Source organism: Hemicordylus capensis, chromosome 4 (assembly GCF_027244095.1).
Source record: "Hemicordylus capensis ecotype Gifberg chromosome 4, rHemCap1.1.pri, whole genome shotgun sequence".
NCBI classification, from domain to species: Eukaryota; Metazoa; Chordata; class Lepidosauria; order Squamata; family Cordylidae; genus Hemicordylus; species Hemicordylus capensis.
This window is the reverse complement of record NC_069660.1, coordinates 157,208,560-157,477,957: the sequence shown is the minus strand read 5'-3', so window position 1 is coordinate 157,477,957 and position 269,398 is coordinate 157,208,560. Positions and strand designations below refer to the sequence as shown.

Sequence of the window (269,398 nt, the reverse complement as noted above, 5' to 3'; positions counted from 1 at the left end):
ACTTCCCTGGATGAAACAGCTAGTGATTTTTTTTTTTCAAGACATCCCCACTTCTGAAAGGTTTTCTGAAGATTTAGGCATCCATAGTGCCCCAAAATAATAGGGCATTGAGAGAGAGAGAAGTGAAAGTGGGGGCCACTAGGATTTCATTAATGTTCAGATTTGTATCCTTCCTTCTCCATTCACACACACCACCTTGCAAGAACATAAGCAATCTACTGTGCTCCACACTGTCATGATATTTGTACTGTTGTGCTATGCTCCACATGCCTTGTCAGCAACATAGCTTTGTGTCCTTGTGGGGCAGATGTAAGTATACACAGGAGGAGATGATAGCGCAGGGGAAGTAGGAGGATATGGTGAAACTGGAGAGAGGATGCTCCTACAGGCCCCAGGCATTGTGTCCTGGAGGGTGAAGATGAACCCCTTGCAGAAAATGCAGGTGTGCCTGTCCCACCAAATGTTGCAAAGAAATCTGTGGGATGCCTGGGTGCAGTACACATCCTGAGTTCCCAGCCCCAAAGCCCACACCATCACACTCCATTATCTCAGCTCCATAAACCCTTCTCTGCGTATACATCCCCTTTCCCCATGAAACCTGCTTTTCAAACCAAAGAATCCACAGGAAAGGATTATTCTTATCCTTGAAATGAAGTCGCAAGTGGGATTCTGGGGTAACATCTTTGTTTTGTGGGGTGGAGCACCATAGCCCTACAGGCAGTCATGGGATTACTTGTTGGGGGAACATGCTCCTTTTCTTTAGAAAGATATCTCAGATGTGTTCACAAGTACAGGTGGCGGCCTGCATTGCCTGTAGTTGTCTGTGCTGTGATGCTGCTGGAGAGAGTTGTGAAGACCTGGCATAAGTTGATCCAGACCTGGCAGGTGGAAGGGATGAGTGACAGCTGTAGTGGAGAAAGAGGAGGTGGCGGCCAAGATAGCTTTGGAGCATGAGCTGCACAAGAAGTGGACCAATATAGCAGTAGACGATGCCCCCGTGCCACTCATGTGGCTTCCAGCAGTGTGCTGTGATTCCCCTGATTTATTCATTCATTCATTAATGTATGTATGGATGGATGTCTATATCGCCCCAAACCCGTGTCTATGGGTGGTTTACAATTAAAATCATTTAAAACTTCAGATCAATTAAGAATTGAAAACACTGAAAACATTAAAACCCAATATTAAAATATATGGCAGATTCTCAGTAAAATGGCAGAATCTCAGTACAGTATGTCTGGGTCATCAGGATTAGCTCACAGGTCTGCCTTTCTTTTCCATAGTGGAGAGAGCTGGCTGAAGGATGGGTTATTAGGCTGGGCATGAAGAGCTTTCCTGACAGTGGAGCGATTAGTGTGTAAGCCCTGGAAGGCAAAAAGAGCCCCAGAGACTGAGTCTCAGTCTATCAGATTAGTAGCCTCAGCAGTCAAGGTGAAGCCGACTTTTGAAAAAATGGGACAGGGGACCAAATCCAACAAGTATACCATTTGAATTTCTGGATTGATTTGCAAGCTTATCTGGGTTAGTAAAATGACGTTCAATGCCCTTGCTCTGCATCTCTTTATAAATATTTCATTTCATTTTGTTATTTGTTTGGGGTGGTGTATAGTGAATGCATTCCTTCTGGAAATTGTCGTTGTTTCATTCCCTCCCACACTGTTCTGCATTTTTGTTGTACATTTTTATTTCATTCCCTTCTCCATTTTTTTGCATCAAAATCTTCATAAACAATCTATTTAAAAAGACAAATATTGCTAAATGCCCTTTCCCCCCTCTTCCAAGAAGTGACATGGAGAAGCGCTTTACTTCCATGGAGGGTAGGATAGCCCTCTCTGAGGTGGAAAAATGCCCACTCAAGCAAAATGTCTCTAAAAGGAAGGCAGACCTCAGAAAGGCCTTCTGGATGTGGAGGAGAAGGAGGATCAATAACCCCTTCCCCTTTTGGGGTATGTATGGGGTAATGTAGAACAGTGTGGGAGGGGATGAAACAACAACAATTTCCAGAAGGAATGCATTCACAAGAATCACTCACCACCACCACCACCACTCCCCAAAAAATCAAAATGTATAACAAAATTGTATGTATAACAATTAACAAGCCATAAACATACATTTTAAAAAATATATTGTGATTTTTAATTCTTCTTCTGCAGAACACCTACAGCCCTGTCCACCATTACATCCAGTTACCTTGTTAAACAACCAGTTGCATGTGTGTGAAAGCAAGCTAACTGCCATACCTGATTAAAGTGCTTCATAATGGTTTGAAAACCAACCACCTTAAGCATCAGACAAGCAGCAACATGACAGCATGTAATAAGAGCCAGCTTTTGTTTATAAAATGCTGCAGTGTTGATGGATTGTGTCTTGGATTTTAACAGGAGCCTCTTGAAGATTTAGTTTATTACTTGGCAAATGCTTAACTGGTAATTCAGGCTGCAGTTCAGAGCTTTTGTGGCCCCAGCTAGTCTAGGAGGAGCAATTATCTCAACAATGGGAATCATACCATTTGTCTTCTTAAGCACTAGTCTGTTAATTGCATATCTATTTAATGCATGTATTACCTCTGTCTGCATAAGGCACAACTGGGATCTAGTGTAATTCTGCATCTGTCTGTCTAGCTGTCTGTTTATTATGCTTGTGTCCTGCTTGTCCACACAAGTGCTCTCAGAGTATCTCACAAGGTTCAAAAATTAATATTCAGAACAGTAAGAACAACAGTTCTTACTGTTACTGAACAGTTAAACAACCAATAAAATGCAGGAGAAGAGGACAACAGATATTTGATCAGTGCTGGAGTAACATTCAAGTAGGTGTCACATGTTCTTTGCTGTGGGAGTGTTAAAAAAATGGGGGGGGGGCTAACACTGCAAAAACGCTCTTTCCAATTGCCATCCACCTCATTTCAGAGGGCAGTAGTGTCCAGAAGAGAGCTATTGATGACGACCACAGTGTTCAGGCAGACCACTTGGAGGTTGTACTGCTAGATGTTATCAGTCAGGAGAGACAAGAGCCTAGCAGACATTTGGACAGCTGGACTCTTCTAAGCACTTCAGGCAGCAATAACTAATACCCATCCCACAAAATAAGGCTACATGTTGTTCTGAAGATCTTCTGGTTGGGATTGTATAATTAGCAACATCCACTCAGCGGTGAAAACCAGTATTTTTATCCCCAGAGTGCTTTGCAGATATGTGTCAGCATGTCTCCAAGGGCTCTGATACATCCCTGTGGGAGCCAAGTTTGAGCAGGCCCTGCTTAGAAAACCACAAGTGGATGGCACACCAAGGATGCAATGGTGGTTGAAAAATATTTCTTCTTTACTGCCCTCATTGCTAAAGAGTAGTCTTAATTAAGAACACTTGATCCACACAATCTTATCAGACACCAGTCAGTTTTCCTCTACTTTCATTCTAGCTGTCTTCCAACCTGTTTCATTGTCTACAGCTCACTAGTAAACTGGTGAGTCCAACAGACTCTGCAGGGAGAACTGTGTGCTTAGGTGTGATTTTGTACTTCAGGGGTTCCCAAACTGGGGTGCTCCAGATATTGCTGGGAATGATGAGAGTTGTAGTTCAGTAACATCTGGAATACTTCAGCTTGGGAACTCCTGGTGTACATCAACCAGGTTATCTCTGCATCCTACAGAGTGGATAGGGTTTCAACAGGAGTGCCTGTGACAACAGGAAACAGTGTTAAAAAGTGTTCACGACCAAAGGAAAGTTCAGTTGGCTTCTGTTTATAATTCTCCATGATCTGTGAATACAGAAATCCCATCACCTTCTAAGTGGGTGACCAGAGGCAAAAGAGGAGCAGGCTCTTAAGGCTAGCTCCAGAGGAAGGTGTGGTGGAACAGTAGCCAGGCCCTGAGGCCAACAACAGGGTCCATGGAGGAGATCTGAGCAAGATGCACAAAAGTACCATATGGTCTTAGCTTTCCCCTTTGTCTTCACTAGGGTTATTTTTGCTCTAGCTGAGAGTAAGGATCTTTTTAAAAGGTACAAAAATTGAAAATAATCCTATATTATATATAAGTATATAACGTGACTAATGATCTTATATTTAGCATGTGGCATGCCCAGCCGAGGCTTCCTGTACCTTTAACAGGTATGTTTTTGCAAGTGCACCTTGTAATACAAAGTGAAAAAAGCTACACCAGCTGAAATTCCTCATTTCTTACATGGATATATAGTAATCTGGCTATATAAATCTATACTGAAGAATGATTCATGCTTTCCAAATTTGCAAATCCAATTGTTTTTCATTTTAACAAGAACTTGACATTCCATTTGCACACTGTGAACTCATGAGCATTAGCACTTTGTTGCTGTAGTGGTCACACTTCCACAGTGATATTTCTGCTGTTAAAAATCTAATTGGATGTCACTGGAAGTTCCAGCTATAATTTTGAGAATCCCAGGGAAGCTGTGTTCATAAATCTGAATAAACTGTTTCTGTCCTCCCAACATTATCTTAGGTAGCTTTAATTATTTATGAAATGATAACCATGGGTATCAATAGTCAATGGCCATGGCAGCTAAATAGAACCTCCATATACAGAGGCTGTACTAGATGCTGCTGGGGGACAAAGAACATGAGATCACCATCACCATTATGCCCTACTTGTAAGCTTTGTAAAGGTTATTTATTTGGTCACTTGTCAAAGAGGGAAGGCTGGACAAGAAGGACCTTTTTTCCCAATGAGCAAGATATTTATCTGATTCTTAAGAAAAAACAGCTAGTAAGAGATTGCAACTATCAGGACTGTCAAATGCTAAAATGATTGCATGGCAACTGTCAAAGTAAAAGTCAACTTTTTTAATTTTTTATTTTATTTTACATCCTGCTCTTCCTCCAAGGAGGCCAGAGCAGTGTACTACATACTTAGGTTTCTCCTCACAACAACCCTGTGAAGTAGGTTAGGCTGAGAGAGAAGTGACTGGCCCAGAGTCACCCAGCTAGTTTCATGGCTGAATGGGGATTTGAACTTGGGTCTCCCCGGTCCTAATCCAGCACTCTAGCCACTACACCACACTGGCTCTAACATGTTTAATATTGAAACAAAGTATTCAGTATCACTTTTATAGCTCCAAATACTTGGCAAATACATAAGCAAATACATAAGCAGATAATGCAGAGAATATTTGAAATCCACAAATAAGGAGGATTTTGATGACAATTATTGAAAGCAAATTTGTTTTGATTCTTGTTTGTGAAGAAGGAAAGGTCATATAACTTAATGTGAAGACACAATAGAGTTAAGATTTCTGTCTGAAAGCTTCACTTTGGATGCAGAAAAGCCTAGACACATTTGTAACTTTTGATTACTATCCTGCTGCTGTGTTGACATGCGCTGTACTGCAGGCCTGCACAACTGGTGACCCACTAAGTTTTCCTGTGCCCAAGTTGCATTCTGCTGCTGTTCAGATAAGAACTGCACAGCTTCCCCATGCTAAATTGTTCAGTGGTAGCCAATTCATGAAAGGCCTAGTCTCTTGAGCATCCGTCCAACCTGCTTCCTTGTCACACGCCTCATTGTGCAGCATTGCTTTAAATCATGAGTAGTCAGTTGCCTAATAGAGTGGGGCAGGAGGAGGGGGGATCACCGGAAGAACAAGATTCATTCAGAATGAAAATGCCTTCAAGGATAATGCCTGCTTGAATTCAAGTCAATAGCACTAAAGATGAACCGATCAGAGGATGCTGAGGCTATGAAAGGGAACAGAGGCCCCTTTTGTCTGCTTCTAAGCCATTTAAGAAGAATCTGAGAAAGTATGTGTGCATGAATGCTTCTGGTACATAAAGAAAAATAAAATTGTTTGTTACAGATTCTGCCTTTCGGTGACCTCATTTCCTTTGAGTTACGAAAACCGTGATTCTCCCACTATACCTCTAAAGCAAAACTGGGGTAGAAAGTGGAGAATCACTGTATGGCATTTGAAGCTGGGGGTGGGTGGGGTGGGAATATAGTTTTATTATCAATAACAAATAATCCTGGCATGGACTCCTGATTAAACTTATAGTGTGATTATATTTTGGGTTATGGCATTTTAGACTCGAAAGCGAATGTAAGGTATGGAAAGATATTATTTAAGGGGCACCCAAAACTTAATGATGGTTTTCCCTAGGAATGTTTCTTCATTACCTGCAGAGTGGAGGACTGGCCAAGTATTACCCATGGACTTCTGCCAGTAAAAATTAGATAAACAATAAATACTCAGGATAGTTAGGGTTTTTAATAACTTTTCTAGCTCGCCAGAAGCAAATTAAATTCACTACAGCAAATATTTTCTATGGACCACCTGGCCCTACCTTGTGGGCTGCCAGACGGTCCATGGACCTCAGGTTAAGAATCCCTGACTTTAAAATATGGCTGAGCAATGTTCCAGTGTATTCTGCACTGGGAAGAATCAAACTGTAAAACAACAAAACAAATCATTTTATCTGTTCAAGCTTTTTTAAATGTACCAGATATAACATAAAAGAAAATGATAATACCTTGCTAATTATGAATGCAGCTTGACAATTGCTACTAATTGTATGTAGAGGTGGCCCTCGTTATCCTTGGAATCCATATCCATGGTATCACGTATCCACGATTGGGTCTTAGAGATCCAGTTTCATTATTTGCAGGTAGAAAAATAGGTGAAATTCACCTATCCATGGTTTTGAGTGGCTGGAAATGACTTCCAATGTCATTTCTAGCCACCATTTTCCAACAGGGAGCCATTTTGTGGCTCTTACACAAATTGATGAATATTCAACCATTTTCGGAGGGTTGGGGGGGCATTACTGGAGAGCTGGAGAATAAAGGTACTATCCTTTTCTTCTCTTATTTCTGCCCCCCTTACTTTTTTAGCCCCCTCTTTTTGGTTAGGAACCTCCACCCCCAATTCCCATTCAAAGTTTAGTTGTTTGTGGTTTCCATATTTGCACCTATAGGCAAGAACGGAGACCCTGCAAATAACGAGGGCCACCTGTACTGAATATAATAATAGTTATTATACATTTCCCACACATAATGGAACGTTGGCTTGCTGTTCTTTTTAAAATCATTAATAAATATGCAACATGCTTTATTATCATTATCTTTCTTGTCCCCCACCCACAACTTAGGTGTATAGGTTGACACTTACAGTCAACAATTGATGACTTTTGTTCCCTTTCCCTTGGAAAGGAGGCAAGGGAATGGCTTATCCACAGATATCTAGTGAATTCATTTCTGACTTTGTATTTGGTTGTGGGTCTAAATCAAGGATAGAATCCCACTGGCTTGATTCATCCCCCTCATTCTGAGGGGAAAAGATTAGCTAATTTTTTTCCATACAAGGTTGTGATGTGCATTACCTTGTACACATAGTGGGATTGTGCAAGCACCTCCCCTTCCTATAACATCCCAAAGGCCTTCCCTTGGTTTTATTTCCATTGTTGTTAGTATGACCTAGAACCCTCACTCTCATCCTTCTTAAAACTGTTGCTTCAGTAATTCTTGTTCAACTCTTATGAGCAGTTTTCCAAAGTTTTCCTCTTTTAGGGGAATGCTCACAAACCTTGCTCAGGCTAGCAGTACAAAGATCTCCAGTTGCCTCTCTATACTCTCGTACATATGCAGGGATGTGGATTTACACAGCAAGTCAAATATGTTCTTTTGACAATGGCTGATAATGAAGGTCTTTTTAAATCAATAATCTTCATCCTTCAGACCTGCTGCGAATCCCAACCTGCAAATCCCCAATCTTTAATCCTAAATTGGAACCCCCTTTACATTTTAACTGGATATGTTTCTTTCTTTCTTCTTCTCTCTTTCCCCTCCATTTTAAAAAAACTTTAAACAAATCTTAAACACAAAAAATCAACATGGATGTTGGTGCTTCTGCTGATGCATCCATGTTATGTTGGGGTTCAACCCAGTGATGGATCTAAACTGGCCAGTTGAAGACAATGTTTTTGACTGTGCAGTGTTTTTGATGAGAATGTACACCATGGCTCAAGAACTGTGCACCATTTAAACATCTGAGACATACTTATTCAAGAGTTCCTGGAATCAAGAGCAATGCAACAAAAACATCTCAAGGAATTTGCTTCCAAAGCCAGCTAAAAATGAGTGGCTTAGGTTTGCAACTTTTTTGAATAGCTCAAGAAAATAAGAAATGTACTGAATCAAAATATTGTGTTGCACAGCTTTTATGCCAGTAATTACAATAAGATTTAAGATAAACAAGCTGAACCTGCACAGAGCATCTGTGCACTAGTTCTAGTGCACTCAGCCTTCCCCCCCTCACTTGGCCTTCCCCACCACAGACTTGGCAGGGCAATGGAAGGCCCCCTCATTCGGCCTTTCCCCCACACTCTGCCTCCCCCTCAGAGACTTTGCTCGGCTTTCCTCCTTCATCTTCCTCCCCCCGCCGCTCACCGCTCAGCCTTTCCTCCTCCCCCGCTCGCCCTTTCCTTGCTGCCCCCACGGTCAGACTTTCCTCCCCCCCAGCTCGGCCTTTCTTCACCCCCACTTGCCGCTTGGCCTTTCCTTGCCCCCCCAGTCACTGCTTGGCCATTGCTCACCCCCCCAGTCACTGCTTGGCCATTGCTCACCCCCCACACTTGGCCCTCTGTCCCACCCCACCCCTGCCTTAACCTGCCCCATGGCGTAAGTCAGGCAATGATGGGGCGCAGGTGGTGGAGATAGCAGCGTAAGTTCTTTCCATGGGCCCACCCCCACATTTTCATTGGTTGTGGCTGCAGTGGTGGTGGGACTTGCAACATATGACCTTAGTGAATGAGAGAGAGAGAGAGAGAGAGAGAGAGAGAGAGAGATATGTCAAAAACAGCCAGGGCTCATTTACTGTGCAAAGCGTAGTTGTAAACAGGGATGTAGCTATAATTGAGTGGATGAGTTCAAAGAACCCAAGGGCTGCAGCTCCACCCCTCCCTATTTTCTCCCTCACACTGCCAGGGAAAGGGGTGAACACTGACCTCCTCTCAGCTAGCTATACCCCTGGTTGTAAAGTTCACCCACAAAATTGTGAGAGAACAGTAGTGCATAGTCTAGCCAATGAATAAAAATTAATAAAAGCTTAACAGAATTGAGAGGCATTGCTGTGCAGTCTTGCTAGGTTTGCCATGTTTATATTTAATAGATTAAATTAGTTCTCCTATGTTAGAGGGAAAGTGGGTGCAGAACCTTCAAATATTGTTTCAGAGATGCTTATAAATGTTAAAATGACCACACTGTTCTGTGAGCATGAGAGTGGAATGGTTACATCATTTATTATTGTTTTATTATTATATTTTATTTATTATTTACTATATTCCTTGATAACTGGGCAAAGAGGCATATTTCAACATGGTGGCTCTTAAATTTATGAGAGGAAGAATTACTGTCCCTGTTCAACCCAACACGGTGCTTCTCCAGTGACTAGTGTCTTCCCTTCCTTTTTACATTGTGAGCCCCCTTTGCGAGCCCCATTGCGAGTGCACAGGGCATACTGGGGAGACCCTCGAGCCAGAAGGCTGCTTTTCAGCCTCCCGCCGGGGATCTACTCATGAGCCGCGCCTACTCACAATTTTTTTTAAAAGGGTTTGCGGAGCGCTTGCTCCACAAACCCAGTTTAAGGGGAGGGCTACAAAAGTGGGTGACCCACTTTGACAGAACCGGGCTCGGCTGCGAGCCTGGTGGGTCTGACGATCGGTGGGGAGTGGGCTAAGCACCCCGCTTTCCACTAATCGTCAGAATAGCTTCAATGTCAATCAAAAGGAATTTCAACTTAGGAACCGCCTCTGGAGAGAATTCTTAAGGGAGGGACTATGGAATGGAGTGAACAGGTGTCTATAAAATTCTGTTGGAGCTAACTGACATTCTCAGATAGGGCTTGGCGGAGCCAGAGTTAGATAGGGCTTACCGTAGATAAGCGGGGGATAGGGATAGGGATGGTTAGGGAAAGAGAGAGCAGATCTCTGGTTAGGGTCTCTAGAGCAGGACTGAGGGCGGAATTGGAAGGTTGGTGGGTAGGTTGTACACACCAGGGAATACCTCTGCAAATCAAGCTTGACTATCATTTTGTGAATTCTGGGAGTGTATGGTTTAATGCACAGGTTATACAGTCAAGGAGGTTGTGTCCCAGCAAAGGTTTTGAAAGTCAAAATAAGCTTGTTTCACCTTAATAGACACCTCAGCATATTTACAGTAAAACCTTTGTTGATACATTGAATGGCCACTTAACAATGCTCCCCGCTCCCCAAGGTCTTAAGCATTTGTTTCCTATAAATTATTTTTAGTGGTCAGAGTTTACATTCATGGTGCCAAACTCCCAGTGACTTAAATGACTGGATAATCTAACCCACGGAAAGAAGATTCAACAAAAACAAACATTTTTTTAAAATCTCTCTCTCTCTCTCTCCCCCCCCCCCCCCCCGTTCCAAACAGGATTAGAATAGATACAAAAATATCTTTGGTAGGGATTGGATAGAACAGACAAACTGTATTCAGGAAATTGTTAGTGAAAAATGTTTTGAAATCTTTCCAAAATAGACAGAAAGAATCTGGTGCCAACCTGTTTAGTGGCTATTCCCAGTAGAGACTAGAAGTTAGCACTGCAAGAATTGCTATTTATTTATTTATTTATTTATTTATTTATTTATTTATTTATTTATTTATTTATTGCCTGTTGGCTGGCATTTAAGGGGCCAATGCCAGTTCCTGATATTGATGACAAGGAGAAATAGATTTGGGTGACATCAGCATATTGATAACACTCGGCTACAAATCCCCCAGTGGTTTCATGTAGATGTTAACAAGCATTGGTAACAGAATGGAGCCCTGAAGGACTCCATATAGCACATCTCATTTTAAAGAGCAACTGTCACCAAGCACAAACAATCTGAAATTTACGCGAGGTGTAGGAGCAGAACCACTGTAAAACAGTGCCTTCTATCTGAAAATCCCTCAGGCAATCCAGTAGGACCACATGGCCAATGGTATTGAAAGCTGCTGAGAGATCCAAAAGAAGAAGCAGAGTCACAGTCCCCCTGTCTTCTCTGGCAAAGGTCATCTATCAGGCCGACCAAAGCCATCTCACCTGCCCTGAAGCCAGTTTGAAATGGGTCTAGATAATCAGTTTCCTCCAGGACTGCTTGGAGCTGGCCAGCCACCATGGGAGGTTGGAGACTGGCCTATAATTTTCCATCACAAGAAAATCGGGATCAGGAGTGGGTTTCTTAAAAAGAGGTCTAACCATTGCTTCCTTCAAGCAAGGTGGCATCCTGCCCTCCCTCGCTGAGGTATTAATGATATCAACTAGACCAACTCCAACAACCTCCCTTTAAGATGAAATCAGCCATGTTGGGCAAGGATCCCAAGGATGGGGTAGGCCGTACAACTCCAAGCAGCTTGTCCACATCCTCAGGAGTTGCAAACTGGAACTGATCCAATCTAATCTTGCAAGAAGGATTGCTGGATAGCTCCCTAACTGGCCCTTCAGAAACATTGGAGTCCAGATCAGCCCAAATGCAAGGGATTTTATTTGCAAATAACTCATTAAAGGCATCACAGTAAGACATTGTTTCCAGGGGGAAAAGGTTGAAACAGAATGGGTTTGAGTTAAACCCCAAACAATCCGGAACAGCTCTGCTGGACAGGAACTTGCAGATGCAATATGTACAGAATAAAATCACTTCCTTGCTGTACATATTGCCACAGCATAGGCCTTCAAATGGGCTCTCTGCTATTTCTTATCAAATTCAAGTCCTCCTCCATTTGCACTCCAGTAATCTACCTTGCTGCTTCAGCTCCTGTAGCTCTTCTGTATACTATGGAGCTGATTTTGAAGCAGGTTGAAACAGGCTTAGGAGCGATCGTGTCTACTGCCCTGATGAGTTCCCTATTCCAGGTATCTACCAGGGCATTGACAAAATCACTGTCAGAACCAACTCCAAACCCTCCAAGGCCTTTTGGAATCCTAAGGGATCCAACAGTCTTCTCGGGTGGACCATTCTAATAGGTCCACCACCCCTGCAGGCATCAGACATGACTGTGAGACCAAAATTAACCAGGAAGTGGTCTGTCTATGACAATGGGGAAACTACAAAGACCCCACCCATGTAATACCCCTCCCTGATCCAAGCAAAAGACCTATACGTGTGACCAGCAACATGTATAGATCCTAGGACTAATTGGGATTGGGATAGGCCCATAGTTGTCATGTCTGCTATGAAGTCCTGAGCTGCACCAGACAAGCCAGTTCAAAGTGGATGTTGAAATTACCCAGCATCAAAAGCCTGGGCAACAAACTCACCAACCAGTTTCGTCAGCATAGGGAGTCCATTAGTCAGCGGGGTAGATGGTACACCAGCAGAATCCCCAATCTATCTGAGTCCCCTACCTAAGGTACACACACTCAGTATAAGTCAATTCTCTCACAGTGATTCTGGTAAAGAAGATGTTATTCTTATGGACCACAGCCACTCCACACACACACAGACACACACACACAACCCACCCACTTCCCCTAACCTGTTCAACAACAGAGTACCCTGGAGGAAGAGGTTGGATGACCTCACAATACATGCTTCAGTCAATCATATATTCTCACCTTTGTGATTTTTTTTTTTAAATAATGCCACTGATGAGCTATTATTCATTAGAAATCAGTTTGGCAAGTAATATTGAGATGTTCTAAGAACAAAATTATTATATGGCTCATGACAGAGGCACCATATTTAAATTTAAATTCTAAATGTATAGTCATATTGAATTGAAAATTAAAATGCCAGTTCAGAGCCCAAAATAGTGCTTGTAGTGCACCTTGAACCATTCAGTTAATGGGTTCCCAAAGTAGTTATTTTGAGTGTGAAGGATTTGCATTTCTGTGCATTAAAAAGGCAGCCATGGGAGCTGTTTGTGTTCTTATAAAGCTCTTTAGTGGAAGAGGTTTAAATACATGCTTTATTTTTTAACTGAAATCAATGAGAGTTTTAAATATTATATTATATTATATTAATTTATTTATGTTTATATATTACATTCCAACAAAAACATTTTCAAAGTGGTTTACATAGCAAAAGGATGGAGAGGATGGTTCTTTGTCCCAAAGGGTCTTACACTCTAAAAAGAAACACAAGGGAGACAACAGAAGCAGCCACTGGCAGAGGCACACTGTTGGGATGAATCTGGACAATTGTTGTCCCTGTGCTAAATATAAGAGAGCTGCCACGTTTAAAAGTGCCTCTTTGACCAGTTAGCAAAGCACTAAACTTTGGATCATGCCCACATGAAACTGCTGTAAGACCTAAATACGAAACTTAACTTGGAAAACTAGGCAATGCAGAATTTGTTCCTTTTACAGGATTTTGACAGGTACACATTGCAGACCTGGACAGTGTATCAGTTAAAACTATAAAGTTTGAAATGCATGCGGTTTTTGTGTATGTGTATGGAAACACACTGAAGTGGGTTTTTTTAATGAGTATGGAAACATTCTGCAAGGAGCCATGGTTGACCTCGCCTCTCTGGCACATTTTTCTGTTGAAATTTATGTAAGATATTGTAGAACAATTCTGTTTTTCTTGTATCTCCTTAATCCAAAGAACTAGCATCCTCTGGATGTTTAGATCTCAGGAGGGCAGGCTTTTGCCAAGTAAATGAATACAACACGCAGCAGATGGAGTAGAGCCTTCAGCAAGGGAAGGACACTTTGGTCAGTGAAGCTTAGTATAAGAACAGATATATTACATACAAATTGATTCTTATTTTCACCTGTGAAGTGTTGGATATGCTATAATGTCCCTACTGCAGCCAGGGGCATAGTGAGCTTCCTGGTGGCTGGGGGACAAAGTCCAGCCAGAGGGGCTCTCTTTTTCCCCCATCACTTGCACAAAGTGTGCATGTGCCCCAAGCCATGCCCCCATGTCTGACATCAGATGCAAGGGGATGGGGCAATTAGCAAAGTGTGGGGCTCCCTTGCTTAGAATGCTTCTCTGTCCATCTGCCAAGTATGGAAGGATTGCAAGGGGTGGGGGAGGAGGAAGAGGAGGAGCAAGGGTCCCACTTCTCCAGAGAGACTGTTGGGCAGGAAGGCGGACCGTGGTGATGGCCCCCACTCAGTCAGCAGCCACTGAGCCCAGCAGGCGCAGGAATAGAAGCAGCTGCTCGGCAGACAGTACTGCAGCAGGCTGTTTAGTTTGTGTCAGCCGGCCAGTGAGCAGGAGACAGGGCAAGCAAGAGAGAGAGAGGGCAAGCAAGCGAGCAGGAGAGAGCAAGGGGGACTGGCTGAGGGGCCTTGGGGGCCCCTCAGACCCTGTGGACCTGGGGACAATTGTTCCCCCTTGTCTAATGGACGCTATGCCCCTGACTGCAGCCTCACCAGAACTATTGTCAAGTAAAGTAAATTTTCAAGATCTGGCTGTTTAGTCTCATGGTGAAGATATAATGAGACTTGCTTCATAAACTGTGCCAGCAAGAACTGAAAGGGTCACTCCTGTGCCCCTTTCAGTTAAGGTGAGCAGCAAAAACAAACAAACAGTTCCATCATTATAAACCTCAAAATTCTAGTCCTTATAAATATATATTTTATTTATTTATTTGGAATACTTCTATACTGCCCAAAATGTGTGTCTGTGGGTGGTTTACAATTAAAATCATTTAAAACATTGAAAACATTTAAAACACAATATTAAAATTATTAAAAATATAAATCTAATTAAAAGCCTGTGTGAATAAATGTGTCTTGAGTGCCTTTTTAAAAGTTGCCAGAGAAGGGGAGGCTCTTATTTCAATAGGGAGTGCATTCCAAAGTCTAGGAGAAGGCCTGTTCTCAAGCAGCCACCAAATGAGTTGGCGGCAACTACAGATGAACCTCTCCAAATGATCTTAACAGGTGGTGGGACTCATGGCGAAGAAGATGTTCTCTTAAATACCCAGGGCCTAAGCGGTTTAGGGCTTTATAGGTAACTAGTATTTTTTTAGCCCGTTAAAATAACGGGCGCTAGTACTTTTTTTTTTTTTTTGGTGTCCTTTATTCCGTTTCCCTCTCTCTTTCTTTTTTCTTCTCTCCCTCATCCTCTCTTTCCTTTCCTTCACTTCCTCTCTGTCCCTCTCCCTCTCTCTCCTTTCTTCCACCTCTTCTCACTTCCATCTTTCTGTTTTTTTCCTCTTTTCCTCTTTTCTTTCTTTAATGGGCGCGCTCTTTGGGGCTGGCGGCTCCTCCCTCCCTTCTGTCTTTTTTTTGTCCTTCTCCCTCACTCCTTCTTCTTTCTTCTTCCTTTACTTCTCTCTTTCCTAATTTCCTTCCCTCTCTCCTTGTTTCTTTTGTCCTTTTCCTTCCCTTCTCTCTCTTTTCTCTCCTTCCTTCTTTCTTTCTTTTCATCTTTCTATTGTCCTGTCTCCCTCCCTCACTCCTTCTTTTATGTCTGTCTGTCTCTCTCTCTCTCTCTGTCTTTGCCTTCCTTCTTCAGTCCCTGGCCCATTTTAGCTAGTACCTTCCCGGTACCTGCCTCTCTTTCTTTTGCTTTTTGTCACACCTAACCAGCTCCCGGTGGCAGATGGACAGTGGGAGAGCTGAGGGTGCGGGGCAGAGGCGGAGCTCCTTCCAGTAGCTGTGGGAGGAGCTCCCCCAAGCGTGCCAGGCTGTCACGTAGAGACTCACCTCCAGACTCTCAAGTGAAAGCCCACCGGAGGAAATCAACCCGCTGCTGCTGCTGCTTGACATTTATCATCTGGCCTTGTGTTGCTGGGACCGGCCCCTCCCTCTCTCCCTCTCTGCCGCGCGCGCGGGGCCCACCACCATCTGGGGCCCCCCACGAAGGGCCCTTCGGCATGGCCGGGGCGCGCAGGCTGGCCTCTCCTCGCGCATGTCAGCCTGCTGGAAGCGCCCGCCTGCCTCTGTCTCCTCGCCACGGATGCTGGGCCGAGCGCCACACATTACGTGGCGGGCCGCCCGCCACCAGCGCGTCTTCCTGGGCAAGGGCAGCGGCGCTACTCCGACCCCGGCTCCTCTGGCGAGGCCTTCCCTAGGGAGGCACGTGCCTGTCGCCGTAATCACAGGGGGGGTAGGCGCGCACCTAGAAGTGCCCGAAGCGGCCCCGGGGGAGGCGGGGCTTCCAGAGCGCCTCGTAAGATACAGGGCAGGACACGCATTCCCCACTCCCCACGTCCGGACAGCCCCAAGACAGCTTTAGAGAAGCGGAGCGCCTCAGCCAGCCACCCGCTCGTCGCTGACGGGAGCCGGACACCCGGTCCCCCCGCTTCTCTTTTCTCCCTGCCATTTTTTTTTTGGGTTGTTGTTTCCCGCTGCCGCCTCTGCTCTCCCGGTTCCCCCGCTGCCGCCTCAGCCCTCCCGGTTCCCCCGCTGCTGCTTCTGTCCTCCCGGTCCCCCTGCCACTGATCAACATGGCCGCCCGTGTCTGGGCAGCCGTATCTTGCTCCGCGCATGCCCAGAACTGCCGAGAAAGACACGGGCGGCACGGCCGCACACTCAAGGGTTTTATTATAGAGGATAACTAGGGATTTGCACGGAACTATGGTGGGGTAGTTCGAAGGTGGTGGGGGTCTCCCTTTAAGAGTGGGGGGAAGGTGCACTTACCCCTCCCGCCGCGTTCCCCTGCCTGCCGCTTTACCCCCACTGGCGTCAGTTTTTTAAAAAGCTCAACAGGACGGCAGTGTACCTCTCTGCCGCCCAGTTGCCCTCGTCTTCCAGATATTTATTTATTTATTTATTTATTTATTTATTTATTTATTCAATTTTTATACTGCCCTTCCAATATGGCTCAGGGTGGTTTACAATTAAAAACAGAAATCATTAAAAACAATTAAAACAGAAATACAAATATAAACACCAATTTAAAAACATCTTTAAAAACAATTAAACTATCAGAACAATTAAAACCCTGAAAACCAGGTTAACATTAAAACAATTAAAACTAATTAAAAACCCTGAAAGGCCAGGCCAAAAAGATGGGTTTTAAGCGCTCTCTTGAAGGTTAGTAAGGAATTAAGATTACAAATGTCTTCTGGGAGTGCTTTCCACAGCCCGGGAGCAGCTACAGAGAAGGCCCGCCTCTGAGTCACCACCAAACGAACCAGTGGTAACTGAAGATGGACCTCCTCAGATGACCTTAACGTGCAGTGGGGATCATGTACTGTATAAGAAGGCACTCTCTAAGATATCTTGGACCCAAGCCGTTCAGGGCTTTAAAGGTAATAACCAGCACTTTGTATTTTGCCCAGAAACATATCGGCAGCCAGCCAGTGTAACTGTTTCAAAACAGGCATCATATGGTTTCTCCACCCCCAATCCCCTCAGACGTTCCAGAAGGATACTATGGTCAATAGCATTGAAACCCGCCAAGAGATCCAAAAGGTCCAATAGAGTCACACTCCCTATGTCAATTCTCAATTGGAGATGATCCATCAGGCCGACCAAGGCAGTCTCCACCCCACAGCCTGCCTGAAAGCCAGTTTGAAATTAGTCTAGATAATCAATTTCCTCCAAGACTGCCTGGAGCTGGAAGGCCACCATTTTCTCAGTCACCTTGCCTAGCCATGGAAGGTTGGAGACAGACCTGTGGTTGCTTAACTCTGAGGAATCCAAGGCAGGCTTCTTCAGAAGTGGTCTAATGATTGCCTCCTTAAGACACGGAGGCATCCTGCTCTCCCTCAGAGATACATTTATAATCTCTACCCAGCCCTCTAAAACAGCCTCCCTGCTAGATAGTATAAGCCATGTTGGGCAAGGATCAATAGGACAGGTGGTAGGCCACACCATTCCAAGCAACTTGTCCACATCCTCAGGAGTCACAAACTGAAACTGATCTAGGGTCATCACATAAGAGGAGCTGTTGGACACCTCAGCATCTGACTTTGTAACAATTGTAGAGTTTGAATCTAAGTTGACCCGAATACAAGAGATTTTGGCCACACAAAAAACTCATTTAAAATGTTACAGCAAGTCATTGTTGGTTCCAAGTACCAATTCAAGGGGGACGGGGCGCACATTAGCCCCTTCATGGCCCTGAACAACTCTGCCGGACATGAACTTGAGGAGGCGATACGGGAGGAAAAGAATTGCTTCTTTGCCGCATGCATTGCCTGAGCACAGATCTTCAAATACACTCTATGTCAGCGTCAAGTCGAGTCTTTCTCCACTTGCTCTCTATTTGTCTACCTCGCTGCTTCAGCCCCCATAGTTCTTCCATATACCAAGGGGCCAGTTCCAAAGTGGGTCAGAGAGGATGCTTAGGAGTGATCATGTCCACTGCCCTGGTGGGTTTAGTATTCCAATTCTCCACCAGAGTATCGACATGGTCACCAGCAGAGCCAACACTAAATCCCTCCAAGGCTTTTTGGAATCCTGTTGGATCCAGTAACCTTCTAGGGCCATCCTAATGGGCTCTCCGCCCCTGCAGAGGTGGGATGTAGTCGTGAGTCCAACCTTAACCAGATGGTGGTCTGTCCATGACAATGGGGAAATCACAGGAGTCCCCACCCATGGAGCACTACCCTGTTCAGAGTGAAGACCAGATCAAGCGTGTGATGAGCAATATGCATCAGTCCTGAGATCACTTGAGATAGGCCCCTAGTTGTCATAGCCGCTATGAACTCCTGAGCCGCCCTGGACAAATTGGTCCCAAAGTGAACATTGAAGTCCCCCAGCACCACAAGCCTGAAAGACTCCAACGCCAAGTCTGAGACCAAGTCCGTCAGCTCAGTTAGGGACTCCGTCGGGCAGTGGGGTGATCAGTACACCAACAGAAGTCCCAGTCTATCCCTGGTCCCCAAACTTAGGTACACACATTCAATATGGTCAGACACTTCGACAGGGATCCTGGCAAGGGAGATATTGTTCTTGTAGACCACAGCCACTCCACCCCCCTTTCCACATCCCCTCACCTGCTCCTCAACACAGTACCCTGGAGGGAGAAGCCAGGACCAGAATGGGCCACCAGTCTCTCCCAACCAAGTCTTTTTAATACATACCAGATCAGCCCCTTCATCCAGAATAAGATCATGGATGATTTCAGGTTTATTCTGAGCCGACCTAGCATTACAAAGTAGCAAGGCAAGGCTCTGTGGGTGGTTGGCATTGCTTTCCAAGGTCAAAGAGTTGGCAGGGCAGACAGAAGGGGAGACAGCAATTAAATTTCTGATTTCCCTTCCCCTGCAACGGCCTGCTGACCTGTCAACATTACTCCTTCTATTCCCCACCACCACTGGAATAGCTGCCCCATAATCAGTAGATACACCCCCTGTATGCCAGCTGTTGAGCTAATAACTTGTAACTTGGCATGTGTAATATACTTGATGTGGTCTACAAATGTTCCTAATTTGAAGTAGATCTGATAAAATTTGCCACAGCTACAGCAAGTTAAAAACTGCTGAAAATTGACCCCCTTTTGTCCAAAGTTTATTGAAGTGTATTATCTAATTATTTCAAATTCTGATGAAAATGACTGTCAGACTTTTCTAGAAAGAGTGCCTTTTAATGGTCTAGTGAAGTTTTACGCAGCAGTTCAAAAGTTATTACGGTTTTTTTGCCCCACTAAAGTCTATGGGTAGGAAGTGCTGGTTAAGTTAAACAGAACATGACCAATCTGGCAGTGAAGCTCTCTGATGATGAAGCTGACATATTTGCCAGTCTTATTCAATTAGGGAACATGAAATATTAGGGGGCTTTGGGGGAGGGGGACATGGAATACCCAGGAGGGGAAGCCAAGTACGTAGTTAGAGTACTGTAAGGGAAAGCAATGGCAGTTTTGGGATGTATGGAATTGAATGGATTTGAAAATGTATGAAACAGGCCTATTTACTGCCTTTGTACAAATGAAAAGATACAAGATATATTAGCTCAAATCCCTCTCTTTTCAGGCAGAGTTCACTGTTGAATATGAATAATATTTGCATATAACCAACACCCAGGGACGGATTAAGGGCAATTGATGCCCTAAGCACAGCCCAACAATGGTGCCCGCCCTCAGCCCCCTCCATTGCTTAACTGACAAGACATGAAGACTCAAGCAAATTATTTACTTATACCTTAATATTTATTTAATTTTTTAAAAGTTTTCTTCTAGATTTTTAAAGGTAAAACAAAACAGTTCCACTGCCTATCATTTCATATAAATAGCTGCAACAGAAGTAATTATTGAGAAAAATATTTCATCTTCAAGGTCAGACATCATAACAGATGACCATCTTTTACATGAATATTTTGTACTGCCCTTTACAGATACATAGTTTAGTAGTTTCTCGAAACCTTAGTTGCTCACCGAGCCAAAGAAAATGTTTTTTTAACAATGCAGAGTAAAGCCGAACATGGCAAATAAAAACAATTACAAAAAATCGACTAAAGTTGAGTGTGGCAGTGAAACGCAAGGGGGCAAAAGAAATGCAAGGTGACAATAAGGGAGGCGAAAAGAGAGTTTGAGAAACATTTAGCTAAAAGTATCAAGAGGAATAACAAAAACTTCTTTAAATACATCAGAAGCAGGAAACCTGCCAGGGAGGCAGTTGGACCATTAGACAATGAGGGAGTGAAAGGGATTATCAAGGAGGATATGGAGGTTGCAGAGAAGCTAAATGAGTTCTTTGCGTCTGTCTTCACGGCAGAGGATACTGAGCATATACCTGTTCCTGAACCAGGCTTTTCGGGGATGGAGGCTAAAGAACTGAGTCAGATAGAAGTGACAAGAGATGATGTTCTAAACTGTCTGGAAAAACTGAAAACTAACTAATCGCCAGAGCCAGATGGCATCCATCCAAGAGTCCTCAAAGAATTCAAATGTGAAATTGCTGACCTCCTTGCCAAAATATATAACTTATCCCTGCAATCAGGCTCTGTACCAGAGGACTGGAAAGTAGCAAATGTAACACCGATTTTCAAAAAGGGATACAGGGGTGATCCGGAAAATTACAGGCCATTTAGCTTAACATCTGTTTCAGGCAAATTGATGGAAAGCATCCTCAAGGAAAAAATTGTAAAGCACATAGAAAAGGCCCTGCTGGGGGAGAATCAGCACGGCTTCTGCAAAGGGAAATCTTGCCTGACCAACCTTTGAGAGTTCTTTGAGAGTATCAGCAAGTGTGTGGATCAAGGTGATCCAGTTGACATAGTATACCTGGACTTCCAAAAAGCTTTCGACAAAGTTCCTCATCAAAGACTCCTGAGCAAACTTAGCAGTCATGGGATAAGGGGACAAGTACATGTGTGGATTGCTAACTGGTTGAAAGACAGGAAACAGAGGGTAGGGATAAATGGAGAATTTTCACAATGGAGGGAAGTAAGAAGTGGGGTCCCCCAGGTATCTGTACTGGGATCGGTGCTTTTTAATTTATTCATAAATGATCTAGAAGCAGGGGTCAGCAACGAGGTGGCCAGATTTGTAGATGATACCAAACTCTTTCAGGTAGTGAAATCCAAAACGGATTGTGAGGAACTCCAAAAGGATCTCTCCAAACTGGCTGAGTGGGCGACAAAGTGGCAAATGCTGTTCAATGTTGGCAAGTGTAAAGTGATGCACTTTGGGACAAAAACCCCCAACTTCAAGTATACGCTGATGGGATCTGAGCTGTCGGTGACTGACCAGGAGAGGGATCTTGAGGTCGTGGTGGACAGCTCATTGAAAGTGTCGACTCAATGTGCGGCAGCTGTGAAAAAGGCCAATTCCATGCTAGGGATCATTAGGAAGGGGATTGAAAATAAAACTGCTAATATTATAATGCTATTATACAAAATGATGGTGCGGCCACACCTGGAGTACTGCTTACAATTCTGGACACCACATCTAAAAAAGGACATTATAGAACTGGGAAAGGTGCAGAAGAGGACAACCAAGGTGATCAGGGGCCTAGAGCACCTCTCTTATGAAGCAAGGCTACAACACCTGGGGCTTTTTAGTTTAGAAAAAAGATGACTGCGGGGAGACATGATAGAGGTCTATAAAATTATGCATGGTGTGGAGAAAGTGGATAGAGAGAAATTCTTCTCCCTCTCACATAACACTAGAATCAGGGGTGATCCCATGAAATTGATTGCCAGGAAATCTAGGACCAACAAATGGAAGTAGTTTTTCCACACAACACATAATTCACTTGTGGAATTCTCTGCCATGAGATTTGGTGACAGCCAACAACCTGGAAGGCCTTAAGAGGAGTTTGGATAACTTCATGGACGAGAGGTTTATCATCGGCTACTAGTTGGAGGGCTGTAGTCCACCTCCAGTCTCAAAGGCAGGATGCCTCTGAGTACCAGTTGCAGGAGAGTAACAGCAGGAGAGAAGGCATGGCTTCAACTCCTGCCTGTGGCTCCCAGCGGCATCTGGTGGGCCACAGTGTGAAACAGGATGCTGGACTAGATGGGCCTTGGGCCTGATCCAGCAGGGCTGTTCTTATGTTCAGTGAAAGAGTTAAGGGCATGATAGCTAGGGTGAAAACTCTGTGGTGCCTCCCCCCTCTTTCCTTGATGCCCTAAGCATGTGCTTGTTTTGCCTTATGGTTAATCCAGGGCTGCCAACACCTCAGTCTTGGGGCCTCTTTGAGATAGTGAAGAAACCAAAGTATAATTTACAATTTAATAAGCAAAAGTTATTTTGTTGTGAGAATCCCCCCGCACCCCTGAGTAGGTTGGTCACCTATATCACATTGCCAAGCGGTGAAGAGGACTTCAATCATACATTAGGTACAGAAGAATGATAAAATATTAGCATGGTCATTTGTATCCACCTTCTTGGATCCTTATAAAATATGTGACACCACATTATTTTCTTATTTGAGACGCATGTAAATAATTCTAGAAGTCATAACATTAATAATGTTGTTGTCCCCAGATCTGTGACCACTTACAAGCACTTGGATTCCATCCTAAAATTAAATTTTCAGTCATGGAGGGAAGGCTAGAAGGACAAGCAAAAACAAAGAAGAGTGGGAGACGTTTATTTATTTATGTATTTTTAAAGAACAGAATGTAGAGGATTGCATGGATCAATATAGCAAAAAGATAATTATGTGTTGGTACAATCGCAAAGGGTGAAGTTTATGGCTGGAGACTGTCTCACTCTAATTAATTAAACCACTGCACTATCCAGTTAAATACATCTGTAGTACTGCTGTCTCTATCAGCTAGGAACCAACTGTACATGGTTATTACAAAGCAGTGCTTCACAATAAGCTTCCATTTGATTTATTGCACTGATTGGGTTTCAAACTTTGGAAGAACTTTAAAAAAAAGAATAACCAATCATAGTTATGAATTAAAGGAACAGGTGTTTTTCACAGTAGCTGGTTAATCACTGCTTGAAACTGCAAAGAGTATGCAAGAGCAGATGGTAAGGATTTGAGTGAAGGGACAGATGCATTCATATGAGAGCTGGGGGGCTAAATCTCTAGAATTCTTGTGGCAGGCACAATTATTACTTTTACTTAAATGGTGAGCTATGACTGTATACAACTGGCAACACTGTTGCCTTTGGGATTTTGCGTTCCCAGAAAGAGAATAGATCCTATTTTATGTAATTCCGTTAGTTCTTTATTTACAGGGTATATGTCTTTAGAGATGTCACTATCTGCAGTCTTAACTGAAAGGATCGGTGTGTATGATAACTGCACACTTTCCAATTTATATGTTTCTTTATCAACTCTTAAGTTATTTTTCCATTGGGCATTTTTTGTCAAAGAAGTAACACAAAGACAGTGTGTGATCATACTTAAAGCATTTATGTGACATATGAAGATATGCTTTTTAGACATGAACTTGATGTCATTGAACTCAGAAGGGGCTGATTCACACATGCATATTCATCATTTGTAACTATTGCAAATGAACCATAATTGACAGAATCCTAATATGCACTTATATAATAACTTCAAAATTATGCACCACATTGGGGACATATTTTTAGTAGAGAACACAGTATACAATTTTCATAATTAAATTTAATAGAATTAAATTACTTTAGAAAACAAATTATAATTATTTATGATATTTATAATAATAAATAAATAAAATAAACAGGGCTATGAGACACAAAGCGCTCTGTAATGAAATTATGTACATGTGTGAACCAGTGTTGGCTGATCTGCTGATGGACTCTGCCTTGAGCTGTTGCTGCCTCCACTCCCCTGCCCCCGCGTTAGAAGTTATCCATCCAGAAAACCTGTCTTACAGAGTAGTGGTGGTCCACCCCAACTGCAGGTGTTACCACCTGAAGTAACAACCTGAAGTGTGTATTTGCCTTAGTAAATAATCTTGCAGTAAAGAATTGGCAAGCAGCATTTCCTGACATAGCTGATCTGAAAAATATGTTTAAAATGGCATTTTGCTAGTGGGAGTGGATGAGGTGACAGGAACATGACATTAAATGAGTCTGCAGGTGCTTCTTTCTATATAGCTAAATCTGAAAAATAAGCAATATAAGACGTGTCCAGGCTCTGTACCTTCAGAACACTTCCCCCCACTCCTCAGGCAATATTCACATATGAATCAACAGAGGGTCAGTTCACACATTTCTGTCCACCACTTGATTCTACATTTATTGCTCAGCACTAAATGTCTTGCTGGCTGCTGCTGCTTTTGTGAACTGACTGACACTGATATGAAATCCCGATGTGTAACTATCTGTTGTACCAAAGCAACAGAGTCCTGAAACTTCATTGTTTACTTACCCATTAAAAAAACCAACAACCTACTTGAAGCGGCTCACAATTGGTTATAAACAACAACATACATAGTAATAAAAACAAAACAGCAGAGACAATATAAACCCGACTGAAAAGAGTGCTTAAACTTGCATGCATGAAGGTCATCAAATTATGACATGGTCTGTATTATGGTTTGAGTCAACGTTGAGGTGATACTAATAGATTAATCTGTGGTGCTTTGCTTGCAGAGTTGGTTCACACATGCAAGCCACCACTTGATGCTGTAGCAGGGGTGTAGCTATAATTGAGTGGATGGGTTCAAAGAACCTGGGCCCCGCAGCTCCACCCCTCCTTATTTTCGTCATTATCTCCCTCACTCAGAGGGGCCGCTGAGAAGAGGGGTGAACACAGCCCCCTCTCCCCTAGCTATGCCCCTGTGCCGTAGTTATAAAATACTTAACCGAACCGATATGTGTGAGACCAGGCAATTCCAACTGTTTGAATAGTAATCTGAGAAACATACTGTTATGCACATATTGTGTCCACTTCTATTTGCGGTGTTGTAGATGCCTATGGAATCTATGGAATTTACTTCATATAATGCTGGCTGGCATCTGCTCCTCAGCCTCCATTAGTTTTTAGAAAACAAGTTAAAATGTGGCTCTTCATCCAGGCATATGAGGGTACAGTTTACTGGTGCTTCTTTGTGTTTTGTGTGTTTATATAGGTTTTTTAAACTTTTAAATAGAGATATATTATATTTATATTTAATATCAGTACTTTCTGTATTTGAATTGTGTATTGTTTTAATGATATTGCAAACCACTTTGAGATTATTTTAATGAAAGGTGGGATTATTTTAATGAACGATACAGAAATAATGGTCACATACAGCCATACGTAGCTTTAAATTTTAAACCCACTGATTCCAATAGGAGAATTAAGTACATGCCAAATTCACCCACTAAAATGGGATGTAAAAGTCCCATTTTGACTGGATTGTGCCCAAAGCATTTAAGTCTGGGATGATTATGTTCAGTGCAATGTTCCCTCTCAACATATACATCTGAAATTGCTCTGAACATAAGTTTGAAATGTATTAATTTTTATTTTATCATTAACATTTTAAATAATCTTGAAAGCCTTCTTAAAAAATATTTTTAAACCTCCGACAAAACTTCTGCCCAAGTAGAACACTTTATTGATTTATATAGCATGTGGTTTTTATATTTTTGAACACCCGCGCATACATATTGCAGTTAATAACAGCAGCTTTAAAGCGCCTTCTTCTCCTCAGATAATGAGTAGTGGGGGGGCACAGGGGGCCTTGGGGCTGCCGCTTTCAGAGCTTAAGACGTCCGTTAGTGTCGCCGTTGTGTCAGTTAAGCTGCTCCGGGGAAGGAGAGAGGGAAGCGCGTAGCTGAGTTGGGGGGGGGGAGGAGGAGGGGAGGTCCCAGCAGCTACCAATCGGACCCCCCTTGCACTGTGGTCGGCTTATCGCCTTAGAGGCCTCTATGGCCGCGCGCTGTCTTTCATATCGCGCCTGCGCGCGACTTTTCCCCAACCCTCAGAATTCCAGGCGAAAGGAATGCGCATGCGTTCCTTTTATCCTTCCGCCACTCCAGTGTTGCGCGAGCGTGTGTGGTGGGAGATTCTCACCCCCACCCCCTTCCCGATGAGCGGCAGCCGGTGCTGAATGAGAGCAGCGGTAGCGACTGAAGCAGGCGGACGAGGGGAGCAGCCTGGACAGGAGTCCTCCTCCTCCTCCGGCGCATAACGTTTCGCCTCTTCGCCGTCCCACCGCTTGGTCGCCTCTCTCTCGTGAGCAAGGTAGGTGAGTGAGCCGGGTTGGTGGTTTGGCATCATTGTATGGGCGAGTGCCTGCTTGCCTTGCCTTTCTCTGCCGGTTCTGCTGACCCCGTGGGCGCCTCCACACTAAGGCCCTCCGGGCTGGAAGGCTTCCACCCCTGCCCCTTTCCCGGTCTTTCGGGTGGCGCTTGGTGGTCTTCCGCCTCCTCTCTCTCCTCCACCGGGGCTGGGCTGCTTTTTGGCATGATTGCCTCATCTCCTCCCCCCCTCCCCCCGGAGAGGTTGGGGTCCGCGGAAAACAGTGTCTCTCTATGGGGGGCGTCGTCGTTCCTGCCAACATCGCCGCGGTCCTCCGTTAACTCCTTTCAGACACCCCTGTCCACTCGTGCAACGAACGCATGTACTTCTAATCCTGAGTAAAGAGCGTGGCCGTCGTGTGGACAGCAAAAGTCCTACTGGTGGTTCCTTGAATCTTGGATGTATATGGTTAACGTGAAATCTGTTGGGAGTTCTTCACCATTTTGATACAACCTAACAACCACTTCCCCCATAACCAGAAGTGCATGTATACAGCCCTTTAAAACTTCAATTAACAACTTGTGACTACAACAACGAATAGGTTGCTGTATACTTCTTTGGTCTGGTTCACTTTCACTTATGACCATCAACAAAACTTGAATCTTTATTCTGCCGTGCTTTGTGTGGTGCTTGTTGCACATTTACTGGTGTCTTGTATTGCTTGACCTTTGACCTCACTTGGTTTAATGAGATTTCCTTTTTCTCTATGTTAGATGTGTGTGCCCCTGCCTACTTGCTCTCTTTGGTTACATGGAACTAAAGAGGGCTGTGGCTCAGAAGCTTATGTTGCAATCAGCCTATTGATATTTAAGGTGCTGGAGACTCTTTTTATCTCTGCTGCTACAGACTAACATGTCTGCACCTCTGAGATTTACCCTTTGGTTGGCAGGCCTTCCCTTGACCATGCATGCATCCCTACAGGAATCCTCTTAATCTTGCATAACTAAGAATTTTGCCGGTTAGTCCAGTGTCCTACTCCTCTTATTTAACAATTTAAGTCAGTGTTGTTCTACCTCTCCCAAGCTTGAGGTGACCCATAAGACTACAATGAATGTTGGTGACCCTGTATTGCTCTGTACTTATTGGTGTGTATGCATCATGATAGGGGCACAGTATTAATTCTTTCTTCTCCCTGCTCCCTGCTTCATGGAACTAAAGACCAAAGGAGCTCCTTGCCTGTTTAGGGTTAGGTGCTTCACTTGCCAAGTACCAAGGAGGGAAAGTCTCCATCTTCCTCTAAGTGGCCCCTTAAGGTCAAGATGTGTGTGGGGTAGGTTTAGCAGGCATTATTCAATGCCATAAGGTAGTGAACATAAGAAGCTGCCATATACTGAATCAGACCATAGGTCCATCCAGCTCAGTATTGTCTACACAGACTGGCAAGGTTTCAGGCAGGAACCTCTCTCAGCCCTATCTTGGAAATGTCAGGGAGGGAACTTGGAACCTTCTGCTCTTTCTAGAGTGGCTCCACCCCCTAAGGGGAATATCTTACAGTGCTCACACACCAAGTCTCCCTTTAATATGCAACCAGGGTGTCCCCTGCTTAGCTAAAGGGGACAAGACATGTTTGCTACCACAAGACCAGCTCTCTCTCCTACCTTATGGCAGTGATTTCCAACCGGAGGATCTCCAGATGTTGCTGAAATACAACTCCCATCATCCCTAGCTGCAAGTTGGGAGTTTCAGTTCAGCAACATCTGGAGGCCCCCTGGTTGGGAACCACTGCCATAAGGCATTTGTGCAGGTCAAGAACTAGCTTTATTGGGAGACCACTTTAATTAGAGAGTAAATGATTAGGCCATATTCTTTCCCTTTGCTCCCTTGTCAGAGAGCACTCCTAGTAGGTTCTGTGTGCACAGCTGTTGCTCCCTCCATGTGCTCCTTTTGACTCTAGGTTGACAACTGTTGGATGCCAGATGATACTGCTCCAGGAAGCTGGCTGGTTTCAGGGGCCACTAATTAGTGATACTTGCTGAAACACTTGGTAATGGGGCAAAGAGCTTTTGAAGTGATACCTCTTGCTTATATTTAGGAGGGATAGATCAACTGTCCCTGTTGATCCCAGCATAACATATCTTCCAGTGGCCATCTGTTGGTATCTCCTTTGTATCTTTTTTAAGATTGTGAGCCCCTTTGGGACAGGGAACCATTTTCTCATTCCTCTTGCTATGCCAACTGCTTTGAGAACTCATTTGATGAAAAGCAATAAAGAAACACTAGCTGAACCAGCACAGATAAATCTGTGTGCTAGGACTTTGTTGTTCTCCTTGTCCCCTGCCACAGCCCATGCTTTATTGCTCAGTGTCAGCCACCCGCCACTCGCTTGCTCCCCTCCCTGCCGCTCTTCCCTACCTGCATATGGAATCCCCACTGCCCAATCACTATGGTGCTTCTGTTCTGTTACCTCCAATTGGTAAAGCACTGTGTGGGCGGGGCTTGCCACATACAACCTTAGTGTATTTTATATATAGAGAGAGAGATTCTCAATAAAGATACTTCAGCAGCTGTGCTGGTAGTTCCAACAAACTTGAAAAAGAAAATAATTCTGTTGAACCAGCTTCCTGTTGTAATAGTATATAAGGTTTTGAATTACTTGTTATGACACAACAATAATAGGTAGCCATATTGGTCTGTTAAGTATTGGATTTATGGGGATGACTGTTGCTGTACCATGGTACAACATGCTGCTTCTGTTAGAAGAACTGACTACTATCTGAAAGAGACCAAAAAGATACACACATGTATTTTAAATTCAATCTTTGTTCAGATTGGCTGAGCCCTGTGAGTGACTGTGGATTGTATAAGGCTATGTCAAAGCGAGAAGGGATTATCAAGATATTACCTGTAAGGTAAGACCAAAGCCTTGTTCAAATGTAAGAATCCAGTACAGAATCCTGGTTTCATGCAATGTCTTCTAGCTTCAATTGCACATGTTCACATTTCCTGTTCGCATGCAAAGGGAGGAAGGTTTCTCCCTTTAGTCCTGCCTTGGAACAAGCTAGGATCTGTCATGAAGTCTGGACTGGGCAAGCCTGTCTTATTCTAGTCAGTGTTTCAAAATAAACTAGGATCTGAAGCCAGGATTGCCCATTTTGTACATCATGACAGATCACAGGTTGTTGTTGTTATAGTGCCTATCCTTAGACACACACACTCCCCTTCACACGAGGGGAGGAAGGATTCTACTTCCAATCCTGGTTTAGAACAATTTGTTATGGGGCAGCTAACAAAGATTATTACTAACAAATTGTTCTAAGCCAGGATTGGAAGTAGAATCCTTCTTCCCCTCGTGTGAAGGGGAGTGTGTGTGTCTAAGGCAAGACTTTTTGTACATTGTGCAAAACCAGGATTCAGCTTGGCCTCAGTGTTGCTTCTGAACGGGATGGTCCAAAATAGATAATAGTATCGTAAACAGGTGAGGTTGATTTGTGGTGTTATTTAGGAACATAGGAAGCTGCCATATACTGAGTCAGACCAATGGTCCATCTATCTCAGTATTGTCTACACAGACTGGCAGCGACTTCTCCAAGGTTGCAGGCAGGAACCTCTCTCAGCCCTATCTTGGAGGTGCCAGGGAGGGAACTTGGAACCTTCTGCTCTTCCCAGAGCAGCTCCATCCCCTAAGGGGAATATCTTACAGTGCTCACACATCTAGTCTCCCATTCATATGCAACCAGGGTGGACCCTGCTTAGCTAAGGGGACAAGTCATGCTTGCTACCACAAGGCCAGCTGTCCTCCATTTTCTCCTCCCCTTTTTTAAAACATAGGCTGAAAATAAACCTATTTCAAAAATTTAAGGTATTAGCATCTTTCAGAAAAAACCCTGTATGGTATTGCTATGTATATAACACACCAATATATAGCCACTTTACAATGAAAACAAACAAAAAAGAGGTACCTGCTCCAAGATGTTTAAACTCTTAATAGGCAGCTAGTAAAGACTGAGTGCTCAACATTTGCCTCTAGTTGTGGCTCGTTGGGGGCTCCGTTTTGTTTTGAGACAGAAATGGTAAGTGACACATGCTTATAATCTTTGCTCTTGACTGCAGTGTCTGCTTGGTGGCAGCAAAAAGAATCTGGCAGTTGGAAGACTGGGCAGTGTGCTACATGGCAGCCTTGCTGCTTTTGAGGTGTGTAGGCTGATGCACTTGTTTGCCAGGATGGTTACCCGCTTCACCCCCGAGTGGATGCTCATTTCACTGACCCCTAGGAACAGCCCTGTTTTCTACCTATGAGGATAGTTGAGATTTGTTTCTGAGTTCAGTAGACCCATAGAAGATACTAATGTACAGGTAATTAAAGTTAACATAAGCTTGCTTCCTAAAATCTACCTTTGATACAGCTGAAATAATTATGTTTACTGAGCTTGTACAGTATGAGTCATTGCTGGAGAAGCAAAGGTGAAGCCCTGTAAGAAACTAATGATTCCTACATTACAGTATCTCAGCAGACTCCCCCTCCCCTGCTCTGGAATATGTAAACAATAACCACAAGTTGGCAGCATTCTGCTCTTGTTGCAACCCAGCATAGACTACTGCCTGTCATGCTGGATATATAGATGTACTTGCAACTAGGTGAAAAACAGCAGCAACATGTAGAAGGAATAAATCTTGAGAGGTGAATTGTTCCACATCACATAGGAACTTAGGAAACTGCCATATACTGAGTCAGACCATTGGTCTATCTAGCTCAGTATAGTCTTCACAGACTAGCAGCGGCTTCTCCAAGGTTGCAGGCAGGAATCTCTCTCAGCCCTATCTTGGAGAAGCCAGGGAGGGAACTTGAAACCTTCTGCTCTTCCCAGAGTGGCTTCATCCCCTGAGGGGAATATCTTGCAGTGCTCACACATCAAGTCTCCCATTCATATGCAACCAGGGCAGACCCTGCTTAGCTATGGGGACAAGTCATGCTTGCTACCACAAGACCAGCTCTTCTCTCCTTTGGGATTTACCTCACGTTTGTTCTTCAGTGACTTTGACAACGCACCCTGCTGAGTCAAAGAGAGTAACTTTTGGCAGAAGAGGCAGGGCAAATGTATTGTGCTTTTACAAAGCCAACAATAGTTTCCAAATTGACTAATTTCCAGTTTGACTAAAAGCTACAAAGCAAACTCTAGTTCAAAGCTTGAGGCAAGCTAAGAGTGAATTTGTACAAGTACTAGCATGCCTTGACTACATTTCTTCTCTAAGCATGTTACTCTGCAAGACGTTTGCAGCCTCGGGTCCAGAATTGCACCCACCATAGCAAGTGTGCCACCAACTTCTAGCAATTGCAATAAGCTCCAGTTTCCCCCTCCAGCTCGATGGAGATCATCCCTGCAGCGTACAGTTCAACTAATTGAAGTTCTGTTCACTCTCCAGCTAGAGAAGGTAGGATTTTGATGCTAGGCTGTCAAAGCACCCCAAGTGTCTGAGAAGCCCAGTCCGGAACAGAAGGGAACGGCACTTCAGCAGTCCAGTGCCCAAACAATCAATTTCTTAGCTCCAAATTTGTAACTGGAGAAAAACCAGTAGGTTGTAAGAAGTAAGATGTTGGCTTCTTTGGGTGTACAGCATGGCAACAGAAAGATTTTTCCAAATGACCATTCACGTGTAGCAGCTTACTTACAATGCAAATGAAGAATATGCCAAACTACCAGTTACAACAATTGGAAAAACCAACGAAGAGTCTTTAAATTAAAACTATACACTTGTTAAATGCGAGAGGAGAGCTGGTCTTGTGGTAGCAAGCATGACTTGTCCCCATAGCTAAGCAGGGTCTGCCCTGGTTGCATATGAATGGGAGACTTGATGTGTGAGCACTGCAAGATATTCCCCTCAGGAGATGAAGCTGCTCTGGGAAGAGCAGAAGGTTTCAAGTTCCCTCCCTGGCTTCTCCAAGATAGGACAAGATTTTTTTATAGGATAAGATTTTTTTATTGAACCAACAAACTACCAAAGCATTCAGTAGGGCTGAGAGAGATTCCTGCCTGCAACCTTGGAGAAGCCGCTGCCATTCTGTGAAGACAATACTGAGCTAGATAGACCAATGGTCTGACTCAGTATATGGCAGTTTCCTATGTTCCTATGTAAATATATTTTCCATGGAAACATTTCCCAACAATTTGTCAGCTTCAAAATTAACACTTTACAGTATTTGATGAGGTTTATTTCTAATAATTTGAATCTTTATTAGTTCTGATTTTGTTTGTTCATTTACTGTAAGTAGAAATCCAGTCCTCAGATACTTTGCAGTTAGAATGTGCTGAAGCAGAAAACAGATTCTTAAGAGTGACCCATGGTTACAGTATTCCCTCTAAGGCGTGCACACATGCGCATGCTCACAAGTTTTTTTTTATGTCCTCTCAGTATATTTTAGATCCTGCTCAGGTTGAATCAGGAAGACCCCACTCTGAATGCATGTGTTTACACACTGCTTTGATACTGCTGCCCAGAACAAAACTCATTCCGCACACAGATGAAAAAAATTAGAGAGAACACTTCATGGTTACACAGAACTGGGGAGAGCAGAAATGTGCAACAGTCTCAGTGAAGTAGGGTGTTGTGAATTTTTCTTATGGAGAGATCTGTGGTCACTTTACACATTAGAGCAGAATTGCACTCTGCTTTCTTTCTGAGTTAATGTACAAACCAGCTCTTAGGTGGTTTTCAGGTCTTCAGATAAATACCTTAATGTTAAGGTCTCATTACAATATTGTTCAGTCTTGCCTAAAGATGCTAACAAACTGCTCCAAGCTCGTGTTTGGAGAAGAATGTTGGGATTTCAAAAAACAAAAAAACCCATCTCAAGTAAGAGCAAACTCTTCAATACCTTGGCATTCTTCTCCACATATTCACCTGACCCCACTAGCCACGCTGTCCCTCACAAGCATCCTCCCTCTCCAATCCCCAGTCCCCAAAACATACTCCTTTCTTTCTTTTGCTTAACAGTCTTTCCTAGGCAGTGGTGGCAAGTGAGGGTAGGAAGCTTTTTCCTTTCTTTTTCCTCTGCCATTGCCTTGGAGTACTGCAAAACAGCACACCAAGAGCAGCAGCAGCGACATGGAGACTGGGGAGAAGGTTTTCTCTGCCTCACTGCCTGGAATTCTATTCCATAGTGCATCAGCAATAGTGTTAACTTTGCAGTGGCTCCTTGATCTTGTCTTTCCAAGGGCTCCTGAGCAACAGCAGCATGTCAGGACAACAGTTGTCAAGAGAGAAAGGAAAAAAGTTCCCCTCCTCACTCTCACTTGCAGCTTCCAGGGAGGGGCCAATAAGTAAAAGGGAGGGGAGAGTGGATTTGGGGGGCTGACAGAGAGGCTGCTTGCAGAACAGGGTAGATGTCAGGCTGGTCATTTAACAAGCCTCAAATTGACAGGAAATGAGCAGATTTCTCAGTGCCTTTTTTGTGGGGTGGGGATGAATTTCAAAGCCTATGGGGTGAGAAGGGGAAGGCTCACCATCCTTAAGCGGCATTAGTTGATACTAGGCTTCCCATCAGCATAATGCTTGTACATATCAGAGAAAAGAACCACACAAACTTTGCTTTTTGGAGAACACTTAAGTATCTTTCTCCAGGGTAACCTTGATCAATGCAGTAGGTTATTTTCTTAGATTGCAAATAAAGCTTCTTAAATAGGGTGTGTGTGTTCCTTAGCTGCATTTCCTGAGTTAAAATATTTCCTTTGCCCAAATCAACTTGGTGTGCAGTAACAAATCCCAGGTGTTTTAGTTTCCCTATGCTCATTCTTGGAGTGGATATGTGCTTGATCCATATTTTGTGCCCAGGACTGTATGCATTGACTAAGTAAGTAGAAGTGGAAGGTGTCACACACTCTTCTGATGCAACTGACCAATGCTGGAAGATATGCTGAGACAAAGGTAGACGTTAACCATTGAATTCGAGCTGACAACAGTAAACACAACCTCTATGCAGAATTAGTGTTAGCGCAGCTATGGAGACTTAAGATGTCTATTTTGGTATTAGACACAAACACTCTAGGAAATGGGTAAACATGGATGGTGAAGTCCATTCAGCTTATACTGTCTTTTAAGAATATCAGCCATTTTCAAATTTACCATTTCTGTCAGGAGGAGGAGGATTTTGTTGTGCACATAAAAACAAACTATCGCCAAGTTCTCACTCCTCCATTGTATACCTTCTATCTCTTAAGGCGTACCCGTGGATAATCCTATGCGTGGCAGCTCTCGTGTAGGGGTGTGCATGGTCTGGTGCACCCCCAGTCCGGCACGGGGTGAACTGCTGCTTTAAGCGGGGGGTGGTAGTACTCCCCCCCCACACCGCTCTTCCCCCTCCAGCGCTGTGTCATTTGAAAAATCTTCTTGGGGCGGCAGAGTTCCTCTGCCCCCCCTGCCCCCGTCATTGTTTGTAAAGCCTTCAAAGAGACGAGTGCTAGCGGCGCGCATGCGCCCTGCGCGGCACGCGCTTGTCTCTGACACTGCCGCCTGCGTGCCGCATACGTCACGGCGCGCGGTCGGCAGCGTCAGAGACGAGAGCACGCAGGGCACATGCGCTTCGCTAGCGCTTGTCTCTTTGAAGGCTTTACAAACAACGACGGGGGCAGGGGGGGCAGAGGAACTCTGCCGCCCCAAGAAGATTTTTCAAATGACACAGCACTGGAGGGGGAAGAGTGGCGGGGGGGAAGTACTACCACCACTACCCCGCTTAAAGCAACAGTCCCCCGCCCATCCGGACCGCCAGACTGGTCTGGTGGTCTTCTGAATTGTGCTGGACCGAACCATGCACACTCCTACTTTCGTGAGAGTTTACGAGCAGAAGCACCATGGTGATTGGGCAGTGGAGATACCATATGCAGATAGGGAGGAGGAGCCTGTGAGAGCAGAAGCACCATGGTGATTGGGCAGTGGGGATTCCATATACAGATAAGGAGGAGGAGCCTGTGATGGTTAAGGTCAGTTGGAATGCAACTGTTACTGGTCAGAAGATGTTCTTGATTGTAGAGGAGAGGAATGAATTGGATAGTGGGCAGGGGTCTGGGAAGAGAGGGGACGTGTGGGAGGAAAGAGCCCTTCAGGAGAAGGAGGCTGCCACTGTGTGAATTAGATGAGGAAACAAGATGAACAAGATCTGTTAACTCAGGAAGGCGGGGGTGGGGGAGAGAGAGAGAGAGAGAGAAATAAAAAAGAAGGGAGGGGAAGAAAGATAGAGGGGAAGAGCGAGTGGCGGAGAGAGAGAGAGGAGAAGAAGAGAGAAATAAGGAAGGGTGAGGGACGGGCCTGAGCCTGTCAGTGGCCTGAGGGGAACTAGTGGCTTTGGTGGCACCGGTTGGCAGCAAGGAAGAGCCCAATCAACCACTGCTGCTCTTTGGGTGTACCGAGGCTGTTGGCGGAGGGAGGCAGGCAGGCAAGGGATGGGCCTGGGCCTGTCAGTGGCCTGAGTGGATCGAGCAGCTATGGCGGTGGTGGCAGCGGGGAGGGGCCTGGTCAACCGCTGCTGCTCCTGTTGGAGTGTGACTCGGGTTAGGGTGGGAAGGTCTCTGGGGATAGGGGGCAGCAACGCTGCAGCCATGACCAAGAGGGGTGAGGGGGATCGAAGCAACTGGGTGGAGGGTGGAGAGATCTCTGAGTTGAGGAGGAGGCTGTGGCAGGGGGTGAGGGGAGCAATCAAGTACTAGCGCACAGATGCTCTGTGCAGATTAAGCTAGTTCATACAAAGAGCCAGTCTGGTGTAGTGGTTAGAGTGCTGGACTAGGACCGGGGAGACCCGAGTTCAAATCCCCATTCAGCCATGATACTTGCTGGGTGACTCTGGGCCAGTCACTTCTCTCTCAGCCTAACCTACTTCACAGGGTTGTTGTGAAAGAGAAACTCAAGTATGTAGTACACCGTTCTGGGCTCCTTGGAAGAAGAGTGGGATATAAATGTAAAAAATAAAATAAATATTACTTCTGTTACCTGCTCACTTGTGTTTTACCATATTTTGCTGAGCAAACTGCATTGGGATTTTTTTTAAATTAAAAAGTGGTATATAATGTGGTATATAATACTGATTCTATATTATCTTAGGCATAGATGTCACAAGGACATCTTGCATGTGTACTGGCGAACCATGATTTGGCTGTCGGGCTCATGCACAGTGTGTCTCTTCCCTCTTGTGCACACCTATTCTCTGTCTTTCTTCCTGGTTCAGACAAATCATAGTTTGCCATTTCATCCAGATTGATAAATTATGGCATCTGTTTGCCCTCCAAACCATTAATGAAAACTTGGTTGTGTCCGTGGTTTCAGATTCTGGTTTGGAGAGCAAGCAAAAACTTTCATTTGCAGATTTGACAGTAATGACAAACTATGGCTTACTCCAAACTGGAAGTTAGGAAGAGAAGTGGAGTGCTTGAACCCAAGGGTCAGACCTGCAAGCCAAACCATGATTTGATTATGTCTGAACCAGCAAAATACCTTGGATTTTTAAAGTAGTAGATATATTCATTAGCCTTTTCTGTGGGTTGCATCTGTGATGCAAATAAAGGAGTTCCAGCCAGAGAGCAAGGAGGGCAACTCTGTGTGGACATGCTACAGTCATCTAAAGCTGCTTCTTAAGGAAATCCACAAGCTCCTTTAGGAGGGAAAGCTTATCCCTTATATACCGTATTTTACGGACTATAAGACGCTACGGACTATAAGACGCACCTTAATTTTAATCCAGTTTTTCAGAGTTTTAACATATTAAACTGTTAAAACATATAAGACGCTCCTGAATTTTGGCGGATATTTTTTGAGGAAAAAAGCGAGTCTTATAGTCCATAAAATACGGTAGTGACTTCTTAGTCTTTAAACAAACAAACAAATAAAAAATCTGTCAAACGACTGATTACATTTCAGACTAAAAGAAGACTGTTAGTTGAGACATGTGGGTAGGTTATAAGGCAATGGTTTTCCTTGGTTGAGATAAGTTTGCATATCTCTTAGATAGTATCAAATGACTTTGAGCAAATAAAACTGATAAAGTACTGAGTGGATTAAAGTAGCTATCTTAGCCTAAAATATGTGAGCAACCAATATGGAATTAGTTTTAATAAAACAATGAAAGACAAGAATATACTTGGACAAATATTCTCTTTATTATCATGGCATTTCTACTATTTGCATTTCAAAAATGACATAACTGATATTTAATACTTAGTTTTATATTTTATTTATTTTATTTATTCAATTTCTATACCGCCCATCCAAAAATGGCTCTGGGCGGTTAACATAGAGAAATAATAAATAAATAAGATAAGATGGATCCCTGTCCCCAAAGGGCTCACAATCTAAAAAGAAACATAAGCTAGACACCAGCAACAGTCCCTGGAGGTACTGTGCTGGGGGTGGATAGGGCCAGTTACCTTCCCCCTGCTAAATAATTAGAATAATCACATTAAAAGGTGCCTCTTTGCCAAGTTAGCAGGGATCCACCATTATGTAGGGTTATACATGAAAGTTTAAATTCAGTAGCATGTTCAGGTACCCGGAGTAGAAGACTGCTTACAAAAGCTTTTGCTGTATTAATAAACAAAATTAGTCTTAACAGGATTATTGTACTTGGTCTTTCAGTATCTGTAATCAAAGAATAATGATATGGCTACCTAAGTGAGTGTGTGTTATACAAACCAACTAGCTGACCCTGCACAGAGCATCTGTGCAGCAGTACACTCCCCCCACCTTCAGGCATGTTCTCCCCCACCTTCAGCCCCAGTCTGCCCCCCCTGCCTTCAGGCCGGTTCTCCTCTGGCCCCTCCCCCCGCCTTCAGGGCCGTTCTCCGCCGCTTTCTCTCCCCCCTGTTGCCCGCCTCCTTCTGCCTTGGTCAGTGTGATGCCCGTTGCTGCCTCCATTGCCCGTTGCTGCCTCGTTCTTCCCATCCCTTCTCCGTCTCTCTGCCGCCCGCCATTACTGCTCTCTCCCCTCCCAGCCCCCATGCCTGCCACAACAGCCCCAGTTCGTTCTCCGTCCTTTCGCCCATTCTCCTCCGCTTTCTCTCCCCCCTGTTGCCCGCCACCTTCTGCCTTGGTCAGCCTGTCACCACCTCCTTCTTCCCGTCCCTTCTCCATTGCTCCGCCAGCTGCCATGACTGTTCTCCCCCCTCCCAGCCCCCATGCCCACCACAACAGCCCCAGTTCATTCTCTGTCCTTGGAGGCTTGCGCAGCCAATCTGCTTGCTGTGCCAGCCTCCACCGGCCCAGCCAATCTGCTTGCTTTAGAACACTGCCTGCCACGCATTGGAACCCGCCACACATGGACTGTCTACCGGAATGATAGATAGATAGATAGATAGGCCTTGATGATCAAGCCAATACAACATGCATAAACTAAATTAACAGAAGAAGTAACTATAATTTGTGACTCAAATCAATGACCAGAAAGGAAACAGTATAGCATGTCCCTTATGTAGTATAGAAAATCCCCTTTTGAGGTGGCAGTGTTAAACACACCTTTCCCTTCTCAAGCCTCGTGAATCAGAGGATTGTTTGCCAATTTTAGCTAAAGCATTTTGCAAGAAGCACTTAACTCAATAATTTTGCTGAGGTTTGGATAACAAGGTTCTAACAATTTTCTTTCCCTATGAGGAACTAAGTGTATTACAGGTGAAACTCGGAAAATTAGAATATCGTGCAAAAGTCCATTAATGTCAGTAATGCAAATTAAAAGGTGAAACTGATATGTGAGACAGACGCATTACATGCAAAGCGAGATAAGTCAAGCCTTAATTTGTTATAATTGTGATGATCATGGCGTACAGCTCATGAAAACCCCAAACCCACAATCTCAGAAAATTAGAATATTACATGGAACCAAGAAGACAAGGATTGAAGAATAGAACAATATCGGACCTCTGAAAAGTACACAGTGTACTGTGCTTGATTGGCCAGCAGACTCGCCTGACCTGACCCCATAGAGAATCTATGGGGCATTGCCAAGAGAAGGATGAGAGACATGAGACCAAACAATGCAGAATTGCTGAAGGCCGCTAATGAAGCATCCTGGTCTTCCATAATACCTCATCAGTGCCACAGGCTGATAGCATCCATGCCACGCCGCATTGAGGCAGTAATTGCTGCAAAAGGGGCCCAAACCAAGTACTGAATACATATGCATGCTTATATTTTTCAGAGGTCCGATATTGTTCTATTCTTCAATCCTTGTCTTCTTGGTTCCATGTAATATTCTAATTTTCTGAGATTGTGGATTTGGGGTTTTCATGAGCTGTACGCCATGATCATCACAATTATAACAAATTAAGGCTTGACTTATCTCGCTTTGCATGTAATGCGTCTGTCTCATATATCAGTTTCACCTTTTAATTTGCATTACTGAAATTAATGGACTTTTGCACAATATTCTAATTTTCCGAGTTTCACCTGTAGACCTAAATAAATGGCCTATTGTTTAGAATTTGATCTGGGAGGAGTTTTGATGTCATTCTGTTTTTGAAGGATTTTTTTTTTCTTGATGAAGGATGAAAATTAGGTCCTCACTGCTTTGGTTTGCTAAACTGATGTGTAGCAAGACACGCACCAGTTCAGAAGTGCAGTGGCACACTGGTTTTACTAAAACAAATTAAAACTTCTTATTTTGGGCACTGTGTTCTAAACAAGAATTAAAGAGAGATAAGAATATATGGATCAAAATAACATAAACAGCATAAATAGGAAAATGAATTCATAAGGCGTTGGAATACAAAACTGTCATTTTAAAGGCAAAGGACAAGCTTCTTATCCAACGAAGTGGTTAATATATCTCCTGTTGCTCTCTTCTGGATTAATTACTTAAAAACCCTAAACACAGTCTAAAGTCACTCTAAGTTGTTTTGTGATAATAAGGCATAATGGATTACAATACACAGAAGGGCTAAAGTACAAAGAAATGCTGACAGCCATCTGATTTCTCAAACTCATACCTAGTAACCACTGAACAACTTAACTAACAAATTAAGATACATGTTAAATTTGATATTTTCTAATCCTCAATTAGCCACCTAATGGCGCAGTGGGGAAATTACTTGACTAGCAAGCCAGAAGATGTCTGTTCAAATCCCTGCTGGTATGTTTCCCAGACTATGGGAAATACTTATATTGGGCAGCAGCAATATAGGCATCATCTCATACTCTGCGGGAGATGGCAATGGTAAACCCCTCCTGTATTCTACCAAAGACAACCACAGGGCTCTGTGGGCGCCAGGAGTCGACACCGACTCGATGGCACACTTTACTTTAATCCTCTGTTAGAGAAAGACCTCGAGTCTCCAGAAGTTCTATGTATTTTATTTATCATTTAGGAAAATAGTTTATGGGTTTGGGGGTCTTACAAAAAGAGAAAGTCTCCCAAAGAGACAAAAGTAAACCTTTAATTAAAAATGAATACAGGCAAACCTCATTATACGCAGATTTGATATCCACGAATTCACATATCCGTGGTCAGGAAAAAGACACCCTACAAGGGATGTGCACGTAACTGTCGGAGAGGGCAGCTTGAAGGTGGGAGGGATACCTTTTTAAGGACTGGAGAGGGCGGTCTCCCCTCTGCACTGCTGGTGCTGCAGTTTAAAGGGGTTCAGCAGGGCGGCAGCATACCTCCCTGCCACCCCATTGTCTCCTTGGACCAGAATTGACCGGAATTACCTGGTGTACATGTGCACAACAAACTGCAGCACTTTGGGGGGAAATGTGGTGGGGGATGCACCCTCCCCAGTCCTTCAGACCTGTTCAGAGGCCCGTAAAAGGGCCTCCAAACAGATTCGAGCACATCCCTACACCCAACCTCGGCATTCGCGGGCGGGGGTGTGTGTGAAAAAAATCACATCGACCTCTCATATCTGTGTGTGGGAAGTGGCCAGAAATGACCGTGGAGGTCATTTCTGGCCGCTATTTTGTTTCTTGGAGCCACAAAATGGCTCCCATTTAAATAATAATAATCCCAAAATAGCAATTATCAGCCAATTTCCGGACATTCCAGGGGCACAGCACGAGGTGGGGGAGCACCAAAGCATGGTAAAGAGCTTCCTCCGTGTTTCCCTCACAAATTTTTCTGGAAATTGGTATTTTGTCCTTATTTTCCTGGCGACCGGGAACCTAACCTCCAATGCCTCGATATTTGTGGTTTCTGTATCTGCAGTACAACCGTGGAACAGAACCCTCATGAATATTGAGGTCCTCGTATATGGCTACTTAAAGAGAGAACTTTTCTACTCAAATCCTCCATGAAAAGAGAACAGAAAAGAAATGGTAGCAAGGAACCCAAAGTAAGGCACCCTTTCTTTAGGATGAAGCCTCCAAACAAAGAACGGCTAAAAATGCATTGATGTTGAAAAATAAAGGTACTATCAACACATTATTACAGTGGTAAGGCCAAATGTTAAAAAAGCAGAAGAAAACAATAAAACTACTGTCATAAAAAGAGGAAAATAGAAACACACAGGGAAGGAATTACCCCACAAAGCGGGCTTTCCATAGGTTGCAAATCCAAAGCGATGGAATGAAGAGAACAAAAAACAAACCAATTTCTTTAGTAAGTCTAGATCATATCTTTTATACTCCAACCAGATCACCCCAGCTTTTCTAACATTCTTACTGGTCATCCTCACTTAACAACCTAGCCATCTTCTTCATATTAATAATATGAGTTATGTACTGGATAATGACTCGGGACAATTTCAGATACAATTCTTTAGTCCCAGCCTTTCCCAACTGGTGCACCATGGCATAACACTATGACACAGGATACTGACTGGTGTGCTGCATGGCCGACTGGGTGCACAGGAGAGTGAAATCTGCTTCAAGTGCAGGCAGTTCATGCTCCCCATGCCTGGAGCAGTTTTGTCTATATATCGTGGGGTGCTAAATGCCAAGTGGGGGAGTTTTCCCTCTTTTAAATAAGCTTTTTCTTTTAAAAAGCCTTTTTAAAAACTATTTTTCATTCTGCACCCTCCCTGTGCTTAGAGCAGACTCTCAGCAGGCTCTCTGTGCACCAAGCTCCAGAGATTCAGCTCCAAGTGTAGGGGCTTAAATCCCCATGTTTGCTGCTGAATCTCTACTCTATGCACTAGGGAAGGGACTCCTCCTTCCTGGTTCATAAAAGAATGAGTTAATATGTAAATAAATATTGTGCTGTGGTTTTGCTGTCAAAAAAGGTGTGGCCCAGCTTTTGGGGGTGTGGGGTTAGGTGTGCCTTGGGCACAAAGAATTTGGCGGGAAATGCTCTAGTCTCACATCTTGAAGTCCAGATTTGATACAGATAATATTTTTACAAGACTAGTTATCTGGACACTGGGTTCCTCTCATGGTGCTTCATGATCAACTGGCAGCAAGTTAATCTTGCTTTCCACTGGCTTCAACTGAAACCTCTGGTTTAGTATCACATATAGCACTGTTACCCTATACAAAATGTAGCATTGCTGTTGCTCTGTCACTCAGCTGAAAAACAAACACATGGCTCAGACTTGTCACTTCTGATCCAACCTACCTAATATGGATTGCAAAAGGTCAGACCTTTCCCTTAGCACACCTGGGGCTAAAAACACACCCTGGCCTACACAGAGAAGTCCTGTCTGACTCAATATGTTAGCAGTTGCTTGGTTGTTTAGGTGCTCTGTTGCATCTGTCTGCAGGTGTGAGCAGAGCATCTTTTTGTTTTCCAAGGATTATCTAAGTAACTATGAATCTGTAACCATTAATATCAGAACCTCAGTTGCCAACTTACCATCTGGAATTATTCAGTGCTTAACTATCAAATCCGGTTGTATTGTTTTGTTGCTTCTGGTCACCCCAAAGCAAGCATCTTTTAGAAAACCTTAAGATGCATTCACAGGCATGTGTTTGGGACGTCTTTGGCTCCCATCTGCAGGACCAAGAGTTATTGATGAACCCAATGACTTGGAAAAATATAATTGTTGAAACAACTGGAGAAATTACTTCTTTGTGAACAAGGATTATGGTGTCTGATGACTGTGACAACATGATGTTAGAAAGTGGGGGAGCAATTAATATTAAACAGTTATTGAAAGAAGCAAATCTCAGTGGGTAAACTTCTCTGTTTACAGTGGCTTTAGACTTCTGCCTAGTGCTGAACTCTGGGTATCATAACTTCCCACTGGGCAATCCTGTTGATTAAAAATGTTTAATTAAAGAGCAAATTCAAAGGCTTTTGGCAGTTGCTTGAAAAACTATATTTGTGTTTGCAGGAGGAGGGAGTAAGAAAAGGGTATGTTTTCTTTTAAACTTCAAATTGTACTTAACTGAAATTTTACAGAAAATTGAAAAGCTCTGAAGATTAACCTCATATAATGTTTCATGAAGTTCAGTCATTAATTTTAAAGATATAGTTATATCTCATTGTGCATACAACTGTGTCGCTTACCTGTGTGAATAATTTAGGTTAGTATAATTGTGGTATACTAACAATTTGTTATATAGGAGAAGAGAGACCTTAAAGGCCAAGTTGAAGACAGATCATCCTGGAGATAATCTATCTATGTGGTCGCTAAGAGTCAATACCGACTTGATGGCACTTAATCAATCAATCAATCAATCAATCAATCAATCAGTCATACTTGTGGGAGCTTGCTGTTGTCTTAAAGAAAAATCCCAAGTGCTTGGTTGAATGTGCAACTAGAAATTTCAAATATTTTCCAGCCCTGTTGTCTTAATTTTATAAAGTACATGTAGCATATCTTTACTTTCTGCATGTTACACAATTTGTTATATAGGAGAAGAGAAGGAACAACTAGGAGCTCTGCCATAGAGAGCCCCTTGGCTGATGCATTCTCTATCTTGACCTCTTCTGGCATCTAGCAGAAACAGCCTGACATGTTCAGGATTTAATTCACATATGTGAGGTTTGAGTTATCAGGTTTTTGGCATTATTGGACAGAATTCACCATTTCCAGCAGTATTTGGGGAAATCCCAGGGTTGTGGTTGTGTAAATTAGATGCTGGACTAGAGAGCAGGAGGCTGTTGGTTTGAATCCCCACTGGTGTGTTTCCCAGAATATGGGAAACTCCTGTATTGGGTAGCAGTGATATAGGAAGGTGCTGAAAAGCATAATCTCATACTGCGCAGGAGAAGGCAATGGTAAACCACTCCTGTGGTTTACCAAGAAAACCACATGGCTCTGTGGTTGCCAGGAGTTGACACCGACTCGATGGTACAACCTTTCCTTTCCAACTTGAGAATTAGATGCTGGTACTTGAGAATTTGAAATACTGGTGTGTTTTTTTCATTCCTCTTGTGCAGCATGCTTAAATGGTATAGCCCCCCCCACACACACACACACACATGCACGCACACTAGAGGGGTTATAAATGCAGACAGTTAAAGCTAACTCTTGTCTACTCTTGTGTATAAACACAGTTGTGTGCATAATTGTGATCATCACTGCTGACAATTTAACTGACAATTTTGTAACTTATTAAATGCTAGAGCACAACTGGCTGTTCAATATGAGTATAATGATGTTGAACTTTAGTTTTGCATCCTTGCAAGTAGACCCACAATCTTACTCACAAGTAAACCCTGCATCCTTTCTTAAGAATAGAGCTCACAAGTTAAGGGTGAGGTATATTTGTAAGACTAAACTTGCTACCTTTGAGCAAGGATATACTGTGTGGATAACTTTGAAAGTATACCCTTGGGTAAGGGTGTGATGGCTACCCATGAGCAAGTTTGAGGGTTTACTCACAAGAAAGGATGCAAGGTTTCCTTGTGAGTGAGGTCATAGGACCTACTTGCAAGTGAGATCTACTCATGAGTAAAGGTTCACGTACTGTGCCTTGCTGAGATGCATCAGACAGAAAACCATCAGGCGTATCTGTAGAAAGTTATTGTGATTGGATTGAAGATATCCTGAGTCTCTGGCTGGCACTTACTATACAAATGGTGTTTTGGGGAAGCACCATGCCTTGTAGAGATGCAACAGGCAGAAATTAATCAGGGGCATCTCTAAGAAGTGACTGGGGAAATGGTACCTATTGAATTTTTACATGGATGCATCCCTCCCAGCTAAAATTTGATTTGAAAGACCAAGCCAAAATGTATGAGCATAGAGCCTCATTTCTAAGGCAGCATAATTTATGAGAATGTACGAAGTCTTTATAGCTTATATGGTGCAGAAGTTAAGATGGGCATCAAAGTCGGGACTCAACATACCCCAGGTGCTGGGTTGCCTAGAAATTTTAACGTGGTGCCTAGAGAAAGTGGCTCAGTGATTGCTCAGTTACTGCCAAGGCCTGATTGATAGAGAAGTGCACAAATCGATTCTTTAGGTTCGATTTGTGCCCAAATCGAATCACACCTGATTTGTCCAAATCTGTCCCCCCAGATCATTCCAGATTTAATTTGGATTTGTTTTGATTCAAATTTGGATCAATTTGGACCACTTATAAAGGTCCTAGGGCCACCAAATTTGGGTAGTGGATAGATCCCCATGGGTGCCAGCTACCATCAAAATTTCAAGGCAGCGGGGCACTTGGTTGATTTTTTAATGATTTTTTAAAAAGCTTTTACTGATTTTGTATATTTCCGCCATAGGAAATAATGGGGATTCAAAGTCTCCATATTCTAACCCTAACACGGACCCCCAGCTTTCATTAAAATAAAAAATAAGGCTTAGCTCTAGCCCTTGTAGAAGTGGGGTTATGGAGCAAAATGTGTGGTCACTATTTTTCAAGTGTTTGGATTCTTTAGTGTATAATAACAATTCCTCATAATGAATCCCTACGAGGATTCATTATACACCTTCATTTCTTTTATTCATTTTGACTGTCATTGGACAGTGCCAACTGCCATGTGCCAACTACACCAACAACACACACACACACACACACACATTGGAGTACTCAGTTTATTTTGCAGGAATTTTTGAAGTGTTTAGATTCATTGGTGTCTTCATTACACACCTTCTTTTCTTCTGTTCATTTTGACCCTACTGCTTTGCAGGTGGGGGTGGGGAATTAGTGGCATCCCATGTGCCAACTACCCCACAAGCCACTGGGTACTCAGTTTATATTTTAGGAATTTTTGAGGTGTTTAGACTCTCTGGTGTGTAATGAATCCTCATAGGGATTCATTATGAGGAAAGCTTATTATATACCAAAGAGCCGAAACACTTGAAAACATTCCTAGAATATAAACTGAGTAGTACCCCACTGCCTTGCAGGTGGGAGGTGGGTATAGTAGGCACATGGCAGTTGACAGTTGGTACTCTCCAATGACAGTCAAAATGAATAGAAGAAATGAAGGTGCATAATGAATCCTCATAAGGATTCATTGAGAAAAAGTTATTATACACCAAAGAATCCAAACACTTGAAAATTAGTGACCACACATTTTGCTCCATAACTCCATTTCTACAAGTGCTAGAGCGTAGGTTTTTTTGTTTGTTTTTTAATGAAAGCTGGGAATCTGGGGGAATGAATAGGAGGAATCCATATCTTGAATCAATCTGAATCTAATTGATTTGTACCCAAATCGTTTCATACATCCCAACTGATTGATACCTGTGATATTTTTGACATTTCAGAAATATACAAAGCCTGGTATCTACAGGTGAAACTCGGAAAATTAGAATATTGTGTAAAAGTCCATTAATTTCAGTAATGCAAATTAAAAGGTGAAACTGATATATGAGACAGACGCATTACATGCAAAGCGAGATAAGTCAAGCCTTAGTTTGTTATAATTGTGATGATCATGGCGTACAGCTCATGAAAACCCCAAATCCACAATCTCAGAAAATTAGAATATTACATGGAACCAAGAAGACAAGGATTGAAGAATAGAACAATATCAGACCTCTGAAAAGTACACAGTGTACTGTGCTTGATTGGCCAGCAAACTCACCTGACCTGACCCCATAGAGAATCTATGGGGCATTGCCAAGAGAAGGATGAGAGACATGAGACCAAACAATGCAGAATTGCTGAAGGCCGCTAATGAAGCATCCTGGTCTTCCATAATACCTCATCAGTGCCACAGGCTGATAGCATCCATGCCACGCCGCATTGAGGCAGTAATTGCTGCAAAAGGGGCCCAAACCAAGTACTGAATACATATGCATGCTTATACTTTTCAGAGTATAACAAATTAAGGCTTGACTTATCTCGCTTTGCATGTAATGCGTCTGTCTCATATATCAGTTTCACCTTTTAATTTGCATTACTGAAATTAATGGACTTTTGCACGATATTCTAATTTTCCGAGTTTCACCTGTATATAGATTTTAAAAAACTGGAAATTCCTAACACATCTATTGGAATATAGCTATATTTGGTGAGGCAGGGGGAGATGTAGCTTGGCAAGAGCATGATCGGCCATTCTCCATTACTCATCTGCAATATTCATGGTCTTTGCAGGGCTGGAGCTGGGAGAACCAAATCAGATCACACACTACTGTTGGGATGCTGTGTGTATCCCATATAGCATTTTCCAGTAGCTAAGACCATGCTTCTGTGATCTCTAAAGTGAAATCGCTGAAGTGCAAGCAGAAAAGGAAGGTAGGAGAGGAAAGTAGAAGAGAATTGCAAAAAGTCTAAACTAATTTGACAGTATAGTACTTGCCAAATCCAACAATAATGTCACTAATTACTTTTGGAATTTTTCTTGCTCTGAGCTACTGTATATAATAAAAGTTGTTTCAGAGGCAATTGTGCAATCTGTATTGTCATTATAAAACATACGCATATGGAAGGGTGGAACTAAATGTTGCATGTAGTAGTTCCTTCTTTTTCCTGGTTATGGGGAGGGCATCCGTAATCATGGGTTGTCAATCACTGCATGCTCCGAGACAGGGCCAATCACAAACGAACAGCTCCTCTACTCCCTGCAGCCTGCCCCCTAGTACCCAGTTCTGGTCCTTTCTTTGCTCCGGGCAGTTCATTTTTCCTAGCTCTGGATACCTTGGATTGTGCCTTGCTCAATTCTTCTGTGTGCGAAGGGGGGAAAGGAGTTGCTTAGTTTTGGTGCCACGTGAGTGTGTCTTTCCCCCTATACTGGACCCGTGCGGTCAGTTTCCTAGTCAATGTCACTGTTTATTTGTTTATTTCGGCCCAAGGCCAGCATATAAAAAAAACAGCAGAGTAGAAGTGGTAGTCTATTTGATCTTGAAGGGACAAATGGCTAAGATCAAAGGGGTTAAACAACTCTTCCTCGCGCTCAAGCTGAATCCACATGCAACTTCTTTAGATTATATGAGAGCCCTTGGGGGAAAGACTTGTGGAACTATGTGCCCTACGAGTAAAGTGTGATATCAAATTTAATCCATAAACGGATGTAGGGTAAGATGCAATATATAAACATGTGTAACTGAGAGGGCTTAGAGGAGTACAGTTTGAAAAGGACTATGCTTTAAAGCGCAAAGGAACCTTATAATTCAGAAAGCTCTATGTGGGTTAAAGTGCAATGAATGTATATTTAATTTAATGAGTTCCATGAACAAGTGAAAAATAGACATACAAACCGAAGGAACATTGTGAGATATAGTACAGTGTAACAGTACAGTCCTGAGAACTGTTGCCAGTTTCAGTGCATTCAATGCACAATTCAAAAGATAGAGATATTGAGATGCTGTGCAATTGATATTAGTGGAAGTCTGAGCAAAAAATTAAGTAAAAATGACAGTTGGCCATTGTGTGTATTCAAATGCTGGTAAAAGTGAATAACAATGAAATTGTAATAGAACAAGATAGATGATGCCAAGTGATCTCAAAGAGAAATATTAGATTTAGGCTGCAATCCTGTGCATCCTTATCTAGGAGTAAATTCCATTGATAGACTTCAGAATAAATATGCAAAGGATTGTTAATTGAAAACACTAATCTCTAAAGATGTCAGGCACATTCTGTTTTAGCTACTATCAAGAATCTATATAAAAGTTAAATTCAAAAATAGTAGTTCAGTTTCAGAAGCACAGAGCTATGCGAGTAAAATGTTGAACATATAGGATGAAATTGGTAATTCTACCATAATTCATTAAGTTGTGGCTGGGGATGATGGAAGCTGTAGTTCAACTACAGTTGGAGAGCCAAGATTGCCTACCCTAGAATAGAGGAACTGACTATAGATGAAGTTTCCTAGGGAAAGTACTTTCCTAGACTATAGAGAGGAAACTTCAGGTTTTTAGGTCCTACAGAAAACACTTGGAGGTATAACTAAATAAAATACATAAATTATAAAATACTTCAATTCTAGTGGAATTGAAGGATGAAAGCTTCTTTTCCCATTGTTTAGGATTCTTTGAACATGCTGCCTGTTTGGATAGAAAGTAAGCAGTCAATATTCATGTTCTTTAGTTTGCCAACAAGTGTGTCAGTTTTTTAATAGATCACCCTGTTGATATACATTTATTTTCAAAATATCATTTTTCTTACCCCTTCTCCAGAATTAGTTTAAAATATTTGCCCCATCCTTCTATTCATAGATAGCAATGCTTAAAACATTGAAATAGATAGTAAATCATATACCAGTTTGGCAGCATATAAGCTGATATAAAGCATACCAAACATTCACAGGAATCAACTTTTATCACGTCCCCTTAGCATTTACATCCAAGGAAAATGCATTGGGAACAGGTGAAGGAAATGAGAGCGGGATAATTGGAGCAAGAGGTCGACAACAACTGTCCCCTCAGCAACTGTGTATAAGCCTGCGTTTAGTAGGTCCTTGAGGGTTTGGGAAGCACCTTTAAAAAAAAAAAGAGAGAGAGATACCCATCAAAAGCCATGAACATTCAGGCAAGGCAATTATCTAGGATTAAATAATGTTTTATTATCTTCAAGAGAGCAACAGTGAGTCACTTCAGGTCAGTACTATGTAATCTTTGAAAGCCAGCTAAATTATTAATAAGCAGCACAATTAGACATTTTGGATCTTTAAAGCGATGGAATAAATTCAAGGAAAAAATTGAAATATTAGTTCTTGGCAACATACTTTTCCAAATGTGTTTTTGTTTTCTAACATTTTTGATAACTTAAATGTTCTGTTCTTTCACTTAGGTTATGTGAATCAAAGTTGTATATGGAAACTTTGGCTCTGACCAAGGAGCCCTTTTAGTCGTGCTGTGGGTTTCTCTTTTCTCCTCACCCACCCCTGCAGCAACAGCTGTGTTGTGCCAGAGACACCTTCCAAAGTTCTAGATAACTTGTCTGGCAGTGCAGGGGAAGATGGCTATTTCAGAAAGGGGATTCAGACATCATGCTGTATGTGCAAAGGACTACTCAATGGTCATTTTGGGTGATATCAGCTGCCTGTTTGCTACTTAGGATTCACCTGAAGATTAAGTGCAAATGTAACATTCCTGACCTAAACATCTCCATATATAATACACTTAAGGTCATATGTGGCAAGCCGCGCCCTCACTGCAGCCGCAACCAATGAAAATGCGGGGACAGAGCTTTCACATACAACCTGGCAGGCCGATGGAAGGAGCTTTTGTCACCAACTGCCCCACCAGTGCCCTGTCATTGCCTGTCCTCTCCGCCATGAGGTGGCTTAAGGTGGGGGGAGGTGGGACGGGGAGAGGCCGAGCCAGTGGGGGATGGGGAAATATAGAGCATATTGCAGTAGTCAATGTAGGGCTGCCTTTGTATGTACCTGGAAACTGCAATTGATATAGAATGCGGTAGCCAGGCTGGTCTCTGGGTCATCTAAAAAATATCAGCTTACTCCTATATTAAAAGAACTACACTGGCTACCAATATGTGTTTTGTTTTTGGTTTTTTTGCAAACTACAAGGTGCTGGTTATCCTATATAATAAAGTGCCTGGCGTGCGTCCGTGTCTTTGAAGGATGGTGTCTGCGTCCGTGTCTCCCTCAGCTGTTCTGGGCATGCGCGGCGTGCATACCCAGAACAGCCGAGGGAGACACGACCACCGGCACCAGGCAGGCCATGTTGCCTGGTTGGTCAGCCCAGCCGCGGGGAGGCCAGAGGCTGCGGCAGCGGAGGGTCCGGGCAGGCCGCGGGGAAGCCAGAGGCGGCGGCAACAGGACCGGACAAGCCGGGGGGAGGGTAGAGGCAGCGGCAACATGACTGGCCAAGCCGCGGGGAGGGTAGAGGCGGGGGCGGCGGGGAGCACTCTGGGCGGCGGCGGCGGGACCAGCCCGGCCACGTGGAAGGCCAGAGACGGCGGCAACGGGACCAGACAAGCCGGGGAGAGGGGAGAGGCGGCGGCAGCAGGACCGGCCAAGCAGCGGGGAGGGTAGAGGTGGGGGCGGCGGGTCCGGCCCGGCCGTGTGGAAGGCCAGAGGCGGCGGCAGAGTGTCCGGCCCGGCCCCGAGGAGGCCAGAGGCGGCGGCAACGGGACTGGCCAAGCCACGGGGAGGGTAGAGGCGGCGGCAACGGGACTGGCCAAGCCGCGGGCAAGGTAGAGGCAGCGACGCCAGGTCCGGCCCGACCGCGGGGAGAAAAAAGACGGCAGCAGCACGGGCAGCAAACACAGCAAAGGGCGTGAATTTTTGGGGCCCATCCGTCCAAACGGCAAAAGATAAAGTGACACACAAGCACCCCCCCCAAAAAAAAGGAAAAGAAAAAAACCTTGCTGAGGATGAAGTACAGATCTAACAAACAGATCGACACAACCCTACTAGTGCCCGTTAATTTAATGGGCTTGAAATTACTAGTAACCTATAAAGCCCTAAACAGCTTAAGCCTAGGGTATTTAAGAGAATGTTGTCTTTGCTATGAGCCCTACTGACCATTGAGATCATCTGGAGAGGTCCATCTGCTAATCTGGTGGTTACTCACAGTTGGGCCTTGTTTATTGCCACCCCGAGACTCTGGAATGCGCTCCCTGATGAAATAAGATTCTTCCTATCTCTGACAACTTTTTAAAAGTCACTAAAGACACATTTATTCACACAAGCCTTTTAACTAGACTTGTGGTTTTTAAATAATTTTAGTGATGTAAATTTGGGGCGATAAACAAATATATAATCTTCTATATTATTAATTCCTGTAAAGGGACCAGGGGGATGAGTGGGGATGTGCAGCTGCAACCAATGGCGGGCCCAGAGGGGGTGACATGTGCAAGGGCGGGAGGGTGGAGCACTCGTCAGGAGGTGGTTGGTGAGACTCCACAGGGGTCACAGTTGAGGGAGGTCGCTGGTGAGGGAGGTGAACGGTTGACCAGCATGGAGGAGAGGCGCCCTTGGGAGCTACTGGTATGCCTGACGCCTGACAAGCACTGGACGAAAATGGCAGCCTGCTGCCCGGTGAAGTCAGAAGCTCTGTGTGGGGTCAGCAGAGGTGGGGGGGAGGGCAGGAGAGACTGGGGCAGGAGGTGGGATGGGAGAGGGCAGGAGGTGGGGCAGGGGAGGGCAGGAACGACTGGGGCAGGAGGTGGGGCGGGGGAGGGCAGGAACTGCTGGCCCCAAAGAGTGCATAGATGTTCTGTGTGGCATGGTTAGTAAATAAATGATACAGTATTTGAAGCTACATATAAACTCCTTGAATGCAGTGCAATACTTCAGTCATAACTTGCATGTGAATCTTTCAGTATGGATCAGGCTATTGCTTTATGCTTATTTGTAAAACAGCAAAATGTGAGTAAATGTGTATTTACCACTGTGTGTACATGTGGCAAGAAAATGAATGTGTATTACACATTGATGTACCTATTATATTTTTAATGTATTAAGCAACCATTACATACCATATATCTGCCTCCCCCCCCCACATTAAAACTGATTGAGTTTTAGCAGCACTAATTCGACTTAAGAACTAATTGTAGTTTGTACAACAAAAGTTGTTCTGGACTGTAGAGACTAGTGTAGAGAGGCATGAGCTTTGCTAGACAACCGGATTACATTCTGATTTGCAAATATTTACTTAACATAGTATCTAGGTAATGGGGAAAGCAGTCATAACATGGACATAAATGTGCTATGTTGATTCACAAGAGGCTTAGAAAGCCATATCTATCAATATTGTGTGGCTGTACTGTGTTACCAAGTCAAGAGACTAAAGGCCTTCACAGTGAGAGTTGTCCAAGCAGGGTAAAATAAAACACAAAACTCCTCCCTTTTGTTGTCCATTATAGAGGGAAAAGCTCAGACAGATATTTACATCAATATTATGTGGAGCTAGGTCAGTTTGAGATAATTCAGAATCCTTCAGATCTCTCCCGCTTTCTTCTGTGGCTGTTTCACTCATATGCTGCTACTAGGAATTTCCCATTGGTGCTGATCCTAATAACACAAATAGACTGTGCACATCATTCTCTTAAATCTAGGAGTCTAGTCTAGCAATAGCAGATGTGTCAAACTTCATGTGCAACTTTGTCATTTGTCCTTCAGGGATGTACGGACTAAGGCAGAAGTGAGACAGACTCATACAAATACTCTTACATGGTGTTAGCCAGTAAGGATACTTTGGCTCTTAAATTATGTGTGCATTTTCATTCTGTGTTGCTTGGTGATATGAGTAGCTCACATTCTGATTGGCTTATTGGGCTATCTACAGTGGCTCGGTGCAGATCAGTGTTTCTGATATCTGAGAAGCAGGACAGTGCAAGACCCAACTAATGGAGTCCATGCCAGCTGGAGAGAGAGGTGGTGGTGGTCTCTTCCCTGGCTGCTACATTGCAAAGCTGCTCAGGGCACCTGGGCAATAAAGGGCCCATCACAGAGTGGTGGTGGTGGTGGTGGCTTCTATTAAGCATTGCTGAGACACCTGGCCAGTATAGGGCCAATCCAACAGTCCCCTTTCACCTATTCATGACCCAAATGTAGAGCTGAAAAAGGGAGCAAGGGATTGTCCTCAATCCTGTGCAGGCTTTTGCAGATATCCAGCATAACGTTAGAGAAAAGGGAAGAGGCAGGATCTGGTGACCACAACTCTTGACTTGGCTCAATTTCGGTCAGTCCGAAATTGCAGACCCTTGTTTGTCATCCTGTGTCCTAATTTGTCCTCCTTTAGGCTCCTTAAGATTTTTGGAATTGCTAATGTAGTAAGTATTACTTCCCATCATATGTTTTAACATTAAACATAGGTTTTCTACTTACTTTGAAATTTCACATGATTGGAGGAGTAGACTTAAAAAACACCACATGACATCCTGGCTAAATTTACTCAGAGTCCCACTGAAATTAAAAGGATAAGTTAGGCATGTGCAACTTGTCAGTTTAATGATGTCAGCCTTTACCTTTTAATTTCCTCCACTACTTTTCTTTATTAACCCATGAATTTTCTAGTTGAAGTGATATACCCTGAAGTGATGTATTCTGAATACTGTATATATGTTAAAATGTTAGCTTAGACTTGAGTAAAAAAAAATTCTAAATATCTTTTGGGTTTTGTCACATACTTGTGCTTTTCTTTGTATGGAGTCATATTATAACAGAATTACCAACTCGTATACACTATATTTTTCAAACTTAATTGTAACAAACTGAAGATTTTTTCCACTTGTATTGTCAAAACCATATACATGCCCATAACTTTTCCAAAAAGCAATACATTTGTTTTTGAAAGGAGTCAACTTGTGTGCCTACGCCTATCTTAGGTGGTGGTTTTCACTGCCACTTCTCAGATGCCAAATGTGAAGGACTGATTGTCCAGGGAGTAATGGCAGGAGAGAGGGTACGCCCTCAACTCCAGCGGCATCTGGTGGTTTCCAGCGGCATCTGGTGGGCCACTGTGCGAAACAGGATGCTGGACTAGATGGGCCTTGGGCCTGATCCAGCAGGGCTGTTCTTATGTTGACTAAAGTATTTGCTCCTCAAAAAAATTTCAGAGCTGTTTTTTTTATGACCAAAGTCATTAATTAAATTAGACCTTAATCTTCCTGCTAAACAATATCCTAAATATTACCAAGCAATAGTACTATATAAGCATCTGGCAATACAGACATGATATATGCTAATTTGTGATGCTGATACATCCAAAATGAAAAAAGTACAATCACTGCAATTCCCATTATAGGCACAAGAGAATAAAGCAAAGTACTAAACAGGGTGGCTTAGATTGGAAAGGATCTTTATCTATTTATTAAAATTTTCTTATATACCGCCTCCTCCAAAGACTCTAAGTGGTGAACAACAATTCCAATAATAATTAATAATAATTATTAATTATTAATAACTAACAATTATTATTATTTATTATTATTATTTTACACAGTCAGATGGATGTTATTGACTGGTTTGTTTTATCCAGACATCTAGTCATTCCTAAGGACCTGGGATGGCTGAATGTTGTTGTTGTTATAGATATCGTCACAGAATATAGGCTGTTCCCAGTAAAGTTGCTTTTTGTAATTGGCTGATGATGATTTCTCTGGCCCCTGTTGTTGTTGGCCCCTGTTGTTGTTTGTTTGTTAAAGGGCAAATGCCTGGTGAAACTGGTGGGTCTTAAGAAGGGCCCTAAAAGCAGCCAGGGAAGGGGCTGAATGAATCTGGGAGGAAGAGTGTTGCAAAGAAGTTGGGTGGCCACAGAGAAGGTCCTCCTATGGGCCCAGGCACCATGCACTACACCAGGGCCAGGGACACTGAGGGCCAGCTGAGAGGACCTCACAGGCCGGGATACAACCCGCTAAGAGGTGATCCCGGAGAGATACAGATGCTAAGCCCATAAGGGTTTTGTAGGTGAGAACCAGCAGTTTGAATTGGACCCAGAAGTGAACAGGCAACCAGTGCAGCGACTGTAAAAGAGGTGTGACACTATCAGATCTACGGCCACCCATGAGGAGGTGGACTGCTACATTCTGGACTAGTTGAAGTTTCCAAATTGTTTTCAAGGGCAATCCAATGTAGAGCACATTACAGCAGTCCAAACAAGAGGTAACAAAGGCATGAGTGACTGTTGCCAGGTCCTGCCGGTCAAGAAAAGGATGTAACGGGCGAAGCTGAAGCTTGGCAAAGGCACACCTGGCCATGGCCTTCACCTGCTGTTCAAGCAGGAGCCGCAAGTCCAGAAGGACCACCAGAACACGAACCGTCTCTCTCAAGGGAAGTGCAACCCCGCCAATAGATAAATCCACACACGGCAAGTGGCCAGATCGCAAACTGAACAAGAGCAACTCTGTCTTGGAGGGATTGAGCCTGAGCTTGTTTTGGCACATCCAGGTCCTGACAGCCTCTAGGTACTGAACCAGCACATGGACGGCATCACCTGTTTGGCCAGAGGTAGAGATATAAAGCTGAATATCATAAACATATTGATGAAAACGTATCCCAAACTGATGGATGACCAGGCCCAGCAGCTTCATGTAGATGTTAGAGAATGGGAGCAAGGACCGAGCCCTGTGGAACCCTACAAGAAAGGGACCAGGACGCAGAATACTCACCCCCAGTCAACACTGACTGGAATCGTCCAATGAGATATGATCGGAACCACTGAAGAACAGTGCCCCCAAGGCCCAGTGCCCCCTTAAGCGCTGCAGAAGGCTAGCATGGTTGATGGTATTGAAAGCTGGTGAAAGATCAAGAAAAACCAAGAGAGGTGCACTTCCCATATCAAGGTTATGATATGATATGGATACTGTGGGTAGCATCTGAAGGGGTACCGCAGAGCTTTAGAAGCATAGAGATGTGGATAAGATCTGAATTTAGGTTAGCAGCAATGTTATTGAATTGTAGGTTAGATGTTGGTGAATTTTTGTCTCTGAATTTCATGGCAGCTTGAAAATATGGATTGATGAATTGTGTTTACAAGGCTCCTTTTTAATAAGAGTATTCCTGGACTAAGCTTGAATAAATGTAATGTTGTAGTAGACGATAGCCTTTGTCTCAGAGCAAGTGTACATGATGGCGGAGGGGGGGGGATGCTGAACCATCCTTGCTGAGCTGCATGACTAGGCTTCTCGTAAAACTATTCTGTAATTTTTGGTAGATTCAAAAATGGCTGCCGCCACTACCCCTCTTTATTACGGAGCTTCAACCTCTCTGGGCTTGGGGTGGAATTCCCAAGGAAAACACTTGGCTATTGGAAAAGTACAAAAATCTTCCACGTGTATGCCTGCACATGGTGAGAAAACTGATAGCTGGTTGACCGCCTGAGGTGTGCTTGCACCAGAGTAAAGCCCCCCCCCCATTTTCCTGAGTTAAAAACCCACTCAGAGGTGCTTATAAAAAAAAAGAACAAAAAGCAAAACAGTTTTATTTCCAGTACTACAGACTGCTTCCGTCTGAGGCTTTCTCAGCTTTTATATACAGTTAAAATTACTCAATAGATTCCAAGAATATTTCAAAATGCACCCCAGATGATGTTGGGGTAGCACACTTTAAAAGTCTTGGTTACCCAGTTGCAAAGAACAGGTATGTAGGACCCTTCACAGGGTTGTCGTGAGGAGAAACATAAGTATGTTTTACACCGCTCTGGGCTCTTTGGAGGAAGAGCGGGATATAAAATGTAAAAAATAAATAAAATAAAATAAATAAATGCAAAAACACACACAGAGTCTTTTTCTATGTCCTAGGTGTATGGAGCGTAGGCTAGTGTTTCTTGTTTCAATTACATTGTAGTTAAATTATAATAGACCAGTATCAGGGATAGACAAGGTGCCACACACAAAGAAACTGAAAGTCTAATGCAAAGTCTGACTAAACAGAATAAACTTCCCGAAGCCGAAGCCCTGGCTTCCTCTTTTTGAACCTGGTTGAGAATCAACACCCTGCAGCTCTATCTTCCAAGAGCTTCAGTCATCCTCCTGCAGCCATCCTCCCTGGCCACCTGTAGTGTTCTTACCTCCAGCTAGCTTCTTCTCTCCCCTTCTCTAACAAAGAACTGCTTTCACCCTCCCAACTGCTCTCTAGGTCTCACCCCCTTGGTGTGCTGATTGGCTGAGCCCTGGAGTTCACCAGCCTCTCAGTCAGGACAGGGTTCACTTCCGGTTAACTCTTTAGGGGAGTGGTGGCTGATCACTACAAATGTAATTCATTGTCATGGAATAAAAATGCCTTTTGGGGCTTGAGAAGAGGAAAGTATATTTGGCAAGAAGTAAAGACTTGACAGCAAGCACAGAGTGCATAAATAATTATTGGAGTATTCCTGTATAAATAAAACAAAAGCATGTAGGAATGAAAAGCTAGGTATCAGCAAAAGTTCAGTTTAAATAAGATGAACACATAATTTTACTACTTTTGTTTCGTATTGTCCTGATTACAACAGTTAGTGTATAGATTAGAATGCAATTCTAGATTGTGGTCAATAAATAATGTATAACAAACTAGCCAAGATATTATATGATGGCCGGGTTCACACGTACACTATAACCATGGTTATAGCTGGCTGAGGTTGTAACTACAGTACTCCCGAATGTGCGAAACCATGGTTACAGTCCGAAAGTTAACTCTGTTTTGCACCACCAAACTCCTAATTGGTACCTTGAGTTTTCTCTTTGCTGTGACAACTGTGGTTTTGTCACCGAAGCATTATACCCAACTGCAGACCCAGCTATAACCATGGTTTCACTCCCATTTCCAAACCCCAATCAGTGGCGGCAGCACAGACCCACCCAAGAACGTGGTTTTTCGGCACTTCTCACTGGCAGCCTCTTAGAAAACCAGCCCCAGGGGATGCCACGTCCCATCCCGGACTGATCAGCCTTTCAAGCAGCACAGCTGTTTGGGTGCACCACCAATTCCCACTCTGTCCCTTGCTCCCGCCCACCCAGCATGAGGCAGGGCAAGGCCACGGGACGACAGGATCAGCACTCTGTATTTTGGTCCCCGAGAATGGAGCAACAGTCATGTATGTTCAGAAGCACATGCTCTGTGGCAGCATTTGCAGGGCACCCCATCACGGTACTTGGAGGGGGGCAAATGGCTGTGTGTGGGGGGAAGACACAAAACACAGACCCAAACAGAGAAGCTGGAGCAGCCAAGTTCTGTTTTTTACACAGGATGGGGAACGGGGGCCAAGCCCCTTCCCCTGGGGTGCACATATGTAATACTGGCCGAACCTCATGATCAGAACTCTCCTGTGTTAGATCTAGATATTGACCTGCCAGTAGAAACCAGGATTGCTCTCTTATGAGTGACAGGCCATAGAGCAGGGCTGCTCAACTTCGGCCCTCCTGCAGATCTTGGCCTACAACTCCCATAATCCCTGGATATTGGCCACTGTGGCTGGGGATTCTGGGAATTGTAGTTCAAGAACAGCTGGGGGGCCTAAGCTGAGCAGGCCTGCCATAGAGGCATGCATGTGGGCTGGAGGGCTGCTGCCACCCAGCCAGGATACTATGTCCCTGTAAGCCCTGCGGAAGTGTACCTCAGCAACACCTTTCCCAGTCTCAGTGGCTGCTGGACAGCAGGATTAAAAGTGTTCTCTCTGGCAGTCAGGTCACCCCATAGCACATATGCATGATTTTCTCTGTCCACCATGCCCACGTGGCGTGGCAGGGATAGCTGAAAATGCCAGCTCCCCACACCTGGGATTCTCCATGGCGGCTGATCTACATATGCTGCAATGCCGGTCCTGGCCTGGGAATTTCAAATGGCTGGAAGGGTCCACTCCGCAGTCCATTGCCTGCACCATCTATGCAAATGTTTTGTGTGGAAGTGCTACTGGCAGGGTTTGAAAGGCAGCCCCCAAGAAGTGATTCCCAAGCAGCCAATTTCTATACTTTTCAGAGAAAGATTGGGGAAAGGGGGCCACTAGAGCAGGCGCCCCTTAGATTCCCAGCTAGTTAAGTGGGCATCTCAGGTCATGAGCTCTCAGTCTGTGGGTGGGGATAGCGCCTTAGCTGGCACAAGCATATCCCCAGTAGACTGGCCCTCACACTCTCATGAGAGTGCACTGGGCAGCAAGCTGCTTCCAGAGGGTTTGTGATGGGTTTGGCTACTCTGTTGGGATCTCCTGATCACGACATCTTCCTTGGTTCTGGTGGGACAGACCCCCACCCCAGCATCCTTTGCCTTTCCTCATCTGCAAAGCCTATTCTAGCGAGTGTGGATTTCCCCCTCCCCTGAAAGCGATATTCAATCCTCCACTGGCCCCCAAACCCACTGGGAATTTGAGTTTATATGGCACTTTCGGGGTACAGGGCCACTTTGGGGTGACAGCAGTGACATGGCTGGCAGAAGCAGCTCTGGCTCTGCAGGGCATTTAAAGGGCTTTTATGCTTGCAGGCTCCAGGGAACAGTGCCACAGGTAAGGAGCTGCTTACCATCTCCTTAAGGGAACCACTCCCCACCCGTGAGCCTGTGCATGGGTCATTCATGCAGACTAGGACCGGGGAGACCCGAGTTCAAATCCCCATTCAGCCATGTAACTAGCTGGGTGACTCTGGGCCAGTCACTCTCTCTCAGCCTAACCTACTTCACAGGGTTGTTGTGAGGAGAAACCTAAGTATGTAATACACCATTCTGGGCTCCTTGGAGGAAGAGCAGGATATAAAATGTAAAATAAAGTTCAATCAATCAATCAATCAATCAATCAATTAATCTGCTGGATTGAGTTACCTTTAAAAAAAACACCTATTTGCCAAAGGTTTAGAGCTTTTATTCCTGTGTTCATAGAATTGGATTAGTGTAAGACATGGTGGTAGCTATCATTTGGCACTCAACAATCTCCAGTTCCTTTCATTTCTGTAATAGTTTCTTGTATATCCTACTGGAGCCAGTTAATTATATTTTACTTCCAAATCTTTTATTTGTGTTAAATGCTCATTAATAGCTTTAGTACTATTCCATTTCATTAAAATTGACAATCTAATACATTCTCCCTTCATATGGGAGGTGTGTGGCTGGAGAAGGAACCTCCATTTGTGCTAGGGCTCCATCTAAGATAGTTTTACTTCTTCTGGCAGCTCACTCATTCTCTAGGAATCTCAGAGATTACAGACTTTGCCCCTGAGATAATCCCTGCAAGTTTAGTTCCCTGCAATATAATTCATCTGGACGTGGAGACTAAAATTCATTTTAATGTACTCAGGAGTTCTCTTCCCAATTAGTTATCTGTAGTATGGTTCCTCCCTTTCTTCATTTGTAGATTTGTTGCCTGGTTGGGCTACATTTCCCTTGTGGAGGAAGACATGCAAAGTTGGCATTAAGCAGCTCTGCCTTATCACTGTTGCCTGTTATCATTTCACCATCTTCTCCAAGCAACAGACCTACCACCCAGAGTCTTAAGTTTGGGGCAGTATAAAAATGTGTTAAATAAATAAATAAATAAATAAACTTCCTTTTCCAAGAATATAAAAGAGGGAGTAGTACTTACCTTCTCTGTGATCAAGAGGGGCTCCCTTCAAGCTCTCCCGCACATTTCCCTGCTAAACTCGCATGATAACTGTTTGCCAAATCCTGTTCACTAATCTCCCTGGCCAACTCCTCTTATGTTGAGAGTAGGCTTCAAACTGAGGCAATCAGGCTTAATAGAAACTAGCTGGGCCAGGTGCAGAGCATCTATGCCTCTGGCCAGCCCACCCACTGATGCTGCCTTTTTCTCCCCCACCCCCCTGGCTTTCTGGTGGCTGGACCATTTCCCCCCCTTCTCTCCCCCGGCACTTTCTGGCTGGCGGCCCAGTCAGAAAGCCAGCCCACCACCTCTTCCTGCCTGCCAACTCCTGGCAGTGGCTGCCTCCTGCTCCCACCAGCCAGATCGGCCCGCCGCCGTCTCCTGCTCCCACCACCACCTCCTGATTCCGCCAGCCGGGCCAGGCCGCCACCACCTACTGCTCCCTACAGCCAGCCCAACCCACCACTACCACCTCCGACTGGCATCCCTATTTTCTCCCCCATCCCCGTCGCTATCCTATCCGGCAGCTGCTCGCAAACTCTCGCTAGAGCTGCCACACATGGGATTAGCAACGGGTATGTTTAAGAGAATTCTATATAAAGAAGATGTGGCCCCTCCCAACAGGTTGTGACTCAGCTCAGCCTAGCTAGCTCCTCCCACTGTCTCTCTCCAGGCAAAAGAGAAACTGAAAGCCACAGTCACCAAAACAAACCCTGGCAAAAAAAGTAACTTAGATACAGACAGACTCATTGCAGGAGTACAATAATAATGTAAGTTTTCCTTAGTCAGATTTTGAAACTTTCAAAGAAGCAGACAGTAGTAATAACTTCAACCATCCTGACATCTACTTGGAAGTCTAACTCTGGAAAGAGTGAGAGGTCCAATAAAACTCTTGCTGATAATTTCATTTATCAGAAAGAGGATGGAGAAACAAGGAGGGTGGCTACTCTAGACTTTAAAGGTGCTAAGAGTCAAATCTGATTGAGATTCTGAAAAGTGAGATACTGAAGGCACAATTGCAAACAGCTTCCATGAAAAGGAAACATGGGAGACATTTAAAGAAACCAGCATCGATGTAGAGAGAATTCTCAACATCCAAGAAGCAAAAAGAACGCATACAGGAAATGGAAGGAGGAGCATAAAACTAAGGGTCAGAATAATATGTCCGAAAACAAGAGGAAAGTCAATGAAGCGGTAGGTCTGTTGCTTGGAAAAGATGGTGAAATAACAGAGCTGCTTCATGCCAACTTTGCATATTTTCCTCCACAAGGGAAATGTAGCCCAACCAGGCAACAAATCTACAAATGAAGAAAGGGAGGAACCGTACTACAAAGTAGATTACTAATTGGGACTGGACTTCAACATGTTACCTAGCAGCCTAAATTTGACTTCCATGACCTCCCAACTGCATTTCCCATCAGCACCAACTGCATTTTGTTGGTGCTGATGTGCACCACAACAGCTGTTAGAGCTAGGACCCTGGCAGCCTCAGCTCTCAGCTGCAATGTCTCTCAGTGACCACTGGGGGTGGGTGGGTTAGGGTCATGGATAAAAGTACTGGACTCCTTCCCTCTTTGTTCTTCCAGTGTTAGTCTCGATTTTGTATCTCCAGAGATGGCTGTTTTCTTCAGCCATGAGCTACAGCTGAAATTAAGCTGCAGGCTTTTTCATATTCGTTTTTAACCTTTTCTTTAAATAAATCCTTGTAGTTCTTCAGTACTAAAGAACTGTCTCAAGACCTCTTGCTTTGCTGCTTTCTCACCAAACTGGTTTTATTTATTATTATTATTTATTTATTCAATTTCTATACCGCCCTTCCAAAAATGGCTCAGGGCAGTTTACACAGAGAAATAACAAATAAATAAAATTGATCCCTGTCCCCAATGGGCTCACAGTCTAAAAAGAAGCATAAGATAGACACCAGCAACTGTCACTGGAAGTACTGTGCTGGGGGTGGATAGGGTCAGTTACTCTCCCCCTGTTAAATAAAGAGAATCACCACATTAAAAGGTGCCTCTTTGCCAAGTTAGCATGGGTATAGTTTTTGTTTTGCTATTTGAGGACTGAACTGCCGTTCTTCCCCTGCACACACACACCCATGACTTCGCCCCATCGAGCAGATAGTCATGCATGCAACCATCTGTGCAACACACTTGGAAGGGCCTCATGCTCTGCTGGCTTTCTATGTTCATGACTGATTTTGATAGCTGTTTAGAGTATTTGGAGACTGTTTGAAAATTAGTTGTCAACTTCTCTGATATGTGAGTTACCTTGCATTAGAAGTTAATAAAATCAATTAAATTTGTTGCATGCTTGTCTTGCTACAGTAAAACTGGCTGAAATTGTATGTGTACTATTTTTTAAAAATTAAATATTTAGCTTGTCCTCTATGGGAAGGCTAAACCAATCAAAATGCCCCCTAATAGATTTTCCCACACATTTCCTTCCTTCACCTTGCACAACTTAATCTTGGTACTGAAAAACTATCCAAATAATGTGATGCTAGGATTCTGGAGTCTCTAAGAGTGGGTTCCACAACTGTGAGGGTCTTGCATAGAGTTGGGCAGACAAGCTATGGCTAAGTGGACATACTCAGTTGACTTCGCAAAAAAAAAAATTGTTCTGGGACACATATAATCTGTAAGTTGTGTCAAAGCAGTGGTAGGCAATAGAGATGTGCATGAAACAGATTTTGTGACTCATCTTGATGAAATCAATTCCTCAAAACAGTGGGCAAGCTGGCTGTTTGACAAATCGACCTTGAAATGTTTTGAGTGTTTCAAGTGTCATTTTGAGGTCTGTTGTTCTGGGGAGAGCTGGTCTACCAATTGGGGTCGGAGGGTAGACCAGTCTTCCAAGGTGGGCCGATGCGCTAAGTCTGGCCTCAAAATGGCGCTCAAAACGTTTCAAGTCAAAATGGGACTGTTTCATTTCAAGCTCAAAACAGGCCCTTTATTTTAAGGGTGTTTAATTTTGGGCTCAAATGGCCCATTTTGAGCTCGAATCGATTCAAGCTCAAATCATTTTGCATATCTCTAGTAGGCAATTGTGTGTGTGTGTGTGTGTGCGCGCGCAACGTTTTGGGGAGGTGTGTGTGTAGTTGCCAGGGTGGATTTGATTTAAATCAAACTGATTTAAATCACGATTTAAATCACTAGCAGGGTGGATAAAAATAAAAAAAATCTGATTTAAATCAAAAAAATCCGATTTAAATCAAAAAAATTCAATTTTTTTAAATTTAAATCAGATTGTTTTGATTTAAATCGGATTGTTTTGATTTTTATCCACCCTGCTAGTGATTTAAATCGTGATTTAAATCGTGATTTAAATCAAATCCACCCTGGTAGTTGCTCACATGTTAGTGGTACACACCTTCAAAGATATCAAACTAGCTTAGTTTAATGTAACAGTTGTGGTGCAGTCTTGACTTATAGGAAAGGCATGAAAACTGTAAGCAAGAATTGATTTAAAATTACTCTGATTGAAATATGACCAATTGAAACTTGTGCCAATCTGTTCTTGGGTGCCACAAGGTGGCACTAATGCACTATCCAGTAAAAGGCAGATTGAATATTTAGAGCATCTGCAGGTATTGCAGGGTTAAATTTCTTTGAAAATGTTGATATCTAGATAGTGGCACAAACTTGCATTTTGTAAAGAAATTCATTAAAATAAGCAGCACTCTTACATTTGTAAATCTTAATGATTCTGTAAGTAGGCTTTAACTAATTAAGCAATTTATTGTGGTCAAGCTAGTATCTGTCACTTTTTTATTTTGATTTATTTCCATCTCATATATATTTATTCCCAACAGTTGTGCTCTCCAACTGCACCTACCCAAAGCAATGACCGACACAACCATGAAACTACATCATATATTAATATAATATAAAATCATAAAGCATGCTAAAATCAAGAATAAACTACACATAAAACAGATAGCTGGCAAGTGTCGAATGTCTGTCAGAATATTTATTTATTGAGCAAATTTATTGACCGCCTGACTTCCATAGACTTGAGGCGGTTTACATAAATTAAAACAACAAAAACAAAAGAAAAAAGGGACACACACACAAAAAAAAAACTAACTAAAAGTCTGACAAAATAAATAAGTTTCCAGGAGCTTCTTGAAGGTCAGAAGGGAGGTGGCATTACGAATCTCAAGACGCAGGGTGTTCCATTAGGAGGGGGCTGCAATAGAGAAGGCCCTCACATGAGCCGGGCCCCACGTACCTCCCCTGGGCCCGGAACTCTGAGAAGGCCCACCTGAGACTATCTCACAGGGCGGGTCGAAGTTAGACGGGAGCGGCGGTCCTGAAGGTGCACAGGCGCCAAATCCTGAAAGGTTTTATAGATGATAACCAGCGCTTTGAATTGGACCCAGAAGTGAACTAGCAACCAGTGCAGTGACCACAACAAAAGTGAAACATGGTCATATTTTCTGCTACCCATAAGCAGCCGGGCCATGGCATTTTGGGCCATTTGAAGCTTCTGAGTTTTCAAAGGGAACCCCAGGTAGCGCACATTGCAATAGTCCAACCGAGAGGTGACGAGGGCATGAGTCATGGTTGCCAGGGCCTGCCAGTCAAGATAAGGCCACAGTTGGCGCACCAGAGAGAGCTGGGCAAAGGCTCTCCTGGCCATGGTTTCCACTTGCTCTTCCAGCAGGAGCCGTGAGTCCAGGATGACCCCCATCGCAAGCCTGCTTTTTCAAGGGGAGTGCAACCCCATCAAGGGAGACACTTGAAACCAGAACCTGGCCAGATCGAGAACAAAACAAGAGCAACTCTGTCTTGGGGAGATTAAGCCTGAGCTTGTTTTGGCCCATCCAAACCCTTTGGCTCAAGAATATATGGGTATTTTGTACTTAAAAGCAGCTTTGGGGAGGACATTACCATAACTGCAACATTGCACCAAAGATACTCTGCTCCATGTTGCCACAGAAGAAACACTATTTAAGGATTGTGGCCACTAACCATTTTAGTTGCCCTGTATTTGTCTTGTGTGTGTTCATGTGGAAAGAGGATGTCCTCTAAGGTTCTTAAGAGCAAAAATTAAACACCTTGAGATGAATTCAGAACAAACCAATGCAGCTGCAGAGTCTAATGTTGGCAGTATCTACACCCAGTCAAGATATAGCCAGACATACTTGACCAGTTGTAGCTTCTGAATCATCACTAAAGGAAGTACTGTGTATAGTGCTAGCCAATTCATGATGTTCCAATGCTTTGGAAGATGGAAGCCAGATCCCTGACTTTCAGGTAGGGGCAGAGCCCTCAAACAAGATGCATCTGTTCGAAGGCAGTCCTGTCATCAGCTGCCATCTTGGGCATCCAGGAATCCTGAAATACTCTTACTGAGAATCTGCTTTGCCTGGTAATGTGTTACTTGTTGCTCGAATTTGTCAACTTGTTTCTCTTAGATAGAGCTAAATATGAGTGCGAGACTGTTACTAGAAGACACTGATGTTTTTTCAGCATTTAAACAAGTTTGCTTGTTTTCAGTGTGCTCCTCTTAGATTGGACACCCTGCAAGAGCTAGGTGTCCTTATGTGGTGACCAAGCTTACAAGTCAGCAGCCTTATGCAGTATCTGTTTTGGGACTCTGCCACTTGGGCCTATAGACTGAGGTTCAAATGTCTGGATGTTCCCTTGCACTTAAAAACAAAGCTTCATCTATAGAACCTAGCCTTCTCTGTTAACAGCCCCCTTATGTGGTACAGCCTAGCATTAATTGTATCACGCAAGGATGCTGCTCATGTGTGGATTTTTAAGGCAAAAAGCTAAGCCCTGACTGAGTAGATGTGGGGAAACAAAAGCAGACGAGCAACTCTGTAACTGATTTGCTTTTTATACATCTGGAAGCTCAGATTATGTTGTGGGTTCTTATCTATGGTTAGCATAAACCATGGTTTCTTTTGCATTTGTGACTGAATACAGTCAGTGACCAAGATTCAAATGCCTAGGTTCCTGCAAAGAGTTTGTACTAGCTCATTGGAATTTGACTTGAAACATATTATACTTATATTGTTTCACTATGGATTTTGAAATTCCATTACACACAATACAATGAATTCATCTATCATAATTTTGTTGAATTTCACAGGGTGCATGCTTGTTGAGATCTTCTGTAATCCTATTCCTTCATTTTTAGCTTTTTAAATAACTTTTAATTTCAAACTTGTTTTAAAAATTGTAATTTTAAATGTCATTTTAGCCTGGTCATTTAACTTATGCTAGAATTTGGATGACCTTTAAATCGCTTAGTTTATAGAATCACTAACTGCTTCTGACATGTTTTCATGTTTGTTTTTTTAGGAATGATGACTCTGAAGATGAATTAGTTAACTAAATCCACTGCTGCAAATGTAGGGCAGAAGACTAATGGTGTGGGCAGCATGGACCTCACAAATGGGCAGCCCAGCTGTGGTGTTAGTATTGCAGCTACTGCTTCAGAGGTAAGGAGTTAGTGCTTCTCTTTTTTGGTCACATTAAAAACGGGGAACACAGTGTAAAAATATAAAAAGGCAGCTTGAACTAGCATTTTTTTGTTTTGTAAAAGTATGATATAAGTCGTGCTGAAATATTTTGAGCAGGATTTAGGAAGCAACTGTTGCATTGCCTACTGTTTTCTAACATACAGGAGGGCCTTGATATCAGCGGATTTGCGTATCTGCGGTCGGGTGAAAGACACCCGACTTTGGCATATGTGGGAAAAAGAAGCAAAACATGTTGACCTCACGTATCTGCGGGTTGGGGGTGGCCAGAAATGACCATGGAGGTAATTTTTGGCAATTTTCAGTGATTTTCCTGACGACCTAACTCCCACAATCCCATAGCCCTCAATGACTCAATATTCGTGGTTTCTGTATCCACAGTTGCAGCTGGTAATGGAACCCCTGCGAATATTAGGTCCTCCTGTATTGCCTACTATTTTCTGCCAGCTCTATTGGAGCTTGGCCAGTATAATGATAACTTAAGAAACAGTGAAGTTTATTGTATAATACTACCCTTTTAGATCAGCCTTATATATAGCTGGCTGTCTTGTAACCTGTAGTGAATAAGAATTGCCTCCAGGCATGGAAGCTTCAGTAAATGTATAGTGATGGTTCTTTCAAGCTGTCTGTCACAAAAGACTAGCTTATGCAGGCAGGCAGGCAGACCAGTAAAAATGTTTGTGGAATAGTTGCTCTTGCAGGTTCCTTTTAGAAGGTTGTTCTAAGTAGCCTTCTTACAAATCCCAGGTAACCAGGATACAGCCAAAAATTAAATCACAATTACTAGGAGAGTTGAGCTCACTGGAAAGAAGGATAATCCTACATTGTGTATGGGTTAGGGTCCAAGCTGTGTGAGGGAAATTCTTTCATGATAGTGTTGGACTCCTCAGAGGCTAATAGTCACACAGTAGAAGTTTTTGTTGCTCTTAGCAGTTGGTAGAGGGTTCAGTTTCCTGCACCTTGCATTTACCACAGTGCATTAGTTCTATTCTCACCTCACCCCTCCACCACCTTTTATTACAGTAAGATTACAACAGTGCATATAGCATAATTAAGGATAGCAATTATATATGTAAGTATAATGGTGGGGGGAAGGACCCCTTAAATATAACTTTAACATAATGAGATACAATCTACCTAGGTAAAAAGGAAGGGTGGGGGGAACACCTTCTTCTAAGGATATATATTTTATGTCTTCAGAGAATAAACAGTTGATTAAAATTCGACCAAATAGCTGAAAATTCTTCCTCATGTCAGTTATCCGAAGTTGCAGTTCAGGAGTAAACTTGTCCTTCCAGTGCTGTATTATAATCTTTTTGGCAACTCCCCAAGCATGAAGAATCCACAATTCTTGATGTAATGCTAGATTCCATATACTGGGGATGAATCCCAACAAAACATGGATGTCAACAAGAATGTATTTTTATTAGAAAATGATTATCAATCATGTTTATTGGCGGTCATAGACCAAAATTTAAGGCATACATAATAATACACATATAATAGAATAACAATATATTCAAAGATCCAGTATTATCTCATCCTGATCAGCAGTTTCCAGTTTACATAATCTGGTTTACCATCTGTTGTCTAACATTCTTAGCTGCCTCACAAAACGTAGTACCCTGTTTCCCCGAAAGTAAGACCTACCCCGAAAGTAAGACCTAGTAGTAATTTCTGATGTACCGCTAATATGCCCTTGTGCATTTTGGGGGGCTAAAATTAATATAAGACACTGTCTTATTTTCGGGGAAACACGGTAGCTTTAATTGTTACTTCCTCCTTCTGATCAGAGAACAGATAGTTGACATAGAATACATCTGTATGTCCTGGAAAATCAGCCAATAATGGGGAAATATAACGAGATCGAAGGTCCCTATAAAAAAAGGCAGTGGAGTAGAATATGAAAAATAGACTCCTGTTCTCCAGAACCATAAGGGCATAATCTCTGCTCTTTTGGTATCCTTTTAAATTTTCCTTCTAGTTAAGCTGAAGGTAGCACATTAAATCGTGGATGTCCTTAATGGGCAATGATTGCGGCGATGTCATGTTAACAACCTTATTAATTTCAAGCCAAAATGACACAATAACCGGACAGGAACAAACCATATGAGTTAGTGTACTCTCATAGAGATAACAGCTTCAACATCTAGAAGTCTGCAACCATCCCTTGTTAAATGTTCTCTGAAGTATCCAGTAAACACAGAATAAAGGTTTCTGCTGTATTAGCCGCACTTTAAGATCAAAAGTGACATGTTTCACTGTCTTCAAAGCAACTTGCCATTGATTTAATAAGATAGGGTATTCAAGATCACTTCTTCAAAGATCTCTGACATAATGAATATCCATCCTATAAATAAACTTAACATAGAGCGAGGTTACAGGCTTAGGTGCATCCAATAGATGTTCCAGGTCTAATAACAGAAATGGAGTTTCGGAAGCTGCAATTGCATCAGGACCAAAAAGTCGTTGTAGTAAATATTTTAGCTGAATAAACTGCCAGCTAGCATTTAAAGATAAATCAGACTCTGCTCTCAAAGTAACAAAATTTTTAAAGGCTTCAGAAGAGATCAGTTGATCTAGTATAATGAAGCTGTGGGAGGCAAAGTCATTATTAGCCTAACAAAAAAGTTTACAAGCAATCTTCAAACAGGGATTCTCACACAATGTAAGCTTTTAATGCTGGAAAGGATTGAAAACTATGTCTAGAACCCAAAGTTCTCCATATATGCCTTTCAGCTTGAAACACCGGTAATGACCTAGATTCACGAACAAATTTTGGCACATGCCAAAATTTCAGTGGGTTATGCTGGTTAAAGACCAAAATAAAGACTTGAGACTTGAAATTTCAGTGGGGTCAAATGACTTTCAGGCTGTGTCAAGGTGCGACTGAAACCCAGGACTCATTGTTCTACCCTAAGACTGAAGAGAAAATAAACGCCCAGTGACAAGCTTGAAAATGTGGAAAGTTGAACTCACCTTCTTCAATAGATAGTTGGAAGTTTATGAAGTGGAAATCTAGGCAGGTGTCTTTGCCATAAGAAGTCATTGGCTAATTTATAGACTTGCTTAACATATGACGACAGTACAAAAATTAGAAGACCTCCTAAAATATATATGATCCTCAGCATTAGATTCAGCTTTATCACATTTATTTTGCCCTAGATGCTCAATGAAATCATAGCCCACCGATCTGAGTTGTTTTTCATTTGAATTCAAAAATTTGGAAAAATTTGTACATACTAATTGAGAAAGCTTCCTAGAAATTACTATGCCCAATATACAAGAGGCTCTGGACACCGCCTAAAACCCCAAACCCTACATTCATCAGGAAAATCTGGGGAACCTAAAGGCATCAAATCCAAAAATCTGGGGAACCTAAAGGCATCAATTTATGGAGTAACCCGATAAATTACCAAACTTTTGAACTAAAATGCGATTTGGAACTGAGACTTCTGGTTTGTCAATAAAACATAGAATGTCATTTGAATATAAAATCAACTTGTGCTCAATCTCGCCTAGTGTAATACCCTTTATATCATCAGAGTCTTTAATAGCACAAGCCGGAGTTCTAGCACCATATTAAAAAAAAAAGAGGAGATCTCTGATGTGTGTCTCATTCTAGCTGAATTGAAGGAGATAATAGCCCATTGGTGATGATTCGTGAACAAATATTGTGAACCTTTGTTCTATCCTAAACTTTACATTAGCAGTTTTAAATCTTATTTTCCATTTTCCATCAATCATGGACTGAAGAACAATCAAACCTGGCCATTAATCTGTTATGATTAAAATAAATCAAGAACAGTCTTACCTGACAATCCAGATCTCATATGCTGAAATTTATATTTGACTCTGGTATAATGGTTTGTAGCTCTTTTCCCCGAACCTTTAAATTAACTAAAGTAGCTTGTAGCACTGCTGTGCTGAGATGTTTTGACCGTTCTTTCTTCAGGATTCTACTTTTGACTCTCTATATTTTCCCCCTAAAATTTTATCTGAAAAATATAGAAACTTTAAATTCCAGAAGAAAAACTGTGTTTATATTTTGTGCAATACATTCCAGTAATCTTTGAACTGGAGCCAGATCAGCTGACCTTGCTCTGTCTACTTGCTACTATAATGATTTCAGAAGAACTCTTATTGTAGGTAAACATACATTAGTGGTGTGCCCGAACCGGTCCGGCGGCCATTCCAAAGAATGGCCGAACTGCCGGACCGGTCCGGCCCTGCCTGGTTCGGGTCCGGGTGGGGGGTATACCTTTAAGGGCGGGAGGGCTTGCTTAGCCCTCCCGCCTCCTTGCCCCCGCCAGCGCCCGTATTTTCTAGTATAGGGGCGCTGGAAACCAGCCGCCCCCCCCCCGCCGCGGTGGCGGCGAAAGAACTCCCAATGCCAGCCCTCCCTCCCTCCCAGCTAGCTGCCCGCCCGCCCGCCCGCTCGCTCACCCGCTCACCGGATAGGAAACGAGAGGATCTCCGGCACAGAGCTCCTCTCGTTTGGAAGGCCTCCGGCAGAATGGTGTTTTGTGCGCGCGCGCATGCGCGCGGCACAAAGCACACCGTTCTCCGGAGGCCCGGTCTACCCGCCGGGAAAGGGCCGGGTAGACCGGGCCTCCGATCGCTGGGTAGACCGGGCCTCCGATCGCCGGAGGCCCGGTCTACCCGCCGGGAAAGGGCCGGGTAGACCGGGCCTCCGATCGCTGGGTAGACCGGGCCTCCGGCGATCGGAGGCCCGGTCTACCCGGCCCTTTCCCGGCGGGTAGACCGGGCCTCTGGCGAACGGCGTGCTTTGCGGCGCGCATGCGCGCGCGCGCAAAACACCATTCTGCCGGAGGCCTTCCAAACGAGAGGAGCTCTGTGCCGGAGCTCCTCTCGTTTCCTATCCGGTGAGCGGGTGAGCGGTGAGCGAGTGGGCGGGCGGGCAGCTAGCTGGGAGGGAGGGAGGGCTGGCATTGGGAGTTCTTTCGCCGCTGCCATAGCGGCGGCGGCGGCGGCGGGGGGGGCAGCTGGTTTCCAGCGCCCCTATACTAGAAAATACGGGCGCTGGCGGGGGCAAGGAGGCGGGAGGGCTAAGCAAGCCCTCCCCACCCTAAAAACAAGGCCCCCCTTCGGTGCCGGTCCGGACTTCTCCGGACCGTGCACATCACTAACATACATACTACCTTATTGCTGGCTGGGCAGCTAACACAACTAAAATTGAAATGGAAAAGTAGAGCAGAGGAAAGCCCAAGAGATGAAGTCTAAATCTAGCCTATTATAGAAAGTTCTAAAGCTAAACTCTCCAAGGGTTATGTATCTATGCAGAGTGCTCCCACCCCCACCCCTTCCAGGATCACTAAGTAATCATAGGATGACTGTGATAATGAAAAATCCACCTGGAGTTAGCAGCAGCACTACCTGCCCCATATATAATTAAAACTATAATCTTATTTATTCAATCTGTTTATTAGCTCACATCCAACCCATCACTGCCTCTAGCCCACTGCTTCCCTAGGATCAAGTGATAAGGAGAAATAGAGCTGAATGTCATTTGCATATTGCTGACAACTCAGTCCAAGTCCCCAGACTACCTGTCCCAGCGGCAGAAGTTAAACAGCATGGGGGACAAAACTGAACCATGCGGGAGCCCACAGACCAACGGCCAAGGAGTCGAATAGTAGACTGAAGCCACTCCAAAGCAGTATCTCCAATCCCTATACTTGAGAGGCGGTCCAGAAGGATGCCATGGTCGATGATATCAAACGCCACTGAGAGGTCCAACAGAACCAACAAACTCCCCCTGTGTAGCTCCCAGCATATATTATCCACTAGAGTGACCAAGACAGTTTCAGTCCCATATCCAGGACAGAAGCCAGATTGAAAAGGGTCTAGATCAGGAGTTCTCAATGTTGGGTCTCCAGATGTTATTGGACTTCAACTCCCATAATCCCCTGCCCCAGTGGCCTTTGGCTGGGGTTTATGGGAGTTGAAGCCCAATAACATCTGGGGACTCAACCTTGAGAATCCCTGGTCTAGATAATACGTGTCATCCAAGACCCTCTGCAGCTGGGATGCCACCACACGCTCTGTCATCTTGCCCAAAAAGGGAAGGTTAGAAAAAGGTCTATAGTTATCAGGTTGGAGGGATCCAGGGAGGGCCTTTTTAATAATGGTCTAACCATTGCCTCCTTGAATCATGGTGGTATCTTGCCCTCCCTTAATGAAGCATTGATTATAGCCTCCAACCATCTGCCTGTACCCTCCCTGGCAGATTTTATTAGCCATTAAGGGCAAGGGTCAAGAGTGCACGATGTTGCCTGCACACTGCCTAGGATCTTGTTCACATCCTCAGGCTGCACTAACTGAAAAGAATCCAACACAATAAGACCAGATGGTACCTGAGGCACATTTGCTGGAACTGCCAAAACCCTGGAGTCCAAATCAGCACAGATGTGAGTGACTAATTTTGCAGGATGAAATGCAAACTGATTACAATGGGCTGTAGATGTTTCCTCCTCCATTATCTAGGGGGATGTGTGAAGCAATGCCTTTGCTACACAGAGCAGCTCCACTGATCTGTACTGAGCAGATGAAATGGAGGCAGAGAAAAAATATTTCTTCACTGCCCCCATCATCACGGAGTAGTCCTTAAAATAGGTTCTAGCCAGTGTTCGGTCAGATTCATCAAAATTCTTCCTCCAGTGTCGTTCCAGCCATCCAAGTTTTTTCATTGTCCTAAGCTCTGAGGAAAACCAAGGAGCAGGGAGGGCTCCATCAAGAGGGCATTTAGGAGCAACAGTGTCAATAGCCCAGGCAGTCTCCACATTCCAGAGATCCACCAGGGCCTCAACAGAGTCATTAGCTCTGGACACTGAAAACTCCCCAAGGGCTGTTTGGAAACCAAGCAGATCTGAGCAGATCCAGGGGCAGACCATTCTAAGTGGTCGATCACCGCTGCAGAGGGTAGATGGAGCAGTCAGATGGACCATCAAATTATGATCTGTCCATAACAGAGGACTTATCTCAAAGTTCCCCACCTCCAGATCATTTGTTCCCTGGTCAGCAAAAACCAGATCCATAGTATGTCCTGTCATGTGGGTAGACCATGAAATACTGTGCCACTTGTACAAGGGAGTGGGGGTGGGGGCTCAGTATGGACACTGAAGTCCTCCAAGACAGTAAGCTTGGGAGAATGCAAAGCTACCTCGGAGACCACCCCCACCAGGTCAGGTAGGGAGACTGAAGTGCAGTGGGGTGGTTGATACACCAACAGGCCTAATTGTTCTTGTTAAAATAAGCTGCTATTCTTTGGGTGGAGGCTGTCATTGCCATGTCACAAATTAATAAGCCAATTTTTAAAAAAGAAACTAGGTGGGATGTTGCATCCACTGGTCCCACTCTGGATACAGGACTGGGGTGCAGTGATGAACTCTGTGCACAGGCAGGTACATGTGAGAAGATACAGTTCAGGTACCAATGTACTATAGGACTTCTGTACTTTGAACTGTACCCTGATATGGACCAGCTGTAAATTGTTTAAAAACTAGTGAGATGTACTCCATAAGGCCAGAGATGGGTCTGTGATGGAAATCTGTTTTTTTGGAGTAAATATATATCCAGCTGTCACCTTTTGTTGAAAGGATTTCTTTTTTCTTTTTGAAAAAAATCGGACAGAAGAGTAGCAGTTCAGAGTCTTTAAGCGACAAAGGTTCTGCTGAACTGAAGAAAAGCTTTGATGCAGTGGTATTTGATGTTCTAAAGGTTACACCTGAGGAATATGCAGTAAGTAATTAACCATTAAATGTTTTGCTAACCTTAACAGCCTTCATCACTTTCTCTTATGTCCACACTCCCAGTTTTGTTACACTGAAAGTAGTAGTCATGTTGTAGTGGGGCTTCAGTTATACATCTAGGAGTTGTTTTTTTGTTTTTTTACATTTTATATCCCGCTCTTCTTCCAAGGAGCCCAGAGCGGTGTACTACATACTTAAGTTTCTCCTCACAACAACCCTGTGAATGTAGGTTAGGCTGAGAGAGAAGTGACTGGCCCAGAGTCACCCAGCAAGTATCATGTTGTCTTTCCTCTCTACATCTGTCAAATTCCAGTGTCTGCATTTCTGTTTTTTCTTCAAGAGAGCAGAAGGGAGGCATGAAGATCAACATTCTGTGGGGCAGGAATGAATATTAATTTCCCTATATAGAAGTAGTGATGGAAAAATACTTAGAACACTGTAGGGTGTAGTTCTAATTGCTGTGTCTTGTTAGGTGAATGCATCCATTATGTTCTGCAGTAGTAGTGGTTTAAAAGGACCTGCTGTGAAAGGAGTGCAGCCTGATTTTGACATTCTTTTTGACTCTGTATTGCAAGTCAATGAGAATGATTCTTGCCAGGGTAGTGTGGTACATACCTGGAAATTCACTTCTGTCTGCTCTACAAGACAGTACAGTTTTATACCCTTCACAGTATTGTGTGCTGTGCTCAGAGGGCCCCCCAAATTGTTGGGTTGTGCTGAATCACACATGTCACAGAACTGGCACATGGTTTCCTTAGCATGGACTTACGGTTAGACTATGGTTCTTGCAGGTTAGGGGGAACACTATGTGATATTTCTATATTGTGTATTCCCATACCACATGCAGTGACTTTTGATCTCTGCGTTACTTTAAGGAGATATACTTAGTCAATATTACCACTTTTCAATTAGATATGAAAATTAATGCAGTACCAAGTTGTCTAATAAACTGGTAGCAAATAAGTTAAAAACATTTAATTTCTTCATTTCAGATTTTCCCTGTCTGAATGAAACTGAATAAAATAGTAGTTGTTTCTATTGAGGTTATCGTTTATTTCTGAGACCTGTATGATGATTGCACTAAAAGCCCACAGACTGTATTCTGTATGTCAGCAACTGGAAGTCACTGTGCAAAATCTGACCCTGCAGTTGCTGACGTAGGAGCAAAAGTATGTGGAGACAATAGAATATGTGATAATAGGATAACAGATTGGCTTGGGCATTTTGGGAAGTGGGAATAGGGATCTTAATCCATTTCAACTCAATTCTTAAAGTAGTTGTCCAGCAAATCTGGTTCCTAACCACGGTTATACAGCATAATGACTTGATGATAATTAGTTTTCTTTGAAACCCAACAAACAGCATGATCATCTGGATTTTTCCTCCAGCTATCTTTCCAAGGCTTCAGAGAAAGTAATATTTAAAATGATGAATAAACACTAAATGAATTTGTACTTTAAACATTACTGTGAAATCTGCAGTAGATTAGTGAAGTATGAAAAACAGTACTGTCTTGATAGATTTGTAGTTCATTCAGAGATTTAAAATTTCACAGTTTAGCTTTCAGCCACTCTTTCAACAAATAACTGTCTTGTTGCCTAGGTCTGTGCCTCCTGCTGAGTATGTTGTGTTTCTAGGAGACGTGGTGTGAGATGTTTGGATTTCCAGTAACACCAAAAAGAATTTTTCCTCTCCTGTGTAAGGGATTGTTGAAATGGTAGTTGGAAAGCTGCAGGAATGATTGCAAAAAATACTTGCGGATTTTAAAACACCAATTCAGATTATTTTACTTTTCAGTGTGTCTGTATGCAATGTAGTATAAATGCTTCTGTGTGCTTTTATTTTACTGTTTTCAGAAGGTGCCAGTGGGAGGAGTACTGTAAAAGAAAACACCAAATACCAGTGGCCCACAACTTCTCGAGGATTAACTAACATTTAATTTAATCATTTTTGATGAACAGTCAAAATGTTTAACCTTTAGAAAAACAATATTGGAACAATATACCTGACTTATTAATGTGCTTCTCTAAATGAAACAAATTACTCTGACATGATCCTATGCATGTTCACAAAGAAGTCCCACTGCATTCAGTGGGCCTTACAACTAACTCTGCATAGGATTGCAGCCTTCTGCTTTAAATTTGGGTTGGTTGGTTTTGTATTGGAATCTGTTGTACTTGTTACCATGCTAAGCTTGCTTTCAGGTGCATATAATGTAAGTTGTGTGTTGGAAGACTTTGAGGAGGTGAGTGTCGAGGATCTTCAAACCTTTTATCATGAAAATTATGATTTTAGAATTCTCTCCATGGGGAAATCTGCTCCCTCACCTTACTCCTGGTTTTCCGCAAGTGGCTGAAGGCTGTGCTTTCTATCTGGGCTTTTGGACTGTAAAAGGAGGACCCAGTTTTAATCATATATGACCTTCTTTTGAGTTGTTAGCTTTTGCTGGTTTATGTGTTGATCTTGCTCCTGTGTTTTTAAAATGTTTTGCAATGTTTTTAAATATGTTCTATATCTTGAGAGGTCTATGATGAAAGGCAGTTCAGAAATTTAAATATAGATAAATATGAGATTCTCTAGGGTACCAGGTTTAACCTTTTTGGCTCTATGATAAAGAATAAATTTATTGTTGGACACCACATCCTTAAATATCTCTAGAAATTATGGTGAGAGGTGAAAGCCAAAATGCAGTTACAATTTCTGTGTGTGTGTGTGTGTGTGTGTGTGTGTGTGTGTGTGTGTGTGTGTGTGTGTGTGTGAGAGAGAGAGAGAGAGAGAGAGAGAGAGAGAGAGAGAGAGAGAGAGAGAGAACACCACACTTCTCAGTGCTTGGACTGATTTGGTCCAAATTTGGCACAGTTGTAGGGACACATAGGGAAATCTCAGTGGTGTAGTTTATGATGATGTCATTCGCCCCATTTCAAGATAGAGGATGCTTGAACGTTTGAGGCACAATTTGGCTAACTTGTGAATCGTTGAATCGCTTTGAACCAAATTTAGTACAGTTGTAAGGACACATAGGGACATCTCAGTGGCGTAGTTTGTGATGTCATCCACCCCAATTCAAGATGGCCAACATATGAACGTTTGGGGTGCAAGTGAGAATCAGTTTGGACCAAATTTAGTACACTTGTAGTGATACATAGGGACATCTCAACAGCATAGTTTGTGATGTCAACCCAATTCAAGATGGCAGGGGTGTGACCGTTTGAGGCTGAAGTGGGAACTGAGTTGGACCAAACTTAGTACAAAGATACCTCAGTGGCATAGTTTGTGATGTCTACCCCCATCCACCCCAATTCAAGATGGAGGATGCGTAAATGTTTGAACAAGAAGAGGGCAAATTTGTGAAGATGGCAATTATTAGTTAAGATTATAGTGAAAGGAAAGTTGGCAGATTAGTTCTTCCCAGAACTTCTTGTTTGAATTGCACCCTCACGTCACTTCTAGCACACGGGGTGGATTGATTTTTAAGCCACCAAGGAATACAATCATAATTTGAAATAACTGATTTAAATCAAGTTTCCCACTTTGAAGTGTGTTTTCTAAACAAGCATGCATTTATAACTATTAAGTAGGGCCTTCATAGAAATAAAAAGCAAAATTCAAAACCTTCGGTCACATAGTTAGCCTGCCTTTTGCATCACAGAATTGTCTGTTTATTGCTCAGTTTGGACATATGAGCAGTTCTGACTTGTTCTCCACTGGAATCAGAAGCAAAATGCTTCCATGTCACACTTCTATATAGTGCAGTGTCTAATCCTGGCTCTGCATTACATCTGAACCAAATTGCAGAATTTAGGGAACTGGGGATCATAAATTAGCTGTACAGAACCATTCATATGGACAGCAGATAATCAGGAGAGATATAGGATGGCATCTTCTGGATTATAGATCCTGTAATGAACTTCTAGTCCCTGTGTCCAGCAGTAAACTTACAGAGACAAATATATCACACTATCTAGTTTATAGTTTCTAAGATGTCAAGATTTTTTCCCTCCATGGCTTTCCCCTTTATGTAGAAAAGCAGTTTTTAATTCAGTTGCTCCATTTAGACATAATGGCAAATTGTGGATTGGGGTTCTGATTTTCAGGCAAACCATGGTTTGTATAATATGAACCTACTCCCAAATACAGAATTTTAGATAAGCAGCTTCTGGAGTGCAGTTCCCTGACACAAACTGAAATAGAAAAAAAATTCAGAGGATTTAAAATTGCAAATTGTGACCTCGGAATCAAAATAGCATAATTACAATAGCTTATAGAAAGCTGAACTGTGAAAAGGTTCTGTCAGTTTTTAGGCAACGTTGGGGCACTTTGTCTCAGGGTTGCAGCATAAAACATGAAAATGGAATAGGTTCTGTTTGTGCACCATCTGAAGGTGAAGAGGCCACTGCATTTTTTTTTCTGTATCCAAAAAGATTTTTATCCTCAGCTTGCAGGAAACAGAGTTAGTAATTGGTTTTCTGTGTTGCTTGGCAGATCTTAGTGAGCGACAGCTGGCTTGGAATATTTAAATATATATGTTAATTCTTACTGGTTGTATTATAAAGGTAGGACATACCCAGAATCAGAAATGGATTCAATTCTGGACATAACTAACAATCTGCCTTGTTTGTGGCCAATTTCTTTACTGGATTCTCTTTTATCAGTTATGTTAAAACTTGAAATCTAATGCTGATCTATAGGCCTCCTGTGACTTCTGGTTGCAGCTGATTTTCACATTTGTTTTCAATAAGGATTATGGTACAGATGTGTCCCCAGTACCTCTGGATGGACAATTTAAAAAGCAAAGCATTTTACTGCTTCCTCTTGTTTCCACAGTGAAAGTCTCCCAACTAAATCTCTGGCTGGCTGTCTCCAAACACTGTTTGCTCACTAGTGGCGCTACAATTGTGGATGCTTCCTCTTCCCCTTCCAGAACTTAATCTTTAGACTTGCCTTTATGATTTTTGTTCTGACCAGAAAACATGGGCATTTTAATCATAGATCTTTACATTATGTTTGTGTTGCCTTTATTGTATTTTGTATGACTTTATTTTCTGCTCTCCCATGAGTATGGTTTTGTAAAACAGCAGCCAAGCAATCTTAAAGGATTGCCTTACTGAATCACTTCAAAATACTCCAGGTGTACCTTAAGGACATTGAAAACTGGAAAAGGTGTAGAAGAGGGCAACCCATGATGATCAGGGGACTGGAGGACCTTCTTTATGATGCAAGGTTACAGCATCTGCTACAGCAGTGGTTCCCAAATGGGAACTGATGAGAGCTGTAGTTCAGCGTCTGGATGCTTCCAGTTTTGGAACCACTGTGCTGCATACAGCATCTGGGGCTTTTTAGTTTGGAAAAGAGGCAACTATGCAGAGACATGGTAGAGGTTTATAAAATGTTGCATGGAATAGAGAGAGTGGACAGAGAAATCTTTCTCCCTCTCTCACAACACTACAAGTAGAGGTTATCCCATGAAAATGATGGCCAGGAAACTTAGGACCAACAAAAGGAACTACTTTTTCACACAGTGCATAATTAAGCTATGGAATTGTCTGCTATGGGATGTGGTGATGGTCACTAGCTTGGATGGCTTTAAAAGGGGTTTAGGCAAATTCATGTTGGACGGGTCTATCAATGGCTACTAGTATGGCGGCTGTAATCCACCTCCCGCATCAGAGGCAAATTATCTCTAAATACCAGTTGCAGGAGAGGGGGTGCGCCCTCACCTCTTTCCTGTGGGGTTCTCAGAGGCATCTGGGGGGCCACTGTATGAAACAGGATGCTGGACTGGATGGACCTTGGGCCTAAACCAGCAGTGCTGTTCTTATGAGTTGTAGTTCAACATCATAAGGAGTCCTACAGGTTAGGAACCCTGATATATAGTCCATCCCTGCTTCCAGCTGTGGCCAGACAGATGCCCCTGGAAAAAATAATAAGCAGGGCTTGATGGTGATAGCCATCGCTGTTTGGTTTTCTTCCCAGCATCTGGTCTGAGACATATTGCATCTTAATATGGAAGCTGTGGGCACCCCATCGGGGTTGGCTGCTTTCTCACTGATGCAGCAAACTGGATTGATGATTTTTAGTGAGCTTTCTTGTTAAATTCAGTTTAGGACTATATCGTTTGAAGCCCCCGTGAGGGTTCCCTGCAACCAAATCTTTGCTACTGTTGATAGAAGTTCGGTTCAGTTCTTTCCCCCCAGGCCTGTAATCTTGTTCTTTCCTGTTCCAGAAGTAATAACTTGGATGGCAGAGTGTGGGAAGGACACACCAAAATTATGATGGGCATTTTTCTAGCATTGAATTTTAAAAAGTAAGCCCAACCCGAGACATGCATCTCAAAGGAACACGATTTGTAATTTCTTCTTAACATGAGTGTGTTGTCTTTTTGTGTGTGCACTTTTTTTAGGGTCAGATAACACTAATGGATATTCCTGTATTTAAAGCTATTCAACCAGAGGTAAGTGTTTCTTGTTTTTTTAAAAAACACTTTTGACTCTACATAAAATAGTCATTCCCTTGTTATGTCAACCCACATATAATGTATATTATGGAACTATTTATATGTCTGTGTGGACACATGCAAACATGCAAGGTTGTAGATATGTTTTAGAACTCTGTCATTTAGACTTAATAATGTTGGTAAATAGGTAGCTACAAACAGGTAATAGTAGGATGAAGTGTATTATTGCGGTTCAAATTTCTAGTCTCCTGCATCCCAGAGGCTCAGTTCCGTACCCGTTGTAAATAAAATATTTGAAGTCCCTATGTGAGTTTAATATGAAGGAAGCATTAATGAATCAGTGATGTTGAAACATTCCATGATGATCAAGAGAAAAAAAAATCCTGTGCATGTCTTGTTTTAGCAGATTTTCTATTTAACTACACTGTTAGATTTACTGTAGTAATTCATGATGCATACAGGGCAAAATAGTGACAAATGGAAGTAGTGTGTTGGTGTTGATTCTTGTTAGTTTATAATATAATTCACACTTGTATCCTGTCCTTGCTCTAATGAACAGCATGCATGGACTTATGCCATGTTATCCTCTATGTGGAGATAATGGCTTGCTGTAAGGCCACCCATGGAGCTTCACAGCTGAGTGAGAGTTTGAATTTTCTTTGCCACGTATTAAGGTTTTTCTTAGCTGACTGGCATATGTAATGATGGAGGGGAAAGATATAGCCTGTGTATCCAATCATTATGCTCTGCTTAAATATGGTCTCTTAAACTCACTGTCAGGTGTGTAAAGTGATGTTCTCACTTGGCAGGTTATACCTCTCTATCTAGGTATGCATTATTTTATTGTAATTCCAACAATCCTGTAAGGTGAGTAGTATTATACTCCTGTATATATTGCAGGTGGGGGCTGAGCTTGAGAGGAAACAAAACAGTGAATCCCCCAAACCCTGAAAGACTAGCAGTAACATTAGATCTGTGATGTTTTGAAGCTAAGGGTGGTGTCTAGCTGTGACCCCTTCTGACCAGAGATAGGCTGGCCACAATTATCCATAACCTGGTAACTTTCAGACTCCACTGCTACAATGTGCAATATATGGGACTACACTGAAGACTTTTCAGAAACTCAGTAGTTCAGAATACAGCTGCTAACTGGAATTGGCCTCAGGAAATGCTAGCAGTTGGTCCATTTCTGAGCACCATTCAAAATGATGATGCTTACCTTTAAAGCCTTATGCAGCTTGGAACGTGGATATCTAAAGGATTGTCTTTCCACACACATATATATCCATGCATTTAAGATATATATCAAGGCCCTTCTCCAGGTACTCTGGCCTTCTGGAGTTAGGTGTATGGCAGGCAGGTGGCAGGCAGTGAGATGGCCTTTTTGGTTGTGGTAGGCTGTCCTGGCACTCACTTCTGTCCCTTTCACTGCCAGGCAAATAGTATTTTTATATTCTGAAGTCTTTTAAAATATCACTTGAAATTGCTTTTTGTCCAATGCTTTTAAAAATAATTAAAATAAATAAATAAATCTGCTTTTAGGTCCCTTTTTGGCTATAAAGGCCCCAAGAGCTGCTTACAATATAAGAATAAATATATCTGAATAAAAATGTAACATAATAAAAATGCAAATTAAAACAAAATAAGAAATAGCTAGCACATAGTCTGAGTCACACAAAAATCTGTGTAGCAAAAATGTAATAACAACAACTGAGGAAGGAGGAGAGAACTAATCCAACCTGCTGGAATAAGTTTTTAATCTGCACCAGAGAATCTGCAGAGTAGGGGCCAAGCAAGTGGTGTTGGAGAGGGAAATTCAAAGTCTAGGTTCTGCTACTGAAAAGGCCCAGTCATGTATCCCTGTGAGCTGTACCTCAGATGATAACTGGATATGGAGCAAAAAAATAATCTTCTGTATGCTGCACTGATTGGGCTAGGCCAGGCCTGCTAAACTTAGCCCCCCCCCAGCTGTTTTTGGACTACAACTCCCATAATTCTCAGCCACAGCAGCCAATAGCCAGGGATTATGGGAATTGTAGGCCAACATCTGCAGGAGGGCCGAAGTTGAGCAGGCCTGGGCTAGGCTCATATTGAGCATTGTGGTGACAGTTGTTGAGGTTCTCATGGAGTTTCTCCAGGGCCCTCTTCCTCTGGGTCCAGATTATCTCATTGATCTATCTCAGGGAGGAGAGGCCTTTGGTATTGGTATTACTTCCAAGTATTTAAAGTATTTATTGCCTTAAGTATTGCTTTAAGGTAACTGTCAATTACCTACGCTTATGTCACAACAGATGCTAAATTCTTTTTTTGCATTGCTTAAATATAAATTGAATGAAAAAGCTACATTGACTAGCATGCACCTTTGATTTAGAATGACTCTTTCAGTCTTACATGAACAACATGCTTAACTAGGTTAAGTACACTTAGGATTGGGCATGTCAGTCTTTTTAATAAAGATGTTCCTGTGTGAATATTCTATTTAATAATGAAATTGCAATTCTGTAGTTGGTATCGTTAAATATCGGCCTACAAGTTACTGTGAAATAAGCAGCTGTTTAACAGAACAGATTCAGTCTTGACCATTAAAATAAATAACTATATCTGTCCTTAATTTACCTTATATTAAGGATTTGCCATGTTTATGGTATACTTAATGGTGTGTTGACCTTTATACACAAATGCTCCAAAGCAAATGAATTTCTTCCAAAAGGAGTTTCTTATAGAAACATTCAACACGGTACCTCTGTGACACAAATATTACTTTCATGCTAATACAGAAAGCTTATTGTAAATAGAAAATGTATCATGGAGGTGGCTTGTTTATAAAGCATCAAAAACCCTTTGTTCTGGTACCTGTCTATGGTGAAATGTCCTTATTTTACTTTCTGTAGAAGCATTCTAAAACTTCAATTAGTATGCACATATTTACACTTCCCTCAGGCCTCTAGGAGTTAAGCAGAGTGGGTCTGGTACATATCTATGTGAATGATGCACTTGCCAGTGCCACCAGTACCATGCTAACTGGGCACAAAGGAAATTTTGTAAGCTGTGTCTCTACCTTATATTGAGCAGACAATCCTCAGACAATATGAGCAGAAATATTTTTGGGAGGCACAGAGGGCTGCAGAGGAGAGGGCGAAAATTTCCCCTCCCCTATTTAGAATGTGCAACATTATTTAGAATTAGGGATGTGCACGGAACCACAGAAGTGTGGTCCGGCACTGGGGGGAGTGTCTCTTTAAGGGGGGGTGGTAGTACTTCCCCCCCCCCCGCCACTCTTCCCCCTCCAGCACTGGTGCTTTTAAAAACGTTCTTGGGGCGGCAGAGTTCCTCCCTGCCGCCCCTGCCCCCGTTGTTCTCCTTGTAAGCCTGAAATGAGGAAGAGCTGGAGGCGCGCATGCGCCCTTCGTGGCGCGCGCACTTGTCTCCGCCGCTGGCGCACACGCGCCACATACGTTAAAGAAACACTCCCCCGCCCTTCCGAACCGCCGGGATTCCGGACCGGTCCGGAGGCCTTTTCAATAGCTCCAAACCGAACCTTGCACACTACTATTTAGAATATAAAACATTAATCTGGATGTTGGCCACCAAGCTTATATATTGAAATGTGTACTTGTATCTAAGCAGCCTGGAGCAAAGAGCTGGATCTGGCTTAAACTGTTTCTCATTTTCTGTCCAGGAGCTGTCAAGTTGTGGTTGGAATAAAAAAGAGAAATATAGTTCTGCCCCAAATGCAGTTGCCTTTACAAGAAGATTCAACCATGTAAGTTTACAGTCTACGTACAGTACCCTCTGTGAATAAAAATGTTTGCATAGATTTAGAATGGGAATGAAAAAAGTGTTTACTATTTGGTGAATGGCTCTGGCCAGCTGAAGAGAATGGTGGTGGGTGGTGGCGGGTGGGCGGGCAAATAAGAAGACCAAAGACCATAGGAGATCAAAGCAGCAACAAAACCACATGAAACAGCAGGACATATCTAAACAACATCTTTGACACATTGATGAAACAAAGAGAACCGAGCCAAATATCCATATTTCTGGCACCTTTTGCTCCTGTATGGCAACAGATAACAAAAGATGCTTGGGTGCTGAAAATTGTAACATCTGGGTGCACAATATAATTTATATAATTTATTATTATTTATTTACACAGTCAGACAGGTGTTATTGACTGGTTTGTTTTATCCAGACATCGAGTCCTTCCTAAGGACCTGGGATGGCTGAATTTTATTATCAATTTTGTTGCTGCTGTTATAGATATTGTCGCAGAATATAGGCAGTTCCCAGTAAAGTTACTTTTTGTAATTGGCTGATGGTGATTTCTGTGGCCCCTATGGTGTTGAGGTGCTCTTCAAGCTGTTTTGGAATTGCACCTAGGGCACCAATTACCACTGGCATTATTTTGGTCATCTTCTGCCACAGCCTTTCAATTTCAATTTGTAGATCTTTGTATTTTGTGATTTTTTCTATTTCTTTTTCTTCTATTCTGCTATCCCCTTGTACTGCTATGTCGATTATTTTGACTTGTTTTTCTTTCTTCTCGACTACAGTTATATCTGGTGTATTGTGTGGCAGATGTTTGTCTGTTTGTAGTCGGAAGTCCCATAATATTTTTACATCTTCATTTTCTACCACCTTTTTCAATTTTATGGTCCCACCAATTCTTGGCTACAGGTAGCTTGTATTTTTTGCAGATGTTCCAGTGTATCATCTCTGCTACCTTGTCATGCCTTTGTTTGTAGTCAGTCTATGCAATCTTTTTACAACAACTGATTAGGTGGCCCACTGTTTCATCTGCTTCGTTACAAAGGCAGCACTTGCTGTTTGTTGTTGATTTTTCTATTTTTGCTCTTATTGCATTTGCTCTTAGTGCCTGTTCTTGTGCAGCCAGTATTAAACCCTCTGTTTCTTTCTTCAAGTTGCCATTCTTAAGCCATTGCCAGCTCTTGGTGATGTCTGATTTTCCAATTATGTTGTGTAAATATTGACCATGCAGGGGCTTATTTTTCCATTTTTCTGCTCGGTTCTTGACTTGTTCTTTCTTGTAGGCCTGCTTTGTTTCATTGGTGTTGAATAGTTTCTCGTTGTTGACCATTTGAAGTACATCTTCTTCACTGTCCTTGATATAGTCTTCAAGGCCTCTTTTCTCCTCCTCTACTGTTTGATAGACTTGCAGCATTCCTCTTCCACCTGAGCTGCGAGGGAGGTGTAGCCTATCTACATCACTGTGGAGGTGTAGAGCATGATTGATGGTCATGGTCTTACGATCTAGTGTCTCTAGCTCTGCCTGGGTCCAGTCTATTATTCCTGCAGTGTATCTGCCCAGGTGTTTATGGCTTGTATGGTGTTTGCGCCATTGAGTTTGGACTCTAGGATTTTTCTAACTCTTCTGATTTATTCACTTCCAGTTTTTCTTTTAACTTCAGTGTGTGCGGCGTTGTTGTTTCTTGTTTACACAGTCAGACAGGTGTTATTGACTGGTTTGTTTTATCCAGACATCGAGTCCTTCCCAAGGACCTGGGGCGGCGGTGGCAGCTGCTGCTGTTGTTGTTGATTGCGGTTGTTGTTGTTGTTTTACATTTTATATCCTGCTCTTCCTCCAAGGAGCCCAGAGTGGTGTACTACATACTTAAGTTTCTCCTCACAACAACAATTTAGAACAAAGCCCGCCTTTACAGGCATATAAAATACACCCACCCCACTCCAGCTTTAATAGAGAAAGTAAAATAATTACTGGAGAAGGATACAATAGAACTGGTAGGCCACAAGAACCTTAGAAACGGATTTTACTCCAGGTACCAAATACCAAAATGGTATGGGGGCATACGCCCCATATTAGATCTCAGCTGATTGAACAGCTTCATTACAGAATAACCACAATTCAACATAATCACATTGCAAGGCATTCCCTTACTAATGCAGAAGGAGTGGTTAGCAACACTGGATTTGAAAGATGCGTATTTCCACATGGGAATAGGAAAAGCCATGGAAAGCACCTGAGGTTCACAATAGTGAACTCAGCTTACCAATACAAGGTTCTTCCTTTTGGCCTCAATACAGTTCCAAGAGTATTTACAAAATGCATATGTGTGGTGATTGTGTACCTCAAGACAAGAGGCCACACAAATATATATCTGTATTTGGATGACTGGTTGGTAGAGTCAACCAGCAAAAAATGCCTCTCCAACCAGATATAGTATATCCTGGGTCTTCTGGAAGACCTAGATATTCTGGTGAACTGGAAAAAGTCTCATCTCACCCCAGTATGAAGAATACAGTATATAGGAACGATCCTAAATACCCAACAAAGGGACTCAACACCCTTTTGAACCTTTACTGTCAATTCAATTAAGTTCTTATCCTTTAAAGATGGCCTTTCTTGTGGCACTCACAATGGCACATAGTCAGTGAACTGACATGGCTAAGGTCAGACTTCACAGAAAAAGTGTTTGGTTATGGGCAGAGAAGGCGGAAAGTCGTATTGGACTTACATATAAATCAAGACATCATTCTTCCAGCCTTTTTACAGTATCCGTCCATGGACATGGAAAAATCTCTTCAATCCCTAGATGTCAAAAGGACTCGCTTGTACTACCTGAATACAACAAAGAAAGGACACTAAACTATTTATATCATATAAGGGAAGGAATATGGGCAAGTCTGTATCCAGGAAAAGACTTGTCTTGGTTGAATTAATTGCAATAACATACAAGAAACGGGTTAAAGTCCCCTCTGCATATAAAAGCACATTCCACTAGGGCAATTTCAACATCGGCAGCAAATCTTTCAAGTATTCCAGTATCAGGCATTTGCAAGACAGCCACATGGACATCAAACCAACCATTTGTTTAAACATTACACACCGGATATATGCTCTGTAGAGGTGGCATGTTTTAAGAGGGCATAGGAGCCTTCCATATACTGAGTCAGACCATTGATCCATCTAGCTCATTATTGTCTACACAGACTGGCAGCAGCTTCTCCAAAGTTGCAGGCAGGAATCTCTCTCAGCCATATCTTGGAGATGCCAGGGAGATGCAAGCCTGCAGATGCTCTTCCCAGAGCAGCTGCATCCCCTAAGGGGAATATCTTACAGTGCTCACACATGTAGTCTCCCATTTATATGCAACCAGGGTGGACCCTGCTTAACAAAGGGGACAAGTCATGCTTGCTACAAGACCAGGTCTCCTCCCCTGCAATGCTAAAGAGAATGTTTCAGTAACTTCACTGGACCCACCCACCTCCAGGGATAAGCTAGCTAATCACCCAATACTGTGAATGTACGACAGATCACAACAAACAGGTTGTTTTCATCTAACAAATAATCTGAGTGATCCATGTACATTCAAACAACCCTCCCATCCTTTCCCACTGCAGTTCAGCTCACTCATCAACTTGGGACATCCAAGCATAGGGCACTCCAACTGCTAGAGATAACAGTTGTGCACAATGCAATGGGCAGGCCGGAGCACCTTGAGGAGCTAGAGAATTCTATCCACGAGGCTACTGCACAGGCAGAATACCCAATATTGTGAATGTATGCAGATCACTCAAAGATCATCCATTACAGGTAATCATCCTGTTTTTTCTCATCTCAAACTGGGGCTTGTATATCCAATTTTTCCCCCAGTTCTAACAACTGTAGAGCTTGTCTACTTGACTTATTCAGTGTGTATGCCAATAAACATTCATACAATAAATTCAAATGCTAATTTCTTAAGGTAAAAGAATGACTACAGTGAATTTTGTTCCCGGGCGCACACTAACTTGTTTTTAGGGAATGTGCATGTTCAGAGCGGTCTGCATCTGATCAAGCTGACAAAACTTGAGGTTAAACATATAGCATCTCATTATATAGCCAGCAACAGACTTGGATTCCTTTGGGTGTACCAAGATTTCTTGAAGCAATGCAAGTTCTCCATTTTTATTTTTTAGATTGCGAGCCCCTTGGTACAGGACTCTTAACATTTAGAAAAAATGCTGTGAGCCACTCTGAACCAATGGGACAGAGCAGAATATAAATTAAATAAATAAATTGTCTAAGGGACCACTTTGATTTCTTAATGTTTCTCAAGATGAAGTCGTCATCTGTTTGACCTTGTCTTCTCAAACTTAAGCTCGGCAAGTAAAACTAATCATCTCATTAATTCATCCTCTCTCTCTCCAGTTCCATGTGTACTTAGTATGAAGGAATAACTGTTGATTCTAGGGATGTGCCTGAACCAACTTGGGTGGGCAGGGATTGGTTCCTCTAAAAACCAGGTAAGCAGTTCTTTACCTGCCCCACTGCTTTTTCAAGCGTGGCACTGGCCTGGTTTCTAAAGGAAACAATCTCCTCCCCACCTAACCAGTTCAGATGTGGGCACCTGAGCTGGTTTGGTGCTTCCTGATGGAGGCACTGAATCAGTTTGGGTACATTCCTAGTTGATTTCTTAAGATAAATGTCTATCAACTCCTGCATGTTTGTTAGAGTTTCTGTAGGAGGAGGGAGAATGCTTTTTAAAATGAAGTTTAAAGCACACATTTGGTGACACTCCTGACTGGGTGTCACTTTCTGATCCCACTCACTCATTCATAACTCAAATGTGGTGCGCTCACAGCTGCTATTTGTCTTAGCTTTTCAATCAGCTCTTCGTGTCCTGCAGCCTCCCCCGTCCCCCAATAATGCTATCAACTACTTTATGCCATGATCGAGAAGGAGCTTTATTGAATTACTGATTGGCTGATTTTGTTCTTGAGACCATTTGCCTTTATCAACCTGTTTCTCTTGCTTCAGTATGTGTCAGATTGCAAGTGGGCTGATAGGGTGGGCTGTCTTGCTGAAAGATTTTACTACATTTTAACAGATTTCTTACTCAGACCCTTAAGGAGAAGTTAGGGTTTCTTGATAGACTTAAAACTGCTCAAAAGAGGTCTTGGTTGTTCCTTGGATATGTTTGGTTTGTTCTGATTCAAATGGGATATTCAAGTTCTGATTCAAATGGGACTATTTCAATTTCATACAGTTTTTGATACTGTTTATCAAAATGCAGTCAAAATTTGTAACTAACCTGTTAAGCTTTAGGTGTGGAAGGGGAGTTGGTACTGGCTTGTGCCTGCCTTGAGGTGTTTCTGTCTAACAGTCCTTAATGACTTAATTGTATGACATTAACACCTGTAGAGACCGCACTGGCCCAGTCCTCTTCTAGAATCCTTGAATAAAACTGTGCATTATTTAAAAGCAGTTCTTTGACTGGTCTCCCTTTTGCCTGAAACCTTGTAAAAGTTGGGCAACATCCAAATTAAGCTAGTCATGATTAAGACCCATTGAAATTAATGGGACTTCAGTTAGCCATTGCTAACTTGTCTTATTGATTTCATTGGTGCTCAGTCATGACTAACTAATCTGGATGTTTTTTTCATTTAAAACTTTTTATGTAGGTCCCACATCTTTCTCAATTCTTAAAGAAACGGCATCAGAAAATGTGGGGGATTGAATTACATTGACAAAATCTTAATAGTGCAACCCAGGTATCTAAAATTTTGCACAAATGGTAACTAGTCATTGTAAAAGGCTATGGATTCAATTTGGATAAATATAGAGGACAACTAATTTGTAAAATGTTCTACTTCTAATTTTCAGCGGTTTTTTTTTTTAATACAGTTACTCTTTCAAGACTATTTCTGAATATATGATACAATGTGTATCATCCATCCCCCCCCCCTTCAAAAATCCCCAACTACTAGCATTCATGTTTGGCAAGGGTAGGGGTGGTAAATAAACATATGGCTTTCAGTAAAAGCATTCTGGATTTTGGAAGCAATGGTGGGATTGTGCTGTATACTGTGCTCTGTTGAGGATTCTAGCATTTCCACAGCTAATTATGTAACTACTTTCACATCTGTAGATACTGTGCTAGAGTGAACAAGTAACTAAAAACCCAGTTCTGGGAGATGGGGGTGAGGGAGTTCATGAGATGCAAGCTACAGTTGGCACACATATTAGACCTTTCAACTTAAGATCTGCAGAAAATATTTTGTTGTCCAAAATGATAGAGCAGTTTTTTATTATGGGAACTGCTGTTACAGTGTTGTACATGCTATGCCTAAAAAAACCAATAGAAATGTTAAAATTTGTGTTACAAACATGTGCCTTATCCATCGCTGACTACAGTGAGATATGGAATTGAAAAGATGTTTATAGACTTCTCCTTTTTTTAAAAAAAGAGGGAGATTCAAAATTGAGACACTAATTCTTAATGAGTATAGACATCAATAAAAATAGCTTTGACCATTCTTTCAATATTTAAATTCACAAGTAACACATCTTGTAGAATATCCTCAAAGTTCCTTAACAAATATGGGTACACTGCTTCTGCTGCAGATATTCACACCGTCAGGCATTGTCTACTTCATGAAATACAATTTTGAATCTTAATTTGAATAAGTTCATGCCAGTATGCAAGAACTTTGATATTCAAAAAACCTAAATAAACTGGTCCCTAAATGCATTGGTTGCCAGTTTTTCAGTGTGATTCAAGGTGCTGGTTAACTTTAAAGCCCTAAATGACCTTAGCCTGAGATAGCTTAGCACTGATTTCTTCCACATGTATTTGCCCACCATATAAGGTCATTCAGGGAGTCTGTCTTGTGTTTTCCACTAATGACAGAGTTTAGTTGATGGGTCTGTGTGAATGGGCTTTCTCTGTTGTTGCCCCTAGGTTATGAAATTCCCTCCCATTTGAAATATTCTTCGTCCCTTTCCTGGTTCTTGTTTAGACATGTGCTGAGGTGCTCAAGATCTGGCTCTTTCATCAGACCTTTTGGGAATTAGGGGAGTGTCATCTTTTTAACTGGCTTGTTGGTTACTCCTTGTCACTGTTTTCAGCTTTTCAGTTTCTGGAAAGTCTAAAAATAAATGGTCTCAAATATTGTGTCCATGCTGGTCCCCTGCTATATCAGTCTCTCCCTTGGACCTCAGTTTGAAGGGGAAGGGCAGGTCTGCACTCTGAATCCTCCTCTCCAGAACATTCTGATTACCAGCTTTGATCCTCTCTGGGAGCCCTAAGGTTCATCTCTTTCCACATCCCTTCCCACTCACCATAGATGCTCTAATTGGTTTCCTTAAGTAACCTTGTGCAACCCACACAAACCCATGGCAGACTTCCAGCTCTCTCCAAGAACTACTCCTGCAAGAGCCCTGCTTGTCATCTTCATGCTTCCCTTCCTTGTCTGCATTCCCCACCCCATTTCAACCCAACAAGAGTGGCCCAAGGATTCTGGTCACTAGGGGCACCCAGGGCATTGGGCATCCTTCCCTCACAAAGAGCATTAGAAGCTTTGATTCAGCTTAGTGTGTCTGAATTCTACAATCCAGTGTTCCAACTTTGGGGCTTAGTGATTTCAGCTCAAAAAGAGGAATGTAGGTACAGATGTTCAACTGTATGAATATGCATGTTCACGTGCGTTGGCCATTTGCGTGGTGATGCTGGTCCGGACTGCAAGGAGGCACTCTACAGCCCCACATGCCTGCTTCCCCCCCCCCCCGCCTTCCCTGCCATTTGAAGCAACCCCCCGTCCTCTGAACCAGTTCAAACACCGTTGTTGGAACTGTTTCAGCACTCCTAGAATGGAGCACCAAATGGTTCCATGCACATCCCTAATGTACATGATTCAATAGGGGGATCCTCTTTTCTCAGCTGGCTTTCCTACCACTCTAGCTTGTACACCACAGGACCACCCAATCCAGTGTGAGACCACTTCCCTCTGTGGCATCAAATGTCTGCTTATGCCCGGGTGCTTCCTTTACCAAGCCAGAGTTGTTCAACATGGATGGGGGTGGTGGTTCCCCATCCTCCAGTGTCTGTCTAGTGGATAGACTAACAGTCTGCTTTGAGTCTGCTAAGAGAGCTCAGTCTGAGGTAGACTGGGGTAAACACTTTCTTAGGATGATGGTTAAAAAGCCAGCATTGTAAGAAAGGTAGCACTAAGCTGAGATGTAAGTCCTTGAGCAAACAGTAGATCATGGACACAAACTGAAGGAAGCGGAACGAGAGCAAAACCACACATAAGACACACCCACCAACAATCAGAGGGTGCAGGCAAGGGAACTGAATTTCACAGACTGATTTGAACTAATCTTCCAGTTCTTTAGAAATTGGCTTCTAGTAAACACTGTTAAGTAAGAAATATTATCTAGTTTTCTTTCTTAAAGTGATGCAAACTGCTGCTTCTGCTTTTGGAAAAAAGTGAATATTAAAACTATTTTTTATTTCACTGAAAAATATTTAGGAAGATCCAATAAAAGAATAAATTGGGGGGAACTCCTATTTCTTGCTTCTTTTAGCCATCCCATTTCTTGGTCGACTTCCCTATCATTTCTGTCACCCTCCAGCCACCCACAGAATGCAGCCTTCTTGACTGTAAGTGTAATGGACCCCCCCACCCCAGAGACCCATTGGCTATTCTCCATCTTCTTCACCTTTCCCCCAAGTTCTTCTTTCTCAGTCCATTGCCTACTCTGCATATTTCCTTTCCCCATCTTTCCTGTGAGCTCACAGTCCCTTAGCTTCTTCCTGGAAACTCTTTCAAATCCTCAGACTCTTCTCAAAGCAGCTTGTGTTTTAACCTGTGTGATTTGCTAATCCTAGTCAGACTGATCACTTTACCGTCCCTTCCAAAAGTTGGACAGCAAACATTGTTAGTTTTGTTCTGTGAGCAGTTAAAATATTAGAATGTTCGTTGCTTTTACAACCGCACATAACCACTTGGTGTTAGAAGCTTTCTCATGATAAACATGATACTGCTATGGGTTTGCTCTGATTACTATAAATAAGCCTAATGCTTTGAATTTTGCATTGAAACTACACCGGATTAGTCTTGAGAATTTTTTAGTTATTTCATGCTGAATTGCGAACATGGTTTAAAAAACTATTGATGTTCATAGTAAAGTAACATGAATGTTTTTGTTAAACAGGCTGTTAATGAGTATTCTTCAGAATTTTAAAAAACATGACTGCTAATTTCAAGAGCTCCACACTTTTATACTAATTTATCCCCTAATTTTCTTTTCTCCTTCCTGTTTGTGGTGTTACATGTTTTGATTATTTTTTCTAGGTAAGTTTTTGGGTTGTTAGAGAGATTCTTCATGCACAGACGTTAAAAATAAGAGCTGAAGTCCTGAGCCACTATATTAAAACTGCTAAGGTAAGAAAAACTTGTTTGCATCCATCAAGGTGAAATGGTCGGGTCCAAGTTCAGAAAAATGCTTTTAAACATTGGCTTTACCCCTGAGAAAATGTTGGCCTTATCATTTATTTATTTATTTATTTATCACATTTATATATTGCCCAAACCTTGTCTATCAGATATACAGTCTGTAAATGGAATAATTGAGCAATATTAAGAGAACAGTCCTTGATTTTTGGAGGTGGAAGAACAGTGATAAAGTCAAAAAAGGTATAATATTGTCAATGAGTTTACTTTGAGAGGGTGGGGGGTGGGGTTTGATGATTAGGGATGCCAGCCAGGTTTGGAAACTAATTTTGGAGGCCTGTTAAAGCCTGCCTTCAAGGAGGGGTGAACTTTACAGGTCCAACAATTCTTCTGAGTTGAATTAAAATCTGAAAGAACTATTGCTGGATCCCCTCACTCTTTAGTTAGTGTAATGGAGTTCCAGAATTCCATTACACTAAAGAGGGAGCTAATTCAGATGCAGCTGGAGCAAAAACCTGCGGTGTAGGGGGATAGCCCAGCCCTCAGTAGAAAACCCATGAGGATTCTACAACCCTCAGTTTATGCCCCTGTAACATCGAAGTTCATTCCCAATGTCATGGAGCTACTGAGATCTATTATATCAAATTGTGGCAGTATGGAGGATTTTTGAAGGGCTGTCCCTAGGAAACTGGGGGAGAGGGGCCAATGACCAACCCCTTGATGACAGTCCAATCATGAAAGTCCCCTATGGGGATTGACTTTACTTTGCCATTCCCCATATTCCAGGGGAAGCCCTTCAAAGATTCCTTGGCACTACAGCAAAGAAACATCTCCATTGCTTAGCTCTTAGGCTTCTTTGAAGAAAAATGTGGGGGAGGAAAGACAACTTCCTTTCAGCGACCCCTCAAGGTTAAGATGATTCCTGTGTGGATTTGGCTTTTGTTCTCTCCTGTTTTCCAGGGTTCGCCTTTTTAGAAGAAGCCTTCTTGCTAAGCAGCTGAGACTCCTTTTCATTGCTTTGAGGTTTTTTTTTTTTTAATGGCTGCCTCATTTGAAAAAAGGGGGATGAGAGGAGAAGGAAAGCTAAGTAATGAAGGTTTCCCTTGTTTGCCAACAGGCTGCTTTTTTGATGGACTTGGATGAATAGCCCATCAACACTGTTCATTTCCAAAATGATTCTGGGAAACTTCACTCATCTCTAATAAGCACAATTCAGATAAACCTGTAATAACTGCAATCGAACATAAACAATGCTTTTCTTTTATTGATTCCAGTGAGATTTGGGCTGGGGTCTTAAGCATACGTGGAATTAAATCCCATCAAAATTATTTCTTCTGAATAAATATAATTAGGATTTGATAAATATCAGGTTTCTTGGGACTTTGTCCTTATGTGTAGTGGAATACAGTAAAACCTTGATATCAGTGGACTCTACATCCACGGATTCGCATATCCACGGTAGGGTAATTAACACCCCACATGGGGGGGGATAAGAAAATAAGGGGTTAATTCTGTGTATGTGGGTCAGGGATGGCTGCCATTTTGTGTTTGGGAGCCTCAAAAGGGCTCCATTTTAAAATTTGTTTTTTTAAAACGTGTGATTTTTGGCCATTTGGCCATTCAGCGGCACAGGTCAACTCAAGGGGACCAGCAAAGCACGGTTAAAAAGATGGATTGTTTTCTCGACAACTTGGAACCTAACCCCTCCCCCACATCCTATAGTCCCTAATGATTCTATATTCGCAGTTTGCAGCGGGAAACTGAACCCCCTCAAATATCAAGGTCCTCCTGTATTGGGAAACTTATGTTACTTTCTACTTGAAAAGTTTTAGATTTTTTTGTGTTCATATGGTCATATGTTTCTATTGTCAAAAGTCTCCCAAACAGAGCTGTACTTTTGACCCCAGTGATATGATAGCCATGGGAAATTAATATCTGAACTGCTGAAAGAGGTGGTGCAGACCGAATAATTCCTAACATTGTAACTGTGGTTAAGAGATCAGTAGCGCTTCTTTTCCTCCCCTTTCCCTCGTCTTTCTTGCTCACACTTTCCCCTACCTTCCTTTTCAGTTGGTATAGACATAATGCTGACTGTGGTTGGCATTAGAAGTTTGGGGGTGAAGAGTGCATGAGTCTGAACAGTGGTCCTGAGTTCTCTTAATGGTGGGTAACATATTGGAAGGTGTTAAGTCTGCCTCAGACCAAGATCACATACAGTGTGATAGGTTGTATAGAACAATGTAGCCATGAAGCTTTGCCCTTTACTTTAAAGTTCATGTAATAATAATTTGGAAAGCTTTAATTTTTCTGAATTAGCAGTTGCTGTCTGATATCAGATTTGTTCAGGATGCCTCTAGGTTGGTCTTTTAAATTGTGGTAAATGCAACATATTATTTTAACATTGAATTGTTTTGTTCTCTTCGTCAGAAACTCTATGAACTGAATAATCTACATGCCCTTATGGCTGTGGTGTCTGGATTACAAAGTGCCCCTATCTTCAGGTTGACTAAAACATGGGCGGTGAGTAACATGTACAGAATAATGAATTATTGCTTCCCCTTTCTCAGCTTCAAATTAATTCTGAAAGGTCTTTTTATAAACTTTTCTGTTTGTTCCAGTGATTGAGTAATTGTTAATCTCTAATCATTCTTTTTTTTCCATTTTAATGCAATTTATTTTTGGTGTTCGAAAGGCACATATCTCTTGTTTTTCCCATCTGGAGGATGTAAACAGCTGCTCCATATGGTCATGCTATATGTAGAGCATAAGAAAATAATTATAGGTTTTGTATGTTCAAAGTACATGTGACTCCATCACAATTTCATAAACCATTATCCTCAAAAGTTCTTTAGAATAAAATATCTGGACTTGCACTTGTTCAAATAAATTTTAGGGGATTACTGAATAATCTGGATTGTGATCCGTTGTAATAATAAGCAATGGGGCCTGCGCAGGGACCTCACGGGCTGACTTAGTAGCTCCTCATTACACCCCTCCCACCTGCCCGTGCTGTGCAAAGTTCGTTAAGAGTGGCAGTTGGGGCGTCTTCCTTTCAGTTTCTCTTTGACCGCCTTAGCATTAATACCTCGTTGTAATAGCTCCTCGGTATACCTTAAACTGACCAGGATTGGAAAACGGACTTCTTTGGATTACGATTTGGCTTGTTTTGTAAGAACTTATTGTGTTTGGACTTGGAACAGATAAGGAAACGAAAACTTCACAAACAAACCTTTGCTTCAGGAATGGAAGTGGAAAAAACTTTTAAGCGCTGTGCTAAATGCCGCGCTAAACGTCCATCCACTGATCTCCATGACACTTGTTTAATGTGCCTTGGGGAAGAGCACAATACTGCTGCTTGCAAGATTTGCTGCTTTTTCTCCAAGCAAACCCAGCAGAATAGAGCTCTACGCCTTAGAGCGGCGTTGTATGATGAGGCGCTCTGCCCGCCAACGCTGTACCCGACCTCTCCTTCTGTGTCAAGCAGCCAAACAACGTCAATTGTCAAGTCGACATCGAGTGCTGGATCGGCATCGGAATCTGGGTCAGGGTCAAAGTCGACCGCCTACGCATCTGCAAAACAGCAGTCTAAAACCGCAGGCTCTACCTCTTTAAAAAACCAAAAGAGGTGTCTGCGAAGGGCCATAGACACGGCGAAAGAAGGCGCCATCACAAATCTGGAAGTGATTCTGATGAATATGCTGGGCCACCGAAAAAGCACTGCACCCCTTCTCCTTCAGTAGTGCAATCATTTGATGGCAACTCGGAGGGTTCTGCAGCACTGTCAACTGCAACGGCGGTGGCTACGCCATCGAGCATTGCCATCAATCCTGCGACAGCATCCCCTTCAAAGTCGAGGGCACTGGCCTCAACATCGAGTATTTCAGCATCGATGCTTGCTGGTCCATTGGCTACGATGTTAACACCTTCGATGTTGGCCTTTTCTTCGATGTCGACAGCAGCTTCAGTGTTGACAACACCTTCAATGTCGACAACAGTTTCAATGTCAACAACCTATCCTTTGCAAGCTTCACTGTCGACGGCCCATCCTTTGCAAGCCACGATAGCGGCTTTACAGCCATCAAAGGTTATTCATCTTCTGTCTCCTGCAAAGACCCCGGAGCAGTCTCCCTTGACCCTGAGAACTCCGAATGTGCGGGTGCACCTGGGAGAACAAGCAGAGGATCACTGCCAGCGCCAGGGAACCACGAATGCCTTGCACGCACTGCTAGATTCCGCTTCCAGCATGCCTTCAGGGTCTACCTTCCATGGTTTCTTGAATACTGGGCTTGACATTGAACAGGAGGCAGATCCTCTAGACCCTCCCAGGATTCCATCCATGTGTCTGCTTCGAATGCAGCCGGCAACACCAAAGCAGCTTACTCCAGCTCATTCCTGTGGTTTTCGCCATGAACCACCTGATGACTATGCAGACTACCTGCAATGGAAGGTGCAGCATCCCCATTCTGCCCCACAGGGGAATTTCAAGCAACCGCAAATCCAGATGATTCCACATCTGGGGCAACGTGACATAGTGCCTCAAGCACCACCTGTGCCACCGGCCCGATTGGAGGCATTGCCGTGCATGTTGTGGCCAGATGTTACAGCTCCTCAGGCCCGAAACCTACTCGCTGTCTCAATGCCTCCAGAGAAGCCTGCAGGAAAGAGGCAAAGGAAATTTAGTCCTCCGCCGCCAGAGGTGCCCTCCTCGCCATATGCCTATTCTACAGAAGAGGAAGCATTGGAAATATCCGACTCTGATGTTGACAGTCATAGGTCTGATCCACCTTCAGACGTACCTCCTCACCTCTCCAGATCTCCGACCAAAGAGCTGAAGGCTTATCATACCCTTGTAAGAGAGATTGCGGAGGCGCTTGGGATGGAGCTCAGTTCACCTGAGACTGAGGAAGCCGACCCAGTGTATAATATGATGGCAAGATACAGAACAGCTCACCCAGTGGCATTGCCCATGATACCAGCCATTAGCAAAGCGGATAAGACAGCTTGGGAGGCCCTGCAGGTCTCTGCCCCACTCCAAAGAGATTGGAGAGTTGTACAGAGTCCGAGAAGGAGAGGACACTTAACTTGTACGCCATCCAGTGCCCAATTCATTGGTCATTGATTGTGCTTCCTCCTCTTGTGGGGTATGCCACCACACCACACCTGGAGAGAAGGAAGGTAGAAAGCTGGATGTGATGGGTTGTAAGATCAATTAGAATTGCTAACTATGCAGCCTGCATGGCCCGCTATAACCACATCCTGTGGGATACCTTGTTACAGGACTCAACTGCCATGTCTCCTGAAGAGTTCCAATATAAGTTCAATGAAACATATGACAAGATAACAGCCATAACACAGCAACAGTTGAGTGCCTTCAAACATCTGGCTGAAACATTGTCCCAGGCGATGGTCACAGCAATCAGCATGCATCGTCACGCTTGGTTGCGCGCCTCGTCTCTCCAACAAGATATGAGGGAGCGGATTGAAGTCCTTGCATTTGATGGGAAAGGTCTTTTTCATAATGACACAGATTCTACAATGGAATCTTTGAAGAAATCCAAATTCACAGCACGAAACTTTATGACAACATCGACCGCATCTGGAAGTGCAACGAAAGCCCACTCTTATTCCCTCTAGAAGCCCTACCACTACCAAGGGAAAAGGGAATTCTGCAAACAATACAGACCGTATCGATGGCCTAAAGGCTACAATCAGAAGCCTAAAGGGAATAGTGCCCACCAGAATAAGGACAATTCCAAACAGTCCTTTTGACAGGATTGTTCACCCACTCCACAAAACAGCATTAGCCAAGGTCAACAACATCGACTTGAACACTCACGACATTGCCATTCCAGCCAGAACACCAAACATTGTTTCAGTTCTTGCCAGGACCCCAAACATCGGTTCTGTAGTTGCCAGAAACAACATCAGACTGGCAAGCCATACCCAAGCATGGCACAATATAACATCAGATCGCTGGGTCTTGTGAATTATACTGACGGGTTATGCGATAGAATTCAGAACGCGTCCACCGTTCTCGGGCATGAAGTTCACCAAGGCCACGTCGGTGCTCCAGGAAGAGGTGCAAGTATTACTGGAAAAACAGGCAATTGTGCCAGTGCAGTGGGATTTTATTCCCAATACTTAAAAATCAGAAGAAGAAAAAGTAAAGGTGGTGGTCATGTGGCTAGACCCGCACTTTTGCACAAAGATAATATCAGAATTCTATTTAAACCAAGATATAATCTTGCCTACCTTTTTCAATGACCCCCAAAAACCCTTAGAAATGTCTCTTCATTCTCTGGACATCCGGAGGGTCCTACTCTATTACTTGCAAAGGACTCAGGGATTTAGAAAGACAAAGAAACTGTTTGTGGGATACAAGGAGAAGTGCAAGGGTCGCCCTATCTCCTGACAACGCTTAGCACACTAGTTGGTGAAATTGATATTCTTGGCGTACCAGAGGCCGGGCATCCTGCCCCCGAAGACAGTACGTGCTCATTCAACTAGAGTGTATGCTGCCTCAGCAGCCCATCTTTCAGGCATAAAAATGACAGATATCTGCATGGCGGCCATGTGGTCTTCTCAACAGCCATTCATTAAACATTATGCAATAGACTTACGGATGGCACGAGAGGCAAACTTCAGAAGAAATGTTCTGAAAAGGGTGTTGCCATGACCTTTGGGTCCACTGCGCCCGCCTCCAAAAGGAAAGCCGGCTAATCACCCATTGCTTATGATTACAACAGATCACGATCCAGATAAACAGGTTGTTTACCTGTAACTCTTGACCTGGAAGTGATCCGTTGTAGTCATAAGACCCTCCCATGCCGACCCCACTGCAGTTGATGACGGTTCCCATTGGCATGGTGACATTCTTAGATCGTCAACACAGGCGGTCTGCAAGAAACTGAAAGGAAGATTCCCCAACTGCCAATCTTAACGAACTTTGCACAGCACGTGCAGGCAGGAGGGGCATCATGAGAAGCTACTAAGTCAGCCTGCAAGGTCCCTGTGCAGGCGCAGAATCCATTGCTTATGACTACAACAGATCACTTCCAGATCAAGAGTTACAGTTAAGCAACCGGTTTTGATAAATCTCCCCACTATCTGATATTTGCAGGTGTACTACCCCTATAAATGGAGATTCAGTTCCTAACTCTCACAACTGCTTTGTTGGGACATGAGAGGTTCATTTTAACATAGCCTCCAAGTTTGACAGCAGTGGATAGCCATTCATGGTTTAGAACTGCCTTCCTACCAAGTTTTGTGCCGCAAAGCTCCAGTTAGAGGATATCCCTGTCTCTCTGTATAAGAGAGCCTGAACTGCATCATGTCATAAATCAATTTGTTTCTTTCGATCTAGGCTAGCTTAGGTCCAAGCTACAAAGAGGAGAACCATAAGGGCTTACAATTGCAATTGGTAGGCATGTTGGAACTATGCCTGATAAATTAGTCTTAACAATTTAATTGAATAACTAGGTCCGTTAACATGAGCCATGTTAAAGAAATGTAGATTAAAAGTGTATTTCTGTTGATAGACTACTAACTGGATTTTTAAAAAGGATGTTACCCATTGCCCAAGTCAGATGTCTTAACCTTTTAATCTTTTATCTTCTTCAAACATGATTAAACACAACTGTGTTGTAGGGAATGAGGTTATGTTTGGAAGTCTTGATGAACTATGATATTGCATCTCTTCAGTTTGAATGCTGGTGTTATAACTCATATTGTTAAGACCTGGAGAGCTATGGATTTGCTCACAGCTTTACTTAACTTTATTTCTGTGTGAAATAAGATGATTGAGGAATAAAGATTAGTTTTATTTGATATCATGTAGGTGTTGCACGTGACATAAATCCCTACGGTGTCCCATGAAATATATCCTGTAAGGAGTTCCTATGATCCTTACAAATGATGTTTAATCTTCTTTTAAGTCAGGGAGGAGACCTGGTCTTGTGGTAGCAAGCATGACTTGTCCCCTTAGCTAAGCAGGGTCTACCCTGGTTGCATATGAATGGGAGACTACAAATGTGAGCACTATACGGTATTCCCCTTAAGGGATGGAGCTGCTCAAGGAAGCACCTAGGTTCCAAGTTCCCTCCCTGGCATCTCCAGGATAGGGCTGAGAGATATTCCTGCTTGCAGCCTTGGAGAAGCTGCTGCCAGCTCCATACTGAGCTAGATGGACCAATGGTTTGACTCAATATATGGCAGCTTCCTATGTTCCTTACAAATGGTTGTTAATCTTCTTTTAAGCCTGACTGACTGATTTGAAAGATGTGCTTTTCCAGAAAACATATATTCTTCATGGGTTTTTCTTCATGTCTCTCTGTTTTGGTTCTCTATTAAATAAAATGTCTAGATAATTGAGACATGTGTATATAGACCATGTTTTTCTAAGTAGTTGAATTACCACTTGCAGTAGACCAGTCAGAGAATAAAGCAGGATTTTTCTACAGACCTGTGTTATCTTGAGTATTGCAGGCGATCATTTTTTTGTCTGCTATATAACTCCTTGTGTATCTTGATTGTAGTGGTGTGCCATTCTGGGGTTGGAACAGTAATCACAACAGAATCAAATTAAACATATTTGTGAATGGAAAACCGCTCAGTTTTTTAAAAAAAATCTCTGAAGCGAGGATTGGTTAAAAGGAAGTTTAGACCTTACATGAAGATAGGATCTAAATGGGCTAACTTTCCAGGGGAAGGATCTTAGGGGTCAGGGTAAATAACTCACTGGAAACATCAACTGAATATGCAGGGGATGTGAAAACAAGACAAACTTGATGTTACTAATTATTAAGAATGGAGCTTAAAAATAGATGTGCCAGTATCATAATGCCTGTAGTGATGATATATTGATGATATAGCCATATTTATAATACTGTGTATGGTTTGGTTGCCATTGTACTAGAAAAGTACAGAAAAGAGTAGCCAAAATTATCATGGGATTGATTGGTTGGTTTCAAAAAATGGTTTCAAATAGTATTCTATGGACTCGGTATCAAATTTTGCATGCAATAAATTGTAACTTTTCATTGTTTTCTTTCGTATCATATAATTGTTAAAATGTTGGAGGAGCATAATCAAGATTGTTTAATTCCTGACAGAAGTATCAATGTTTCATGATACTGATCTTTTGGTTCTTTTCCCCGAAAGTTGTTGAGCCGAAAGGACAAAACTACTTTTGACAAGTTGGAATATGTAATGAGTAAAGAAGATAATTATAAAAGACTTAGAGATTATATTAACAGCTTGAAGATGACTCCTTGTATTCCTTATTTAGGTAAGATAACTTCTTAAATTTACTCATATATACACACTGTAACTATGGGCAGAAGACACATTTTACACAAATGTTTGAAAATTTTATTTTAAAAAACATGGTAATCTATTTGTGCATGCTTTTGTTTCAGTTTAAAGAGAATATATATGAAACACCAAATGTTCTTTAGAATTCAGTGTGTCTGCAGTGGTTCCACCTTCTACTGCATAGTTAGTCCTGATTCACAGCATCCTTAGAATTGTTTCAAACCATGTTGACATTTTCAGTCTCATTTAAATTGATACTGTGACTGGACACATTAATAGTCTTGCCTTATGTTCAGCAATTTGTGCCTGAGATGTTGGTTGTACACTTACTGGTATGCTGCTAGTCTCAATATGAAGTGGATTTTTCAGATATATACAAAAGGAAACCAGGTAAACAAACTAAGACAGCATCTTGGTTTAATGAACATTGCAAGCTATAAATTAGCCTCCCATATCTGACTGACTGGAATGACAGCTACACTGCTAGTACACTCTAAACAGCTAAACATTTGAATATCACTGTCCCACTGTAGATGTTAAACCTATGAATGATCAATTTTAAAGAGAAGACTAAACTCTACATTTATAATTTAAACTTGCCCACAAATAATTAGCTTCTAAGATCTGGAGTAAGAGCAAAGAAAATACATTGTTCTTCCTGTGCTAGTTTCCAATTTAACTGATTAATATTTTAATTAAAATAAATGCAACACAGATGCAAAATATGTAAAGTTTCTCTTGTAGTAGCAATATGGTATTTGTTAACCATTCTTTTTTCCTTGCTTTGTTGAACATGTGCATAGCATGAGATATAAATATTGTTAAACTTTCTGGGCTAGTAAAGATGCAATAGCCCCAGTCCTTTCAAGGCCATTAAGGGATACATTGGCACCAGCTTTAATCATGGCTAATCCTAACAAGGGTCCTTCTTAACTAGAGTTTCAGCAACTTCAAACCCTTCTTTCAAGTCCTGAAAAAGCTTGCATTTCAACACAGCTTTCAACACAGTTGAGTTGGAAGGGGAAGGACTGCAAGGAGGGAGTGCACATTCCTATAACTGGTTCCTTGTCTCAGCTATCATGAAATTGGCCTATTTTTAACTTGTTTTGCACTCAAAGACGTTGCTCTTTTATATAGTATTCCTTGTTGGATCCTTGCTGTAGGGTTAAAAACTAGTGTGTTAAGTGGCAACTTGAGGATTAGGCTTTATTAGTGACAGGAGGATGGTTTGTATTTCTCATTTTCAAATATTGAATAAAATTGTTCATCACAGTAAGTCCACCATTACTTCCTGTGCATAAGTTTCTGGCAATTACATTGCTAGAAAAACATTTTGGAAAAAAGTCAATAGCTTAGCTATTATGATTTCTTTCAGCACATGATAGTTTGTTAACACTAAGCAACAGTGGTGGTTCACATGCAATACTGTTGGTTAATTGACTGCAATGCTTTGATTTTTGTTTATTAGCAGGGCTCCACAAATAGTACTTGGCTTGGTAGCCAGCCATTATTTCTAGAAGATTGTTTAAAGTTCCTCTGGTCTTGTGCAAAGTGTCTTTCCCTTTCCACTGTGAACTGGAACTGCTGTTGCTGCTGCTGCTACTACTACTACTACTGCACAGCTTTTCAACAAAAGTTCTCAAAGCAGTTTACATAGGAAAAATAAACAAACAAGATGGCCCTCTGTCCCATAGGCTTTTCCCTACAAGGTATCAGCTTTACAAGACAGATGCCATGGCTCCATGCAGGCCTATGTCCCTACATTCCTCCATTTAAAGAAGCAGCACTACCCCCACCTCCCCTGCATGTATAATGTGTACATCTATGCAACAACAAAAAGTCCAAATTTGGGTTTTTCCAGTTTTCACTCAATAGCTCTTCACAAAAATACCCCCCACACACAACTGCACCCAAGTTACTCCACAAAAAATGTCCACATTTTTGTGCCAGTGTTCCTTTCTCGGTTCTTGAGGTGGCGGGGGAGAGACCAGCAATGGAAACAACACACACACTATGCGCGCACGTACAGCAAGCACTTAAGACCACTTCCGGTCCTAGGAGGCATTGGGGCAGCAATGAGCTATGCTGCTACCCTGCCAGACTGTTTTTAAAGACAATGCCGGTGGGGGAAATGCAGTTAGGGATGTGCGGACCGGTCCGGCAGTCCGGTTCAGGGGTTCGTGGTCGAACCGAACCCCCCCCCCGGTTCCGTCTGTGATTTTTAAAAATTTTTTTAAAGTAAATGAGAAGCACCTTTAGCCCCTTCGGGGGGCTTGCTGAAGCTGCGGGTGGGGGGGTCTGCGTGGTTCCCCTCTCCCTCCGCCGGCCTTCCTCATCACTGCCGCAGCCGTTATGTAAAGCCTTTTTGGCCCTTTCGGGCCTCCATAGTGGCCTCGCAGAGGGGCCTCGCCAGACCAGGTGGGGTTTGATGGGGGGCCGGACCGAACTAGCTCGGTCCGGCCTCAAACTGAACCGGGCCAGACAGTTCCGTGCACACCTCTAAATGCAGTGGGAGGGGTGAGAGCACCCTTTCCCGTCCTGAAAGATATCCCGCCCCCACCTTCAAACTGGCAGGCACCCATTCCATGCACATCACTAATAGGGACATCTCAGTGGTGTAGTTTGTGATGTTATCCACCCCAGTTCAAGATGCCGAATGTATGAACATTTGAGGAGCGAGTGGTCTTGCTGCTTGTGGACTGTAATCGATTTGAACCGTATTTGCTACAGTGAAAGGAAAGTAGACAGGTTACGTCTTACTAGAACTTGTTGTTTAAAGAAGCTGGCAAAATAACAAAAAGCTGGCAAAACTTCCTCCTTGTTTGAGGCTTCTCTCCAATTCTGATCAACTGAATTATATTCATGGTTGCTATGACAACTGTATTTTTGGCATTATGTACATAGAAAAGAACTATAATTCTAATGTTTGTCTAGACATAACTGGTAGTTACCACATGGGGTGCTGTTACAAAGCTAGTTTATAGAAGTGATATGCCCAACCTTGAAAATATTATCACCATCATCATACATATATAGGTGAATGTATAGCTGTACTGCAGAAGTTATGTTTAAGGTAGTAACATAGATCAGAGATTCTCAACACTAGGTCCCAGATGTTAATGGACTTCAACTCCCATAATCCCCAGCCCCAGTGGCCTTTGGTTGGGGATCATGAGAGTTGAAGTCCAATAACATCTGGGGACCCAACATTGAGAATCCCTGACACAAATAATGGTCCATATTAATTTACAGAATTTAATCTGGAGCTGCTGTGTTGCTGTTAGTGGTACAGCTTTTTATAGTGTAAATGCAAATACAGCTTTAGATATGGCATGTTGGCAGAACACAATAAAATCATGTTGCAGTTTGAAACACAAATTTATTAATGTGTTTATATGGTATATATTTTCAAATACTGTCTGTTTCATTGAAGGTGAGATCAGTTATGCTAAAATATTGGCATGGAATGTCTTAGTAAGAAGACTGAATGATAGTTTTAAGTGCTCTGGTTTGGCAGTTCCTAGGAAGAAAACTTCTGCTTCTATATTACAATTCTAAATATGAAAACCATTAAATAGAATCTTTGTAATAAATTACATTGTTGACTCAGTAGGACAGAGAAAAATAAGTGATATAGAACATCACAAAAAATTCTTCATAAATGATTCTTGTCCTATTTTGCCTATAAAACAGTGAGGAAGTTGACTTTATGTTCAAGATATTGTCCCAGGCAAAAAAGTCAAAACAAAAAACATTCCTAACCTACAATACTACATTAGTCTTGCATGCTTTTTCCTAGAGCAAATAACATTTTTGTATAAAAGAGCCACATATACATATTGTAAATCTCTTATTCAACAGCCCTCTACATGCTAAGTTTTGTAATGACCTAGCAACCTATTTTCTTTTCATTTGCTGGGATCCAAAGCGGTCCTTGTGTGTCTACAAAAGTCTTCTGTGCATGCTGACTTTTCCCCTTCTGGTGGCAGCCCATTTTGCCTAAAGAATTCAACTCCAGAGAGTCCTCCAGTGTTTAGGAGGGCTAGAAGAGCTTGGTAACTTAACTTGTTTCCTTGCACCTTTTAGGAAACACCAGAAGCACTGAGGTAATACCACCAGCATTCTTGAGAAAAGCCACCCCTTCTTGCCTTCTTTGAGTTTTCTGTGGGGGAGGGGGAGAGAGAGAGAAAGAGAGTGTGTGTGTGTGTTTGTGTGTGTGCACGCGCGCATCCGCATGCTTGGCAAGGGTACTTGCTGCTAGTGACTGAGTGAGTGGATTTATGGAACGGGGGGTGAGGTGCTGTAGCAAAAGAGAGGTTGAAATTTTCCCTTTTTGGATCGTGGGCTTTTTGTTTGATTAGAAGAAGAGTAGTGTCTGATTGAAGAGGTACTAAATAAGCAAGATGGATTTTAAAGTTGTAAGGTCTGCCATAGCTTGTTACCAAAATTGTTACCCAAAAAATTTCTAAATTGCCATCTCCTTGCAGACTTGTAAAGGTAGCTTTAGGAATTCATTAAATTCATTAAATCATTCACATTGATTTCTGAAAGTACTTTTGGTCAGAATGCTTTTTACCAATAATTCCAAAAGAAGAAATTTGAGTAAATTTAGCTTCCCAGTGCTGAGTCTGGTGAAAACTGCTAAGGGTAATTCACACTGTGTTTTTCAGCAGATCTGTATATAGGAGGCAGTTGCTGCTGATGGTCCAGCTTAAAAAAAACAAAAAACTATTGTAAAGCATTGTTAAAATAATTCAAAAACAAAATCTATATTAATTTGGCTGCTTCAGAAGTTTTACTCATCCTCCTGATTTGCTGGAAATAAGGTTTTAATGAAAGGAAAATGATGTTAAAATATACTTTTCAGATGCATTTTGGCCTTTTCAGTAACCTGTAACCATTCAGTCCTCAAAATCTGGGATTAATAATCTGTGATCCCCAGACCCTCTACAGTCCAGCACCACCTTGCCTGCTACATTGCTGTGAAGTAAAAAGGCTACCAAGGTATGAGTTTCCTTGACATGGAAGTATTAAGTGAGTAGGAAGGAACCACTTCTAGTCAACAAGTTTGCAACTCTAGGGCACCAAATTCAATGTGATTGGATTGTTTTTGTGGCAAAGGGCAAGTCTTAAAATGCTTTAAAGGTTGGTAATATCCATGCATTAGTTTTAATACAAAATGCACAATTCTTTCCTGAACATTCAGATCTTAAATGCATTACTTGGTCATAAGTGCTATTGAAATCTGTAACTTTATTTCCATGGAACATCTTTAATGGTTTAAATGCCTGAACTAATGAGCTGGTAAACCTCTGGGTTAATTCAGCCGTGGGCTCAGTGTGTGGCCTTCCCACATGGACCCAACCACATTCTTTAAGATGAGTTTGCTAAACTAGCCTACCTTACAGTATTGTGGTACTGGATTACACAAAGGATGTTGAGCATTTAGGAAAAGTGCTATATAGTTGTTTCATATTTATGTTGAGGTGCAAGGATGGCACTCTCCCAGGGGCGACAGCTTTCTTGTCCTGTAAAAGCTATGCTGTGCAATAATAATTTACTATGTTGAAACAACAATGCTTTATTTGATGCAAAATATGCTTGCAAAACCAGAACATGTCTCTAGTTCTTTGTCTGGGGACTGATTGTGCGTCTACATCTCAACATCAGAATTCCATTGGAAGTAATCTTTGAAATAAAAACCTTTAGTTTTCAGTTTGTAAAATGAACTGATCTTCACACTAACATGCAGCAGTACATGCTTCATTTTCAGAGTTCAACCGTTCTACAGCCATAACTTTCACTGTAGCCTACAGAACTGATATATTTAAATGTTGCCAATGAAGCCCATACATTCTGTATTAACACAGTTTTATTTTAAATGAAGCCTTCTGCTTGCTTTGTGGCTATTAAAACTTGATTTAGTAACGTAAAGTATCACAGTGAAATGTTTAAAATACCTTTGCAGGCCTTGCTTTTTGTAAAGTTAAACTGTACAAAACAACTTGAAATGTAACATCTGTCTGTAGTTCAAAGACAATATATTTTTAAAAGTGTTTGAGTCTTTCAGTCAATGGGTCTGATCATCATCTGAACTGCTTTTAGTGAGTATGATCCTCCTCTGTATTCTGCCCAGAAAATCCCATCCTGGTGCTTGCTTCTGTAATGTCCTCCTCTGTACCACACTCCATTGAGATTAGAATGGGCACAGGCATTGTACCACCAACCTCCTTTGTGAAAGTGCGCGCAGTTTCCTATAGGAAGAAACAAAACATTGTGAAATTTAACAGTATTATTATGGCTTTATCCTGTTTGTTTTTAATTGTAGGATTTAAAAAGGCCCCTAAACTCCTCTAATTGAAGATCTTTTCTGTACTGTTTCAGCTTAGAAAGGGGGAAGGGGAATGAGTGTCGATCAGCATCCCCTTGCTCCATCCTTGTGAATGACTGGCGCCGGGTTCCATTCCTGGAAAACCTCACGGTTAGCTAATTTGTGGTTTGGAAGCTATTGGAAAGCATTGAAAACGGGGGTAGGGGAATCGTGGTTGCAAAAAGACAGAAAAACCCAGCTACAAATAGAACAAATCACACACACACACATACACACACACACACACACACACACACACACCGAAAATCACCCTTTGATATCTGGAAATGACCTCCTGACCCCCCCATCCCCCCTCCAAACCCCCAAATTTAAAAAAAAATCTTGCCAAGCCACAGATACTCAGGTCGCGGTTGGCGAGACCTGCCACAATTTCCCAGTCGCAGATACTCAAATTGGCGGAGGGACGGCTGTAGTAGAGCATCTTGTGTGCAGAAGGTCTCAGGTTCAATCCCTAGCATCTCCAGATAGTGCTGTGAGAGATTCCTCCCTGACCTTGAAGAGTTGCTGCCAGTCAGTGTGGGCAGTACTGAGCTGGATCGACCAATGAGCTGACTCAAAATAAGGCAGCTTTCTATGTTCCTATATTTCTCTTGCATTTAAGCCTGCAGGTTAGGCTGAGGGAGGAATGGGCTGAACCTGAGCACTAACCAGCTAGTCAAAAGGAGGGAAGGATGTTGCCTCACCCCAGAGAGGACTTGTCTCACTTAAAGCTGAGTCAGTCCCGAGCAAAGTTGTTGCCCAGCCAGCGCCCCCAAGGCACAGTGGCATTGGCATTTGTCCCACATTGTTCAATTATAGGTATACCCCTGCTTGCAAGCAGGGGTTCTCTGTGCCCTACCATTTAGTGGAGTGGGGGGCATCATTCAGGAGGTAACTTCTCCCATTGGACTATGGAGGCAGGGTAAAAAAAATTTAATGTAACTGCTGGTGAAGGCATTCGCCCTCTCAGTGCTTGTCCTGTCTTCATTAAGAAAGCAGAGACTTGGGCTGCTTTCTGTGACGTATCCTACAACCCTCCAGGCAAATCCCTTCCCTCCATCTCTTCTTCTCAAAAGCAAGTTACATGGAAGGAGGAAAAGTATACTCTTAAAAGCTACCAAGATCAAAGAAATAGCAAGAGAAGAAGTGGAGCCATGTACCACTCCGCCTGAATAGCTTAGTGAAAAGCTAGCATAAGCAGGGAATAGAAGGTTCATGTTCCGGACCAAAAACTGTCCTCCAGGAGAATTCCCTGCAGGTTTCTCTGCAGCCAGTTGTACAGTAGGAGGGCTTTCCTGGGCCCAGGGATGGAATTATAATTGTGTGGCTACCAGGGCCCCCCACATCACCAAGGAGTCCTGTCACTGCTGCAGCCCTCACTGGCCTCCGCTCAACTGCTTGCATTGGCCTACTGCAGGGCTGGGAAATCTTGGCCCTCCAGCTGTTGTTGAACTACAACTCCCACCATCCCCAGTGGCTGGGAATGATGGGAGTTGTAGTTCAACAACAGCTGGAGGGCCAAGGTTCCCCACCCCTGGCCTACTGGCTTTCTATTGCTGTCCAACATGGTATAATGGCGTTGACACCCAAGCTCAGGTACCGGGCAGTAATGTCATTATACCACATTGGCCGACACAGATGGTTGAGTGGTGGGTGGGGACCTAAGGCAGGATTTGCTGCTGCAGCGGATGGGTCGGAGGGCTGCTTCTCAATTGTTTCACATAGGCCCCTTCTTAAGCCACTTCCTGGACCCCAAGAGAGCACTTCAGTGGGCTAAAATGCTGGTGTTAAAGATGCAAGTGTTGATGTAGTCAGTATGGCCCTCTCCAGGATAAGATCCCTACAGGTCTCAAAATAATGGCTGTTCAAGGGTCATCAATTAAGAAATGGCCCAGTAAGAGACCTGCTATCTTTCTTAATCACCCTCCCACCACTCATATATGGAGATTGTCTCCGTTCCAGATTTAGCAGGCAGGTGGTAGTGGTATAAAACCTTTAATTTCAATCTGTGTCTGAGGCTTAAGAGTCAGTTTGTAGAAACTGAATTAATTCTACACCAGCCTTAATAATTTTGCATCACTAATTTTTCCAAATTTACCCTTCTATATTGTTAGTAAATTGGACTCTATGCATTTGTAGTGCTCTTTAAATCCCAACTCATTCATTTAATTTGGACATAGTGAGCACAAGTCATTACAAGGTGATTTACCCTATGGTTTAATGCATTATGGTGTTCAAATGCTCCCTCACTTAATGATACTCTTCCATGAGAACCAGTATTTGTTCTGGCACAGTAAAATACCAGCTCTCACCACATGAGGGTGCACTCAGTGACACTACATTAATCTAATGTAGTTTTAAGTAAGATGTCAGTTGCATTTGTGTGTGTTTATGGGCAATCCTGCATGAAGATACATTGAGCTTGCATTAAACTGCTGAGGTTTTTTTTTCAGTGCTTGATCAGAATTATTTCCACAATAGGAAACAATAGAAATTTAGTCTGTAAATTTGGTACCTGTGTACATGTCTCTGTCTCGATCCAGTGTTGTAAATTGTTTCCCATTGTGCCATATCATGGAGTCACCAGCATTCCCCTGGTAAGTGCCTAAACGCAATCTGTAGAATTCACTTTCTGGTTCCAGTCGGAAACTGCTATATTCTGCATAGACTTTCTTATTACTCCAGTCTTCTAGTTCTATCAGAAGTCTGTAATTGTCCTGATTAGAAAGCAAGTAAATGTTTTCCAGTCCAAGCCAATACTCTCCAGCAACGTTTCCAAATCCTTTCTGTTAAGCAAAACAGAATTCTGATTAGACTGTCTGGCATTTGATAGTTAGAAAACACATATATAGATATTCTGTGTGACTTTTGTCCTCTTAAATTCTTGGAATATGTTTCCAATCAATACTTCACCCTTTAGTGCAGATATTTGTTTAAGACCGGCATATAGTTGTCTTTTTCCATCTAAAGTAACTAGCACAATTCAACTTGTATTCTAAGATCATTATACTGTATTTTCCTTGCTCTGCCCCATATCAGTGACTGGCGGGGGCAGGGCAACTCACAGGTACCAAAAAGACACAGAGTGAGTTGCATTAGATCTTTATAGAAGTGGAGGGATACTCTTCACATTGACTTTTATTTTCAGCAATAGCCCTGTTGCTTATGTTTTGTTCTGCCCTTAAGGAACATCAGATTTTTTCCTCCATGAGAATCAAATGTACTTATTCCATGCATTCTGTTGATGCAAGACACATGTTCCCTAGACGGGTACTACATCAGTACTTTACCAGTCTGTAAAGAATACAGGGATGAAAGCAGAACCAGCACAGACTACCCTTTTGGAACAATTGGGTTTCAGTGTTGAATCCATCAATTCTTTTGGATTAATAGGTTTGAAACCTTTGATCAACTAAAAATGTGCCTTGATTACTCAGGCAGCATACTTTAAAAATATGTATTTTTGAATAAGAGTACAGTACTTTTGTCAATGGTATGTGAAATGCTTTATCTTAAGAGGTGTTTCTGTTATATTGCTGTATCTCTGTTATTAGAGAATACCTTTTTTGCATGTGTAAAGTAAAAGTGTGCTGTCAAGTCAATTTCGATTCCTGGCGCCCACAGAGCCCTGTGGTTTTCTTTGGTAGAATACAGGAGGGGCTTACCATTGCCTCCTCCCACACAATATGAGATTATGCCTTTCAGCATCTTCCTATATCGCTACTGCCCAATAAAGGTGTTTCCCATCTAAAAACAGTGAGCAGCATCCAGATAAAGCACTGTTAAATCAGTGAGGCAAGTTAGTATTTACTAATTTAAGTCCTCTTAATTTAATGGGACATAGTCATTAGTAACTTAGTCTGCGTGCTGCCCAATGTTGCTTTTGCTTCAGAATTAGTGATTTTTGCTTGTATGAAGGTGATCAACTACTTAAATACAGTCCTATTCTTTACATAAAATTTACAATAGTGCTTCACATTCAAAAAGATAAGTAATTGCCCAAAGGCAATGAAGGACTTTTCACTAGGCAATTTCGGAAGTAAAATTCGTCAGTCTTGCTGATGAAACATGACAGAAGTGTTTAGAAAGGAAGATTAGAATAACATTAAATGGAGATACATAACTTCGAAAAGGGAGTGCCTTCACAAAAGTAGGCACCATTGTTACAAACTGATAGTTTGACATAAAAGTGCTGTACTAGGCATAGGAAATGTTGTATTGTAGACATGCCCTTAGATTATTGTTTGGGCAGGAACAGTGCCATTTCTGTTAGATTTATACAGTAGTGTTATACAGTCGCTGTTTCCCCCTCCCCCTTTGATTTTTTTTTTAAATTTAAAAGTTACCTTATAATTATCCCAGTTTGTGAAGAAGTTAACAGAACCATCTGTTCTTTTCTGGATAACTGTCCAGCCGCCAGGATCAAGGCTGTTCTCACACCATAACTGCACTGGTCCATGGCTGTTTTCAGACTTGATCATATAAATCCCACTGCTGGAATAACCAGCTTGTTTGGCTTGTTGACAGTCCTTGAATGGGCCTTTTTGAGGGGAGGGGGAAAAAGTCATGGAGTTTTATGATTGCGTTACTAACATTGGCAATAGCATATTTTGTTAAGCTACTGACATATGCAAAGATCTTTAAGTATTAAGATGCAGCTATCCTTGATTTTGGTAAAATGTGGTTTATTTTTAGCGATTACAGTACTAGAACTCTGAAACACAACCAGCCTTTCAAACTGTTCTAAATCATTATATGTTTTCCAAAGTAGAAGGCATCGGGGGGGGGGCGGTTTCTATGTGTCTAGGACAGAGAGGAAGCACATATTAAGAGCTGGTATAGCACAGTGGCTAACAGTGAGCTGGGAAATCCTTAGTTCCCTAGTTGAACACAAGGAGCTTACTAAATTAGACTATCCAGACTAGTCCATGGTTCTCCAGTGACTCGGGCAGAAGTGTTTCCCAGCTCCATTGCTGGAGATTCCAGGTATTGGACCTGGGACCTTCTGTATGCAAAGCATGTGCTCTACCAATGAAATATAAGCATAGGCAAATCAGTCTCTCTCGCTCTCTGCCTTTTGTTTTCCAGTCTTTTCTTTGACTCCTTATCTTACTGACAGCTTTAGTATTTCCCTCTGTTTCCCCATCTTTCTAGAGCAGGAGAAAGGGGATGTCTGGGATGAATAAATAAGCAGCCTATTCTATTAGTGATTCCAATCTTAAATTTCCCTTCCCTTAGCACATGACTCATTTAAGAGGGGGAGATCTGTTTTACAAGCCCTAGTATTCCCTGTAGCCACCTAATGGTGCAGCAGGGAAATGACTTGACTAGCAAGCCAGAGCTTGCTGGTTCATATCCCCACTGGTATGTTTCCCAGACTATGGGAAACACCTATATCAGGCAGCAACAATATAGGAAGATGCTGAAAGGTATACGGTAATCTCATATTGTGTGGGAGGTGGCAATGATAACGCTTCCTGTATTCTACCGAAGAAAAACCACAGGGCTCTGTGGTCGCCAGGAGTCGACATTGACTCAATGGCACACTTTACCTTTAGTATCCCCTAGGTGACTTCATCAAGATTGTTTTGTAGTCCAAACTAGATTTTTCACATTTCAGGGTAGCAACTTCAGAAAATAGGGTGCAACAGTTGCACCATTTGTGATCCACAAAGCCAAATGCAGTCTCTCAGCCACATATTGTGGCCTGCCAGATTCTTGGCAACCCACTGGTCTAGCAGTTCCAGACAGGCAGCAAAAGCAGGAGATTATCAAGCTACAGATATCACCTTTATATGGCTGTTGGACTGCACTAAATTTTTTTGGTGAATCACAAGTTGTGCAGTTCTGACACAAATGAAGAGATCTGCCAAATGTACTCATGAAAAATACTTAAATATAGCTAAGAGAATATAATTTAATTTTATTCCAAATCATTGCAGTCCTCAGTGCTGAGTAGCTTTCCCATTTATCTCCCCTCTCCACCCCCATACAGATTATCAGCTTTTGTTGAAGGGCTTTTCACTAAAGAAATTTCAGAGGCTCTTAAATACAAGGAGCTTTGCAGAAGCCTTTTAAGTAATAAAGTTGTGATATATTGAGGGAATTGGCACTTAATTAAGCAGGAAGTCAAACCAAACTCCAAAACTGGTTCAGAGGCATATTTCTCAACTCCCTGATAGTGGAACTGAGCCTGAACCTAAAATCTTTGTTGCCTCAAACTGAAACAGAACCCCTAAATGCAATAAATGGCGACCAATTCAAAACAAATGGTCCAGTAACCAGGTGCTTAAAGATTTGTTATCACAGCTCAGCCAGGCCCCTGGCATCATCATGGGCCTGAGAAATGTACTGATTAATAACTACACTGAGGGAGCTAGGCAAAAGCCCGGCATCACCATCAGAATGGTCTGTGTGCCAGCTGAAATATGCTTCTCCTGTCAACCTGGATCTGAAAAGGAATAATTGCCCTACTGAGGGAAGGGGAGTGAGATGTGCTTGATCATGTCCCTTACTGGTCTACTGTTGAATTTTTGGAAAGCAATTCTAACTTAAGTAGCAATATCTCTATTATTTGAAGAGTGTATACAGGGGGACTTTGGTATTCTTGGGGTTCTGTTCTGAGCTAGTACCGCAGATGCCAAAACCACAAATACTGAGACACTGGAGCAATGGAAATCCGGGGGTTAGGTTCCCAGTATTGGAGAAGCCGCCAATGCAAGAAGCCCACCTAAAATGCCAAAATAAAGGGTCCTACCATGCTGCACGGGCCTTCTACTGTCCAGCAATGCCCCACCCCACCCCAAAATCAATTTTCCCCCACGAAAAATCATGGGGGGGATTGCCATTATAAAAATTGAAATGAGCCACAAAATGGCTGCCAGAAATGACCTCCAAGATCATTTCTGGCCACCCTGGATACGCAGATTTAACCCATTTTAAGCCTTTTTTTACCCGTATATACTGAGGTCAGGAGTCTATTAGCTGACCACGGATACGCAAATAAGTGGATAACGAGGTTCTACTGCAGTGTTCCCTCTAACAGGTTTTCCCAGCTGTTGTTGATTGCAACTCCCAGAATCCCCAAGCAAAAGCCATTGCAGCTGGGGATTCTGGGAGTTGTAATCAACAACATCTGGGGAAACCTGTTAGAAGGAACACTGTTCTGCTGTATAGTAGATGTCTATTTATACGCTGTGGCTAGGATCCAGAGTAGCACTTGCGCTGGTGTGCAGGTGGAATCCATTTTTGTTACCCTCTCCTAGTCACCATAATCTCCAGACTTGCCAAAAAAGCTGTTCATTGCGGGACCCTCAGCAACCATGTGGCATGTGGCACATATGACTGCAGGAAGGGGGTTATTCAAAGAAAATGGGCAGATACGGAAAGGAGTGCTCTGGCGGAGCACTAGTCTGGATGCCACTCCCAGTCATGTGAAAAAATCTTCCAGGAAACATCAAATTGATGTTGTATAATAGACTTCCTTTGCATGTCTTTGCTAGAGTAATGGATAATTACATTGCCAGCTATCTTTGGGATCTGGCATTTTTATACCTGAATCAATTTATGATGAAAGAGCCAATTCATATTTTATGGAGCAGGTAGGCTAGATACACTGGTGTTTGCCATAGTAAATGTACAAAATATGAAATGAGATTCTTATCCCCCAGTACTTGGAGACACATGGTGGAAGTATTTGTTGCTGTACACCTCATGACACTAATAATTTTCCATTTGTACTAAATGTATCACAGTTAAATTAGGAACATAGGAAGCTGCCATATACTGAGTCAGACCATTGGTCTATCTAGCTCAATATTGTCTTTACAGACTAGCAGCAACTTCTCCAAGGTTGTGGGCAGGAATCTCTCTCAGCGCCATCTTGGAGAAGCCAGGGAGAGAACTTGGAACCTTCTGCTCTTCCTAGAGCAGCTCCATCCCCTGAGGGGAATATCTTACAGTGCTCACACTTCTAGTCTCCCATTCATATGCAACCAGGACAGACCCTGCTTAGCTAAGGAGACAAGTCACGCTTGCTACCACAAGACCAGCTCTCCTCAAATTCCTGAGATATCTAGCATTTCATTTGCACAGCATCTTGCTATTTCTCCAGGTCTCTTCTAAAACATTCTTAGTACCAGCAGTTGGTTCTTTAATGTTTTGAATATATAGTATTCCTTCTGCTTTGAATGCTAGTCAGACTGGCCAGCTTTGATAACATGAAGCTGGATATTTCACTATATAACATGTAAGAAGTGATTTCATAAACATTAAAAGAGTGGTGGATAATAAAGTAGTGTTTTTAGGAGCCTGAGATGTTTCAGTAACCTAGACATTTCTTGCAGATACATTATAAATCATAACACTCATTAATATTTTCTGAAGTTCCTGCAGCCCCCAGGTTATTCTTCATGGTTGCTAGTAGATTGTCACCAAGAAAGTGCTGCGTGAAGCAGTATAACTATAATGTATATTCTCTCTTTTTATGTTAGCATCTGCATGTGAGTGTGTATTCATATCCAAAATGACTAATCCATGTTACAGGTATTTTAACTTAGGTTCAATGAGTCTGCTCTTCTATTTGTACAAAGTATATTTAAATTAGCTTTTCAGGTAGTCACTTGCCCTGAGCAAGTAACAGGTTCTGTGGAGCAAATAGCTTGCCAGAGCTTTCATCCAATTAGTCTGTAGTTCCTGATGAATAGTTACATACTATTGAATAGTTACAAACTTCTGAACTAATTATACTTATTATTATACTCTAGCCTTGTTGATAACATTGCAGATAAGTTTAAAATAACATTTCTAGAAACCGTAGTAAATGTCTTACCCTCAGTGATTAAAGTTAGTGGTGGGATCCTGAAAGGGCTTTTTGTAGGAGAAGTAGCTGGATCAGGGGGTGGTCTTACTTCTCTGTCTCTAGGATAGCCTGGATCTCTCTGGATCTCATTACTTCCCAAGAGTCCAGGAGTATAGTGCTGGCTATTAGGAATGTGGTGAGGTACAACCTGAACTAAAGGTGGAGAACCATGTGTGTCCTGCCGTGAGAATATTCGCACGCATTGCTCTTCCAACAAAGAGATGATGACTGACTGATTATTTACAAGATCTGTTAGTGTTGCATATTTTATTTCAAGCTCTCTGTACCTTGTAGCCATCTTCAACATTTCTGTAGTGACATTGAGAATTTTGTTCTCCAGCTGGGAAAGCTCAAGTGAATTGTCCCGTTTGCGGATTATCTCATGCAGAAGCTGCATATAGAGTTGAGTAACCCGGGAATTCATATTACGACTTTCCTTTCTCAGCAGCTTTACTTCGTTTACTATATTTCCATCTACATCTACCACTAGCTGCAAGAGATCAATCTCCCGCTTTTGTTTGGATAATACATCCTTCAGATTCTCAATGTCCATCCTTGTAATTTCTTCTTTTTTGTTCTCTGAACCTGGTCCTTTTGTATTGACACAGATTGGTCCAGTTATTTTTTGTTCAGGGACAATAAATGTGTAGCCACACTTTTTCCCTTCATCGCCTCCTTCTATAGAGCGTGGGTGTCGTCTTGGAGAGCTTTTATTGAGTTTAGACTGTGTTGTGTAGTGTCCATTTGATAATAGTAGGAATAATAGCAAACTCCAAGTCCATGAGACCGTCTTCATTTTTAAGTGAACTGAAAGGAAAGAGAGGATGAAAAAAGAATTCAAATCTATTAAGGTCATTATATTAAAAATACTATAACATGATAGTTTTTTGAAATGTGGCTAAATTTTGTTTTATAGTCTGTAAAATGTGTAAAGAGATACTTACTTGATGTAATTACCCCCAAAAAACCTTGTTTTCAAACAACTTTCCCAGTTATTATGTATGATTATTATTGTACGATTTAGTGGGTCGATGACCATAATAAAGGAATCTGAATCTACCATATCATTGTCAATGATGAAATTTTTTAAAATTAAGATTTCCATAGTGTAATTCATTATCCCCTCCAAACTTGAAGCCACATCATATTGACTGTTCCCATTAAAAATTTGGGATGAGGAAAGGTGCAGTACTTCATATCTGTGGTGCCTAAAATAGAATAATCAACTAAAATATGAGATGTTGCGCAGCCCTAATGCTATAGAATGTGACTCGGATTAGCTACTTATTAGAAATGTAAGGTTTAAATAAATTTACATTTACAACTGGTGTTTTTTTTAGAAAGAATACTAATGACTTGTCAGTTCTGCTAGTACTATATTAAGATGAATCGGATTGAAGGAATCCCAGAATAATTATTCCTTGACTTCCAACAGCCACTCCTTCACAATAAGACAGTATGTTTCTGTAACACACACTGGTGTTGGATTTATAGTAATTGTGTAGATGCTTCCAATTGTGCTTAGTGCTGTGACCCACTTCACATTCCCACTTGTCCAGGACAGCTCCAGCTTTGAGGAGGCATCAGCAAAGGGCCCGTTGGTGGGCCCCCTGAGGTTCAGGAGTTTACTTTGGCAGCCATGGTTTTAAAAACAAACAAACCCACCACCTTGTTTTTACTCACAATGACTCTGATATTCCATGACTGGGATGATGGCAGTTGCCAAGAAGAACATTTCAACTACCTAATTGCCAAAGGTAAGCCCTGAATTATTCTGAGGTTCTTAGCTTGTTGACAGTTGTAACAGAGCTCTTAGCATCCAGGCTGGTGGTCATCGTCTTCTTCTTCGTACAGTGCCCCCACCCTGGTACAGCATCCCAAATAATACAGCATTGTGGGTACTGTGGGTTGCAAGAACTGATTTCAATGGTGCACCCTGCACTGGGGCCCCAGGATACTGCTGGAGCCTGCCAGGCAGGGAAGTGCTGTTTTTCTGCTCACGAATAAGTCCCCTTTGATCACAGATGCTTTTGTGATTCTTGCATGTGCTGCAATTCCATGTTTCAGGGGCAAATTTGTGTGGAGCATCCATGTCCATGAGACCGTGAAAAGGACTGACGCTATTCCATGTGTTCATGCATTTTTTTTAAAAAAATTGTAACTCTTAAGAACCTTTTTTGTTGAAAAGTGGTATAGTAAGAGTGCTATTTATGTGCACATGGGATCTCAACACAATGCCCTGCATTGTGGGCAAGTCTAGCATGGTTAGCAACTTCCAGTTAGCTGGCTGAACACAAATCAGACCTAGCTGCACTGAACATGTCCAAGGAGACTTACTGCCTGGCCTGTAGCTCTTCACAGTGGGGAAGAATACACCATAAATGTAAATATGCAGTTGCATTTCACAAATGAATGTTAATATGGCTTGTGAAATTTTGAAGTATATTTCAGTTGGATATTTCTTCAGCCATCTTTACTTTCAGTCAGTCAGTCCTTTATTGCGGTCATAGACCAGTACATTACTTTCAGATAGAATATTGAAAACATTTCACAGTTAACATATATTTAGTTTGTTTGTTCATTCATTTTTACTTGTTCTGGCCTTTAATATTTTAGTGGGAGCATGTAAAGAAGCAAGATACTTGGATGAAAGTCACTTGGTAATTCTTATACTATGAATAGGTTCTAATTTGGCTTTCTTTCCAGTCATGGTGGAGAAACTGTTGCTGTTTAAGTGTTAAACATTAAGTGTTAAGCATTTGTGGCACTTTTGGACACATCAAATTCCACATGTCAGTTAAAATGTTCCCATATTGGTTAGATGAACTTTTACTGATCACCTGATAGTTTCCCCCCCCTTTTTCCATCATTAGTTATTCTTAGGATGTTGTTCATTATAATGTATCACACTGATGGATATTCTTCCATGGTGGTAAACAACAACAAACTCATGAACTTGCTTCTTGTCCTCCATACCAACCTTTTTTTTAAAAAAAAGGTGGTTTATGCATTGTGTTAGAAAAATACCATACAACATATTTACATTAAATTAACAAATTATAGGATAAAAAAAGATTTCCCACAGCAATGTAAACTGCTCATCGTTGTGCAACACACACAAAACAAAACCATCATATTAAAATAAAGCTTATTACTATACTTCAGTATGATATATTCAGCCTTTGCTTTTATAAGCTTTTAAATGTAAATACATTTTATGATTCAAATACATTCCTCTCTAAATACAAACAAGTATGGACCCGCAACAAAATATTGTACTACATCTCTGGTAACCGGCCCTGGCAGCCATAACTCATGCCCTCATCACCTCTCGGCTGGACTATTGCAATGTGCTGTACCTGGGGTTGCCTTTGAAGATGACTCGGAAGCTTCAGTTGGCTCAAAATGCCGTGGCCAGGCTGCTTATGGGCAGGAGAACTGCATTGGCTGCCAGTTTGCTTCCAGATTCAATTCAAAGTGGTGGTTATCACCTATAAAACCCTTCAGGGCTTGGCACCTGTGTACCTTCAGGATCGCCTCTCGCGTCCAACTTTGACCTGCCCTGTGCGGTCATCTTAGATGGGCCTTCTCAGAGTTCCGGGCCCAGGGGAGGTACGTGGGGCCTGGGCTTGTGGGAGGGCCTTCTCTGTTGCAGCCTCCTCCTTATGGAACACCTTGCCTTCTGAGATTCATAATGCTCCCTCCCTCTTGTCCTTTAAGAAGATTCTGAAAACTTAACTATTCTGCAAGGGTGTGTGTGTGTGTGTGTGTGTGTGTGTGTGTGTGTGTGTGTGTTTTGTCCCCCTTTTCTTTTTCACCTTTCTTTCTTTCTATCCCCGCCATTGTGTTTAATTTATGTAAACCCCTCAAGTCTAAGGAAGTCGGGTGGTCAATAAATTTGCTAAATAAATTCCTGGTATACTTGTCACCTGAGCATGTTTTAAAAGCAAAAGCTACCAACAAAGACAGCTAGCTGTCTTTGTGTCTGTCTTTATATGCAATCCCCCACCCCTGTGTTTTCTGAGTTCTCAGTTTTTGGGGGTGGCACTGTTGTTCAGTCCCAGTCCATCGTCACCCATCCCTAATGCTTGAAGTGTAAATGTCAGTCAGGGCTCATCTGTCTTGTGTAACTGCTAAAGAGTGCACTAAGGCACATTTTTTTGGAAAAGAAAAATACATTTTCTGAAGTCTCTGCAGGTCACTCAGTCTTTCACACCTTAAGTGTGAAAAAAATCTGTCTTGTATCAGAAATTTGTGGCTATGCTGATCTGCAAGCTTTTATCAAAAGTTCAGTTCTTCCAGAAGAAATTATCTGTATTTAGAGAAACTCTTGGGCACAATAGCCCATGTAATTGTAAACCGCAGGAGACCATCAGAATACTTTCTGCCACCAATAGTTTTGGCTGTTCCTTCTCTGGAACAATTCAATTCAAAGTCCACTCCATGATGTCTAATATGATAATGAGATTGAATCTCTGAAACAATGGAATGTAGATCCAGATGGAATGTAGATCCAGCTACAATTTGGCTGGGGAGAATGGGAGCTGTGGTTCAGCAACTTCTGGATTACCATGGGTTGAGAACCCCTGGTCTAAATCTAATCTGGCTAGTTGCTCTTTGGAGACAGTCCGGGTCAGATTGTTGTGGATTTAACATAGCCCAAAAGGCTTGTGTATTATTTAGGAATGCATTTTCCTGTCATTGCTTCTAAATCTCCCATATATTACAGGTATCAAGCACTTTCACCTGTTAGATATAAAAAATCCAAGCTGCCTTCCAAGCATTCATCATCTCTTGCTGCTGCCAGATCCTACCCATTTTACAGAGGAGATAACCAAGCATCAGTTTACCATGTTGGCTTGCAAATTGTTTCCAACTTGAGATGAACGTCATAGGTTTCTGAGATTTCTATAAGAGATAGCTAGATGTATTCATTTCCCTTCATGGGTACTCATGGTATGATTTCCCTTCATGGGTACTCAAGACTTGTTCAGGGCCTCCAAAGAATTACCTGATGACAGATAGCCAGGACAAACCATGTTTTGCTCCAGCAAATTTAACTGTTGGACAGGTTCTATTTGTCTTTGGGTATAAATTCCGTGTACCATATACAAAACTCCCCTTGAAGTGCCTTCAATTTGTCCTCATGTGAAGATATTTGTGGATGACAATGCTTTTCTAAGCACTAAGTGCTTTTTCCATGGCCTTGGACCTCAGTGGGTTTTTGCTTCCATGGCCTTGGACCTCAGTGGGTTTTTGCTTCCGTGAACAAAGGCTGACCTAAACATTTCATCCTAAAAGAACCAACGGAACCTGCTCAGTTTGTCCATATCAGGTCTCCAGCATTTATCTTCATTTATTAAAATATGTTTATACTGCCCTTCTGCCTGTATAGGCACTCAGAGCAGGATGCTTAACAACAAAATAAGTATAACAAAAAGAAGCAATAGATGATTAAATCAGTCAAGATAGAAACAACCTCAAAACAACCCCAGTAGACAAATAACGTAGTGAAAATCCCCCCAGACAAATGCAGTAGACCTTCAACCTGAGTGCAGCCACAGGGAAGCCCCCTTCCTGAGTTCTCACCATTCTCAGCACCGCTGGCAGAGGAACCCATAGTAAAACCTCCCCAGATGACTTCATATGGAGTTGGACAATGGCTCCAGACTCAAATGGTTTAGGGCTTTAAATGTCAAAACAAGCACCTTGAACTGGATCCAGAAGCAAATCTGGAGGCAGTACAGGTTGTACAGGAATTGTTCTGCAAAATGTGCAGGGCAGCCACACATAGATCACATTGCAGTAATTAAGTCTGGATATCTGAGGCATGTTATCATTGCTAAATTTGTTTTCTCCAGGAAAGGTACAGCTGTTGCACAAGACAGTGTTGTACACCAGCACCCTTTGATATGCACCCTAGCAATGTGGTACACTAGCACCTCTACCTGGACCTCCAGGAGCAACATTGGAGCCAAGAGTACTCCCAGATTGCACACCTGGTCCTTCAGAGAGTGTGCAATCCTGTCCAGAACAGCTTGAATCGCTTTCTTACTAACCAGCAACAACTCTGTCTTGTCTGGATTAAGTCTCACTTCTTTGCCCACATCCAGTACATAAAACTGTCAAACACCAATTAAGGATATTCACTGCCTCCTTAGGATCAGATGAAAGACGGAGGTAAGGCTGGCTGTCATTTGCATATTGGTGGCATCATAGCCCAAAATTCCATAGAACCTCTCCAATCAGTTTCATGTAGATGTCCTCCCTGCTGTTTAACAAAATGGAACCTTCTGGGACCCTGTGGACTAATGACCAAGAGATTGAACAGCAATCCTCAGCACCACTTGCTGAAACCAGTTCTCCAGGAAAGATTGGAAACAGCACAAAATTACGCCACAGTATCCCAACTTAGCCAGGTGATCCAAAAGGATACCAGGATTGGAACTATTGAAAGCAGAGAGGTCCAGCAAAACAAACTGGATCACACTCACTCTGTCTAGCTTCTGGTGTAGGTTATTAACCAAAGTAACCAGGACAGTTTCAGGCACAGAGCCCATTCAGAAACCTGACTGGTATGGGTCAAAATAACCCATTTCATCCAATACTACTTGGAGCTGGGACGCTACCACCTTGAATGCCTTTCCCTCTGCTATTTTGAAATATATGGCACTAGTCTGCTGTGGAGTTTCCTTCACTAGCCACCATGTAAAATGTAAGAATCCATATTTTTAACATTACTCTCCTACTTTGTAGTGTTTCGATTTCTGTAGAACATATTCTTTAATTATAGTATTTTAGCCTTTTTGTCCAGAAGAAAACCTATTGAATTGGAACTCATTAGACATTGTGTTAGTGTAGAAACAAGGCAACTGGTGTACTTATATCTATTACTCTTCCAGTGTTTATAGATAAAGCACTACTAAACTAAAATCAGAAGGACTATTAAGGTACGTTGGAACTGTGAGAAAAGCTTAGGTTAGCATATTGTAACTATTGTGTTCTCGGCTATCCTTCAATATTATTTCTGTTACACTTGCCTTTTCTTTGGCTCTCATTTAACTTTCTATTGCTGGTATTTAATTAGTAAGAAACAGCACTCTGCTTTTTGGGGAACAAAATCTACCCAGATTGACACAGTGCAATGGCATTTGGTCAAGATTCCTTAAACAAGGCAGTATTGTACAATATTAAATAGTACCCAGCCAAATGGGTTTGCAAGGGAAGGGTAAGTCTGAAGGGTATGTTAGCATATTTTAAAAGATGTACAAATAGCTGGTATCATTTGAAAACTGGTATCAGTTCTCATAATGAAGTGCAGAAATCTTGAGTGTGGAAGCTAAGCTGTAATAGCCATCTGTCTATTCAGTTTGCTTTACATATGACTACTATTTTTCATACTTGTGTACCATTAAATCTGACCCACATTTTGGGGTATCTTAAAAAACAAACCTGCCAAAATCTTAGTCCAAATAAATTCTTCAGTTTGTATAGTACATAATTTGTATGACTTGGTATAGCGATGTTATGAAGGCAAAAACCTATTCTTAACAGTGTCTTACTACATGGTGTTGCACACGTTTTGTGCTTATGTGGCACAAAAGAGTGCAAATACAGAGTGTCCAGCTTCTGATGCAGGTCATGATTAGGTCCCACTAATTTCAATGGGACTTTCAGTTGGTTGTGACTAAGTTGTCTCACTGTTTTCAGTAGTACTTAGGCATGCCTAAATCATAGTCTGGATCTTGCTCTAATCAATCAGATTTTGTTATTTAAGTCATCAAGAGTTTGTCTTATTTGAATGGAGAATATTGCTTTTCTTGAGGGATCGCTGACAACACTCTGATTTCTCAGGAAGTAAACATCATATTAATTTTAAGAGAACTCTTCATACTCCAGGAAAGACCACCACAAGACAAGGCTAAAGACTCTTGGGTGTGTGTGGGTGGGTGTGTCTGTGTGTGAAAGACTTTTGAGGTTCACCTTTTTTCACATGACTTTTACTTTTCAGGTTCACTTTTTAAAACTTGGTACTACTGTAGCATGATGAACTGATACTTTGTGCCTAGTAAAGTTGCACCATCAAGTCTGTGTTGACTCCTGGTGACCACAGAGCTATGTGGTTTTCTTTGGTAGAATACAGGAGTGGTTTACTATTGCCATCTCACACACAGTATGAAATGATGCCTTTCAGCATCTTCCTATCTCTCTGCTGCCCAATATAGGTGTTTCCCATAGTCTGGGAAACATACCAGCCCGGATTCGAACCAGCAGCCTCTTGCTCCCTAGGCAAGTTACGTCCCCGCTGCACCATTAGGTGGCCTAGTATCGAACTGAATTAAGCATTTCTTGCTAACACTTAAAATATATTTGTGCTTACGAACTTTCAGGATGCTAAAATGTTTTGATCATAACATTCTTAGGCTATAATCCATGGATACACATGTACTACATCTGCACATGCATTTCTCCTTCTGCAGCTGCTTTATTAAATCCTGTATTGTCAAGTGGAGTTTTGAAAAGCTTTTCATGGTTAGGTGAGGATTGCAGTTTAAGAGAAAACATTGGGAGAAACAGGCTGCTTACACTCTATTTCTTACATTGATTATTTGCCTTATTGTGGTCATGGTGTGGTAATACATTCCATGGAAATGAAATGAACTTCGTTTCACATAATGGCTGCTATTCAGCAAATGGGTACCACAAATGAAACACACATTTCCCATTTCCAGTTATGAAACAGTCTACACTTGCATTTCTTAATCTCTCATTGATGACACTAGATCAAGTATATGAATCACAGCAATTGTGAAGCAAACATTTGCTTTTAAATAACAATAGTTTTCAAGCAACTAACACTAAAAAATTATTTTTGCTAGTAGCTGAAGTGCTTGTTTCTATACAAGCATGTAAACATTAAAATGTATGTCAGACTTGTATCTATTTTAATAAATTATTCTTTTTAAATCCCCTTTAAATGATTGCTAAAACAGTATCAGGTTTCAGATTTAGAAGCCAAGGAAGGAAAACAACAATTTTATAGTAAGTAATTAATAATACTAAGATATGAAATTACTTTGCATGCAATATTTTTACTATTGTTTCTTCTAATTGCATGGACTGATAACCCTAGATACAAAAACCAACTAGTTCTCCAAGTACATGTTCTAATAAGCTTAGGAACTGTTTCATTCTGTTGAGCAAACCTTTTGATAAGAATTTGAGCTACTGACCACAACATACAAATTAAGACCAAGAAAATGGAGAAAGAAGTTCCATGGTATTTTTTTAATGGGGACCCATGGAGGAATTTAAGTGCTACCTATTTAACCCAAGCTGTTTTGTGTGTAAGCAATATTATATACTTGTCTACCTTACTGTGACTTCAGTGTTACTGATTCTGTACTACTTGCGGATTTTAAATGCATTCTTCAGTGTTAGTCGTCACCTATTGGTCTTGATGTGTGGTGCACATACAGGCACGGGTATCCAGAGGGTGGGGGCAAGAGGAGACAGTTGTCCTCCGGATTAAGCAAGTCTCATTGAATTCAATAGGGCATACTCCCAGGTAAGTGGGTATAGATTTGCAGGCTTTGCGCTCCCTGCCCTACAGAAAAAATGCTGCGGATATGCATGAGTACAGATTATAACTTGAGTCACTATAGACCGCAGGTATTCAGAATGAATTCTTGTAGTCAGCGATCACTAAAAAAAACCATGTACTGGACTGACGCTTTTCCTTTCAAGCTAATCCATCAATGGTTGTGAGTTCTTCAGGCAGCAAATGTCATTCCTTAGGCTTGCTGCAACACAAAGCTGTTCTATGAATAAAGGAGTGTTAGATTACAATGGAAATCCAAAAATATGCTGCTGATCAAAATAAATACTTGGGTATACAAAAGGAAAGCTTTCTAGCTTTGAAAAATTCAAGTTACAGCTCTAATAGTTTCTCATAGTTGAGAATAAGTCTGTGAGCATATTTGAGGGGTATGGACTATTAGCCTCATTTTATTTTAGCCTGAAGTTTTCATTCTCTTCTGTGGAGGCTTAGCATTAAGATTGCTTACTATGCACATGGTCTGACGGCCAGATTCTCCCCACCCCCGCCGCCCAGATCACAGTGGGCTGGGGGAAAGGTGGTAATTCTGGAAGCTTTCCTCTTTTGTATAAGCATGACATAACTCAGTTGTCTGTAGTAATGTTTTATCTTATACTTTATGTAATAGGCAGCCCTAAAATTTAGTAGAATGCAATAAAATAATACCTAAATGGCACATGTTACTGGTAATTCAATACCAGAATTGATAATATCAAACAGAATTGATAGCCCGCAGTACATAACAAGACTACCATCTATATGCAATCTATGGACAAAAACAGTTGCAGAAAAGTAGCATGCAAGTCAACAACAAAGAGAATGTGCAAGCACCAACCTTGTGATGGCTTTTCTTCTGAAGAAGAAAAGATCCAGAGTCTTGTCTTTGTGTATTCTCTTTGTGGGGCCAATGCAGTTAGTTGGCTGGTGATCTGGTTCTAGAGAGAACTGTGTCTTGTTATATTACATCCAAGTATGTATCACCCCATTTAGTTTAATAGGAGAGCCACCTATCAAAATCATTTTCTTCTACTCCACAAGAGACGGAGATATTTTGGAGCTGCTCTGCCTTTGCCTTGTATTTGCATGCTGAAATGAAGTAACTAGCAACAGCTGACCTTGCTTCCATATACAGGACATATGGGCGTGTTTTTACTTTTTAAACAAATGCATGCCTAGACTTAAAACAGTCAGCCCATATATGATGTCACTGAATAACAGAGGGGAAAAAACTCCTAAGGATTTCCTATCTGCAACCTTTAGAGAAGAGAGGGAGGGAGGAGCGGGGAGAACCACTGCTCGAACAAGGAGAGATTGTTTGCTAGTTGAAGGGAAGGCAACAGATGGGGAAACAATTAATAAGAGTTCAGGCAATTGCAAAACATTTTATTGAACTGCCTAAATATGCCTTTCAATTTGTTGCATTAGTGAGATTCATTTAGAGACGAGATTCCTCTAGGCTGATAAACACTGTTTTCTGTTGCCTGGAATGAAAGAAACAGGCTGCTGACTGTAACAGTAAAATGAACCATTTATACTCCTGAAGAATGCAGAACAGAATGTCACAGTCAATTCTTTAAATTTATTTAATGAAAACCAGTTCTCAGTGCAGTAGTTATAAAGAAACTTTGTGCAAGTAAGATAATGTTAAACCTTTTGTGTTAAATAGGTATAGAAATATGTTGGCAGAAAAACATTTGAGTTAAAAGAAACTACTACATGCAACCAAATTCCTAAAGGACAAAAGGTGCCACCCTCAATGAAATATTTCCTTTGATTTATTTGCAGTGGAGGGTTTGCTTTGTTTTTAAAGGATTTTAAGTGAAAAATGAAATACTTTGTTCCTATCATTTTTGTAGGTTTTTAAAATATTTTGATAAATTGTCCTCAGGCTTTATACTTTGCTTAAGAGCTTTTTAGGCAGGTCTCATAGGTCAGTGGTGCACCTAGGTAATTTTGGCACCTGTACCTTAAGGCCTTTGGAGCTCCCCCCACCCGCAAGTTAAGTATCATCCCCCTCTAAACACACACACTATTTTTAACATGTGGTTTCTTGAGGGCACAAGCAGCATCTGAACTCACAAAAATGTAATAATATAAAACAAATATATTTATGCAAATATATGCATTAGCAGAGACATTTCAACATGCAACTTGACCTATTCCCTCTTATGTATTTACCCATTCCCAACTCTGTGTCTAAAGGATCCAATATTTAAGCAACTGATTTTGCAAGAATGTAAATATATATTTTTTAAAAGGCAATAATTTTGTGGGGGGTGGGGTTTGGGATTTTTGTTGCTTTTCAATGCAACTTAGGGGCTGGCTACTTCCCACAGACCTGCACATACCATATTTTGCATTGAGAGTCCTCACACTTAAATTAGTTGAATGTACTATTTTTTTAAACCAAAACTTGCTTGGGAAAATCTGGGGGGAAATTTTAAGAAAAAATTCTGAAGATATTTAACTGACCTGTACAGATGTTTAAAATTCTAATGAAAATATTTCACTGACCTCCTCGTTTGCTGCCCGCCAATCTCAGGAAGCTGGGGGTGCCAGTGTGTGGCCAAATGCACTGCTAGCCTGAGGGTGGCCCACCATCTGGCCAGCCTGAAGCCCCAATGCTCCCGCTGATCTCCAGACTGTTGTGTGCGACCTGTGAGTGGGGACAGCTGATAGCTCAGCGGCCAGCAGCTAAGACACTGGACCTGGCCAGGCCTGGTTGCTTACGACTGCACAGTGTGAGCTGCTAGCATTGCAAGCACATCATGTCACATATTTGCAACGCTCATGCCTGTGCAGTCCGACTCGCTAGTATTGCAAAGGCATAATGTTGCACACTTGGGACGCTAGCGAGTTGCACTGCACAGGCACAAGCGTCACAAATACGTGATGTGACACGCAATGCTAGCGGCTCGCATTGAGCAGGCACCAGTGTTGTGAGTGGTCAGGCCCAGTGCTTTAGCCACTGCAGGCAGCCACTCAGCTCTCAGCCTGCTCGGCTCTCAGCCTCCACTCCCTGCTACACACAACAGGAGATTGACAGGTGGGAGGAGCCCAGAATCATTTGAAATCTCCAGACTTCGTCCTAGAAGTCCAGTCCAAAGAGTGCCCCTGGAACCAGTGTCCCAGTTGCTTTAAAATAGAAACCTAGCTTTATTTTATTAGAGGGGAATTAACTAGTTAAGCTTTACCACTCAACCTACTTTTCAATCCATTTACACCAGCTTCCACCATTCATCTAAATCTTAAATAAACTCAGCAAGCTGACAAAGATGTCTGGTAGTGAGCAATGAGTAATTCAAAGCACCTCATCTCAGACCTGGGTCCCTTCCTGAACCACTGTGACCACTCCTCTTTTAGCTGTTTAAATACTTCACAGTTTAACCATATTCACATAGGTACAACTTAGGATAAACAAGCTTATTTAGGTCAGTCAGGACTCAGTTTTTAATTAAAAACAACCAGCATTTATTTTAAAGCATGCCAGATAACATTCAGCCTATAAAAGAAAACATTTGTTTATAATTATTTGACTAAGTCAACCTGGGTGAAAGCTGTAAAACTTGCAATGTCACCATATTCAAGATTCTCTGCTAGGAATAATTACTCTCATTCAGAGAGGAGAAACTGGAAGTCTTATTCTCCATGTAAGACTGACAGTGTGCAATTGCAGCATTGTGGTCAGTCAGGCAATGAGGACTGGCAGTGCCTTATGTTTATTATTTATGTTTATCCAATCAGTCTAGTTAGATGAAAAGGAACCTCTCCAGGGAACTTTTGACAGAAGGCTAGAATTTTAGAAGAACCAGGTTTTATGTTTGTTAATATGGTGGAGCCCTTGGAAGAACCTTATTATAAGAATGAAAGCATCTTGCAATACAAAGGGTCAGTTTCGAAAGACCATTTCCTGCAGGAACACACACATTTGGTTGTTTACATGATTACCAGGGAAGAACAAAACTGTTTTGTTTGTTTGAAATTCACAATGTAAGCAGAGGCTAAGCATGTGATAGCCTCCCCTGTTGTTATGGTGTCACTTTTGTTCAGAGAACCAAAAACTTAATAACAAAACCCACTTAACTTGTATTTATCTATTATGACATACTAACTCTGGATCACAGCAGAAACTTTCAGTTTTGCTTTTCAAATTATCTCAAAGGAACTCTTCTGGATGTTATATCTCTCTTATAAAGTCTTCATACTTACTGACTGGTTTCTTACTGTTATATTTGTTTAGTGCTATTTTTGTAACTTGTGACAGTTCTTAAATCTGGAATACTATAAAATACTCAGTTCTGCTACTCTCTTTGGCCTTGTCCTATCTTTTAATGTTTTTTTCTAAACGTGGCAATGGTACTAAATGGTATGAAAAATGTCAATCATTACGGAAAGAAACTTAAACATGTGGTGTATCAAAAAAGCAAAAACCTGGCTGATGCAAATATTGGTTAAAAACCAAGTTTATGTAGTTCAGTACAAAGAAGGTAAAGATGATGCCTGTTCACTTAGGAATGTAAGAATTTAATTTTAATATTTAATTTGTCCATTAAAAATATGCTTTTTAACTTTTTAATTGTAAATATGCTTTTAAAGATGTGGATTTTTGCAACCAGATTCAGGTTCCAGCTACATCTTATATATAAGAAAAGAACTATATGTTCTGCTTCCAGGTTCCAGCACATATCTTCAAAGTCCCACCATCTGTTTGGAGCAAAGCAAGGCAGAGTTTCCAGTGGAAGAAAGCATTTTAGCCTTCCTTTTTCTCACTACTTTCCCTCTCCGTTCTTGTTCCCCCTTCCCCACAAGCAGGTTCATTTTGTTCCACCCAGATTCCAGACCCATGTTTGCAAAAGAAACATAGGTCTGGAATCCCTGTTGGAGGGTGGAAATGCTTGGTCAGAGGGCACATGATGAAGCCACCTTGCTTGAAGCTAAGCAGGTATGGGTTTGGTCAGTGCCTGGATGGGAGGTCATCTGGGAACTCATGTATGCCACCTACCATGGAAGAAAGATGGGGGATATACATGTGAAAAGAAAAGCAGCAGGTAAAGAAAGAGTTAGATGTCCTTCCATTTCCTTCCTGGAAACTACAATTTTGCCTTAAGAAAACAATAGACTGGGTCTGAAAATATACAGTGGAAGCAGAACATGTGGTTGTGCTCTAACTTAAACGCTAGAGTTAAACGCTACTTTAGGGGTGTGTCATAACACTGGAAAGTTGGGGAGGGATCTCATTGTAACCAGTGTTACATATACACAGTGAAGAGCCTTGTGCATCTTATTTTGGCTGTAAAACTTGACTGTCAGTGTCATGTAATTGACTGAAGTTATGAATACCCTGAAAAGGTGAAGGAAAGTGTAACTCTAAAATAACCTGAAACTTAAAATTGAAACCATTCAAAGATGAAAGCAAGAGTCTTTCTTACTTTGGCTATTTTATCTCTCAGTTTATATGAGGAGAATCAAACTTACATTGTTTGGAGGGCCAAATTCCATGGCCAGTAGATGCCCAGGGGCCATACACAAACAACTTTAACTGAAAATGTGCCATTGTTGATTGAGGGGACATTTAACTAATTGGGCCTTATATTTGGCAGGCTCGGTTTATATAGTATTTAGCAGTATTTTGAACTTAGTTTGTTGCTTTTGGCCAGAATGCCATAAATAACAGTATTACATCTGTATAACTCTCTCTTTTTGAGCCATTACCTATGGATTGTTTTTATGTATTCTTGATCTGACCTTTCCCAAAAGCTTGAACTTGGTTTCAACCTGTTAGAGCTTCTTGACCATCCTGTAGATGTATGCCCTTAGAATCAAAAGCCAGATACAATTAAATATTTTCACATGCTGGTTCTGGAAGCTCTGTCCCTAGCGTCCATTCATTCATTCATTCAACAAATTTATATACCACTCAAAACTTAAGTCTAGGTGGTTTACAATAAAAACAGTAAAAATTAAAACAGAGGTGTTTTTTAAAATATATATATTAAATTTGTATACAGCCTTTCATTAAAACAATCTCAAGGCAGTTCCTTGAGAGTTAAAACATAAAAACAATTTAAAATTTAGCAGCGTTAAAGCTATTAGTGAGTGCACAATTAAGGATGCAAGGTTTTCCTATCTTGCACCTTTCAGGAGCCAATTCCAGAATAGCTTTTTGTATCCATTGAATGATTCCTGAAGTGATTCTATTATTTGTTTTGTTTCGTTTAAAATATTTATACCCAGCTCCTCCAGTACACTACTGGAGGTACAATGTGAAATAAGACTAGTAAAGCCAAACAAGTTAAAAGACCATGCCAAAACTATATTTAAAAAAACCAAACCACTTCAAATTAAAAGATTAATAAAAAGCTAAAAACTGATATTATAAAAATCTATAGACTGCTCTATCTAGAATCTGAGTTACTTCCTCTGTCTATCTCCCCAGTGTAGGTCATCCACCAGGGTGACCCAGGCAGTTTCTATCCTGTATCCAGGTCAGAAGCCAGACTGGAATGAATCTAAGTAATCAGGCTCATCCAGGGCTGCCTAGAGCTGAGACACCACCACGCTCTCCAACACCTTGCCCAAGATGGGAGGCTAGAAACTGGTCAAAATTTATTTAAATAATCTGGGTCCAAAGAGAGCTTTTTAATGACTGCCTCCTTCAGCTGAGGGGGCACAATGCCCTGCTTCATAGAGGCATGCACCAACCCCGCCAACCATGGACCCAGTCCCTCCCTAGCAGCCTTCACCAACCATTAAGGGCAAGGGTCGAGCACACATGTGATAAGCATCAGCCTTCTCAGCAGCCTGTCCATCTCCTCAGGCAACACAGTCTAAAAACCATCCAGTATAACAAGACCAGATGGTGCATTGGCAACATCCAGTTCTGGTGCCGCAAAAACTTTAGCATTCCAGTCAGAATGGTATGAGTGGTTTTATCTGCAAAATGTAATTCAAATTGATCACAGCGGGCTTTCAAGGGTTCTGTTTGATGGTCTTTGGGGCCCGCACATAGGAAACCTCGAACCAATAGAAAAAGCTCTGCTAGACATTTAGCAGACGTGATGGTGGCAGAAAAGTAGGATTTCTTTGCTGCCATCACTATCAAAGAATAGGCCCTAATATGGGCTCTAGCCTGTGTTTGATCACACTCATTCTGAATTTTCCACCAATGACACACAAGCCATCTACCAGCCTGCTTCATGGTACGCAACTTACCTGTATACCAGGGAATCTCTCTTCACCAGATAGAGATCTGCCCATGACAATGGTATTAAAGCCTCCTAGACTATCCCGGAGCACCACTGTCATAGGAACATAGGAAGCTGCTGTACACTGAGTCAGACCATTAGTCTATCTAGCTTAGTATTGTCTTCATAGACTGGCAGTGGCTTCTCCAAGGTTGCAGGCAGGAATCTCTCTCAGCCCTATTTTGGAGAAGCCAGGGGAGGGAACTTCAAACCTTGTGCTCTTCCCAGAGCATCTTCATCTTCATCCCCTGAGGGGAATATCTTATAGTGCTCACACTTCTAGTCTCCCTTTCATATGCAACCAGGGCAGACCCTGCTTAGCTAAGGGGACAGGTCATGCTTGCTACCACAAGACCAGCTCTCTCTGTCCACCATTGACCCAAAGGCGAAGTTGAGAGTATGACCCGCCACATATGTGGGACCAGATATCAATTGAGACAAGCCCATGGTCACCATGGAGGACATGAAGTCCCAAGCTTCACCAGACAAGGTGGCCTCAGCATGGATGTTAAAACTAACAGCCTCAGGGTCCTGGCTGCCACATCTGAGACCACCTCAAGCTGCTCAGGCAGGGAGACTGTTAGACAGTGGGGTGGTCAGTATTCCAACAGAATCCCAAATTTGTCTCATGATCCCATCACTGCATGCAGGCACTTGAACTGGTCAGAATGATGGACAATGCATCTGGTGAAGGGATGGTCTCCCAATGAACCAGGGCAACCCCACTTCCTTGCTGTGGCTGATGCTGCACCTGGAAACTTGGTGGGCACAGCTAGGAAAGATTTACATCTTCCCCTCATCCAACCAAATCTCCATAATGCATGCCAGGTCAGCGTGCTCATCCAGGATAATCTCCTGGGTGGCTGTGGTCTGCATTTACGGACCTGGAATTTAATAGCACCAGCTTCAGGCAAGGTGGGCAGCTAGGAAAGTTACTGGGGTCTCCTTGGATGGGAAAAGGACCAGAGGGTGTGATGGCTTTGCTATAGCCAGTGCGCCCTCCCCCTCACCTGGCATGTCCTCCTCTCACTGCCATATCTCCCTCTATCAAGGACCACCTTAATTGGGAGGGCCTCAATTAGTAGCAGCCCCCACCCTGATACATATCGTGAAGAGCAACACTTAATAGTGACAAGACATAAAAACTTCCTTCTATTAAAACAGAGGCAATATTCTAGATAAGCCCCACCCCTGCTAGTGCTTTGGCCACTGGTCACAAACAGTACCAGAAGTTGTGTTCCAGGGGCAAGACTAATCAGCTAATCTGGTAGGCTCTGTGCATTTGCTAAAACCCCAAACAGGTATGGGGAGTGCTGATCCCATCAGTGCATTTGCTCTGCAGTCCTCCAGAACTTTGTTGCACTTCTTCATTCCTCTAACTCTTTCGGTCCAACAGCTGTTCCCCACATGGCTGAGAGCCACAAGGACGAGAGCCCTTGTGTTCGTGCCCAGGGCTCACTCCCCTGGCCCAAGCTGTCCTTTTGTAGAGGTAGCTGCAGAGCGGGTGGAGCAGATGGAGACACTTGGCCATCAAGAGAGGGCTCCACTCAGCAGCTGCAGAACAGGAGGTTGCTGCTAGTGGGTGCATATTCACTAAAATGTTTTGAGGTGAATACTTTGCTGTTAGGCAATTGATATTTCCATGCAGTGGTGATATGTGTCCAAAGTTAGTAAAGGCTTCTACATTTCTATATAATATAAAATAGAAACATACGCTGATTTGAAATGTGTCTTTATTTCAAGGTCCTAGATGGGGGAAAAATTGTCGTCTTTTTTTATTATTCAGGTATTTATCTCTCAGACTTGACATACATAGACTCGGCATACCCATCCACGGGGAGTATTCTGGAAAATGAGCAGAGATCAAACTTAATGAATAACATACTTAGAATAATTTCAGATTTACAACAGTCTTGTGAGTATGGTAAGTAATGTTACACATTTATACTTCAGCATTGTGTGTAATGAGTGAATCCAGTGGTTTGATGAGTTTGCAGTTCATGGGGACTTGGCTTAATCATGTATGTAACTAATGAGACTTACATTGCAACAATGATGGTTATATTGTCTATTGTAGAATGTGATCTTAGAATTGGCTTCTCTACAGAAAAAAAATGAATAGATCTGAGAGGGAAGTTATGTTTTCTTGGATGCCTGTGATATTTCAAAGTGGCAAAAATCATGAGCAGAACAGTTGCATGTACAGTATTCTGCCATGCTTTGGCCTATAGTTTCTTACTCTTTTTAAAATTATGCTTTATCTTTTGGGAGCATATATAAAATATTTTTGCAGGGAAACATTCATTGATTGTAGGTGAGTAGGAGACAGTTTAGTCAATATTTTTAGATAATCATAAAATATTACAGTATAGCATATTGACAGGGTAGGGTCAAGTATATAATTTTGTTCTTTGGAGCGATCATGTGTGCATGCTTCAGGTTTTCTTAGCATTCATCAGCAAGTTTCCAGTGTGACTTGCTCATTTGAGTCACCAAATTGGTTTTTTTATTTGGCTTGAGGAATGTGGTTGCTTAGTTTCACATTAGGAAGTGCCACCAAGGAGGACTGTGGAAACAGTAAGGATGAGCACGCATTAGGCAGACATCATAATGAGGTGAATGCAATCAGATTATCAGGGTAGCAGTGGTGCCCATTGCTCTCACCCCCTGATAATTAACCAGAAGAAGCAGCACAAATATCTTGCAGTGCCACTGCCTTCTCTCAATCACCTCTTCATTAGCCAATTGTAGATGGTGAGGTATTTGGGAGAAGGCAGCAGCATTTCGAACTGTCACAGGGTCTTATCTCCTTCCGGCCACCTCTTTGCACTTCTGCCCAGACTCTCCTGCAATAAAGAGAGTCTGGAAGTGCTATTCAGTTAGGGAGGAAAAGGAGGATCCACCATGGAAAGACTTCTGTCTTCCCCCACTTGGTGAATGGGGCAGGGAGGAAGAAAAACCAAAAAAGAGAGTGTGCTTACTCAGAGTACCACTGTGTGTTTATTGTTACAAACAACACGTTGTAAAGAACTCCACCAGGGGCTATCTAGAGGGCTCAGAAACTCTGCTAGGCTATCATAGCTTTATTTTGGAAGAAAATACCTTGAGCTCTTGTCTTTCACCTTTGGCAGAGTTGACCCAGATATCTTGGGTCAATGCTGAGTAGGTATATGAATCTTGTGTGCAGAGTAAAAGTAGCAGCACTGATACCTTTGTCTGCCCCCACCCCAGGAGAGCTCATTTTATTTAAGTGCATTGCATTGACAGCTATATGATATCCATGAGAGGCAGTGCATCATTTCTATCCCTAATCTACTTTTGTCTAGCTTTCAACTGAACAGATTCGTGTCTTCTGGACAGTTGTCCGCCAAATGTCTGCTTATGAGTTTAAAAAAAAAACAAAAACAGGTGGTGATATTGCAATTGTTACATGCATGGATTATAGAAAAATGCAAGAGACCCTCTTAAAGGATACAAAATGACTGCTATATATTTATTGCTTGCTATCTAGATATTCCTGTGTTGCCTCATGTTCAGAAATACCTGAATTCTGTTCAGTATATAGAAGAACTTCAAAAGTTTGTGGAAGATGATAATTATAAGTAAGTATGAAAACTGGAAAATGAGAATGCAACACTTCTGTCAGGTTTTAGTTTTTACAGCTAGCTAATATTTTATACAGAACAGTAAATGAGGATAAGAGTGAGCACCTGTCCTTCTGTTTCATGACCATTTGGTATTTTTAGGACCTCCCGGAATTCTAGACTGCGACTCTTCATGAGCTCTCCATTGGATTTCCCCCAGTTTGTAGTTATATATGTAATTACAAGATAAGCTGTCGTAATTTGAAGCCTTAGAAATAATTATCTAGGGACCCATTCTTTGTTGCCTGCAATGCTATATCTTCTCTCCTCATTCCCCATTATTCAGTTCCTCCTTGTACAATCTCTTCTCAGTACCACATTCACCAACACAGATGAATCCTTAGAGTTTCAGTACAGCCCTTTAAAGTGGATATTGGTAGCCATTAAGCACTGAGATTTTCTACTGAGTAGTGCTATAGAAGAATCCACCCAATGAAGTCAGAATACACAATAGGAGGGAGTTGCTTGGTAACACCAGGAAATCACAGTACTGCATTGTGGCACCTGTGTGTACACTATTCAACATCAAATGCAAATAGCAATATGTTCTATGATCATATGTCCTGTGATCTCAAAAATCTCAGAAATTAGCTATTTACTATGTAAAACGTTTAAGAATAGTGTTATATCCTTGAATGGAAGTCAGATGGTTTAGGTTTGGGCTCCTGTGCAGTGCTCAAAATGAATAGAAAATTATATACCTAAGTTTTCTGAAGAATAAAATACCAGTCTATTTCCACCCATGCAATGCTAATGGCAAACAAATGTGTTTGTTTTTTAATGCAGGCTTTCACTAAAGATAGAACCCGGTACCAATACGCCACGTTCTGCTGCATCTCGTGAAGATTTAGTAGGTAAATGTGGATCAGACAGCAATGTATTTTTTTTTAAAGGTCTCTTTGATTTAATTTCACTCTGAAGTTCTCTAGTAAAGGTATGCAAACAGAGAAAGGAGATTTGAAGTGCACTGAAAATGATTGGCTCAGTACATTTCAAATCCTGCAGCTCTTCTTCAGAGGCAACTGGTTTCATCCATTCAAAGGAGAACTAAACTTAAACAGTCTTCTATCTATCTCCAAAGCCTGCTCTGTGGATTCCAGCACCCGTGACCAGGGGTTTTTCATCCTTTCCCCCATCACATGTCTTCAGTTTCATGCTGCTAAAGACTTTGTCACTATGATTGTATATGTCTAGAGAAAAAGAAATGGCACTAGATTGGAAGTATTCCTGTGATCTGTTTTCTTCATAACAATTAACTCTAAAAACAGAATTTTACACAATGAGGTATTAGCACTAAAATTAATCAGTTTAAAAATGTTGACTTCCTTTCATCATCTAAAAAATAACCAGACTGTCTGGGTTCTACCTTTGTGTTAAAGATTTCAGCTAGTTTCAAGAATTGGATTCTGGCAGGCTTAGAGTCAAGTCAAACTTTATTATAGTCATAGACCAGTATACATATAACAACATTACCGAAGTTCTAAATGAATGTTACAAATGATATAACAAAACCTATTTATTAATTTATTAATAATCTCACAATCGGAATTTGAGAGAAAAAAGTTTAGATAAAACTCATCTGAATGGCCCGGAAAGTTTTGCAGAAGGGTCGAAACTAATCTTAATCGAGCTTCCCTATAGAAGTCACAGTATAATATTTCATGCCCACACGTCTCAATGGAACCAGAGCCTCATGGACAAACTCAAGTGGAAAAAGGAATACCTTTGAATCTTCCTTCCAATATGGCAGTTGGGAACACACTGAGCCAAGCAAGAGTCAAAGCACGGCTGAACTTAGGAGTTATGATGATCCTTAAATACTCTGCCGGTTTGATGTTAAGGGGCGACACCAAAGGGGGTCACCCCTTTGGGGGAGCCACTTTGGGGGAGAATGAGGGCGAGGGCTAGAGGGCTTCTGTTTAATTAGTTTTAAACTGTTTTAGACTTGGGTTGAAATTGTGTAATGTGTTTGGGTTCACCTGAAGATGGGGGGACAGGGGGTGCCTTCGTTGACTATGGGGCAGCCATCCCAGTGGTGGTGGGGAAAAGAAGAAGTAATGTTGGCAGGTCAGCGGGCCGTTCCAGGGAAAGGGTAGTTAGAAATTTAATAGCAGTCTCCCCTTCCGGCTGCCCTGCCAGCTCTTTGACCTCGGGGAGCACTGCCAACAACCCACATAGCTTTTCCCTGCTCCTCTGTAATGCCAGGTCAGTCCAAAATAAATCTGAACTCATCCATGATTTGATCTAGGATGAAGGGGCTGACCTGGTATGTATTACTGAGACTTGGTTGGGGGAGGCTAGTGATCCAGTTTGGTCCCAGCTTCTTCCTCCATGATATTCTGTAGAGGAGCAGGTGAGGGGACGTGGGTGGGGAGGTGGGGTGGCTGTGGTCTATAAGGATAACATCTTCCTTACCAGGGTCCCTGTCAGGGTATCGGACCATATTGAATGTGTATACTTGAGTTTGGGGACCAGGGATAGTTTGGGACTTCTGTTGGTGTACCGATCGCCCTGCTGCCCAGCGGAATCCCTTACTGAGCTCACAGACTTGGTCGCGGAACTCACGTTGGAGTCTCCCAGACTCTTGGTGCTGGGGGACTTCAATGTTCATTTTGGGACCAATCTGTCCGGGGCAGCTCAGGAGTTCATAGCGGCCATGACAATTACGGCCTATCCCAAGTGGTCTCTGGACCGACACATATTGTAGGTCACACGCTTGATTTGGTATTTTACTCTGATCAGGGTGGTTTTCCGTGGGTGGGGACTCCTGTGATTTCCCCATTGTCATGGACGGACCACCATCTGGTTAAGGTTGGACTTACAACTACTTCCCACCTCCACAGGGGCGAGGGGCCCATTAAAATGGTCCGCCTGAAGAAGTTATTGGATCCATTAAGCTTCCAAGAAGCCTTGGAGGGATTTAATGTTGGCTTTGCTGGTGATCCTGTTGATGCCCTGATAGAGAATTAGAACAACTTGCTCACCAGGGCAGTAGACACGATTGCTCCCAAGCGTCCCCTCCGACCCGCTTCAAAATTGGCCCCTTGGTATACAGAAGATCTACAGGGGCTGAAACGGCAAGGTAGGCGACTGGAGCGCAAGTGGAGGAAAACTCAACTCGAATCTGACAGATTGTGACATAGAGCACATCTAAAGATCTATGCTCAGGCAATACATGCGGCAAAGAGGCGGTTCTTTTCTGCCCATATTGCCTCTGCGAATTCACGTCCAGCGGAGTTGTTCAAGGTTGTGAGGGGATTAGTATCTGCCCCCCCTCCCTTGAACCAGAATTTGGAGTCATCAGTTACCCGCTGTGATGCGTTTAAAGAGATTTTTGCAGATAAAATCTCTTGGATTCAGGCCAACCTAGATGGAGACTCCACAATTAATTTGATGTCTGAGCTGGAGGTGCCCAACAACTCCTCTTATGTGATTCAACTGGATCGGTTTAAGTTTGTGACTCCTGAGGATGTGGACAAGCTGCTTGGAACGGTGAGGCCTACCACTTGTTCTCTTGACCCTTGTCCAACATGGCTTGTTCAATCTAGCAGGGAGGTTATTGTAAACAGCCTGGTGGATATCATAAATGCTTCTCTGAGGGAGGGCAGGATGCCTCCTTGTCTTAAGGAGGCAATCATCAGACCTCTTCTAAAGAAACCTGCATTAGATCCCTCGGAGTTGAGCAATTATAGGCCTGTTTCCAACCTCCCATGGCTGGGCAAGGTCATTGAGAGGGTGGTGGCCTCAGCTCAAGGCAGTCTTGGAGGAAACTGATTATCTAGACCCATTTCAAACTGGTTTTCGGGCGGGCTATGGGGTAGAGACTGCCTTAGTCGGCCTGATGGATGATCTCCAATTGGTAATTGACAGAGGAAGTGTTACTTTGTTGGTCCTTTTGGATCTCTCGGCAGCTTTCGATACTATTGACCATAGTAACCTTCTGGAACGTCTGAGGGTGTTGGGGGTGGGAGGCACTGTTTTACAGTGGCTCCGCTCCTATCTCTCGGATAGATTCCAGATGGTGTCGATTGGATACTGTTACTCTTCAAAATCTGAGCTTAAGTATGGTGTCCCTCAAGGCTCCGTACTTTCTCCAATGCTTTTAACATCTACATGAAACCGCTGGGAGAGATCATCAGGGGATTTGGAGCTGAGTGTTACCAGTACACTGATGACACCCAGATCTACTTCTCCATGTCAACTTCTTCAGGAGCTGACATATCCTCCCTAAATGCCTGCCTGGAAGCAGTAATGGGCTGGATGAGGGAGAATAAACTGAAGCTGAATCCAGACAAGACAGAGGTACTTATTGTGCGGGGTCAAAACTCTAGAGACAATTTTGATCTGATTGTTCTAGATGGGGTCACACTTCCCCAAAAGGAACAGGTTCGCAGTCTGGGAGTACTTCTGGATTCACACCTCCCTGGTTTCTCAGGTTGAGGCGGTGGCCAGGGGTGCTTTCTATCGGCTCCGGCTGATATGCCAGCTGCGCCCGTTTCTCAAAATCAATGACCTCAAAACTGTGGTAGATCTGTTGGTAACCTCCAGACTTGACTTCTGTGATGTGCTCTACGTGGGGCTGCCTTTGTACATAGTCTGGAAACTTCAGTTGGTTCAGAATGCGGCAGCCAGGTTGGTCTCTGGGTCATCTCGGAGAGACCATGTTACTCCTTTACTGATGGAGTTACACTGGCTACCAATAGGTTTCCGGATGAAATACAAAGTGCTAGTTATAACTTACAAACGGCTTAGGCCCTGGGTATCTAAGAGAGCGTCTTCTTCGTTATGAGCCCCACTGCCCATTGAGATCATCTGAGGAGGTCCGTCTCCAGTTACCACCAACTTGTTTGGTGGCTACACAGAGACGGGCCTTCTCGGTCGCTGCCCCAAGATTGTGGAATGCACTCCCTGCTGAGATACGATCCTCCCCATTTCTGGCAATTTTCAAAAAACACCTGGAAACCCTTCTTTTCACCTAAGCTTTCTCAGCTTCCTAAATTGTGGGGGACTTAATTTCTGGTTTATTTTAAAATTCAAAACCCGATTTGGGGTTTTTTAATCACTGTAATTGTTTAATTGTTGTTTTAAAATGTTTTTAAATTATTAATTGTTATTTATATTTTTTAATTTGTTTTAGCTCTTTACTGTTTTAGTAGTGTGTTTTAATTTTAAACCGCCCTGAGCCATTTTGGAAGGGCAATATACATATCAAATAAATAAATAAAAATCAAGCAATCAATTAGTTCCCTAAGAAGATGTTTTTTGGCAAAATTGCAACATCCTCTTGAAGTTCCATATCTAGCATATGTTTCTTAATAACTCTCCTGGCCTAATCAAATCCCAGCTTAATAACCTCATCTTGGAAAAAACCATATTGGGCTTGTTTGTTTTTAACCAAAGAATTTCATTTGAAATTAAAACCATCAGTCATTATGAGAGAAGCCAGTGCCACCTGAGTAAACACCAATTTCAACCAAAATAAAATAGATCTCCAGTAACAGGTTTCTAGCCTGATTAAACCCACCTCTCGTCTCACCACTGCATTAGGAACACATCGTGGAACCTGCAGAATAGATCTTAAAAATTTAGACTGTGTAGCTTCCATCAGGGAAAAATTACTGACTGGACCAAGTTAGGCACCATACAACAGTTGTGGAAAAACTCTGGCTACAATTAGCTTGATTGCATCAGGTATATACGAAGCCCCCCACGTGAAATGATAGGATTTAATAAGATCTATTGATGACTGAGCGTTCTGCAAAGTAGATTTTAGATGGACATTACGAGAACCTGAAGAATGAAAAACCACACCTAAATATTTGAAAGAATTAACTTGAGGAATCTTATGTCCATTGATGATCTAGTTATATTGCCTGGGATGTTTTGTAAAAACAAGAACTTTGGTTTTTTGATAGTTAATTTCAATAAACTCTTACATGCAGAAAAGTTTGAAAGAAGTCCCAATGCACGCTTCAAACCAGTAGGGGTCTGGGACATGATTGCCATATCGTCTGCATAAAGCAGAATGGAAACATGCTTATATGCTAATTTAGGAGGGTGTGTGGAAAGAACAGTTAGATGAGGGACCACAGAGTTAATGTATAAATTAAACAAAACTGGAGCTAAAATGCAGCCCTGCCTCACACCTCTAAATGTAGGAATCTCGGCCGACAAGAACCCAGATGAATTACAGTGCACCTTCAAATAGATGCTTTCATACTAAGTGGAAATTAACATCAGCAGCCATTTGTCTATGGAAAGATCTTTCAACTTTTGCCTCCAAAAGGTGGCTTGAGTTTTCATTCTGGCTGCCTCAATTAATTTGGACCAATTTTCTTTGGTAGCTTGCAATGTCTTATTTCTTAGAAGCTGGTTATATTGTAATCTCTTATTATGAACCTCTTGTGCTGTAACTATCAGTGAATCTTCCGCATGGATTTTAAATGCTCTCACCAATTCCCTTTTCGCATTCAGGCAATCTAAATCAAACCATGGCCTAGATAATGATTTTGAGTGTTTTATAAGAGTGGGGCAAGATTTAACTAACACAGGACACAATAAACTCAAAATGCTATCATAATTGGCAAGGGTAGAACCCTCCTTCTAGGGGGAGCAGTCAGTTAATATTGCCTCTCGCAGACCATGGGCTTTAGCCAAATTAAGAATTACTGAGATACGCATTGATTGTTCTTCTGACTGATTGACTCTGAGAGGTCCATACCTCGTTTCCAAGAGGGGCTTAGGGAGATATTTGATTACAGTGATAAAGCAAAGAGCTCTTGGCATGTTGTCCCAGGGGGTGAGGGTGGGAATGAAGAGATGAGGTAGCCAGGAAATGGTTGTAAGTATAGAAGAGAACTGCTGTACCCAAAGTTCAAAAGGTAAAGCATGACTTCTAGTTTCTAGAATTTCATCTTGGATGTTCACAAATCTGTCAGATGTGTCCCTCCTACTGAACATTATTTACTTGCTAGGGGGGGAATCAATCATATAAGCTGCATAGCCATACCTAGCAGCATGTTAGTTTTCTGTGTTCTGGAGAATCAGACATTTCATGACTACAGGAGAACCTCATTATGTGCAGGTTCTATATCAGCATTTCACCTATTCTAATTACCTGTTCTAATTGGCACCAATTTCTAATTATCTAATTCACAATTAGAAATTGTGTAATTGACACCCAATTTCAGTATCCACAGATACTAAAGGGTTAAAACCCTCGTTTCCACGGGTTTTTCCACAGCATTTTTTCAGTGTTGGGGGGATTTTGCTGTTTGGAGGGCATTGCTGGGCACAAGGAGACCCCGTGGAGCACACTACAGTTGTTGGGTTGATTTGGGGTTTTTTGCCGTTCTTAAAACATTTTTGTGCATTCTGGAACCTAACCCCCTGTTTTCCATAGGCACAATGCCTCGTTACTTGCAGTTTCATTAAGTGCGGTAACCCCGCAAGTAACAAGGTTTGCCTCTTCTGTTCTGTAAGCCAAGTTATTTTTTTCTTAACTGGGAAACTCCAAATCTCAGAGGTATATCCCAGTAGATAACAATAGTAATAATGCCTACGTCACATGGAGGTTAGTGTGACTCAAGTTTGTCATTACTGACTTGTTTCATTGACTTCAGTGGTGCTTAGTCATAACAAACTAGTCTGGATATTGCCCAGTTCCAAGAATATCCATTAGCTAGGCAGGCACATGACATAGCTCAACTACTGGAGCACCTCATGCCAAAAGGACTGAACTAAAGGACATTTTTCATACTGTATATGAAAAATGCACTTTGGACACATTATGCGAAGACCCAGCTCCCTTGAGAAGTCCATAATGCTGGGGAAAGTAAAAGGAAAGAGAAGAAGACAACGACCAGCAGCAGAGTGGATAGACTCGATAATGACAGCAATGAATGTACCACTGAGAGAACTTGAAGGCCAAGTTGAAGACAGATCATCCTGGAGAGAATCTATCTATGTGGTCGCTAAGAGTCGACACTGACTACACTTAATCCATCAATCAATCAGCACTAACGAGAAATGTGTCAGCAATCCAATTTCCACAAACCTCTGCAGAGTCATCACCTTGTTGTCTAGATTCAGCTTCAAATAGCTAGTCTGTGGGAAAGCTAGTTGCAAAAGACTTAATGCATTAAGACGCTCTGGTTCATAATATTTGTGGAATCTCTTTTCAGCTTTATTGGCATGTGAAAAGTGGGGGATGGTAATGTAAGTCATAATTGTTTGTTACACTGAACTATAAATTGCTTGTTTTCATTTTTTGCAGGCCCCGAAGTGGGACTTTCTCCGCAAAGTGTACGAAAAAATGCTGCAGCTGAAGGAGCATTACTACCACCAACTCCACCATCCCCTAGGAATCTAATGCCACATGGGCACAGAAAATGTCACAGTTTAGGATACAAGTTAGCACTTGATTTTAAACTCAGTTTGAATATAGTGTTTTGTTAGCATCTTGGTTCCTCTGTTATTGCTCTGATCTCATACAACCCCAAAATTATGTTTTTAAGGAGTTGTTTGCTCTTTCTTGGTACCACCTTTGCCATTTGATTTCATCTATAATGTGTATAATATAATGTGTATAATAATGTGTATAACATTTATTTAATATTCCATGTATAAGTTGCTCAAATATATCATATTATATATATTTTTAAAGGTGTAAGTAAAACAATGTTTTTCACATGGGGGGGAAACTAGTGAAATATGGCTGATGTCTGGCCTTCTAAAGTCAAATATTGCACACAAGTAAATTTTAGCCCGTTGAATAACGGGCGCTAGGAAGGGAAGGGGCCCAAATTCACCCTTCTGCCCGGCTCCGGCGGCGTCACCCCCAGGCCTTGGCGGCGGCTCTGCCGCCGCCTTGGCCAGCTTCCCCCGCCACCTCGGCCAGCTTCCCCCGCCACCTCTTCCCTGCTCAATCAGCGGCCGGGCAGACTCTGGGGGCGCCGCGGCCGGGCCGGGCCGCCCCCGCCTCACATTCCCAGCCGGTCTCCCCGTCCGGGCAAGGGCCCCAAGGACTCCGGGCCGCCCAGCTTCGGCGGGCGGCGCCAGGCCTCAGTGGCGGCTCCGCCACCACCTCGGCCGGCTTCCCCCGCCGCCTCCTCCCACCGCCCGGCTTCGGCGGCGTGGCCAGGCGGCGGCCATGGCTCCGCCGCCGCCTTGGCCACGCCTCGGCCAGTGTCCCCCACCGCCGCTTACCCGGCTTCTTTGGGGCGGCCGCTTCTGGCCGCCCAAGATGGCCGCCGGGTCCTGCCGTTCGTGCCTCCCTTGCTCTGTTCTGGGCATGCGCTGTGCCCATGCCCAGAACAGGCCAGGCACAAACGCAAGCTTGGTGTCCGTCCACGGATGGACACCAAGCGTTTTATTAGAGAGGATTGCTTTCTCTGTAGTAGACCTGTATTAATTGTGACCCACCAAACTGGATGCAGCCCACTAGCCATGCATAACCACTCAACAGGGGCATGATGTTCTTGCTGCTTGCCTGTTGCTGCAAAAACATGAAGTTGGTTGAGCATTTGACAGGCTGCAGTACATGGCTAATAGGTTGGTTTTGGCTTGATCAATCAGAAAGTGCCTTAGTCATGCAATTACCACAGAAGGCACCACACGTGTATTTTCACATTTATTCGCGGGTACCTCTTCTGCCTGCGTTCAAAATAAGAAGTCTGAAGCAATGATCCTTGATTCTTGGTGGCCCAGTATCATTCCCAACATTGGGCTCTGTGCCTGTGCAGTAACCACCGTGGAAGGATTTGTCAGTTCCACAAGGCGCTTTGAAGCCCTGCTGTTTGCGTGCAGAGTGCGCTCAATCTCTTTTGGCAGCAAAGTGCCTCTCTCTTCAGTTCCTTTCCATCCACTGAAGTGTGTGCTTCCTTCAGGATTTGCTCCTCCATCTTGGTTCCTGGAATGATAAAAACAGTCTGTGTTTCTCACTGATTATCAGTTTCCATGACTTTCGGCCTATTCTTTTGACTATTCTCTTACCTAGCATTTGGATTTGGTTTTTCTGTGGTGTTTTCTCAGCTTTGACCTTGGGCTTCCTCAACTACGTTTTGCCTGCTGCTTTTGGATCATTTCACCTTGGGTCTCATGGACTTGAGGAAAATGTTTAAGTGTTATGCCTCTTCAGACCAGCATGATTTGTGTCTGCCATGCTTAAGGGAGGACCATATTATATGTACATGCAAAATCCACCTCTCCTTCTCCAAGCACACAAGAAAAAGTCGGGAACTGTGGTTGTGGGCCGCATTCTATGAGATCACCCTCTGCAAGGGTTAGTGAGCTTACTGCACTAAGAATTGATGTTCCCTACAGTGTTTTAACTTAACAAGGTTGTGATGAGAATTGACCTGTCATTCCTTCCAAAAATAGTGTCGGACTTTCACATCGATGAAGACATAGTCTTGCCCACCTTTTCCCCTGGCCCCATTGCACTCTTTGGATGTATGTAGAATTGTTCTCTACTATCAGGCACACACTAAAGACTTCTGGCATACTTACAGGCTCTTTGTCACCTTTGAGGGTTGTAGTAGGGGCAAACATGTCTCCAGGGAAAGGCTGTCAGAATGGCTATTCCAGGTTATCCTTTTCTGCTACAGGCAGCAAGGTGGTTACTCTGCCATCCAGGCTCATTCTGCGAGAGCAGTGGCAACATCAGCTGCACACCTGTCTGGCATTAGTTTCACTGACATCTGCAAGACTGCCATCTAGTTGTCAGATCAACCATTCATTCAGCACTATGCCCTTGACATCCGCTCTGTGGCTGAGGCCAATTTTGAGCATTCTTTACTTTTAATGATTCTTTAAATCCCACTTCCTACTATTTGTGAGCTAGCGACTCATTGAGAATGATTCTAGGCCATCACAAGGATAAACAGGTTGCTCACCTGTAACTACAGATCCTTTGGTGGCCGAGTATCATTCACAACATCCTCCCAACCTCCCCGCTGATCCAGATACACTGACCTTCAAAGGCTTGAAGAAGCCTCTTTCCAATGTCATCCATCTAGAAACAGAATAGCGAGGCACTTCTCTGCCAAAAGAGAATGAGCGCGTTCTGTGTGCGAAGGGCAGGGCTTCAAATCGCCTCGTGGAGCTGACAAATCTTTCTGCGGTGGCTACTGCACAGGCACAGAGCCCAATGTTGTGAATGATATCAGGCCACCAAAGGATCAATAGTTATAGGTGAACAACCAGTTTTCTTCATTCCCAGCTTCAGGGGTTCTTAACTTGTCCATTTATACTTACAGGTAGCTCCCCCAAAACATACTGTAATGCGGCACATTTTTTATTTTTCTTGAATTTTAATTATACTTTCACTATTGACAAGAGTCCTCAGAGTATACCCAGCACTTTTCTACCCCAGCCCAGGGCACTTTTCTAGAGTTTAATTTGCTTCCTTGTTAAGCCAGAATAAAGTTCTTGAAAATAACTATCCTGAGCAAAACAATATTTCTCTAATGTTTACTGGAGCCTTATGAAAATAGAAGATATACATGGGATGGGTGTCCATGGGTAATACTTGAGGATCTGTTGGCTATATAGTTATAAAAAGGTTAAAAATCCCTGCTATATTCTATGTGCTTTCTGTAGTGTTTGTAGGTAGTATATATGGGTACTAGAAAACGGTGAAAATATTATTGTTTTACAGTCATGCAGTTGCATTCATTTTTTAATGTCTTGAAGTAAATATTTGATTCTTGTCTGTCTTCTATTTCCAGTTTCATTCATAAGATGAACACGGCAGAGTTCAAAAGTGCAACATTCCCCAATGCAGGACCAAGGCATCTGTTGGATGACAGTGTCATGGAACCACATGCCCCGTCGCGGGGGCAGGCAGAGAGCTCCACTCTTTCTAGTGGAATTTCAATAGGTGAGACCTTAAGCCTGCTGAATTGGTGAAAAAGATTTCTGTGTATATACCCAAAGATGTGTACTAGAGTAGTTCCCCTGCTCTGAAAATTAGAGCCCAATAAAGCAGGAATTTAATTTTAAAAATGTTAAATTGTATTCCAAATCTTTCAGACCTGTTTTATTCATTCATTATATTTATATACCACCTTTCCTTCAGGGAATTCAAGATAGCACATATGGAGTTTATAATCACTCTCCCATTCAGGCACTAATCAGATCCAAACCTGCTTAGCTTCAGCTAGGTGCTATATCATGTGCCTTTGGACCATGCCATGGCTTCACGTTGCCTAAGATCTCATTAACCTCTAATCTTGAATTATTGTACAGCCCTTTCATGCACATGACATTTTTTAAAAGTTACAAGCATCATAAAGTTGTTTCATTTCAATGATTCTGTATACATAGGCAAATCTAGGGTGGAGTAGCCAGGGCATGTGCCCTAGGTGCCACTTGGGGGGCACCAGTTCCATGCTGCTCCCCACCCCCTCCCCAATTCATGAATTTTTATTTGTTTGTTTATTTTAAAAAACCTGTAGCCCCTTCAGGAGGCTTCCTAAAGGCCGTGGGGGAGGGGGGGTGTCTGCAAAGGTTCCCCCTCCCACCAGCAGCCTCTTAAATCACCACCGCAGCCCGTCCTGGTCTGATTTTCAGTCCTGTTCAGGCCTACAAAGATCAGTTCAGCGGCCATTTTGGAGGTTGCCGCACATGCTCAAAAGGCCTCTGCAAGGCCTGGCAAGGCATAGGACCTCGCAGGGACCATTTGAGCATGTGCGGTGGCCATGTTTAAAAAATTTTAAAATGGCTGCCACACATGATCAAAAGGCCTCTGAGAGGCCCTAGTCCAGTTTTTCCCCCGATCTAGGGAATCAGAAGAATGCAATGGACCCGAGCATTTAAAAAACAGATATAAATGGCACAAAAGCAAGTGGCACAAAAATAGCACAAAACATCCCTTAAAAAACCAATGTTGTTTTAATACCTTGTAAGCTGGCAAAACTGAAGGGTCGGGACGGTGGGGAGAGGCAAGGAATAAAATGGAAATATTCACTTGCATGCTGTTTGTTATTATAAATTCTTTCTCTCTTACACACATACACATTTTTTCTGATTTGAATGAATATCACACTGTTTTGCTGTTCTGTGGCTAGCTGCAACTTCCACCTTCTTCCTGATCAGGCTGCTGGATCCAAGCTGATTGTAAGCTGCTGGATAATTTCAGATTGTTTGGGGCCCCTAGGATTTTCCATTGCAACCATCTCCCCTTAAGCCAAAAGCTGTTTGGACAGAAAAAAACCCATCCCTGAATTTCTTGGAGGCAGCAACCTGCAGTGAGGTGTGCTGAGGTGGCAGAGCATTTGCTAAAGAGAGCTTTCACTGCTTAGCTCTATGGAGGCATGCCCAGCACATGGATGTGCTGCGTTTCCTTTGGAAGGCGCTGGCACATATGTGCCACATGTATGGGTGTGTGTGTGTGTGTGTGTGTGTGTGTGTGTGTGTGTGTGTGTGTGTGTGTTGCTTACAACATGTTTCTCCTGAAAGTGTCTGAACTTGTATTTTTGAGCTGATATTATGGTAAAGTTATCTGAAAGATGGGTGTCCGATGTTTGGACAGGGGTGCAATTTCAGTGTTTGCCCTAGGCGCTGTTTTCCCTAGATATGCCTCTGTATATATACTTGAAAACCAGCCCTTTCCCTCAATGACTGTTTCGTGGAAAATATGATACCTGTGTTGAAAGGAGGCATAGCCTCAGATTTGCATTTTTAGTATCTGTGTTGCTCAGTTTAGAAGAAATGCTTATATTTGTTCCCCTGAACCATGTGTAGATTTTTAAAATTATTATTTTTTAGAATTATCTGTACACTGCTTTTCAGCAAAAACATTCCCCAAATTGTATATATCACAAAAGACAGGATATGTTTTGCCTCAGATACAGGACGTAACTGTGTATTTTAACAGGAGACTTTCATTTTAATTGTCTGAAGCTGTAATTCAGATAGAATGAATGGTTCAGGCACTGCTGTCTAAGAGTAGCCTACATGTGCTGATGAAATTAGTGAATGTTTAAAAAAAACCCAAAACTGTTCGTATAGGCCCATTCATACACTCCTTCATTGGCATACATTGCCTCTGAGCTTGCAACCAGCTGATGCTACATGGAGACAACTGTCTTATGAACCACTGCCCTTCACATGGGGATGGGCATGGGGATGATGTAATCTGCACAATCATGGCAGCTCAAAAAAGGACCTAGAGTGGGCAAACAGTACTCTAGGCAAGTTCATACAGTTGGTACTTTCACACAATCCCAACGAGGTTGCAAACCTGCAAGCAGCCCAATCATACATGCTTGCTGCAGACAGCATGGGACCAAGAAATGTGTGAACCAGGCCATAACTTTTTACAAGCTCTGAGACTGCAAACATGGCTAAAGCTACAAAAGAAACTGCAAAGATCATGCATGAGCATGCATGTGATACTGCAGCACCAGATAATGCTAGTAATGATTTAAACATTCTGTAGTCATATTTATATCTATGTAAACCGCTTTGGGAACTTCTTTTGAAAAGCAGTATATAAATATCCGTCGTATTTAGACCAGGATGGTACTTGATAAACATTAGGCCTGTGCAAGGATTTTACTTCAAAGCATCGAAGCCGAATCACTTGCACCTTGCCACTGGTCCATGTGAGGTGAACACTCCCCTCACTTACCTCTGCACAGAGTAGTCTGTGCACAATACCAGGGAGGGCTTTTTAAGGGAAGTAAAGCTGTGGGGAAGCCCCAGTGATGTCCTGGAAGCCACATGAGGCCTGTGCTTTAGGCAGGGTGACTGGGGCAATTACTCTGAGCGCTGCGCTCTCCCAGGCCCTGTGGCCAGGTCTAACCACCCCCGTACTCCCCTCTGCTGTGCTCCTCCCCTACGCTCAGTATCCAACACATGCAGCACCAAGAAGTTCGATTGATTCCCTCATCATTCGAGTGATGAGAGAGGCAACCAAACTTCTCAGCGCTGCGGGAGCTGCACACTAAATGAGAGGCGCATGTGCGCCCTGCACCATCCAGCTCGCACACCCCTGGGAAGTTCAGTTGCCTCTCATCACCTGCATGAGGAGGGAGGTGATTGAACTCCTTAGTGCTGCACCTGCTGGATACTCAGCAGGGCAGTGGAGGAGGAGTGTGGCTGTAAGGGGTGCTGCTCACCTTGCCCCCAGTCCCATACTCTCCTAGGGATGGCCCTGCTAAGAAAATGTAATTGTTCCCAATGCTTTCCACATAGACCTTTATGGGGCAATTTCGCAGCATTCCTCACACACTTTCCAGCACTGCTTCATGACATCCCTAGGGCTTCTTTTGGCTTTGTTAAGGATCCTGCCCAGTGCTGTGCACAGACCGTTCTGTGTGGAGATAAGCAGCAGGGGTGGGGTGGGGGAGAGCAACTTCTGCTCAGGGCCAAGCACAAAATGTAAATGAATTGGCTTCAAAGCCAAAACTTTCCACAAGCCTAGTAAATGTGGTATAAAATAGTCATATGCCTTGTCCATTCTCTTTCAGAAACCCAGTTATTCTGTGTTGCATTAAATGTATTTTACTTTTATATAGTCCTTGAAAATTGAAGGAATTAGTTATGAAGCGTTGTAGAAAACCTTCCGGTTTATTTTTGAAAAAGCGGGTGGCGGGGGTTAAAGGGGATTGCCATAATTTAGGAAGCATAAGGACATTTAAAAACAGTCAGTAGTATCCAGACTTGTTGGTCATGACTAAGCACCATTGAAATCAAATAGACAAATTAGTCATAACTAACTCAAGTCCCATTAATTTCAGTGGGATTTAGTCATGAATAAATTAGTCTGGATTTTGCCATTGCTTTTTCTTTCCATGCAGACTAATAGGTATATTTTGAATCAAATATCTGAACTGGATGGGTTTAGAGAATGGATTCTTAGCTAATCCGAGAGGCGAAGTACAGTTGAGATACTAAAGAATCTCAAGCAAAAGATGTAGTTTTTGGTGACCGGATTGTAATGTTCTTTAAATATTTCAGAATAATCTTTATATAGTTGGATGTGGGAGTAGACTGTCTCTTTTTAACAGGCTTCGGATCATCAGTAAAATTAACGCAGCATTTAAGATAATTAAACACCATGAGCTGAAAATGTTGGCACTTTTCTCAGGAATTGTATTGAGACACAGATAATTGTAGTTTTGGGCAGAATCTATTTTACAGTGCCCGTACAGCTCTGTTTAGTGCTACAGACATTCAGCTAACTACGGTCTTGTATTTCTGTAGGAAGATCCTCCATTTGCTTATGTGTTTCAGAAAGTTTCCATGTAACATGAGATTTTTTCAGGCTCATTTTTTTTTAATCTCACTTGGTTATCCCTCTTTACCTATTTACAAAGTGAGCATGGAAAAAGAACACTTTTTGCATTGGAAATCTGGCGTTTCCTGCTGTCGAACACCTCAGAGTTACAGAAAGATATAATATGGATATTCTAGTTAATAGGATTCCAGGTGCTCTTATGAATGTGTAAAGTATGTTGAACCATAGAAAATGGCTTCAATCATTATCAGTCATATATGGTAGCAGAAAAATAAAGGCTCCCCCATTTGTCCAAATGAATTCTAAAATCTCACAGAATGGTGACCAGGTGTGAAAGGTACAAGAAGAGTGTACTTGTTTGTCTGGCTTTCAGTGAAATGGAGTCTTAAAGCCAGAGAAACAAAATGGGGACTCTAGCCAGGATTTAAAGCGAAGGTTTTTCTCCACTTGCTTGTCCCCACATCACCCACAGTTGGGTCTCCTCCCAGTTGGTCAGGGCTTCTGATGTTACATTTGCAGTGTAGAAAGGAGCCTGCAAAACTTCCTTCATTACAATTTTAAGACTGAAACAGACTGCTTACTGGAACTAACTACATGCCCATACCCAAATACATTTTTCTTTTTTCTTAATCTTTAGCATTTATCCCAGCACCAGCTAGGGGTGTGCACAGAACTGGCTGGCCTGGTTCAGTTCAGGTGCGAACTGTACCGCAGCCCGTCCTGGTCTAATTTTCAGGCCTTTTCAGGCCTACAAAGATCAGTGCAGCAGCCATTTTAGAGGTTGCCGCACATCCTCAAAAGGCCTCTGTGAGGCCTGGCAAGGCCTAGGGCCTCGCAGCGACCATTTGAGCATGTGTGGTGGCCATTTTTTTATGTTTTATTTTAATGGCCACTGAAAACAAAATGGCCACCATGCATGTTCAAATGGCCTCTGCGAGGCCTACTACAATTTTTGTAGTAGTTGTAATGTTAGAGTCTTAGAAAGTTTGAAGTCTGACTTGGGAGGGAAACTACTGGCAGCACTCACTTCCAGGTTCTCTGAGCTCATCTCAGAGAGCAGAAGCATTTACTTCTGAATGTCCTCCTTTCCAGCATTCATTGCCTTGACCACCTCACCTGAACCATTCTTCTCCACCTCAGTAATAATGGCTGCATACATGGCACTCCCTGCCCCACTGTTGCTATATGTGTGTGTCTTTATAACTATGTCTGTTTCTTTCTCTATCTTCATTTCTTTCCATATATGTCTTTATCTCTGGCTTTTAAAATACCTCTGTGTATTTGTGGATCTATATATATATGGTGATCGCTGAGCAGATCCATCCATCCTTACTCAACATTGGATGTCTGAAGGAGCTCAACCGCCTGCCCCCGCCAGTGATAGCCTCCTTGACTCCAGTCTGGCTGCAGCTGCTGTGAGCAGAGAACAAAGTCTCCTACTGTCTCCATTGCAGGCTAATAACTGAGTTTGTCTACATTATCAACTAATGGAGGGTACTTCCTGCACTGTTCCTCCTTTTTTTTTCTCTCTCCACCAAACATTATTTAGGGAGTTTCATATAGGGTTTAATACTAAAATAACCTCAGTATCAAGGCTGAATTTAGTCTCCCTCCGGTTTGTTTGTTTTTCATTACACAAGGAGGGGGGCTATTAAAGGTTTAGCTGATCTCTGTTAATTTTATTATGGTTTTTGTATAACAGTTTGCGGCTAGATGGGAATTTTATATATTGGTGGATATGTGGCTTTGTATTTATAACATACATACTACTTTTGTTATGGCAGAACTAGCGCCTTCTAATTCTTATTTTCTTTTCCATTGGATAATCTTGTTTGAAATCGTTTTGCATATACAGTTGCCCAATACTTAATTGAACTTAGGGGGAGTGTTCTGTGAGAGTTTTAAATTCTATTTTCTCTGATGATTAGGTTTTTAGTCAAGCCTACAGACATTAATGTTTTTTTCTGTATTGCTGTTTGAATCTCCCATGGATTTTTTAGGAGGTAGCTGAATGGTCTTTGGAGGAGAGAGCCAGTATGAAGGGATTGGTGCGATTTAGGGTGTGATTTGAACGCAGAGACATACAGAACTAATTTATGAGAGATCATAAATTAATATTAATTTGCCTGAGAGATCTTTCCTCTTTATTGTATTGATATTACAATATCATAAACGGTACTGAAGCACATTTAATATTGCATATTAGGAAATATTTGAGACATATATTTGAGGTACCTAAAATTACATATCTGTTTTTGCGCTCTTACTAGTAGGACTGAATTCACCAATTCTATTTAGATTCCTTCATCCATTGTTTATAACATTGAAACTCATGTGGAAGAGAACTGTATAATAGGGGTGTGCAATTCGGGTTTTCGGGTGATTCGGCTCGGACCCGAACCGAATCACCCCTGTTCTGTTTTGTGCCCGAATCTGGGTCACCTGAATCACCCTTGATTCGGTTCGGATTCGGATTTAATCCGAATCTGAATCGATTCAGGGGGGTAAAAAGGGGCCCAGGGGCAAAATTGTGGGGTGGGGTGGTAGTGCCCAATGGGTAGAGTCTACCACCCCAATTTCAGAGGGATTGGGCAAAGTCCTGATTTTTGGCGAATTTTTGAAGTTTTAGTGACTTTGGGACAGTTCGGAGGCATAGCATGGGATCTGGGCAAAAGGAGTGGGGTGGGGTGGTAGTGCCTAATGGGTGCAGGCTACCACCCCAATTTCAGGGGGATTGGGCAAAGGGCTGATTTTTGGTAAATTTCTGAAATTTTCATATCTTTGGGGCAGATTGGGGCAGAAAGTGGGGCCTGGGGCAGAATAGTGGGGTGGGGTGGTAGTGCCTAATGGGTGGAGGCTACCACCCCAATTTCAGGGGGATTGGACAAAGGGCTGATTTTTTGAGAATTTTTGAAGTTTTAGTGACTTTGGGGCAGTTTGGGGGCAGAAAGTGGATCTGCCCCAAAAGAGTGGGGTGGGGTGGTAGTGCCTAATGGATGGAGGCTACCACCCCAATTTCAGGTGGATTGGGCAGAGGGCTGATTTTTTGGGAATATTTGAAGTTTGGGTGTCTTTGGGGCAGATTGGGGGCAGAAAGTGGATCTGCCCCAAAGGAGTGGGGTGGGCTGGTAGATAGTGCCTAATGGGTGGAGGCTACCACCCATCCCCAATTTAAGAGTGATTGGGCAGAGGGGTGAATTTTGGTGAATTTATTTTTATGAGGTTTGTCTTCATAAGGTGAAGTGTGCTAAATTGATTACTTCCTCATATTATTCATAGTAATAGAGAGTGTGAAAAAGTGAAAGTGGGGTCATGAGAGTTGTCTAATTGGAAAAAAATCTCATTTTCTATGATACAATGAGAATTAACACCTCAGAAAAAACATCTACCCATAGAGGGAGTGCTTTCATTACCTGCTCCACACCTGCCAGTTCGCCTGCTAAACTATCTTAGCTCAACAGGGGCACGTGATCCGGGTCATGTCCGTGCACATGAAGGGTACTAATGTTCTTTACTTCACCTGGTCTTCCCTATGACTTTAAGAATTACCATTAGGATAAGACCATGAAGCTACGAGGACTTCTCTCTGAGCCAACAATACCTGCTCCTAAAAAGAAGCCTCCTTCTGAATCTTTTAAGTGCCCTGTTACATCTGCAGCTCCGACAGCCCGTACTGTTCGCGCAACTCAGTCACCAATATGAGAGCGTGACCTACCTCTGGATCCTGTGCAACCTGCTGAGGACTGACCTCTCTCCTCTGACTCATGACAAGGAGTCTGTGCAGAATGAAACTCCATCTAGCACATCTCCTGATGACCAAGTAACTGCAACTCCATCTGCCTCAGCTGTTGAGGAAGCTAGATTCTATTGGGTTCAGGCAGTAGAAATGGCCATGGCCTTGGGCCTCGAAATAGAGGCCCCAGGTGTGGAGGTCAAAGACCCTGTCTATGGTTTCCTTGCCACTACCATAACCGCTCAACCTGCATCTCTGCCCATGCTGCTTGTTCTGGTCGGCACATCTAAGATTTCATGGGATGCTCCAGTTACTTGTACTATGACTTTGAAGAGACTGAAGAGTCTCTACAGGGTGCAGGAGGCTTCCTGCCCCTTCTTCTTCAAACATCTGGCACCTAATTCTCTCATAATAGATTGTACTCTACAATCTAAGTCTGGATGGAAGCACTCAGCTCATGTGGACAGGGAGGGCCACAAGCTTGATGCCATGAGCAGGAGATTTTGTTCTGCATCGTGCCTGTCATTGATGATTGCCAACTATATGGTGTGCATGGCAAAATTCCATCAACATATGGGATGATTAAAAAGCATACCTGCCTGACTCTTTTTGGTCCAAGTATATGGCGGCCCTATCCTGATCAGCAGACCTCACTACCAGGCATCTGACTGAAACGGAGTCTAGGGTGATGGCTGGTTATGTGCTCGATCCCACACTCAATCCCACACTCGATCCAACCCCAGCACAGCATCCCTCCAGTGGCTGTTGCTGGTATCTACCTTATATTTCTTTTTAGATTGTGAGCCCTTTGGGGACAGGGAACCATCTTATTTATGTATTATTTATTTTTCTATGTAAACTGTTTGAGAATTTTGTTGAAGAGCAGTATATAAATATTCGTAGTAATAGTAGTAGTTTGATGGTGATGGTCTCTTCTTGGCTGTCACAGATGAGACTATGGAGAAACTTTAAAGGTCTTGTTTCACTGCCAAGACATTTGCTCCATCTTCACAACAATCTTCCTCCTTCCAAAAGTATCGCACCTACAAGCGATACCAGTCTAAACCTCAAGAGTGAAGAGATTTCAGGCACACTTCTAAATTTTACTCAAGGTGGTCTTTTCAGCAATGCCAATGACAGCAAAAGGTGAAACAGCAGGATCGGGCTAAACAGCCCTTTTGATGATGAGGTCTTGAAAGTACCCTGCACCCCCCAGCACTCTCTTACCCACTTTACCTCCCCTCCTGGCAACACACAACTTCTGATGCTTGAGTATTGAGCATAGATGCCTCCAGCTATGCCATTGAATTTGACTCTCTACCTGTATATACTGATATGAAGCACACCCACTCGACTCCTGCCCTGGTGGAAGAAGATGTTGCCTGCTTGGAAAGGGTGCAATATTGCCTGTCCCAACTGAGGTTATGCAAGGTGGTTTCTGCTCTAAAAACTTTCAGGTTCCTAAGCATGATGTGGGGCTTCACCCTATTTTGGACTTGAGAAAGCTCAATGTGTACTTTTGAGCAAGTTCAGGATAATCTCTTTGCAAGCCATCAGAGGAAGAATGGTTTGTGATGTTAAATCTGATTGTTTCCATATAGCCACCTGACCACATCACTGCGAGTTTCGTTGTTTTTGTATTGGGCTCTCGGGCCTATCATTATATGGTTTTACTCTTTGGCCTATCAACAGCACCCCACTTTCTAACTATGAGCATGGTTATTACCCGTCTGCATACACAGGGCATTTCCATTTATCCCTGCTTAGATGACTGGCTTATAACTGGGAAATGTGAGGCATCCCTTCCTTTGACGTTCAGTATACTCTGTCTCTTCTCACAAATCTGGGACTGTACGTCAACCTAAAGAAATCCAACCTAACACCTCAGTATCGTTGTCCATATATTGGTGCTGAACTGGATGTGGACAACAAATGTGGCTGTTTCTCAGGGGACGGAAAGACTTCTGTTACCAGTTTGATGTTGGCCTTTCAGGCCGCTCCAAAACAGAGGGCTCACACCAACCAATGTGTACTAGGACTGATGGCCTCCTGCATGACCACAGTGGCACATGCTCGCCTGAAGATGCATACAGGGGTGTAGTTAGGGGAGAGAGGTCTGTGTTTGCCCCTCTCCCTGGCAACTCCTCAAAGTGAGGAAGATAATGAAGAAAATAAGGAGGGGAGGACTGGGGGCCCTGGGTTCTTTGAGCCCATCTGCTCAATTAGAACTACACCCCTGGATGCGCAGGTTATATCTGTGGTTCCTCTGTGTTTCACCCAAACTTAGACAGACAAACCAAATGGTTAATAATCTCATCTCATCTCATGCATTGTCTTCTGTGGTGGATTATGCCTCTGTCACTACCTCAAGGCATTCCCTTCTGTCTCCACTTCCCTTCAAAGTTGGGGTGCCCATTGCTGCAAGACAAGTGGGGAATGCCCAGCAACAGGAGCTCCATATCAATTCCATATCGAGCTCATGGCTGTCTTCCTAGTCTTAAAAGCATTTCTACCTGTCAAACGAGGCCATGTAGTCCAACTCCATCTAGACAAAAGCAATTGCCTATATAAACCGTTAAGGCAGCACATTGTCTGTCTCTGAAGAACCTTGCTCTACAACTCTGGATGTGGTGCCTGACCAACAGCATTCACCCCATGGCTTTTCACATCAAGTGACTCAACAACACCCTGGCAGACTCCCTGAGCAGGGACCTCACTCTCTCTGCTCTGCACGAATGGGAGCTGTATGAGGCGGTTTCTCCAAGACCTCTTTCATCTCTGGGGAACTCCCCAAGTGGACTTAATCACTACCCAAGTCAATGCCAAGGGTCAACATTTCTGCTTAAGGGCAGATGTAGGACCGAGATCCTTGGGGGATGCATTCCAATTGACCTGGAAGGAGAACCTCTTCTACTTCCCCACCACCATCTCTGATCTTTTCCAAGGTTCTCAGCAAGTTCCTTCAGGAATGGACTTGGTGTATCATTGTCTCCTCTTGGTGGCTGAGGCAACCCTGGTTTCCAACCTTTCTCAGATTTTCCAGGGGCCAACATCATTGCCTGCTTTCTCAGGAATCCAGGCAAGTTCTCCACCATGCCCTAGGAACCCTCAGCCTGAATGTGTGGAGACTGAATCTATTAGTCCAGATCCTCCTCTGAGAGAAAGGCATCCACCAGGAAAAATTAGATATGTAAGTGGAAATGCGTTACATCCTATGCCTAGACATACAGCCTCAGCCTCCATTCTCCAATCCTCCTGTATCTAACCATTCTCCAATCCTCCTGTATCTAACCTCCCTTAAGAGAGTGGGATTTCCAACACCTCACTGAAGGTTCACCTAGAAGCGATCCTGACTTGCCACCCAAGATGAGATGGCTGCTCATGCTTCATCCACCTGGATTCCAATCACTTTCTCAAGGACATTAATATCCTATACCCACCAGTAAGGGGACCTGTTGAACCATGGAGCTTTTCTCTCATCGCTCACCAAGTCACTCTTTGAGCCCTTGGTCTCCTTTTCAAGACCTCCTTCCTTATAGCCATTACATCAGCCAGGCAGGTCAGTGAGTTTTCTGTCTTAAGGGCTGACTCACCGTACACAAACGTCTACCCTGATATGGTGGTGCTTCGCCTCAACCCCTCCCTCAGTCCCAAAGTGAGAACTAACTTCCACTTCAATTAGGACATTATACTGCCCACCTTCTTTATCAACCCATTGATTCCTGTGGAATAGTCCATGCTCTCTCTGTACGTTCGCAGATGCCTCCTTTACTGCTTAGACTGCACAAAGTCTTTTTGCTGCACTAACAAACTCTTGTATCTCCTTATCTGGTTCTAACAAAAATTGTGCAGTCTCTAACCAGAGGCTCTCCAATTGGCTGGTTGAACTCCATCTTTTCCTGCTATAGACAACAAGGAGTCCAGCCTCTGGCCAGAGCCCAGATTCATTTCATCAAGGCCATGGCTACTTCCAGTGCCCAAATGTCCCGAATTAGTATGGCTGATACCTGCAAATCTGCCACCTGGTCTTCAGACTTGCCCTTTGTGAGAGATTACACTGTGGATGCTGCTGAGGCCAACTTTGGTCAGGCGGTTCTCGAGAGTGCTCTGAACATGCTAAGACCTGCTTCCATCTCTGGAGCTAATCACTCACCCAGTTGTGAGGGAACATGGATTATCTTATAAACAGGTTGATCTCTCTGGTGATCCATGTTCACTCACAACACCCACCCAACCTATCCCACTGCTAGCATGTATCCACAGTATTGTGCTCTTAGCTGTCTTACTTGGGCTCTGCCTCACTCAGTCTTATCTCACATCGCAGCAGCCAATTCAGGAACTGAGAGGGAAGGTGCTCTCCAGCTTATTTTAACGGACACTGTCCTTATGTCTCAGAATGCTGGAGAGCGCCTATCGGAGCTATGGATTCTTCCACAGAGCTACTGCTCAGGCGCAGAAGACCTAGTTGTGAGGGAACATGGATTACCAGAGAGATCACCTGTTACAGATAAGCAACCTGTCTTTAGTAGTGTACATATTGCTTGTGAGGCAAATGGATAGGTAAAAGAGGAAGGCATACTGTAGGTATATGGAGAACCTTGTCAAAAGAATGAATTATATAGGAGAGTACTGAAAGTCTGCAGTGCTTATAGCCTGTGAAAGTGAAGGCCACTACATGAACTTGAAATTTCCATACTAAAACTAAAAGTAAAAAATTTGAATCACCTTAGCTCATCTTAAACTGAAGGATTTTAAATGTTTTTTATTTTATATAACCTGGAGAGAGTAACTATTAGATCTTCAGTTAATTTCCCAAAACTAGCTGGTTGTCAAAATATTTCCCATTCAACTTACTATAAATCTGTTGCTGCAACTGCAGAAAAAACTGATGTTAGCAATAGGCAAGCATCCCTTTATTGACCTGAAAAATTATCAGGTTTTTGCCAGCCATCCCTTTGTGAGTTCTCAAAAAACTTTGAGAGCTTTTGCATGTACTCAAAAAAGGATGCTGACAAAAACCCAATCCCACCCCCACTACATGCACCCCCCCTTTTTTAAAAATTTCTGATGGAGCATGGGAGTTACTAGTTTTTGGAAAGAGATACACACAGTTGGCTGTAGCAAGTTTTTGTAGCCTTTCCCCCCTTCTAACTTACAATTGTTTTGATGTCATGGGAATTTTAACTTTTGTCATTCTCTCATCATTTCTGCCATAGAATTCACAATACACTTTCTTTCCTATCTGTGCATTAAATGGAACAGGTTTTTGCTTCCTAGAGACCATGCTAACTGACTAGGTCACAGTCTGCATCTAAGTGTTTGTACCCAGTGACCACCTCAGCAGGGCAACTTAATACTTACCATAGTAAGCATCTTTCCAGCATCTTCACTATAATGTATGAAAGAGGATTTACATCTGCAAACAGAGCTGTAGCTAGTTGCAAATTGGGTACAGTTGTAGGGACACATAGGGACACCTCAACAGCATAGTTTGTGATCATGTCATCCACCCCGATCCAAGATGGTGGATGGGTAAACCTTTTAGGCACAAGTGGACTAACTTGTGAACCGCCTAACCAACTTGAACCAAATTTGCAGTGAGTGACACACAGGGACACCTCAGTGGTGTCATGTTGTCATGTTTATTTACGGTCATAGACCAAAATTTACATACATAATAATACACGTAATATAGTAATAATATATACATAATATAATCAGGAACATGGGCTCATCCTAATCAGCAATTTCCCGTTAGCATAATCTGATTTACCATTTGTTGTCTAGCCTTCTTAGCTGCCTCACAAAACTTAGCAACTTTAAATGTTACTTCCTCCTTCTGATCTGAGAGCAGATAGTTGACGTAAAATGCATCTGTATGCCCTGGGAAATCAGTCAGTAAGGAGGAAATATAACAAGTTCGTAAGTCCCTATAAAAAAGACAGCGGAGTAAGATATGAAAGATAGACTCCTGTTCTCCAGAGGCACAAGGACATAGTCTCTGTTCTTTTGGGATCCCTCTAAATTTACCTTCTAATTCAGCTGTAGGTAGCACATTAAATCTGGCCAATGTAAACATCCTGCAATATTTAGTGATAGTAATCTTACCCAGGTAATTCGCAGGTTTAGTATTATACATTTGTAAACCTAGGAAAACTTCTTTAGAGATTAAAGATCGATCAGTCTGCATTTCCATATCATAGATCCGCTGCTTTAATATCAGTCTCGCGTGACAAAAACCCATTTCTAATAGACCATCCAGGCTAAAGCCATATAAACTTATTTGGCGAGATATTGACTGCTTCCAGCTAGAATTAAATTTATCAATAAAAATTAAGTGAGCAAGGCCTGTAGAAAAGAAAGCTCAACCAGAAGCTGAGAATGGAAAAACACATCCGGGCTTCCATCTTAGGCATGCCAGTTTCCATCCTCAATATTACATTGGGAACACATCTAGGGATCTGTAGAATAGATCTCAGAAACTTTGTCTAAACTATCTCTAGTGGAGTGCAGTTAGTATACGGGCCCAACTGCGACCCATAAAGCAACTGAGAGCAGGCTTTAGCTGTAAATAACTTAAGGACGGCTGGTACAAATTGAGCCCCATCTTGGTGGAAATATGATTGGATGGCCAATGCCGATTTACGTGCATTTTGGGTAACATATTGCAGATGTGCTTGGCGTTTCGTAGAGGCCTGGAAAACAACCCCTAGATATTTAAAGGTCTTAACCTGTTCTAGTTTATGTCCAGCCAAAGACCATTTCAAGGACTTTGGGTGTTTAGCAAAGGCCATAATTTTGGTCTTGCTATAATTGATTTCCAGAGCGTATTCATGGCAAAAATTAGCCAGAGAGCAAAGCGCTCTACGGAGGCCGACAGGAGTCCGAGATAAAATTACTGCATCATCTGCATAAAGCAAAATATTAACCTGTCTATTGGCCAATTTAGGTGGATGGAAAGATGGATTAGTAATAATATCCACAATGGGGTTAATATAATAATTGAAAAGAGCTGGGGCAAGTATACAGCCTTGCCTCACTCCTCGAAAGGTAGGAATTTCTTTAGTGAGGATTCCAGCTGAGCTACATCGAACCTTCAGACGTGAGTTCTTGTGGAGTTTATATATTAAAAGTAGCAGACATCGATCAATAGAGGAGTTAAACAGTCTTTCCCATAATTTATCTCTGGATATGGAGTCGAATGCTGATTTAAAATCCACAAAGGCAGCAAAAAGAGTGGAACGGGGTAGATTAGAATATTTCTCTGCTAGATGTTGTAAGACTAAAGCATGCTCAATAGTAGAATGATTGGCCCTAAAGCCTGCCTGCTTATCAGCCAGCACCTGCTCTTTGTCCATCCAGTCCTGGAATTTATTAAGTAGGTGAAATGCATACATTTTGCCAGTAACATTAAGAAGGCTGATAGGGCGATAATTAGATGGCAAATGTCTTTGGCCTCTCTTATATATAGGAATTACAATTGCAAATCCCCATTCACTAGGGGTCGAGGTCGTCTGATCAGTTGCTGTAAACAGAGAGGCTAATACCGGCAGCCACCAATCCATATTATTCTTGATGGCCTCTACCGGCAAATTATCTGAGCCAGGGGCCTTACCAGTTTTAAAATGATTCACTATTGAAGCAATCTCTGTACATGTTACTGGGGTCCACTCAGGTAATAAGTTAGGGTCCAGTTCCTGTTCTATTTGTAAAAATGTTGTAGTTGCTCCCTCTCTAGCATATAGAGCACGGAAATATTCAGTCCATTCTCCAACAGGTATATAAAAAGATGGTGGGGAAGGTCTGAATTTAGAAGAGAATCATACCAAAGACCAAAACAAAGACACGTTTTTAGCCTGTGCAGCACAGATAAGACGCTGCCAATCTAGCCTTTTGGCCTCCCTTTTTTTTTTTTTTGCAAGTAAAATTTTATAAAATCTTTTTTTAACAATCAGATCTTGAGAAGTGACCTGATTAGAGTTATATCGATAAAGATTGTAAGAGTTAATAAGATCCGTTTTTGCTGCACGGCATTCGTGATCAAACCACGGCTGGGAAAATCCAGCATGGGGCTTAGTGTTTTTAGAATTGTTAGCAGTTAAAATTGGGTAAAAAGAGCATACTAGATTATTATAATTTTCCATTAAAATATGACTATCTGTAGCATCTGTCATCTTAGCACGGTATTGCATGCAAGTCTCAGTCTTTAAGTGGTTAGTAACATGTTCATTTAACTGAGAGGTCCATTTAAGTCGTCTGGGCTGGATTGCATTAAACTGCATTAAACTACACCTCAGTGGTGTAGTTTGTAATGATGTCATCCACCCTGATTCAGGATGGTGGATGCGCAAACTTTTGAGGTTCAAGTGGGCTAACTTGTAAACGACTTAACCCATTTGGACCAAATTTGGTACAGCTGTAGGGACACATAGGGAGACTGCAATGGCATAGTTCGTGATGATGTCATCCACACCAATTCAAGATGGTAGACGTGTAAACTTCTGAGGTGCAAGTGGGCTAACTTATTAACTGTTTAACTGATTTGATCCAAATTTGCTACAGCCGTAAGGGCACATGGGAGACCTCAATGCCATAGTTTTTGATGATTTCAACCACCCTGTTCCAAGATGGCAGATGTGTGAATTTTTGAGATGCAAATGCACTAACTTGACTGTCTAACCGATTTGGACCAAATTTGGTAGTTGTAGTGAGTGACACACAGGAACACCTCAGTGGGGTAGTCTGTAATGATATCATCGACCTCGATCCAAGTTGGTGGACATGTGAACGTTTGAGGCGCAAGAGATCTAGCTTGTGAACCTCAATTTGAACCGAATTTATTTCAGTTGTAGAGACAGAGAAAGGAAAGTAGGCTGATTATTCCTTACTAGAACAACTTGTTTATAGTCTTTCTGGTGTTCATTGCAAGGCACACAAAATCAGGTCTGCTACATAAAGGGGCCTTATGTTGTTTGGATAACAGCAATCCATGTTTTTTTTTAATTCCCATGAGTTTCAAAAGTGGCTTGACAGGATTGGTTTATGACTCCACTTGCCTGTAGCTATAATTATTTCCTCATTTCCTGTCCTGAGCAAGGAGCATATAACTTCTGTTTTATGCACATTGTTAACCTATGGTTTGGCACTAAATAAATATGTGGTAGTTGTAAACATTCATTGCCAATGCACATTTTGATCTTACACTAATTGATCACATGTCTTTGGCTCCTTGGAAGAGCAGAATATAAATATTAATCTCTTCATCCATCATCACAAACATTTCACCTTTGGTTCACATCCTGCATCTCACCACATCTCCATTGTCCTTGTAACTTTGCCGAGACTAATCTGCACTCATGAGCACAGTATTAGTGTTAACGTTTTATAGGAAAACTTTAGATCATGTAAATTGGTACAATTGGTAACCTTATTTGTTCTCTTTTATTTAAGGTAAATAAAATAATTGTTTAAAAAATCACTTTGTGGAAGAAGTTGCAAATGAGATTCTTTTAATCGGCACTTTTAATTGGAGCTGTTGGCATTCTTTTCCATCCCCTACTGCTATTAAGCCTTCATGCATTCAACTAAGACCACCTTAAGTGGCACAGCGGGGAAATGCTTGACAAACAAACAGAAGGTTGCTGGTTCGAATCCCTGCTGGTACCTACTGGGCAGCAGCGATATAGGAAGATGCAAGTTTTGGGCGGTATAAAAATACGTTAAATAAATAAATAAATAAGCAAGCTAGCAGAAAGGCATCATCTCATACTGCACAGGAGGACGCAATGGTAAACCCCTCTTGTATTCTACCAAAGAAGACCACAGGGCTCTATGGGCACTATGAGTCGAAACGATTTGATGGTACACTTTACCTTTACATTCAACTAACGTTAATACACGTTCTCCTGTTATGTTATCTCCATCTCTCTCCTCTTTCTCTTTTACCTCTACCTTCATTGGATTTTAGATTGTAAGCTGTTTAGGGCTGGGACCTACATTTTTGTTTGTACTCTAAAATGCTTTTACATTTTAGGCTTCAACAAACTAAAGTTGAACTGAACACATTTTTTCAGCCTTGGAGATGTTATGTGGTCTGTGCCTCCTGCTGGACTTTCATAATTTAGACATGGATGTAATGTGTTTTAAGATACAGTGTCCACAAATGTTATGATTTTAGGGTATTTGATCTCACAGTGAACACTAAGGTCCCTCAAAAGCCTTCCAGCAAAATCCAGGAAACTAATGTGACTAATATGAAGCATGACGTAATCCCCCATTTATAAACTGAAATTGCATTTAAATAATCTGATGTTGCCCAGAATAGTTAAAATGATTTCTTAATATTTGGGTCACATAAATGCCAGTAGTATAGTTGAGTAAGAATGTATGAAACTAGTATTTCACTTAATGTTGAAGCAAGTTTACATACCCTATTTGATTTAACTAACGTCTTAATGGAATCTAACTTGTATGTTGGTATATCCAGTAATACAGAAGGTCCTCTATATTCACAGAGGTTCCATTCCCGGCTGCAGCTGCGGATACGGAAACTGCAAATAATGAGTCACTGGGGGCTATGGGATTATGGGGGTTAGGTTTTGGATTTTCATCTAAATAGTGAGGTGTTGCTTCCTATCTTATTTCAGAATCCCAGCTCTCCTTTGGAATGCGCTTTACATTATTTGGGTGTTAGAAGAACATTGTTGTTCTACCTAGAAAGAACAAAGCCTGTTAGAAAAACCAAATCTTTGTTCATAGTGTACAAGGGGAGACTGTTGGGGAAACTATTCTCTCAACAATGTTTGTCCCATTGGTTGGTACAGCTTATATTAATGGCCAAGGGGTTGAAGGCCCCCATACTGTGAAGGCCCATTCTACCAGGTCGTATTCTACCTCTGCTGCCCATTTATCTGGGATACAGATGCAAGATATTTGCCAGGCAGCAACATGGTCCTCTAACCTACCTTTTGAAAACATTATGCGTTGGACCTTTGCTCTTTTACGGCAGCCAATTTTGGTCTTGAAGTGGGTCTTGCAGTAATTTACTGCTCCCACCGTCCTGGGTAAGCTTGTTAATCTCCCAGGATTATGTCTTGATTGCATGGTAGTTTGACATTCTTCACAAACATTTCTTTTCCATGATGTTTGAACTGGAGGAGAGTGTACACAAGAGGCACATTTTTATCTTCGAGCCCAAATTTCATCTTACTCTGTTTCTGTGGTGAAAATATTTAAAAGGTGACTGTGGTATAGTCTACTAGTTTCAACAAAAAGCTTCCTTTTTGAAATGTTTACTTTTGAAGGATGGGGTGTTCTGAATTCTTGGGGATTATAGCCTCTGCATAAATTAAAACATAGGTATTCTTGCCAATTAGCCCACATGCATCCCAGCAATGTGTCATCAACAGAATATGGCACTGAGCATTGAAGTATTAAGGAAGGAGTTTCTGATGCAAAAGAAAAACATTAATATTTGTCTTTTGGACTTAGCACAAATATATACCTGCTTCTTAATCTGGAAAGGGTTGTCTTCTTCAGCAGTAATTTCTGTTTTGTGCCTTGAAGTTTAGTTAAACTTGTAATATGGAATGACCTAATTAGCCAAATAATCTTGGTGTAGAACTTCAGGAAATTGAGGAGGAAAGCATAGAATAAAATTGTTGAGTTTTCTGGAAGAGAATATTCCTATGTGGGAAGAGCAGTATGAGCATATCCCAAATAAATCTAGAAACTGAGATCCTTCCCGCCAGTGGGGACATCTTTGTGCCTGGTATGCAGTGGAGGTTTGGGAGTAACGTTGGGGGAAGCAGAGGCAAAACTGTGACCCCTTGCCAACTCATTTTGAAACCACACCACACCACTGCTTGTTGTTCCCAACCTAGGACCTATCAGCTTAGTGCTCACTGGCTTGTAGTCAGTGATGGCCCAAGCACACTGGAGACCTCTCCTTTCTGCTCTGCTCTTGGATCATAAAATATGCAGTATTGGGCACGGCATAGTGTTCTCATCTCCCTGCCCCCGGTGATATATATTGCTTTAACATGTATCATGCTAGCTAACTGTCAGTTGATATGGCCGAGAAAGAATCTTACCTGGGGTTTTTGCTTTGATTCTTGGCTTTTAAAATTACTTCTTTTTATGGTCCAAGGCCACATATCACAAATGGCTTGAGTGCATACACAGTGAACAGTGGCCATAGTCCAAGGGGTTTTTAGAGGTTGGATCACATTATATGAGGCAGAGGCAGCTGGTGCTCATTGAAGCAGGTGGGGCAGTGAGCAAGGCAGCTAATGCCTTTAATGTGGTAATCATCCCTGCCGCTGTCCTTTTGTTGAGGCCACCACCACTCAGCTGGCTGAGGCACAGGCATGCTGGCCATTTCAGGGCTGAGCTAAGTGAAAATGGGAGGGCTTTTCACGAGGCTCAACCATAAGATGGCTGGCATGCCAGTGCCTCAGTCAACTGAGTGGCAGTGGTGACCACAGCAGGGCTACCACATTAAAGGCATCAGCTGCCTTGCCACTGCCCCAGTAAGTACCAGCTGCCACTGAGATGGGGAACCCCTGGGGGGCGAGGGCTGACAGGCCATTGTGGTTTGGGAGCTAGCATAACATCTGTATCCCCTTGTTTGTGGTTGGCAACTGAAATACAGTTAATGTCGTCCACTGCCTTAAGCCACTCTTTCCCCACTGGATTCCCAGCAAGCAGACTGGGGATTCCACTGTCAGCAGACAGGTTGTGAGAACATTGGTGTTCCTGTCTTTGTAAAGTCTGATTAATGGAAGCTGTATCTAAGAAGACTGTGGCTTGATTTAAACCCAATTTGGTGTTGCTTCTTTTCCTCACTCCCACACTCCTTTCCTGCTGCAGGCACAAGTAGTTTTTTATTTCCGTCCGCTAAGCTACATAGAAGTCCTGTGTTTATAGTGAGCTGTGGGAAGATGCAGCAAACCTTTCTGCTCTGGAAAACACTGTTTTCTTATTTTGACTTCCACTTTAACTTTGGAAGTGATATGAAGAAGTTTGCCTGCAAGTGATAATGAGGAGCTTTACGTCTTTAAAGTTCTGAAAAGGTCTATTCCTTGGGTAACCATTGGAAGCCAGATAGTTGAATCGTTCAGGTTTTTATAAACTGAACATATGTAGCAGAGAACATTCACATTTATTTACGTAACACATGAGTTGCTAAATCGATTAGCTAAATCGATTTGTTAACAGTTCTGAACTTAAACTTGTACTGGATGTCATTGTAAGTCTTTGGATTCCCACACTTTTCTGCCGTCAGCTGTATGTTCCACTTCCCATACTTGTTGAAATCTTCCTTTTTCCTATTCTTTGTGTAGCCTTGATTCTAAGCAAAGCAGCAACTTGGTCTTCTATTTACAGTGGAGCAAGAATTACTCCAAGAAAGAGCAGAATTATTTTAGACTAGAGAGACATTAAGAGGATCAAAATAATGGGTTGACCAGCATGTGTGGATGGAATACCAGAAAGCAGACTCTGAAGAAAGGATCCAGTAGTGTGAAAGCTGCTGAATTCAAATATGGCCCAAAAAGAATAACTACAAGAGTGGCTTTGCATTAAATTATGTGAAATTAGACATACTTGGTACAGTCCAAAGCTTTGCAAGGTTTCTTCTTTCTCTCTTCCTCACCCTGCAGGACAAAACCTGTAAGTGTATGTATATAAGTCTGCTATCTAGCAACCAGCAAATAATATAGACTTTCACAGCAAGCTAACTGCATGAAGAGAGATTGTTGTGTGTGCTTGTCTTGTTTCAGCCAGCTGTCTGTAAAGAGTTGCTAACCCAATTCTATTGACAGCCTTTGAAATACATTTTACATACAGTGCATGAAAATATTTGGCCTGATTTGAATAAGCCTTCTGACCTTGAAGTGCCAAGGCGCACGCACGCGCGCGCACACACACACACACACATATATATAAAGCATTCTCTACAATTAGTAAAATTAAAACATGCCACATAGTTTGTTTAATAACTAGATAACTTTGTGACAAATCTTTACAAGTGTTTTCTTTTTAAAACATTTTTGTTGAACACAGAAACCATAATTTGGGCTTATTTTTTGAAGGAAAATAATTTGCATCTAAACAATTTAAATGGATTAATCGGCTGAGATCCAGAGAGGCCTACATGCACATGGTAGGGTACTGGCTCTTCCTTCACATGGCTGTCCATTACGCCTCCTGTAATGCTGCTCTGGAGCATCCCCAATCTTTGGGAGTCACCTTTGAGGGATTCCAGATGGCTGCCACTAGAAGAGGGAGACCTAAAAGCCCCCATGCGTGTGTGGCCCTTTGAATACTGGCCTTTATAACTAATAAGTGTGCTGTGATCCTACGAAGTTGTTCTCTTCTTTTTCCATGTTAATTAGATCATTTGTAGATTAACTTTCCTTTATGGAAAGGCAAAATGCCAGCCCTTGTAGCCCCCAACTGCTAAGATTTTTGTTAGTGGTTTCCACTCACTTACCTTTGTCCATCACAAGGTACAGTGCAGGAATGGCCTCTATCAGCAATAGTGATGCTGTTTTTATTTAATCATCGGTTTATAGCAGGGCTATACAATTTGGGCCCTCCAGCTGGGACTACAACTCCCATCATTCCCAGCCCCAGTGGCCAGTAGTTGGATGATGGGAGTTGTATTTGAACCACAGTTGGGGGCCAAAGTTGTGTAGCCCTGATTTACAGTATAAAGTGTTGGAGGGTGAATTTACCTGTGATGGGTTTTGTGGTTAATTAGCAGAGCACTGAAGAAGCTACCCACTCCAGTTATAAAGTAGAACCCAGAGTTTAGGTGTTGCAGCTATTTATAGAAGACACATGGAGATTCTTGTAGAATCTAAATACTAAGTAAATTTATTGGTGAAGTACACTTTGGATAGGAAAGACCTAATCCTATCTGCTACATAATGAATAGGTAGGGAGAGAGAGAGATGTTTCCATCTGCTCTCCAAGAAGTAAGGAAAGGATTCTGACTCATCACAGGAAATGCCTGAGGAATCATATCGGTGGTCATAGAGTAAAGACAGATAGGAACAGCTAGGGAGACCCTCACTCACTATCCCTACTTCCAATGCCCCTAGTCGGCGTCGGGATAGTTGGTGCAAAAGGTCAATGCACTGGAACCCTATCTCCAACATAAAGCAAAACAAAATCAGAAAAATAGTAAAAGAAACAAGCTGAATATAATTTTATAGTCAGATGGAATCATTTGATGAGCTCTAACCTACCCACCCACTCCCTCCAAACAAAAGGCAGTATTTCCTTCCAGTTCAGGCCTATAATGCCTCTTGGGATGTTGCTCTGGAAGGCCCCTGACTTTGCATGTCTGAGGACTTGCTACTGGAAGGGGAATTGAAAAACCTCTTGGCAAAACAGTGCTTTACGTTGGGATTCCATAAGTAATGAACCAATTTGATTTGATAAAATATTTCATGAGACTGATGAATTTGATAACACATCTGAACAGATGATACAGGCCTAGAAATGCCTGTATACTGTACTTAAGGCAAGGTGTACACTCTGGTCTGCCATTTATAAACCCTGCATATTCTGTCTGCCCATAAAATCCAAACTGCTGGAATTTTGATACAAAGTCAAGGCACCACTATCTCACCAATTTTATGCAGATCCATAAAATGGATAAATGACCAAGATATAGCATTTGAAAATTGACCAGTTTTTCACTTATAAGAAACCTGTTTTCAGCTGAGGATAATGCTCTTTTTTCTTTCTTTAAATGTATGTGAAAAATCAGATCAATTTAGGGCTACGTGCTTTTTGTGTTTTGTGGGGGGAGACTCACTGAGTATTTTTCAAGTTATTAGCCTTTGAAGTCCCCATTATTACAGGGTAATCAAGTCCTGGCACAGATCACAACAGGTAGCAGAAGCAGGAGCTGACAATTCTATGATAGAATATCTGCCTACACAGAAATAATGGCAGCTGCCTTCCTAGCTGATTGTGGAGAGAGGCAGCCTGAGCTGAACTTCCTATTGGTGATAAAATTGAAACTGTTTGCCCAATCCTCCTGACAGCATAGAGTAACTAGATGACAATAGCAACATTCTCCCCAAATTTGGATCCAGATCAGTTGAGAAATGACAAAGAAAATTTGAAAACATAACCCAAGAAGCTGAAAAAATGAATGATAATTATTGGATCAAACCAAAGCTCTAAAAAGCAAGCCCACTGAACCTGTTTTTCACTTGTAAGGTTGTCTGAGCCCCTATTTGCAAATTGCATTGAAGGACTGATTTAATAAGTACTATAATCACACTAATTAAAGTGTTCTGCTCCCACTCATCAATGAATGTTTCTTTCTTTCTTTTTTTACATTAAAGTTAGTCTAAGTTAGCCTAGTTCCAAAGTTGTGACACCAGAATGGAGTACATGGTAGTACTCCAAAAAATGTTCCACAAATGTATGTAAGGCACTAATCTATTCTACAGTGGATTAATGTGAAGTCACTTACTTCAGATATTTGATTTTGGTAATCTCTTGCAAAAATTGTGTAAAAGAGTACAACATATTGCTGTGCATGTTTAATATTTAACTCTCCCTGCACAATTTCAATAGTCAGTGCGCACACACATTTCAATTATTTTCTTTCAATTACCAAAGTAATTAAAATATCAGCCTTCAGTTTAAAATGAGGGTTAAGGTGCTTACAATTTTCACATGTGCTCTAAAAAGCTTATTAAAAAGTTACGGTAGTCACCTTAACTTCTGTGCCATGTAAGCAGTAAAGACTTTCCACAGTCTTGTATGTTATACTGGTTTTACACATTGGCTCCATATATCGCTTTGCTTTGGTCTTTCAAGATTACATTGGATTGTGGAGGGTACGTACAGAGCAAAGTTAAGATGATAAAATGTATAGGGCAGAAAAGGATCCAGAATTGATCATCTTTGTTGTACCTCATAGTTAAAAGTTGCATGACAGGTCAGTAAAGATTCGTGAAGGAATAGAAAGGTCGAGAGAGAGAGAAATCTTAGTATGAGTCACTTTAAAGACCTCTAAAATGTGTCATTTACTAAAAAGAGCAGGCAGTGTCTATTTCCTAATTTTCTTCAGTACTCGGAACCTGGGATAAGCTTAGTGGCAGAATTCCTTGAAATCACTATAGCCACTATGCTTGAAAGTAAACTTAACCTGGGAGGCAGACTCAATTTGTTCTGATACAATAATAATATGTTGCTGGTGGTGGTGGTGGTTAATATACAGGAAGCCCTTGTTATTTGCAGGGGTTCCATTTGTGCCTACAATAGTAAAACCATAAATAATGAAACTTTAACTCTATGGGAATGTGGAGGTTAGGTTCCTGCACACACACACGCAATGTCAAAAATCACCACACACACACACACCCCACCCCACAGGAGGGAAACAGAAATAAAAGTACAGCATAGTACGCTGCTCTCCGGCAGTGTCCCCGCAAACCTCCAAATTGGCTAGGTTTTTGCTGGCTGCAGGCAGGGTGTAAATACAAGCCACAAAATGGCTCTGCACTGCCTCCAGACAGGAAATGCCACCAGAAGTGACACTTTTAAAACTGTGCATAATGAAACTGGGTCTCTAAGACCCATCTGCAGATACACGAAACTGCAGTTGCTGAAACCATAGATAGTGGGGGCCACCTGTACTGCTTTTCAGCAAAAGATTCTCAACACAGTTTACATAGAAGATGATATAAGATGTTTCCCTGCTCCAAATGGGTTCATGATCTAAAAAAAGACACAAGGAAAACACCAAAACCAGCCGCTGGAGAGATGTTGTGGTGGGGTTTGATAGGGACAGTTGCTCTCCCTCTGCTAAATATGAAATGCACCACTTTCAAAGGTGCCTCTTTACCTAGTTAGCATGAGTTATAACAAAGGAAGGGTTTGAGAAGATAAGTCATAAGCTATAACAAAATGCTGGGCAACATCCTAATTAATTAGTCTTGACAAAGCATCATTGAAATCAATCAGGCAAATTGGTCATGACTAATAACTCCCATTAATTTCATTTGGTTTAGTCGTGACTAAAGTAGTCTGATGTTGCTCACTGTCTTACGATGAAGTTTTCAATACTTAACAGTGCTTTCAAGCTGAGGTATGTTGGAGCAATATCTGAAACTAGACACTGAAATAATATCAGAAACTACATTTGGATAGGCTAAAGTCAATCCTAACATTTTATCTGTTTTGAGAGAGAAAGCGATGACCGAAGCAGCACAAAACTTTAGATGCCAACCCCCCCCCCAAAAAAAAACCCTATGCAAGAAAATATTCTAGATGGATAGCAATGTGAATAAATACAAAGCTTTTCTCAATGTATGGCTCACTTCTCTAACGATTCTGAATTGGCTTCTGTTTTTAAACAACTAGGAACTTCAATTGGTCTCTGGATTCAAGGTGACCTTTGGATTTAACATCTGGGCCTTTGGGTCTGCATTTTGCTATGCATAAACCTGAAAATGGACCATTTCCAAATTATACTTAGTATCTCACCCTTTAGAATATGCAAAGAAGTTATGGAAATCCATTTTCCTTGTTGGAAATAATTGGGGAGGCTTAACAATTTTTGTCCTTTGAGTTGCTACACTGAAATTGTGGGGAATTCTTTTAATTGCATGGTTTTAGAAGAGCAGCAAAGCTTCAGAAACTTGTTTCTTTTTCTTAGTATTCTCAAAATTTATTTTTGTTCTTATGTTTTGTTCTAAATATATAGGCTGACGTGCTCCAACAGTGCTACAGTGCACAGTACTCCAACATCAGGAAGTTTTTCACACAGGGTTTTTAAAGCCTTTTAGCTCACATCTCCTCCAGACTGGAGGGTGTGCGTTCCCAAATTGGGCAGATTTACCCTGAAGTCACTGCGAACTATCAGGGAGCACTTCACACACAATTTGGGATTTTCACTGCAAGTTGGAGTGCAGCCCAATTTATATCCGAGGTTACAAAATCCACATTTTGCGTCAGGTTTTTGGGATAACTTTGAGTTCGCAGTAAAGCCTCCCAGAAAACTTGCAGTAAAGCCTACTGCGAGGAAAACATTTTGAGAAGTCCTGAGATGGTGCAAACACCTTGGAAACTAGCTGCGTATCTTCCTTCTTCCACAACCCCAATGCTGCGGGGAGTGGCAGGGGGAATGCAATTTTCATTGCTCGCTCTCTCTCCTAAAGGGGCTATTCATTTGCAGGAATGGGTCCCTAAGCCATTGCATGATCTCCAGGGACCCTTTCCTTCAAGTGCATAGCCCTTTAGGAGGGAAGAAGAGCAGCAAAAATAGCATTCCCCCTCTGTCCAGTCTGGGCTGCAGAAGAAGGAAGACACACTGCTACTTTCCAACCTATTTGCATCCCTGTTGGGCTTTTTCTGGCGTTGGAGCATTGTGGGGAATATTAGCCAGTATTTATTAAGGAGATAAAGAAGCATCTTTCAAAGTGGCGATTCTCTTCTATTTAGCAGGGGGAGAGCAACTAGCCCTATCCAACCCCAGCACAGCATTCCTCCAGTGGCTGTTGCTGGTATTAGCCCTATGTTTCTTTTTAGATGGTGGGCCCTTTGGGGACAGAGGACCATCTTCTCGATGCATTATTTATTTTTCTATGTAACCCGCTTTGAGAACTTTGGTTGACGAGTGGTATATAAATATTATAGTAGCAGCAGCAGCAGCAGCAGTAGTCGATGATGATGATGTCCAAAAAAAAATATTGTGCAAATCCTGTTGTTAGTAAGATATCCAAGTGAGTGGGGGTTTTTAAAATTCAGATTCTTACTCTGATTTTAGGCAGCAGTGATGGTTCCGAGCTCAGCGAAGAGACTTCATGGCCGGCATTTGAAAGGTAAGAAAAGTTATGATACCTGCATTTCTTGTTTTGTTCAAAACAAAGAAGGGTTGTTTCATACACATACGGTTCTCCTACATGGAGTCATTGTAGTAGAAAGGTGTATGGAATGTGTGAAGAATCCATGCAAGACTGTTTTGCATCAAGTACACAGTCTGTACAGTCAAATACAGAGAATGGTTTTATGACTCCATGTTCTTCTTCATAGAGGTTGTATCTCTGTAAGAAAAAATTATGACACGGTCCTAACCATATCATACAGTTGTGTCCAGAAAAGCTGTAATTACTGGTTCATAGCCAGCACTTCTAGAAACTCCCGTTGTTGTCTAGTACAACTTTGAGAAACTATTTCAGTGGCTTGATGTCCTAAGACTACTAGCTTAAGAAAAACCACAGTACCCATTGCCTCACACACAAGTAGCTAACTATTGCCAGAAACTGCTGGAATCTACGTGAAAGCTGAGGGGGAACCCCTCCTCCTCCACACCAAGAACTCTAGAGTCATCTATCTTCAAGAATGGTAGCTGCCCAGAGGTGTTTTCTAGAATTGCAAGTAGCCATGCCTGTCCAGGTTAGTGTCCTAAGTGTACCTTAAGGTCACATATATCCACCATCTTTCAAGGATCGTCCATAATTTTAACATTTTACTTAAGAACTTCAGAAAGCTAGAAAATTGGACCATTCAAGGGCAAGAGGAACTGAGGTCCTGAACCCAAGACCTTTGTTCCCAGTGCCACTGGGGCAACTTTCAAGCAAAGGAAAGCAAAAACCTGATATCTGCTGCACTGCAGTGCCCTCTCTGGGGATGGCCGGTGGGTAGTACTGCAGCTTCCAGCCCAGCAGAGATCAGGGGACACAAGGACCCACTAGAGCAGGGCTGCTCAACTTCGGCCCTCCTGCAGATGTTGGCCTACAACTCCAGTGACTGTTGCTTATGTTTCTTTTTAGATTGTGAGCCCTTTGGAGACAGGGATCCTTTCTTTCTTTCTTTCTTTCTTTCTTTCTTTCTTTCTTTCTTTATTTATTTATTTATTTATTTATTTATTTATTTATTTCTCTGTGTAAACCGCCCTAAGCCATTTTTGGAAGGGCGGTATAGAAATCAAATTCTTCTTCTTCGTCATCGTCATCATTGGTTATTGGCCACTGTGGCTGGGGATAATGGGAACTATAGTCCAAAAACAGCTGGGTGGGCCTAAGTTGAGCGGGCCTGCACTAGAGTCTCACCTGGCCCTGTACATCTGTGAACTCTGTCTGGGCTCCTCAACTAGAGTACCTTATTGCTCAGATGCAGGCTGAGCCACTTATAGACCTCCTCTTTCTGCTAAATCAGTCCATCAGTCTTGATAGCGAGTTTCTGCATGACAATTTACATGCAGTAACTTGTTTTAAAGTATTTTAATTGGTTTTAAATGATTCTGAATTGTTTTAAAATTGTTTTTACATTGTTTAAAGCAGTGTGTTTTAAATTGTGGGTTTTTTTAAATGTTTTTAAACTTGTTGTGCACCACCCTGAGCCTTTGGATGGGGTGCTCTAGAAATGTAATAAATAAATAAATAACTGTTCTGCTGGTATACATCTGAGTGTATGAGTAGAGGGCCCTCACACAAGATAATGCTTGCAACCTTATTCCTCATACTTGAATCCTGAATCAACTTACTGACAGTATAGAATATATTTCTTCACAGATAATGTAAAAGCAAGTATGGTGTAGTGGTTAGGATGTTGTACAAGGATCAGAGAGCCCCAGGTTCAAATCTCCACTCAGTCATGAAGCTCATTGGGTGACCTTGAGGCAATCGGCTACTCTTACCCTAACTTGCCTCACAGGGTTGCTGTGAGGATAAAACTGGGAGGGAAACGTATGCTGCCTTGAGTGCTTTGGAGAAAGGACAGAATCAAAATGTAAAAGGTAGCCTCAGCTGCCTGGCCATCCTTGCAGGTAAATTATTTTCACTCTTGGTTCTGGAAGCTGCACTTGAATTGCCCTGTCATATTAGAGCCTCACTCCCCAAAAGGGTTTCTAGGTTGCTAAAGGAGGCTCTCAGAAAATAGCCATAAGTCTTGTCAAACGGGATTCCTCTTGGACCTAAAACATAAGGAGAACACATTAGAAGTATGTGGTATCTTTTTAAGCAAATCATGGTGGTGTAGTCTGTCCACTGTTTACTCACCAAGTGATGACATAACAAGAGTTGTGTGATATGTGGGTAGGACTGCAGTTCCACCGAGTATAGTGCATTGCACAGAGTATAATTATGTCATCAACATCCCCTATGTACAACATATTTGGAAAAGAAGTTAGAGTGAAGGACAGAATCTTCATATGGCAGAAATACCATGCTTAATATCTTTTCAAAAAGAACACGCACACTGCTCTCCTTTCTTGCAGTGCCCTTCAGGGATTGTTAATTATTTTAAAGATACTGCTTGGAGACCAGCCTTCTGTTGACAGGAAGTTTTACTCAAGAAGTCAAGATCGACTTGTCCCCCTCACTCTGTGCCTTGGAACAGTTTGGTATTTGGAATAGTCATCAGAGGGGTATCAAGTTGTCAAATGCCACTCTGGGGACTCAGAGCTGTTGAAGCTGGTCTTGCTCCCCTCTTGCCTCCACTCTTTCAGCTAGTTTCCTTACTACACAGTTGTAACCCTTTCCTCACAGTAAAGCTAACTCTTTGCTCTGTCAGCAGTTCTGTTGATGCCCTGGTGGAGGCATTTTGGAGCGGTGCAGCCTACCACGTGTTCTTTGACCCTTGCCTGACATGGCTTATACTCTCTGGCAGGGGGGTTGTTGTAGAAGGCCTGGCAGATATTATAAATACTTCTCCGAGGGAGGGCAGGATGCCTTCTTGCCTTAAGGAAACAATTATTAGACCTATTCTGAAGAAGTTTGCATTGCATCCCTCAGAGTTAAGCAACTACAGGCCTGTCTCCAACCTTCCATAGCTGGGCAAGGTAATTGAGAGGGTGCTGGCCATCCAGCTCCAAGCAGTCTTGGAGGAAAATGATTATCTAGACGCATTTCAAGCTAGCTTTCAGGCAGGCTATGGGGTGGAGACTGCCTTGGCTGGCCTAATGGATGATCTCCAATTGGGAATTGACATAGGGAGTGTGACTCTGTTGGTCCTTTTGGACCTCTTAGCAACTTTTGATATTATTAACCGTAGTATCCTTCAGGAGTGTCTGAGGGGGTTGGGAGTGGGAGGCATTGCTTTACGGTGGTTCCGCTCCTACTTCTCAGGCAGGTTCCAGATGCTGTCCTTTGGAGACTGTTCATCAAAATCTGAACTTTTATATGGGGTCCCTCAAGGCTCCATATTGTCTCCAATGTTGTTTAACATCTACATGAAACCACTGGGGAAAATCATCAGGAGATTTGGTGCAGGGTGCTGTCAGTATGCTGATGACACCCAAATCTATTTCTCCATGTCAGCAGCATCAGGAGAAGGCATAACCTCCCTAAATGCCTGCCTGGAGGCACTGATGGGCTGGATGAGGAATAACAAACTGAGACTGAATCCAGATAAGACAGAGGTACTTATTGTGCAGGGTCAGAACTTGGGAGATGAGTTTGATCTTCCTGTTCTGGATGGAGTCACACTTCCCCAGAAGGAACAGATACACAATTTGGGAGTGCTTTGGATTGAAGCCTTTCTCTGGTCTCCCAGGTTGAGGTGGTGGCCAGAAGTACCTTCTATCTGCTTCGGCTGATATGCCAGCTGCATCCATTTCTTCACCTAAACGACCTCTGAACAGTGGTACATACGCTGGTAACCTCCATACTGGACTACTGCAGTGCACTCTATGTGGGGCTGCCTCTGTATGTAGTCCGGAAACTGCTATTGGTCCAAAATGTGGCGACCAGGTTGGTCTCTGGGTCGTCTCAGAGAGACCATATTATTCTTGTATTGAAAGAGCTACACTAGCTGCCAGGTAAAATACAAGGTGCTGATTATAGCCTATAAACCCCTAAACAGCTTAGGCCCTGGGTATTTAAGAGAATGTCTTTTCACCATGATCCCCACCGCCCATTGAGATCATCAGGAGAGGTTTGTCTGCAGTTGCCACTGGCTTGTCTGGTGGCTACTCAGGGATGGTCTTTCTCCATTGCTGCCCCAAGGCTTTGGAATGCTCCTCCTGTTGAAAAAGAGCCTCCCCATCTCTTTTTTTAAAAAGTCCTTAAAGATGCATCTGTTCACCCAGGCTTTTAATTAAATACTGTTTTAATAGTTTTTAACATTGTTTTAAAATTTTAAATTGTTGTAACATGCTAACTTCTTTCTGTTATAATTTGTATGTTTTGAAAGTTTTGGGCGGTATACAAATATGTTAAATTAAATAACTAAATAACAAATAAATATCTCCCAGACTCTGTTTGGGGTACTACTTTTTATGGTTTTCCACGAACCATACACAGTATTAAAATCTGAACTAAGGCTATGGTATAATTTTTATCTTATCCAGAATTAAGATTCTTTCAAGTAGTTGGCCACACTGAAAAAACACATAAATACCAATATTAAGGAGTACTGCAATCAAAATGCTTGCCTTGAGGCAGTAATGGGCTGGATGAGGGACAACAAATTGAAGCTAAATCCAAGCAAGATGGAGGTGCTCATTGTGGGGGATCGGAATCTGAGGGATGAGTTAGATCTTCCTATGACGGATGGTATTACACTCCCCCAGAAGGAACAGGCTCACAGTTTGGGAGTGCTCTTGGATCCAGGCCTTATCCTGGTATCTCAGGTGGAGGCTATGGCCAGAAACACTTTCCATCAGCTTCGACTGATTCAACAGCTTCATCGATTACTTGAAGAGAATGATCTCAAAACAGTGGTGCATCAGCTGGTAACCTCAAGGCTCAACTGTTGCCAGGGGCGTAACAAAGGGGGGACAGGCAGGGCACGTGCCCTGGGCGCCATTGCAGGGGGGCGCCCAAAGTGCCTGCCATGCCCCGCCCCTCACCCCCAACCACCACAATTTAAAAAATAAAAAATTAAAAAATTTTATCCCCCCCCGCTGCCGCCGCCCCCCAATTCAATCCCACCACTGCCCAGGGTGGATGGCCTGCCCGCATCCCCACCCTTTGCACAGGCGCCACTCAAGTCCAGGCGCCAGCGGAAGGGCGGGCACTGTCTCATGGGCTGCAGTCCTTCCGGGAGTGCCGCGCCCCTCTTCCACTGGGAGCCCTCCGAGCACTTGCCATTTATTTCAAGCAGCGTTTGCTGCCTGAAAGCGTCTATTCCCCTGTCTCTCCCTCCAGAGAGGGAGAGAAAGGAAGAATAGATGCTTTCAAGCAGCAAGCCTGCCTGAAATGAGAGACTGAAGAGCTCGCTCGGGCTCTTTGGAGCTCGAAGCCACGCCCCCTTTGTGCGGATGTCACATGTAAAGGGGGCGTGGCCTCAAGCTCCAAAGACCTGGAGTGAGCTCTTCCACATCAGGCAGTGGTGGTGCTTTGGAGGGCTGCAGCTGAGCTGAGGAGGACACGGCCAGGACTGGTGAGAGACATGGAGGAGCCCTCAGTCTCAAGTAATCCCATCCTGGTGCCTCCTTCTGCACTCCCCCACCCACCCTTTGCTGGGAAGCTCCACCACAGACCACCCTGCTGGAGTAGTCAGTGCCTCCCCCCACCAGCTGCCCCTTGATGCCTTCCCCATATACTCCCTACTCAGAACAGAACTTAGGCAAAGCCACAACGGTCTCTCCTCCCTCCGTCTTTCTTCTGCCTTCCTTCTGCTGCTCAGGGATGGGTGGGTGGGTTTCTTTTGTGTTTCTTCAGTGGCGAGATAAGCTGGCAGGCTGTGCGTTTATTTGCATGAAGTGGTGACTTGCCTAGGAGATAAACTTCTGCTGCTGACTATTGTGATTTGGAGGGGGACCGACAATTAGCTGTTTACATAAATGAAGCAAAGGGATTCTCAAAGTGGTGACTTGCCTAGGAGATAAACTGCTGCTGGTGCCTATTGTGCTTTTGGAGAAGAGCCTTGCTGGGGAGGCAGACGATAGTTGTTTGTTTGTTTGCATGAATGAAGCTGAGGAATTCTCAAAGTTGTGACTTGATTAGGAGCTAAACTTTGCTGCTATTTGCTTTTGGTTGCTGCCAGCTGTTTGCAAATGTCCCCACTCTGCATTTTGGTACTGTATGCTTGCCACTTTTTTAATCAGCTCTGTTCCTGCACCTTTAATAGCAGCCCAACTCCCAGTAATGAAGCAGGTGACACTTCCACCCCCTGCATTTTCATTCTAGGAAAGGCTTCAGTTGCTAACTTTCTGTTTCTCACAGACTGCTGTTCATGGCACAGGAACACTGGTTAAAAAAAAAGGTGGCAACCCTGTAGACTGTTGTGTGTATTGTTCTCCATTTCTCTGCTTCTGGAATCAGAGTCAGGATTCTTCAAATAGATGGGTAGGCTGCTTCTAGGTTGCACTTATTTGTGAAATGGGAAAGAAAATGCCTTGTGTTCTGGCCTCCTTCTGCTACATACATTAATTACTGTGTGGGGTTACCAACCATCTAAGAAATAATGGTCTGCTCTGTCAGATGTTTGGACAGGGGCACAATTTCAGTGCTTGCCCTAGGCGCTGTTTTCCCTAGATACGCCTCTGACTGTTGCAATGCACTCTGCGTGGGGCTGCCTTTATATGTAGTTTGGAAAATTCAGTTAGTTCAAAATGCGGCAGCCAGACTGGTCTTTGGGGAACCCAGAGAGATCATATTATGCCTGTTCTCAAACAGTTGCATTAACTGCCAATATGTTTCTGGGCAAAATACAAAGTGCTAGTTATCACCTTTCAAACCCTGAATGGCTTAGGTCCGGGTTACCTTAGAGAGCACCTTCTTCTGTATGATCCCGATCGCACATTGAGGTCATTTTAAAGGTCCATCTCCAGTTATCAGCGGTACGTCTGGTGGCTACTCAGAACTGGGCCTTCTCTGTAGCTGCTCCTGGCCTGTGGAATGCACTCCCAGCAGATATCTGTAGTTTGGGCTCGATGTTGGCCTTCAAGAGAACACTAAAAACTTGTTTGGCCTGGCCTTCTAAGGTTTTTAAATTGTTCTTAAGAACAATTTAATTTGGTTTTAAATGGCTCGGAACTGTTTTAAATTTTTTATATTGCTTTAAGCAGTTTGTTTTAATTGGTGTTTGTTTTTTGTTTTTTACTTGTGCACCGTCCAGAGCCTTTGGATGGGGCAGTATAAAAATGTAATAAATAAATAAAATATATACCCTTTGGTTAATGATAAATCGTGAACAAAATCTGAGAAAAATGTCAGTTGTGGTTAAATATCGACTGGCATCCATAGCAGACTTCTTCTGGCACACAAGGAAAATACACTGGTATTGACTTGTCCCCTTAACTAAGCAGGGTCTGCCCTGGCTGAGAGAGATTCCTGCCTGCAACCTTGGAGAAGCCATTGCCAGTCTGTGAAGACAATACTGAGCTAGATGGACCAATGGACTGACTCAGTATATGGCAGCTTCCTATGTTCCTAACTCTCCCTCATGCTGGAACATCTTCTTTTCTTGCTGTTGGAAGGCTGTTCTGGATGACAGCCATTGTTTCTTTGCCCAGAGAATAAGTGAATAGTTCAGATAAATATTATGTGCTTTCAAGGCACCATGCACTGAAGTTGTATCCAAGTGAAATATATGTATCTAGTTGTATTTTTACCAATGTCCACTGTTATTGCCTTGGAGCAAATTATGTTCTTAAGACTTAAACTGAAGTAAGCTCAGCCTCTTGTACTTGTCATTATTAAAAGTAACACATCCTGTTATAAAAGAAATGAAATACAATAATTTTATGTATTCAAATTTAATAAAATCATAGCCACAATTATCACATTAAAAAAAATTCCAACAAACTTATCCTGAGTTAGCACATTCTATGTTCTTTATTTGCAAGACTGGTCAAAATGTAGGGGTATTATTGTCCTGTATAGAAGTCTATAGTTTTGGTCATAGTTGATGGTTTTCTGTTCTGCTTTTATAAAGAGAAGTTTTAAAGCAGCTTTCCTGATTCTTAAATCATTCATTGGGATGCCAGTAAAAATACCACGGCACTGTGAAGGCTCATATTAAGAACAAATGTCCAAAAAAGAAAATGGTTTTACTTAATGAAATTTGCTATTGCTCACAGAAACAGAGGTAGTAGCAATGTAGCAGAAGGGAAGCTTATTCAGTGTTCTAACAAATGATGACGACTCTGTGATTTTAAATTTTTTTTTTGTAATACATGCAATTTATAATGGAATCCAACAGGAACAGATTATACCATTCTCTCGGTCCGGTGACAAGAATGGCACGAAATGGCTATCGAGGCCACATGAAGGGCAGCAGGTACAAACACCTTGTGTACAGGGGGTCAGACTTTCCCTCTGGTGTTGGTGACTGGCTTGATATTGAAGTGGATGTGATCTGACACTTCTGATCTTTCTAACTTCCTTGGCCAAATCATGTTATTGAACTTTCCTGTAAAAACAGGCCATCTCTTTCTTGTGAGTTAATAAGCTATTTGTATAGACTGTGGCTGGCTTGTTCTGATCTGCAAATCCAGTTTCTTGAAAGTATTGCATTGATACCTGAAGAAGCCTAAAGATGCTTTTTAAAAGTACTGTGGCACTAATGACATTGGAAGTATCTGGGTCAGCAACAATAATGTTGGGACCTGTGCCCGTTATATTAAAAAAAATGTTGATAATTTGCAAGAACATCGCTGATTCACATTAACCCATTCTGAATTGATTTTTATGCAAAACTGCTTGGAAGCTTCCATACACATCCAGCTGTTCTATATTCATAAGTAAGCCTCAGGCTCTGTAGTGGTCTTGTCCAAGAAACCCAGCTCTAAAAATCAAGCATTGTCTAGAATTGAACTATGTATTTGGTTCTTTGTTAAAATGTATGAACTGTTGAGAGAAGGCTCTCTGACAGATCTCAATTTAAATTTAAAGTTTGAAGAGCGAATGGAAGGGTTTTTCCAAGATATTTCAGAAAATTTATTCCCTCAGACTGTCTCTACAGAACTGATGGCTGTGCCCACATGACTATATAAGCTGCTTGGCATGCATTGTCACACAGACTTTGTGTCAGTCAGATATTTTCTCTTCTTTTCTTAAAAGCTGGTCAGCTGCTCACTTGTTAGAACACAACCTATATTAAAACAGCATCAATTAATTGCTCGGGGTCAGGCTTTCTGCTTTCCTGCTGCTTCTGTTGATACTGCTTTCAAATATCACATTTTTGCATTGTGCACGTGTTGACCTCTTGCTCCCCCACCCCCTCAGTATCTCAGATGGGTCTAACAAATCAGTACCTCAGATGGGACTAACAAATCCAGACATTACGATGGATTTTTTTTTTAAGCAAATGTTCCAGAAAAACCTTTTAAAATGCTATTGAATCTGAAGATTTTGCCAGTTAGAATTCATTGTAGTTCCATTGTAGCTATCCGGAATACTGGGATTTATTCTTATGTGAGAGTCTGCTAGCTGAACTGAAGGATTTCCTTAGCATGTCACTTCTGTTTATGAGAGGAAAATCCACAAAGCAGCCCTTCTAATGGTCAAACCATCCATCTTCCCCCCCACCCATGAAATCCAGTTAATTTGATGACAAGAAGTTGAAGTGCAGAGGATAATAGCAATTGGATAATGCTTGAAGAACTGCTTTTGGGATATTTTGTCTTTTCACATCTCTCTCTCTCTCTCTCTCTCATGCTTTCTTATAGTTCTGCAGAGTCTGAAGATTTAGCTGTTCATTTGTATCCAGGAGCTGTTACTATTCAAGGTGTTCTCAGAAGAAAAACTTTGTTAAAAGAAGGCAAAAAGCCTACAGTAAGACATTAAATAAATATTTGAAGTGTGTTTCTCATGGCATCTTAATTTGTTTGGTCTGGCAAAAATGTTTGATAACTTTTTTAAATGGACAGCAGTAGCTGTTCTAGTATTTTTACTTACTCAGAACTCTGTAAGTCAGATAGGGAAAGCTTATCTTGAAAGTCATTTGGTGATAAGGCAGGATATGAATAGAATAAGTAAAATAGTAGTAGTGTATTTCATAGCCAATTCAGATGGTACCTGCATCCCTCTGTGGACACCACTTGAAATATTATTTGGATTGGAGGAAGTTTCATTCATTGGCCAGAAGAGGTGACAGAACAGCAGTTGCCTGGAAAGCAATCTGCATTCCAGTGCTGCACTTTCGTGATAGCAGCTGGCATCAGCACAGGGGAACTCCATGTGATTAGGCCAGTGATGGGATGGCAGTTTTAGCTTGTTACAGGCCCTGTGAAAAATTGTCACTGTGGAGGGAGAGTGTGCCCCCCCCCCCCAGCACAGTACTTCCAATGACTGTTGCTGGTGTCTGTCTTGTGTTTCTTTTAGATTGTGAGCCCTTTGGGGACAGGGTTCCATCTTATTTTTATTTATTATCTCTCTGTGCAAACCGCCCTGAGCCATTTTTGGAAGGGCAGTATAGAAATCAAATAACTAACTAACTATTTGGTAGCCTCTCTCTGGGTTGCTGCAGTGTTTGAATCATCCCCTCATATGTAGAAAACCAGCTGGAAATGGATACTACTTTTTTCTGTCCCTTCTAACAGTGGCCCAAAGGCAAAATACTTAGCAAACAGATTGTGATACATTGATCATAGAGGAACAACAGACTGTTGTAATGACTTCAGAAATTACGGAAACATCTGTATCTAGCTTTGTTCCTAACTTAGGCAACACATCTTTCTGTTTGCTCAGTAAGGTTTGCATAGCGTTATAGCAGCAGACATTAAACTAATTATACCATCTTATTTAACTCTCAAGACCAGAATGGCAATAACTGGCTTTAGCTGTGCTTCTCAAATAGAGACTCGGGTCTCACTAATGAGGCACATGGACCATTACAAGGGGATACAGGCTAGTTTTCTGCAGTTAGAAAATGATGTGGAGGGACAGCTTATGACATGCTGAGGTCCTAAGCTATGTCAAGTGTAATAAAAGTCTTTATCACATTAAATGCGCACAGGCACAAGAGACAATGAAAAACAGCAATATCTGTTTCCTCAAACATGAAAACACCCACTGTCATGCTTACAGCATTCGCCTCTTCAGAGCATCATGGCTGGGATGGTGGTGCTGAGTGATACACCAAATAGGACTTCAGACTTGCTTTTAGCACATAGACTATTTTAGGATGATGGTGATTTTTTTTTTTTTTAAAGTCCACATAGGGCTTTTGTGCTGTAATACTCGGTGCACTCAGTTTCCTTTCTCCTTTATTTTGCAACCAATTATGTAAAACGTGTAACTCAGTCATTTTTGGATATTCAGAGACCCCTTTTAATGTGAGGCCCTAAACTGTAGTTTACTTATCTTGTGCCTAAATCCAGCACTGCTATGAAGGGCTTTTCAGTAGCTTAAAAATAGGGAGGGCAGTGTTCCATCCTCCCAGCAAATAGTGGTGTAAGTCCTTTTCTGGAGAGCCTATTCTCTTTCTTTTGGTCATGATGGACCACATCATATCACACTCTTTATAGTTTGTAATTTGACTGTTCCTAGAGTAGGATCCAAGTCTACCTTGCTGCACTAATTTGCTTTTAGAGAGGGCTGGAGAAAACCTAATACCAAGCATAAGGGCTTGAAAGTATCATCAGAGCCCTTGATGTAGGGTAGGGCTAAACATATATACAAATACCGTGAAAATAGATAGGTTCTTAGATTTATTAATCTGTTCTCTCTGCTTCTGCAGGTAGCATCTTGGACAAAATACTGGGCAGCACTGTGTGGAACTCAGCTTTTTTACTATGCTGCAAAGTCTTTGAAGGCAACGGAAAGAAAACATGTATGTACTGTATTGTAGTTCATCTCCAATTAATATACTTGATTTCAGCCCAGAGAGTTAATTATCTAATCACCATTTTCTGGCTGTTCTAACACACAAAATATCTGCTCCCTCTCCCTTGAACCAGAATTTGGAGGCATCAGTTACCTGCTGTGGTGTGTTTAATGAATTTTTCGCAGACAAAATTTCTCGGATTCGGGCCAACCTAGATAGAGACTCCACAATTAATTTGATGTCTGAACTGGAGGTGTCCGACAACTCCTCTTATACCATTCGACTGGATCAATTTCAGTTTGTGACTCCTGATGATGTGGACAAGCTGCTTGGAGCGGTGAGGCCTACCACTTGTCCTCTTGATCCTTGTCCAACATGGCTTGTTCTATCTAGCAGGGAGGCTGTTGTAGGCGGCCTGGTAGAAATCATAAATGCTTCTCTGAGGAAGGGCAGGAGGCCTCCTTGTCTTAAGGAGGCAATTATTAGACCTCTTCTAAAGAATCCTGCGTTAGATCCCTCAGAATTGAGCAAATTATAGGCCTGTTTCCAATCTCCCATGGCTGGGCAAGGTCATTGAGAGGGTGGTGGCCTCTCAGCTCCAGGCGGTCTTGGAGGAAACTGATTATCTAGACCCATTTCAAACTGGTTTTCGGGCGGGCTATGAGGTGGAGACTGCCTTGGTCGGCCTGATGGGTGCTCTCCAATTGGCAATTGACAGAGGAAGTGTGACTCTGTTGGTCCTCTTGGATCTCTCGGCAGCTTTCAATACTATCAACCATAGTATCCTTCTGGAACATCTGAGGGGGTTGGGGGTGGGAGGCACTGTTTTACAGTGGTTCCGCTTCTACCTCTCGGACAGATTCCAGATGGTGTCGATTGGAGATTGTTGCTCTTCAAAATCTGAGCTTAATTATGGTGTCCCTCAAGGCTCCATACTCTCTCCAATGCTTTTGAACATCTACATGAAGCCACTGGGAGAGATCATCAGGGGATTTGGAGCTGGGTGTTACCAGTATGCTGATGACACCCAGATCTACTTCTCCATGTCAACTTCTTCAGGAGTTGGCATATCCTCCCTAAATGCCTGCCTGGACGCAGTAATGGGCTGGATGAGGGAGAATAAACTGAAGCTGAATCCAGACAAGACAGAGGTACTTATTGTGCGGGGTTGGAACTCTAGAGACGATTTTGATCTGCCTGTTCTAGACGGGGTCACACTTCTCCAAAAGGAACAGGTTCACAGTCTGGGAGTACTTCTGGATCAACGTCTCTCCTTGGTTTCTCAAGTTGAGGCAGTGGCCAGGGGTGCCTTCTATTAGCTCCGGCTGATACGCCAGATGTGCCCGTTTCTCGAGATCAATGACCTCAAAACAGTGGTACATTTGTTGGTAATCTCCAGACTGGACTTCTGTAATGCACTCTTCGTGGGGCTGCCTTTGTATTTAGTTCGGAAATTTCAGTTGGTTCAGAATGCGGCAGCCAGGTTGGTCTCTGGATCATCTCAGAGAGACCACATTACTCCTTTGTTGATGGAGTTACACTGGCTGCCGATAGGTTTCCGGACAAAATACAAAGTGCTAGTTATAACTTAAATACCCAGGGCCTAAGCCGTTTAGGGCTTTATAAGAGAGCGTCTTCTTCGCTATGAGCCCCACCGGCCGTTGAGGTCATTTGAGGAGGTCCGTCTCCAGTTGCCACCAACTCATTTGGTGGCTACACAGAGATGGGCCTTCTCGGCTGCTGCCCCGAGATTGTGGAATGCGCTCCCTGCTGAGATACAATCCTCCCCATCTCTGGCAATTTTCAGAAAACACCTGAAAACACATCTCTTCAACCAGGCTTTCTCAGCTTTTTAAAACTTGTTTTTAAATTGTTCTGATTATTTAATTGTTGTTTTATGATGTTTTTAATTGTTAATCATTGTTTTATGCTTTATAATTTTTGTTTTAATTAACAACTGATTTTAATTGTGTTTTAATGTAAACCTCCCTGAGCCTTTTGGAAGGGCGGTATAAAAGTTATTTTTTTAAAAAGGGTTGTATCCATAGTCATGCAGGCACTACAGCACATGCACAAGGTCTTCCCCAGCCTCTCCCCATCACAGCAACCTGAGCTTCAGAAGGTACCTGTGCCTATTTTCTGGGGATTCCCTGCTTTATCAGCAGTCCCCAGCACCACCTTTCATATTGTTTCTGAGGCCCCCCAGCTTTTCAGAGGCTTGGGGGACTGAAGAAGGGATTAGGGCAGGAATTGTGTTCTTGCACTGCTGGCAGCAGTGTGACAGTGGATGCAACCCCATGTCTTGGACCGTCTGAGCCAAGCCATTAATTCCCTGTTCTCTCTCTCTCTTTACTATTGGAGAAAGTTGTTTGGCTTCCTTTGTTTTTTCCAGGATAGTGCTCTGCCTTTTTTCTCTTGGCAGCAGGATGAACATCTTTCCTTCTGCCTTTCATTGGGAGTTTGTGTGTTCTGCAGCTATGAACTTCTTTGCTGCCTTTTCCATTATTTTTTTTACTGTCCAAATACTTGCTGCTCTGCCCACTCCCCTTCCCAGCGCCTAGTTCTCTTACTTTCCCCATCTTGGTTTTTTGCTGCCAAGCTGCTCAACAGCAATCTTGAAAAGCAATTTCAAACTCTGTAAATCCTCCCCTCTGAAAGACTCAAATCTGAAAGGCCTTATGAGTAAAGTTGAATCACTCTTGGCATGCAAAAAGTGCACACCAAGCACAAATGTAGACTTCAGCTTTTAAACAGGATAAAAGTAGCCCTGGTGATCCAGCAGTGTTGTGATTCTGTAATTTTACAACATTTAACTAGTATTTCAAGTTGTTCTAGCTAAAGCAGGAGCTCAGTGGCACACTGTTCCAAAATTTATATGCAAATTGATCTCCATAAATTGAGTATATTGTTCTTCTGACTTGAAAGCATCACCTGCTTTTTCTTGAAGCAGAATATTGACTAATAAGAAGCTCTTGAAATGATCCAGACAAACTGAGAAGCAAACTCCTGCCATCAAGTACTAGGGTAGACATTCAAGTCCTTTCTGCCATCTTTTTCAGTTATTCAGAATCACCTCTGTATCCCGTTTATATCTGCCAGCTCACACTGCTATTTTATATTTGGAGTGGAGAAGCAACATGAGTTAATGAATATGGAATACGTTACCAGTTGTTCCCCTTCCGTACTCCATGGTGTCCACTCTGGCTGCCACATAAATTATGAATCAATCTTAACTTAATTCTAACTCAGAGGAGGATGGTATGATGCCTCTGTTTCCAGCAGTGAATTGCAGTGAGATAAAATAAATGTCAGTTCATGACTTCACAAAACACTGTATCTTAGGGCTGGTTCACACATAGGAACATAGGAAACTGCCATATACTGAGTCAGACCATTGGTCTGTCTAGCTCAGTATTGTCTTCACAGACTGGCAGCAGCTTCTCCAAGGTTGCAGGCAGAAATCTCTCTCAGCCCTATCTTGGAGAAGCCAGAGAGGGAACTTGGAACCTTCTGCTCTTCCCAGAGCGGCTCCATCCCCTGAGGGGAATATCTAACAGTGCTCACACTTCTGGTCTCCCTTTCATATGCAACCAGGGCAGACCCTGCTTAGCTATGGGGACAAGTCATGCTTGCTACCACAAGACCAGCTCTCCTCTCCATAATGTATAGATGTGTATACATCACTCACTGTCTTCTTGCTTGATTACTTGGTGGTGCCTGATGGTTTACAACTGAAAGTATGAATTCACTGCACTAAAAAAGGAGGACCCATAACTCAGTGGGTAGAGCACATGCTTCCCAGAAGATGTCAAGTTAAATCCCTGGAGTCCCCAGTTAAATGAATCTGATGGACTGGGAAAGTCTTCTACTTGAGTCTTTGGAAAACTGCTGTCAGTCTGAGTAGACAGTACTTAGCTAAATGGATCAATGATCTGACACTGCAGTTTTCATGTTACATCCCTTCAGAGTTCTGTTTGATCTATAATGCCTCATATGTACATGCAAGTCGCCGCATCATAGTGTACTTATCAAGTAGTGCACAGAGGTATAAACTGGCCCATGGTGAAGATTGGAAAAGAGGTAATTGTTCCAGTTGACCTCAGTGGGGATTTCCTCTATATCTCATACTGTATTTTTAGTAGTATTACTCCATTAAGCTGCTCACCATTAGGTAGTATTGAGGGTCCCCGCACCCCGTCCTCTGTGAAGCATTTTTTAAAAGTGATTAAAGATTCACATTTCCATGACAGATCAAGAACACTCTCCAATTGGTTGAGCTGTTTCAACAATAAAAATTACCATGCTTCTACTGTGCCTGGAGATCTGCGTCTAACAGCTGAATGACAGGCAAAACTTCAGTATGCGGAGTTTCCCCAGCATTTGAAGATTGTAACATCATCAGTTGAAGTTCTGGCTGTCATGCAACTGTAGTACAAGCAGTGTATCTACAGGTGCTGCGTCCATCCTTGTACAGTAGGTAAAGTTGCACCTGTTGAATATCTGCCTATCACACAACAGAGAAATCCTGGGGCCCTCTGGCCCTTACAAGGAACTCAGCAGCCCCCTGCCCTTATGAATTATATGGCTGGAGGGTTGTAAAAGCACTGAGGCCTAGAAGTTCTGAGGTAAAATGATGCAAATAAAATAAAATGATAAATAAAAATATGCATAAAATAACAATATTGGGGATAATAAATGTCTTAAGTTATTGGTACTATAACACTGGCATGGTCCTGATTAGGGGTGTGCAATTCGGGAATTCGGTGATTCGGTTCGGGACCCAAACCGAATCACCCCTGTTCTGTTTTGTGCCCGAATATGGGCCACCCGAATCACCCTTGATTCGGTTCGGATTCGGATTTAACCTGAATCCGAATCTGAATCAATTCGGGGGTAAAAAAGGGGCCCAGGGGCAAAATTTTGGGGTGGGGTGGTAGTGCCCAATGGGTGGAGTCTACCACCCCAATTTCAGGGGAATTGGGCAAAGGGCTGATTTTTGGGGAATTTTTGAAATTTTAGTGACTTTCGGGCAGTTTGGGGGCATAGCATGGGATCTGGGCAAAAAGAGTGGGGTGGGGTGGTATTACCTAATGGGTGCAGGCTACCACCCCAATTTCAGGGGGATTGGGCAAAGGGCTGATTTTTGGGGAATTTCTGAAGTTTTCATGTCTTTGGGGCAGATTGGGGCAGAAAGTGGAGACTGGGGCAGAATAGTGGGGTGGGGTGGTAGTGCCTAATGGGCGGAGGCTACCACCCCAATTTCAGGGGGATTGGGCAGAGGCCTGATTTTTTGGGAATATTTGAAGTTTTGGTGTCTTTGGGGCAGATTGGGGGCAGAAAGTGGATCTGCCCCAAAGGAGTGGGGTGGGCTGGTAGACAGTGCCTAATGGGTGGAGGCTACCACCCGTCCCCAATTTCAGAGTGATTGGGCAGAGGGGTGAATTTTGGTGAATTCTGAGGTTTGTCTTCATAAGGTGAAGTGTGCTAAATTGATTACTTCCTCATATTCATAGTAATTGAGAGTGTGAAAAAGTGAAAGTGGGGTCATGAGAGTTGTCTAATTGAAAAAAATCTCATTTGCTATGATAGAATGAGAATTCACACCAAATGAGATTTTTTTCAATCAGACAACTCTCATGACCCCACTTTCACTTTTTCACACTCTCAATTACTATGAATATGAGGAAGTAATCAATTTAGCACACTTCACCTTATGAAGACAAACCTCAGAATTCACCAAAATTCACCCCTCTGCCCAATCACTCTGAAATTGGGGACGGGTGGTAGCCTCCACCCATTAGGCACTGTCTACCAGCCCACCCCACTCCTTTGGGGCAGATCCACTTTCTGCCCCCAATCTGCCCCAAAGACACCAAAACTTCAAATATTCCCAAAAAATCAGGCCTCTGCCCAATCCCCCTGAAATTGGGGTGGTAGCCTCCGCCCATTAGGCACTACCACCCCACCCCACTCTTTTGGGGCAGATCCACTTTCTGCCCCCAAACTGCCCCAAAGTCACTAAAACTTCAAAAATTATCAAAAAATCAGCCCTTTGTCCAATCCCCCTGAAATTGGGGTGGTAGCCTCCACCCATTAGGCACTACCACCCCACCCCACTATTCTGCCCCAGTCTCCACTTTCTGCCCCAATCTGCCCCAATCAAGACATGAAAACTTCAGAAATTCCCCAAAAATCAGCCCTTTGCCCAATCCCCCTGAAATTGGGGTGGTAGCCTGCACCCATTAGGCACTACCACCCCACCCCACTCTTTTTGCCCAGATCCCATGCTATGCCCCCGAACTGCCCCAAAGTCACTAAAACTTCAAAAAATCCCCCCAAATCAACCATGAACCGAATCACCCGAATTTTTCATGCCCGAAATTCGGGTGATTCGGCTCAGGCCCGAAAAATATCGGGGGACATCGGGGGTGATTCGGTTCGGCCCCGAATCACCCGAAATTGCTCGTTTCGGGCACAGATCGTTCTGTGCCCGAAATTTTTTGCACATCCCTAGTCCTGATCCACAAACAGATTTCTCATTGAACAACATTTCTCACAGCATCTATCCATTTTTCTGTCCCTTCTTGTCTTTCCGGACCCACACATATATTGTTCCAGTGTACTTTAAGAATTAAACAAATAGGCATATTAATGGCTGTTAGCCGACAGAAGTAAACTGAACTGTGCCTGTGAATACCACATGCTGGAAACAGCCTTCATGCCCTGTTTGTGAGCTTGCTAGAGGAGTCTGGCCCTTTTTGGAAACAAAATGCTGGACTAGATGTACCTTGCTTCTGGTCTGATCCAGAAAAACAATTCTTAGGATCTTATATTGTTTGAGATCACTTTACTGAATTATAGACAAAAACACACTAGTTGTGTTGGTCTATTAGGAAACTTCCATTCAGGGATGATAGAATGCCATATCTATTAGGATTAGCTAAAAGTTATAATGTGTGCAAGTTTTCAAGTATGGCTCAAGGTTGAGCAAATAATGTCGAGCAACTTTTTATTTTCTCGCCTTTCCCTACTTTTTCCTTCCTTAACATCCAACCTGAAGATAAATTCTGGTAGACTTCACATTACTTGAGAAGTATGATTGGTCCTAATACAAAATCTTTTTACTATTCCTGAATTGTGGTATTGCTATTCACAACTCTATATAATATAGGTCATCAACACTGTTTCTAACTCTATTCATAACCTCATTCTTCTGGATGTCTTGGCAGCGTTCAATACTATCGACTATGTTGTCCTTCTGGATTGCCTGGGGGAGTTGGGGATAGGGGGCAGTGCTTTGCAGTGGTTCCATGCCTATCGGGTAGATTCCAGATGGTGAAGCTTGGTGACAGTTGCTCCTCAAAAGGGGAGCTGCTCTATCTAGTCCTTCAGAGCTCCATTCAGTCACTAATGCTTTTTAATATCTAGATGAAACCGCTGGGTGAGGTAATCAAGAGATTTGGTGCTGGGTGTTATCAGTATGCTGATGACACCCAAATCTACTTCCTCTTTTCATCTTCATCATCAGGAAATGGAATTCATTCCCTACAGGCAGTAATGGGCTAGTTGAGGGATAACAAATTGAAACTGAATCCAAGCAAGATGGAGGTGCTTATTGAAGGGGCTCAGAATCTGTGTTAGAGCTTTCTGTGCTGGATGGGGTTGCACTCCCCGAGAAGGAGCAGGTACGCAGCTTGGGAGTACTCCTAGACCCAGGCTTCACCTTAGTATCTCAGGTGGAGGCTATGTCCAGGAGTACTTTCTATTAGCTTCGGCTGATTCAACAGCTGTGTCCATTCCTTGTAGAGGATGACCTCAAAACAGTGCACTGCACTCTACGTGGGGCTGTCTTTGGACATAGTTCAGAAACTTCAGTTAGTTCAAAATGCAGCAGCCAGATTGGTCTCTAGGGCAACCCGGGGAGATGGTATTATGCCTGTTTTGAAACAGTTACACTGACTGCCGATATGTTTCCAGACAAAATACAAAGTGCTGGTTATTACCTCTAAAGCCCTGAACGGCTTAGGTCCGAGTTATCTTAGAGAGTGTCTTCTTCTGCATGATCCCCACCGCATGTTAAGGTTATCTGAGGAGGTCCATCTTCAGTTACCACCAGCACGTCTGGTGGCAACTCAGAGGCGGGCCTTCTCTGTAGCTGCACCTGGGCTGTGGAATGCACTCCCTGCAGAAATCTGTAGTTTGAGTTCATTGTTGGCCTTCAGGAGAGCCCTTAAAACCTTTCTGTTTGGCCTGGTTTTCCAGGGTTTTTAAAACACTGTTTTAAATGTTTTAATTGTTAATGATTTTATGTTGGCTTTATAGTTTCTGGTTTTAACTGTTAATTGATTTTAGTTGTTTTTATTTTGATGTAAACTGCCTTGAGCCAGTTTTGGAAGGGTGGTATAGAAATAAAATTAATTAAATAAATAAATAAATAAATAAATAAAATAACCAGTAGGGTACCCTGGAAGAGCTTGACTCTAGCTTGCCCCACAACCCTTACGTGTATCTTCTATCTCCTCAATATGTTTTACCTATCTGATAATTGGTGCCTTTCCAGCTAGTGGCTGGAGCATACAGCAGCTGGCTGCTTCTGTACTATCTCCAGTTAGAGATGTGTTATCTGTTGAATAGATTGGGTCAGTCTATAGTTCCAGAACAAGTCTATGAAAAGTAATAATCCATTGCCATTTTTACAGCTGTTTTGCATTACTGTGTAATAGCATGCAAAGCCAGTGCTACTTTTGCACTTTCTTCTTCTTCTTCTTCTTCTTTTTTTTTTTTTTTTTTGCATCACTTCATGCAAATCTGGATGAGTCCTTTTGTTTTCCATCAACATATGCGGTGTATTGGTTTGTTTCAGTTCAAATCTACACCAAGTAAGAATGTGTCAGTAGTGGGATGGATGGTCATGATGGCTGATGATCCGGAACATCCAGACCTCTTCCTGCTCACAGATTCTGAAAAAGGTCAGTAATATTCAAACTAGTTTTCAGCAATGATTATAACAAGTGGGTAGTTTTTTGAGATGGGGTTGAGAGAGAGTTGGATTTTTGGTTTTTGTGGTGGTTTGCTGTTTGTTGTAGAAATAATTGAATATAAGCAAAGAATTGTTGCAAATGAATTTGACATTAGTCAGCTTCATGTTAAGCTTGTAACATCTCTACTTGTGAAATTTGTGTTACCTGCCCAGACTTGATGAAGATTTTTGAGGAAAAATTCTTTCTCTGTTTAAAAAGGTATATCCCACTTCACAATTCAAAAACAGAGCCGACTTCAACATGTTAAATGTGTCGTCATTTTCTTTGGGGTTTACCTTAAAGTAAAAATAAACACTCAGTCCAGATCAAGACTGAGGCATGGAAATATGGGTTTTAACTCTTTCTCTCTACCCCAGTTTGGCAAGAAAGCCATGTGGAGCTAAAGGGTGGCACTTCGTATCAAGTTATGCAAGGCACAGGCTATATACATAAAAGAGGTAGAGGAAATACCAAACACAAAAACAAGGGAAGGAATATCCTAAAAAGAAACAAACTTTAACAAAAAGAAAGAAAATATTGTGGAAACAACGAAATATTTTATACCACACAAGAAAACAAAAGTGTTCTGACAAGACCTTCCCAAACCTACATTCACCTTCCTGCTTCCCATGAGTACCCTAATCTCTGTCCTTCCTCACCAGCGTGCAGATTTCAGATCTGATGCAACATTTTTTGTTATGGAGTGAGTGTGTGTGTGTGTGTGTGTGTGTGTAGGCAGGCAGACATATGAAACAAATTAACTAAGCACTGCTGCTAAATATTTGTGTGACTTTTCCAGTCCACTTTCCAAGACCCATTTGCTTTGCTATTTTTTAAAACTACATTTTGAAATAGTTTATATGAACCATTTTGTCAGAATAGCACTGAGGCTGAAAAGAATTTCAATCCTAATTATTAAAACCACTCATCAATGCTTTTTTAATATGTTGAGGCATCTAGAATGGATGCCCAGATCTTTATTTGAAAATAAAAATATCTGTGGTCAGTTCCCTTTATGACTTGAAAAATAGCAAAGGGAAATTGATGGATAATAATTGATATGAGGATAGCAATTGATATGAAGGATCAAGTTCTTCAGCCCAGCATACTAGTGATTTTGACAGAACCCTGCCCACTTTCAGCAGCAGGTTGCCAGCACTTGCTACAGCATACTTGTCTGAAGGAAGGAAACCATTGAGGAGGAAGCATCTCTGTAGCTGTGGTCCTGTGAGCAGAGAATGGAAGAGGAGGTCATAGGTGACCCCGTCCCCCCCCTCCAATTCTGAGGCTTGGAGATCAGGAAGGAGGAGCAACAGAAGAGTGCAGCAGTCCGGGACATGGAAAGAGGAGTGGAGGCAGGGAGGAGCCAACCTCCTCTGCACCACAAGCAAGCCTCAGGAGGGGCTCACCTGCTGAGTTTCTGCCCCTTGAGTGTGGGAGACCTCCTGTTACGTGAACTAACAATTAAAGCAGCCAAAATAGTTCACTCAGGGGTGGGATTTTTCTGCCTCCATTCTATCATTCTGGTTTTCCCTTCAAGTTGTTAATGTTTATATAAAGGTCATACAACAAACACCTGTACTCCTTAAGGGGGCCAATTTGTTCAAGCATTCCAATCAACTTATTATAGTCTGGGCTGGTTCTAATGCATCTTTTAATGATTTCTTTGTAGCAGACTTGACTTCTACACTTTCTTGGTTATGCATAAATTGTGTTTGGTCTGCTCCTCTTTAACATCATAACTAAAAATTTGCAGTCCTTCTTAGGATTTACGTGTTGGTTTTGATTTTTCTCTCATGTCCATTGTATAGGTGATGTATTTGTGATGTTTTTTATTCAAATTTCTTGTTAATTTTAAGTATTGTATGCTTTTCAATATTTTAATAGGAAGTTTTCCCTTTTCTCCTTTAGGGAACTCCTACAAGTTTCAAGCTGGTAACAGAATGAATGCAATGCTGTGGTTCAAGCATCTGAGTGCTGCCTGCCAAAGCAACAGACAGCAGGTGAGAGAGAAAGCATTATGCTTTGGCAAGTCACTAGGTGTTAAATAATTCTATATAAAATCAAAACAGCCTCACATAGAACAGCTAGTGTTCAGTTAACATATTAGTCTCCATTATCCCTGACAGCACTCTGAACAGGATGAGTCAGATCCTTCTAAGGTAGATAATTTCCTTATAATAATGGGTGTGCATTCATGTATGTAGGATGAGCTTCTGGTCTGTACTAGTGTTCTCTCTAACTTTTTTCATCTATGTGCGGAATGAGTTTTGTTGTGGGTGGGAGTATCAAGTCAGTGTGTGCGCATGTGCATTCAGAGCAGGGCCTTGCTGTTTCAACCTGAGCGGGATCGAAAATTCACTGAACGGACATCAAAAAACTTGTAAGCACAGGCATGTGTGCAGGCCTTAGAGGGAACACTGGTCTGTACTTGTTTCCCATCACATATATTTAAGCACATGAGAAACCTGAAGTACAACATGAAAAAAATATGCACTATTTTAGTAGATAAGACTTTAAATGGCTTCTGTAGATGGAATCAAAAGCTATTGTTTTTATGATCAGTTTTTGTGGCCTTCAGCAGGGTTGTGAAAGATGGCTAAAGGTTTCCACTAGTATATTGGTATTTTCCAAGGAAAATGAAATTGTCTTCTCTATTGTAAATTAATATTTATTTATATTGTATCCAACAAACATTGCATTATCACCATAACACTCAAACAATTCTTAACATTTTATACATCCTCTGAAACTAACACCACCTCCTCCTCCTAATTCCACCCCAAAGATATTTATAGTCTCACTCTTGTACAGCTGTTATACTTTGCAGTTGTACTATTCAAAGAATCTTCTCCAGATTTGACTATCTTTCCATCTTTTTATTCCTTCTGAACGTGATCTATTCATTATTATCCAAAGTCACTCGACCCAGTATCTGAAATGTAGCAGGATAATGCTTTTCCACAAACACAATTTCAGTTTTTTGCTAATAGAGCTCACACATGCACACACTTTGGAGGAAGGGAGTCTGAATCTCCAACTCCCAAGGAACTGAGATATTGTAGTATCATGTTATCCTACATATGCACTTTCTTCTCAGTGTGATCATTGGATCTGACCAGGGGTGCACCTAGGTCATCTTGGCATCCCCCTAGTGTGAGGCCCTTCAAAACATACTTGGGGGGGACCTCCTGCCGCATCAAACCTCATCTGTTGAGGTTTTTTTAAATTTCAGCTGCTGCGCAGCCTAGGGGTGGCTGCCGGAGGGTCAGTTGAGCAGTCCTTCTCCCCCCTCCAGCAGCAGCCGGAGTTACACTGGACCTGTCCGTTCGGGCCAGCATCTCTTGCTAACTGCAAGGCGCACCGGCACAGTTGAGCAAGATCGTCACAAGCCCGTGAGACTCTGGGCCGAACGGACAGGCCCAGCGTCGCTCCAGCCAATGCCACCACTGGAGGGCAGAAAAAGACTGCTCGGCCGAACCCCCGGCAGCCACCCCTTGGCCGCGCAGCAGCTGGGTGTTTTTTCTCTGAACTAACACTGGAAGTTCGTGGTGGCAGGCATGGGGTGGTTGCAGGAGGCCCCTCCGGCCATTTGGAGGTCATGGACTGGGGCCTCAATGTCCAGGGGTTAGAGCGCCTCTGGATATGATTATATCATATAGAACAGATTAGGCTCTGTCCTGTGAAATTTAAATGTCAACAGGCAGCATTAAAAGCATATCCTTTCTGAAGCTATGCATAAAATACTGTTGTAGTGGTGTTTCTAAATTCTGACTAAGATATTAGACTACATTATGGGACCAGTTAAACATTATAAAGATTGTCGTAACTAGACTGGTCTGAAGGATCACCTTCTCTCAAATGAACCTGCTTTTCTACCACGATAGTCATCAAAGACCCTTTTCTAGTTTCCCTTCCCAGGAGAGGTGCCCTTGCCAGTAAGGTTTAGGTGAGTGGCAACTGAGCACTGACTCTGGATCTGTTTGGGCCCTGGCGGTGTCTGCTACTACTCAGTGGTGAAGAGAAGAACTTTTCAATTGCTCAGAGCCTCCTTTATTCCTTCAAATATTCATGGCTAAGCTTTTTGTGAACTGCCTAGAGCCTTTGGAGTTGGGCAAGATATAAATTAAATAAATAATAATAATAATAATAGAAATTGAAATCTGGTAGTGAGTCTTGGTTCAAATTAAGGTCAGATGTACCATTTCAGGTTTGAATTCTACACAAGGGTCATAAATCTGTTCTTGGATATATTCACTGGCTCACATGCTGATCAGGGTAACACCAATAGCACAGCACTACCCATGTAACATTGCTCGGAGCCTGGACCTAAAGGCCTTTTGCCTCCACCTCCACCCCCACCCCCACCCTGGCACTACAAGATAAGCATCACACACACACACACACACACACACACACGCACAGAGTGTTTTTAACACGTGGGTTCTTGAGGGCCTGAACAGCATTGAAGTCATAAGAACTCTTCCCAGGCTCAGTGTTAAGGCGGGGGAGTGGGGCGAAGAGAACAGATGTTGCTGATATTGCACAGTTGTTGATATTGCACAGATACTGTGCACAGATGTTGCACAGTAGATACTATGCTGCAATACATATGGTGATTCAGAATGCTCTTTGATGTAGCAAACCTAATATAGTTTGTGCCCAGTGCAAAAGCTCAAAGCATGATCATGTGGCACCAAAAGGCTGCAGTCATTTGAATCTTCTTTAAATCCCCCTTTCTGTTATTTCTTTTTTGTTTAACAATAATCCCAAGGTACAGTTACGTGAAACCCAAAAGTTTGCATGCCTCTTCTGGGAGGATGTTCCAAAACTTGGCTACCACAGCTGAAAAAGCCCTCTGCCAAGTATCACCTGCTGCTGATGGGCTCTACTGACCCAGCCGTAAAGCCCATCCCAGAAACATGGCGCAAAGGAAGGGGTGGTGCTGTGCTGCTCACCCACCCCCACCTCAACCCTGGCCAAAGCAATCACTGCTCCCTTGTGCAGCGTGCTCTGCTCATTGAGGGGCAGTGGTGGGACACGGGCTTTGCCATCCCCACAATTTCAAGCAGGCTGAGGAAGCACAAAGCAAAGCGGCAGCTTAGCCCCCATGTTTCCACCTCCATCATCCCAAGAGGACCCCTTGCACTTGCAGCTCTGTCTTGGTCCCTGGGCTGTCTCCATGTGGGCGTGGCGACACATGCTGAAACAGAAACAGCATGCAGCTGCTCAGGAAAGGGCAGGGCGTGACAGGTCAGACTCGGAGGCAGGCGTACCGCTTCGAGTCGGAGAGAGAGGCTGGCCTGAGTAGTGCTCAGGGCAAGCACGCTGCGGCTGGGTGGATAATTTAGGGACCGCCAGAGACAGCAGAGGCTGTAGGATCACAGACCTGTGCCCCAAAGTCGAGGGGGCACCCCTATAAGGGCCATAGCCTATAATTTTCTATACAAATTATTGCATGTGTTCTTAGGTTCCTGCCAACTTGATGACCTTTGAGTGACTACACTTCTTCCAAACCTCAATGAGATGACACTTTTGAATGCTGTTTGAGAAGAGAGATCCTGGAGAGAGCATGCCAGCTATATTTCTGTGCCAGAACAAAGTCGGTAAACAGAGTTTCACAGCTCTGAAGTACTAAATGAACAAACACAAAAAGCACTAAGCGTTCAGGGGATGGATTTGCAACATGACCTGCCATGGACCATACTGCTGCGTAATATTCTCTGAACTGACCTGTGGAGACCACTGCCTTAAAGAATGAAAGCAAAACCAACATGAAACACCAAATAGTGTGTGTGAGAAATCTCTGATGGTGCTGTGCTTGAGTTAAATAGGTTGTAGCTAGTTTGCATTTGTTTTAACATTGGTTTGAATTTAAAAACACAACTTTTTTGCAATTTTTCTTGTAAAAGAGTGGATCCTGTACTGCAAAAGGGTTGTTTCAAGGTGTAGGTTTGCATATATGTCACTTGTACATTTTTTAAGGGTGTACCAGCATCCCTCACAGTAGCTCTTGTTGGGCCAGGTAATTGGGAAGACGATTTAATTTGTTTAGGCTTGGAATTTGAGAATTGTAATATATTCAAGTTTCTTCTCTTCTCACAAAGCACTGACTTGTGACAACTTGTTATTGTGTGGGGGTTTTCTTTCCTAGAAGTGGCACAATGGTTGAGTGTTTAAACACAATTCTCTTAGAATCCTCGGCTGTGAATTTCCTGATAGAAATCATTTGCAGGATATTTGAAAGCAAGCTCTGGATAGCTTTCACTGTGTCAGAACTGAGTTTTTCTTCCTCAATATATTTTCAAACAGGCCACACTCTTATTTTGAGTATTTCTGCTTCTTTTTCTTCCTCTAAAAATATTCAGTGTTTAAACACCTTTAATTTATATCCCATTCTTTATTCTTGAGGAATGAATATTCAGTTCTGACCTTGTAGTAGTGTATTTCATGAAGAGAGACTTGGTTGTTCTAAGTCACTTTTAGTTTACGCTTCTCCCACAATAACCCATGTTGGGTGTTTGGTAGACACATCTTCATAGCCAGCAGTATTACTGTATAGAGTTTGCACAACTTGTTTTTCTTTTCTTTTTTAAGTTACTGTGTGTTTCTTTTCAGAATACGTTTTTTTAAAAAACACTGTAAAATGTATACTTTTTTGTACTGTGGAAGCTAACCCTGTGGAATTTACTTTTTTAAACAGAAGAAAGTGGGGGTGGGGGTAGAACACTAATGTAGATACCTTGCAGGCTTACTTACCTAATTTTTGCTAATGTTTGTATGAGTAGAAACATGCAACTGGGAGCTGCACATGAAGCAGATTTGCTAAATTGACAGGAACAATCCACAGTACTGTTCTTCATGCGGTGGCTTTATTGGGTTTTTAGTAGGTTAAATAGGCCTTCGATGGTTTCCATACATTTCCAGACCATAGCACTCCATGTCCTTCAATTGGTTCTTGAAGGCTTTTCAGAATGTGGTTGGCTGCAATGCTGACATGTTTTTGTGGTGTTCACGAGACCATTAATTGCAGCAGTTATACTTTAAACCCAGGGGGACGAGGGGTGTTTCCATGAAGACAGGACACCAAGAAAAAAATATAAATTGGCTTAAAGCCAGCTCAGCTACTGGTTTGTTTCTTCTAATAGCCTTCTCATATCCCCAGAGCTTCAAAGGATGGGGAAAGCAGTATTACAACTAAGCATTCAATGTGAGCCTGGCTTCCTTTCAGCTATTTTTGTTTCTATCAAACTTCAAATGTAATACATTCATATGAGCACTGAAAATGAAACTGCTTAAACTGGTTTATGGGAATAAAAGAAAGGGTGTTCAGCTAACTTACATACATTCCATGCTTTTTTAACCCTATATTAATTTTGGGACATTGCACACAAGTACTGAACCATTCCAGGCTTTGGGGAATGATTGATTTGTCATGAACAACCTTTCAAAAATATTTTTACAGATAGCACATTTTCCTCCTCCTTCCTCCCCCCCACCCCCACCCCCCCCCAAAAAAAAACTTGAGAAGAAAAATAGTCTTCACTCTTAAGATTTCCTTTATACTTCCTTTTTATAAAGAAACATTAGGACTTTTAAAAAAGATACTACTGATAGAAAGAACTAATTAATAACATCTACAGTTTGCTACCAAATGTATTTTAAATCTCAGTGACTTGAAATTTCCCAGATCAGTACTATGAATTCCAATAGATTTCAGTATTTATTTTGAAAGAGATGAGTTAAACATCAGAAACCGCCCCTCCCCACCTGTAAACATTTGACTCCATCTGTGTCCGAATGAAGTGTGTTGATCACTACCACAGGTACTTTTTAGAACTGAGCTAGCTGTTTAGATTTTAACACAAGTATTTTGTCTCTAACAAACTTTATTTGGCAAGGATGATTCGAAAATAAGCTACCTTCCAAAACACTGACTGCTCAGTATACAGTATAGCTATATTTTTCTAAGGGTGAGTTTTTATTATTCCACATACACCAAATCAAGTCATTTGGGAGTCTATGCATATGTTAGAATTTTTACAAAATGGTCCACACAACTGGAGTTTATGTAATCCCTGAGTCATGTGCCTGATTTCTGTGAGCAAAACCATGGGAACATTGCTTGTGCTACAGTGACTCAGTTTGTACCTTGAGTCTGATGAGTCATTTTTAAAATAAGATGCTTTGAAATATCCTACAAGGAATTTTTAATTCAAAGGGCAAAATATATTCTCTTTAATTATAAAATAGAAAAATCTCACTAAACAGGTCCAACTATCTTGAATATAAAAACATTGCCAGTTTAATCACATATATCGGCTCTCATAGCTATGTCTGTCACACACCTCAACTTAAGGCTGATCTCACAACAAGTCAGTGTGCCAGTTTCCTTCATTTTCCAGACATTAAGCATTAATCTTTTGTTTTGGTGGGTAACGCACAATCTACTATCCCAGCTCACTTCTTCTTGGCATGTTGACTTACGGTAGAAGGTAGGCTGAGATTTAATAGAAAGGCAGTCTGATGGCATGACTCAGCCAAGCCACAAGGGAGTTTCCATTTTATGAAAGTGCAACTCAGGGCTGCTCTCACATTACATTTTTCCTACCTTGAGAGAATCTCCATGTAGACAGGGGAAATAATGTGATTTAACATGTTAAATTGATGCAAATGTTGTGACCTTGGCGGAGACATATTTTCCTACATGGAGACTGTAGGGGGGAAATGACTCTGAGAGAACTTGCATAAGCTCTTGATATGATTATATTTGAATAACCAAAATTTATTGTGAATGTTGGTACTAGAGGCACAATACTGCTTGAAGTCAAGAGCAATCTAAACAAATATAGTAGGATTAAGTGAAGTTTATTGTTTACTTACTAATTTTGAAGCATGTTTCTTTAAAATAGTCAGACATACACAAATCTGCTTCAGATTAAGTTTAGTCACGGAGTGATCTTCCTATGGCTCTTCCAGTTGCATCTTTCTCTTCTTTTCTTTTTGTACATATTTCTTTTTCATTCCAAAGCATTAGTAACCCCACTTGTATACTGCCTGCTATGAAAGCCTGAGGACACTAAAACTGGTACTAAACAGTCATCGTTTCCTTGAAAAGTCAGTCTTTCAAGATTTTGTGATTTCCAGGTTGCTCCCTTTCCCCCATTAAAAATGGCTTGTGTTTAAAAGATGCCATTATAATTATAAGCAAATGCAAACTGTTCCTTTGAAGGAGAATAGCATTTCCTGCCCATCATGGGATGATGGGCATTTTATATTTGCATAAATTTTTGCCAGTGCCTTATTGACCTGTTTGAAGACCAAGGGGGCAGTCCACCCAGCACCATAATCGGCTAAGCATTCCCCAATTCATGCAAATTGGGTTTTTGCAGGAGCCCCATTCAAACCCCAATTAAATGAATGGAACTTGTGCAGCCAGTGGAATTGTTCCATTGTTCTTGCCTCTGTTGTGTTTTGAAATTCAGGATTGCTGCAGTAGTGGACCCAATGACCTTTTCCATTAAACAGGGCAAGCTTTAATGTATTCCACTAGGGTTGTGGTTTTTAAAAACACCAAATATCTACATTTGTGTTTGGGATCATTTCAGACATTCACTATGGCAGAAAGCTGCTGGACATGAGGGATATATGCACATGCCACCACACAAATATCATAACATGTGAGCTGGCTCTTCACACTGGTCCAACCTCTGTTGCTACCACATGTATGAGCTTATCACTGGAGTGAATGTCTGAAAGAGCTTTTTCAGAATCTGCGGAGGTTTAGACCAGCAAAAATCACATGATATATGAACTAAGTTAGCTTCCCATAATAATCAAAGCTAGCATCATACGAACAGACCCAAAGTTTTAAAGTAGGTTAGGACATATCTGAATTCAAGTAGCTACATTTAAAGAATGTTCGCTATGGTAGTGGGATGGGGAGGCTTAGTTACCGAATGGCACTCATGAGGAAATCAGAACTGTGTTCCTATTGTTTGGCTTTTTGTGTTTAAACTTGTTTCTACATGAAGTGTGCTTGCCATTACAAAACAAACTCTGAAAGGGCCACATCCATTAGTTATGGTTTTTTGGACAATTCAGAGGGAAACGCCATTTTCATAACAGGTTTTATAATTCAATATATATTTTGAAAGAGAGAGCCTCTTTATCAGTCACTAATATGACCGGCCAGATAAACTGTTCATATGTAGCTTCAAGCTGTGAAAAGTAAAGATTTGCTTATAAAGGTGGATGTTACAGTATCATAAGAAATTTCCTCAGGGAAGGGCTGCAAATAGACAGAGGCAGTTGCAGCTCACACCATGCCGATTCTTGTGACAGAATGCATAACCCTTCATTGTCAAAGGACAAAGGAACAAAAGGAGTATCCCTTTTCCTCTGTACAATGGACAATTGGTATCTTCTCTTTCTGGAGAAATTTGCATCTTAAGTTACGCCAGAGCTGTATATAAACACAAGCATGTCAGTTGGAAGAAAGGGGAAAGAGAGTTTAGTGTCCTTTGTCTGTTTAACAGAAAATTAAAATGAATATGAATATGGCCATTCACATTCTACCGCAATTCACGTACATGCAAACTGTTCATAATGCAAAAGTCCTAAATTGTGCTGAATGCTAAACACAAGCCATTTTTAATGCATCTTTTCCCCTGTTAACCTGAAGCACCCATTTTGATGGGGGTTGAATGCACTATGACCTCCTAGGAGTGATGTGCAGTTCTTTTTCCTTCTGATTTTTCGTACTTTACCATGTGTGCGCATTTGAATTGTGTGTTTGCATAAGCTATTTCAAGAGGCTTAAAGTATGAACTTAAAATTTTCCTACTGAAATAAATTACTTAAAATTTGGACCATGTGCCTTGTCATTTTACATAATCACATTTGTATTGCAACCAGTCTCAAGTGCAGAGCCAGTTTTCTTTAAATGGAGGAACACCTTGGATCAGCTGGAAGTTGGCTGTCATGAGCTGTTTTGTAGCTGAGTGGAAGGCAATATGGAAATGTACTGTCGCCAATAACTAAGAAAATAGATTCTTCAACTTCAGAGCATGCTGCATTCAGAAGAGTTGGGGTGTTGAGTATAGCTGAAAACCACATAAAATCCAATTAATCCCGCTAAAATATTACAAATGCTGGCATCTCAAAACTCTTCTAGCTTCACAGACCATTGCTTTTCAGCCAGGGTTTTGTGAAGTCTTACCACCTCTCACCTCAGGCACTTCTCTTCCCCCAGCCAGTCACCCCAATTAGGATTAATTGGTACGCAATGTTTTGCCTGTATATTTTATAGTTGTTAAATTCACTTTGGTTTTACTTTGTGGTAGAGGGCAGGTGCAGGAGTTAGGGTTGTGCTGGATATTGCCAAATGCTACACAGATTCCTTCATTTAAAAAGGTTGAAAATCATTGTTCTATTTACTGCTCGTTAAATATACATATATACATGATTTTGGAACACGGTTGTTCAATACCAAGTATTTAAAATTTGGCATATGAGGATTGTATCATAACTATGGTTTTGGTGGCAATTTGGCAAAGGAGTCATACATACTGAAAAGTATCTACAGCCAGAAAAAATATCTGTCACAAGGCAAAGCCCACCTCTCCCAAAATGTGTTCAAGGTCACATTTCCTGTAAAACGTGCTCATTCTATTTGCCACTGAATGAGGTTTAATGTACCTACAACAGTGATTAAGGGTTTGTTTTTAAGTTCAGGGTCCCTTTAAAAAATGTGGGTGCCAAAATTAGTTGAACTATAGCAGTAACTGATGGCCAAACACTTTAGAAATTTCCATGTTTTCAGGAATGTCCACATCCATTCTATCTTTTGTGCAAGTAGATCCAGTAATGACTTGGGTTATGTCAATTCACTTACTAGTGCACAGTTCACCCAGCACATTTTACATTGGGTTTTCTAGACTCAATATAGTGGACAATATGAATGACACGTGCTATGTGATAATCCAGCAGATCTGATTCTAGACTGCTCACCAAATGAAATTGGTGATTAGCTACAGAACAGGGAGTATAGTGTCATCACTGACTGGTGTCATCCTTCAGGTAACAGGTCTCGCTGGCCATTGCTCCTGAATTCACCTTTATTCATCATGCCACAATGAACAGAAGTTTATTGAAACAGCTGTGCCTGAGCTAGAGGAAGGAGATGCATCTAGGTGTCCGTTTATTAATGGAGACACAGCTTCATTCCTATAATCCAATTATGTTGTACTTAAACCAACTAAAATAAGTTGGTTTGTCACTCATAGCTTTATACAATCTCACCAACAGGGTTTATAGATAACTGAACATAGTGGACTTCTGTAGGAATGGGCTCCACATGGACAGGTTAAGACAAAAATAGCCTCTCATTAATTTTCTTTGATTAAAAACAAGGAACATCCCTGCAGAGGAGTACTGTGAATGTTTTTCAGGTCTACCATTGCCTTTGGAGTACCTCTTGATTAACCATATTGACTGTTTCAGGAAGGTCTAGCATTAGCAAGAGTACAACTCGAGTGGCTCTCTCTACTTTCTCAACTGAAAGTAGTTTGTCCAGATGTGACTGGTATTTGTGTTCATAGATACTGCATGGGTTTTTATTTTGTGTTCTCTTTTTAAAACTGTATTACCCAATTTATCTCCTTTGCCATTAATACTTAAGATCAATTGGACCTATCGCAGACAAGAAGGCATTTTTTTAAAAACTTGATTTGTCACTATTTACTCAAGTGGTAAAATGAATATGTTGAAAGGAACATGGAGACGCAGGTACTGCTCCTTTATTTTGCACTTGGCGTGTCAGGCTTCTGGGCTATTTGCTCTGCATTACACCTTCTTGGAACAGGACCATGTAGCTCTTCCTGAGAAATGGTGTTGATTACTGCTTGTCAGGCTGTGGGTCTAAAGCCCCCTTCTGATTTCCTTGATGGTACCATATACATCTAGGCTCACCGTTTTGGTTTTCTTAGGTTTTGTGGGTGGGAGGGTATGAGAGGTGAAGCAAATTTTTCATTATTTCCAAATTATGGAACTTTACGATCCTGTAAAGAATTTAATATGGTTAAACGGTAATGTGGAATTAATTTCGTCGAGGAATGTTTGCCCATTTCCCCTCCCCCAAGATTTCTTTTCCTCATAAAATCTTTCAGTAGTGCTCACCACAGAATTTAGTTGTCAGATTTTCTGACAGGACCTGCTTCCAAAACATACACTCAGGGTCTTGTGCTTGCAGGCAGGCAGTGTCTGAGGTACAGCTAAGGCACCACACTTCAGATGAGTCTGAATTGGGAGCTGAGGAACTCTAGGCAGAAATGTGTGTTTAAAAAATCTCAAGGGAGGTCTTTTTCGCACCTGCCTAACTTCTCTCTCAACATAACAGCCTTGACTATTTAAATTTGGCATCCCATTCTCCTTTGGTGCAATAGATAAGTATATCTCAGCCTTCCTCGAAGGAACTCAGAGCAATATAAATTGTTCAGAAATCTTAATCCTCATAATAACCCTGAGAAGATGCATTAGATATAAGAAAATAAGAACAGTCCTGCTGGATCAGGCTCAAGGCCCATCTAGTCCAGCATCCTGTTTCACATAGTGGCCTACCAGATGCCTCTGAGAAGCCAACAGGCAAGAGAGGAGGGCATGTCTCCTCTCCGGCTATTGCTCCCCTGCAACTGGTACATGGAGGCATCCTGCCTCTGAGCCTGGAGATAGTCTATAGACCTCAACTCTAGTAGAAATTGATAGGCCTGTTCTCCATGAATTTGTCTAAGCCTGGCATAAAGCCATCCAAGCTGGTAACCATCATCACATCCCATGACAAAGAGTTCCACAGTATAATTATGTACTCTGTGAAAAAGTACTTCTTTTTGTCAGTCCTAAATTTCCCAGTGATCAATTTAATGGGGTAACCCCTTGTTCAAGTGTTGTGAGAGAGGGAGAAAAATCTCTCCACTCTCGACACACAATTTTATAGACCTCTACCATGCCTGCCCTCAATCGCCTTTTTTAGCCTACTTTCCAGTAGACTTATGAGATCATCCGACATTCCGTGTGTGTGTCCCCCCACATCAACTTCACAATGCCTGGACCAATATGAACCAAATTGGGTACAGTTGTAAGGACACATAGGGACACCTTAGCAGCATAGTTTGTGATGATGTCATCCACCCCAGTTCAAGATGGCGGACATGTAAACATTTGAGGTGTAAGTGGGCTAACTTGTGAACCGCCTAACCAATTTGAACCAAATTTGCTATAGCTGTAGGGACACCTCAATGGCATAGTTTGGGATGATGTTATCCACCCCGATTCAAGATGGCAGATGCATAAATATTTGAGGTGCAAGTTGGCTAACTTGTGGACTGCCTTACCCATTTGAACCGAATGAGGTGCAGTTGTAGTGAGGACACACAGGGACACCTCAATTGCGTATTTTGTAATGATGTCATCCACCCCAGTTCAAGATGGTGGACACATAAACTTTTGAGGTACGAGTGGACTAACTTGTGAACCACCAAACCGATTTGAACCAAATTTGCTACAGTTGTATGGACACATGGGGATGCCCCAATGGTGTAGTTTGTGATGATGTCATCCACTCCAGTCCAAGATGGTGGACGTGTGAACTTTTGAGGCACAAGTGCGCTAACTTGAGGACTGTCTGACCAATTTGAAACAAATTTGGTATTGTTGTCGTGTGTGATGCACAGGGATACCTCATTGGTGTAGCTGGTGATGATGTCATCCACCCCGATCCAAGATGGTGGACTCATGAACCTTTGAGGCACAAGAGAGCTAACTTGCGACCTCAATTTGAACCTAATTTATTCCAGTTGTAGAGGTAGTGAAAGGAAAGTAGGCAGACTAGTCCTTACTAGAACAACTTGTTCTAAACTAAAAAGCCCCAGATATTGTAGCCTTGCCTCATAAGGAAGATGCTCTAGGCCCTGATCATCTTGGTTGCCCGCTTCTGCACGTTTTCCAGTTCTCAAATGTTTTTGGGATATGGTGACTGGAACTGTCCACAATACTCCAGATGTGGCCGCACCATAGATCTGTATAAAGTTATTATAATATTCATTTTATTTTCAGTCCTTTTCCTAGTGATCCTTTGCATGAAATTTGCCTTTTTCACAGCTGCTGCACACTGAGTTGACACTTTTAACTAGCTGACCACCACAACACCAAGATCTCTCACCTGGTCAGTCGCCAACAGCTCAGACCCCATCAGTCTGCTTGCCCCAAAATGCATCATTTTACATTTACTCAAGTTGAATCACATTTGCCATTTTGTTGCCCACTCCCCCAGTTTGGAGAGATCCTTTTGGAGTTCCTCACAATCTGTTTTGGATTTCACTACCCAAAATAGTTTAGTGCAGCGTTTCTTAACCTTGGGCCCCCAGATGTTTTTGGACTACAACTCCCATCATCCTCAGCCACAAAGGCCATGTCTGGGGATGATGGTAGTCCAACAACATCTGGGGGGCAAGGTTAAGAAACCCTGGTTTAGTGTCATCTGCAAATTTGGCCACTTCGCTGTTTACTCCAACTTCTAGATCATTTATGAATAAATTAAAAAGCACTGATCCCAGTACAGATCCCTGGGGGAATCCCATTTCTTCCTTATCTCCATTGTGAAAACTGTCCATTTATTCCTATCCTCTATTTCTTGTCCTTCAGCGAGTTACCAATCTACACCTGAACCTGCCCTCTTATCCTATGACTGCTAAGTTTACTGAAGAGCCCTTCACGATGAACCTTGTCAAAAGCTTTATGAAAGTCCAAGCATACTATGTCAACAGGATTGACCTTTATCCACATGCCTACAGACACTCTCAAAGAACTCCAAGAGGTTAGTGAGGCAAGACTTGCCTTTGCAGAATGGGTAAAACATATTCCTGAAGCCACCAGCAGCTGTACTTTTAACCCATTTTCCCCTTCCTCTTGGGGGTGATACCAGGAGGCACCCCCAAGGAGTCAGAAGCTGGAACAGCTTGATTAGCAGGCAGTGAGACCAAAAAGGAAAGGTACAGACATAGGAAGGACTGGAGGAAGCATCCTCCCTTGGGTGGATTCTTTGGCTGCTGGTAAGTCTGATATTTTGCTGGCTTGCTTCTTTGTTTTTGTTTGGAGGGAGGGAGGGATGCACAGGTCTCTCTGCCCTTACTGGCCAGCTGCCACTGGCAGCTACCCCCTAGGCATCATTTTATAAGCTGTTCTGCAAGCTTTTTTAAGTGCCATCAGTCTGGTTCCATCTTGGTTCAAGTGGAGCCTGTCCTTTTTGTACAGGCTTGTCTTGTCTCAAAATGTTCCCTTAGCTATAATGATTTCCCCATCCAATGAGCTTCATGGCTAAATGGAAATATGAACCCAGGTTTTTCCAGTTCAAGTCTACACTAACTCTCCATCAAATTGAACTTGTCAGAATTTTCATATTTACAAGGCATTGTACAAAACAGATGACCCAGTGGGTTAATAAATCAAGAACCTACCCCCTTCTCAGAACATCTGTGTCTCTGTGATTCTTGGCAAGTTGAAACAGAGTATGGCCTTCTCCAGTGCCCGTTCTACAGAGATGTTCGTATTGCCCTCTTCCTTCCGTTATTAACCGAGCCTCCTAAGTTGCTCAGACCAATCTTACATCTGCTCTCTGACTCCAACTCCACTAGAACACATAACGTTGCCAAGTTTTGTGTGGCAGCATATAAAATTTGTCGGGTCCTAACAGTCGGCAAGAACTAAGCAAGCCCGACACAGCACAAGTTCACACTGTTTAGTTTTAAACTCCATAGCATTTTATAGTTCTTACTGACTGAGTAGAATTTTAAGATTTTAACCACTTAAAGCATTTATATAGTCTTATCCATTTTACATTAATGCTGCCTTAATGCTGATTCGATGTAACCTACTTTATGTGGTTCAAAGACCATGATAAAGATTGATTGGTTGAAATCAAGAACCTGAGAAAATGTTGCCAGAACCATATGGATCCTGCTGGAAGCAGACTCTGCGTCAATAGTTCTCAAACTGTGTATGAGGTCGGAGGTCTTCAACAGGTGGGCCATGGCAGTCCTGCTGCCGCCACCTTGTTTCTCCCGCACCCAATCTCTAGGCTAGCTGCCACTATGAGGAGAAGGATCAGGGGTGTTGCTAGGTATTTAAAAGATCCGGGGCCTGGGCCCATAGAGCCTGACTCATGCCCACCCACCCCATATTTTTGTATTTATTTCTTGTGCCTCCAACCCAATTTGTTTTCTTTGCAGTTTTGCAGTTAGTGCTTTTCCATGCAAATGGATGGCCCTGGCAGGCACTTTCACATACCTGGCTGCTAAGCTGCACCAGAAAAGCATTCCACAATTAGCAGAAGAGCTAATTCTGTTGCTGCTGCTGCTGCTGCTGCTGCTGCTGCTAAGATGACCCATGCTCTGTGGCTGTTCCTCCAGCCTGCCCAGACACAACAGCAGCAGCGGCATGCCAGAGATCCAGGAGTACCCAGCAAAACATTGGGGGCTTGTGCCCAAGGCCCATAAAGAGGATCCAAGGCAAAATGGCACCATGCTACTTCACCTCTTTCCCCTTCCATTTTCTTCGCTGGCACTGGTTGGCTCACCACTCCCTCCTAACATCTTGACCCCATTTGGTGGAGCAGTGAGCTAGTGGCAAGCAGAGCCAGCCACGTGGCAGCCACTGCATGCTCAGCTTGCCCATTTGCCCAGCAAACGTGGTGGTGGCGGCAGCAGAGCCACAGGAGCCATGGCATTTGCTGGGCCACCTGTCTGCATGGCTGCCAGGCCAAAGAAGCAGCAGCATGAGCATGCTTGCCCATCACCCACGAGGCAAGAAAAGTGGCACTTGCTCCCCTCCGAACTGCGAGGGCATAAAAGGACTGGCAACGAGAGTAGTGCACCTTCCCTTAGGCCCACGAACAGGACACATGTCTGTCTGCCATCGGGCTGTCTAGTAGTGGGTGTGCCCCAGCCCAGTTGCCGTTTGGGCCGCTTTGTCCCTGCAACTAGGGGCCTCATCTGAGCCACAGCAGGCTGCTGCTCATATTTCCAATGCCTTGTTGCGAATTTTATCGCTGCAATATAGAGCAAGGACATTGTCTATCCAGCGTTAAAAAGTTGCTGGTTTTTTGGGTCGTTAGTTGCTGCGAGACTGCTACTCCTGCTGTTTACGTTCCGCATGCAACTTGCCCGAACATTAAGAAGTTGTATATTGTGCCTTGTAAACCACTTCACCTGAAGAAAAGTTCTACCCAAAATGCGTCGGAATCTACTCTTTATTAAATTGCTATTGCACCATTCCTGTTGGCTTCCAGAACATCTCTGGAACAGAGCATCTCTGTTATTTTGAGTAAAGGTAAAGTTAGTTATAAGTTTATTCAGTCATTGACCAGCAAATAAAGGTAAAGTGTGCTGTCGAGTCAGTGTTGACTCCTGGGGCCCACAGAGCCCTGTGGTTGTCTTTGGTAGAATACAGGAGGGGTTTACCATTGCCTTCTCCCGCATCAGTCTGAGATGATGCCTTCCAGCACCTTCCTATATCGCTGTTGCCCGATATAGGTGTTTCCCATAGTCTGGGAAACATACCAGTGGGGATTCGAACTGGTAACCTCTGGCTTGCTAATCAAGTCATTTCCTGCTGCGCCATTAGGTGGCTTTGTTATTTTAAGTACCACACACATAATAACAGTAATAATCATAGATGGGGGAAGGAGAAGAGCATGCAAAGCTCCAAGAAGTACCTCTGCTGTGGGTACACAGCAACAAGCATGTGGATGTAAGTGGTGGAGGAGGAGAGTGTAAATTTGAGAAAGCTAGCTCATATCTAGTCTGCTATAAGTCAAATAGCTGCCAGTGTTATGACTACACTGAATCACCATCTGGAAGGCATCTCTGTCATTTTCTCATTTGTCATTTTTTCCTATTGCTTTCAATCTTTCACTCCCTTTCTTATTGCTATTTTAAAAATCCCAAGAAGATCACTAGGCAGCCCGCTAGCCTCACAACAGAGAGCAGGGGGAAGCAGGAGAGATACTGACGCACAAAAGGAAAGACTGGAAGAAAATCTTGTTACATGTAGGAGCATGATCAGAAATGATGTACTACAGTTACATAATGGCATCCAATATTTCAGATCTTGTGTGGAAAAGGAACAGGGTACAGCTGTTTCAGCCATTGCATAATGCCAGATGAGGTGAAGTTAATTAGCAGCAGATGTCTGACACAAGCAAAGCAAAGGAGCTTTTGTGCAGGTCTCAGTTTATCTGTGGCACTCTCTGCCACAGGATATGGTAAATGCCAATCGTGTAATAAATCACTGCCAGAAACATTATTAGGTGTGATAAGCATATTCTTGGGCATAAAAAGACAAGAAGTGTGGATCTGGATCACAACCAGACAATGTGGGGGAGGGAGAGAAGTTCTAACCCTTTCCACCTTCTACAGTCCAGATCATGTACCCACCTCCCCGTTACTGCTCTTTGCCTAGAAGGAAAACATATATGGGTGCTAATAGCAGCTTCTCTCCTTGGGCAAATAGCCATAGGGAGGCTGATCTGGATCATAACAACTGTGGCAGAGGTGCAGTCCCATGTTTGTTTGTTTGTTTGTTTGTTTGAAACATTTAATATACCGTCCACTCCGAAGGCTCCGGGCGGTGCACAAAAACATGCAAACAAGGCAACATTAAAAATTACATTCTAAATTAAAAACTAAAGTAACTAACAAAAAACAAATAAAGTAAACTACAGGGCAAAAGCCTGGCAAAAAAGAAAAATCTTCCATGGAAATTTGAAGATCAGTAAGGAAGGGGCTAGACGAATCTGAACGGGAAGAGAGTTCCAAAGAAGTGGGGCAGCAACCGAAAAAGCCCTTTCATGGGTCCTAGAGCCCCGAACCTCTCGGAAATCAGGGACCAACAAAAGGGCCATTTGAGAAGATCTGACCGGACGGGATGTAATTGCATAGGAGAGGCGGGTCTGTAGGTAGACAGGCACCAAACCCTGCAAGGCTTCGAAAGTCCAAACTAGGACCTTAAATTGAACTCGGTAGCGAATAGGCAACCAGTGCGAGGACTGCAGGAGAGGTGTTACCCTGTCATATTTTCTGACACCCATGAGTAGGCGAGCCGCTGCATTCTGTTGTAGCTTTTCGATCGTCCTCAGAGGTAACCCTAGATAGAGAGTGTTATAATAATCTAAGCAGGAGATAACAAGGGCATGGGTCACTTTCATTAATGCCTGCCAATCAAGGTAAGAGCAGAACTGGCGAACCAGATGAAACTGGGCAAAAGCACTTCTGGCCACAGCCTCCACTTGCTGTTCAAGCAGGAGGTGCGAGTCCAAAAGGACCCCCAAATCACGAACAAGCTCCTTTGGGGGCAGCGCCACCCCATCTATAAAAAGGTTCACATCCAACTATTGGCCGGTATGAGGGCTGAATAAAAGTAGTTCAGTCTTAGTGGGATTTAGTCTGAGGGGCACTACCCTCGTCAAGGTCCCAAAGAAGGTAATCTACCAGAGCGACTAGTGCGGTCTCTGTGCTATGCCGAGGCCTGAAACCTGACTGATAAGAATTAAGGTAACTAGTTTCTTCCAAAACCCTCTCAAGCTGGGCACATACAACCTTCTCTAATACTTTCGCTAAAAAAGGGGAGGTTGGAGATCGGCCTATAGTTGCCAAAGACCTCAGGGTCCAGGGAGGGTTTCCTCAAGTGAGGGTGAACTACCGCCTCTTTAAGGGCTGCTGGAACGAAATCCTCACATAACGAGGAGTTAACCAACTCCCATAGCCAAGAATTAACATTCCCACTAGCAGTTCTAATCAGCCAGGGAGGCAAGGGTCCAAGCAACATGTTGCCGCACCCATACCCGAAATAATTGTGTCCATATCCTCAACCAACTCAAAGGTGTCTCATGTAATGTCACAAGGTGGAATCTCCTCTATCTGATTGGATCCTATAGAAGTGGAGTCCAACTCTAGTCGAAGGCGGGTGAGTTTATCAGCCAAGAATCGAGCAAATTGATCACAGCGGCCAGATTGAACATCTACCAGATCCACTCTCCTAAGAAGGGAGCAGGTAATCCAGAATAAGGCCACTGGACAAGAGTCAGCTGATGAAATTTCGCCACTCTTATCATCCTAGAATATTCCCGAATATGAGCAAGTAATCGCATTCAGTCATCTTCAACACCAGTTTTCCTCCAACGACATTCCAAGCATCTTTTGGTCTGCTTCATCTCCCTAAGTTCCGCAGAAAACCAAGGGAGCTGGGATCCATGAACTGTAAGAAGATGCTTGGAAGTGATTTCATCTAACGCTTTCATGGCCTCAGTGTTCCAGGATTCCATGAGCTGCGTCGGAGAAACACCCACCAAATTGCAAGGAATGTCCCCAAGATTCCTCCTGGAATCAGACAGGATTCATAAGGCGCCTTGGGTGGACCATCCGTGTTGTACTGCTGTCCCAGTGGAGACAGGGGGCCACTACCATCTGCATATGAACCAGAAAATGAACGGACCATGGCAGGGGAGAGATGACAATGTCTCCCATGATCAGCTTTGCCTGCCAATTGCCCCGAGAGATAAACCAAGTCCAAGGTATGTCCACCCACATGAGCTGGGCCCGAAATGATCTGAGATAAGCCCATGGTAGCCATAGAGCTCATGAACTCCCGGACCATCGAACTCCCACCAGGAGCCAGAAGATTGAAATCCCCCAGAATCATAAGTCTAGGGGTCGTAATCACCAGCCCTGACACCAAATCAAGGAGCATTATTTCCTTGTACCAGGATGCTTGTGGTTCTGCTGCCAGTAATTTGGGGATTAATCCTGTTGGGAAAACATGCAGTTTTATCCAATAGTTTATCAATAACATCCAGGCCTTGGACTCCAATTTAAGAATGCCCGCCTCTGAGCAGATCACCGCATTGGACACACAGTTGGGGGCGCCAAATAGCTTCCTCAAGAAACCCGTTTGGATTTTTTTGAGTTCGCCAAATTTTGCATACATCCCCAATTGGGCTCCATATAGTAATTGAGGAACCACCTTGATCTTGTAGAGTTTGATTGCTGCCGGAATATAGTTTCCCCCCTTAGACCAAAAATATCTCTGTATTGCTGCAATATTGCGCTTGGCCACTTCAGCCATTGAGCTGATGTGAGCATTCTTGGAGCCATTAGACTGGAAGGTCATCCCTAAATATTTAAATTGTTTAACCTGGTCTATTTTATGGCCATCGATTGACCAATTATAACTTCGGTTTTCCTTACTAAAATGAACGATCTTCGTTTTAGTATAATTTATTACTACCTGTTCTTCTTTGCAAAAACTGACCAACACACCCAAGGCTTTCTTCAAGCCTATTCTACTCTGAGACAAAATCACTGCGTCATCAGCGTACATAAGGATTGGTATGCGTCTATCTGATAGTTTGGGCGCATGAATTTCTGTTTGTTGTAGATGCTGGATTAAGTTGTTCACGAGTACCCAGAATGTTGGGGGCAATATGCTAAATCATTGTAAACCGCTTAGAGAGCTCCGGCTATAAAGCGGTATATAAATGTAAGTGCTATTGCTATTGCTATTGCTATTGCTATAAAAGTTAAATAAAAACAGCGTTAAGATGCAGCCCTGTCTGACTCCCTTATTTGTTGGAATCTTCTTTGAAAGATGACCTGCAGGGGTAAGACGAACGCAGAAAGTTGAATTTTCATAAAGCCTATATATTAGTAGTAATAGTCGCCTATCAATTGACGTGTTAGGTAATTTAGACCAGAGGATGCCTCTTGAGATGGAATCAAACACCATCTGAAAATCAATGAAAGCTGCATATAATGGGATTTTCTTAGTATAAACATATTTTTCTATTAGATATTGGAGCACAATATTGTGATCCATCACTGATCTCCCAGGTCTAAAACCTGCTTGTTCTTGTTCCAGAATGTCCTCCCGGTCCACCCACTTATTGCTTCTTGTTCAGAGCTATATTCTTGTCTGTAATATTGGCAAATTGTGTTCTCCTCTCTGGATCCCAGCTAAAGACCTGTTCAGTCCTAAAGCTTTTGTACAAAGCATGATTTCTTATATGCTATCAATTACCTTTTTAAAAAAAAATTATTTTAACAATTCATTTTGGTGTCCTTCACAGTCCATTCTTGGAAAGAACTGGGTTTTCAGAGGATGAGTGAAATTGTGCATTTCAGAGTGGGAAAATTGGGATCATATGGGGGCTAAGTATGTTTTTCCACACTGGTCGTTAACATTTGCTGCATTAAGACTTTTCTAAAGTAAATTTAACTAGCTTCTTGCTGAAGCTGTCCACGGAGTCAGACTTGAATGAGTTATCCTCTCCTGCCCAACAGATGCCCATGAAACTGCCAAGGATCTTCCAACAATAGTGTATATTGTAGATGTGGGAGGGAACCAATGGACAGGCCCATGCGTAGCTTCTAACTTCCTTGCCTTATTTATTTATTTATTTATTTATTTATTGTTTAATTAACTAACTTAATTTCCACTTTTCAACCAAAACATTTCTCAAAATGTATCTAGGAAAATGAATAAAGATCAGAAAATGGTTCCCAGTCCCAACCCCAAACCACACAAGTGGTAGACACCAGCAACAGCCACTGGAGAGATGCTGTGCTGGAACTGAATGGAGACACTTGCCCTTTCCCTGTTCAAAACAAGAGACCCGCCACTTTAAAAGGGGCCTCTCAGCCAGGGGGGTTCCACCCTTGCACATTTTGCCTATAAAGTAGCAGTGCCACCATTCCCCCCAGCGTCTCCTCCCAGACTGGAGCCACCCCGGCTGCAGCTCCCAGTTCACCACCACAGCCACCTTCCCATGTGCTTCTGCTTGTCCTCCAAAAGTCTTGTGGGTGCCAAAGGCCAGGAAACTGTCTCTGCTGGCTATTACTATCCCCCTATGGGAGGAAAGCTGGTCCTGTGGTAGCAAGCATGAATTGTTCCCTTTGTTATGCAGGGTCTGTCCTGTTTTACATTTGAATGGGAGACTGCATGTGAGCACTGTAAGACATTCCCCTTAGGGGATGGGGCTGCTCCAGGAAGAGCATTGGTAGGCTTGCATCGCCAAGTTAGGGCTGAGAAAGATCCCTGCCTGCAATTCCAAGATGCCTTGGAGAAGCTGCTGCCAGTCTGTGTAGACAATACTGAGCTAGATGGACCAGTGGTCTGACTCTGTAAATGGCAGCTTCCTGTGTTGCTATTCCACATCACCACCATCCTTGGTTGTAGATGCTGGCAAATCCCCCACAATCCCTTACCTCTTTTGCTGCTCATTTAAACTGAATGACTGATGTTGAAGCAGGATTGGAAATAGCGTATAGCCTGGTAAGGTTGGCCAGTATTGTCCATGCATTGCATGTGCTCTTTGCCTCAGGGCAGAGGTTCAGAGGAGAGTGACTTCCTTGAGATCATCTAACTGAAGATTTCTTGGGTCTTACCCTTTAGCCATACCAGCTCTGCAAAAGGCTTCTGAACTGGGCCATCTCACTGTGCTGCCAGTCAGTTGCAATTGTATACGCATGTTTAAAAGATTTGGAAGCACCTAAGAGTCCGAGACAAAACCAGTGTAACTGGCTCTGCAGTAGCATTGCAGTCTCTTCTCACAGCCAAACAGTTCTGCCATTTTGTCATCCTCTTGCCATCTCCCTTGGGTGTGGTGCAAAGAGCATAATCCCCAATGCTACCGAGTAAGGGTGGGGGCAGTGGCTTAGTGGTAGAGGATGTGTTTTGCATGCAGAAGTTCCCAGGTGCAATCTCTGGCATCTCCAGGTACAGAAAGACTCCTACCTGAAACCCTTCAAAAACCACAGCCAGTGAGTGTAGACCAGGAGTTCCCAACTTGTGGTCCGAGATGTTGCTGAACTACAACACCCATCATCCCCAGCCCCAATAAATTGTAGCTGGAGAGGATGGGAGTTCTAGTTCAGCAATATCTAGCGTACCACAGGTTGGGAGCCCCTGGTGTAGACAGTATGGAGCTATGCGGTCCAATGGTCTGACCTGGTATAAGGCAGCTTCTCCTGTGTGACATCCTAGGTGAACTTGCATCATCAACCTACCAGGGCCAGACGGAGGGCACTGAGAGGGTGGTGGAATGTATGTGGGGTGGGCGCTGGGTTTTGAGCAGAATGAGTAATTAAGGGTGGGAGTATTCACTGCTGCCGAGTGTGGCGGGGCGCCCCGCTGGTGGGGCGCCCCAAGAATATGCCCTGTTGCCCTGTGGGCCACTCCGAGCCTGCAACCTACCACCACAGGCCAGTGGTGCAATGGCACAGCCGGTTCTTGTGCCCCTTCCAGAATGCTTATTTGACAACCTAACGGCTCCTAGAGTTGGTCTCTGAAATAAACTACGTAAGGTAGTTGTGTTGCACTGATGCCAGTTCAGAGCTCTCGGCACAACAGGAGAAAGATTAATGTTTCTATCGGGAGGATTGGGAAGCAGGAGGACTTATTTGTGAATACATACATTCATCACTTAGTTCGCTGTAGAAGTCTGGTACCCATTAGACAGGGACAAAGCAAGCTCGCTACTATGGTATCCAGTAAACAGTTCCTAAACAATGCCTTGTTTGAATCAAAATCTTTGAGCTGCTGTTCATCTATCTGCCCTGAAGTGTATAAGAACTGTCAGAAAGGGGCGGGGGGAGAAGGCTGGCTACCAATTTGGAACTTGGAGAAGCCGCTCCTTCCATCCATCCATGCCAGCAGATTCTTGTGAGCTTGTTGGACTGGAGACTGACCGTAGCTTTTGAAAGTTGAAGGTGGGTATGGTGGAGACTTTGTATATGCTACATACATGTCTGTATGAAGCTCATTTCTTTGGTGTTGCTGGCAAGCAGGTTTTTCTGGCATGCAAAAACCTACAAGCTTGTCTATGAACAGGAATGAACACCTCCCAGGCAGCATAGCTTCCAGGGCCAGATTGAGGCCCTAAACTTAAAAAGTGTTACCAAACAACAAACAACCCCCCAAAAAATCTAACAAAAAGGACAATGAAAATAGAACTGAGGCTTGATTTTTACATGGCGAAAATGCAATAAAAAACTAATCATCTAACCAACAGATGAGGAGCCTATTTGGATTAGAAATACCTTGAAAACCGGGCATTTAGTCATTTTTTGTATTCAGAGGCCCCTCATCATGTGAGGCTCTGAGCTGTGGCTTATTTAGCTTGTGCCTAAATCAGGCACGGAATGCTTCTGTGCCTTTTCAGATATGGCATTTTTAGGCGGACACTTAAAAAGTTCGGCAAAGAAGCATAGGGACATATCCCTGTTGCTGTGAAACAGCCCTTCGACATACTGCCTTTTGACATCTGGAAAAATCTGTTGCCTCTCTCCAGCCTTGACAGCTGGAGATGCTGAGACCACACAACACAGACTTCCTACTCTGGAGGTGCTACCTAGGGATGTGCACAAACCGGTAGACGGCCGATTCGGCGCAGGGCGGGGTACCTTTAAGGATCGAGGAGGGTGCTTCCTCACCACCGCATTTCCCCCGCCGGTGCTGTCTTTAAAATAGCTGGTGCAGGGCGGCTGCATACATCCTTGCCACCCCGGTCAGCATCAAACCAGAAGTTCCTGACATGCGTTGGGTACTTACGGTTTGATGCTGACCAGGGCGGCAAGGAGGTATGCAGCCACCCCATGCCAATGATGTTAAAGACAGCGCTGGTGAGGAAAACATGGCAGGGTGTGTGTAAAACCACCCTCCCTGATCCTTGGTAGCCCCTGCCCCATGCCAAACAAGCCAACCCTTTGAACCAGTTCAGCAGTCCACAAAAGGACCGCAGAACCAGTTCGTGCACATCCCTGGTGCTGCCTTCCTATGCTACCAGGAGAGCTGATCTAGTGGCAACAAGCATGAATTGTCCCCTTTGCTTAGAAGGGTCTGCCCTGGTTTGCTGGGAGACTACATGTGTGAGCCCTGTAATTTGTAAGATATTCCCTTTGGGGAATGGTGTCACTGTGGTAAGAGCATCCACATGCTTGCATGCAGAAGGTTCCAAGTTCCTTCCCTGGCATCTCCAAGAGAGGGCTGAGAGAGACTCCTGCCTGTGACCTTGGAGAGCCATTGCCAGTCTGTGTAGACATTACTGAGTTAGATGGACCAAGGGTCTGACTCTGTATAAGGCAGCTTCCTAGGAAGCTTCAATAACACCTCTGTGCTACTTCACTTTGATAACACAATGTCCTTATTAGTGCCAAGACTCATATTTTGTCTCATATTAATCATATCAAGATTCATATTAGTGCCAAACTCATGCTTTGTTTAAAACCATTAAGACAAATTCCATGGCTGAGATAGGCGAGCATGTTTTCCTAAAGTTGATGGCAGAGCCACTGTTGCTCATGATGTGATTCCTTATTTGTTTTGCTCTGATATCGTCTCACTTCAAGTAGATTTCTTTTGTTTTTGTGATGCTAGAAGAACCTGCAAATCCCATTTGATCAGTGGTGATGTAGAAGGAGGATATCCTGCAGGAACCAAATGGCTAAAGAGTGAGTCACTGGGAATAACAAATCAATCAAGAAAATATATTGTATTCAAAAAATAAATATCAACATGCACATTGTGGGAGAATCATGCCAGAGAATATTTTGTAGGCAATCAGCTTTGAAACCTTGCCTACTATGACAAATACAACCAATATTTAAATACTGCTTTTCAGCAAAAGTTCCCAAAGCAGTTTACATAGATAAAAATAATTACATATCATGGCTCTAATTAGATCTTATGATCTAATACTTCTAATGTATATCTTTATTCTTTATTACGGTGTAGAATATTTTTTGTTGGCTGTCCCTATTGCAGGCCTGCCCAACTTGTGATCCACCAAGCTGGACACAGTCCACCATCCACTACAGAGGGAGCTGCTTTCTACGAAGTCAGGTCATTGCTCCACCTAGTTCATGGTCTACTCACCAGGGTTCCAGGGAGGAAATTTCCTCAGTGCTACCTGGGGATGCCAGGGATTGAACCTGGGACCTTCTGCGTGCTAAGCAAATGCTGTGGGCCACCTCCAGCCTCAAAGGCAGGATGCCTTTGAGGGGAGTAACAGCAGGAGAGAGGGCATGCCCTCAACTGCTGCCTGTGGCTCCCAGCGGCATCTGGTGGGCCACTGTGGGAAAGAGGATGCTGGACTAGATGGGCCTTGGGCCTGAGCCAGCAGGGCTGTTCTTATGTTCTCCACCATCCCCATGATACGGCCATGTATCATGATGCACCAGGTGCTTGACAATTCCCTGCTCTTGTGGTCCTAGGAAGGCACTGTGGCCAGGCCATTTATTAAGCATGCTAAGATGCTATTCTTGGCTGATGGCCTATCTTTAGTTTGATGGGACACAAGGTGTGTAAACCTGCCCCACCAGTGAGTCATAGTTTCCTTTTTGACCAGAGATGACAGCAGGGCAAAAGCAACAAGTGCAACTGTGAGCCAATCAACCTCCTTTCTGCTCTCTTTAAGCCTATTGTCTGTCTCCAGCCTAAGTAATTTGAGTTCAGGACTCTTCTGCTTCTAATTAACTGCACACGCACACGCACACACATGGAGCCTGGAGCCTGAAATGTCTTGCCTTGAATTTAGTGTGTGCCTAAATTAGAAGTATGATGATCTGGGGCGGACAGACCCAAAACCAGCAAACTGAATTCTTCTCTGGTTTTAAAAAGACCCAGCAGTGCCAGCTGATTTTTCCCTTTCCATCTAAAACACTTCAGCTGTCACAGCCTGCTTTTAATGGAAATAACTTGTTTTAAAAGTGCTGATGTCACTTGTGTGTGCTAATTCTCCTCCGCACTCCCTAATAAGAAAGTGATACGGGAGCAGAGAGGCCCTGACTCTCAAGGAGAGCTGTTTGTCTTGAGGGAAACTCACCCTCCAATACCAGTCACCGCTCACTCTCGCAAGAAGCTTGCTTGCCATAAGTAAGGGTGGTGGAGTCGGCACAGTGAGAGGAAGCTACTTCTTCTCTCCAGGAGGAAGGAAAGGCCCATCAATACTTCCTCCAAAAAAGCTGCTGCCTGTTGAGCTTGTCAGGAAAAGGCAAGCCTCACACATCACAAAGAGGCGTTCAGGAGACCCAAAGAGATGTCTCATGGCAAACAGGGCACGCAGTGGAAAGAAGACCCTTCTTTTACCTTCCCTTTAATTCCAGCCTGCAGCAGCAGGAGACTCACTTTTCCGTGTTGCCAGTTGCTAAACTTTCAAACAACTCCCTTGAAAAGTGTTGTATTTGCGGTGATACAACAGTTCTCCCTGTGGTGTGTGTGTTCTGTGATGATGGCCTGCCCATAAAGGCCAGTAATGACTTGGATGTTGCAGTCATCTAAAGGTAAGCTTGGACATATCTCACAGGGACAGGGGGAGGCTGTAAGATATATCCCTGCAATAGGGGCAGTGGTGAATCTGTTGCAGGTAGTTGGGCTTATAGCTCCCGTCCTGCTCAACTTTAGCCATTCCCATTCTAAACTTTCCTATTCCGTCTATGGTCATTCTTCTTCTTTAAAGAAACAGAAATGAAACAATATAGTAAAATACTCAGGGCATGTACAGAGTGCTTTTCCCTCCACACTGAGCACCTCCAGCCTGTCCCCACTCACTTGGACTTGAGAAGCAGACATGGCAGAGAGCAGGACTTCCTTGCAGGCCTGAGTAACAGCATCTCATACCGATTACAAAATACTTTTTTAAAAAGTGTATACCTTCTGGTAGTGCTCCTGTAACACCTCTAACCTGTATGCCAGTACTCCACACCTGAAAGCATCCACACTGTTTTCTGTCATAGGGGAGGAGGCCACCTTTCAGAGGAACCCCTGGAATTCTATTGACTTCAAAAGCAGCCGCTCAGTCCTCCCACTAGGACAAAGTTGTTGTGGCAGCTACACATAAGGATTATGCTCATTTGACAGAGTCTGGACTTACTTAAATTCGTGGGGTGTTTGTGTAGGTGTGTTTGTGTTTCCCCCTCAGGGTTTATTTTGTATATGCCTGTCTGGGACCAATGCGACCAATGAACTTGACCTCTTTGGGGGCTTAATTTCTGTTCAGGGTGGCTTTTCTGGTAAGCCTGACAAAAGAGTGAAGATGGTGAGATGCTCATTTCAGCCCTCCAATGTGTTGGTTTCCATCTTTGCTCCAAGCAGCTCAGGGTGGTATACATGAGCATTATTCCTTATTAAAGGTAAAGTGTATCGTCGAATTGGTGTCAACTCCTGGTGCCCACAGAGTCCTGTGGTTGTCTTTGGTAGAATACAGGAGAGGTTTATCACTGCCATCTCCCATGCAGTATGAGATGATGCCTTTCAGCATCTTCCTATATCGCTGCTACCTGATATAGGTGTTTTCCATAGTCTGGGAAACATACCAGCGGGGATTCAAACCGGCAATCTCTGGCTTAGTAGTCAAGACATTTCCCCGCTGCACCATTAGGTGGCTGTATGATTCCTTATTACTCCCACAATAACTCCATGGAATATATTGGAGGGTGACTGGTTTTGGTCTGTCCAGCACAAGTCCCAGCCTTGATCCTGCTTAAACTCACCTTCCACCAGACAAGCGATTTCATGTTCCTGGGAGCATGGAGCACACTCCCATGGTGCAGCATGCAGCTCTGGAAGCCGGGACAATGGGAATGTCACAGTGCACCATGATGCACTGAGGGATTCGCCCGAGAGATGGATGCTCTAGGCTCCTGTCTCTGTGTGCAGCCCGGCTAGAAGCAGCCCATACTTGCATGAGAGCAGGTAGCTGGGGTTAAGGGAGCACTTGCTCCCTTAACCTCAGTTAACAGCCAGGTTAAAAAGCTGGATGAGGCGGTGGTGCTGCCTCGCCGGGATCACGCCCAATCCCGGTGGTTCTCACGCACAGCCTAACCCAAGTTGGGCATCCCGAGCCTGGGTTAGCTGTGCGTGAGAACAGCCACACTGTAAAAATAAAATGACATTATGTGTGTCTGTTAGATCATGAACCATAATTTATTAGTGATTGATTAAGTGCCATCAAGTTGGTGTCGACTCTTAGTGACCACATAGATTTCCTCCAGGATGATCTGTCCAACTTGGCCTTTAAGGTCTCTCTGTGGTGCATTCATTGCTGTCGTAATCGAGTCCATCCACCTTGCTGCTGGTGGTCCTCTTCTTCTCTTTCTTTCAACTTTCCCCAGCATTATGGACTTCTCAAGGGAGCTGGGTTTTCGCACAAAGTGTCCAAAGTATGATAGTTTGAGCCTGGTCATTTGTGCCTTGAGTGAAAACTCTGGACTGATTTGTTCTATGACCCATTTGTTTGTTTTCCTGGCTGTCCATGGTATCCTCAAAAGTCTTCTCCAGCACCAAAGTTCAAAAGCGTCAATGCTTTTTCTATCTTGCTTCTTCAAAGTCCAGCTTTCACATCCATAGAGTGTCACAGGAAAAACCATTGTCCCCTGAATGATTCTAATCTTTGTAGGTGTAGACACATCACAGCATCTAAATATCCTTTCCAAGGTCTTCATTGCAACCCTACCAAGGTAGCAGTGTAATGTATTAATGTATTAAATTTATCCAATATATTTATATACTGCTTTTCTAAGCCATTTGTTCTAGAACTCATGGGTAGCATTCAGACTATATTAGCCATCACTAAGTTCCATTGAAATCTATGGGCCTTAAGGTAGTAAAGATATTTCTCAGTGATTTCATGAGCAACTTTGTCTAAATGCTATACCATAATAAACAATAGCAATTTTTAAAAGCAGAATTATAAGAAAACATCACTGATAACAATATAATCTCAATCCATTTAAAACAGCAGGTTAAATTAAAGTTGGGGTGGGGGGGTGCCCGTAGAGTACATCTCTTCCTTTCCATGAGTATTTCTGGTTACTCCTTGCAGTATTTTTGGTTACTCCATATTTGTACAATGTTGGTATTGTAAGGCGGGGTACAAAAGTTTTAACGAATAAATGAAACAAGAAAGCTTGTTTCAACCACCCAGGCTCAGCAATATACACATATTAGTAGCATAGAAGAAATACTAGTGTTCTTAATATTTTTCTTATAAAGTGAGAGTAGCTTTAGTCACTAGAAAGAATCCCTCAAATCTCTTTCATTCCTTCATTGAACTGGTACAACAACAAGATATGATAATAATAGATACCTTATTGGCTTCTGATTAACTTCCATTAATTAGGAACTTGGATATGGCTTGATTTTGGCCCCTCATTCTAATGCTGCAAACATGACCTTCTCCAGCGGCATGCTGTTTCACCTCACACACTCCACCTTGCAAAATTAAAAAGTCTCTGTTGCATATATTGCAATGAGTTTTCAAAGCATTATCATGCACTTTAGACAACCAACACAACTCCTTTCCCCATTCTTTGCTATATGTTTGCATTTTGCCTGCCTTTTTTTGCTGGAGGTTGTATGGAAGAAAAGATGCCATGATGACAGACAGTGATCAAGTTAATAAAGAACTCAGGGTACTGTGTTTTGCAGAAGGGGCCATGCCTTCACAGGCCTGGCTGCTCTCTGCTCTACAAGGCTCAGCCTCTTCGGATCGCTTGCAGGGGCAAAAGAGAACATTTGGCTCCAAAAACAAGCTTTTTTCATGGGAGTTGTCGTACCAGAGTGCTATCCAGCCTGCAGGGCTAAGGAAGGCTGCTTTCTAGAGGCCTGCAACATGAAGCCAGCCTCTTCATTGTGCGTACACTGCAGTCAGTGACTGGCCTACCTCAGCATGCTGAAAATATAGAACAAACTGTGTTCTTTACTAACTTGAAAAAGAAAAGGTACGTGTTAATGCTAGATAAAGAACCCGTTCTTTGAAACAAAGAATGGGCGGCTGGTAAGCCTAGCTGTACTGTGTGAGTCCTCTTTAAGGGACAGACCCAGAAGGTCTAGCACAGACCCTGTGAGTGAACCAGAGGAAAAAGTTTCACTTTTGGTGCAGGGATCAGTGGGAGTGGCTGAGCCTGTAGAATCTGTTTAGGGGGCTGATCAGTCCTAGGCACAGATGGACCACCAGTGACCACAAAAACAGCCCTTTCATAAGCGATTTTTCCAATCTGTTTGTTTTTCCTGTTCTGGTTCTGTTGGGCAGGTTGTAAGCAATGAATAGTTGAGTTGTGATGAATCTGGTGTGTGTTGCTATTTTTACATATCAACTGCTAGGCTGTATCCCTTCAGAATCAGTTGGGGGCCTAAATGATAGAATGCTCCTCCATACAGGGTGTGTGTGTGTGAGAGAGAGAAAATCCTATAGAAAACTGGTGTGTTGTGGAGAAGAGTTTAGCCTAGTCTTCTCCTTGACATAGCACAAGGAATGGTTAGCACTTCAAAAGTGTCTGGAGCAGCTAGTCAAGAACAGCTGCAGAACAGAATTTGAAGCTGTTTGTCTTCTAGCTTGGTTGATGTATGTATTTAATTACACATTTTACTTTGACCTGCAACTAGAGTTATGTTCAGCATGCATACAGCCGGTGTACAATGTATGAATGTACAGCACTCTACACATGTACAGGTATTCACACATTGGGCCTGTTTGGACAATACTTTTTTGGCGCACACAATTAAAAGGGGTACATGCCAAGAGTGAACTCATCCTGACATCTTTCACAGACATTCCTGGTGTAGGCCTGAACCAGACCAAAGCCATGTTGTTCTGCAGATAATCAGACTCTGTAAAGGGGCCTAGGTGATTCCTAATAAGGAGCTGTTTTTCTGTGCCAAGGAGGGCCAGGAGACACTAGATAAAATGTTTTATGTACTGACTTAGGTACATGTGCAGAGGTTAGCTGGAAATTTACAGAAAGTACCAGAAAGTACAGACAAAGAAGATGGGCAGTACCTATGTACATGACTCCTAGGCTATGAATATATCCTGCTTGTGTATGTTCGGGGTCTTGGATTTGAGCGATAGCTGGCCAAGACCATTTGCTACTATAGAGCAAATAAAGCCTTTTAAAACCTTCTCAACTGGTGATGTGTTTGGCTTGCTGACCCAGAAAAGAACCTCCCTTTGTTGGGGTACAACGTTCCCATGTCCTCCCAGCACATTTCATTATAGCACAGTGGGGAACCTGTTCATCTGAACTGCCCTTTTACACATGACCAAAGTACTAGGTTAAATTAGTATTTGGGTTGTGTGTAGAATGGTTGTTCAGATGAACTGCACCCCCCCCCACCAAATAATAGAAGTGCCAGAAGGATGTCAGGATGGGCACACACTCCATGCATCCTCCTTTTAATCACATGACATGGAAAAGTACACATATGGCAGTACACTTCCTGTCTGTGCCCTGCATTTGAGGGGATCTGCACACTGGTTCTATTTTAAAATGAGTCCATGTATAGTCATTCACATAGAAAATATACATGTACAAAGACATCTGTGCACACCTAAAAAGGAATGTCTGAATAGGGCTAGGTTACCTTCAGACATTCAGTAAATGCATGGAAGAGAGATTAGGATTGCACCTGCTCTTTCCTCCCCTGACCTCTGCATCCTGGTCTGATCTTCTGCACAGAGTGTATGTATGTCTGTAGGATGCTGTGCAGAAGATCAAGCTCATGGAAGCTGGAGACACAGAAATCAGGCACCACGGTCCCTTTCCTAGGGAGCATTTGGTGGCTTCTAAAAAGTTAGAGCCAACTCCAGCCACCCCACCCCCCACATCCATCTCCCCTTGCTTGGCCCAACATGGTATCCATTAAGAGCTGTAATCCGGCATGAAATCATTACTCTTCTCCTTCTGTTCCAAGCAAGCAGCTATGGTTTGTTTTGTGAGTTTGATTCCTGCTTGGAAGTGTACACAAAATGGTTGGACAATGTGCTTGACTGGTTCCAATACTTTCTCTTTGCTATTTCAAGGCGAGGGAGCGATGCCCCCGCTGGGGAGTCCCTGGCCTTCCCCAGTCTGCACAGCTGAGGGCTGGCTTCCAAGAACATTAAATTCCAGCTGCCTTTTCCACTCAAAGCCTGGTTAAGTTTAGTATCCCCCCCCCATCCCACCCCCTCATTTTTCTCTGGGTCTTTAAAGTAGGAGATACTCCAGCCAAAATATTCGTCATGTTTCCAAACTTCCCTGCTGCTTGATTTATATGCCGAGAGCGCCAAGGGAAAGATTCCAGAGTCCTGTGCTGAGTGTGAACTAACTTACCTGCAGATGTGCAGCCATGTGTGCTAGTGTGGCATGGCTGACTCCATCCAGGCACAGCCATCCAAGCTGGTCCCACAGCCCAAAGGGTTGTGCGTGGATGAGGGCAGCACTATTTCATATTGTTTGCGTGTTAGAAAAGAAGCAGCTGCATGTGGCTCAGATAACATCTGGGCTCCTCAAAATGCCTAATTATGCGCCAGACAAGAAGTTCCTTACTTAGGAAGCATTACATGCTCTTCACTTCCCACATAACTGTTCTTTCCCCAGGGAAGCTGCTTAACACATTCAGAGATCAGTATTCTGATTTAATTCAGTCGCTTCTAACAGCTAAATGGTCTTGTTCGGCAGTAGTACAGTTGAACATTCCATTCTAGTATATGGATCTTAGAAAAACGGCTCTTTCCATGTTGGGCTTCTCCAGAGAATGAACATCTGGTATTCAAAATGCATTGGGAAGTTTGGAAATCAGCTTGTTAATAAGTGTTCCTGCTAGTTCTCTTGGTGTGGGGGAGTCCCAGTAGCATGGGTTCACCTGGGGTTTGGGTCATAGGGCCTTCTCATCCTGTCTTATCCCTGAACTGTTTGCCTTATCCCCCAATTAAGGAGAGGGTCCTGGATCCAGGGTCATGTTAGATTTGAACAAAGAATGTCCTGATTGCTTTCTCACTCACTGTGCTACTCTGGCTTTCTTTCTCCAAGGTTCCATTCCTAGACTCCTTGGAGAGAGTGGAACCTTGAAGACTGAGAGCTAGAGTGGTGTATTACTAAGAAACCGAGCTACAAAGTTGTACTTGGGAGTGAACCCCTCTTGCCTGTACTGTAGTGCTCATGCATGTCAATACATGTGGAATAAGGACATACACAGTCTGCTGTTTCAAATAGTTCCACTGCTGCAGTATATTTTGCACTCCTGATAAGGAGAAAGAAAATTTTCCAGTCATACATCTTAAAAGAACAAGTGTTGCTTTGATTTTAGATTAATGCAGGACCAGCTGCAGCAGGATAAATGAATACAGCACACAGAGGAGAGGAGGGGTTTCCAACTTTGGACTCCCAGCTTCCCAGTCACAATAGCCTTGAGGATACAATATAAATATATTATAAATATAAAATATTTGGGATGTGCACGGAACCACAGAACCGTGGCCCAGCACTGGGGGGAGTGTCTCTTTAGGGGGGGGCGGTAGTACTTACCCCCCGCTCTTCCCCCTCCGGTGCTGGTGCTTCTAAAAGCGTTCTTGAGGCGGCAGAGTTCCTCCCTGCCGCCCCTGCCCCCGTCGTTGTCTCTGTAAGCCTTAAACTACGAAGAGCTAGCAACATGCGCGCTCGTCTGTGCTGCTGGGGCGTGCGCACAGTGTGACATGTGCGGCGCATGCGTGCCAGCGGCGGAGACAAGTGTGCACGCTGCGAAGGGCGCATGCGCGCCGCCAGCTCTTCGTCGTTTAAGGCTTACAGAGACAACGACTGGGGCAGGGGCGGCAGGGAGGAACTCTGCCTCCCCAAGAACGTTTTTAGAAGCACCAGCGCCGGAGGGGGAAGAGCGGCGGGGGGGTAAGTACTACCACCCCCCTTAAAGAGACACTCCCCTGCCCTTCCGAACCGCCGGAATTCCGGACTGGTCCGGAGCCCTTTTCTATGGCCCTGGACCGGTCCGTGCACACCACTATTAGGCAAGGTGTAATCACTGTGGAGCAGTGGTGACAAAAATTATCAAGAGTGACAATGCTGCAGCAAGACCTGAGAATCCACAAAGCCTATTCACCACCCAACTGCTAAATTTGTCTCAAAACTCACCTTCTCTGATAGCATTAGAAAAATACATAGTCCAAATGCTGGAAGCTTGGGCAGGGCAGTACACGGATACCTCCTCTAAACTGTGTGCTGGTCCTATTCAGTTTTCCTTTTTACAGCTAATATTTCAAGACAAACCCAACAGCTGAGTGCTCAACAGGCTTTGTTGATTCCTCAGGGTCTGCAGCAGCAGCACTGTCAGTTATGAACATTTTAGTCTGGCACATACAGTAATGGGTGCCACCCAGAAAAAAGACTTAGAATCTGTGGGCAAAATTTCTTGCAGCTCAGATCACGTTATGCACACTGTTCAAGAGCCTCTAGCGGGCATTTCTCTTCCTTTCCTTATTTCCTTTTCATCATTGTGACTTTTCCCCAAGGTCTCCTTTCTCCTTTTATTCCACCAATGACTTACATAAGTAACCAAAAAGGAAATTAGTAACAGGATGAAGCTGGCTTCATTTTGTTACTGTGTATGAATTTAGCAGAAAGTCTTTTGCTACCAGCAGATACCAACTTTCCCCTCCAAATCTGCATTTAACTTATCTAGGACAACAACAACATCATAATCTGTTGTATTCATGAAATGAGTGTAATGAGCCTTTTCGGGATGGGTTACACTCCTCCTGAAAGATCAGGTTCATCGCTTGGGAGTGCTCCTGGCTTGAGTCCAAGGTGTGTAAGAAAGTGTCGCCTTTGTCATGAACTTAGTCGTCTATTAAGATCATCTGGAGAGGTCCGGTTACGGTTGCCGGTGGCTCATTTGGTGGTGGCAACTTGGCCTTCTCTGTGGCTGCCCCGGGGCTTTGGAATATGCTCCCTGTTGAAATAAAAACATTTCCTTCTCTGTTTGCCTTCAGGAGTACTCTCAAGGAGAGGAGGTTTTCAGGAGGTTCTCTCAGGCTTTTAACTGGATTTTAAAAAAGTATTTAGTGTTTTTATCTGTGGCCTTGTTTTATTTGTTTTGTGAATTGTAACTGTTTCATATTGTTTATATTTGTTGTGTTTTCAAATGTGTACACTGCCTAGAGATGTCTATTTCAGGCATTATAGAAATGATAAATATTTAAATAAATCCATAAAGACTATTTTATAACTACAGCTGCAAGATTTAATCAGCAGATCAATCAACTAAAGCTTCACTTGATTAATCTGTGGAGGCACACTTGCTTGCTTCACCATGCTATTTAATCTCTGTTACACTTATTAGGATTAATAATATTTAGTGACTGACATAACAAAAATTACTCAAAGCAGTCCCATTGAAATTAAAAGTCAAGTTGAGATTTGAACCGGGGAACTTCTAAGCTGCAGCTCAGTCTTTTGGCCACTGTGCTACAGTCATGTCCTTGTAGAGCTCCCATTCATTTTAATGGGGCTGGCACAGAAGAGCTTCCAGATATCCACAACCTGTGAGGTGGTTCTTCTGGTGAATCTATCTTGTTCTTATCCAGCAAAGGCTTTAGTTGGGAAAAGGCTTGATTCTCCCAAAGTGTCTAATGAACGTCAGCCCCTTTTCCCCCTTGCCATAAGCTAATAGAGTGTTAAATGGCTTTGCTTCCCCGCCACCCCCAGTCCCTATGAGATCAGCAGAACATTAAAAGTTGGCAGATATTTTTCTTATGTTCTTAACTGTGAGATTTAAGATAGTTGAAGAATAAAGGGACATTACTTGATATCATTAATTACTGAGTTGTGCAATATGATTCCAATGAGGCTTGTAAATATAGCCCTGATATCAGTGGCATAAGATTTTATCTGAGATCCATGGAAGAGAATACTTTCTTGGTCATTCTCAGCAATGTCCCCCAGGTTGGATTAGTGTTTGTTCCCATTTTACAATTAAGCAGATGAAGAGTATGGTAATTCTTAGCACTGATAAAATGCTTTTGAATGTCTGAAGCACTTCATGTACTGTACACATTGGGTGGGTTCAGATGACCTGCTGCAAGTAAGTAGAAGGGAAGGAGTGGTTCCTGCAAGTGTGCACTCCTGCTGTTCACCAGTACTTTCAGCCATTTCTATGTTGCTCAAACCCAGAAATGTTGGGTGGAGAATGCTGGGTCCCCTCCTCTGTCCAGCATCCACCCAACATCTGTAACCTAGGGTTGAAGTTGGGTGGAGAATGACGGGTGGCAGACATGACCTGACATTCTCCACCCAACATTTCTGGATTTGGAGGCCCCTTCACGTGTTATATTCAACACTTGTACCATGAGTGTACAGTGTGCACAGGTCTAGAGCTGTACACAGGTACAGTCATTCACATGTCGGACGTAGGTATAGAAGTACACTTCCTATCTGTATCATGGTTGCCTTTCCTTTGGTTGCCTATCATCTCTTCTGTGCAAATCAAAGTCCTCTAGACAGTTAATTACAAATTGTAAATCTGCATCCTCCTTGACTTCCAAGGCACTGGTCACACTATGTAAGTAATGTGGCAAACTATTCAACAGCACTCCTACCAAAACTGCATCTGGCATGATTACTTCTTGAGCTTGCAGTTGTCTAGACATTTCTAACATTTCATTTATGTGCTTGGACAGACTTTCTCCTTCTCTAAGTCTTTTATTGCTCAGTTTTCTTACTAGATGCACTTTGGAAACCACAGACTTTTAAAATATAATCCCTTCAGAGTTTCCCACATATTCTTTGCATTTTCTTTGTCTCCTAGATGCACTAAGATTGGGTCACTCACCGCCAAGTAAATAATTCCTGATGCCTTTTCATCTGTTCTGTCCCATTCTTTCTGCTCCTTTCCTTTTAGTACTGAAGAACTAAAAGGGCTTATTTTTTTTAAAAGGTTACAAATGTGAAAAAGCCTGCAGCTTAATTTCAGTTGTAGCTCATGGCTGAAGAGAGAGAGACCAAAACAACCAGCCATCTGGAGAGACACAATGGAGACTAAGACTAGAAGAACAAAGAGGGGAGGACTCCAGCACTTTTATCCATGACCCTAAAAGTGCAGCCATCCCTCGCCAACCATGAGGGTTACGTTCTGGGAAAACCTCGTGGTTGGCGAATTCGCAGTTGGTGAGCCATTGAAATCAATGCCAAACAGGGTTAGGGGAATCACAGACACGATTCAGTTAAAAAAAACCCAGTTAAAAATAGAAAAAATCCCCCCAAATCACCCCGGAACCCCAAAAATCATGGAAACCACCCCCATTGCAAAAAATCTCACCAGTCCATGGATACTTGGGTCAAATTTGGTGAGACCTGCCACAATTTCCCAGTCACAGATACTCAAAACCGCTATTGGGAAACCTGCGTTTGGCAAGGGTTTGTGCTTCTTGTGTGCTTCTTGATTCCGGTCTGGAAAACAAATACTGCGGAGAAGTCTGTTCTACAAATAAGACTGCAACTTATTTGCAGAACTGACTTCCAACTAAAACTAAAGGAGTAACAAGTTTTGAACTGTGGAATGGGACAAAACCTAACTTTAAACATATTAGAGTATTTGGATGCAAAGCATATGCATATATTCCTAAAGAACTAAACAGAAATTTAGATTGCAGAAGTGAAGAAGAAATATTCATAGGTTACGAACTGAATAGCAAAAGCTACAGAATATTGATCCTATCACAGAGACTGTTAGACTGTGCTATGTTGCATATTTTGATGAGAGGCAGAAGTCAAATACCAATGTGACAACTGACTGTGACCTGGATTATCCAATAAGTGAGAGACCACATGTGAGCATGGTAAGATATTCCCCTCAGGGGATGGAGCCACTCTGGGAAGAGCAGCAGGTTTCAAGTTCCCTCCCTGGCTTCTCCAGGATAGGGCTGAGAGAGATTTCTGCCTGCAACCTTGGAGAAGCTGCTGCCAGTCTGTGAAGACAATACTGAGCTAGATTGACCAATGATCTGACTCGGTATATGGCAGCTTCCTATGTTCTTATGTCCCCAAAGGGCTCACAGTCAAAAAAAGAAACACCAGCAACAGCCTGAGGGATGCTGTGCAATGACTCTCCCCCTGCTAAATAAAGAGAATCATCACTTTAAAAAGGTGCCTCTTTGGTTCAGTTAGCAGGGGACTGAACCCTGCTACTTACTATTGCTGCATCAAGGAGAATGGAAGTACATCTCCTGGATGTTAAAACAACATTTTTGTTTGGTAATGTTAAAGAGAATATATATATGAAACAACCACCAGGTTTTGATAAGCCAGAAAAAGAAGCACTGGTCTGTAAGCTTCAGGAAAGCATATATGGACTAAAACAAGCTGCCAGAGATTGGAACAAAAAACTAAACCAACTGCTTCTAAGGGAAGGATTCAAGCAAGAAACTGATCCTTGCTTCTATACATGGCTCAGAGCTGGAAGATGGACATACATTCTTATATAGATGGATGACTTGATAGTGTGCCATCAAGATAAGACAGATCATGATGAGTTAGTGAAAAGTTTAAGGGGGGGGTGGGGATGGAAATTGAAGATCTGGGAGAAGTCTCCTATTATTAAGGAATTCAAGTAAAAAGGTGAGAAAATGGGAATTTTCCACTAAATCAAAAACAAAAGAATTGTGGCCTTAATATAATGTCTTGGTTTGACAGAAGCAAATAAATTAAACACCCCAATGGAAATGGGTTTTCTGAAAGAAAAAGAATGAAGCGAACCACTGGAAAATAATAACAAATACAGAATGGGAATTGGAAAGTTGGGGTGTGTGAAACATATATATCAAATGTTTCATGATCAGACATTGCAGCAGTGGTCAGGCTATTGTGCAGAATTAGACAATAAAAGGTTTAGACAATATCTAAAAGGCATGGCAGATTTAGAGTTACTGCTACCTGCCAATTAAGAACCTTGACTGGTAGGTTATATGGATGCCAACTGGGCTGAGGACAAGGATAATAGAAAATCAACCAGTGGGAATGTTTTCTTGTATGGAGGAGGAATGATTCCATGGATGAGTAAGTAAAGGCCCGCTGTCGCTCTCTCTTCAACTGAGGCAGAATATGTATTGGCAGTACAGGCTTGTCAAGAAGTTGTATGGTTGCACAGACTCCTACTGGACTTTGAGATAACTGAATACTAGTTACATGTTTGAGGATAATGAGATAATTTACTCCTTTGCGTAGTTTTGTCAGTTTGTGAGAGGAGAATTAACACTTTTAAGTACCACTTTGTGAAAGACCTGCAGGACAAAAATGTGATCCCGCTAAAGTATGGTGCCTCAGAGGAAATGTTGGCAGACATTCTTACAAAGCCTCTAGCCAATGAACAATTTCAGAATTTGTGAGAAGCACAGAGACTCATGTTGGGATTTGCTCCAGACATTGTCCAAGTTCTTTGTATGGGGAGGCATGCTTCTCTGTGTGAATGTATTGGCTTGCGGGAGGGTGGGGTCAGATTGTCTGCTCCTCGCTTGTCTTGAATTCAAACGGAGTGGTTCTCCCCTCTCTCTACATAAGAGTCTGTAAGTCTGTTTATGGTTTTCTTAGCCTATGTTTAGTTAGTAATAAATATAAAACTTATTTCTCAGTTAAAGTTGGCTTCTTGTTCAATTACTAATACAGGACAAGTAACTACTCTGCAACAATTAAGATAAACAAAAGGAGGTGGAATAGAAAGAAACAGTAAAACAAATTCAGAGTTTTAAGGACAGCCTAGGCAACTCAGGACTCAAAAGACTGCTGCGATTGCAAATGTGAAACATTGATGTAACATTTAAGATTATTTAACTTAATAAAAATATAAATGCTGTTTAGTTTGTGTCAGCTTTACTTTTTATCATTCCTCACATACTGCTGCACCTACAACTTGGCCCAAGTAATGAGTAAAGATATCCATTATATTTTAAAAAACAAAACAAAACACAAGGTATTAAGTACTGTTTCCTAAATTAATAAAGATCATTATCTAAACAAGTTGGAAGGGAGAGTGGAGATTTTTTAGTCCACTCTCCTGCTCAGTACAGGAAACTACTACAGTATCCCTCAGATCACAGACTCCTTTAAAATGGAAACGTTCCACATGCCATTCACCACAGCACCATCTGGGTTCTATACAGGCACACAACCTATTTTTTGCAACCCTGCCTCTAGAACAAGCCAGTGGCATTGCGGTCTGCCTGCTGTGTCTTCCCAGTGATTCACCCATCTTATTTTCTCCGTGTTAATATCACGCAAACACCTAGGGCTGTGAAATATCCTCAGATCTATGTAGGGAGGCACGTGTGGAGATGGACCACTATCTGCATGAGGTTTCCAAAGTAAAGTTTTCTGGTTTGTAAAGTTTTCTGTTTTAACTCAGGCAAATCTCTGCACTAAGGATAACATGGGAAATGGAAGAGGCTGATGAATACACTCACTTAGTTATTCTAGTTCTGCAGTGCAGCCCTTCTCTTTAGGGATATGAGATATATATTTAAAGCAGCAGAAACGTCCTCTCCTCCATCCCATGTCACACCGCAGTCTGCTTCCACATTGTAGGAAATCCAGCTTCCCTTTCCAGCAGGGGGTTTCATTCAAAGCAGCACCAAGAAAGTGGGAGCAAGGCTGACTTTACAAGACAGATCATTATCCTGGATGCTTTTTCTGTCTCATTGTCCAGGAAAAGCATGCTGACTTGTGCTTAGAGGAACTGCTGCTGTTCAGCTGCTACTCCCGTTGGCCAGCCACCTGATGAGATTTCAGTCTCCAGACCAGTGATCTCTCTAGGCTTTTTCATCCGTGTGCGGAATGAGTTTTGTTCTGGGTGGCAGTATCATTGGAACATAGGAAGCTGCCATATACTGAGTCAGACTATTGGTCCATCTAGCTCAGTATTGTCTTCACAGACTGGCAGTAGCTTCTCTGAGGTTGCAGGCAGGAATCTCTCTCAGCCCTATCTTGGAGAGGCCAGGGAGGGAACTCGAAACCTTCTGCTCTTCCCAGAGCGGCTCCATCCCCTGAGTGGAATATCTTACAGTGCTCATACATCAAGTCTCTCATTCAGATGCAACCAGGGCAGTCCCTGCTTAGCGATGGGGACAAGTCACGCTTGCTAACACAAGACCAGCTCTCCTCCCAACATTGTTCAGAAGGTTTATATCAAGTGATTCCTCTATCAATTCCAAGGTGCCACCTGAAGTGGACGAATGGATGAAACGGTATCAAGGCAATGTATGCGCATGTGCATTCACAGTGGGTCCTTTCTGATTCAATCAGAGTGGGATCTAAAATTAACGGAGTTTTTGACTCTGAATGGCAAAATGACCTTGGGAAGGTCTCCAAATTTTACATCTTGGAGGAAAGAACATATCTAGTCTCTGCAATGAATTATTTTACTTGGTTGGAATTTCCGAGGTATAGGAAAGCTTTTACCTTTACTCGCTGCCACTGTTTACCCTTAACAGTTCTAGAAGGGTGCTAAAGAGGGGTTCCATTTGTTGACAGACTTTGCCCTTGTGGGCTGGATTAGGTTGAAACTATTGAACATGTTTTATTATTCTGCCTGTTCTATAAGGATATTCGTGAATCTTTCATCACACCCTTGTTTTGTAAATGTCCTGGTCTACAGGAGCCATTTTATTGTTCCTTGTTGCTTTCAGACTCAGAGTTTGTAATTACTATACTTAATTCTCTTAGCCAGCCATGTGTAGGGATATGGCAAGGCTATGTGTGCCAGCGAGGGAGGCACCTGATTGGCTGGGTGCTGGTTGGCTGCTGTTGGCAGCGAGGAGAAGCGGGTGAGGCGGTGACAGGCCCGGCTACGTTGGGGAGGCGGTGGCAGCGGGCCCGGCCTCGGGGGTAGGGAGATGGCTGGGAGACAGCAGCAGCCAGGCTGTGGGGGTGGGGAGATGGCAGCGGTGGGGAGGCAGCAGCAGCAAGGAGGCAGCAGCGGGCCGGCTGCCAGGGTGAGGAGGTGGCAGCAGAAGGGGACGGGACGGGCTGGCTTGAAAACTGGCCAGAAACAGGGCAGGGGAGAGCGGCCAGGTGGGCGCAGATGTTCTGTGCCGGGTCTGCTAGTTATATCTAATGTGGCTAAATTGTGTGCTGCTGCCATAAATATACGTTACTGGGTGGTTAATAAGGACATTTTATTGTTTTAATTTTTATTATCACTGTGTTTCTGATTTTGTTCAAAAAAATTAATTTTAATTTTAACCTGTTCTAATTATATATACTCTACTTACTGTTGTCTAATTGTAACCTTTTTCTTTTGTTTTGGCTTGTGGCTGTAACATTAAAGAATTTGAACTTGAACTGAGCGGACATTTTAAAAAAGGTGTGAGCGTGCACATGCCTGAGGGGGTACAGTGTTCCAGACAGCAAGCCAGTTTGACGTGAGTGTAGTTGCCGCGTTGACTCAGCTGTGTGCATATGCTTTGGGGGCCTTGGTTCACTGGTCCCTGTTGGGTTGTGTTAAATGTTGGGATCGGTGTCTTTGCAAAGCAAAAAGTGAGTGAGTGGATTTGCCTGTATGTGGGTTTAGGGCAGGCCTGCTCAACTTCAGCCCTCCTGCAGATGTTGGCCTGCAACTTTCATAATCCCTGGCTATTGGCCACTGTGGCTGGGGATTATGGGAGTTGTAGTCCAAAAACAGCTGGGAGGGCCTAAGTTGAGCAGGCCTGGTTTAGGGTCTGCCGCATATCTGTTCACCCTGGAAGTGGGCCTGGGATGCAGCTCCTTATCACCACCACACTCAGTCCTGATCTGTCTTCTCTTCCTTTTCCCTCCCCATTCCTTCTAGAATAGAATTGGCCAACAGGCAGCCTGAATCTGGGACCATATATGGTTCCAGACGCAACTTGATCTCCCCAGCCCCATTCTGCAAGTTTTTAATGGCAGTAGTGTGTGTGGGTGCGTGGGGGGGATACTCACAATTTCACCTGTAAGAAACAGACGTAACAAGTCTATGTTTCATATCCATTTGACTGTATTGCTCTCATGAGTTTTAAGAAAGACAAAAGACCACCCGGCCACTGTCCATGTGCCCCTTGAGTAGAATTTTCCAGGAAGCACATTGGTTCCTCACTTACCTCATGCCATCCAAATGCACATGCTCTGCATCTGTGTGGTCCTTAAGGCCAACTTTGATTAGCATGTTTGACCATCCACAGGTCTCCAGCCTCATGCTAAGAAAATAGGGCTCACCTCACATTGTTCTCAGGCTTGTCAAATAGCCAGTTGGACCTGTCATTGCCCAGTGTTTGTGGGAGGGAGCCGTAGCATAGTGGCACCGCACATGCTGTAGTTTTATCATAAAGTCCCAGGTTTGAGCCCTGACATCTGTAGTTAAAACAACTCCAGCAGCTGGACTGGGAAGGATCCCTGTCTGGAGAGCTACTGCCAGTCAGTGTAAGTAGTACGTGGCTCGATGAACCAGTAGCCTGATTCAGTACAAGGCAACTTCCTGTGTTAGGGTACCAATTCCCCAAGGGGGTGACAGCAGCAGCAGGAGGAGGAATGTGTGGAAGTGGCTTCCTGCAGACCAGGAAGCGTTCTAGACAGAAGACCACTCTCTCCAGTGGGCACGTGGATCCAGAACAACCAGCTTGCTTATCGCAGGAAAGAACCCAATATAAAAGAAACTCTTCCTTCTCCCTCCCCCTGCTTCTCTTCTAAGCCAGATTCTTTTGCCATGCCATCATAGATGAGGCCTTCTTCAGGGCTTACTTTGATGACAGACTCATAGCCTTTTTGTAATTAAAAGCAGCTGGCAGGGAAAAGAAAAATGGCTCTCTATCCTTTTCCCTTCTTCTCTCCCCCCCCCCCTTTAGTGCTTTCTCTCTGATCTCTAATGAAGACCTGAGATCTTTTTTTCCTTTGCTTTTGTAATGGGAGGGGAAATGGGAATACTTGTTTTTCACATTAGAAACGTAGGTTGTTTCTTTAACAGTCTGTCTTTTCCTGGCAATCTCTTGATTACAGAAAATGTGGAGGGTGAGGTTTCTCTTTCTAGGTATTTCAGATATAACCATCTGCTTGGGAAAGGGTTTAGGGTTTCTCCCAAGGGTTCCCCTTTCTCTCAAGATTCAGTTTCCTCCCAACACACATGCAGTTGTAGGGGCCAGTGTGTGTGTGTGTGTGTGTCTCCAAAGCAGCATCATTACCAGACAGCCCCCCCTCCCTTTTGGGAAAACCAGGCTTCCTGTAGAAACAAAGTTGGAGCAACACATGGATAAGAACTCATGCCAGGAGAGAAGTTGGCCTCTGCTAGGATCAAGCGCTGTGTCATGCAAAAGCTACCTAGCAAAAGGTGACTCACCCCACTGAATTCTGTGCATTCATAAGGAAGCCAGAGTTCTTGACACAGCGGGGGGGGGGGGGGCGATGACACACGACCTTAAAAGAGAACCTAGAAACACCTTTGTATGCAATCAAAATCAAACCCCAAATCAGTGTGGATTTGACCCAATAGAAGAGCCCTTTGGTGTGTGTAGGGGGCGGGGAGGGGTTAAAACCCTTCCTGCATGCTGCAGTTTCTTTCTCAACTGGGGCCCCCACACCTGCTATTGTGGGGCAGCAGGGGACATAAACCAAGACATCTTCCAGGAGATGGTTTTTAGTGACTTCATTTCGGTTATAGTTGTGGGGTGTTCAGACAGCAAATGGCCCTCCCCACTTTTTTCCTGACAATTGGCCCTTTGGGTATTAAAAAACAATCTCTTAAAAGTTGTTCTTTTAAACAACTTTTTGTTTAAAGGTTGATCAGTTTTAAACAGTCCTGGAAATGGCAGTGTGGGATATTATGGGGGTTAGGAGTAGCTGTATGGAAAACAAAGTATGAATTGGACGTGCGGCTACCTACGGGGGGGGGTCAGCTCCGCCCAGCATGCCCCCTCCATTCCACACCTGGGAGCACTTGTTTCCCCTGTAGAATACATCTACTTCCGGCCACTAGCTAGCTTGCTAGCGTTCGCTGGTATTTTCTCTGACACTTGCTTTTTCACTCTTATTTTTTAAAATAATTTTACGCCGTATGCATTTTTGGACGTGCATGAACCTGCAGACCCACCAGCTATAACATCTGTGGTGTGGGTGTCTTTTTAGGGGGTGGATTGGGGTTTGCTTTAACTCTGGATTCTTTCCTGGCTCGTGTGCTTTATATTACTCCCTCCCACCTTTTAAATATATATTTTTCTGTCGTGTATTTGCCTGAATGCATGTTTGCCCAAGCTGGCAAACATACTTCAGTTGCTGGGCATCCCTTCCACAGTCATATCATCACTGGGTTTGGTTCTTGGAGTGTGGGCTGGGGTCTTTGACTGAGCTTCATTTTGGAGCAGGCAGTAGTCTAGGTGCATCGCTGAGTTTCTGCTCTGCTGTTGCTTGTATTTGTTATTACTGGAGAATTTGTGCACATGCACCCTTTTGTCTGTCTGGGAAAGCATACAGTGGCAGTAAATGGTTAGTTTTCAGGGTTTTGATTTGGGTTCCTGTTCTGGCAGGTGGTAGCCAAAGTACTTTGCTGGGTATCTGCTCTGCATTTGCTTGTATTTAATTTCCCATTTTTGCATGCTTGGGAAGTAAAACCTCGATTTTCATGACTGTTACCTTTCTTTGGGAACCCCCTCCTCACCTTTACATTTACTGCCCTCAAAATGGAAGGCAGAAGCAGGGGAGGTCTCCTGGTGCAGCAGGTGACCTCGAAAATGGTACCTAGGCCACCATTTTGAGGATCCCTTCCAGACATGGATTTTTTCCAAGCAAAAAAGGGAAAAGACCAAGAACAAAAAAGAAAAGGGGGAAAGGAAAAGCACCCCCCCAAAAAACCAAGATGCTAGAGCTGTGCAGCTCTAGCAAAAGCTATGGTGCTTGGCAGCACTCCTCCATGTGCACAAATACTCCAATACAGCACAAGTTAAAAAATATATTATTGTTGGCATCAATTTCATATTTCCATGTGACCCCTAGGTACTATGCACACAGTGAGTGTGGATGGTAAGCAGGGTCTGCCCTGGTTGCATCTGAATGGGAGACTTGATGTGTGAGCACTGCAAGATATTCCCCTCAGGGGATGAAGCCGCTCTGGGAAGAGCAGAAGGTTTCAAGCTGCCTCCTTGGTTTCTTCAAGATAGGGCTGAGAGAGATTCCTGCCTGCAACCTTGGAGAAGCCGCTGCCAGTCTGTGAAGACAATACTGAGCTAGATGGACCAATGGTCTGACTCAATATATGGCAGCTTCCTATGTTAGTGGGAGGAATTCCAGAAAGGACAGAGAGCACTGCTTTGGTGGAGAAGGAGGCAGGGAGATGGAACTCCCATGAGAACAGCTTGAGCCGCTCTCCCCACAGAACCGCTTAAGGCTCTACACATTGATCATGCGTAGAGCCTCCTAGTTTGACTCATAGTGTCACAATGCAGTAAGAATCTCTGATACAAAGCTGTGTGAAGTGGCCCCTGCAGTTCAAAGTATGTCCCTGCTTCCAGCATGCTTTGCAGAAGCTCCAAAGAATAAACCATGTGGAAGGTATGAGGGCTGCAGACTCCACTAAGGCAGGGATGAGCTGACTTGCTTCACTTTTTGTTCACTTTTATCCTATAATGCCTATAGTAAAGTGTGCTGTCAAGTCGATTTTGACTCCTGGTGCCCATAGAGCCCTGTGACTTTCTTTGGTAGAATACAGGAGGGGTTTACCATTGCCTCCTTCCACGCAGTATGAGATTATGCCTTTCAGCATCTTCCTATATCACTGCTAGGGATGTGCATGAATGGTTCAGAGGCCATTTTGGGGGTCTCCGAACCGGTTCGAATGCCGGGGCCAGTTCGATGTTTGAAGGCCCCAGCGTTGGCACTTTAAGGGCAGGGGGAGGGTGTACCCCATTGCCCTCATCAGTCGGAAGTGGCTGGAAGTACTGGGCACGCATGTGCCTGTTGCATGCATGTGCACCCATCTGCCGTGCGTGTGCACAATAGGTGCATGCGCGCCTAGTACTTCCGGCCACTTCCAGCCAAAGAGGCGTCAGGGGGGTACACTGCCACCCTGAATATTTTTAGAAAAATACAGCGCCGGTGGAGGAAAAGCGGCGGGAGGGGTAAGTGCACCCTCTCCCTGCTCTTAAAGTGCCAACCCCGGGGCCTCCAAACTGCGGTTCTGTGCACATCCCTAATTGCTGCTGCCTGATATAGTACCAGCGGGGATTCGAACCGGCAACCCTCTGCTTGTTAGTCAAGCATTTCCCCACTTTGCCACTGGGTGGGCATTCTACACCATATGGGTGTAGAATGCCCATAGTGCACTGATGCAATTTAAATTTACAAAACAAGAGGAGATGCTCAGGATCTCTTAATAGTTGCAGTCTTATCACTCTATATTAAGGATTTAAAGTTGAATCGGACAAAAGGCCACCCAGTCCAGCACTCTTTGCAAGAACCACAGGAAGCACTAGGTGGGCTACCAGAAACTGACCATGGTCCACCCTCACCTTAAGGGAAATTAATTATATGAGGATCTGATTGTGCAGTGGGAAAGCTGGCCGTACAAATCCATTCATCCATTGATTCTCTAATCATTTTCTTTGGGGGCTCTTGAAAGAGTGCTGCAGTCTTGTTATTGAGATGTGTAAACATTCCCTAGGCAAAGAGAGGTTTTCTGCTAGACCTTTTTTTAGCCTGAAGGGAAACATTTTCTATATATCGGAACTTTGGCAGCTGGGAGGGAAACTGATGTGATAGCATCACTTTAATTCAGAACAGAAGCAAGGAGGACTAGGGATATTCTGGCGTCTCCAGAAAGCAAGCTATTGAATGGCAGAGTCCTTTATAAATTTAATAAAAACAGAAAAATCTGATCAGATAAAACTCAGATTGGCTAAATGTACCCTGGTCCAATGACTCCAAGACCTGCTAATAGATCTGCACTTTTGCAGATTTTGCATTCCAGATGGGGAAAAGAAATATTAGAACAAACTGTTTTTTTAAATTGCATTGCTGAGATAGCAAGGAAGCTAAATCTATACACATGTGAAAACTGTAAGGATGACTGCATGCACATCTGGAGTCCTTGAAGTTTTCTCTGCAACAGCTCTGACTGCCAAAGAGATAAGCTGCTGTTGACTAAAAAGCAGCTTGTATCTTTGGCTGTCAGAGTGGTTCCAACAAATACAACTTCCAAGAGAGCTCTGGCAGCATGCACAGTTTCAGCTATGAATGCATGATGGAGGGGGAGGGGTTGAATGTTTGAATGCTTTATGGGAAAAACCTTGTATGTAGAAAACCAGTCTCTCAGAGAAGAGGACCTAGCCTTCTCCTTGACATGCCAGTTTTCTTAAATGTACAGGGAGTTGGGTTTCCCACTCCATAGGAAAGCATTCAAACAAGTAGGCCCCACTTACAGCTACAATTCCAGAAAAGGTTTCCCCACTTAATTAAGCTAAGCATATACCCCAATACACCTTCCACTGTCTTCTTTCCTCTTACCGTAAGTAGGGATTCTGAAGCTATTTCTCTTGAAGGGCTTTCTATTTCCTGTTTAGATTTTTGTTGCTAGACAATACTTTAAATCCCCACCAACATGAAATCTACAGCCTTAAACTATCCCTCTTGCTTTTTGCCTTCCAACCTCACATCTGTATCAGTTTTTTTTTTAATCTGCTAGGATTCCCACGTCGCTCCACCCATCCTCAGCTCTGAAGAAGAAGAAAAACAATCCGAGAAATGTTGTGGTTTCCATGATCCTTTTGCTTTCCTTCTCTCTGCCCCACCTCCACCTTCCATCTGTAATTCATTCACTCTCAGAGTCACATCTGTGTGTTGGGGGTGGTTGGGGGTAAGGCAGTGATGATAAACAGGAATTCCCCCCCCTCAGCCCCTGATTAAAGAGCAAAAATGCTACAGGTGGCAACCAAGCACAGTTGCTTGGTTCCTCAAGGGAAAGGAACCTCTCTCCATCCCTCCTGCCACATAAACATGACATGCTGGAGTTATTCCAACTCAAAGCATGCTTAATTAGGAGTTGTGGTTCCTTCAAAAGAAAGAGCCGGGCCTCCCTAGGATGAGGGCAAGGGCCAGTCAGCAGTGTTCCGTCTAACAGGGCTTCCCAGATGTTGTTGACTACAGATCCCAGGATCCCCAGCTGCAATGGCTTTTGCTTGGGGATTACGGGAGTTGGAGTCAAAAACATCTGGGAAGCCTTGTTAGACGGAACACTGCTAGTCAGGAGGAGTGTTGTGACGCCTGTTGCTATAAAGCTTGAGTTTATAAGAGAGAATGCTGGACATCTGGAAAATGTTCCCTGCCAGGGGTGTCGTTAGGTGGTGGCCCATGGGGCACAGGCCCCCAGTGAATGGCTCAGAGCCCCAAATCTCACCAGCCACCTCCCTCCATGACCTCTTCCAGATAGGAAGTGCAGCAGTGCAGGCACCTGCAGAGAACACAGGGGAGAGCTCCTAGCCTCTTCTAGCTCTCTGATGCGTCCACCTTCATTGGTGCTGTATTATAATATTTGAAATCTCTATAAACGTAATTATTCGGGTGTGTGTGTGTGTGTGTGAGATTGAGTTTAATTATAAAAAAGGGTGGTAATGGGCCCAGGGCTCAAAAGTACTTAGCAATGTCCTTGATCCCTAATGAGATCTCTGAACATTAGCATTCACTCTTGTGCGTCCCCACTTGTCACGGTCGGAACTCACTAGCAGAGCACATGCTGTGCCTGCAGAAGGCCCCAGGTCTGATGGCTGACATCCCCAGGTAGGGCTAGAGAGAGCCACCCGCAGCCATTTGGTCAATACTGACCCAGACAGACCAATGGTCTGATTCAGACAGCTTCATCATTCAGTAAATGTGGTGTAGTAACAGGTAACAGACTTAGTTATGACTCCGAATATCCCCATTCAAATCTTGTTTTTTCACGGACTCACTAGCAAGCCTTAGGCAAGGCTCTCTCTCTCTCTGTGCCTCCACCCCCCACCTTCAAGACAAGGATAATAATACTGGCCTGTCTCACAGGGTTGTTGTATGGATTGCAACAAAATCATACGTGAAGAGCTTTGAATAGTCTACAAGTGTCATATACAAATGTGGAAATGCCAACCATCTCATTTAAATGACTGTGTCAGGGGCGTAACTATAACAGGACAAGGGGAGACAGTTGTCTGGGGGCCCACTACCTTGGGGGGGGGCGCAAAGGCAAGTCACGTGACTGACCCCCCCCCCAGCCACACACCTGCCCGGGCTTCCTTCAGTTGTATTCATCCTCCGAAATTGATGTGAGTGTTAAGACCTGGAGCTACCAGAACAGCATGTCTTTCTCTAGGACCATTAAATGACTTGAATCGTCCACCATTTACAAAAACTTTAAAAAATTAATGTAGGATGATGTTCTATTGTGGCACGTGTGTTGTGTGTGTGTGTGCTTTTTGTTACCACTATTCAGCCTCATTTAAGATTTCTTTACTTCACGAGCTGAGCTTCAGTGGGGGGAGGGGGTGCATTTTAAAAAACTTGTCTCTGTGCCCGCTACAACCTTGCAATGCCCCTGCTGTCAGTATTCACTGCTCTTGAGTTTCTGGACATTTCTGACATTCATCTGGGATCTCCGTTACATACTAATTCAGATGTTCAACAGACTTTAGGCATTCCCTGAATGAGGCTGAGCAAGCTAATTCATTAAGTCCCAGTGAAATGAAGAGGAGGAGTGAGGCATTCAGAACGACGAGGCTTGTGCAGCAGTTCTCAGATGAGCAGATCTTCGTTCTCAGTGACTTGTGCCCCAACTTTTCACAAGCAATGAAAGTGGATTACATCTTGTATTTTCCTTGAACTCGCATCATTTATTTTGTCCGATTGCTTCATACCTGTCATTTTCTGTTGGCACTTCGACACCCCACCACCACCACCACCCACCAATCAAGGCAAAGCAGAAGGCTGCTCCTTACTTCTTATAATGACCTTTACAGTATTAGATATTCCAGAAGGCATGCTTGTCATGTGACAGAACGTTTACAAGTGTGAAAATGTGCACATGGCTGCCGCTTGTTGCGCAAACAAGCAGCCATTGTTTCTTCCGCTGCAACAGGACTTGGCTATCTACTTGCATCCAACTCTATACTTACCACACATGAATTTTATGTAAGCCGCTCCTTTGCCAAGAGCCTTAAGAATGGCTGTGGGTTTTTGTAGCGGCCTTTTCCATGACAGAGGTGGTATTCCAAGGCTTGCAGTGCCATGGCAGCTGCAGAGATGGCCAAACCACCCCCGTGCAAAGAAGCTTGGATTGGCAGTACACTCCTTAACCGTGACTGTCACCATTATTTATGTATTACTTTTCAACAAACATTCTCAAAGTGAAAAACTAATAAACAATACAGAAGATGTCCCCTCCCTGTCCCCAAAGGGCTCACAATCTAAAAATAAGCATAAGGTAAATGCCAGCAACAACCACTGGAGGGATGCTATGCTGGGGTTGGATAGGGACAGTTGCTCTCCTCCTGCTGAATATCAGAGGCTTGTCACTTGAATAGGTGCCTCTTTGCTTGGCTAGCAGGGGTTAGGGTCACCAATATATGCCTGTCGGTGTAGGGTTGCTAGTTTGTAGCCTGGAGATAGGCAGCTTGTCCTCCTCATCCCTTTTCCTGTCTACTGCCCTTCCTGCATTAGTCAGTCAGTTCCAGCAACTTGCGGGTTTGGGAACAGATATCTCTCATTTTAGTTACGTTTCCTGGCATTCTTGTAGTGTGAACAACTAATTCTTCTCTCTGATACCAGGCGCTTTCAACAATATTCGGGCATCATTCCTTTTGAAATGGCCACCAGCCATTTCTTTGTTTGGGAGCCCAGATGGCCAGAAGATGTCCTGAATGGAGAGCAAATGGTTGGGAGAACAACAGAACATCATTCCAGGGAATTCTGAACAGGATAGTCATCCAAGTCTGTAAGCTGACCCATCCCACCCCGCTGCAGCAGAGAGGAGGGGCTGACGTGCAAGTGCAGAGCACGGACAGCCCTTTAATGAGGCCCAGTGAGGCAGTCACCTCAGGTGGCAGATTAGGGGATGGCAGCACACACCCCATCACCACCCACCTGGGCTGTGGCAGACTTAGCCACATCACCCCACCTTGAACACTGGCCACCTGATCTGCAGCTATACAGCATGGTGACCTCTCACCACCTGGCCACCATGGTGGCTTAAAAAGGCAGCGAGCAGGGTGAATGGAGCAGCAGGATGTGTGGTGTGTCCACGCTTTTAAAGAGGCAGAGTTGGGCGAGGAACAGTAGCAGCCCGGAAGAAAAGAGATTGAGGCAAGTCGAGATTAGGAGTGGACCCTAGCATGCTCCACAAACTTCAGAGTCAGGTGGAGTCATGGGAGGTTGAGAAGTGGAAGACTGAAGAGAAGATTGCTGGGCCAACCCACCTTGGGCACGGGCGGGGGTGCTTTGGCCAGGCATGGTAAAGCCACTGCAGTTTGCAGGTTTTGCAAGGGACAAAGACAGACAATAAAAAGCTGAGAAGAGAGAGAGAGAGAACTGGAAGCACCTACTGGGGTGCAGGGGTTTTCTGTGATAATCTGATGTGCCCTGTTGTGGACGTGGAGTATACATGCTGCCTGCCTCCACCTAGTGTTCGTTTTGAATACCTGTAAGCAAATTAATGTTACAAAGACATCATACGTTTTCTGTGATCTCTCTGCCAAAGGAAACCAAAACTCAAGAAGCACGGCCTCTGGAACTTCTCACCACTTGAGGAAGTGGAGAGCAAGTAACACTTGCTCTCTGCTATTCTGACATCACATGCAGAATTTGGACTTCAGTCTGTAGCCTGTATGATAGTGGAGAAATGCACAGGCAGTTTTAAAAAAATACTCCATTATTCAATGTAGTGCGGCATTTCTTCATCCTGCATGGCTAGCTGTCTCCCTCACTCTCTCTGACCTCCAATCATGTATATATATGGTACATATATATTCCTGCTGCTCTCACTATTATTGCTACCCCTTTTGCAATGTTATTCATGTTAAGAAGAAAACCAGAAAACTGCAAATTCAAAAATGTGAAGCATGCCAATGAAAAATGCCAGCAGAATCTAAATATTTGCATGCAGATGTCTCAGACAAGGGAAGGCATCTGAACATTATCAATGTAACTTTTGCTAAGATGGTAAGAAATCACTCTGATGCCTATAAGAGTGTCCCTCTTGTGTTGCTCTAAGGGCTATTAGCCTTGGTATGTAGGCAAACCTGCAATAGTGGTGCCACCTGGTGGGCAGAAAGGGAGTGGCAGTAGATAATTTCCACCTATGTTCTTTAAGCCAGGTTTTAGAATGAGACAAGTAGACACAAGCAAATTCACACATTTTAAAAATAATACCTCCAGTGTCCATTTATTTCATTCTTTTATACACAGCTCCATTCATTTTATTCTCACACCCTATTTACATACCACTCTTTCATATATGCACCATCCCCACACTCCAATTCTAGTTAGCAAAACTGTGGATGGGCCCCACAGTTACTGGACGGGGGTGTACATTTGAATGGATATCAGAATGTGCATTTCTTGCAAAGCACGGCAAAGTTGATCGACTGCATTCTCATTTGGCTAGCATGTGTATTTGAAGGCACATCTGATTGTGTGTTAAACCTGTGGTTCCCAAGCCAGAAAACATGCATCCAGAACTATGGATTCTTTGAGCACCGGGAATTGCTAAAAGGATTGTTATACAAAGTTGGAAGGATAAGCTGGCTTCTGATATACCGCTGTGGATTATGGATATGTGATCCTTAGCAGTGTTTGAACATGGTTGTGGGGTTTTTTTTTTAAAGAAATGGAAAAAAAGATTTTTTTGTGATTTGGTCCCATTTTAATACAGATTTTGAAAATTTTAATTATTAAAAGGAGGCTTACTTGTTTTGTTGTGGTTTTCCTCCCCTACACTCCGCCACCGCCTTTTGTATGGGGATATTAATGTTAAATTAGATAAGAAGATTTAGGGGGGAAGTAATCTATTTGTATGTGTATTTTTCTTTTTTATTTGATCATTTTATTAATATTTTTCTATATTACTTAGGGAAGAAAGACAACAAATGACAGGCACCTGTAAGAGTATTTATGTGCAGTTCTCCTTGGCTTCTCGGGGTGTCCGTTTGCTGACTACATTGCTGGCAGTGCTGCTTCCTCTCTTCTTTGCACCCTTTCCCACCATCCATTCTCACTGGACCCAAAATCCACTGTGCTGTTTTGCTGACGGAACTGCCTCGAGGGTATGTGGTCAGCACCCCCAGTTCGGGCAAATGTGGGGAATTTAGCTCAAAAGGGGAGACAGTTCCAAGCAGTTTTAATTTGTGTGCAAGTGTCTGAACTCAGGAAAGAGATAGTTTTTAATCAAATCAAGAGTTTATTGTAGGAAAAACAAACAAAAGCAACAAGACTAAGTTACAAGATGGCCCTGACGTAAAGGAAATAGAAATATGTTTAAGAATAGACTATTGTAAGGCACATTTAGCTTAAAGTTCCAGATTATGTGTAAATTCCCAGATAGGCAAGAGCGAGATGCTAAGAGAGGGGGAAGGGAGAAGTTTGAATCAAAGTGATAGACTGGTGTCCCGAGAGCCGGACCACTGCAATACTGTACCTGTCCCTAGGCAATGAGGCTTCGAGCAGCGGGAGACTCACACCCTTCAGGAACAGCAAGGTGAATGGCAGGAGGGTTGCAGAAGTTAGTGAAAAGATGGATGCCCATGAGATAGATGTCTCGGTGGACCCAGCTCCATACGCCTGCTAGGGACGCTGGCTGAAAGGGCACACGGACCAATCCAGGTAGTGATTTCAGGCTTTTTTGAGGTTGCAAGAGAGCATAGGGAATGCTCAACAGGATCCCAGGTACAGCATACAAGGGAGCACAGAGATGGTCTTGCTGAAGTCCTTGTTGCAGCTGGAGTCTCCAGTGACAGGCATGGGAGACCACACTGGGTCACAGAGTTAGAGATATCCCAAAATGTGCCTTGGAGGCATATTCCTTTCATCATACTTTGCTGAATAGAAGAGCCCAAAGAGGCGAGCATGGAATGCATTCTGTCTGATCATCCTTCCTGAGTAGGACAGGTTATGAATAGCCTATTGTATGCAAGGCTGGTTGAGATGAAAATCAGAGTCTGCAGGTGCGTTAAAGAATATCCTGTGCTGGGAAGGGCTTCCCAATAATTCTATCAAAAGTTTTGATAGGCACACTTCCAGAGTTATGTCACTGACTCATCTCTTTTTGTGATGGAGGCTGCAGCACCACTTGTCTTATGTGCTTTCCCTTCCTAGATGAGGAGAGTTTTAGAATTCATCCTAAGTCCAAAATGACCTCGGATACCTGATAAATTGCAATAGCTAGTTCTAGAGTCTGCTTAGCCGGGGGCCCCCACATAGAGAGAGGGGGGTGAAGCTAATCCCCGTTGCAATTTGTGTTGCTTGCAGCCAAATCTAGGGGCGACCAGTCCACTGCCAACTAAGTGGCTTGTCCCCATGTATAACATAAACTGGGAGCTCACATTGCAGTGCAGCTCCTGAGCAAAGCAAAAGTGCAATCTCCAAGCCTGGCAGAATAAGCTCAGCTAGTAAGTTTCTTTCCCTTTTTAAATTAACTTTTGTGCAGTGGGGATGTTAATAAACATTTCATGACACCTCAGCAGCAGCGAAGTCTTGTTTCAAAATACTGAACTGTTACAGGAGGTTTCAGGATACTGAACTGTTAATCTATGGAGGTTTCAAAATCTACAGCCTGTGTTTGCTTATTATATAACCTAGAATGTACCGAGCATGTTCAAATGTTGGGAATGCCCTGTGCTTGATAGCAGAATGCCAAGACTGTTGCAGGGAAGAATAAACATTTAGCAGTTAGAAGAGTTGGAACCAAACTAGGTGTGAGAATGGAGATGCAGGACTGCATCTCTGTCTCTTTAAACTTTTTGCAAATATCTATTGTGGGGGGCGGGGCCAAGACTGGGACCATGGTACAGGAAGAGGGAGGTCACCCTCCCCCATTTTCCCAATGAACACCTCCACCTAGATGCTATTTGTGACATTATGAAAAACACTGTCTACTAGTTCATGTTCAAAGTAATGATAGACTAGGTATTTTACAATGATCTCTGTTTATTCCATGAGTCTAAAGTAAAATGTCTGCCTGAAGCTACCTCTTGAAGAGGATGACAAATTAACTTTAATATATTCTTTAATCCCTGTTTCGTTCTAACTGCACAAGAATAAAATGAATGAGAGAACAGGAGAATGGACTCATCTCTAACTGGGGTCGGGAGAGAACCATGTGGAAGGGGAAACTGCATTTAAAATAGGTTTATAGCATTCATTCTCATTTGGTTTTTGCTCCAACAGAACTTGCCAATTGGAGCTGCATCCTCTCTGAATGTAGTTTTGGATATGTTAAGTACTGATGTGTTTTTAATGACTCTTTAAAAAAAAACTGATTTAGGCAGACTCCATTTGGGGTACTGATGGATTCCAGATCTGGTTGTTGTTCTATCCATGGGAAATCAACCTGAACTTAATGCACATCTGGGTTTCATGAAAACCATCACCAGCTTCCCTACATGTAATTGCTGAATCTCCTTACTTAGACCTAGAAAGGGTCCCCCAGCCCCGCCTCCCCACTGCCACTTAACAAGTAAAACATAACTCATTCTCTCCCATCCCAAAGAAATTGCAACTGGCCTGCTCTCTGGTCAGTTGGCAGTTCTCCCACCAGTATGATGGGTTGGAATATCTGACAGCGCAGGTGGGGGGGAGAATAGCAAAACAAGTTGGGAAGGAACATTGTGGTTTGTGGTCGTTTTGTGGATAGGAAAAATTTTCCTGTTATAGTGCCATGCAGGTATGTGTTTTCGTTTCCAGGCTAATGAAGCTGGTGCTGGTGTGTGTGTGTGTGTGTGTGTGTGTGTGTGTGTGTGTGTGTGTGTGTGAGAGAGAGAGAGAGAGAGAGAGAGAGAGAGAGAGAGAGAGAGAACGATTAGAAAACTTAAGGTGAATTTGCATGATATTTGCCAGATCTGCTTTAGTAATGACTGAAAAGTAATCCCGTTGTGGGAAGAAGAGCCATTTTGCTCTCAGTTTACATTTGACATAACACAACCCTATGTTAATTGTAGGTGAATTCCAGTTCAAGAAAAAGCGAGCCAATTAAAGTGCATCTTAGGGGAAATGGCACCCCTGAAGATTTAAAAACTGTGGAAGGTACAGCCAAGTTGCTTAAACAATTAGTATGTGAATTGTCATTTGCAGACTATGTTGAAGAGTAAACTTCTCAGCATTTGCAGTAACAACTATTCCTTCACTGGGCATTGTCCTCATTTATTATGATAAATGCTGCATTCTATAGGATTTTTAGAACTCAGTCCATTGCATGGTTCCTGCCAAGTAAGTCCTACTGCATTTGTCCAACATTAAAACTGTAAAATATATTTAAAATTCCCACAAAATCTTAACAATACAAATTAGGGCGGGGGGAAACCCTACCCAGATACCACCACGGTATCTCTCATTCCCCAAATACCTGGAAGAATTAAAAAAGATTGATTTCCAAAAAAAAATTTTTTTTAAAAGACACCACTAAGAGTACCTCATATAGGGACAGTATTCTGTAACATAGGAGCCACCACAGAAAAGGCTCTGCAGATGGGAAATTTTAGCTTCAATAAATGAGTAAACTCTGAGCATGGCCTTCTTAGATATAAGTGCATAGGGGCACTTCATACAGGAGGGGATGCTTTCTAAAGTACCCTGAAATCAGGTCATGTAGATATTTAAGGTTTCACACCAGCAAAGTAATGTTGGGTTGGCCTGGATACTGACCTGGAGGAGAACAACTCCAAGGATGAGGGAGAGCCAGCCCCAGCAGAGCACTGCACCCCCAACAGCCAACCTACAGAATTGCCAGTGCTGGAGCAGCCAGAGCCCATGAGTGGGAGCTTGGCCTCTGCTCTAGGATCACTCCCCTCACCCCTGAGTCTTCAGGAGAGGAGGTGCCAATTCCAGCTTCAGAGGTAGAGCACCTGTTGGTCCACTTGGGGAAAGTCAACTGAGAGAAGCTCTCCTTCTGAGGAGACCTTCTCCAGGAAGAACAGGGAAAGGCACCGTCCATGCAAGCTACAAATGCTTCCACGTGCAGCTTGCCTGTTGCTGGTTCAACAGCTCCTCTTGTGAGCCTAAGCCTCAGCTGCCTTGCAGTCCGAAGCCAGCCCTGCTGCTTCCTGGACCCTGATAGCAGGCACTTGAATAGATTCCAGGCACTGGGTGGCAACCAGCACAGCGCCTTCCAAACAGGTCTGTTTTCGTCGCAGGGACCTAACCTAACAAGCAGGCAGCAGCATTATAGGCCAGTCACCCTTCTGAAGCTGTTTCTGCAGGCAGCTTCACATAGGACGCACTAGAGCAGTGGTCCCCAACCTGGGATGCTCCAGATGTTGCTGAGCTACAACTCTCAGCATCCCCAGCTACAAGTTATTATGGCTGGGGATGCTGGGAGTTGTAATTCAGCAACATCTGGAGGACTCCAGGTTGGGAGCAGTGCACTAGAGCAATCTAGTCTGGGAGCGTCCAAGGCCCTTTGCCATCCCTTTAATTTGGTAACAGAGGTTTGCTTGTTCAGCCATCTGAAGTCTGATTACTTTTGAGTTTGATGTGGCCAGATGGTGAAGGATGTCGTTTTGCAATTTGGCAGAGGCTATGTTTAGTCTACAGCCACATAGCTACTTTGGCTGTAGCGATGTACATATCCCTATTCAGGTTTGTGAGAACCAGTTGCGATGCAATAGAAAAGACGTCTGCATGTTTGGCTTAATAAAGCAATAAAACCACAACTAGTTCCAATGGCCTCCATTTATAATATGTGCTCACATCACTGCTGGCACTACCAGTACCATTGGAAGGCTCAAAACTGCTCAATGGCTCAAAACCCAGTAGTATGTGTTAAGCTTGATTTCACATATATTATTATTACTACTAGTAATTTTAAGCCCGTTAAAATAACGGGCGCTAGTACCTGTTGTTGTTCCCTTTATTCCTTTCCTCTCTCGTTCGCCCTCCTTTCCTTTTATTTTGTTCTTTTCCTGTCTTTCCTTTGTCTTCCTTTTCTCTCTCTCTTCCTCTGTTTCCTTTTCTTCCTTTCTTCTCTCCCCCTCTCCCTTTCTTCCTTCCACCTCTTCTAACTCCCATCTTTCTGTTTTCTTGGTCTTTTCCTCTTTTCTTTCTTTTATGGGCTTGTTCTTTGGGGCTGGCTGCTCCTCCCTCCCTCCCTCCCTCCCTTTTTTTTTTGGTCCTTCTCCCTCATTTCTTTTTCTTTTTCTTCTTCCTTCCTTCCTTCCTTCTCTCTTTCCTACTTTCCCTCCCTCACTCCTTGTTTCTATTGTCCTTTTCCTTCCCTCCTCTCTCTTTTCTCTCCTTCCTTCTTTCCTTCTTTTTATCTTTCTATTGTCCTATCTCCCTCCCTCCTTCCCCCCCCCCTCTCTCTCTTTCTTTCTCTGTGTTTGCCTTCCTCCCTCAGTCCCTGTTCCATGTTAGCTAGTAGACTTTTGATGCTGTCTATTTCTGCTTCCTCTGGCTTCACTGCGTCCTCCTTCTTTTGGCTGGGCCCAGTGCCTTCTCTGGTCTGGAATGGAGTTCTTTTTCTGATTGTTTTCCCCTACTCTCGCTCCCTGTCTTTTGACCCACACCTGTGTATCTGTTTTCCTTCCTCCCACCTCACCCTCTTGTTTTCTACCGTTTCCTCTCCCCTACTTTCTTCTTTTCTTTCCGCTCTCCCCAGGCCCCCCTCTTTTTTTCTTCTCCCCTCTGTCTGGGTTTTTTTTTTTTTTTGGCCCTTCCTTCTCCCTTTTTTAGTTTTTTCTTACTTATGAGGCAACTTTTAGAGCCTATTTCTTGTTGAAATACTTTTTTATTTTTTCAACTCACTATTAAAGTTAACTTACTCTTTTTAATCTTTTTTTGGTTTCCCCCCCAACACTCATAGTATTTCTTTATACACCACATCGGCCCATGTGAATGGTGCCATTGCCGCTGGCTCCGCTGCCCTCCCGCCCGCCCTCCCTCCCAAGTTCCGAGTCCTTCGTCCGGGCCAAATTGGCCCACACCCACGCCGCCGCTGCCCTCCCGCCCGCCCTCCCATGTGCTGTTGGCCGCCCGCCCGCCCTCCCTTCCAACTGCCCAGTCCTTCGCCTGGCCATGTCCGTCGGGCGAAGAACTACTTAATTTCCGAGGGAGAGAGGAGCTCGCAAGCAGAGCTCCTCTCTCTTGCAAAGACTCTGCCCGTACTGGCGGTTTGGGCGTAAAGGACACCTATTGCGTCCTTTACGGCCATAGTGTCAGTTCGGGCAGAGCCGTTGCAAAGAGAGGAGCTCTGCTTGCGAGCTCCCCTCTCTCTCGGAAATTAAGGAGTTTTTAGCCCGACGGACATGGCCGGGGTAAGGAGGGCTCGACAGTTGGGAGGGAGGGAGGGTGGGCGGGCGGCCAACGGCAGTGCTTGGGGTGAAATGGCCACCCGTGGGTTCCGTGCAAGGAGGACCGGGGATTGGCCCGAAATGGCCGCGGGTGGGGCCGGGACAGTGATGGCTGGCGGGCGGGCGGGCGGGTGGGCAGCGATGAGGACCGGGGATAGGCGCGAAATGGTCGCCGGTGGGGCCGGAACGGTGGTGGAGGGTGGGCGGGCGATGGCAGGAGGTCAAGTGTTTGGTGGCTTTGGGACACTGGCGTCGGCGGTCCTGTCTCCCTTGGGCTGTTCTGGGCCCAGAACAGCCCAGGGAGACAGGGACACAGATCCCCAACGTTCCGAGGCCACGGACACTCACTTAGGGTTTTATTATATTTATTATATAGGATTATTTCATTTTATATCCCGCTTTTCCTCCAAGGAACCCAGAACAGTGTACTACATACTTAAGTTTCTCCTCACAACAACCCTGTGAAGTAGGTTAGGCTGAGAGAGAAGTGACTGGCCCAGAGTCACCCAGCAGGTATCATGGCTGATTGGGGATTTGAACTTGGGTCTCCCTGGTCCTAATCCAGCACTCTACTTCAACTGAGAGTCAGACCCATCTTCTTATTTATTGATTTATTATACCACCCTTCCAAGTAAAACAAAAACAGTTAAAACCAATCAACAATTAAAACAAAGACTTTAAAATACCATAAAACAATCAGTTAAACAATAAAACAATTTAAAAACCCTGAAAAACCAGGTACATTAAAACCCCTTGCAAAAGGCCAGGCCAAACAGGTCTTAAGGGCTCTCCTAAAGGCCAATAAAGAGTTCAAATTATGGATTTCTGCAGGGATTGCAATTCCACAGCCCAGGAGCAGCTACAGAGAAGGCCCGCCTCTGAGTCGCCACCAGACAAACCGGTGGTAACTGGCAACGGACCTCCTCAGATGACCTTAATGTGAGTGGGGATCATACAGAAGAAGGCGCTCTCTTCAGGCCAAACCAGCAATATGGGATCCACTTCTATCCCCCTTTAAATAAAATGGTTCTCCCTCTCAAGAGGTGATTAGAGGCAGATCCCCCTCTCTTCACTTAAAAAGTACCCTGGACCACAAAACAAAATTGTGGTGGTGCTACCGCAGCAACCCACTTTAGGTTGAGGCAAAATCCATTTGGGTATCCCAGCTCCCCATCTGAAGGCCCATATTATAGCAGTTTGTTTATGTATAAAGCTATTTGTGTCCCCCCTTTCAGCTCCCAAAAGCGTGCTCAAGGTGGCCTAGAAATTTAAAAACAAAAAATTATAAATTACAATAATAAAAACCAACTAGAGAATTGAGAAGCAATACAGTGATTGCAGTAGATCGCAAATCAGATTTGTGTGTGTGTAATCACCACAAATCAAATGCCCAGCAAAACAAAAGTTTTAACAAGACACTGAAAAACTACCAATGATTGAGCCAAGCAAGCTTCACAGAGTAGGAGGTTCCAGAGGCTAAGCTTTCCCTACCGAGAACTTAGCACATCCTCAACAACTGGACCTCCAAAAGGCTGCAAATTATCCCAAGGGATCTGCGTTTTTAAACAGGTGTGGAGAACAAGACTGGATGAACATAGGGTTATAATTGTCCTCTTGGTTCTACAGTGTACAGATATAGCTGCCTTTGAAAACTGTTCAGGAGTTGCAGCTGCCCACCTATTGACAGACCGAGCAGGCCAACCCCTCTAGCACTGAATACTCTCAACTCTGCACTGGCTCCCAGTTATCTTCCAAGCATGCTACATTGGCCTTGACCTATAAGCCCCTAAACAGCTTGGCTCTCGTTACTGCACTCTCTGTATATCGAGATAATGCATAAATGATCTCTTGATAGAATATTTGCTTGATAGAAGGAGCAAGAAAATTATAGAGTTGCTGCTTTTGTTAGGGCTTTGGCCACATTCAGAGGTACATGAAATGAAACTTATTTTGACCTTCTAATGAAAGTGTGTATTTGGGTTTTAGGCCAACTACTTACCATGCTTAGAGCTGGGTGTGCTGCATATTGTAACTCTGTGGGCCTACGGCTCCCCCTGCCTTCTTGGATGAAAAGAAATTCCAGGGGCAGCTGCTTCATAGTCTGTTTCTTTGGGAGAACACTGGAATCTTATGGCATTTTTGTCATGTCCTTATAATAAGTACATATTGGTTATGGGTGCCCAAGCAATCACCCAGATGGACAATGCTCACTTGTAAAGCAGGGTTGCATAACTTTGGTAGTTGTTGGACTACAACACCCATCATCCCCTGCAATATTAGCCAATAGTCAGGGATTATGGGAGTTGTTGTCCAACAAAAGCTGGAGGGCCAGAGTCGTGCAGTCCTGTAAAGCAATCCACTTGGGAGCTGTCCAGCTATCCTTCCAGGCAGCTGCAAAGACTCCAATTTCTGCCTCTTTCACGGCCTCACAGTAATTCCCAAACTGCTTCCTCTCCAGCCCCCTCTTCCCAACACTACCCACCATCTATTCTCATTGAGGAAACTTCTTTACACCATGAGCAACTGAGCAAGCAGCTTCAACGAGTTCAAGGATCAGCAGCTGATCCTTGAACTCATTGGTGGGGTAGAACTGAATTCTGCATTTTCCTCTGTAATTATATATGTTTGAAATTTTGTATGTTGTATGTTTGTTCTGGTTGATGACCAAAATAAAGACTTGTTCCTTAACATTTCCCTTGGAGTTTTCTATAAGAGACCATCTCTACTGTCTATTGCTATGGCATCTAACAAGCAATCCATCACACTGTTTCCACAGCAGGTGTAGAATCAAATGTAGTTAATCGAGCTCTAAGGATAGTTCTAGAACATCTTCCCAGTAATTATTTTGAGCCAGGTTTAGGTGAACTCTCTAGGATAAAGACAATTTCTTGTTCTAAACAGAGGACTAAAATCAGAGAGGGAAGTCCAAGCAAATACACAGCTTGTGGAATAGGGTTTAAAACACACACACACACCAAAAAAACACCCAGGAAAGATAACTGGAGCAAATCAACAGTGTTCCTACAGAGCCACCTGGTGAAAGAAATGGATATTGCTGCAATAGCTTAATAATGTCGTGGACACTGTTTCAGGACTTGTGTCTTTCAAGCCAAGGTAAGCAATAATTTTACCAGTTACAAAACTGCCCTGAGGTCTCTGGAAGCCCATAAGTGTCTCCTCAGTGAAGAGACTGGCTATGTCAGACCAGTTCTCCCTATAAGATGCCACTACTGGTCTTCCCTTGCCACTGTAGTGAAGGATTGGTTATGCTCTAGAGTTCACTCTCCATTCACACAGGGCCATGGTGTGTCAGTCCTGGAGCTGGTCAACGTTCTATATGAACTGGGTGTGCAACCCTCGAACACTTAGATGCCTTTAGAAGATGATTGTGCACATTAATGGAAAGGGTCTGTCAATTGCTACTAGTTAGGGTGACCATATGGAACCTACATATACAGAGGCATACTGGGCATATCCAGATGGTAATTTATTCTAACATGAACCCAAATTGCATCAAGAGAATTTGGGGGGGGCATCTAGATGCCATGAGAGGACACTGCTATTTCTTAAGCCATCTGCTGGTCATTTGCTCCCAATCAATAAAAGAACGATCCCCTTTAAAAGCTATGGATTTTTCATAGATTGTCAGCAAATGGTCAATAGATGGTGCTAAGAAAAAGTACAGGTGGATCTTGCTGTATGCAGTTCTGCTATTCACAGTTTTGTGTATCTGCAGTCCACAAATAGCCACCTGACCTCGGTATTCGCGAGTTTACAAGCTATACCCACGTACCTGCAGTTGCTAGATGGCTGGAAATTATCTCAGAGGTCATTTCAGCCACCATTTTGCTTAAAAGAGCCATTTTGTGGCTCTTCTGTTTCAAATAAACACACATGCAAAAATCCTGTGATTTTGATTTTTTTTTTAGGGAAATCCCCAAAATTGGGGGATTTGGGAGGCATCACTGGACAACTGGAGACTTGAAGAGCACGTTATGGCATTTTTGCACCTATTTCTGCTGTTTTTGCTGCTTTTGTGCCTTTTTTGCCCTGCAGGAACCTAACCCCGCCATAGAACTCAATGCCTCATTATCTGTGGTTTCATTATCCATGGTAAACTGCGGGAGCGGATAACGAAGTACACCTGCATGACGTGTTTGACTAAACAGCCATCTAGAAATGCCAAGTATGCCTCTGAAAACCAGCTGCTGAGGTACAACAACAGGAGAGGACTGTCACATGTCTTGCTTGTGGGCTTCTTAGAGGCAGCTGGTTAGTCACTATGGGATAATATAAATCAAACACTGAATGTACTTGTAGTGATGGGAAGGATTTGAGGGAGGGCTAGGCCTCACGTAGAACAACTGCTAGGTAGGTGGACCTTTCTAAATAAGGGGGAAAACCCAGGAAAATCAAAACAGGGGGACCAATCCAGAGACTGGGTGGGAACGACACTCACCACCACCTACAGAAGAAGAGAAAGTTTTTTCTTGAGTTTGTTCTGTCCCAAGAGCTCCCCGAGGAAGCAGTTGGCTGAAAAACTACTGGGGAAATGGGAGGTCACAGGCTGAAGACAGGCCTGTGAGCAATAAGATAGGGAGCAGTTCAGTTAGAAATGTGAGGGATGTTATTTTCCTTTATTGTATTGCTTGAATCTGAGTTGCCTGGTTAATGAACTCACTCTCTTACAATCTGCTTTATGAAGAGACAATTGTTCTTACTGCATACTTTTGTTTTTCTTTTAATCTA

At 42.9% G+C, this 269,398-nt stretch overlaps 2 protein-coding genes across 5 annotated transcripts; one reads left to right on the top strand and one right to left on the bottom strand.

The window, feature by feature from the left end:
- Positions 1 to 26,082: 26,082 nt before the first annotated feature.
- RALGPS2 (Ral GEF with PH domain and SH3 binding motif 2) lies at positions 26,083 to 212,171 on the top strand. 4 transcript variants are annotated; one of them, XM_053243457.1, is made up of 21 exons: positions 26,085 to 26,449; positions 29,274 to 29,355; positions 67,983 to 68,122; positions 75,815 to 75,922; positions 82,334 to 82,384; positions 86,067 to 86,150; positions 95,483 to 95,572; positions 98,009 to 98,101; positions 104,741 to 104,867; positions 138,752 to 138,889; positions 140,477 to 140,567; positions 141,396 to 141,463; positions 148,885 to 149,020; positions 152,339 to 152,490; positions 180,390 to 180,444; positions 188,714 to 188,791; positions 190,182 to 190,287; positions 192,194 to 192,286; positions 201,144 to 201,249; positions 203,212 to 203,303; positions 206,771 to 212,171. In XM_053243457.1, exons 3-21 carry the CDS (start codon positions 68,063 to 68,065, stop codon positions 206,798 to 206,800), a joined length of 1,758 nt encoding a protein of 585 aa, XP_053099432.1. In that variant the 5' UTR covers positions 26,085 to 26,449; positions 29,274 to 29,355; positions 67,983 to 68,062; the 3' UTR covers positions 206,801 to 212,171. The 4 variants fall into 4 exon arrangements, with proteins under 4 accessions (XP_053099434.1, XP_053099432.1, XP_053099431.1 ...); XM_053243456.1 differs by lacking the exon at positions 29,274 to 29,355; XM_053243459.1 differs by lacking the exons at positions 29,274 to 29,355; positions 75,815 to 75,922 and having other exon boundaries at positions 26,083 to 26,449.
- ANGPTL1 (angiopoietin like 1) lies at positions 105,294 to 130,919 on the bottom strand. Its single transcript, XM_053243460.1, has 5 exons — positions 130,557 to 130,919; positions 120,094 to 120,930; positions 115,610 to 115,803; positions 113,779 to 114,049; positions 105,294 to 111,147 (listed from the first exon to the last, which is right to left on the bottom strand). The coding sequence occupies exons 2-5, from the start codon at positions 120,917 to 120,919 to the stop codon at positions 110,960 to 110,962; spliced, it is 1,479 nt and encodes a 492-aa protein (XP_053099435.1). The 5' UTR covers positions 120,920 to 120,930; positions 130,557 to 130,919; the 3' UTR covers positions 105,294 to 110,959.
- Positions 212,172 to 269,398: the final 57,227 nt, after the last annotated feature.

Bases quoted from the DNA above. Each gene is read 5' to 3' on its own strand.
- ANGPTL1 (XM_053243460.1), bottom strand. From the start codon at position 120,919: ATGAAGACGGTCTCATGGACTTGGAGTTTGCTATTATTCCTACTATTA. The intron at 115,804-120,093 runs GTAAGACATTTA...CCCCTCAAAAAG, and splicing joins ACTAACTTTAATCACTGAGG to GCCCATTCAAGGACTGTCAA. The intron at 111,148-113,778 runs GTACCAAATTTA...TTCTTCCTATAG, and splicing joins AGACAGAGACATGTACACAG to GAAACTGCGCGCACTTTCAC.
- RALGPS2 (XM_053243456.1), top strand. From the start codon at position 68,063: ATGGACCTCACAAATGGGCAGCCCAGCTGTGGTGTTAGTATTGCAGCT. The intron at 180,445-188,713 runs GTAAGAAAAGTT...GGAATCCAACAG, and splicing joins TCATGGCCGGCATTTGAAAG to GAACAGATTATACCATTCTC. The intron at 201,250-203,211 runs GTCAGTAATATT...TTTCTCCTTTAG, and splicing joins GCTCACAGATTCTGAAAAAG to GGAACTCCTACAAGTTTCAA.